Source organism: Falco peregrinus, chromosome Z, assembly GCF_023634155.1.
Source record: "Falco peregrinus isolate bFalPer1 chromosome Z, bFalPer1.pri, whole genome shotgun sequence".
Classification (NCBI taxonomy): Eukaryota; Metazoa; Chordata; class Aves; order Falconiformes; family Falconidae; genus Falco; species Falco peregrinus.
Window position 1 is genome coordinate 41,753,436 of NC_073739.1, and position 288,358 is coordinate 42,041,793.

General features: G+C 40.4%; 1 protein-coding gene across 2 annotated transcripts; it reads right to left on the reverse strand.

Moving 5' to 3' along the window:
* Positions 1 to 17,846: 17,846 nt before the first annotated feature.
* On the reverse strand, positions 17,847 to 228,828 carry NTRK2 (neurotrophic receptor tyrosine kinase 2). 2 transcript variants are annotated; one of them, XM_055791269.1, is made up of 17 exons: positions 228,052 to 228,828; positions 210,389 to 210,463; positions 210,081 to 210,152; positions 203,083 to 203,151; positions 199,223 to 199,377; positions 184,962 to 185,098; positions 181,830 to 181,962; positions 179,975 to 180,274; positions 174,928 to 174,960; positions 169,779 to 169,879; positions 168,466 to 168,565; positions 109,357 to 109,545; positions 76,203 to 76,333; positions 69,819 to 69,991; positions 65,990 to 66,224; positions 22,047 to 22,205; positions 17,847 to 21,180 (listed from the first exon to the last, which is right to left on the reverse strand). In XM_055791269.1, the coding sequence occupies exons 1-17, from the start codon at positions 228,258 to 228,260 to the stop codon at positions 20,995 to 20,997; spliced, it is 2,457 nt and encodes an 818-aa protein (XP_055647244.1). In that variant the 5' UTR covers positions 228,261 to 228,828; the 3' UTR covers positions 17,847 to 20,994. The 2 variants fall into 2 exon arrangements, with proteins under 2 accessions (XP_055647244.1, XP_055647245.1); XM_055791270.1 differs by lacking the exon at positions 174,928 to 174,960.
* Positions 228,829 to 288,358: the final 59,530 nt, after the last annotated feature.

Below are 288,358 nucleotides of genomic sequence, written 5' to 3' on the forward strand. Positions count from 1 at the left end.
TGATAAATTATCTTTCACTTTAAAAAAAAAAAAATAACTGGGTACTTTACCCTTCACATGCCATTACGTTAAATACATGCTGAATGCAAAAAGGAGCAGAGAAATTTAAATAGCATTTATGGATTTAATAAGTGTATATGTTTGTGTGTGTGTGTGCACGCGCTTCTGTGTGGGTATAAAAAGCACTTTTTTTTCCCAATTGCCAAAATTTACTGCAATTAAAAATTTAAAGTACTAAAATGAAACAAAAGTAAAATAATAGTTATTTTCTTTCAGAAATAACTGGGGGGAAATTACTTCTAAATTTATGTGAGATACCATAAACTCTCCAAAATACTTACATGTATAAAATGTAACCACAAAACCATCCTTAAATAGCTTTTTGATTCCTAATGCCTCATATGATTTGAGGCCTGGCTTCAGGCCAGTCATCTAATTGCAAATACTCCTAGGGACTTCCCTGGGTTTTGGACAAATTAACACACTTCAATACAAGAAAGAAAGGTCTTGGGCTTTGGCACTCACTCTGCACCATACCAGTGTGAGACAACAGACCTAAGACTAGTATTGGTCTGCTTTCTTCTGCCTACAGTATGAAAGCTGGTATGAAGGAAAGTAAGACCATGTTAGCTGTCTCCAAGTTTTTTGGGGCACTTTGAATCGTGTGCAGTAGCAACTGAATAGCACCCTAAAATGTCAATAAGCTTTTCACTAGAAGAAACTGAATCTTCTTTAAACATATTCTTTGCCATCAACAAAGTAAAATTTTTCAAAATCTAGTTAGGGAAATGCAGCACATTTCAGAAACTGTGGATGATTCGAACAAATGTTCAAAGCCTTTTGAAAATCATAGTCCTGCACTTGGATCCAGATGTATGGAATCTTGCTCTTTCACAAAAGGGAGTGAAATTAATCAAGCTGAGATATTTTGGGAAAACTTAAGCAAGGAAGAAATTTGTTTAGTTGTGAATTATGCTTCTGAAAAAAATCATACATCTCTGCGAAAATTACTAGGCCATTTTTAAGTGAATGGTACAAAAGCAACTAGAAATTCAGTCTGGTCTGTTTTATGGATTTAATTACTCTTTTAAATAGTTTCTTTTTAGTGGTTTTAATAATTTCCAAATTTTGAAAAGGAATTACTATATGCTTAGAATATTTTTTCTTCTTTTCTTAAATCAGTATTTTCCATTAGCAGTGTTCCTTTCTCTCTGCTGTGTACAGAGACATTTCTGAATGACATAAAGCAGATGAACTCAGCAGGCTGTTCCTATGTCTCTAGAAAAAAACAAAAACAAAAGGCCAAAATAGAGAAAAAAAATTATTTCAAACTGTTTTTAAAGGAAACAAAGCTCTTGGCAAGAATTTATGTAATGTGTCTAGGGAAGGCCTCTCAAGATTACCAAGCAACCCTTGCTGCTTCTGCTAATCTAGTATTAACCTCTGCCTTTTTGGTGAGATTTTTTCTGATTCTGTGAACAAAGCACTGAGATTTTAATGAAGGCCACTGCCCTCTTGAAGGTGATTTCACAGACTATAACAGCCTTGGTGTTTATAAAATTGGAGGGAGCTAACAGATAAAGATTAAAACACAGTTACTGCTTTGGAAAATGTACTCTTTACTCAGCGTACCAAATTTTTCAGTAGGAAATTTTTACTTGCTACAGCTACCACTAATATTTTCTCTTCAGCTCAGTTTTTGTTTCATTTTTTTCCATAGTGTTTCCAGCGATGTTCTAAACTATTATTTTTATGACAGCTGAATGACATCTAAGAAAAATTAGTTAGCACTACAACCTTTGAAAATACACTGATTTTTTTCAATGCATCTTTCACCTCCATTCTCCCCAAAGCAGTGTTTGGAACTCTAGGCCACTTCTGAGCTGGGCAAAAGATAAAATTGGCAGGAAATGTTGTAGACAGCTTTGTGATCACTTTGACAAAAGACGGAGTATGATTTGGGAGTCAGTGTGCTAACTGGTTCCAGATGTTTGCATTGTATTGTTTTCTAAGAACCGGTGTGCAGCTGTGCATGACATCCCTGTTTCCCTGCTCCTACTGTTGTCATTCTGTCTCTACATCAATCTGTCCTTATTTTCTGGTGATAGTTAGGAGAGACAAATTGATAGATACAGCAAAACAAAAGATAGCATACAAAACACAGGAATAACTATATAAGGGTTTAAGAGAAGTATTGGTTTAAATTACTGTGTCAAATGTGAAGGTAATGATAAGCTGTCCTGCTCATAGCTTCAGATGCATGTCACTGTTTTTCTGGTTTAGGTGCTGTGGATACAGGCATTAGAAAAGCCGTTAATTCAGGTTATTAAGTAATTTTGCTCTAGAACCTTTGCCATCCAGTATACAGGGCTTAGTATGAACGACAAAGAAATCTTTGGATATGCTTCAACTTGTACTGGCAGCGCCATCCTGAACTGTAGTACCATTTCACTGTACTAAAAAAGCACAGTGCCTGTATCAAAGTTTCTAGGGATGCTCTCTGAAGATTATGAGCTGTTTGTTTGTTAGTGGTTGTTACAGCCAATACCCCATCCTGCAGCATTTCTACATGGAGCTCTGCTTATGGGAAGAGGAGTCAATGCTCATGTGCTTGGAATGAATTATAGCTTCCCAAGCTCAAATGGGAATGAATTAGTTGTCTGCTACATGTGACGTAGGTGGCATGTAATGTATATGTAGTGCACAGCATAAGGAAACTTAGCACAATTATCTCCCTATTCAGAGTATTGTCATTGTATAAATAGCTTAAGAGGGTGAATGGTAGCTTTTTTAAAATAGGGAACATATAAGCTGGTTGTCTTATGCCTGTGTCAGATTGCCTGTCAGTGCTAGCTACAAATGCTCTTGATCCCTTGCTGCCCTGAACACAAATGACCTGCACAGTGTGAAACATCCTGCAGCTTCCCAGTCACTTAAGACAATCAAGTTCCTCTTCACAGAAACCTAATTTCTGACATGACTGGTAGGTTTTTTCCAGGCTGCTAAGTTTTCTCACCCTTTCTGCCCGACTCACCCAGCACATCCTGTTACAGTGGACTATCCCATCTGCAATCCTCTGCACCCACATCCTCCGGTTCTTCTAAACCTTCATGCACTCTTGCACGTGTTTTTCTGTTTATTTACCTTCCCAAACTCAGAACTCAACACAAGTGAACAGAGAAGCAAAAGGGTGGTTTAGAAGAACAGAAGACCACAAAAGCATCAAGAATAAGCCGTGCTCTTGCTCAACACTGTTTCTGAAGAGAAACAAACATTGGGCTGCATGAACACCAGACTCCACCTTCCTTAGAAAGAAGCTACATGTTTTGCAGACAGAACCAGTGGAATTTACCATTCATCTGTGTCAACTCAATCCTTTAAATGATTTCTTGTAAATAGATGATTTTAAAATGTTCTCTGCCGGCATAAGGCTCACTTGCCCTCACTCGCTTCTGTTATTTATTAATTACATTATCCGCAATAAGAAATCTAGGATCCACTACAGACTAAAATATCTGGAGCTTGTTTATAAATTGTGTTTGTTTCTGTCTGATGCACTGAGATAAACATCATCACCACCAGAGGAGGAGCCATCCTCAATGTAAACCTCAGCTCGAAGCTCTCAACCAAAGAACATCTTCAGAAATACCAGTGAAGTGGCTGCTATTTATTACTTGGATTTTTTTAAATTTATTTTCATTTTTAAAGGTAATTATGAGTATTCTCTTTACTCACTGTTGTTTGTACTGTATGGCAGAAACACCCAGCCAAGAAATGGCAGCAGGTTTTGTGTCTGGGTTTTTTTGGTTTGGTTTTTTTTTCAGATTTTGCTCTTTTCCTTTCATATTTCTGTAAGTCATTATCTTTTAAATCATTTGGAGGATAATCTTACTTTGGAATTAATGTCTTAAATATTTCTTTCTATGCCAGATTCATCAACTTTCAGGAAAAGCCAGTGCTTTGTTTATTTTGGTTTAAAGATGAACATTCAGTGGCATACAAAATACATGAATAAACACGCAAGAGTTTAAAAGAAGCCTTAGTTTTAGTTAAAATGTCAAAAGTGAAGATAATGGTGAGCTGTCCTCGTCATTGCTTCCAAGAAGTGTCACCACTTTCCCATCTTACACACTATGGAGACAGGTATTTATAAAGGCATATATGGTATGTTAGCAAGCAGTTCCCCACACATAATCTGCAGTTTTGAAAGCTTTGGGATGTGATTAGTTCACTGTATAAGAAGCCTGTGATGGTACTGACAGTACCACCTGGAGCAGAGACCATTTTCTGCTCCCTGCAGCCTGAGGGGTTTGGGGGACCCTAACGAAGCAGCACCGGGATCTGAACAGAGATCATGCAATGTGCAGCTTTTTTTTCGCCTGACTGTTAATAGGGGAACTATTCACTTAATGTCGCTTCCATCTGAGGACTTTAACCTGTCATTGGTACAACGAACACCTGGCTGAGATATTTTTTTAAGTCGCTTAGGGGATAAGAGTTGAATATCTGGGTAATTCAGAGAAAATGACTAGATGATGATTGAAAAGTCTCTGAGCACAGACTTTTCCATCACTTTGTTTTTGTGTACACTTTTTGGTAATTTGCATACTGCTACAGTCACTTTAATTACGGATTCCAGTTACTTCTAAGCACCTTTCACATCAGAAAAACAAGTAGAAAATAGGAAAACAGTTATACAAATATAATTAAAATGTAAAGAATGCTTATGAGCGAGAGAAAGAAATAAAAACATGGACTCCATTTTAATTAGGTTGTGTACTTACTGTATCTGAGGACATTTCATTTGAGATTGAGTTGGCATGATTACAGAAGCATTGTATTCTAATTATTCAACCTGAAATGTCATTGTTGGTTCTTTTTGGTTCATCACTAAAAATACACATTTAAAGGAAAAAATAATCTAATTCCACTTCAGAAACGATATCGTCAGATACCAATGATATTGAAGAATACTGTTAGTATTGCAAATAATACTTCATAATTAATGTGGTACTCTTATTGCCTGAAATTGTACTGATGAAAGCCATGGCTGCAGTCATCCCAACCCCTCCTTCCTAGAAATAATCAGGTAAGAGCTGTTGTACCCTGACAGATCTCCCCAACACAGGAGCTGCTTGTGGTATGTGCCTGGAGAAGGATGCAAGGGCAGGAGGAACACACCGTAACAGCCAGAATCTTTTCCCAGCCTCATGTGGGCTATAAAGAAATTGCTGTGGCTACCTTCCTAGCCAGAGATGATGTCTTAGTTTTTAAAGTTTTCTTGGTAGATTTTTCTTATAACAAATATGTCCAGCAACCTTTGAACCCACTTTCATTCCTGGTGCCCACAAGAAACTCTGGCCACGTTGCACAACTAAGTTGCAGATGTGGAGAGGTGTCTTCTTTTGTTGCCACCAGAAAACGTTCCTATTTCTTTTTGATGACTCTCTGCATTTGTATCTGAAAAAAGGATGAATAATCATGCTGTACTCACTTTCACCATGCCACTCGGGATTTATCAATTCTTCACTGTAACCTCCTCAAGTCTGAAGACTTAGGGCTGTATTTAGAATGCTACTGAGGCATATCTTGCACGATAGCTGCTGTCATAACCTGGATTTTCTTTGTGGCCCTTTTAATTGGCTCCAGTTATGCAGTACTCTTTGAGATGCATGCAGCATTCAAGAAGTAAAGATTTACTCAGGGACACAGTAATATTTTCTGTTCCTTCTCTATTCTTTTTGTATTAATTCCTACTTACAGTGGTGTTCACATGGTGGTTGAACTGAGCAATAGAATGGTCATTATCTCAGATTTAGAGAGAGAGAGAGATACTTTTATGTCCAAAGCGTCTCAGTATTTCTCTTTGGCAGAAGCCTTATAACTATTGGGAGCTTGTTGCAGACATAGGGTGTGTGAAAGCATATTCACAGTAATCAGATTAAAAGCCCTCTGAAATCAACAGGAAGGTTTCCACTGACTTAAATAAAAACTCTGGCAGGACTTAAGGTGCTGCCTGACCACCACTTAACCACAAGAAAACACCAGTGGATGGTTCACTTTTCCTGAAGACTAAGCACACAAAATAAAATTTCACTGTTAGAATAAAAACAGCTATTTCACAACTAAACAGCAATGCAGGCAGTTTTTCGTCTTAATACCAAATTCTTTCTCATCCTGTACTGTATTACTTATGTCCATGGCCCAAGTAGTGCAGAAAAGCCAATCATGTTCATGTTGTTTTTCTTTTTTCATGACCAAGATACCTCCAATCAATTTTGTGCTTTATTTTTATTTTTTAAATTATGAAAGTGTAAAGATTTCATGCAGTTACACTTTTCTGTGTATTCAATCTTTCTACCTCTCTTCTTCTCTCTCCCATACTTCCCTGGCCTTGCTTGTTTCTCTTTTCTATAGAACTACTGAATGGCACCCATTGCAGATCTAACTGTATGCCTCACAGTGCTCACTCATCCAAAGTCCCCAGAAGTGTCCACTACATGGAGCTTTCTCCCATGCCCTTCCTAATTCCACTATCAGAGCTTTTCCAGAAGTCAGGGAGGTCTGAAAAAGTACAGAACAGAAGCTAAAACCAGAGGTAATTAAAAAAGAAAAGTATTTATACATGTATATGTAACCACATATCCAGAAAGAGAAAGAAATTAAAGTAACAATTACACTTTTAAAAGAGAATTCTTGTTGATATGTACATATGTTTCTAGGAATATCAGTTCTGAAGAAAGTCTGTATCTCAACAGAGAATTGTTAAGGAACAGCAAGCCAGCTTTGCTTCTGAACTATGACTGGTTTCTTGTAATAAGACTTTTACCAGAAATACATTTTAGTTGTTAAAAAAAAAAATACATTGCCCTTAAGAGCTGGACAGTCTGTAATACAGAACAAGAGTCTGTAACCAGTAAGTTCAAATCATGTTATGAAATATTGTAAAGGCAACATGGATTCTTCTATCTCCATTTTTTTGTGCATACAGTTGAAATGATTCACCTGTGTTTTGTTGAACCTTGTTTTGGTTGTTCCTAGGGCATGTATGTGTTTTGCTGTATTTCAGATAGCTGCTGTTTTTTTGCTATGTTATACAACTGCATAAGTGACTAAAAGTTTCTCTGAAATAATGCATTTTTTTAACACTAGCAAGTAAAAGATAGTATTGTCTTGATGTTGAGAAACAATTTAAGAGCATCACTGATACTGCTTTCACATATTGATTTATTTAAAATCCTTTCTATAAATCAGGGGTGTTTTTATTGAATATCATGACTATGTTGCAGCAGTTCAAAAATGTCTACCAAACTGCACTACTAACTGCATGAACTGTTGTAACAATGGAAGGAAGCACATGACAACACAATCTTTCCTCAAGCATACTGCTGTGGCAGGTATTGGTGAAGATGCCAGAGGCAGAGGCCCTTGCAACACTGGCATGCAGATCTCATTCAGTGGTACCATATGCAACAGTAAATGTTATTCACTGTGAATACAAGAGAACTAATTGGGTTCAAAAGTACTGCTGGGAAAATTGCCCTGTCTTCAGGATGACAAGATTATGCAGGTTTGTTAACATCAGCACAACTGTTGCTTAAATGAGGAATGAAGAAATAACTAGAAAATTTGTTGAACAACATCCCCATGCTTGTTCAGTCGAATAATTTAGACTGGCGTTGGAGCATCTGCACATAAATTCACCTGTTGCAAGTCTTCCCCATTGCATCACAGGAAGTTTTAAGATTTATTTCTGGGGGGAGGGAAAAGGTTTCCTCATTGATACTCATTACAGACTTTCTACTGCTCAGTGTCAAGTAAAACAGCAAACCACTGGACCAGAAAATCTGGTTATCTGGATTTCTAAAAGTGCCAAAGCATAATACAAAAAGTCTTCTTTAAAAAATAAAATAAAATAAAATAAAATAAAATAAAATAAAATAAAATAAAATAAAATAAAATAAAATAAAATTTATAATGCTCAACTAAGCGTAGCAAAATAACAGCTTGGTCTGGACTGGCTTGCAAAGAACATTTCTAACATGAAAGCCTTGGGTTGTCAGAGGCAATCAAGTGGGAGGCAAAGACTTCCCAGCACAGAGTAACAAGGCTGGAAGACCCTGTACTGGGTCATATACTCCAGTCTGAGGCACCTGTGCAGACCAGTTATCCTATTGCTTGAGGAGATATCCAAAGATGGGCATTTTCTGTGAGCTTTTCCTGGTGTCCTGACACAACTGTGATGTGCAACCCAGACCAGGAAGACCCATGCCTTGGTGGGAAACACATCATGTCATAGCATTGGTCTCACACTCGTGTAAATATAGCTGGTTTTCTAGTGGTCTTTGAATACCTTCCATTTCGAGGAAGGGAACCTGGCTGAGCTCCCTCCGCCTGGCTTACAGCCACGTGTCCTGACCTGCCGAGATGCTTGCCCCTGCCTGCAGCAAACAGGAATACCAACCATCATCTCCAGCAAAATAAAACACAGACTTGTTAAAACCCCTTAGAAGCCTGCACTTCTCTGAAAGTGTGGACCTGATCCAGTGCTCAGTACAGTCAGGGGGAGATAGATCAGCCTCTCCATGAAGAACAATCTCGTTAGCAGCTCTAATTTAGCAACCGGAGCTCTGTCTTTTTAATCACTTGGGGGTTCTGCTCTGTTCCTTCCCAAGCACAGAGCATTTCCGATTTGAAGAATTGCTTTCCCATAATTAAATGAAAAGGAGTTAGTTGCAGCCCTCTGCACAAATTACTACCCAGTGAATGCAGAATAATGCATTATAAGTAGTACTCTATTGTATTTATTGTACAGGTATTGATGTATGTTGGATTTGTTCTATTTTAGAGGCACTGCCATGGTAACTTGTCTTTCTTGACAAAGGCTTTATGTCAGAGCAGAAATGGAAGATGCAGAAACTGAACTTCGGTAGCCAGTGAGATGAAGGCTGCCAGCATTACCTTTACCAAAGCATCACTAGGAAACAAACTGGCATGTCCGTCTCTTGTCAAGTGTCCTGTTCACTGGGGAATCACTGACTGTGGGGCAAGAAAGGAGGCAAGGTGGCAGCTGGCACTGACTTTAATGTAAAACACAACACATCTGTGCTGGATTAGTTTCCAAGATGGCAGCTGCCCATAGATTTAATCACTGGCATGTTTTAAAGATAAAATAACATCACGGAAGGGTTACCTTGATCAGACAACCTTATTCAGTGCCATTGGTGGTACGGCTGGAAAGATGAATGTAACACCAGGTGCACTTTGCTGCATTTCACTACTACTGTTGTTCTCACTTTACTTTTTGGTTTTGGTTTTGTTTGCTACCATTTCAAGTTACTGCTACAGACTATTGATTTTAGGGTTTTGGGGCTGGCCCTGGTTCGGTGTCTTAGTCTGGCATGAGACTATCTAATCCCTTCCCAAGTCTTTTCTCAACGCAACTGCTTCCCTGAGCCCTACAGGTTTTGACCTCTGAAAAGCAAAACAACAGCAGAGTTTGATCCCTGGGCAGGGTCCCAGGAGACATCCTCATTGCTCATGACACAGCCCTTCCTCTCTGCTGGTCTGGGGTTTATGTCCTTGCCACCACCAGCTCTGCAGTTGTATACTGCTAATTGTGGTGAGACCCACATTAGGTGTGTTGGTGCCACAGACTTGAAATTAAAATTTTTCATGTCCATTGGCTGCATTTTGGATTTTCTTAAAGCTGACTTGGTCCAAAAAGAGCTGGCAGCTGAATTTGCCTTATGTACCATTCTGGATTGGGAAAGCCATCTTTGAACCCTGCCCTGAGTCACGTTCAGAAGTAGGTGTTTAGCAGCAAATCTAGCCTGAAAATAATCGCTAAGCAGCATGTATGATGGCGCAATAGGATTTTGCACGCCCTGGGAAAACAGCGTGACTTGCGGTATCAGTTTGACATTGCAGACTTCACTGATCCCTACCTGGTTGTTTAGTATGGAATTCAGTGAGTTTGGTTGTACAACACAAGGCGAGCCTAAAGAGTGCTGGAACAGCTTGCAAAGCACCTAGCTCTTGCCAGAGTGATTAGTCCCCCACTGGTGAAAAAAACCCAACACCACTTACTGCCAATAACCGTTATTTTAACCAAGCAAATTGCATATTTATTCAGTGGCCTCTGTGGTATTGGAGGCACTGTGTTTATTCTCCATCTGCTTTCCCTTATCCAACCCTCTTTAGATCCTGAGTTGCTATAAATGACTCGTGCTAATGACATTTGTCAACATAATTCCACAAATCATAAAGCAGTGCAAGAAAACCCCTTAAGCAGAAAGAGATACCCAGAGTTTGCAATGGGTTGTTTACAGGTACCTTCTTGTGTAACAGCTTGGAGGAACTTGAAGACAGACTGTGCCAAAACCCCCATGTTTGGGAATGAGGTAGGAGAGGGGAGCAGGGGATATGAGATCCATGTGTTTGCCTAATTTTGTATCCTAAAGACTTGCCGTTCCCGTCCGTGATTTTTCTTGAAATGTTAATTATAGATGGGGATGTCAGCAGTGCTGTTAATAGACTAACTTAGGTGCTGTAAAAAAATCACCTGATGAACAAAAAGCAGGTTTTATAACTAGTGATCATCTGCAGCAAAAGCAAAATGCACCAGTGGCTTGTGTGAAGAGCACAGGACTGCCTCTTTGTGCGCCCTGCCCTGTGCTGCAGTGGGTTTGTCCATGCACCTGTGTGCTGGCTCACAAAATCGACTTCAGCAAGAGCAGTGGTGGGAATACGTGGGGCCAAGGAGGGTGCACCCAGAGCTGGCAAGGGCAAGGCACACAGGTGCAAATACTGCTGGTGCCATCCAGGGGGTCACCTGGATGAGGCGTGTGAGTGAAAGGTGATGTGACTGCGTGTGCCTCCAAGGACAAGTTTCTCCCCTTGTGAGCAGATTTAATTGATGCAATAAAACCAGGACAGGTACCTTGGTGTTTCAATCTCAATATCACTAAAGTTACTCCACTGGGTAATTGATCAGCTGCTGTGCCAGGGAGACATTAGACAGTGCCTCTCACAGAGAAAGTGAGTGGCTGGGGCCCGGGAGCTCATCCCCTGCTGGCACAGGACTGGGATCCAGCTGATTCTCTGCTACCAGATGCATGCTGGGGGCCAGGCAAGCAGCTGTGCAAGGCACCCAAAAAATAGCTCAAGATACAGGTCAAGACACAAGAGCAAGCCCAGTCGCCAGGCCTCTGCATGGCAGACAACATGGGGCCACCTAAGTGGCAATGAATGGCACCCCTCAGCCAGCAGGTCCACCCAAAATGGAGAGTGTACTCCTGAGGATATGTGCCATGGTCACGAGCACCAGCCTGTGCCAAGATGGGCAGCTCTGCAGCACTTGCAGCCATGCCACTTGCTGGCTGTGTGCTCTAATGCCAAGGTAATGCATGGAGATGGGAGTGTGGGCAGCTGTGTGGGGGGTATTGGTGATGAACAGGATGACAAGTGATTCCTGTCACGATGATTAATGCCTGTTCCCACTTGTCTAAGTCCAAGCCCATGCTCAGCCCTTTGCCTGCCTCGGTGAAGTGTGCTTTCTCCTTCTTGCTCTCCAGCGTCAGTCCCGGGATGCTCCAGAGGCTGCAGGAAAGAGCTGAGGAGGATTACAGGCTGCAGGCTGTCCACAGCCACAAGCACCCTGCTCACACTGGAGACAGGTCACGCCACCCCCACAAGCATCCCATAGGACTGCACCAACCCATTGCAGATGGACGATATGCTTATTGTCAGATTGGACACAGCATCTTTTAGCAAAGGGGAATCATGCCCATCACCTCCATCAGGAGTGGACATACAGAAAACCAGTCAATGCAGGCACTCAGGGACAAGAAACTTGCTGTTTGCCAGGACTCTCCCCAAAAGCCTCAGCCTGAGGGTCAAGGCTGAGCTCTCCCCTGTGGGGACACCCATTTTGCAGCTGGTCTGTCCCTCACATACTGTGGGCTATGAGATGAGAGGGGAAACATTTGTTTCTGGGGGGGGTGAGACATGAGCATGCTGAGAAGACTTTCCCGCGTTGCTCCTCATTAGATACCATGGGCCTCTCGGCACTGCTTAGGGCAGGGGTCCTCAAACTGTTTAACCAGGGGGCCGGCAGGCAGCCATCTGCGGCTGCTTGGTTGCCCCCCCAACCCCCGGCAGGAGGGGGCGGGGGGGTCTGTAAATACCGGGGGCTGGATTGAGGACCCTGGGGGGCTGTACTCAGCCCGCGGGCTGTAGTTTGAAGACCCCTGGCTTAGGGGCTGGAGACCACAAGTTCAGCTCTTGTCAGCTTTGCAGGCTGGGCTGGCTCCCTACCCACTTACAGGTTTTCTCTCCTCTCTATTGCATGGACGATAAATACTGCTCATCTACCCTCCCACATATTCATGGTATCTGCTGTCTCTGTAGTATCAGGGCACCAGATATTAAAGTACACTTACAGGTGTGAAAACCAACCAGCAAGAAACTGCTCTGAGGGTGAAGTTGATCACCTCTGCCAAATCAAAAATCCCTGCCCTCATAATGCCTGCTGGGGAAGAAAAAAGTTTCAATTTAAATGTTACCCAAGATCAGGGCTGGTAGCACTGGCTAGAAGGGCATACAAAAAGATGCCCTAGAGAGGAGATTTTTTACCCTTTGGCCAGCTATCACAAACCAGTTGTAAATTGGTTTCAGACTGTGAACAAGAAGGTGCTAAATGCCTTGCCATTCCTGTTGCAGCCCCAACTTTACAGAGAAGGACTTGGCTTACCCTGGGCAGGAGCCTGCCCTGGGACTTACCTATGTTAATATTCCCACTCTCCACTAATCGATAAATTACTTTTTCATTCCAAACAATTTCTAACTGAGCTAGCTGACAAAAAGAGATTAATTAAACCTGGAGCTGGCTCTGCCCCGTGCTGTGACACAGTGAACAGCACTATCAGTTTTTATAGTTTTTATGTATTCAAATGAACTGTTTAAAAAAAAAAAAGAAAAAGAAAAAGAAAAAAAATGAAGATAATAGAGTGCAGATCTGGACCTTCCATAAGACTAGCACTCATTGTATCATAACAGAGCACTACTAGGCCTAGAAACTTCTCTATCAGAAGTGCTCAAAATATGTGTAAATAATTTAACAAGTGTCTGTTTTATTTGTCTTCAAGGTCAGACACTACACATCTAATATTTACATCCCATTTTAAACAAGGGTTTTCTCACTTACTCTGTGATCTTCTCCTGTCCATCTCGTCTTTCCTTGCAAAACATTTAATACAGACCGCCACCAGAAAAAGCAAAAGCTTTTTTGAGTGTCATTAATCCCTGATCTAGGTTGAGTTTTAGCTCAAATCATTTGTGATGATTGTGAAAATTTGTGATGGTACATATTTTTGCATGATGTGACTATCAGCTCAAGAAGGTAAAGCAACTGTTTTTCCCACACCTCTCTTGTTCTGCTTATGGTCTTTTTTGTTAGTATTCTTCATTGTATCACTGATAAAAATAGACCCAAGCCCTAAAATCTTCAACTCTCAAAAGGCAGGAGTTGCTGAAGGAACTCCATGCTTGTTGTGCAGATAAAACTATCCTCAAGCATTCAAAGCACAGGGCCCTTAGCATAGAAATGAGTTGGGTGATTCTTCAGGTGATTACTTCAAATATTTTTCTTTCTTGCATGAAGTCTTGCCTGTCAGAACCTATGGTTTATGAAAAGTGTTAATAAGCTGCTTTGGTAAGATAACCTGTGAGCTGCTTTAGTAGAGTCAAGCCTGACCTTGTCCTAATGACTTCCAATTTTTTTTTCATCCTTTCTAGGGCCATCATTCTTCTTTGTAACATAAATTTTCTCACTGATTTAAAAATAAATTATTATGGCTATTAAAAACACTAACGGGAGTAATCAATGAGCACTGTGAATCACTTTTAAAATAATACAGTGATCAAGATGATTGATACTCCAGTTATATGAAGCATTTAGTGCAAAGACTTCTTCATCATTAAATCAATTGAGTAAGTTTGTTGAGCCTCACCAGAAGCAGGCACAGGACTTGTGTTGCGTATCCCTTCCTGGCCTGTTAGGTATTTCACAGCTCTCTGTGGGTTTTATGCAGAAAGAACATGCAGGATGTGCCGACAGGTCTTTGGCTGCTGCAAGGCTGTCACTGAGCAGCAAATAGGAGTGTGCTTGGCTGGTTGTGCACCTTGTGGCAGAAACCAGTGACCTTAAACAAGCTACCAAGTCTGACACATTTTGGAGCATCAGGAAGCTCATCAGCCTCATTAACAGGTCTTCTGAAAGCCCCCTGCACAGCCTTTACCCTGAAAGTTGCAGTGAACAGAAGGCAATAAAAATGGCACCAGTCATTACTTTTTAAGTTGGGCCTCTGCTCTGTGACATGGTGCACGCTGCTGGGTTGCATGCACCCAGGTGGGCAAGGCAGGGAAATACACAAAAACTCTTGCTCCCTCCACCACAGATGAGCAAGGGTATCAACGTATCAACACCTCCTGCCTGCCCAAGGGCACAGGGAAGTTTGGGATGAGCTGGGAAGAAGCTATGGGAGGTGGGAGGGATGCTGGGGAGAGGAAGCTCAAGCTGTACTCTTAGGGTGGGGGGGGAGTGTTGCACTGCACAGGAGAGGAACAACCAACATGCCCTGTTGCAATGCTGCAAAAATGCAGAGTGTGCAAGGGCCCTGCTAGCTCATCTGGCTTCATATCTCATGACACAAAGCAGCCATGACAAATGGCAATGTCCAGTCCCTGCTGCTGCTATGTGCTCCTGGCTTTAAAAATCCCTGGGGAAAAGGATGGTAGGGACGGCGTGCAGGCTGTTACGCCCCTGCTGCTGGGACCACAGGGCAGTGGGTACAGGAGCTTGGCGCTCGGAGTTTCTGCAGGTCTCACTGCTGCCAGACTGTATTGCAATCAGTTGTCTGCAGTGAGGTGTTTCATTTCAGGATGGCAATGCAACCCACCGGTCTGGAAGGCATACAGATTCATGAAAGCAGGTAAGGCAGTTTTCAGTCACTGGATGAACAGGAACTGCTGACAAACCTTTTCATTGTGGTTCCAGGATTTTCATAGCTTTGGACAAACTTCATCCTGAGGCTTCTTCTCGGTGGATTGTTTTCCTTTGACCTTTTGAATGCTTGTAGCCAGCTTGTCTAATCTCAGAGAAGTCTCTTGGCAGAAGGAAGCAGACACAGTCATAAAGTGGCTCCCATATTGTTTTACTCAAACCTTGAACAGCTTGGTTTAGATCAATAGCTTGTGGAGGGATCTTTAATCAAGTTGCTGAACCTTCCTTTGGATGCCTAAGTACTCTGCATTCTGAATCTTAATTATGTTCTTCAAGGACTTGGATTTAATGGTATATTTGTTCACAATATATTCATTCTAGTTATTCATGAGTTAAAAAGAACAAACTACATTTTTAATGGGGCTGTGATTTGAGGAACACTTAGCAAAAGCCAGAAAATATCTGAAGGTCTGTTTCTGCTAGAAGATAAACAGGTATTTGCTAAGATAGCTTCCCAAATGAACAAGCATTCAAATAGGATCTTCATTTGGAAAACAAAGAATAAAAAAAGACTGTCATCACATTCAGATTGGAAAACCCTCTGCCCTTTTACTACGGGTCTTCTCTTTCATCAACTATGAGCTCAGTGACCTGCTTTTTATTCAGAGTTTTAGAGTACAAATATGTCATGTTTGTAAGCATACTGAACTGTTCCTTAAGTTCATCCTTTTCAAAAAGAAAGGAGTTTAAAAAGGCATACAAACAAAAGAAATTAGCACACAATACTTCATGAAATTTTTATGTTTTTTAAAGCAATAATTTTACCTTTCTTTTGGATGACATTGTTTATTGTAAGACATCATTTTTATTAAATACACTGCAATACAAGAGACTTTCCATGTCATGTTGAGAGAAGCTGGTCACATGATTCACAAACAAAACTTTTAACACTGATACCTAGGCATCACTTTGAAATCAGCCAAGATGCAATGAAAGTTCTAAAGCAATGACTTGTTATAACAAACTGCAAAACAAGAACCACTAAATATTTCCACAGAGACATCACATTAGAAAAAAAAAGAAAAACAAAAAAGAAAGGAGAAAGATAGTTCTACACACCAGGTCACATTTTGGTGACAATATAAAGATTTATATTTATATGTAGATATCTTCCTCTTTACCTTAAGTGACAAAGAGAGCGATATCTAGAAATATATATATACGTAAAATATAGGTGGAAAGCAGGGCTGGGACAAATATTTAATTAATTTATTCTCTCTCTATTAGTGATTCAATTAAACATCAATGTTGAATTAAATTACTTCTATATAAAACATTCTTAGCTGCTTTTCTTTAAGTTACAGAAAGGTACATAGAAGCTGTGAGATACAGGCCTCCGAAAAGATTCGATTTCATCTCTGTTTTTGCACATATTCCAATCAAATGGCCTCACTACTAGCAGCTTCTATTGTCCTTGCCCAAAGGAGTCAGTTTTTATAAAATACCAGCCAGTCATCACCCAAAACCTTCTACAAGCAAACAAAAACCCCCCACAGACCTGGTCTAGAATGCATAGACGGAAAAATAACACACCCATCATTTCCCACTTCTTCTCCTGAGATGTATGTTTAAAAGATGGCAAAATAGTCACTTGGTTGTTATTGTGAAATTCACAGTGTTTTCCCTGCAACATGTAGATATTTTTTTTCTTCATACTTGTGATTAATGTAGCACACCCCCCACCCCACCCAAATAAAGGTGTTTTAACTAAGGCTCTAAAGGACCTTTTGATTCAAAGCAGCAGTGGTTCATCCCAGCCCTCACAACAAGAAAATACAACTTCCTGTGCTATCAAAACCTCCATCTCTGATTAGAAGCCCCAGCCTATTCCCCAGCCCCTCCCTACTCCCTTCCCTCACATTTTATAGCAGTATTTGAAATCCAGTTACAGGCTGCAACAACTCAGACACAGACTTGTTCTAACACATATGCATTATACCTTAGTCATCCAGTGACCTAACAATTCTATTGGGTTATTCAATTCATTTTTAAAGTGTTTTGTAAAAGTCTACATCAACCACAACAACAACAAAAAAAATCTCTCAGAAAGGTGGGGAAGAGTACAGAGAGGGAAAGGGAGGAAAGAAAAAAGAAAAGAAGGAAAGAAGGAGAAAAGTAAAGAACAGAAAAGGGAAAGAAGGAAATTGTTACAGAAATAGCATGAAAAAAACAAACAAAAAAAGGCAGTTACTTATTTAACTGTAGACAATATATAGAGATACTGGTTTACAAATCAAAATGTATGAAGTCCTTTTAGAAGGGTACACTCCATCATGCATCATGGGTTGCTGCTGCTTTGTAAGTGTCTGTTCTCCATGGCCAGTTCTGGGTTCTGCAGCTCTATTGAGAGTGAAGGACAAAGCGTGGCGAATGCTGCTATTATTACTGCTGAATTTTGGCATTCTCGTTGTCCTACAAGTCGTGTTGCAGTCTGAATAGTCCAGCACATTCTTGGAATTATTTTGTTACTGCAGACGAGTATAAAATGCTAATGGAGTTGCACTGTTATTCTAGGACAATAAAACAACAATAGCACAAACCCAGGAATGACAGTAAACCAAACCCTTTTCCAAGCTTGGAACCCTGTCTGTTCATTTCATTGTAAGAAATCAACAAGTGAGATGGGAACGGAAGAAATGTTTTTATGCAATCATTGGGGCAAGAAAAGTGCTTGTTGTTGTATCTCTGGCATTCTAGCACTGCCTCTGCTGCACACCAGTTAAAAAGTTGAATCTTACAAACATAGAAAAAGAAATATCAAAAGAAAAAAATATTTTGGTTACTCAGCAGACTTTATCAATTTATTAGTAGCACTCTAATCATAATTTGTAATAATGTAGGTGTATGTAAATTTATACATATACACACAGCCCATACATAATGTGCATGCATGTCTGCACATATATAAATAAAATACAACATAGGCATACATGTATATGCTCTGTGTGTGTATATATGCCATATGCAAACACACATATATAATATATATTATATATCTGATCAGTTCATAGCTTCACAGTCCATAAACTTTTTAAATGAGCCTGATTGTCATATTTACTCAGTGTACACGACCTAGCTGACAGTGCAAGCATGATGAATATGCACATATACTCACCCTTCACTGTGATTTGAACATATTTCTTCCTCTTCTCTGATCATTCTGCTACACTTAGCCGCCTTTTAATAAACAAACACAAACTATGTATAGTTACAGTTTATAGCTTGTCTACTGTGATTACACATTTTATGCACTATCAAGAACATTAATGATATAGGTCAAGGTTATCCATACCGGTGGCTCTGTAGAACATTTGGTCCTTTAGAAGTTTAACATACTGCTATGTTATTGCACAATGCATTGTAACACTATTTATTCTCTGAAATGACTCTAATAGTCTCACTAGTAAATCAAAAAGAAGATGCCACTAAGCGCATTTTCAGGGTTTTGTGGTTTTTTTTTTGGTATACATTCTTTCAGTGCTTACAAAACCCACCTGTTTGCTTTCAGGCTGGAGCCTGCTTTCCAGTAGAAGAAGCATCTCAGATGCCTTTTTCTTCAGCTCATAAGAAACTACAACAGAATACAGCAGGCAGAAACTCAGCACCCCCCTCCATCACCTGCAGCCTCCTCCCATTGCACAGTAAGAGCGGACTCTGACACCTTTCTTTTCCACCACTGTTGTTTCAAAAATCAATTTCAAATTCCTTTAAAACACAACATTCAGGTTCTCAAGAGAATGGGTTTCACTGGATGCTCAGTCTTTATCTAGCTTTCTGTGTGAACTTCCAAGACAGTCTAGATAAAATCTTAAGGCCTATTTTGTAGGAATCTTCCTCTGGCTTTTTGTGTGTTCCCAGTTCAGTAGCGGTTAAGAAATAACATCTAGTTTATTAAAGAAATACTGAGTATGGCTTTATAGTTACACTGTCATGTTTATTTGTAATGCTGCCTTTTCAATGACATTGAGAAGGGTAAAACTTCATCAGTGTCCAGTGAACTGTTTTCTTTTGAAAATATTCAGAATCTTTATAAGCTAGCTCTAAAAGCTTCTGAAGGAAAAACTTAAAGTGCCTCAATAAATAATATATGCCAGCAAATTATATGTTAAATGTGCTATGGGAACACTTACAAAAATAAAACGCTTAATTTATTAAATAAAATATCCCCAACACAAAGATGAAGGATTATTTTGATCTGGCTCATATCAATAAGAAATAACAAAAAGAGAAAACAGAAAGAAAGATCACTTTTTTGCAGTAACGCCCCCTCACAGAGGGAGGCAAAAGTCTTGAGGAATAGAATAGGTAAGGTAGGTTTTCATTGTAAGAATTCATATTAAAAATAATCCTAACTCTAAATTTGAAATCATCAACTTCCAGTTCGAAAAATAACAGGTATGCCCATGCAACTGTCATCAACACAGTGGCCATGCAAATGTTGTACACATACAATGCCAATCAAACCAAAAATGAGTCATTTAAGAAAGAGTGGATGGTGGTAATGACAGCACTAGTACCAATACAAACATGGTGCTGAGCTCAGGGTCTTTGCACTCTGAATAGTAAGCCATAACCTCAGAGTAATTTGTTTTCTCTAGAGATCTCTATCCCCTGCCATGGCTCAAACATAACTAGTGATCTCCGTGCTTTAGATTATTGATGTTATATCAGCCTATTGTATCTGTAACATTGTAAAGGCATTTTAACATGGCTAATGTCCTCCATTAGCCCCTTCTAATGAAATAAAAGTTACATTGTTATGAGTTCGCTATGCCTACCAGGGTGTACTACAAGATGAGTGATAGTTTCTGCACAAAGGGCATTAATCGACTATGCACAGTTTTGCTTGCATGGTTCAGGAAAAAAAAAAAAGGATTGAGGAAGGAAGGAATATACTGCTGGACAAGCACAGTATATGATACACCTGTCTCAGCACCTATAGCTTGCCCTATCTTATCAAAATCCTTAATTTCAACATGTGAACCTGAAATTAATACCGTACATTAGTAAGCCTAGCTTCAGCCTTTATTAAAAAGACTAGCTGGAGAACATTTTTATACCAGTGGCATGACAGTATCCTACCAGAAGACAAAATCAGGGCATGTGTTTAGTTTATCATGTTGTAAAGTAATTGTGTGCAGTAAAAGCAGCATCTTTTCCCCTTTCACTTGTGTCTGGCAATAAAAAGTGCTGGCAAAGCACCTCCTTGAACAATCCCTTTAGTCCTCAGAAAGACTCTTCAGGGAAAGTGCTAAATCCCCTCTTGCCTTCGATCAAATCGTTTCAGTGTTTTTTTGTGGGGTTGGATGCCATCTGATCCCCTAGTTCCTCCAGATAGTGTATCACACAACACTGTCTTCTTTCCATCTGGCTTTATCTCCGCAAGGAACATGCTTCATGTAGAGAACACCAGTCTTCTTTTTCCACCCACATGCTGAAGCAAAAAATATTGAGGTGAATCCATAGAAACTCCCAGTAGCTGTACAGCAGAAATCACAAAGTTCGAGTCAAATATATTTTTTCCCTTTTTTTCATCCACATCAAAGGCATGAATACAACAAGGCATTGTTAGTTGTGGTGGGCAAACTGAAGAGTCTGCTGATATAACAGATCGGGTATTTAAGGCCTTTGTCTATGCAGAGTTACAATAATGCAGAAGCCAAATTGATAAGAAAGACAGGAGAAAAGAAAAAAAAAAATAGAAACAGAAAGAGAGATAGAGTGAGAGAGAGAAAGCAGATACATCTCAGTAATGTCTAAAAAGTCAATACTGTGTCTACAGATGGAGAAGTGCACATTGCTTGCCCTTTGAAAGCTTCTCCGCAACTTTGTCATTAATACTGTCAAAGTTAAGAACACATTTTAATGGAGTTCAGCGGCCGTTGAACACATTCATCCCCACAGCCCACAAGAAGAAATGCTAGGAGACTTTAGCCTAAAATATCCAAGTAGACTGGAGATGCCTTGGCCAAGTTCTGGAGAAGGGAATGGATTTCTTTGATGTTGAGCCTCATGTGAGGTTCCCGTTGCCAACAGCCCAGCATCAAGTCATACACTTCCTTCGGGCATGTGCGAGGTCGCTGCAGGACTCGGCCCTGAGTGATGCACTCAATCACCTAGGAGAAATCACAAGGAAAGGATCAGCACAGCTGTATCAATGACGTGGGGGTCATCTATGGAAGGGTTAACTGCTAATTGCCACTGCAGCCTCACTGGTGGCAGTCACCCAGCCAGCTCTGCCAAGGGCTGCATTTCTAGGCAGACACACGAGCAGCCAAATGCGATCTGGAAAAATCACTGTAATGTAAGTTGTCAAGGAGCAAGAGGTTTACTGATGTTATGTTCACACATGCTGCCCCTTCCACTCATGAGAGAATGGTAGCCAGGAAGTAATCCTAAACCTCCTCCTTCTAACCACCTATCAATCTCACCTCACCTCGGAGGCAGGCCAAGTTTTCACCCTGCTCACACAGACTGTCAGTGCCTCTCCCTCCTTCCCTCCTTAAACTTATGAGTATCACTGTGGCTAGTCTCTGGAAAGGGTTACTTGTGACTGCCTGGAAATCAAGACATCTCCAGATTACTTCAATCTGCTCAATAATGGTTTTGGACAACCACTTTGCAACAATGACATGTATGATATGGAAATGAAATCGCCTGTTCAGGAGACAGCTAGGCTCCTCTCATTGCCCCATGGTCTTTCCCAATACCCAGAGCAGACTATCCTATACAAAGCAAAAAGCTAAATACCAACTGGTATAGTTCTGCTTGGACAACTCCATCCACACTGCGGAGAAAATGGTGAAAAGGAAGAAATTCAACCACAAAGTTCATGACAATACCATGAATACCTGCTATCGGGGGTGGGTTGGGGGTGGGTGGGGTTGCCTTTACTAAATAAATTTGTGGCTGTCCAGAGAAGATACACCAAGAGTTAATGTGCCAGCCTTCCCAAAGCAGTTTGAGAATGTATTACACACACCTCATTGTTTGAGAGCTGATACCATGGCTGTTTGCCGTAGGTAAAGATTTCCCATAACACAACCCCCAGGCTCCAGACATCGCTTTCTGTGGTGAACTTCCTGTACATGATACTCTCTGGAGGCATCCAACGAATGGGCAGCATGGTGTGACCCCCAACCTGAAAAAAAACAAATGAGTCAGAAATAATTTGTCCAGACCCTCACAAGGAAGAGTATCAAGGCATTAAACAAGGAGAATCCATAGCTCCTTTTTTTCCCACCTGATACCATTGACCCTGAGGAGCTCTTAAGAACTAGGGATCCATGGTCCAAACTTCTCTCCCTGCAACAACAGTCACTAACATGATAGGTTTCTCAAAAGAATCTCTAAATACATTATTTCTGAAGTGCAAACTCATCTTTAACATTTACTTGGCACACCCATGGAATAGAAAGGTCTATAAAATTATTAATTAATTTAGCCTACCAACCCACTTTAAATTAGCCCAGTTTTACTCTTCATTTTAACACTCAGTAAACTAAAAAAGATTCATTAAATGAAATCTGCATTGATGACTCTCCTAGAAATTCAGCGACATCAACTGAAATCCAAGAAGACACAGTGGTCTGGCTGCATGACACAGTATGACCAGGATCTGTATGCTAATTTTGAGTGAATTAAAGCAATGGCCTTTTCTGCTGATAATTTCCAAAGTTAATGCATCAAATTATTTTGTTCCACATTAACCACCCAGTCCTACACAGCTTTAAAAAATAATTCAGCCTTTTCATAATATTCTTTTGATAATAAAGAACTTGTAAGATATGGACCCCTATCCCAAATCAACTTACGTTGAATGGGGTCTTTCACTAAAGGAATGCCTTTCTGAAAGTCCCTTGGAACATTTTTTGTTTTCCCCAAAATGCTATACTTCCTCAAAAATAGGTTTCCTAGCATTACTTTAAATTAAAAAAATATATCTCTTATTTCCAGTTTCTAAACAATTTTTTGTTCCTGATACATCCCCTTCTGACTGGATAACATCAATAAAGAAATACTCTCAAGTACTTTTAAAATAGCGTAACTGCTGAGATACTGTGATATAGCTATACCCCCCAGCCACAAAGGGCAGCCCGAGGGAGCGCCCTCGAGCTGGAGTGCTGTGACCAGAGCCGACAAACAGGGCATGGTGTGGCAGCAGCACGGGGGGCACTGCTGCCAAGGAGGGGCATTCCACTGGCCGAGTGAGAGACCTGATGTACATATAACGCAGCAGCGGGCACTGCTCTGTGTCTACTGCACAGATCAGGGGCACTCATCCTACCCGACTCTCACAGCAGAATGGTGGGCGCTCGTCTCAGACCCAAGGCTGCAGCTCTGGCTGCAGGGTCTGCACCATCTACCCCAGTGGTGGCTGATGCCTCCACCCAGACAGAGCTGCTGAAGGCAGAGGCTCCAGTGCAGGCCTCGGGCTGCAGGACGTGCCCACACCTTTCTCCTGGGGCAGGGACAGGCAGCAGACCTGCCTGCAAAACCGTGCCCAGATGGAGGACCTCCTGCAGCAGGTGGCTGAGCTGCAGGAGGTGGCAAGAAGGCTGCGTAACATCAGGGAGGCTGAGAAGGAGTTGACAGCTGGTCCCAAGTGCAGTCTGCAGCGGACTCACAGCCCACAGCCAGGCAGTGAAAAACTCCCCCATGGCCACACACAGAAGGGACGGGGCCGATAATGCAGAAGAATGGAAGACTGTAACATCAAGGACCTACAGGAGGAAGAGACTTCCCCCAGAGCCTGAGGTGCCCTTGCAGAAGTACTTTGCTGCTCGGCCAACTGAAAACAAGAGACCTGTCACATAGGAAGGGTGCTGAAGCTGAGCAAGGCAGCCTGACCTGCCTGTTGTGTAACAACCAGCACAACTAAGAAAAAGCAAGGGCTGATAGTAGTAGGCAACTCTCTTCTCAGCGGTATGGAGGCTTCCACCTGCTGACCTGATGCACTGTGTAGTTTGACCTTGGCTGGATGCCAGCTGCCCACCAAAGCCACTCTGTAACTTCCCTCCTCAAGTGGTCAGGGGAGAGAAAATATAATTAAAAGCTCATGGGCTGAGATAAGGCCAGGGAGACATAACTCACCAATTACTGTCATGGGCAAAACAGACTTGACTTGGGGGAATTAGTTTAATTTATTACCATTCAGATCAGAGCAGGATAATGAGAAATAAACCCAAATCTTTTAACAACTTCCCGCTACCACTCCCTTCTTCCCAGGCTCATCATCACTCTCAAATTCTTTACCTCCTCCCCCTGAGCCACGCAGGGGGATGGGGAATGGGGGTTATGGTCAGTTCATCACATTCTGTCTCTGCAACTCCTTCCTCCTCACATGCTTCTGCTGCTCCAGCATGGGGTCCCCAGGAGACAGCTCTCCATTAACTAACTTCTCCAACATGAGTCCTTCCCACAGGCTGCAGTCCTTCACAGACTGCTCCCGCATGTGTGCCTTCCACGGGGTGCAGCCCTTCAGGCACAGGCTGCTCAAGTCTGGGTCCCCTGTGGGGTCACAAGTTCTGCCAGCAATCCTGCTTCAATGTGAGCTCTTCTCTCTGTGGGTTTGTAAGTCCCGCCAGCAAACCTGCATCAGCACAAGCTTCCCATGGGTCACAACCTCCTTTGGGCATCCACTTGCACCAGCATGGGGCCCTCCATGGGCTGCAGGTGGGTATCTGCTCCACCATTAACCTCCATGGGCTGCAGGAGCACAGCCTGCCTCACCGTGGGCTTCACCACTGGCTGCTGGGGAAACTCTGCTCTGGTGCCTGGAGCACCTCCTGCCCCTTCTTCAATGACATTGGTGTCTGCACAGTTGTTGCTGTCACACAGTCTCACTCTCTTCTGCTGCAATTGGTTTCACAGGTGCTCCTCCTACCCTCTGCCCCCCTTCTTAAATACATTATTCCAGAGGTGCTACCACCATCACTGATGGACTTGGCCTTGGCCAAGTGGCAGGTCCCTCTTGGAGCTGGCTGGCACTGGCTCTATTGAACATAGGAGAAGCTTCTAGCAGGTTCTCACAGAAGCCACTCTAGCTACCAAAACCTTGCCATGCAAACCAACTACATGCACTCTCTAGAGAGGTGTACTGCTTACCAGGGGCTTGTATCAGGGATCTCACCAAGAGACCACCAAGCCTCATACAGCTCACTGACTATTATCCACTGTTGTTGTTTCGTGTGGGCACCAATGATACAGCCAGGAGCAGTCTAAGGCGCACCAAAAATGATTACAGAGCTCTGGGAGTGGGAGTAAGAGACTCCGGAGCACAGGTTGTTTTTCCTCAGTGCTCCCAGTCAAATGGAAGGTGCTTGAAAGGAGCAGCCAAACCTGGCAAATCAACAGCTGATTGCGGGACTGGTGCCACAGCCAGGGGTTTGGCTACTTACACCATGGGACTCTCTCTGAGAACCCTGGTCTGCTGGGGGTGATGGGGTCCACCTGACAGAGAAGGGGAAAAGCACCTTTGGTCACTTGCCAAGCTGGTGAAGAGGGCTTTAAACTAGAGGTGCTGTGGGAGGGAAACCTCAGTCCATCCCACTCCAGCCAGTTTGGTACCAGTGCCAGCATCAGATGCCCAGAGCCCGGAGAGGGATCACAGGGCAGCAGCAGAGCACCTGAAGAGCAGCACAAGGGGATTCCAGGCACTCCAGGCAGTTGAGACAGGTTCATTGGGGGCCCAACTTAAATGCCTCTGTGCAAACACATGTAGCTTGGGGAATAACCAGGAGTTAGAGATGTGCACACACCTGCAGGGGAATGGTCTTACTGGCATCACAGAGACATGGTGGGATGACTCTTATCACTGGAGTCTTGGGATGGAAGGACACAAGCTCTTTGGGAAGGACAGGCAGGGGAAAAGAGGAGGGGGTATCACTCTCTATGTCAGCAACCAGCTGGAGTGCATGGAGCTCCATCTGGGGATGATGAGGAGCTGACCAAGAATTTATGGGTGGATTAAAGGGAGGGCAGGGACATGTGACATTATAGTGAGGGTCTGCTACAGGCCACCTAACCAGAAAGAGTGAGTGGATGAAGCCCTCTATAGACACATAGGACCCTCCTCAACTTCACAAGCCCTGGTCCTCATGGGGGACTTCAACCAACCTGACATCTATTGGAGGGACAACACACCAGGGCCTAGGCAATCCAGAAGGTTCTTGGAATGTGTTGATGGTAACTTACTTCTCCAACTTCTAGAGGAGCCAACAAGGAGAATTGTCGTGCTGGACCTTGTTGTCACCAACAAAGAGAGGCTGGTGTGGAAAGTGAAGCCTAAGGGCAGCCTTGGCTGGACTGACCATGAAATGGTGGCATTCAGATCCTTAGGGCAGCAAGGAGGGCATGCAGCAAGATCACTAACCTGAACTTCAGGAGTTTGGCCTCTTCAGGGATCTGTTTGGTAGAGTACCATGGGATAGAGCCTGGGAGGGAAGAGGCATGCAAGAAAGCTGGTTGATATTCAAGGATCACCTCTTCCAAGCACAACAGCGATGCACCTCAGCAAAGATGAAGGTGGTCACAAACACCAGGAGGCCTGCATGGATAAACAAGGAGCTCCTGGACAAAATAAAACACAAGAAGGAAGCCTTACATGAGGTGGAAGTAAGGACAGGTAGCCTGGGAGGAATATAGAGAAACTGTCCAAGCAGACAGGATCAGGTTAGGAAAGCTAAAGCCTTGACAGAATTAAATCTGGCCAGGGACATCAAGGAGAATGAAAAAAGCTTTTATAGGTATGCCAGTGCTACAAGGAAGACTAGGGAAAATGTTGGCCCTCTCCAGAAGGAAACAGCAGACCTGGTTACCAGGGACAAGGAGAAGGCTGAGGTACTCAATGACTTTTTCACCTCTGTCTTCACCAGCAGGTGCTCCAGCCACACCATCCAAGTCACAGAAAGAAAAGGCAGGGACTGGGAAAAGGAAGGACTGCCTGCTGTAGGAGAAGATCAGGTTTGAGACTAAGGAACCTGAAGGTGCACTAGTCCATGGGACCTGAGGAGATGCGGGTCCTGAGGGAACTGGTGGATGAAGTGGCTAAGCCACTGTCCATCATGTTTGAGAAGTCATGGCAGTCCAGTGAAGTTCCCACAGACTAGAAAAGAGGAAATGTAACCCCCTTTTTTAAAAAGGGAAATAAGGAAGGCCCAGGGAACTACAGACTGGTCAGTCTCATCTCGGTGCCTGGCAAGATCATGGAGCAGATCATCCTGGGAACTATGCAAAGGCACATGGAAAATAAAGACATGATTGGTGACAGCCAATGGGACTTCACTAAGGGCAAGTCATGCCTGACAAATTTGGTGGCCTTCTCTGATGGGGTTACAGCATTGACAGATCAGGGAAGAGCGACCGATGTCATCTACCTGGAATTCTGCAAAGCTTTTGACATTGTCCTGCACAACATCCTTGTCTTTAAACTGGAGGAGAGACATGGATTTGATGGGTGGACCAGTTGGTGGATAAGGAATTAGCTGGATGGTTGCACTCAAAGAGTTGTGGTCAACACCTCAATGTCTTAGAGGAGACTGGTGAAGAGTGGTGTTCCACAGGGATCTCTACTGGGACCAATGCTGTTTAACATCTTTGTCAGTGACATGGGGAGTGGGATCGGGTGCACCCTCAGCAAATTTGCCCATGACACCAAGCTGTATGGTGTGGTTGACACACTGGAGGGAAGGGATGCCATGCAGAGGGACCTTGAGAAGCTTGAGAGGTGAGCCTGAGCTAACGTCATGAAGTTCAACAAAGCCAAGTGCAAGGTCCTGCACCTTGGTCAGGGCAATCCGCAGTACCAATACAGGCTGGGTAGAGAATGGATTGGGAGCAGCCCTGAGGAGAAGGACCTGGGGGTGCTGGTGGGTGAAAAGCTCAACATGGCCCAACAATGTGCACTTGCAGCCCAGAAAGCCAACTGTATCCTGGGCTGCTTCAAAAGAAGCGTGGCCAGCAGGTCGAGGGAGGTGATTCTCCCCCTCTGCTCTGCTCTGGTGAGACTCCACCTGGAGTGCTGTGTTCAGCTCTGGGGCCCCCAACATATGAAGGACATGGGCCTCTTGGAGTGAGTCCAGAGAAGGGCCACAAAGATGATCAGAGGGCTGGAGCAACCCTCAAACAAAGACAGCCTGAGACAGCTGGGTTTGTTCAGCCTAGAGAAAAGAAAACTCAGTGGAGACCTTATTGGAGCCCGCCAGTACCTAAAGGGAGGCTGCAAGAAAGCTGGAGCGGGACTTTTTACAAGGGTATGCAGTGATAGGACAAAGGGTAATAGTTTTAAACTGAAAGGGGGTAGATTTAGATCAGATATCAGGAAGAAATTCCTTACTGTGAGGGTGGTGAGACACAGGAAGAGGTTGTCTGGAGAAGCTGTGGATGCCCTATCCCTGGAAGCATTCAAGGCCAGGCTGGATGGGGCTTTGAGCAACCTGGGCTAGTGGAAGGTGTCCCTGCCCATGGCAGGGGGGTTGGAACTAAATGATCTTTAAGGTCCCTTCCAACCCAAACTATTCTGTGATTCTATGATATTCTGATTACTTTTACATTAAGACAGCTTTGAATATTTCCAAGGAAGTTAAAAAAAAAAAAAAAAAAAAGAAAGCTTTTTTAAGGATATCTAACTTTTTATTAACTCTCATTTTCCTGTCTGAAAGTGTATTTAGTTATGAAACCACATTTGCACTGTCAATTCAAAATATCATTTCTCCTTGTGGGACTTTACATTCAAATAACACTGCCCTTGTTCTCTTGCTGAAACAGCAAATGGAAGGAAAATCCAACAGAAGCTCAGTCACGGTTCAAATTATTTCTGAATCGTGCAGAATATCAATTTCCAGCTATTTATCAGTAATTCAGCATTAGCGCAGCATATCAAAAACACAGCTACATCTGTGAGAGGTCAGCCGTGTTCCATGCATCACCACAAGTCAATGCTTGCTACTGGCTCCATCAAAACGGTGTCATGCTAAAACTTTCATAGACTTGGTCTATTACTAGGCTTTTCTTCTTCTCCCCTTACATGAAATGTCATGCAAGTAATGGAGGAGTATTTTTTGTCAGGATGCCAAATGAAAGGCAGGGCTCCCAGCTTCAGTCCCTGGCTACACTGTGGGTTTGCTTCTGACTCAATGCAGGTTTCTGTGCACAGGTTTCAGAGACATTGAAAACGGGACCCAGTTCCTGTGGCTTTCCAGCCAACTTAAAAACATACATGAGAGCACTCCATTGACAAAGAATGGATACACATTTTTAAGTGCTTTGATCAATTTGTCCCACTCATCTCTGTGTTGCAGTTTACTCTTCTGGCAGGCAGACTGGCTGTAAGTCTCTGTGCATCAGTATTTTCAGTCATCTTTGACCGAGAAGTCACTCAATGATGTGGGGAGTTTGAAGTAACACATGAACATGCTGCGATGCAGCCAGAGCTTCCATTTTGCAACTTATCATAACCTAAACTGACATGGCAACCAAACAGCTCCAAACCATGACTTTTACCCCCATCTTGAGAGGTATTTCATTAGAAAGTCAGAAATGTTAGTCCTTTAGAAACATGCAGTAACATACAGCCAGACAAAGGGCAAGTGCCATTAAAAGATTGTTAGTGATGAGAAGCTTTTGGTCTCATCAAATATTAAAATGGCTCTTAGATCTGCTCATCATATAGCCTCTGCTACTGGTTCTTTTCAGCAATTTCTTTGACTCATTCCTTAAAAATTTATGAAAGCTATAAACAATAAAATATGTGTCTTTTTTTTCTTGTTGTTATTTGTCACATCTTACACCAAGATATTTTGAAAAAGCAATTAAAATACCCCACCACACGCACTCCAAATCATCTTTTCTTATGGTTCCTTGCTGCAGAACTGCACTGGTTTTGTTGCAGGAATGAGTTTCCAATGTCATTCAGTAAAATGAATGACACACGTCTAGAGTGATGATGAGAAATTGCCACCAAATGATGGCTCTGTGACGAACTGATCTGTAACATCACAAATGTAGCTGCCTCTCTTTGCAGCAAATAGCATGACTGACTCATCAGTATTGACACCAAGAGTTCGATTTACAGATAAGCACTAGCCACAGGGGTCTTTGTTGTTCTTCCCACATCATCTTGCCTGAAGCTGTGTCCATTTCTGTCCCTGAAGGCAGAAGATTTTACTGGGTAGAGTACTTGCCCAGGACTGAGAAGTCCTGAGATCTCACTATTTCTATCATTGCCAATATCAATCATATTAGGCAAAGTTACTTCCAACACCCCATCACCTTTTTGACGGTAATATGTAATGCCTTAAAAAGTATCAATAAAAGCATTATAAGGGCTGCTTTTCTTGCCAGACAGCATTGCAATGAAGACAGAATACCTATGCAACACTGAGCGTCACCTGTGCCAGGCTGAGCATCTACTCATGGTCGAAAAGCACCTTCAGTTTCAACTCAGATTTCAGTTCAGCCACATCACACGCACAGGTCAGGGCCTGGCCAAAGGCACTTTTTCTAAATGCACATTTCCTTCTCTGTTAATGATCAGTGGCTACAGTGCTCAGAAAAGCATTAAGGGCTGTGTTTGGTTTATGCTTAAAATGAAGCATATTTCAGAGCTTTCTCGAACTGAAGCCTATGGCTTGACACCACTGTTTGCAGGATGCCTGAAACAGATTGCCAGTCAGTTGTGAGCTTTATTTTCATTCTTTATTGGAGGAGTGTGGAGTCCAAGCACCCACAGTTATGCCATAATAGCAGTGAAGAGAGGTGGAGTGCTTTTTCCTGTTGTTGACAAACCCCCAGCAAGGCTATGGGGCATTTTCCAAGAAGGAACAATGAAAGAAAACATGACTACACTGATCAAACTTTAAAGGTATTCAGTGATTCAAAGGGATGCCCTCTGCATATGCTTTAATAAGAAACACAAGCATTACACAGCTTTCAGATATCATCAACATTCTGCAGCATAAAGTCCCTGCCATGCGTGCTGTGACTGCCGTGCTGCTTTCTACACATCATTTTAAAACGGTTGTGTGTTAAGCAGACTACAGTTTGCAGGTAAATAACACATTTATATTTTAGTCTAGTTAAGGTTATGACAGGTCTAAAAGCAATAGTTTTAATATAATATGCTATCACTTTAAAATCCATACTGCAGCAAAATTGCTGCAAAAATGACCATTTAATGGATACAAATTAGCGTCTATTTTCTTGACACTTACCTGAAAGCAGCTGCATTTTTATTTAGAACTGCACTTCTACAGATCCTTTCTGCAACTTAAGTACACGCTTCGAAATGTCAGTTTACGAAAGCAAGCACTCCCTAACCCAGCTGTTGCCTTGTATTACATTCACTAGTTGCTTTTACTAGCAATATTGGGCTAGAACCTAAACCAGAAAGCCTGGTGAAAGTTTCTGCAATGCGAAAACTGTCCACCGGGTGGAGACTTCTACGCCAGAGCAGTGAACCAAGTTCTCCAAAGCAGCACTTCCAACAGGAAACCGCAATTTTTTCCAGGTATGAAATGTTGCACTTTCGATAATCGAATGTTATTCCACTTGTCACCACTTCCAGCTCTCATCTAAATTAATTTAGCACTTTGAAAGGTGCCAGGCAATGCAAGCTGGAACATTGTTCTCATCTATTTGCAAATGTCAAGCTTCAATGATTGCTGTAGAAGCACCATGTCTTAGCCCTGAAGCAGGGCATCCAATTCTAGAGCTTGCTGAAGTTTGTACACTTTCTGGCTTCCTATGTTCTGTATCCTGCTTCACAGGCACTAGGAGATGGTGAGGCTTGTCTAATGCAGAAACTTTGTTTTTTAAGAAGGAAACCAGGCCTGTAGTGTGCAGTTCTGTGGAAGTAGATTTCTGTTGTCTGAGGGTCTGTAAACCCAGTTTTCCTGCACATTAATATTACTGCTATATAAAAGAGCCCTCAAATGCCTGTCATCAAGCTAAAGGCAGGGAATCACTACAGTTTGCCTATGCCAATTTAAAAAGCATCTGTTGATACCCTGCCCTGGACACTATTTTAACTTCTATTGCCCAGCTGCCATGGGAAGCTCTTTTCAAGAAAGCCTTGTCACCCAATCTTCATGGGCAAATGGGTATGCTCTCTTACAAAGAACAAGCAAATGAAGCCTTGTGCTCCAGCTCGGAACAGGAGGCTGTGGGTGGAGCCAGAGGAAGCCAACCTACAGAGATATGTAAAGAAACAGGCTATATGTGGGGCTGCACAGATAAGATGCAAGCCTCAGGCTGGGAAAAGCACAAGAAATGATGTTGCTAAGATGACCATTCAACCAATTCACACCAGGCTTATACTTTACTCATTTGTACCATGAAGAGGGAGGGCTGAATAGATTGGCCGTACTTTTGCAATGCATGCCAGCTGCAACCCGGTCTTACCACAGCAGCACTGGGGGCTGTGGTGCTGAGGATATGATGGATGGCTCAGGGCTCCAGAGCCACACTGTATGGTGCTGTGGGGGCTGACCGAAGGGCAGGACAGGGACAGTCTTAACAAGACGCAATCTCTCCTCCTGCTAAATGCTGGTGGCCATATTTGGAGAGGCTCCAGCACTCCTGGAGAGGACTTCAAATCCAACCCCCAGCTTTTGCAGGCTTTGTATTACATAAGCCTTTTTTCATTTTTTTTAATTTTTATTTTTTAAATTTTTGGCTTTAAATAGTCAATTACTCTGAAGTAAAAAGCTTCACGAAGTAAAAAGCACAGCAACCAATTGCATAGCCTTGGAAAACACACTTCCTCATTTTTGTTCAGCGTTCCCAGGTTCCCACGATTCTCACTGAGTGACATTGCAAAATTTGTATATTCACTAGAGACTAGCGATGCTTTTTCTGCCAACAGGATAAAAGTAATCTTTTACTTGCGAGCCCAATAAACCTGAATGACTAATGCACGGATTTCAGCCCTGATCCTGCCCAATGCCCTGTCTGGCTTGACTGTTGCATCTCTCCAGAGCCCTGCTGATCTCAGACCATTTGCAGTTCAGGGTGGTATTCTTTGAAAGAAGTAACACAGTTCAGCATATGCTTCAATTAACTGTCACATGACAAATATATACTCAGTCTCTTTAACGCAAGTGGATCTTAGTTTGCCAAACTGGAACCAAGCTGTACCTTTTGATTCATTCGTTCACTCCCTTCTAAGAAAGCATCCCATGTACTTGTGGGATTAAAGCGTGTCAGGGTAGTTTTCATTATTTATGTTTTGGTTTTCTGACTTGTTTCCCCACCTCAGGATGATATAACTGCAAAGAAATGTTCTCCACAAAAATTTTCATGTCTTATTGCTAAAATTGAAAACCTCTCCCCTCTTGGTAAACATCTGCTCTTTTCCCCTCATAAAACATTGGAAAATGTTTCTCCCAATGCAAGAAAAAAATCAGTAATTGTTATTTGCATTTCTTTAATGCCCTGGCCTTGCACATGAAGTCAATGTCTCCTCTTAAAGTATCATCAGCCCTGCCATGTCCACTTGCAGAAAAGCAATATATTATTTGCACAGTCATAACAAGCCATACCACTCCAGCATGAGGTTAGCGAATTATGAAATAAAGTAGGTTATTAGCCAATAGCTAAAGATGTGTCCTTTCATTTTCAGTTTTAACCCTGCTTTACTTCATTTGTATTCAAAAAGAGCTTATATCTAAAGTTCTTAATTAATTCTATCAGTGGTCTTGTCAGAAAACTGAAACAATGTCTAGAACAACATTTATTACACTGTAAATTATCTCTTCAGTGGTGCAACACCAGTTCAATATTGTGTGTCAACTTTGCGTCACTGGAGATACAATTCTTCTCATGAGTCTCCATGAAACCATGAACGGTATGAAAAGATTAAGACCGACCAATTACTCAGAGTTTCACATAACAAAAGAACCACATGACAACAGATGAAATTTCTAAATGGCAGATTCACAACAAACAAAAAGAGGCACCCCATCACACAATGTACAGTTGCTTGTGGAACTCACTGCCACAAGATGCTGCCAACCCCCAAGGCTTACTTGGGAACAAAAAGTGATTAAACACACTCATGGAGGATAAAATCTGACAAGGGTTATCAAGCACAGAGATGCCATTTTTGGCCCAGGAAGCGCCTGAGCTGAACAGAGCTGGAGGCTGTGAGTACTTGAGGGAAATATTAATATATGCTCAATCTGTTTTCTTAGTGTTCCACAGGCAGTGGTTACTTGCAGTACTTGCAGTGACAGGATTCTGTAGTAGAGGGGCCTTTGGAGAAGCTATTCCTATGTTCCTATGAAGATGGGCCACACATTGCAATACACAGTCCCTACCAAACTTCTCAGTAATGCTTATGGAGGGCTAGAAACAATCCTGCCAAAAGGGTGGAATGAAGAGGAGATTCCACGTGGAAGAATTAGAATAGGTGAATGACCTAATGTATCTTACAATTTGGCATCTCCCAAAGACCTTTTCAAATGCTAAGTTGAAAGGATGTAGAAACCATATCTATTGTTGTGTTTTACACAACACAATATCATATTGGGTCAGCCAAATATAGAGGATAATTAATAAACTGTAGTAGTTACTGCATTACAGAGCACTTACTCTTCCAATAAAGGAAGATGAAGTGCCCTGGAGGTAAGACCAGATGAGTGCTATGAAGAAGGTCACATGATTCACATCACTGATTAAAAGAAATGTCCCCTATCAGAGGGACAGAAGGGAAGTTAACTGAGTAGAAATCTGCAGCACTGAAAAGTATATGGATTACAGCTCTTCAGTGCCCCAGGATGAAGTATGTATGAATAAGAAAAAGAAGCCTATTCCTTTTAGATATAATTTAATTTACTTTACAATGAGAAAAAACCCTGGTGTTAAACAATAAATGATAATTTAAGTCCAAAGAACGGGGGTTATACTGTGGTAAATTGAAAGGAAAACCAGCTTGAACAGTGCATCTCAATGAATTCAGTAGACATCTAGATTTGTTCCTGAAGATGGGAATTCAGGACCTTGGTGAAGAAGCAGGGAGATGGGATTGCTATAAATCAGAGAAGACTTGGCACATTGAACCAGATGTCCTCTCCTTTCTAAAACAACTTGTATTCTTCTAATGTGCTATATCAAGTTATGCCATAGCATACAGTTACTGATAATCCAGCAGCACAACTTGCAATTTAGAATATTGAGCTCATGAGAAGTCCTGTGTTTTGCTTTGCAAAAAGTCATCACTATATCACTTGTACTCTACCACTGTTTCCACACCTGACTGTCTGCCGGATGTACCAGTGGATGAAGAGAGGCATCAGGTACTAGCAGACAAGCAGCTGGTCCAACTTAAGTTAAAAACCTCACAGGTTCTGGGGTGATCATCTAATGTGTTGCCAAGTCAACAGCAAAACAATGTTGCAATGAAAAATTAATGAACTACAGCTACTACATTTCTGATTTTCAAAGTAAACAGGTTACAAAATGTCAAGTTCCACTTTTATATTAATCTCAAGTAATCTGGGTTACCAAGGCCAAGGTTTTAAAAATAACTTTCAACATGCATTGGAAAACTGGCCTCTACAGGTCTGTACCATAGTTGAAACCCTAACTTCTGTTTCCTTTTTTAAATAGGAGGTTTGAGGGGTAATGTGATGAAATGCTTAGCTGAACTGCAGGTGGTAGTTACTCGAGGGCAGACTCTGAAAGCCAAGCATCATACTGCCTAAGCCAGTTTGTGTTCACTAGAAAATCTTTACTCCTGATGTCAAGTCTGAAAGCTATTTCTCAACCACTAGAGATCACAACCTTTTCCCATATTTATTTTACTGAAAACCACATTTTTTTTCAAATTTACTGTAGGTTAACATAGCATGTCTGGCTCTATCGGTCACGTCAAATTACATCACAGGAGAAGAGGGGAGCAACAGAGCTTGGTTTGTAGCTTTACTTCTCCCTTGTGAGTCACAAAAGTGTTTCTATAATGTACACCGCATGGAAGCACGGTGTACAATTTTCAGTTGAAATGTCTCAGATGTTCCCGATCTTTGAATTCTGTTAGATAGCCTCTCCCCAATTTCCCTGGGTGGTTAATTTATCACATGGCTTACAAATACGAAGATTAACAAACTGCTACACATATGTGAGGCAACAAAATAAGTAGTTTTTAGTTTCACGAATCCTAAGAGTATGGGCAAATCTACTGAGTTCCCACATCTTTCCCACGAGTGAAAGAGGGTGTTTTGAACCACCAGTCCAAAAGGGAAATAGGTAAATCAACCATTTTACATCAGCTATTTTGGCTTGTTCACAGACTATCTGTATGATGCTGGCCAAGTCATGCCACATCAAATCTGTCAACTATTGACTGCCTGAAAAGAGTTCAGAGATGTACTCTCTCCAGACAGAAGCATCAAGAAGGCAGAACAAGGTTTCATTAATTCAAAGCAAGACCAGTAATCTTGCTGTTTCAGAGCATTAGCAATTGCTCTTTACTGTAAAGACTTACCTCTACTTGCCTAAAGAGCAAGGGAGATGCATGATCACAACCACAACCCTGATCTGTCTTCAGTGCCCACAGTGGGAATGTTCTACACTAACAGTGTCAACAGGCTAATCTGAATCTATGCAGATCAACAGCCATGTTGGCAGGGACCTGAAAGAGGCTAAATTATACTGGTCCTCAGCCAGATGCTAATAAACAGGCAATGGCAAACTGCTTGCACTCGTTTTACTTCTCTTCTGTGGTCTTGATGTGTCTCAGTTTCTCCGGGCCATAATTTGTTTACATAAACTGGAAAACACAAGAGAAAAGTTTCACTAAATAGAACAGAAAAAAATTCTTTGTTATTTTCTTTCCATTAATTCTAGTTTTTGTCTCCTCACTCTTACCATGACATCTTTCTACGAGTTGAAACAGGCATTTGCTCTGAAATGAGGCATCTGTCAAACAACACGCAATATGATCATTAAAAATACCAGTAACTGCTATTACCAAAGAAAAAGGGGAAAAAAATTACTCATTCCTATGGACTTTGCAAAATTCTAAATTGTTCTTATCAAATTCATATGTTGAATTATTCCAAGAGCAATGCTTAAACTATTGTTCTTGGACGCAAAAGCCAGAGTGTAGCCCAAGCAGTGATGAAATAATTTTATAGCTCTTGGCTGAATTTTTAGGCTGGAAGAATTTACACCAGCAGAGGGCTTGGAGGCACAAATTTGGGTTTTAGTTTTGCATTTGGTTTTGGGTTTTTTCCTTAGTTCTTTTCAGCCTGTCTCTATCCTTAGCGCTGTCATTTTCCATTTCGGAAACATTATATTGCATTGCGCATACAATGGCTCTTGGAATTCACATGACTGCATTTGTTTAACATGAACACTGAACTGTAAATTCCACCTGTGATGCTTAGGCATCTTTCTGCCTGCCTGTAAAATGAGGCAGCAAATCTCCTGACATGGAAGCATTTGCAGAGGGTTCCCATCTAGTGTGAAATGTCCCCTAAAATTTCCCTGGGTGGGTCCCTTCCCTGATGGCAGGTCATCAGAGTGGAGGTCTGGCTTTCTGACATAAAGCCTGTTGAACCTGCTTGTTACTAGCTGATCCTGGGGAACAGAGGAAGATCACAGAGATCTTTGAAAGGATTGAGGACTCTGCACCAGCATTGCTGCATTTCAGTTAAGGGCTCTCTGAAGTTTTAGCACATATGGATCTCCACACGACAGCACGGATTGTGCAATGTACTCCTCACATCCTTCACCAAATACTAGTGGTGTGTGGACAAAGAACAGGTGGGTGGGAAAGAAACTCACTACACCTGCTCTCCCTGCTTCTCCCTCACACCCTCTGCAGTGCCCCAAGGGTGCATTCTGGAAAATCTTCTACCTACTCCCAGGATGAAGCTACTCTGTACTGTAACCATGAGGCACGGAGGTGGTTCCTCCCTCATACATGCTCACCTTCCTCTCTGGATGAATAAGCAGCCTGTTAAGTACTGAGTCCTCTACTTGCTGCACTGTTGTAATACTACAGTTAATTCAAATTCAACACATAGACATAATTTTAGTTTCACTGCTCAAATATAAGTAGGATCTGCAGTAAAAATGAGAGCTCAAAGGTTAGACACCCTATTTTCTCAAAAACAGGCTGCAATTTTACACCCAAGTAGTTAGGACAGTAATTTCAGTTTTTGAGATCTCTATTGTTAAAAGTGCAGGTCAGCTGTACAATTGTCAATATAAATGCAGCATTCCCAGACTCCAGAGTTCTAGGAGATTCAAGGAGGTCCTGGAGACATTCAAAATAAGCCAAGCAGGAAATGAATGTCTCATATTTTTAAGACAACAGATTTCAATTTGTTTGGTGTTTTCCGAGATTGTCTACAGCTCCAGTGTTTAGAACAGTACAGGAATACTTTGGGCTAGGACTTCCAGATCAGTCTCTGAAAATATGGTACTAAAGCAAGTCATATTTCAACTAGGCTGGCACTGTTTTCTTGACCTATGCTTGTATAATGCCTAGGTCAATTAATTCCTGATCTGCATGAGGCTCCTACACAACCTTGCAATATATGTCATACATAATAACACTTTTTCTAGCCACTTGTAAAAACTTGCAAGTATGCTTGCCATAGCAGCTGCACTTTAACTTGAGGGTTAATGGGTTACGATACCCCTAATCTTGTTTGTGAGCCTTTCTACTTCAGAATATTTTTCATCTGCTTCAGATGAAAACTTCTGAAATATTGTTCCATAAAGGCTGCATTTCCTTTTAAAGTCATGCTTCTTTATAATACTCTTTGGACATGCTTAGGATGATCCACACAGACTATTATCAAATGCACTCAATGATGTTCTTATTAAAATGTTATGTGCTTCAGGCCTTAGTATATAGCTTTCTTTGTTTTCTTGCCAGGCAAATCTATTATTCTTTCTATGTATTAGGCTGTCACCTTCACCTAACCCTGCATCCTGGCCTCTGTGGTTATTTCCGTTGAAAACATCCCTGGATCTTGTACCCATCAGAATAGTTTCATTTTATGGTTCACTGTGGCCGACAGGAAGGGGCTGGTTCTGAGGTTCCCATTAGCCTTGACCCTATACTTAGGCTGCAGCCCCATTTTATTTTCCTTTCCTCTCTGCCAGATAGGAATTCCCCTTCAAGACACTTCAGTCTTGCTAATAGGCTTCTGTTAACAAAAAGCAGATGCACCACCAAGTTCCCTCCTGAAAGGATCCTTCTCCTACCATAATAATTTTGAGTTTAGAAGCCCATGTATTGTGCAAGACCCATTCTGTATGAATGCTCCAGCCTCCCAGGATATCTGAAATAAGTGTTATACAAGTCTCCTGTTCATTTTATCAGTTGGCTTATTCCTAGTTAACACTGGCAAAGGAGTGTGCCTTGCTAGCATGGCAATTCCACGTGAATACTAATGTTTTAAATTAATGTCTTCCAAGTTGCTGAACTTTGTATTTGTTCGAGTTTATTTTGCTTTTCAATTCTTTTCAACAGTTTACATAGTTAACCCTGTATGAGTGATTGGGTGTTCTGATGCTGAGAACCACAAACTAGGTCGTGAAGGAACAGGATTAATGCAAGATCATGAAGACTCCACCACAAAAGGTTTCCCACTTAATTTTGACACATTACTTACATCTAGTTAAATAGGATAATGTTTCTAGCATGACAGTAAATGTGCTGCAGTCAATTTGGTAAGGCTATTTAAGTCTTACTGAGATCTCACTGTTATGGTCAGTATGACACCTTTGCTGGAAAGCAATAGCTGGCTCTAGTTTTCTGTGAGAATTGTTGACCTAGAGAAATAGTCAAGTGGGAAGCAGCCATTTGAAACCCAAAATTAATGCTACATGTGATTTCTTTGCCTATGACTATGAAGTCATAATGAGTATCAGAGTGATCCAATACAGACTGTGCTTCTATCAGACAGGAATTAAGTCTAACAATTCCTGAGCAAAATCCAACCTGACTTCTTACTCTTTAAGGTCAGACATGACCATTCATGTCCTCCTGTGACCGGCCTGACACTATAGGCAGAAGGACGTTAACTGCCTCCAAGACCGTCTTGGCTCTAGAGAAAGCAGGGGAGGACTTTCTGTTAAATGAACCTAATATGGGTTACTGTCCCTGGTGGGCCCTTACTCAAATAAGGGCCTCTTTATGCTCAGCGGGAGCACATTAATGGATAAGTATCTACTAAACAAAGCAACAACTCAACAGCCTAGCTCTGGGGAATGAGGAAAGGAATCAACATGAATAACAACAGAAAAGAGGGTGTTGGGATGGTAGGAGCACAGAGGGTGAACAAGAGCTGGGAAAAAAGCAAAATGGTCACAACCATAGACCAGGGCATGCAGGAATGGATGACCAGTCAGCCTTCCATCTATTGCAAAACGTCTCCAACAAGCAAGCACGCAAGCAGTCATCAGTGAGCACTATGTCCAACATAACTGTCTTTCTTACTGCACAGTCCCCTTATGGATAGGCTGAAGTCTGGAAAGACTCTTTCAGCCTCAATCTTGCATGCGCCTTTCAGTTATTTCAGTAAATACTCAGTAACATTAACAGCCTCCTGCATAATATGACCTGTGGTCAAAACACTGCCAAGTTACAAGAAGCCTCAACCCTTTTCTGCTTCAGCGAAAGGAATGCAATATTCAGAATGAACACTGTTGAAAAGACCACTATATAAGAATAATAAATACCATTTCACCTCTCTAGCACATAGGGCACAGAAACTGCAGTGTCCTTGTTCATTTGGTTTTCCTCCATGACAGAGGGGTAGGGAATATAAGACAGTAAGGCAGAATGGGTATGTTCTCTAAGAGAACACAGAGACAGCTTTCCACTGCCCTGCAGGACCCCATGGGCCTTTACTGGCAGGAGACAAGGCAACTTCCACTGGCTCCTGGGGGATTTCACAGGCTGTGAGCAGCTGTCAGAAAGCCCTGATGAAATTGTGCTTTTCAGCTGTCACCACCAGAAATAGGGCTTTCCTCTGAGTCAGGAAGCACAGCCTCTTGGGGCAAGCCTCCGGGCTTTCCCTAGGTGAAACTCAGGCAGATGTTTGGGGAAAGCACCACCATGCAGACTGACCCCAAAGTTCTAGGGGTCTTGGAACTATGTCTGCCACCACAGGGATTTGTTCCCTCCCAAACGGTTAATGCATTTGCATTCTGTCTTACAGAAGTACAGCTTTTGGTTATTCTGCATTTGCACCAGGAATTTCTTCTGCAATGTCTAACACTGGGCCAATGGTCCTTTATCATTACTATCTATGACCATGTTGTCTGAGAAGCCTAAGTTGAAATACACTACTGGCAATTTTGGCACCAGTAAATATCTTTATTATTTCTGTCCAAGGCTTAGATTCTGTGATCATGCTTTAGCACTAAGGGTGAAATTAACCTCTGTGGGGCCATTCCAAGGCCACGCTGTGCAAGTCACTCATGATGCTTTCAGCTGGAGGGCAAGGGAAGAACTATTATACACTTTCTGCTGATTATTAGCACTGGGATTGATGCCAATTGCTACAATGTATCTGCCACAAATTAATCTCCAGAATAATTAATTTTAATATGACATAATCATGGAAAAATCTTCTTGTTATTATTATTGTCGAGTTTGTTAATATTTAAATATATGAAAAATTAATACTTGATGTTAATACTATCACTGTTAATTATGAGAATAGTAGGTATTATGTATGCAAAGACACAGAAAAATGCACTAACTTAATGAAAGATAGAGTTGCATCTGTAAACATGAGCTGTGATGCAGGTTCTAGGATCCAACCTTTTCCTACTTTTCCAAAGAAATTGATAATATTTTTATATTGTGCAATGGTATCCAGAAGCAGTCCATGTGGAATGAAGCCCTTTTTGTTCTGTATGGCCAATACAAAGAAGAAGAGAGAAGAATTATCTCTGTAAAGGAAGAGATGCCTGTATTTAGTCTAAGGACTGATGGCTAGAGGAATCCCTCTGACTTTTGACTGTCACGTTAATAGGTTGTGATTCAGAAGTATCAGCAGCAGGGGAGTGTGAGGATGGGATAAACAGACTAAGACTCAACAAGGCAGCATAAAAGTTCACTGTTTACTCCTTCTGGACTGAAAATGTCTCCCCTTAAACTTCTCCTTCTGAAGAAATCCAAACTGATTTATATGAACACCTCCCTCAGCTACTTACAGTAGCCTTATTAGCCTATTCAACAAAATCATAGTGGTCAAAAAAAGAAGTTCTGCTCTTTTTAAGAATTATTGATGTTTTGAAATGCCTTTGATTCTATATCAGGCAAAAGTACTGAACATTTTCATAAAATACTTGGAACAGTTTTGAGCAAGAAACTTTGAAAAGAAAAAAAATGGTGTTTTCCAGCAAAACAAAACAGCCAGATGTTCCAAAAAGATTCCAGTTTGAATGGAAACTTAAAAAAAAATGTACTCAGATAATTAAAATGTGACTGACACTCAACCTAGGTCATACATTCTACAGCATGCTTGTTGATATTATGCATCCTTTAAATTGGTTCTGAAGTGAAACAAAGACCTACCAATGTCTGTTAAAAAAATTTTTGAGAGGTGTCTGCGGCTGGAGGGCTGGGAGGTATAAGGAAACATCATGCTTTTGGAGGGTAGCTTCCTGCAGACAGCGGCACCCCCCTGCGTATCCAGGGGATTCCCAGTATCAGGCCCTGCATATTTTTGGCACAGTGAGAGCTTGGCAGGGGCATGAGGAGCAGCTCAATACAATACCATCAGTCTATAAATTATTTCCTTTATCAGTTCCAAGAGGAATTTCTAGAGGAATTCTTCCCCTGCTCAAAACTGATCCATACAGAACTCAGATACTCAACATCTGCTCTGAGGGAAGGCATGTTTTACACAGATTAATATGAAAAAAAACCACTGAACAAACAAACAAACAAAGAAAGCTTCACACAATATCAAGAAAACATGTTCTAAAACAACTGGATCCCAGATAAAGCACTAAAACATACTATAGGGTACAAACATACATTGGGAAAGGAATGGATTATCTTACAGCCTAAACAAAAACAAGCAACAACAAAATGACTAATTAATAGGCAAATCCTGAAATTTCTCTAGGCAGATTCTTTCTATGGAAAATGAAATGATGGGATAAAGTGATCAGCAGTTGTTAAAAAGAACACCAGAATCTGAAATAGCACCAGTCAGTGTTCTATTAAGATACTCAGAATTTTTTGTTTTAGAGATTAAATATTTTAGCACATCTATATCATAACAGAATTAATCTCTTTAACAATCTGAGTGACACATTGCATTGTTTACTCAGAAATGCTGCAAAACATTTATAGCTCCTGTACAACTGCACAAAAACATGCACCTCTTGCTGAAATAGTGTTAACCCTGGACAAAACATTGCAACCCTTTAACAGAACAGAGAAATCTAAAAAAAGGCCAAGAAATGAAGAAAAAGATTATGTCCAACAGAAACTGGATGCTCTACAGGAGGGAGCAGCATGTCACTCAGCATCACAACCAGAATCTAGCAGAGCCCTTTTGCCTGTTCCTATGAAAATGCACCCTGGTTTTCAAGTTGCATCTTTTCTAAAAGTCACGTCCTGCCATATGCTACAAGCTAAGTGGCAGCAGAGAAAATACTGTATCTTCATCCGAGTTAAGTTCTCCTTCTCCTTCCCCTCTCTGCAGTTCTCCAGCTGAATGTCACCGTCACATCTGACTGGCTATCAAATGCACAAATTTCAGAATGCGTACTTTTTGTCCCTGTTCCTGCACAACAGGAAATTAGGGACTTCCCTGTTTCTGGGACATTTAGCTTCAGGGTGTGAATGATGCCGGAGAGCTCATCTGTAAGAGAGCAGGTATGTGCCTGGTGTGGTACCCTCCTTGCTGCCCCAGCCAGAGGCAGCTGCCCTTCATCTCCTGCCTGTGACTCCATCTTCCCCTAGTCTGCTGTGCAGCCAGGGCACCCCTACTGCTGCCTGCCTTTGCAAGCACTGCCTGCAATGGCAGCCTTGGCTCTGCATACTAATTGGCACATTTAATGACTTTCTCTTGCTCTCCCTCCTGTCTCCTCCAGAGCTGCTGTCTGGGAGCAGAGAAGCCCGGCTGCCATGGAAACCAAGCCTCCAAATGCCTTGAACCTGCTGTACCAACCTTTGGAGAAGATTCCGGTGGTGAAACTCAAAAAACGGGGATGCTTGAGGGGGTGTAAAGGCAGAGTGGGAAGGGATTATATTGACTGTGGCAGAAGCGGGTCTGGGCTGTTCTGCCAAGGCACTGCACAGGCTGAGCATACGCTGGCCATAAGAAACCAGGCACTCAGGGGAAAAACAGATTAACCCTCTATTACCTACATATTTCTTCAAAATGTTTCTAATGCCTCTCAGCTCCCCCCCTCCTGTCCACTTACTGTCTGGATCAAATACCCCCAATGCACGCACAGGCTGTGTCATCAAAGGGGTTTTGACAATCCCAAATATGACCTACAAATCTGAAGGACAGTTTGTAGCCAGAAAAAATGCTGATTAAGGTGAGCAAAAGGTTCAGCAGGGCCTCAGGCCCTCCACAGCACAAGCTGGCAGAGGACAAACCCCTGCCTAGGCAATAAGACTGTGATCCTGTGCCCAGCCTTTCAGTCGTGCCTCCCTTTCCCAGGCTAGCCGTGGGACTGCAGTTGCATGGAAATGCAGCCTTTGTGGCACTGTTTGTGTGTGCTGATGCCTTTTCTGGGCAGGCAGCTAATTCAACTCCAGCTCTGTGTCCAAAAACATTCTGGACCTTGATTCAGGCCATGTGGCAATGGGAACTGCTGTTTTGTTCTCAGTTCTGCCTCCTGAGGATTTCTGGGCATATAATGTGGGTAAGATGAGTGTACACTTAAATGTGAGTTAGCACCCAAATTTCAGCCTTTGAAGGACACTGTCACTTGCACCCAGCCTCCTCGTAAGTTTTCAGGCCAGCAATGGAGAATGTCCTTGGGTGTCTTTTTTTCTACACAAAGTTCCCCATGATATGGTTTATTCATGCAGGGACCCCTCAGAAGGTCAACAAATTGGGCATGCTCCCAAAAGTACAGAAACAAAACAAGGAAGGAAAAAACTCCACTGGGTCAGCACTTTTCTGAAGACGAGATGGAGCTGATTATGTCCCAGGCAGATTCTCTCATGCAAAGGACTTAACAAATGTTAAGTCTCATTCTCTGTTCCAGCTACTTGAACAACCAGCTTAATGCTGGGAATTTACTTCAGATCCAAGTCAGAATGTGCCGTGCCATGAAGTTGTGCAGGGTTTTGGAGCTGAAGTACCCAAGACACCCAACAAAGGCCCTGTTTGGTATTCCTGTGAGGCAGGGGGATCTACGGCAGTGCAGCCTGGGGAGCACTGTGGGGCAAGTCTCAGGCATGACAGCTAAGCACAGCCCAACCTGCTTCCCACAGAGATACTTTCTCTTCAGCTAAGACCGGCAAAAGCAGACTTCTATTCTGTTAGGGACTTTATGTTGTCTTGCACCTGATCTTGCCATTAAGGAGACAGAATTCCCACCAACTTGAAGAGGACTGTCCCATTATACATTTCAATACACTAGGTCTGTCACACATGATTTTCTACCACAGCACAAATTGGTGCATGAAAGATGAAGTGCAGAAGGAGTGTTTTGAAAATCACTTAAAAGAATGCCCAACCTGAGAGTGAAAACTATTTTACAGGGTTTGCAACATTTGCGTAAGCCTCCCCTCCCACAGAACTGGGAGTGATTTCCTTAAATAAGAAATAATGTTTGAAACAGAAAATGTTAAGAGGATTACAGGAAGGGAAAAAGATTTATTTTCAAGCAAACAGAGAAGTTGGTTGTTAGAGTTACCAGGACCAAATGGCATTCACCTGAGTCTGAAGGTATGCAGGTGGGAAACTGCAGGTGTGTGAGTATCATTACAAAGAACAACTATAGCAGAGAGCTGATGCACGGACAAAACCAGTCTCTCTGTATCTTTCTGAGCAGAATGGGAAACAAAAGCTTCTGCAAAAAGGGATTCCCATCTACCAGCCCCGTGGTGGCCCACAGGGGAGTCACAATGAATGTGAACAAAGTGATCCAGCACACAAAGCATATCTGGATTTTCAAAACCTTTTGATAAGGTTATTAAAAGGTTATTTAAAATATATATCAAAGGCTATTAAAAAACTAAGCTGCTGCAAGGTTTAGGAAAGGCCTTTTTTGGACTGAAAGCTGGTTAAATCTCAAGAAGTAGCAAGTAGGACTCAAAGGTCACTTCTCAGGGTAAGGAGGCGGCAGTAGTGGGGTGTCCAGAGGTCAGTTTCAGGACCAGCTACATTCAACATCTCCATCAATGGCCTGAAGATGGGAGGGTATTGTCAATTAGTCCAAGTGGGAGGTGATACTAAATTCTTGGAGAGGCTTTCGTGAGAAGGATCTCACAAAACAGAGAGCTGGCGGCAGAGGAGCCTCAATGCAGTTAACTACATGCATAATAAATAGGCGTGATAACCTAGTAACCTATGGTTACACCCAGCACTGGCAACCACAACTCAGGAAGGAGATTTTGGAGTCATCTATGACACCAACAGCTGCCAGAAAATCTCAAGACACTGAGCATCACCAGCACAGGTACTAATACCACAGCACAGGGCATAAGCCTTCTGCCACTTTACACAGCTATGGGCCCCCCACATGCCTAGAGTGCTGTGTTCAGTGCTGATCTCCATGGCTCAAGACGTATATAATGTAATTGGAGAGGAGAACTAAAATGCTTAAATTGAGGTTTACAAAATCATTAAAGTGATGGATAAAGTGTGGTCAATCAGCAACAACTGCAGAACTGTTACTAACAAAGACTGAAATACTAATAACAAGATAACACTCAAATTAGTAGGAGTTAAATTCAGAACAAATAAAAATAAGTATTTTTTTACATGGTGGTATTAAGCTTCTGGAACTTGCTGCCACACTTACAAAGGCAGACAGTATCAGTAGGTGCAAACAAGGATTAGACAAATCCATGAACCAGTTCGTAAACAGATAGTAATAGGAACTGGTAGGAATGCACCCTAACATCCCTCATCCACAGATTATACACTCTGGAACAGCGTAAGAAAACACCTACAAAAAATGGCCAGAGGTAGGGCGGATAGCTTACAAACAAATGTGATTGCACTTAAGAACAGGCTCAGCTGAAGAGTCACCTGCATATTGAGTTTGCTTGGACAGGCCAAGACAGTCAGAGCCTTGTTAGAGAGAATCAGGCCAGAACTGAGAGCCCCATGTACCTATGAAATGTCTAATTTTGAAGATGGGCTCAGTTTGCGCCTCATTTTATTGCTTACTGTCACGTAATGTGCATTTCACATCTGGAGGACTGGGTTAAACCTTCCATTTGGTAGGGAAATTAAAAATCTCCCTAGCACGTTGAATTAAAATATAAATAAATGTTGGAAGATTTCTGGCATTTTACAAGTCCTGGAGAGTTGGGTTTGTGAGAAGGCAACTGTGCTTGTGGGTAGTAGATAAAGGCAGAAGAATTTGTCAATATACTTCATCAGTGCAGCTGGTCATGTGTTTACTTTCTGTATAAATATTTTTTATATCACATACATGGCATATAAGAGATTTTTTTGTTCTGGACTGAAAGATTCCAGCGCCACTAGCAATCTAAATATACATTATGGATAACATCTTAAATTACAGGATCTAATAATGTTTTTCCACAGAACCTCTGTTTAATTTTGTACGTTTGCTAGAGTGTGCTCAGCAAAGGAGGGAAATGTTAAATATGTCTTCTTAATCTCACCAGTGTGTGGCCACCTGCCTAACTCCTTCGACATTTAACTTTATGCAAAAATAGGAGTTTCCTACAACATGTCAACAAGGGGATTTGACCATGGAAGGTTCAAATTGCAGCAGAGACACCTGATTCCTAATCTACCAGACTAACTACACTGTCTCTTAACTGCTATACTAAAAGTATGTAGAATGGGTCAGCACTGGGACCAAACGTCAGCATATTGGTTACAGCAAACCTGTTGCCTGACTTTCTGAAGAACAGATGCTCACCCCACTTGTGGGATGCCCAAGGGGAGGATACACTGCCTTGGTAGGAATACAATGGGAAAGCTGAGGCAGGAGGGAACAGAGCCCAATGTAGGAGACAAGTCCTTCTCAGCAGTGTGCTGGCATGGCTTGGGCAGTCATGCAAGCCCAATCTTAGGCAATGTAGTGGAGATGGCTTGAGAACCTTTTATGCTGGGAAGTGTTTAGCAACCCACCCCCATGAAAACACCACCAATGAACAGCTTTGGGTATGCATACCCCTCTGCTCTTTCATGCACATGAAAGAACCAATTTTAGCATTTACACATCAAAACCTATTGAAACCAAATGAGTATCTGTGTCTTTTAACTTCAGGACCTTAGTCTGACATACTGGAAACTGTAATGATCAGGTTTCTTCTACAAAGCAGAAGACAGTGTTGAGGTGAAGGGCTGGAAATTGCAAGTTACAAGTTGAACGCCAGAAGACTTCTGGAAGGGCAAGTAAATTTTTGGGGGTTTTTAGTGTTCCAGGGGGGTAAGGGGATTTGCTATTCAGAGGGTAGTAATCCTGAAATAGCTGCCTGGTAATAACTGTAATTTAATCTGCCTGTCCCCAGAAGTCTCCAGACTTCTCTTCAATTTCATAAAAGGCAGAGGACCTTCCTATATAATTAAAAGTACAGCTGCAGAGGGATACTCTCTGGTATTTCAATGTGGAGCAAAAGCTCCACTCTGGGTCTTGTTTCCTGCTACTCAAGGCTCCCAATGCTTGTAATGAAGAGCAAGACCAAAACAATGCACCCAGATACCTGCTGGAAAGCAAGCAACTGATCTTGATGCTATTTAACCTGATCCCAGCCTCAGCAACAGAAGAAAGGATGAACCACTAAGTGAATTTTAAGGCAACTTCCATTGGTCCCTTTCTAATAGAATATTTCTTTTTTCTAGCTGTTGTACAGAAAGGTGGAGTGAGACAAAAATACTATTTACTTTTGAGAACAGCAGGTATAGATTTGCTTTATTACATCTTCTGCTATTAAACCCAACATGAAAATTAGCCTTCCTCCATCTCTACCATGCAAGACTCAGGGAAAGCCATATGGGTGTCCTGTCTGTCATACCAGTGTTGGACTGCTGCTCCCTTCATCATCATATTGGGGATCTTCAGCACTTGAACAGACCTCCAGAACTTGAAATCTCTAGACACTGGCTAAGGTTGTAAAGACTTCATGTCCTCTGTGAAAGTTTAGAGCAGGACATATAATACGCAATAATGAGTGTGATGAATCTCTCTACATTAAGACTCCAGTGAGAACTTGGCATAATGCAGCATGGAAGCCCCTATGCTCTTACTACTTTGCATGTGAAGCTGTAGCTTTTTGACCTAAGGGGTAACTTCCACCTTACTGGAACAGCAAGGGCTGTAATAAACCTTGTCACAAATAGAAGCTACTCATGTTTTTGAGATGGGCATAGGCAAAAAAAGTATGTTCAAACTGTAACCCTGCTTGAAAAAACTGTAAATATGAAGAAAATAGAAAGGAGATACAGATGGAGCAGAAGAACTGTTCACATATTTTCATCCTGTAAAATCTTCTAACTTTACCTAATAATAATCAAGGACACTAGGAAATAACAAGGTCAAAGCAGTATTTGCTCTGCCTACAGTCAAACAGAAGCATTTGTAAAACTAGAACCCAACCTGCCTGGAACGTGGAGGATTAAAGTCTAATTAAACCTAATCAAAGTCAAGGGAAACTGCATGCAGAATTAAAGAACAAATTTTCCCAAAGTCATAGAGAGGATACAATGCCAGGCCTGATTGTCTGTTGTGTGTGTAGTTTCATAAGCAGTGAGAGAAGCAAAGAAGTTACAAGTAAGAGTTGCAGAGCTACTGGCAAGTATTTTCATAAATAAGAAATATTTTACCTTCAAAACATTTTCCTTACTAGGAAAAATCAGCTACTTTAAGCCGTCTTTCACAAATACTAGTAACTCTACCTTGAATGTTCTGTGCAAACTAAACATAGGGTGAACTGATCCAGACAAAATGAAGCATCTGTGCTTCAAAATGCTACCCATGTTGATACTCTGCTGAACCAAATACATCTGACACAATCAGTAGTTTTGGTGCTTTATGTGCTTCAAGGTACCAGCCAAGAATTTTGAGGTGCATGCTGCGTCCTGTGGTCCTCTTGCACCCTATCACATAGTTCACCTACACTATATCTTTCCCTTCATAAATTGCACAGTACCACCTTAAAATGAGATAATTTTCTTTCCAGTTCACCGGCTGTTCAAGAACCTCATTCCTCTGATGGTTAGAAAACGTTCAAAGTCTCTTGCTTAAATTCTTTCATGGCCAGGTTGTAGCCATTTTCTCTTAGACAAACATCATTCTTTAGTTTAAATAGGACTTTCCCTTCCCTGATGTTTATTTATTCTTCTGATATAATCATAGAGCACAGTTCTTTTAGACTCCTTCAACCAAGATTTTAAGCAGGAATGTTTTGGTACTGTACTTTGGTTTGGAGAAGTATTCTGTCCTCCCCACAACCAGGAAAAATAATGGTTGTTTTTCAGCTGGATTGTTCCATCACTACAGTTTGTTCAGTGGCCACAGAAACACCTGTGCAGGTACAGGAAAGCAGACAATGCAGGAATTAGCTGTTGAGACTCGCAGGAAAGCAGGACCTTCTCTTTGGGCAGCAGGCCTGGCTTAAGCTGCTCATAGTGTTCACTGAACTCCTCATCTCCCGTCATAAAACAGGGTGTCCATGTCCCACATTGAGAATGTTTTCACTATACCTGTTCCAGGTTTTGCTTTTCTCAGTCCCAGTAGCCAGTTTGCCTATATCTTCACATTCATCACTGTCTTTTCAAGACCTGATTTTAAAAATTAATTTTGCTTCCAGGCCAAACTAACTCTTCTTGCCACATCATCATGTCTGTAGTGGCGACACTACAGTGTCCTCCTCATTCTCTTTAAGTTTAAACAGTCAATGGACCTTCTCTTGTTCATTTTAATATTCTTCTCAAGGTCAATCTCAAATTCTTTTTGGCACTTTTCACTGTACCCCACTTCGTCCATTAGTCTTTCTCTTTTCTGTGTTTTTGCTTACTCCCAGTATCCTTTATGAGGTGAAATCACAGGCAGTTCTGCAACCTATTGCTCCCCATCCTCTCCTGTGATATAGGGACATAATTTCCAACTACTTTCTTCACCTTTATTTAAAGAAAATTCACATTTCCCCAATAATGAAACTGATCCTAAGAACGAGTTCACTTCTCAGAGCTGGCCCTCTGAATCAGCAGTAGAAGGACAGTGAAAAACCAGGTACTCCCAAAATTTTGAGGTCACAATTATTCTAAAGCTAGGAGTTTTGAGAATCCCAGGTGGTTTATAAATCCATCGCTACCCCTCTGAGTTTCACTTACAATAGGAAATTGTTAACAACTACAAGTGCAGAGAACTGCCTACTTCGTGTAATCTGAAGGCTGAACAGATCCAGATGCAATAGTTTTTTGATTTCTATTTTTGCTGCCTTTTATCTTAAGGAAATGTATTAAGATGTTGTAAAATACTGCCAGATTAAAAGGAATAACTAGGAAAGAAGCATTATTTACCTATTTTCTTCCTGATTAATTGTGTTAAATTACACAATGGCATGTTGGACTAGATGATCTTTAAATGTCCCTTCCAACCCAAACTATGATTCTGTGATAATGCTGCTTCCCATATCCTTAATGACATGACTGAGAACATATAAACACAAGGCACCTGTAAAGTAGGTGGCTTGGAATCCGTGAGCAGCACAGGCAAAGAAGTCTACACTCCAGAAAAGGAGCATTCACCCTGCTTCTGAACAGCTTTGCAGTCTGCACTAAGCTCATGTCTCAGTTTTAGAGCAAGTAATGCCTGCAACCAGACATACCTTCAGTCTCACGTTGTACAGTGGAGCTGCACAAAACTCTCTGTGAAACTCCTTTGTATTTACTAGTTTATGCTATTTTAAAGGCTGTGTTTGAAAGGCTTCTGACTGCATGTAGTACAGCATGGCCTTCAGTTTCCTCCTCCTCTATTTAGTGTTTTATCTACTAACTAAAGCTGATTGGGACAGAAAACAAAAAAGTTAATATTGCATAATATGTAGACATATACAAGCTGGCTCAGGTCCAGGCCCACCATATAGTCCCTCTCCAAACTGCTGTGGAAATATTTGTTGGTCAAAACTATGTTTCTCCAAGGTTGACTGATGTAAAAAAATCACAGTTGTGTGTGTGTCTGTGCAAACAGGGAGTTGTGTAAGATGGATCTTTCAATTACTTTCAACAGAATTCCCCTCTGCAGAAAATGGCAATGCTGGGCCTGTATATCTTAAACAATACATAAACTTTATTTTGCAGATTCAAGTAATATCTACTGGCTTTCTGATGAGGGTCACATTCCACTCACTGTATATTGGTATTCAGCTCTATTTTAGTGTGGTTTTGCTCTTCCCACACAAATACTCAACACTAGATTGTTTTCTCTAAACAATTGTTGATAAGAGATCTGTCCTGGAATATGTGAGGATACTCGAGGAGCTTCAGTCACATGACTGAAAACCACAAAATTCCCTTTTTCATTGGTGTTTTCAATGTAGAAGACTAGACATGCTGCCAAAATTATGACATGAAATATTCAGCTCTATTTTGATCTTTCTTTTTTCTGTGTCTTGTTTTGCTAAAGATGATTTAAAACTCTGCTTGTTGAATCCAAAAACCAAACAGCTCATGCATTTGACAAGCTGCCAAGAATGCAGGACCCTGCCCTTCGCTTAGCCCACAAGCAAGAAAAATCTCCTACAAGATACTGCCAGCCAGCTATGCTGCACTAAATCTCACCGTCAGAAAATAACATTGGCAGCAAAATCAGCTGCAAAAGGACTGCATGCAGAGCAGTAACTTGCATACAGCCCAACCTATCAGTTAGACTTTCAAAGTGACTTGGTGGTGACAGGCATCTGGTAAATCAATCTGGAAAGAATCTATTTCAGATAACATCACATTTTTATTTTGTGGGATTGGGCTGAAGCACTATAGGAAAGGTAGATGACAAAAACATTAGGACAAACCATTTGTAATCATCATGTCTGTTGTGCATGGTGCCTCTTTCCCCCCTTCCCCTTTATATGTATACTGGCAGTGAAACAGTTGCAATACTTACGTGTTATCAAAGATTATCTGGCAATATATTTAATGATCAGTTCTTTATCTTCCTAAAATTCTCTCCAAAAAAAAAGAAAAAGAAAAAAAATGAAAAAGAGGAAAAAAAAATGAGAGTGATTTCTTTGCCCTGGCGAAATTTGTTCCTGTCTGTGTACACTATTAAATCCAGATTTATATTATCTATTAAATATAATATATAAAAAATACATAATGTATACTCTACTGCCCTTTGAAGGCTTGCCTACACACACACACCTTGGAATGGACTAAATGACATTATAAAATAGTCTCGTAAGGGAGGCTCAGGCTGCACCATATTTTATATATCAGTTAGAAAAAACCTCTAACATAAATTTCCAGCAAATCATTTGTTTGCTTCATATTGTGGCATGCAAAGATTAGATCACAGGCTGATGTGGGCTTTTTCAGCCTTTAGATACAGCAGTGAGCACAGAAGTGAAAACAGACGTAAAGCCATTAAAAATTTGCAATTAATAAGGATAAAGCTAAAAATCCTGTCCCCAGTGATGTCAATGCAAGTTTGCTCATTGGTCTGGAAGCTAGACAAGTTTTTATTCTTTGAATACACACCAGTGTCTTTCTGTCTTCTATAAAAATTATATAGGCTACAAAACTAACTGCTAGATCATACTCATTTTCAATAGCAACACAAAACCAAGTATTTTGCACTTTAAAGTACTGCAGTCTCAAGGTTCTTTTATCTCTAAATGGCTTTTAATCTGTTTTATTTTCACTGTGTACTCCTTAATTACAAAGGTTCATTATTTTTTGTAGATCTAGATTTGCAGCCTTTTGTGCTACTATCAGAAGTCTTGCACTATAACTCTCCTTAAAGGCCTGGCTTCTAAGCATGTGATTATGTGAATAATTGAAGGGACATTCATTTTAAAATGTTCATTTCCAGGACTCTCAGCTGTGGAGAAAAGCTTGAACACAGCTATGTGGAACAGAGGGCTGAAGTAGGGTTTGATAAGCCCCAAGTAACACGGGTGACTATCATTTAAGCTTCTTCCCAAGTGTATCCATCTCTACCTTGAAAGTAGTTGGGCTGTTTTGTGCTCTGTGTTGCACCCACTGAAAGGGTTTTTCGAGACTTCTTACAGTTAGAAAATTCTCACTTACATTCTCAAACATGCCAGTGCACACACATTTGTTTCTGAGACAGTAATGAACTTCTGCTTGAATAGCTCTTTAGCCTCCTGATTATACACATCTTGCCCCATTACATTTCTTGTTCACAATTCTTGCCCTTAGTAAAAGGGCCCAGGAAGGAAAACACACTGTACAGAATCCAGCATTTGATTGCTTGTTTCAGTGTAAGAATTTAAGCTGTTCTGAGTTGTTTGGTAGGGAAGCGATTAAGCTAATTGTTTCTTTTAATAATTAGAGCTAGCAATGATGTAGCATTCCTGGTGTGGAAAAAAATGGCAGCACATGTATTTTCTGTAATGTTGCTGAAAATCGTTTGGTCTCATCTACATCAGCAAGGATACAGATTCTTGAAAATTCTTGCTGACCGTTCATTAGTTGCCTCTCTAACCTGGGGCCTATTATATCACTATTCTTCGTGACTCAAGTCTGAATAAGCTGGTTTAGGCAAACTCCCCAGAAGTAAAAATAATGTCAAAAAACATTCTGATTTCATATGTTTGGTTACCCATTTGGATCAGTTTCAACCAATTTTGCAGAGTTCCTGGCCACATAATGTGTACTATGGAATGCAGCTCTGTGAACAAAACCAAAGTCAAACAGTCCTTCTTCATAACTGCCACAAAGGAAAAAAATGCCACAGTAAATTAAAAGCATGATTATTCCAGGTCAAATCAAGAGTTAAAATACAACTTAAAAGCTAACTACATTGATCAGCAAAGAGAGAAGATGTAACTTGAGCAAAGTTATGCTTCCATAGGCTTTAATTTAAGGTTTATCTACTCAGCATGTTGAACTTTTGGCCAACATAAATATGCGTTGGGGAATAGCTTGAAAACAGACCAGGTAACTTGTATGTCTCACCAGAGAACAACTTAAAGATGTAAGACTAAATAAGGGAATAGTTTTGAAACTTCATTTGCTTCACCTCTTTGTTGGTACCTCTATGTGAGCATTTCAGTGGGGCTGACTCTGCTCCCAGACCAAAGACATGAGACATCACCATGGCAATATCAAGCCCTGGATCTGATGAACTGGAGAAGAGAGGTAGGAACTGATTGTATATCGTATTGAATGCAAGCTCTTCAAATCCTCAAGGGCTGGACAGCAATTTTGCAGGGATACTGTTAAGGAACAAATAAAATAGTAATTTCTGAAAGTAAATTTAAGAGTATTAAGCAAGGTATGTTTATTGAAAGCATTCCAGTACACTGGGAAAAATGAAGTTACTTCCCACTGATGTGGCTTTTTTCTCTACAGATTTGTTTACATACCTGATAGGAGACAGAAGCATTTGAGTCACCATGCTATTTTTTTATTTTTTTTAACTGTCCTTGATATCAGTTACATGTTCCCTCACTCACCTTAAATCAGGCCTTCATCTCTTCCTAAAACTAGGCCACAGCTAGAAGCTTGACAGCATTTTGTAAGTATTTTGGCTCCATTTTATGTAAGACTAGATTAATGCAAAGCCAAGTTATCTCTACAGTCTGATTACAAAGTTCCTGAGTCTGCAAGATGCAAAATGGCCTCAGTTCTGGAGTCATCACCATTTTGGAAGCTTGGAGATCTGTTACTGATGACTTGTCAAAAACTTCAGTACTATTCATGATGACTGGTATTGAAAAGGCTTCACAAAGTCATGTGAGTTGCACCTACACAGGTAACCTACAGCATGTCCATGTTCTCTGTCACCGTGCCAACAGGTCTTTGCTAATGACTTCCCTTCCCCTCTGTATTTCAGTGGACACATGCAAGCTGCCTGGCTGGCCAGGTGCTCCATCAGACAGCTGAAGGACCCAGAAAGCAGTGAAGATCTCACATGCTGCTTTCCTTGTCCCCCATTTTCACTCACCATCAGAAGCTCTTTGCTATGCATGCACCAATCTACACTGCCAGATTTGTAGGCTCTGTTACTAGCTGATGCTGCTTCTTATCCTCTTGATCCATCCTGTCACACATACCACTTCATAGTCTACTTGTCTAGTTCTTCCTTTCTGTGCTTCCTGAGTTCTTTAAGCCAAAAGAGTGCCCATTGTTCTTTGGGCCCGGGGAAAAAATATGCATATTTAGGAAAACTGCCTAGCAACTGCTTTCCTTATTGCAAGGCGAGAGGCTATTTGCATAAGAAAACCTTCCAGCTGGAAGCCTTCGAAGACTCTGCTGGGAGCCAGTGCTGTGACCAGTCCTCAAAGGAGAACTCCCATACAGTCCTGCTCCCTCTGGGTGGTCTTTCTGTGCTGTCCCCACCATCAGTGGGGGCAGTGGAACAAGGTGCATGAGTGCACTGCAGCAGTCAGGAGCTGCTGCTCCACTTTCTGGCTGTGCTCACTGTGCTCACAGAGAGCTTTTTCTCGTTTTATTCCTGCATCATCTTTTCCTCACACTGTGTGCATCACACATCTCAAAGTCAACAGCTTCAGCTGCTAACCTTTGGAGTTCTGACATTTGCTTTGCAGATTTCCTGCCCAAAGTGACAATCTGTAGCGCTACAGTACAGTATCTCCCTCTCCAGATATTTACATGTGGTTCCCCCACAACAATTACTGAACAGCATTAATGGTCTGCAGAAAGACCTGGTCCAAGAAGAAAAACTGAAGAAATCACTTCACCATTTCTCTTGCTGTTCTGTGTCTGGTCTCTAGAAAATGTTGCCTGTAAACTTTAGTTTCTAAAGCCCCAGACAAAACATTAGCTTTTGATAAATAAAATAAAATAATAAATAAATAAAAAGCCCCACCAATATTCCAACTACAATCCAGCAAACTGTGAAAAGGGTTGGAATTGAGGACATGGCCCTCTTATATGCTAAACAGTGGTGAAATCACTTCAGCACCTGCAAAAATGGCTTTGTAGGGCTGTGCTGCTACTTAATGGAATGAGACGATTTTGATCAGTCCTGCAAAGCTTTCCAAACTGCTGTTCATAAAACTAGTTTCAATGTGTGAATCATTGCTTTCCTGCAATTTATATCCATATGTGTAGTTATTTTTGAGAATGATTCAGTTTTGTATATATAATTTTAAAAGTACTTTTTAAGTTAATGAACATCTGTGATAAGAGCCCCTCAACAGAAAAGCTTGTGTCAGCCACCACTGATGCTGACTGTAAATTTTCTGCTTTTCTATAGCATGCATATGAATCCTAAGGCCCTTTACCGACAGCATACAGCAGGAGTAACCCCGCTGGACACCACACCATTAAAATGCTTTAAAAATGGGGTGGGAAACCCAAAATTTCTATCCATTTGAAAACTGTAATATCTCTTTTATAACCAAAATGGAACCAAACAGTAAATTCTTAAAACTCTTTTTAACAGAAACAAATAGAGGGAAAATTTCCATTTGAAAATTTCCAAACACTTTGAATTAATTTTTTGATTGACATATATTCAAAGCTTTCAGCTATAGTTCAACAGGATTTCTGTATTTCATGGCATATGTTTCTAGGTGCTGCTTCCTGGCTAAGCTTATTTTCTCAAGATGAACCTATTTCTTGACACCCTGCATGAGGACCATGTTGTGAATATAATGAGGGTGGATTTACAAAGGAATAATTAGACACCCAAACACAGTAAGTTGTCAAGTAACTGGTCACAGAAGCAAGGTCACTCTGCTCTAGTTTGTCTTTTAATCAGCTCCACTTTTCAACCTAGTTATTATGTTTTTCTGTTTCTGCCCTCTCTACACATTTTGATCTCACAGTCTGAAGGAGAATGTGCTCCAGGACCCATGGAGCTCACATTTCATGTGAGAAGGGGCTTAATTCTGGCAAAACAAAGTATGTCACAGCCTCCCAGTTGAAAATCTCATTTTCTGTATTACCGTCTTGTCATTAATTCTGCAAGATGTAGTTTATTAAGAACTCACTCTTAAATGCAGCATACTACACACATGAGACATCTAATGTTCCTTCTCCTAGATATGCAAAACTTTCTTGGACTCCCCTTTTAGGATCTGTGACAGTGAAAACAGATAGAACAGAATTGTAAGTAAGACCGATGACCCTGGTGTGAAGATGATGAGAAAACTTCACTGGAGAAGTGACTACATCTATAGCCATGCTAAAAAAGACAGAACTGTACTTGCTTGAGACACAGCTGAATTTGGCCTCTCTGTGTAGAGCTGAGCAGGTTAGAAAACTGCAAGTCCAGACAAAACACCAGCGGTCAGGGATGGGTAGGTAAGAGCTGGGGAAAAAGCATGCTTCCTGCACACAACAGAATGTACTCTGGCACGGACAAGTAGTAACAGGCATCAAGCCATGCTGCTAATCCTTTAGCATCAGGATAATGCCATGTCCTGGTGCATACAAGTTTCTAAATGCTGACATTGTGGTGACCTTTAGGAAGCCTAAAAGCCCTCTAAAATCATTAGGTCTAGTTCTGCTTGTGATTATGTTACTTTAAATTCAGAGTTAGTGCACTGACTTCAAGGCAGCTAGCTCAAATTTACATCTCTCTAGCTGGCTGATTATTTCCTATATTGTTTCCAGTTGCATGAAATCATTTGTGCATGTCCTCTAGGACTGCTGGAACCCTCTGTCCTCCCCAGCTACACATGATGCAATGAGCCTCTGACGGAGGAGGAGAGCCGAGAAGTCCATGTAGGGAAGCAGATAATTTCCTTTTGAGCAATGGATGCAAAAATAGCAGCTAATAAAAAGCCTTCAAACTGTGCCTTCAAACTGTGACAATTCAATACACACACCTACGAGGATGCCTTGACAAGCTGCTTGACTTCTCAGTAACTCTTTCTTGTTTTCTTTAGTGCAGCATCCTTCAAACTCCCACACACAGGTATTCATTTCTATAGTGACAGCTGAGACCTACAGGTGTTTGCTGCTGTTGCCCTTTCAGAGTAGACAGACACTTGTTCCTCACTGTAAACATTTGTATTGTGGTGCTTGCCTGGCTAGTTACAGCCCAAATAATGATAAACCAGCCTTTTCTTTTTTTAGCCCCTTGCTGTCATGCGTTAATTCTCTTTGGATACAGGCATTTGGTACTGGAAATAGCTTAAGTGAGACCACTTTCTGGTGATTATTTTACTAGCACTATCTTTTAGCAAATGTTTCAGAGATTCACCAGAAAATTGTATTATGCAGTTGCCAGAAATACAGCACCCTACAATATTAGACTCACACATGAAGGAAGGACTATGCCTAGTGGCAAGATGTTCTTTGCCATTGACTAATGTTATTTCACTTTCTTCAAACTGCTACTCTGGCTTTGCTAAGCAACAATGGAGATCAGAATCAGGACTGTATGCTGAGGACTATAATACTCCCAAGTGTCAAAATGGTTTCTCAAAAGGGTTTTTGACCTTTTTATGCAGAGAGAAGGTCTGAAAGCTGGGTGTTCTTATAATTTGCCCAGAACAGCAAATTGTGTAATCCTTTTTCTGGAAGTCTTCCTGGTAGGCTAAGAAGTAATATTAAGCCTTAGTAAAACTAAGAATTAAGAACTTCTCATGTCTTAACTGAAAGTGTACAGGAACTTTAAAAAGATACCCTTTCCCAAAATGCTTACTTAATGTTAACATTAAATAGAAGTAATAAAGAAGTAAAACATTAAGAAACAAAGCCACAAAAATCCAGGAATCTTCCTTACAACTCTTTCTCACTGCCTCAGCTGTTTATTTTTTGGTACCATGATTCTGTTTCTTTAGTTATTTACTCACCACCAAATCAGACAAGACCTGAATTTTATTTTTTTTTAAAAAAAGCAACCTCCAAAGACACTAAAACTAAGAGAGATACAACAGCCACGTACTGTGGCAGTACGTACTATAAAATCATTAAGTGAGGGATTGAAACCAAAAACTTAAGGGATGTTCTTCATTTGGAAGGAATGGAAGATGAGAATGGCCCAGGGAACTGTTTGACAATACAGTGACTGTGTGCCAAAGACACAAGGCTATGCAAGTCTAGGATGTACCATGCAGCACGTTTTCATGAGAGCCTGGGAAGCGCCTCTGATTCAAGAATGGGCAAAATCTCATTTGGAAAATACTGCTCATAGTTCTAGTGATGTCTGTAGCAGAAAGAGACACAGAAACTACTGTTTCATACACTGAAAGTCATGGGAGAAGGCTACTATGAGAAGAAAAATTAAGAACCATTTCTCCTGACAGTGTGCTTTTTTTAACCCTCCAAAACAGTTTGGGAGAGGAAAGGAGCACTTCTTCTAAATGCACTTGAAATGTAAAAGCTAAGAAGGGAGGAGTATAATGTGATCAAGGAGGTGTACTTTGGTCATGAGTTAATCCAGGCTGCTGATAAAAAACCAAAATTTGCAGCCATTAGGACAGTGAGGTTGTGGAACAGCCTTCCAGGGAAAGCTCTGGCAGCATGATCCTACTTATTTGCAACATACACTTTGATGGAGGGGGCTGTGTGACAGGACAGGAGTAATCCAGGAGTTAGAAGTTCAAGCTTCAGTGACACAAGACTGCTGATATCCAATTTGGTGGTATACCTGGGAGATACTTGAGAAGAAGCCTGTCAGCATTTTGCACACTGCTCTGTATTGACTTATTAACTAATGTCTTTCTTCAGGACTTGTGTTGGCCACCTGCATTTTTGTTTTCCCTCTTCCTGTATGATCTGCCTCTGGGTCAACTTCAGTTCCCACACTGCTCTGAGGCACTGAGGACAGGCAACAGGGCCAGATGTGCTCTGACGGTTGTCACCAAACCCCAGTAATGCCACAGGCTGCTGCATCTGCCTCATGCACTCATCACATTACAATTTGCCAGCTTAGAAGGTAGTTCTCCCTGAGACAGACTGATGGGGATTGCTGTCACCTCCTGTTATGTGTCATGTGTGGCTGATTTTCTAAGATCAAGGAATCATAGAATCAGAATGGTTTGGGTTGGAAGGGACCTTAAAGATCACCTAGCTCCAACCCCCCTGTCACAGGTATGGACACCTTCCACTAGACCAGGCTGCTGAAACACCATCCAACCTGGCCTTGAGCACTTCCAGGGAGGGGACATCCACGGCTTCTCTGGGTAACTCAGGAATTGTTGCCAAACATAATTTCTCTTTAGGTGCTTAGGACACTGTTGATACCCTTGACACCTCCTCTTTTCCCTGGCAGACTGGGATATTTATGGGGTTTGGTGCCTCATTTAGAAGGGGCTGAAGTGTTAATGAGTGTTAGGCTTTTCCATGTGGCTTGAGGAGGTCTGAGACATGTACCTCCTCCTACCCTACTGCTTGGCTTCCTGCAAGACTAGAAAGGTTCCTGCGAGACTCAGTTACCTATGTTGCTTCTTCCAATCCTACATGCTATGCTCTCTTTAACTAGCAAAACATGGTACAAAATCTTAAAGAGAAACTGAGTCAGTGGACTTTCCACTTTAAATACATCCTCTTGGTCTTCTGCCCCACCTGTGCCAGAAGTGGAGGAAGCTAATTTGTGACTTAGGAACCTCTCTCTCCCTTTGGGGCCTAAAGAAAGATGGAAACCTCACTAATAGCCCCAGCCTTTTGACAGATCCTTGCGCGATTTGTACAAGCAGGGGAAAGGTTGTTTTCTCCACTGTTCCTTGTGCTGTCCATAAAGGCAAGTAAGCTATACAATAGCTAAATAGGGATTACACAACTGAGCTCCATAAATCTAAATCAGAAACAGAGTCTCTATCCTTCACTGGACAAACATAAAAATGTGGAAGGGTGAAATTCTGGTCCTAATGAAGTTAATGGCAATGTTCTTGCTCACTCTGGTGAGATCACAGTTTCATCCAAAATATTGGCTCAAGCCTGTAGTTGGCTGACCAGGCTGGATATTTAAAGCATATCCATATCCCTGTTAAGTTTTTCCAAGTACTGGAATAAGACAACTTTTTTTTTTTTTTTTTTTTTTTTACTTCTCTTTTTAAAGCTTTTTTCTTATGATAAAGAAATGCAGAGAAGTATTTTAAGACCAAGTACTGATCAACCACATGCAGACCTGAACTGGAAGCCTAAAAAGGGCCTGATATACTATCTCTGAGTGCAAGAACAAATATTAGCAAAGTAGTTGTTCCCATGATTGAATGTCAATACTTTAAGCCACTGAAAGCTGCTGCTGAGTCATAGTACCTGGGTATCAGAGGGAAAGAAGGGAAACCTTGACCTGTGGGGGCTGGGATTCCAAACAACAAAAACCAGGCATCAACAAAACACACAAAAGCCCCTAAGGAACCCGAGACCTAAGCTCTGCAAGTAAATAACTTTGTGAAATAATCCACTGTACTACAAGGACTACAGTGCAGCTGAGTGTTGCTGGAGCTGTTTGGCACATAGACCAAATTAATTGCTTGACAGTCGTGTTAGTTTGGCCTGGGGTGGATAGCAGTGCTGGGTAAGAAAAGCCACTGCAGTTTTTCTGCATCCCCAGGCTCTGGTCTGACTCCCAAAACTATTGCTGCTACACTGAATGCTAGCATGTACTCCAGGGGTACCCCCACCCACAAGATTCCTGCCTGATGAAAAAGAAAGGAAGAAAGAATGGAGGAGAAAAAGGAAAGTTTGTCCAATTAGGGCCATGCATCACATGTATTTCCAGCTCAAGGGTTATTTCTCTCCCCCTCTTCCCAGAAGCATCTCTTAACAACTGAGCTGATTCAATGCAAAATGTCATTAACAACCTTAACAGTGAACAAGGACTGAGGATCATCCTTATTTTAGAGAAAGAAGCTATAAATAATCATTCCAGGCAAATCTAACATCCTGTAGTAGGATCCCCCAAAAAACCTGAATCCAGTGTATTAAAAACCACAAATGCTGAACCATTTCTCGCAGAGCTTTTTGGAGCTGTGTAAATACTTCCAACATGCATCAGCTAAAGCTGTCAAGGTTGGGGAAGAATTGCTTCTATGTATGTGATTAAGACTGAGCAGTTAAAAAGACTTAGCCTGCTATAAACAATTAGGTATGGGAGGTCAGTGCCATCCCAGTGTCATTGCTGACAGTTTCATTACTTAGGCTTGCCATGGATATAATTCTCCAGGCAACTGTATGGGAAATCATTATAGCCTTGACTGTTTCATGACCAGCTTCTCACCAGCCTGCATAGGGCCCAAGCAGGGCAGGCCAAACCCTCACAGGCTCAACTGTTAACTTCCAATTTTTACCGCTGTGAAATATGGTGGCATGGCAGGCTGTGGCTCTGACCCTCCTTTACCCCAGCTAGAAGCCAGTTGGAACACAAGGAGCCAGAGAAATAGCCTTTCTTGTTTTTTTCACTGTGCAGAACAAGCAACTACCCAACTTTTAAGTTTCATACCCATCCATCATACTACAAGCTTACACCATCAATTTGGATGGATGCATGCTACTTTACATCTTCATTCATCCCCTCTGACACCTGTCTACCTTCTCCTTTCATTCACACTTGTGTCTTTTACTAACACCTCTCTGCACTTAACTTTCCTGCCTTATTCATTCCCTCTCTCACATCCATGACTGCACCCTCTACACACTACTCCCTCTTTCTTCTTCTTTCTGCTCCACCCTGGACCCCACAGATCCCCTCCTGGCCTCAAAAAAAAAAAAAGTGAGGAAGAAGGAAAGAACAGGGTGATTCTGTATAAGAAGCAATGAGGAATGCAGTGTACCCCTTGAATGAGGTCCTTTGGGAGATACCCAAGGACTCTTCAGGTCACACAGAATTTCCTTTGGTGAACCCCTGATTCCTCCAGGTCATGGGTCTTGTTCTAAATTCATGCTTTGTTGGGTAGAAGCATTCCTTGAGTGTTCATGCGTAAGACTCAAAGATTAAACCCAGAGGTACACCAGCAGGTAAGATGACACCATGTCAGTACACTATTACATACCTGTGCCAGGTCTCAGTCGTTCCCAGGAAGCCCATATGATTACTTAGCTTCCATCCCTTTTTGCAGGTAGTTTTTCTGTTGCTTATTTTCCAAAAATAAGCAGAGCATTTATTGTTCAAAAATGCTGCTCGTCAAGGCCTTTGCGAACACTTACTGTACAGCACGGACATTCATTCTTACATGTAATGAAGAACGTGGTAAACAAATCTAGTCTCACTGAAGTACAGAACAGACACACGCCTCCAGTCCCAAAAAGTATTGCTCATATTTTAGATGCAAAACCAAGAAACCCTGGCCTTTGATGCTCACTGGTGTCCTTGCAAACACAGAGTCAGTCATTACCATTCTGTATATTCTTCCAAGTTCTGAAGTGCAGTCATGCTTGTTTTACATTGACCAAATAGCTTGAAGTGCCAAGTTTCCAAAACAACAAAATATAAGAGGAATCTGGCTCTTATATTTACTAAATACTAGGTTTGCCTCTTGAAAGGAAAGACAAAGAATAGAAGAGACCGTTATTTCTCAGCTGTTAAGTGAAACAACACTCAACAATAATTCTTGTGTGGACCTTCTCCTGCCCTGCCCAGCCCCAGCCAGATGTAGACAATCTTTTTCTGGGCATCCCAAACACTGATGCTGAGGTGATACTCACCTTTATGGACACAGCAGCCCAAATTCGGTGGCTAAAGAAGAGGTATTCATTTTATTTATAAAGAATTCACTGGCAACAAGTCATGTGAGAGGCAGATACATAAAATGTGCTCAAAGATGCTGAGGTGCTTATCTTATAGGTTAAACTCTAGGGTTTATAACTAACTGCTGGCCAGAGGTTTCCCTCCCCAAACCACGAACGCCCAATAGCTTCAGTTCCAATCATGAAATTACAAACTTGGTAGCAAACAGCAAATGCTGTCAATTACATGATTTGCCATATAGTACAAAGACATCAACAACAGTCATTAATCTACACAGTCCTGTTTATCTTGGCAATTGCAGAGGCCTTTTGCAAACTTCAGAGATCATTTTATGGCAATGAAGCTTAGGGAAAATGGCCCGGGCCAGAATGAACAAGCGTGACAGGCTACTCTTACCCACCACAAAACTCTTCAACCATAAGCAGTAGGACTAAAGATGTGGCTTAAGGCAGGAAAAACTTACTGACAGCCTTCCAGGTGCTAAGTATATAAAAGTTTCTCACCTAGTGTCTTCCTGAGTAAAATAACTGGTTCAGTGCTCCTGTCCAGTACTTACAACTCCTCTAGTAAACAAACATGATACAATACCTCCATTTTTTTAGCAATATATAAGAACATATTTTAATAAATTCAAAGTATTGGACCAAATTTGATTACCCATTCTTCCTTTTCATCTGCTGCTGCTTCTCCTTCACTAAAGCCAAGCAAACATGCCCAGAGAAAAAGACCTTTCTGTGATTTATTATTATAAAGCCAACATAAGAACAAGACATAACAACATAAGACATGCCAATCTTAATCTGATTAACTCTTTCCAAATTTACCAAAAATTCGTAACTCAAAACTACGTTCTCCATATGCCGACTTCTAAATTACCTGACAGATGGTAAAGTGTAAAAACAGAATCGGTCACATCAATAGGGTAAGATGACTGAAAGAGACCTAGGATATTACCAATTACAGCAGTTCACTTACCCTATAGTAGTCTGTGCTGTACACATCTCTAGACATCCCAAAATCCCCAATCTTCACCAGCAGGTTCTCACCAACCAGACAATTCCGGGTAGCAAGATCCCGATGCACGAAGTGCTGTGATGCCAGGTAAACCATACCAGCTGCAATCTGCTGGGCAATGTGAAGCATCTGGGATTGGGTCAGCTCAGCAGGACGGTTGCCTTCTGCCATCAGTACTGCATCTGGTCCATGTGCCCTGCAAAAAGCAGAAGCTGATTAAGTGACAGGCCATTTGCTAAGCTGGAGAGGTGAAGGGCATTAGTGAGCAGAAAACCACACAATTAACTTGCTCAAATATAATAACTAAAAGGGTTACACATTGGTGAAATAGCAGAAAATTTCTATCTTGGCTTCTTTCATTTACTGTTTTCCTTCATTGTGTGAAAGACAGGTGGTGTGAAGAGCATTACACAATGGGATGTTGGAATAAGGCATATGCATTCATAATAATACCCTTCTGTCCAATACTACTACCACCTTTCTTTGTATTCTGTTCTAGCAATGTTTTCTGGAGAAAGGCTGGCAAATGTAGGTGTTCAGTAACTGAGGAAAGAAAACCTTATCACTCTGTAAGAGCGAAAGGCAATAGAGTGAAAGGCAATGAAGCGGCATGCATAGCATCATTTTTCCTATGACCAGCATTTGTTGATTTCTACAGGGAGACAGGACATTGACTCTCCCATCTTTTCTTACAGAAGAAACAGTTAACTTCCTCCTGAGATGCCATCTGAGAAACAAGGCAGCAATTTTAGATTTACACTTCCAATTTCTTATTCAAATGCACAGCAGGAAACCTTTTTTCCTCATTTCATCATGAAGGGTGAATCCTGCCTGATCCAGGAATTCTTGACAACAGAAAGAGGACACAAAGCACACACCATTTGGAACAACTAAACAGCTTCAGAAATACAAGATTTTCAAGACCTAGCTTGGCCCTAAGATGTAATAATCAACTGATTAATGAGAAACTTGCATATACTCCAGCAGAGGGAGAGCCATTTTGCATTTGGAAAGCCAGCACTGGAACATGTCTTAACTATGTTATCTCTGATATACAAGTGTAACAACCTAGTATCCTGAACATACAGCTATAAACGTTTGTATACACAACATTTTTAATGAGTATTACGTGCTAATCCTTATCCAACTCATGAGGTCATCTGGCAAGCATTACTCATTTGATACACCTTTTAATATTCTGAATATCCCTTTCCATCCATTCCATTGTTCTGTGTTTTCAAAAGCTTTTTTAATTCCATTCCTGAAGACTATTGCTTCTAAGAGACCACCTCTCCTCTTCCCTTTCTCTACTTGTTTGTCTGACAAATACTCTAGAACTGTTTTTTATTTTCTCTCAAAAGTCCTTCCTTCCTACAAAGAGGAGTTTCAAAGGATCACCTTTCTAATCAATAGAGCTAAGGCCTTAATTCATCCCTAGAGGAAGGGCACAGGAGTTTGGAAAAGAGTTGCAAATTAATCAAAATTTGTGAGATCGAATCTGACACTACCTATTAGAAATATGATATTAAAATTGCCCCAGGGGAAGAATTTCATGTGCAAAGTGACAGATATGAGAAAGAAACGAAGAAGGGTATATAGTATTGCTGGGACTGAATCTGGCACCAGGCAAAGAAGCGCTCTGCCACAGGTTACATACAGGCAGCCATTCAGCTGGTCTGGGTTGGGGCCAAATAAACATGAGGATACGAAATCTCCAACCAAGACTCACAGGCAAATACCTATTGAAACACACTGTACCTTTTCATTGCATGGATTTTTTTTTAATGACTGCTCTCAGACAAGGAGCTCTGAGTCACTGAATTAGAGAACTCTTCATCTTTTACTAGCTTCCTTGAGAACATGGTCTGTATCTAATTAAACTTTCGGATTATTCTTAACACTCCATCCACCTTGCTTGTCCTCGTAGCGGTGGCTGCAAATGAGGTGCTCCTCAGTCTCTGCAACAGCCAGGAACATAGACAGAGATTTCTTTGGATCCACATCATCCTCCACTACTTAGAACAAGCACAGGGCAGGCATGACTTCGAGGCTTTAGTCCTAGATCTGAACAGGCTTTGGCTGCAGGCAGACGGTAGGGCTCGTTTGAGTTACATTTCGATTCATTTTCCCCTGACAGCCTTTGGTGGCGCTGCAGGGTAAGAAATACGGGCTGTGACCGCCGGCTTGCACCACCTCTATCTGCAGCACTAGCTGCAGCAAATGTGAGAGGAATGACAAATTGGGGCTTAGGTTTAACAGCTTATCCCAGCACCATCTTTTTATGCTGATCGATAATGATTTATAATTCTTAACCAAGACCTGAAGTAAGAAATATACTGTCTGCTAAACAACCTTTCTGTCCAGTAATTCAGAATCTGAGTTACAAGGTAAGAAAAGGACAAACAAAAAGAATGAAAGAGTAAGTATTTCTTGTGAAGTAAGAAATTACTTCTTTCCAGCTACGAATCTGGCTTCTTCTAATGGAAATTCAATGTTCTGAAAAGTACTGGGATGGCATCTTAGGAAACTGCAGTTCTCTCGTGATCCATAGCAGAGGTCCAAGCAGGCAAATGGAAATGCCCTGACATGGCTCTGACAATATACTTAAATCCTCTGCCAGAGAGATAATCAGTCTGGAAAAAGCTGTAGTGTTTGCTCTGCATTCCAGTTCAAGCCCTAGCCTCCCTGCCAAAGCTGGCAGCCTTGCTAATAAGGGAGGATGCTAGTTGATGTAATTTGCTTTTACAGTGTGGCTACTGGTTCAGCAGAGATTAGAAAGACCACAAACTCATTTCACACAGGCTATCAGAAATGCACAAATGGTGACACTAGCAATCACTAGCCATTTCAGTCAGATAGAAAACCTGAACCCATTTAAAGGGACAGTAGTTTTGATTGGTTTACAGCTTTGTCATAGATAACTTTCAAAAATAGTGGTAACCCTAGTTATCTTCAGCAGGAGAGATCTCAGTACATTGAAATGCCTTTGTAATATCCTTTGATGAAGATGACGTAGAAGACCTTGAAAGAACAGTCCCTTATGCAATTTTTTTTTCTTTACATAGGAGCAAAGGCTGTCTCTCAACTGTTTGTTTTTATGCCAACAAGTGCAGGCTTGTGGAAATGGCACAAACACAAGACTAGTGTTCATAACTTCCTGGTTCATGTGTTACCTATTATTGTGAACCTTAGATATCATCTATTTATTTATGACTGGTTTACTGCCAGATTTCAATTCCTGATGCACACTCCTGAACAGCTTTTTGAAATAAAGCCCTAATCTGGGTAATAATAATAAAGATGTAGCATTTTCTACTGCACTGGTTTCCATGGCGCACAGTTTTCTTGCTTCAGGTTAATGGCAGTCTTTCCAAAACACAGAGGAGGGAAGAGAAAAGGGTTAGATTTCAAAAGCTCTTAGACGCCTACAGATAGGGATAGGTGTTGAGTGGGATATTCCCAAGTGCTACCAGAAAGCCTGCAAGAAAATTATTCCCACTGTAAGATTTATAACCAAACATTTCAGAATATGCTGAAATATATTGGAAACAATATTTCTTTTGTTCCTATTTGTTTGGTGCAAAGCATAAGACTTGACTTAATAGTAATTCCAAACAAGCAAAGAAACAGGCCCCACATCCCAGTACAGAAGACGAGAGCTGCACAAATTTGTACTCCTAGACATCATCATTTTCCAGTGGTAGTAGTAAATTTAACATTAAGTACCACGAACACCTATCTTCTCTGCCCACTTCTGGCTCAGCAGCACAACATATGTTCATGGATCTACCTGAGGAATTTGTTAAGATCTCCATGCTTCATATATTCAAAGACCATGATGAGTGGATCACCCTCAACACAGACGCCGTAGAACTTGACGATGTGCTCATGTTGTAGGTTAGTTAGCAGCTCTGCCTCGCGGTGGAAATCCTTGCGGGCATTGTCACTGGCATCCTTCAGTGTCTGGCAAAGAAAACAAAAATTTAAGGAAGGGGAGATATTCACTGAAGGTGGCAAATGTAGGATGGCACTGTAAGGGTAACGTAAGGACAGCCTACTGCATAAAGCATGGAGGAAGTACTTTTTTAGTAACTCTTTTAGAAATGCAGATGTAATGTTTAAATGCAATTAAATATTGTCAGTACAATTTTCATTCTCCTGCCACACATCACCTCAAACAATTTTTGTTGTAAGAGGAAGCAGGAATACTCATGATCCAAGTGTTTTCCAAACACAGAACAAATAAACTGGTCTTATCCACAAAATATACTAGTACACAGCTGGTTCACACCCTTTAGCATTTAACTTAGGTAAACCCTAGTATCCTGTTGGTATTTACCTTCCTTGTAAGTTCTTTAAAATAAAAAATCTGCTTGCTTAAAATACTTAGTGGGAAAGTGGATGCATTCTTCATGTATTACTAATGTCACTGTTGCTGATGTTGGCCCCTATGGTGTACTGTATGTACATTAGGTAGATTTACACAAGGGTATGTCCCTGGAAGCAGAACTTAAAACCTCAAGACACCAGCCAGAAACTCATTTGAAATTCTGTAAATCTACTCAGATACCTAAGATTAAGCATATGTGTTAGTAACTGGAGGACCAATCCTAAATTGATAGAGAGGAAGTAGATGCAGATCAGAATTCTGGAGTGTTGATTTTTTTCACCCACTTTTATTTATACAGCTCTAAATTCTTGCATATTTTCATTCTGAAGGAAATATATCAACACTGGACCAAATAGAAGACTTAAATGTCATATAATGAAATAATGCTAATTTAACTGCCACACATACACAGTTTCAGATCTCTTCTTAAGAACTAAACATTCTTAGCAAGGAAACACTTTCATGCACCAAAAAAAGCAAATTCTGACAGGAATTGAAGGAGGAATAATTGTAATTGACAATCAACCACTCTTAGACTCTACCTTCAAAAGGTACAGTTGTTGCACTAAACTAATTCAAACAATATTTTTAAAACAGTAAGAGAAAGATAGCAGGTTACGAATGTTCACTAATTATTATTCACAGAAACTGATGTCTGGGCTCTGGACATCTGGATTTTAATTATACCTAGTCTTAATACAAAGAAAGATAAGACATGAAAGTAGTGGCACTATTGTAACTAATGATGTTTTTTTCCTGGCCATCTAGTAATTTTATTTTCTACCCTGAATTTATATACAGAGCATAAGACCAACCCCACTCATCAGAACAAATACAGAACAAGTTGATACTGTGCAATCACCCTGCCAACAAACCCAGGTTTTAGGTGCAATAGTCATGGTTTGTTCAAGCTTTTTCTTTAACAGAGACAATTCTATCCACTTTTCTGTATTATACTTATGCAAGCGTGAGAAGGAACAAAAAGATGACTGTCAGAGGAAATACTTGCTTTACTCGTGAAGCTGTAACCACAGGTCTTGAAAAATGAACAGCTACTATAATAAGGTTCAGATGGGAGGACAAGGAGCAGAGCAGACTGGATAGCCATCTGCCAAGTTCAGGGGCTTTTCCCTGTGGATTTCAGGCTCTATGGATCCTAGAGGCAATAGAAATCACTCATGCTACAGATGCACCTTCCCTGAGAGTCCCACTTAAAAACCTCATGGGTCTTCAGGCCCAGTATCCTTCCTCCACAAGTTTTACCAGTAACAATGCAACAAGGATGTTGCATCATCAAAGCTTCACAAGCTATGATATATTAATATACACAGCTATATCACTCAAGGTGGGTATCAAATTGGCTCCCCACTATGGTCCCCACACAATTACATCTGAACCAAGCAAGGACTGGAACTGAAATGTCTTCCAATGCTTCCAAGCTCTGGGGTGATGCTTTAACACGATACAGGCACCAATCCACAGTCCAATCTACACTACATAATGAAATCACTGGGAACAATTCTGTTGCCTCTTGAGTCTCTTCGGTGGTTTCATGTATAAAGCAATTGGACTGTAATTATTCTCAACAACAGAATTAGAAAAAACAATTCATACAAACCCCATTTTTAAATAATAGCAACCCAGAAAAAAAATTGACATGGAGAAGCATAGACTGATCCTCTTTCCACCGGGCTCTTTCCCTGGAAAGACTGTAAAAACCTGACAGCTCTGCCCTGTGAGGATGTAATACTGCACATTTCAGAAGACACTTTTTATCTCACAGAAACAGCAAAATTATCATATGACAGAGCAGTTGCCACAGCAATTATGCATTTTCTGTCAAACAGCAAAATGCACGAAGGTCTAAAACTCAGGTAAAACTTAGGCAGGGTTTCTACTACTGAGGGACAACTTGAATTTCTGTCACCCACCACTACAATACCTCCTTCTCATTATTTCATGTATCACACAGAATAGACACAATGCATGAAAGACAGCTGACACAGTCAGGCAAGGAGGCGGGAAAGTGAAAAAATAAGTATGTAGAATTTACATAGAAATGACAGACTAATGCATTTAGCTTGTTCTCAGTGCAAGAGAAAAACCAAAACCAATATAAAACCGTAACAGCACAAAGCCAGAAAAAAGACATAGCATTTTTATTGTTGTTACTGACAAGTATACCAAAGCTCTGCATGCAAAGCACTCTCACCAGCTTATAGTTTTTCCTGAGTAGGAACTGAGGTAAAACGACACGTACTTATCAACCATTCAGTCCAGTGACTAAGAAGGGACATGCTCCCTTGGGCAACAGAGGAACCCACTGGCTATTACAGGAGCTCCACATCGGCTGAGTTCATCCTTGTGCCAGTTGGACCGCCACCCCATGCTTATTCTTCTCCACAGAGTCCCTGCCCCGGTACCAACGTAGCATATGGTCTCTGCAGACCTGTGCTCTGCAGTGAGTGCAAACAGCCAGTCCATCCTGACACCCCAGAGCTGCATTCATGGGCGAGTCAGTGCAAGAGCAGGGGAATGTGGCTCTCACCAACATCACCATTTGGCTTGGTAATGGAACTCTCACAACAGCTGTCCTTCATACTGTTATCAGCCTTCCCCTATGAAATTGTTACTACTACTTCCCACCACCATACAAGTGCTGAGTAGTGTATTTCCTCAAGAAATGAAGGGGTGATTTTGATCCTCCTCTGAACTGAACACCCTAAAAGTTGGAAATATTTGGCTTTCCTCTGATGGTGCCATGGAAATGTTCTTCACCACATGTACATAGCAGTCTGCTAGCTGAGCACAACCCTGCAGCAGCACAAGGTGAATCCCCCTCCAACCTCCCAGGGAAGCCAGAGGCAGCTGCTACCCTGTGCCCTGACAGTCATCCTCACCTCCAGCTCTGGACAGGTCAAACTAGTGCAAGACTATGCCTGGGGATCCAACTCTACTAGGATACAGTACCGATCCAGGCCTGAACAACCACTGTGGCATGGCAAAATGGCCCACAAGGAAATGGTAACTTTTTCACCTTCTACTCTCTGTTCTCTGAAAGTGTCCACAGCAAATGTTGTACTGATGTGATGTGCAAACTCACCTGGCGGGAAGGCTAGTACAACGCCCTTGCAATCTGCTTAACCTGTGCTTAAGCCTGTGCTCAAATGGTTTGACCCACAGAAAGCATTTCCAAACGCTCAGTGCTTCCCCCAAAAAGTCAAAACAGATTTTCTCCTCTTCCAAGGAGCAAAATTTTGCTCAGGCATACTGAGTTGTTTATGCTAAGCCTGATTTTCTATCCTCCCAGATTTTTCTGGGCTTCTTAGCTCCTAAATAATTTGCTGCAGCAATGTATCAGCATTTTGGATACCGGCTGGCCAAAAAGGAGATGGGTGCAGGTTGAGTCAGACTGAGTGATACTCAGGGCCAGGTGGGTACAGCACACTTAGCCAGCAACCAGCAGGCACAGGCAGCTGGCAGGGACAGCCAGCCATCCTGATTCACCCCATGCAGGTGAGACCATGCCTCCTCACTGCCAAAATCCTCCTGGCACCTCCTTATTCCTCACCAAGTACTATTCCTACTGGGCTCACCAAATCTATTTCGCAGAGAGACAGGTGGGTTGCGGTTTTGCCATTTTGCCAGCAGGGATGAAGCTCTTTTAAAGCCCTTGCTGTGTGCTGGGAGGAGCTGCTCTCCACTGCTGGCATCTGCTGTCTGCTCCTCTTAGAATTAAAAAAAACAATAATCACATATATTCATTGCTAAAGCCTGCACCCAGTGGTGGGCTCCAGACACAGTCCTCTGGCTAGCTCTCTGCACACCACTGAGATCCCATCCCTTGACCTCCACTATGACTGGAGAATACCTGTGAGCTATGGTGGGTACCACAGTGAAAGAGAGAAGCACCTGGCAATTAACCTCTCAGTTATATGGGGATCAATCCAATGGCACAGATCAGCAAAAAAATCATTCTTTGATGGCAGCCAGAGTCACATCTTCAGGACCCAATGTGAGAAACTAAAAATGGGCATAACCTGTCTGCAAAGGTAATTCTTCCCATAGCTTCCTGCAAGATCCTTATTAAGGACCATACAAAGAGTGGATCTGGTAAAAAAGAAGTATGACAGCTGTGCCAGAAAACAGATAGAATTGTCATCTAAATCCATGGAGACATCTCTCCCTTGAAAGGCTGAATGCTACTCCTTGTGAATCATACTGAGGAAGAGCAGCAGAGAGCAAGTGTGGCACAGCATTTAACAGCAGCAGTGCTAGGCTCCATTTTGTCAGGACTTTCAAAGGGAGCAAGTGAATGGAAAGACTTCTATCTTGCTATCAAGCAGTTCCCTGAAGTGACAGAAGAAAGGCAACTTCCACTCTAGCTTCACCAAAATACAACAGAAAATTCATTCAGATCTAGTTTTGCCACTTCCTCTCTCTTGCTTTCTCCTATCTATGATCTATCCCTTCAGGGCTTAATTTTTTCTCACCAGTCAACATGACTGAACATCTCCCAAGTATCAAAAAGCTAGTACTCCTGGCAAACCCCCAAAACCTGTTATTTTTGATGAAGCAAGAAAGTACTCCACAAATCCATCCTCTTTTCATGTTCTCTCACTGACAGATCCAAAATTCTATTCTTGTTTCCAAATCCAGAAAGATAATTACTCAATTTCTTTTACTGTATGGTTTGATCCAAATTGTACACATGGTTGCTTAATTGTGACTAGTCAGATAAAGTTATTTTCTGATGCCCAGGCACACCACAAATTCTAAATGTGTATTCCCCTCCATTTAATGAGATACTTCAAATGCTAGGCACCTTGTTCAGCTTCTGACAGAACACTATAGATGGAGATAAGAGATTGTCTCCAGGGAGACTTTGTAAACTCTTAAGAGAGTAGTTTCACCGATACTGTTTCTAGCATACATTCATAGCTGAGGTCAACAACCAGCCGCAGCCCTTCCATTTTGGTGGATGAAAAAGCTTGGTATGGTGAAGGAAGTTTGGTGTCTGAGCCTGAGACCAAGCTGGAAATCTTACTCCTTAGTAGATTCCCAACATACCATGTAGCCTGTGCCCTATAGAAGAACCAAATAAATCCCTTGGGTTTTTTCCCCAGAAATGTGAGAACTGTTCTGTATACTTGAAACTTCGAGGTTATGGCTGTTTTCTTATAGCTTCCTCCTCCCCTGGACTGCATTTTGGGAGAGCCGACTGGAGCTGTATAACCAAGAATCACTCCTCCATGTCATATCATGGCTTTTGGATTTCCATATAGCCAGTGTTTTACAGGACATGACAATATTATCTGCAAGTTTGTTATAAAATTCCTGGCAGTTATAGTAATGACAATTACGCACAGATAATGTCAGTGGCTGACCAAAACAATGGCACAATCCTGAAAAAGAAAGGCCGCCTTTGACTGGCAATTACACATGTAACTTAGCTTAGCAAGTAACAGATTATATTTTTTTAGACACACATATATGTCACATGTATTTTTAATAACCCAGACATTATTTTTCACTAATTAAAAAGATTTTGCCCCTTTGTAACACAGTCTGTTTCCCCCCTTTTCCTTGTGAAATTCAGCTCTCATTTTATAATTCTCAGCAAGATCAAATATCACATTCTCTTAACACTCCATTAGCCTTGTTAACCCTTCCACATATATCAGAGCAGTTACACTGGGCTATGGAATAGGCAAACAATCATTTACAAATAAAATAGCATTAGCTACAACCATGAATTAATAATGAAACCTTAGATTCTTTTACCTTCACTGCCACCAAGATCTTGTCCTGCTCGGGACAGAGGTTATAGCATTCCGCCAGAAAGACTTTCCCAAAGGCACCTTCTCCCAATTCTCTCTTGAGAACAATATTGTGGCGCTTGATGTGCTGCACAACTGTGAAGAGAAGACAAAACGGAGGTCAGAAGTAAGCTGCAAGGTCAGGATGGGACATGGTCCATGCTTACAGCCACATGGAAACAGGGTTGCCTGTAAAGTGGGGTGCATGTTGTGGAAGAAATCAAAGTGCTTGTCTGTGTCATTCATTAGTGCTTTGTCAAAAAAGACTGAGTTAATATATTTATATCTGGAGAGTAGCGCATTTGCTGGCTAAGAAGACATGGAACTAAGAGTCACCTGGGAAAAGGCCATTTATCACCGTGTTAGGATAACTGCTACAGAGCATACATAACAGCCAATGCTGCTTTTTTAAAAAACTTGAAGGCCAAGAATCAGGAAACAAACCAAACCCTTCTCATATCACTTCTATTTTTGTACCTCTAGCAATATCCGAACTTTCTCATACAAAACCAAAAAGTTTTTAAAATAACCTAATCCAAGAAAACAAAATGTGCCCTCTTTCAAGTCAGTCCAACTTACTCTCTGGTTCTCTTACTACTTGTTCAACTGCTTTCCCTCTCTGTGCTATACTACGGTTACAATAAGATAGAAACTTCATTCTCGCAAATGTGATTTACAGTATTGCTCTGAAGTAAAAGAAATAAAAGATGGACAAAGGTTTTAGTCAGCATAGTGGACAGAGCCTTAACTGAATTGCTGCTCAGAATCAATTGATTCAGACATCAAAGTCCTTGAGCATTTTTGTTCAACACATATTTTCCTTTCAGGACAAGCTTCCATAAAAAAAAATAACATTTAGAAGAAAATTTTGTAGAATACATTATCAATTTGCAATGTTCAAGCTAAGTAAAGCAGCTGCAAGGGCGGTTTAACTGGCCAACTCAACAGGGTTGATAGCTTGTATTTCCGAAATTGTACAAAACAGTCAGCATCTACTGATGAATCTAACCTCAGTGCATTTAGCTGCTTTTGCAAATACTGAAATGTTTGTACAAAGCCTACTTGCAACTTAAATCCTAAACAGAATGAAGTAAATAGCTGTGTATAAGCAACAGGCTGGCTTCTGCAAAGGCATGAATCTCACATTGGCTGCTTAATTGCAGGGACCAGGACCGAACCCTGCCAATAATTTAAGATACATTCAGATGCAGACCAACCCCTGACTCCATGCTTGGCCTCACACCTGTTCCAAACTGGATGACCACTTACGCAGAAACCACCTTGCCTCTATTACTAAAAGATGGAAAATGGAGTGCTGCTGGTAACAGCAGTGGGAAGTGGCACAGCCTGTACCCACGGCTGTCACCAGAATTTGGAGAAAGGGCCCATGGTTTACAAGAGAAAAGTATGTGGGTCCCACACCCTGAGCCTATGGCGACAGAACACAAGTGCACTGCATGTAAATGCACTTCATATCCATGTGCATGAACGCAAGGGGAGTACGGTGCTGGAACAAGCCAGGAGAGTGAGAGATGTCGCCAGGCACCTCCATCATGAGTCTTGGCAGGTGGGCAGTGCACCCAAGGAGTGGACCTCCGCCAGACGCAGCTGCAACCTGTTAGAAACCCCCAGGCCAGCACACAAGCAGGCCCACCATGCCCTGGGAGAGGAGCGAGGAAAGCCAGCTTCTCCCCATGCCACACCAGACTTACCAGGGCTTCTTTGTGTCTCTGCAGCCGGTGGCTGCAAGGGGGGGCATTGCCTGTCCCCCTCTCTGATGCCAGGTCTCTTAGCAGAGGCCACACGTTTAATTAATACCTGAGTACACGTGAAATGAGATTTGAAGGTACCAATGTTTTTCACTCTTGTCAAACTCTGGTCTAGCGTTAAGACTTTTTATTGTGATGATGCATTTATATTGGGTACACTTTGTTTGGCCAGCTACCCAAGCAACTCCCCTGCAGTCAGTAGGAATTCGCTTTTTATTTTATTTTACTCCTCAGCAGTGACTTTTCAAGTAAAGCACAGAATGCAGTCAGCACAAGACAGGTCTGAACCAAAATACACCTTTTCCCCATGGACACAAGTTAACCAGCATCCCTTGCCTCTGCTGATACTGGTCACAAGGTAGATGGTTGGGGAGCACAGCTGCCCCAGCACACCAGCTGAGCACAGTAGTGTGGCACACCTCATCACCTGTGCTTTAAAAAATGCTTACTAATAAATGAGTACTCCCCCCTACCCCCTGCCAAACCTGCCATTCAACCCTGCCTCCTGGGGAATTCTTCTCTTTCCCTCTGCTTGATCAGTATCACCAGGAGAATCTCTCTCTTCCTTCCCAAGAGAGAAGTTCAGCTCCATGTTGCCAGTGTCACCATCTTAAAGTGTCCACAAAGCCGATCGACAAGGAGTAGGACTGAGATCCTGTCCTACTGGTGTCAGCAGCAAAACTCCAGCAGAGGCAGATTTTCACTTGGTTCTCTCCACAGCTGCCAAAGACCTGGTGATGAACACAGTTGACTTTCTGAATTTTGTGTGGGTCCTCTCCATTTTGAACCTAGCCTATCCCTAATGTTGGCACCAGCAGAAGGAAGTTTTTTTGTGAAGTTCCTGAAGGACTTCACAAACAATAGAGTAAAAATAAACAAGAAACTTATCAAATACTTCTCTGTAGTACACTTACAGCTGCTGCTAAATGCTCTTATATAAACTAAGCATTTGAATAAACAACCCATCCCATAAACCGAACTGTCAAAACTGAAACACAGCAAGCTGCAGAAGAGATCTGTACAGAATATATTTGCAACTTGTCATGCTCTATCTATCCCTGCTACCTTTCTGAGCTGCATGGAGTTACTAAACAAATAAAAAATGACAGTAAATGTGACTAAATGGGCAGAGATTAAATATAAAACCAATGTAAGTAAATCAAACACATATGATGTGATGGAAATAGGAACTAAGGAAAAAATCCGTTTAGCACACTCAGGGCCCCAGGCATAACGACACCATCTTCAGTGGGAGGAGATTTCAGCAGGAGATACACTGTAAAATTCAGGTCAAAATCTGCTTTCATTTAATATCGTGATAAAGCAAATTAACTCTGTTGAAACCCAAGAGATTATCCTGGATTTACACTGAAGAAATGAAGCCGAAATTGGCCAAAGAGGTGGCATAACTGAATTACCAAAGAAGTGGTCTTAAAACACCATCTCACAGGCAGATACAGTCACAGAGCAGCTAGGTTCCTTTTGACTCTAAGTGCTGATTGCCTTTGAGCTGCCATTTGGGCTTTTAAGAGCACAGCATCCATGGTTTAAAAGATCTTGACTGATTACTGTGAAAAATATGTTACATTAAGCTAAAAGCTAAGTTAAGTTGAACTGAAGAGAAAAATGAAACATAAAATATGAAGTGAATTTGAGCAAATTAAGCAAGGGTAGGTGCTGAACAGGGGCTGTGGTGTTAACCACAGAGCTGTGTCCACAGAAGCAGGGGGCTCCCACAGATGACTGCAGGGCATCAGCTGGCAATAAGGAGCAGAACTGCAGAAAAGGAGTTTCTTATCTTGAGGTCTCAGAGACATCACACCAACAAAGCTGGACTTCTAGGTATTTCACTCACTAACAAAGAGCATGCCACACTGGAAATAACAGATCAAAGCTTTATCCTGCAAACACTATATGCAGGCATGGGAATGCACTCCCTGGGTAACCTACCTTTCACTGAGAAGCTGAACAGAGAGGGTCACACCAGTTCTGGAATAGATCCAAGAAAGACAGGCAACTTGGGATCACCTCACCACACTGCATTCACCAAGCTGGACATGACTGATTCCAGCCACAGACTCAGCAGTATAAATTATTAAAATGTTTCTGCAAGTAATTAAAAAGTGAAATGCTGTGACAGAGTCAAAGTGTTTTCTCCTTGGTCACAAACAGTAGGTCTGAACATTTTACCACCACAATGACCACTAGACCACCTAAGCTGATCTTCTACACAGCACGGAACATAGTATTGACTTAAATGATGTGCTTGGCAGTAGACTGCCTCCAGAAAATGTTTATGCTAGTCTTAATTTGAAAGTCTGAACATTAACTCTTTTGCCTTCTAATTTTTACCTTGTCTGGCCTGTTATCTCCCTCCCTTGGGTTTTAGGAGACTTTCTCTGCTAGCTCGAGCAGCCTTTTAAGGTCTGGTATTAAATACATATAATCAACATTCTTCTTGCTCTTCTTGGTAAGGCAAAGAGACAGAAGCCCCTCCCAGGAAAACATTTTCTCCAGTATGCCAGTCATTTTCATGGTTCTTCTCTGGAAAAATTTTCAACAACCTTTTAAAAGAAGTTGTTTCCAGTTGTTTTTCCCAACTGGAATCCACAATCTTGTATTATGCTCCACAAAGTTGTGATAAAAACATAAAATAAGCTCCCTATATCTCTGCATGTCCAAAGATCACACTAGTCCTTTTTAAGGCCAGGTTTTCTAAAAAGCATAAAAATGACATATACAGTATGCATGAGTATGTCTCATCTTGAACACCTAAATTACAAAAACTCACCAATTACAATACCACAAGTACTGTAAGTTTCAGACATGTTTCCATATGCCCCACGAGAACAGCACAGCCAGAAGAGATCTGTCCTTATGGAGAGGCTGCAACACGAACTCACTGCTTGATGGAGAGAAAGAGCCATAGCAGAAAGGCTCCATCACCACTGCTCACTGAACTACCAGCACTTGGAGATCTTGCTGTGTCGCATGCGTACTTAAATCATCTGCTGAGTCTGTTTTCTAGGATGCTGTTCAAAATTTTGCTGGTGGTACACATGGGGAACAGTCCTAATGAATGAGTTGTGCCAGGAGTCTGAGGAGAGAATGAGTATCTTCAAGATGCCAAGTAACCAGGCAAGGTAATATTATAACCATATTTACAGCTGCATAAGGAAAAAGCAGCCGCAGAAAAGACTTGGCTTGTGATGTGGCATGAGGTGCTACAGAAAGACATTTTGCAAGTTTCTTCATTTCTTCTCCCATCATTTCTCTTTCAGCTGTGAAGACCCAACTTTTTCTAAGATCCTGCTAGAAAAAAACGGGTGTAAATGGTTGAGTAATTGTTCAGATAGTATACCACATTTGTACAGCATCTGTCATTCACACAAAAGGAGAGGTGGAATTTCAGACAGAATCCCATAGGAGGAGGATACAAAATTACTATGAACAGCAGCCAGCAAGTCTAGCCTCATGGCCACTGGATTCTGCAGTGGCAGCATCTCTATAGTTCTGCATACCATTGCCAATATAGAAATTTTGGCACGTTGAGATATCTACTCTCTAAAATTGCAATAAAAGCCGACAACAACCACTTTCTCTTTTTTTCCTTTTTCTTTTTTCTTTTTTCTTCTCTCTTTTCTTTTTTCTCTTTTTTCTTTTTCTTTCCTTCTTCTCTCTTTTCTTTTTTCTCTTTTTTCTTTTTCTTTTCTTTTTTCTTTTCTTTTTTCTTTTTTCTTTCTTCTCTCTTTTCTTTTTTCTCTTTCTTTTTCTTTTCTTTTTTCTTTTCTTTTTTCTTTTTTCTTTTTTCTTCTCTTTTCTTTTTTCTCTTTTTTCTTTTTCTTTTCTTTTTTCTTTTCTTTTTTCTTTTTTCTTCTCTTCTTTTTTCTCTTTTTTCTTTTTCTTTTCTTTTTTCTTTTCTTTTTTCTTTTTTCTTCTCTTTTCTTTTTTCTCTTTTTTCTTTTTCTTTTCTTTTTTCTTTTCTTTTTTCTTTTTTCTTCTCTTTTTTTTTCTTTTCTTCTTTTTTCTTCTTTTTTCTTTTTTCTCTTTTTTCTTTTTATTTTCTTTTTTCTTTTTCTTGTTTCTTTTCTTTTTTCTTTTCTTTTCTTTTATTTTTTCTTTTCTATTTTTTTTAACCTTTTAACCTGTCAGCCTTGCCTGAATGCAGAAATAGGCCAGCAGTTCTGAGAATATATTTCTGATTATTTGATGCATTCAGCCTATACAATGTTTATTACTTATTATATTCTATAGAGATTTTTACAGTGCTATTGTTTAAGTTTTACTTTACAGCAGCAACAAATTCTCATGCCAGACTGGTGCCCAGCTGTTGTAGGCACAAACAAACAAGCAGCATGCTTTCATATATACAGTCCACAGGTGAAATTCAATTCATACCTGTTTAACAGAAACAAAATAATCTGACAGAAAACCCACTCCTCAGCTACTTTAATTTAAAGGCACTGGTACAGGCTATAGAAAACTGAGTATGGAGGATCCACAGAAGAACTAGGTCAGAAAGACACTTGGGCCTTGTCACATCACCTGTACAAGTATAGCTTCTGAATCACTTTGAATTTTGTTTCGTTTCTTTGAAAAAGAACGATTTAATTCAACAGTTCTAAAACAGTTATCCCTGAGGGGCCATCAGCGATCTACCAGATTTTTCACAGGTATTGGACCGCAAGTGGGCCTTATGGAGATATTTAATGGGCAAGCTGACTAGGCAGTGGTCTTCCTAGAACTGGAGACATTCATGAAAAGCAAACCTGTGAGCAGTCACAGGCATGGCATAATTCCCAGGGATTTCCTAGTGTCAAGAGCTACATCTGCTGATAACTCAAACAGATCTGTGATTGCTGCAGCTTAACCTTTCAGTTGCTTCATTTACAACTTAAATCCTCACAGGATCTATACTTTAAACCTCAGAAATTCTATTGTCTTGGATGAGAACTAGGCTTCTCTTTGTGACTTAGCTGCAGCTCCTGGGAGAGGGTGCCCAGTCTTTCCCCACCTGCCTGCAGCAACAGGGGCATCACAGCTTTTGCCCACTATAAACTCATTTTGCTGTAGCAAGTGTGGTTCTTTGGTTCAAACTCAAGTTTTTGCTGTATTTGGGGGTTAATATTTCATTTCTGGTGAGGTGTTTTATCTTCCTCTTTTGTTACAGTAATTGATTTGTTTTAGTTGGCCAAGATCCTCTCAGTCTGGCTACAGATAAGCATACTGCCGTACTTGATTAGCTCCTTAAAATCAAATAAGAACTACTTAATAATAAACACTAATAACAACACTATCATTGTTTTAAATGCATGAGCCTTATGAGCTAAACCCACTCTTCAGGAAAATAATGAAAAATAAGGAATAATGAAATTGACAGTTTTTCCAGGCATGAATTTGCCCCTGCATACAAAAACTAAGAGATACAAGGCTCCCAAGCCTTAGCAACCTGAAACTGGTTTTATTTCAATTATAAGTATGTGTTAAATACGGATTTGATCTGTTATGTGCTAAAACAATGGGGATATATCAGAATAACTGAAAGCTAGATTTGGAAGTCTATGTTCAGAATAAATAGCAGATATTAATTGCTCTGCATTTTTTTTTTCTATGATGCTTCCAGACTACTAACAGCTTTTCAGCACAGTATGGTAAATCAGCTTTAAGCAGAAAACAGTGCTGGAATTTTGAACAAACATTGCCTTTGCAGATGTGTGCACTTAATTTGCAAATGCCAATTTCCATGCACTTCTTCCAAAAGATTAATGATGGTAAAACTGAAAGCCTAGTGTGCATGAGTTGCTGTATAAAACCTCTGCTAGTATTACTTTACTCTGGCAAATCTGGTCCATCTTCCATGTTTACGTTAACTAGTGACAATGATCTCACTACCACCACTCTTCTCTTAGCTCAGACCAGCAAATCCTTTCCCTCAGCAAGATACTAATCTTTAAGGATCTTCCCTGCTGTAGAAAGAGAAGCACTCAGTAAGGGACGGGGAAGTGCCATGTAGCGTATCTCATAACAGATGCTTGTAGGGAAGAAGGGCTAATAAACATAGTGTCTTCAAAGTATTAATTCATTTCTATCTCTGTTTTCAGAAACAGGCATAGTCTGAAAAGCATCCCAGGATGCCACTCTGAGAAGCAGGACCTGAAAGAAACATCATACATTCAGGGACTGAGCCATATTCAAGCTTGGCCTAAGTGAGTATAAAGGTGAAAGTCAAAGGAGATTGCCCTGTTTTTGATGTGGGTTTCTCTACTTTGTTTTTTCTCTTCTCATTTTGAAAGGAAAAGAAAATAATTTTGTATCTTGATATAAGGATTTTACTGGTTGCCTTTCAAAAGAAAACATGACAAGTAAATGAAGCTTTCAAGCCTGTAAAAGAATAAACCATGTGTTTAGCTCACAGTCCCAAATTCTATCCCCTTATGTAAAAGTTAAGACATACTTAATCTTTACCTTTTCCTGATCTATTTTACTAAAATAGCATAGCATCTGATCTGTCATGTTAGACAGGTAGGTCTGCCCTGTTGCAGCCAGCTGTGCATGGAAAGGGAATACAGAAAACACTGTAGGACCATGGCAGGACCCAGCCTCTTCCCTATTACTTTGAAGTATATTATTTACCCTTTTCCTAATGATTTTTTTCCTGCTTCAGAGCACCTTTTACAATTTTTTCAGGGTGCAGCACACTGTGTGGCTTTCCATGAGGAAAGCCGAGTTTTATGCATGCCCATGCTTTGCTCTCTTTGGTCCAGCTGAGGTAAACCCCTCCCTTAGAGGGAGGATCAGTCTCTGCCTGCTACAAGGTTACTTGCTCTTATGATCTTGTGAACACTGCCCCTTTCCTGGGTTTTGCCATTAAGTGGCCTTTAAACACAGAGGGAAGTTACAGGTTTGGTTATCTCCAAGGAGGACCCAGAAAAGACACATAAAGACATTAGGCATTGCAAACAAACAAAAGCAGAAATCTTCCTCACTCTTTGATCAGGTCCCTGCATTATCTACTGAGAAACAAAGTCAGCAGGAAGGAGACAAGTCTTGAGTCTTCCTATAGACTGAAAAGGAAAGAAACTCAGTTTGCCCTCTGTCCTCTGGGGATACAGAAGGGGTTAGCACTAAACATCATACTGCCCCAAAGCTGCACGCAACGGGACAGATGAGCAAAACCATCATAAAGGGTGAACGCACCTGGAAAAAAGGCTGTTCCCTTTTACAGATATGCTGTCCTTCAGAGTTTCTGCATCCTTCCATGGCGAGGCATTTGTTGCTCTGCTTTTGTTTCACTGACAGGCTGGCACACCTTTTTGCTATGGCATGCCATACAACAGAGGCTTATGTCCCTGTAGGGCATTTCCCCCTTGGCCCCTGTTACAGTTTCAGAATCCCAGTGCTTATGGGAAACAAAGGCAGTTGTAACTGGCAGTGTTATGTGTACAAGGTACACCCAGAAAATGTGTCTCTACGCTGGGCTGTGCCAGATACCTCTACTGCAGACACAAAGCAATCAGAAGATTATTACATTGTACCAGCTTCCAACAAAAGCCTGGTAAGTTCTCACTTATAGGCCATCCAAATGAATTCACAAAGGGTTTGCAAGACTGAACATACTGAGGGTTTTTCAGGATCAACTGCTGCACAGTAAGATTACTTTTGTCTTGTTGCACATGCACCAGAAAAAATTCTTCCTCTGTTTCCATATGAATGTAGCAAATTCTTCATTTTTCAAGCTTAAAAAGATCTGCCTGTCATAGACCACACATCACCTCCTCTGCTGACCTGCTTCTTCCATCCTGCATCCTCTGAAGGACTAAGACTGTAAAGTGTAAGTTTACACAACACAAATTATTCCACATGTAAAGATCATGAGGTTCCTACAGCCTGGATGGCTTCTCATCATCTTCCAGGGTCTGACAACCTCCCCAAATCCTAGGGAAGGATGCACATGAGACAGTGTCACGCCCTTTATATTAGGCTTTGCTTAAGCAAACGAGGGTGCTCCTACTTGGAACTGCTTTCTGAATTACACTAAACTGTAGCCCAGCAGGATTTGAGAACTCTTCAAAGCCCTTCTTTAATAGCAGCAGGATAGGTGCCTGTTCTAATGGCCCTGATAGAAAACCCAGCCTGTACCATGGGTACAGTGAGAAAGAAAAGCTGTGGTTTGACAATGGGAATAGTAGGACTTTCCCAGATCATTTCTCTTGCAAAAAATTTATGTATTTCCTCTTCTCCCCACTTAGATCTGCATGTTATTTTCATGTAACATGAAAACAAACACACCTACCTAACAGATCTAGCAGAGAATATGAGAAATCTCCTTTCACTCACTTGACCTCTGGACTGTGTTATCTGTCAGTTGAAATTATGTTTCTCTATAATTCAGACAAATAAGAAGGAGTCCTTCTTTGCTAAAACAAGCTTGGTGAGGGAGCAAAAGTCTCAACTATGTACAGTCCCTTGTAACCGGTCAGCACAACTTACAGCCTGGGGCCACTTGCCCTTCAGCGGATCGGAGGCAATGCCATACTCTACATGCCCCCGTGGCTGCAGACAGCTGCGCACCAGTTGCTCAGTCAGCACGTAGCCCATCTGTCCAGCCAGCAAGCCAGAGACAAGCTTAAAGTAGGAGCAGAGAGTGCCTTGGTTCCACTATGGACAAAAAACCCACAGGTCTGTTTCTCAGCACAATTCCCTTCAGACATCTGTTTAAATAAGGGCTTCATAAATTTTCATTAACATGTATAAATCCCCTCCCACATATCAATAAAACTTTATTTTAAAGAAAGAGAATGAACACAGATAAATTCTCTAAAGTTAACTATGCGGTATGTCAGCAGCCAATGAAAAACAAAGACCTGCACTCCTTTAGGATAACAACAGCTTCCCACAGGGTCCACTGTGATAATGAACTGTCAGAGTCCCAGTACCACCAGTGACAACACAACCAAACCACCACTAAATAGGATCTTTTAAAGCTGTGGCCCATGACGAGGTTGAGGACAAGTTCAGTCTCTGCCAATATGCTTTCAGCACCTAAAAGCATCTTGGGTTTGAGTTGATAATTACAGTGTGCTGAGCCAAGCAGCTGTCACTAAGGAACAGGAGCTGCCCAAACAAAGCAAAATGCATAGAAGTTTACTGCTGATTTATCACACAATAATGAAGCCAGTTACAGCCTTTTGAGGCGTGGAAGTGAAAGACAGAAGGGGGAGGGGGGGGAGGGGGGAGAGGGAAGACGAAAGGGAGGAAGAAAGAGCTTTGAACATTTTGTTCCAGACAGTTTCCAAGAAAGAGGAAAACACCAGGCATGATTCAATCAAAGGATGCCCCCCCACAGCCCCGCTGTTGCTGGAGAAGTGGCCACTGGGAAGATACCCACAACACATTATTTCCCAAACACACAGATCCACTCTTTGCCGAGACATGAACTCTTGCTGATGGCAGCACACACACATAGCAGGGCAAACAAGAAGAAGAACAGCAGAAATGGCTGAATGAACTTTATTTGGGATCTGACATACAATGTCAGTATAATGAACATGACCTAAAGGAGAGTGTTACACTCATAAGCAGACTAAGTTGGCAGCTCTGACCAATTAATACCAGTTAATTTTATGGTGATAGCTAGTACACATGTATGATATTCTGTGAAAGCTTAACAGATGTCACCATAAATGATTGCTTTCTCCCCAGTGCTCTTTATATTGGGAAAGTACTTACAGTCGAATCTTCTGTAACACTTGTAGACTGAAATGAATGCAAATGTAATTCTGCCAGTCTCTGCAAGAAACCAAAAATGCATGGACCAAAAAACTTCTCACCTAGTGTCTACATGACTGTTGCTTTTAAAAAACACAACTGTTTTGTTCCAACTACTGTACACAATGATATTTACAGCAACTGTAGTCTGCACAGAACACAGATAGGCAAAATGTAGGGTTTTTTCTCCCCTTCCTTCTGAAGTTCAAGTTCTCTCCCAGAGCAATAAATACCAGCTGCCTACATACTCATGTACTTGGAAAACATTCTGGGCAGCAGTAACCAACACAAATGGCTGCTACATTTGTTGAACTGTAATGGCAGAATACCCCACACCCTTATCAGTAAAGCAAATATTAAAAATTACCAACATTTTTATTGTTACCAGTGAAACAGCTGAATTTTTGTCTCAAGTTGCTCAGAACTGGCACTTGCAGCTAAGGAAACAGGTGTTGTCTATTGATATGCACGCCACTGAGGTACACGAAGCATTATTGTCAGCCCTACAGACAAAATGTCACTAGGGTACGTTAGCTGACCACTTTACAAGCAGTGTTGATTAACTGCTGCCTCCTGCAAGACCACCATGGGCAGGAGGGCAAGTACAGACCAGCTTTTAGGAGGGACTAGTATGAAACGAGCTGGAGGGCTGCTCTGCCTTTTGGTAGTCCCAACAACCACAGAATGGTCCTCAAGCAGTTTCCAGGACTCTGTTTCCAGCCTGAACTTCTGGTCAGAAGCTAACATAATTGTTTATAAACCATTTTCAAGATTTATTAGGTAGTTTTGCCAATGTTTTCCCATGTACAACTCTCAACTAAGTGTGTTGCTTTCACCATTGCTTCTGTCACATTTATTTTTCCCTTGTTGTAACATTCTCTTTGATAGGAGAACGGTAATTCAGGCACATGTTCCAAGAATATAACAGGCTCTAACTGCAAAATAACCATTCCTCATTTCCATTTTTCCTTACAGAGAAACTACAGAGAGGCAACATCATTTGCTTCTGAAACCTAGACACACACATGCATAGAGGTGAAAAAGTATTTGTCATCAGCACTTTGGCAAACAACTCTTATAAGGCGTCTGCTGAGTGAATTCCTTTATCATTATAACACCCACCTAGAAAATAAGGCCAGAAATGCTTACCTAGCTGTTTCACAACAGTGGGATTTTTTTAAATCTTAATTACTTTTTATTTGGACAGTGTCACAAAGTTATAAAGTGTAAGTTTTGTATTCATAGAAGTTCATATCTGGTATATTTTTAAAACAATGGCCAAACTCCTCACTGCCATTACCTTCTTAGTTTCAAAATCCCAAGTGGAAACTCTTCAGATATGGATTTGGTGGCAATGAATACTGCCTTTTACTATTTACAGATTCGAGCCTCCTTAAAGTTTAAGTGCATTATAACACAGGCAAAAATAAAAGCAACTGGAAAGAAAAAAATGCATTCAGAAAAAAGATTTTGCAACAACACTGTTTCTCTTGCATTGCCTTCAGTGTTATCCTGTATGCCATGAAACCAATCCTGCTCTCACTCACAAAATGTAAACTGGGAAACCATTGCGTCCTTCTAGATTAACAGTCACAAAGAGACGCTGCTGAAGAGAGCAATTAAGAAACCCACAGCATCCCTTGATTTAAGACACAAAAAAATGACTTGCCATGAACAAAAGAAAATGTGAGGTCTGCTGCTTAGCTAAGTGCCCTAATTCTTTGCTTATTCCAGTCTGTATGTAGTTTACAGTCTTTTATGTACCATCCTGCATAAAAATAAACAGGCCCTCAGGGATTAACATACCACAACCAGCACTTCAAAACTACTTGCTTTTTTGCTCCCTTTCCACACCTCCATAAATGTAAACAAACGAAGATTTCTGAACAGGAGCTACTGCAATAATTTTCCTTCATATTGAGCCAAACAGGCATCATAAATTGCAGTTGTTGCGGAAATCAGGAACAATGATAAATTGCATCCTAATGAGGGCTATTCTAACTAAGGATCATTGGGAAAAATCTCTTCTCAAGACTATTTTAAAAGGTACTTTTCCCCATAATTAACCAAGTTTAAAGCTAGCTACAGCAGCCAGGAACAAGTGGCTTAATAACCTGCATATTGCTGCTAATGCACAAAAAGCACTGTGCTTTCACACACAGACCCTGCTGAAAGCCTAGTTATGGGCAGCCACGACAACTGCTGCTGCAGGACTGTGTTTTCAGTTCGAGCCCAGCTCTGCAGGAGTCTGATACAACTTTCCCAAATCAGTGACAGGCTTGTCGCTGACATCAAGGGGAGCCTGAAAGAAGCAGTCTTCTTCACAAAAGAAGAGGTACATCTTGCTTCAGAAATACCTCAGAAATTGGACAGGTTGTGAGTTTGAATGAAAAGACAGCACACACATAGTAAACATGTTCTAGGCTGCAGCTTTCCACCCTGTAATTCTTATCTGCAGATATTTAGGAGAGGACCATCCACACCATAGAATTTATTGTCTCTAGTGAGAAGCATAAGACTGAACTGCTGATGGGCTTGAGAAGAGACACCAGCAAACAATTAAATATGGGCAGGGTGCAGCATGAACTCTGAAAAAAAGAAAAGGAAGACAACTAAACTGCTCCAGTTCAAAAGAAAGGGAATCTCCAGACCTCAGCTGATTAGTAGTGCTAATCAGATTTTCTCCTGTATTCTCGCTTAAGCATTTTAGGTCCTGTTAATTTAGATACCTTCATCCTGAACAGCCTTTTACAGCTGCTCAAGAACAAGCCTAACATCTGCCCTGCAAAGACTCCCCTTAAAGATTTTATACAACATTTTAATTAAATTCTATTCCTAATTCAGCAAGAATTTGCCCATATCCAAACCAACATCACAGCCACTTGTTTCTGCACAGTGAAGATTTTTTTTCTGTTACACTAGACAATCGTATTTGGGGTATGCTTAGAAAAAGACAAAAAGTTTTGCTAGCTTATTTATCACTACCTCTTAGTAACTCAACTTTATTTCAATGCCACATATTGCACAGCTGCCAGGCTGTTGGAAATATGTCTGCATCCCATTTGGTTAGTTATCCTACAATTTCAAAAGCTCCTGATGTCCTATGGAAGTTTGCAGATGTAGTTCCCTCACCCTCCCCAGCCACAGCATGACAATGCATGCCAGAATACACGCTCTGACACAGACTTTGGAGATGGCTGTGGAAAGATAACACAATTTTGTGATAAATTCATTATGATCAAGCAGCACCAGTTAAAGCAATCACTCTCCTGACCAAAGAAATAAGGGAGGAAAAGAAAAACAAAAACCCCCAAGTCTTCACTTTTCTGATGTCCTGTTGCATCAAAGCACAGGCTGCAACAAGCTGAGAAAGTGTAATGTGCTTCAACGTCTTTTTCAGTTGCTATGGTACAGTTTCTTATGGAAAATTCCTTGTTCTGCGTGATGTTTTTCCTGCCTCATTTGGGATGGCAGAACCGTTCCTTGTGTCACCTGAGAAACCGGGCTGTCAGTTTCCACCTATTGGTGAGAAAGAAACTCATCAGCAGCAGAACTCAATGGAAAATTCCTCGGGTAGAAGTTTCTGCGCTGGAGGCCAACATGACCAGGGAAGAAGGACGGATGGGTCAGAGGCCACGAAGGAGATCTGGCTGCCTCCTCAGGGTCAGCCACAGATTTCCTGCGTGAGCTGGGGCAAGGGATTTAATTCCTGGGACTCCCTGCTCATGCAAGCAGGACAACAAAGCATCCTTCCCCCATTCCTCACCCTGTGCATGAAGCCCCAGGTCTGTAACCTGCCCAAAGGGCAATCAACTAGTTCCAGGTTACAGGAGCGGGGCCATAGCCCAAAAGCTCTTCAGGCAGGGGTTATTTGCAGGTGCAGAGTCCCACAATGCTTCGCACACTGAGGTCTTGTTTGGAACTTGAGGCTCTAAAGAAACACGCACAAAGAATAATAAATAATCGCCTTGGTCTCTGCTCTTAAGGAAAAATATCAACATAGGCAAGGAGGAGAAACTCCACCTTCACCATACGGCCAAGCAGGAAAAAAAAATTTGGCTTTTAGAGGAGATCTGCACTCTATTTTCTGCATAGAAAAAAAAAAATGGTATTGCAGCATCACACTAGTGATAAAAAACAATCAGGGATAGTGCCTTTTCACTAGGGGAATTTCTTTTATGGATTAGTTGGAAGTAATCTGATTTTAATGCAACATTTTTCCTATGGGAATGTTTTTCTTAGAATCAAAAAATAATTAGATTCCACCACTTTTGATTCTTGACGAAACCAAAGCATGGTTAAAAAAAAAAAAGAAGAGGCGTTAACATTTTAATGCAGTTGGATACCTGCCGTATTTCAGAATGCCAAAATTCCCAATTCCCATGGGCTCCCTATGGTGATGAGAAGAGCTTTTGACCTCTCTGAGGAAATGGGTTTAGAAAATAATAAATGCATAAGGACTTGAAAAGAGACTCTTTTAGTAATGTCTATCATGAGAATGAAGAGCATTCAAGATGTGACAATGCAATTGCACTCCATGGGAAAGATTTTCTGTTGGTGCCAATATTTAAAGCTCCATTGACTTCAGTGGAGTTTCACCCCTTAATCCAAGAAGGTTTGAACTTGTCGGATATCTCTTGCAGTTATATACAACCACTTTGGTCTTTTAGAGTTCTTCCCCTTTCCAGATAAGTTCAACAAGAAACTTAATGGAAACAGGTGTAGGAATGAAAGAAAATATGCCAAATATTAATTGAACACAAGTCAGGACATTCAAAATTTCGATTCCCACAGCACTGATTTCAGCATAAAGACAGTCAAAAATTTGACTGAAAAATATTAATGGTGTAAAATAGTTTCAAATATTTAGCAGAAGGAAAATGCTGATTTTCAGTCATCTTTGTGGGTTTCTAAAACAAAGAATCAATGTCAACATTCTAAAGTGAAACAAGCTTTCTCCCACCACCACCCGAATCACCAAAAAAAAAAATAATCTTACCCATACTTTTGAAATATTTTCCCAAATACGCTTTTCATTTTAAAATACCAAATTATTTATAATTTATTGAAGATGCACATTTTTTCATTTCAACATTTCAGTTTGAAACTTGAGACAACATTGAATCAAGTGCCCTCTGCTTTAACTTACATGCTGATTTTAAAGCAGAAAGTAATTTTGAAATGCTGAAATCTCTCACAGGAGGAAAATTCTATTTTTGAACAGCTTTACTTCTGTGCATTTAAAATCTCAGCTATTACTGTGGAACTTTGGAGGGGGAGGACTTGTACTGAAGATGGAATAATTCAGTAAAGGCTGCATTATTCTGGTAGGACCTTCAGCTCTCACTTTGCATTATGGTGGAGGAATCACTCTTTCAAGGCTTTCATCAGGTGAAGAACTAGATACCAGTCTCATTCAGAAGCCCATGCAAGATGCCTGCACATCAGCATATTGCTCCACTAATAATTTTCCTCTTTCTTATCCATGTTACCAAATTTGACTGCCAAGAAACTTATCGGGTAAAAATCACGTGCAAGACCTAATGAAGTTATAGAAGTTTGAACCAAAACCCAAGATTTGCATACAACTGACTTTTGACAAACTTTACATCCTGATCTGAATGCTGAGTTAAAAGTAATTGCTCAGAAAATCTCTCCCAGACTGAACAAAAATTACAGTCGTCAAAGGAGGATTCTGCAATTTAATTCCTATACTACCTCAAAATGCTAATCAACATACAAAACCTTTGGAAGAGCTAAAATTTCACATATAACAGTATCTTTCTCCTAGAACCCACCATTAGCGACGTGGCTCATTGGTGAACTTGGCAGTCCTGGGTTAACAGTTAGACTCGATGACCTTAAGGTCTTTTCCAACCTAAACGATTCTATGATTCGATGATTTGGATTATGATGGGCCACCTCATCTTCAGTAAGGTTGGTGCTATTGCATTAATATTCATAATACAAAGCCAATGCAAATCATGATACCTGTTAAATATCCAGTCCCTTTGATAATCACAAGAACTGCTGTTATATTTCCCTTGTCCCAGCATCCTAATAATCTTTCTCTTCATATCTCCAGCAGCACAAGTAGCAGCTGGGGTCTGGAGGTACAGGGCATGGGCAGAACAGAAATAAACGGTGACCCAGAAAAGCTTTTTGCTCTTCAGCTGTCTTGTACTCTGTTGATCCTTTCACACTCCCCAAAGATCTGAGACATTTTATAATTATGACCATCATGGAATGTCATCAGGGATTCAAGAGGACTTCCCTCCCGAACATCCAGAGAAGCAATAAACCTCAGTTTAAAAGCTATAAAACAAAATCAACAAATGGTTAAAGCTGCAGATATAAGGCCCTGTCATGCCAATCTCCAGTTCTCTTCTGTGCTCCAGAGAAGTGTGGATAAAATTCCCTTCACAACCCAAGCCAGATACTCAAGTAGTTGGCTGTCAGGATGAAATGCAGGAACCAGGGAAAGCTCAAGGAACACACTGGCCTAGTGAAAGGCAATTAAAAAGATCCTTAATCAAACACTGCTGCTTTTAACAAGTCAGATAATGCATTGAAAGCAAAGCCTACTTGCCCAAACCCTTTTGCTTCCTGAATCCAAATCCTGAAGTTGGGGAGGGCAAAAACTAGGTAGTGACTTTAATTGCTTGAACTTTAGAGCAGTACAGCTGCAAAATATTGGCTTAATTGGAGTAAATGACCAACAGGCCATTTTTGTCTGTCTTATCTTTTGTTTTTTCCTTTTTCCTCCTGCACCCTCTCCTTTTTCTTTGTCTGGGAGAGGGAGATTTTTACACATCAGTGTCCCACCTGGTGCCACTTCTTACTGGAGCCCTCTCTTGTTATTGCTTGTATACATGCAAGTTCCAAACTTTTGTGTTTTCCCTGCAGTTTTCCTATTGTCTGAGCATGATTCATCTGCTTCATCTTTGAGATGTTGGTTCAGTTTCATCCCATCTAACAAGTTTTATTAGTAATTGTGTCTCTGAGTCTGTATTTATGATGCTATGTGTAGAACAGTGTCACCTTTAACAACATGCCTGCTGGCTTAAACAACAGAGATTAAGAATATTTTCTCCATGTTTACAACTCAAGATATTCCCTGTAGTAAAGCCTGAGGACATACACTGAATTCCGTTCATATAGAGCAGCTGCCTGTTAAAGGTACCAAGTACTGTCTTTCCTTTGTTCCATAGTCTTGCTATAAAAGTACCTATTATTAAAAGACTGAATATATTCATACACAAGCATTCATGGCTGTGCGTTTCATAAATCTTTTAATTGGGTTGATGATGAAGGGAGAAGAAACTTTTGTCTCCTGTGAATCAAACCATCACCTTTTGTGGATCAGACTGCGTAGTAGCTGCTCAAAAGTGCAGTTTTGTTTACAGTCATCCTACAGCTTGCACAACTTAATACTGCATGCCAAGAACCTCAGTAAGTCAAGCGTATCAGGATGCAGAAATCTTTAGCTTGCACAGTATTAAATAGCTCATGAGTTTACTTAAAAGCAACAACCCAAAATCTTATTCCAAATACACTCTTTGTCAAAGACAATGAGGTTTGTCACAGATAAGGCTAGATAAAGCTTGTTCCTTCACAGAATGTGAGATACAAAAAAAACAGTGCTCACTGGTTTTGGCTCCAATGTGTTCAAATCGGCTTTGATCTATAGCTACCTTAGCCTGGTTATCCAGGGAGCTAACATGCCGTGCAAAACTCCAGCTCAGCACTGACATGGCTTCTCAGGATCTGCCAGCAGAAATAAGCTTGTGACCACAGAGAGTTTATACCCAAGCATGTAAACTAGTATTTCCTTCTCTTATTATAAAGAGCATGGAGACCTAGGAAAGATATAAACCCAGGATTGCTTATTATTCCTGAGACTGCATTTCCATTAAAATAATTACCCTTCTTTTTTAAAAATGAAAATTCCAGCAACGAGATATGTTTCTGCAGCAACTTTGTTCTTAGCACTTCTTTGAATTTGCCTGTCTTTCTGAGGGGGATACCTAAAAAAGCCCTCTATAAGAGGAGAGAAATTCAGTGAACTATTCTGACACCACTTTTCTGCAGCCTGCTGCCATATTTCTTTATCACGGGGCAGAGACTGCTATCTCAGACATTCAAATGTCTCCAGCACAGCCTTCGGCTGCAGTCATGGAAGAATCAAAGTTTCAGGAAGACAGCTCTTGAGACAGTTCAGCTAACGAATAGCGTGGATTTTAACACGTATTTTTTGTGTTTGTATACAGTATGCTCATAGAGAAAGTTCATAGAAAGCATAACAAAATGTTTCTTAAAAGATTTTATGAACATTTGGATGGGATGAGTGGTCCGATGAGGTCAAGAAATCACTATGGGTGGGCTCAGCCTTTTACATATGATGAAAAATAAATACTGCATGCTCAGGCAGAGAGTCTCAAATCTAGACAAAACCAAATAAAATTCAAAGACTTCTTTGTACATTTTCTCTCCATTACTAAGAAAAACACCCAATGTTTTTCTGTGCTTTAACCATAGAAAGTGCTCTACATGCCTCTGTGTGCATATTCTGTCAATAAGCACAACGTTGAGATGACTAAGCTGTCTTCTGTGGGAGCACTGAACACCTGTGTGTTGTGCTATCTTGAAACCACCCTACCTTGCAGAAAATTTACCAGTCCAAGAAAAATGTCTTACCAGTTTGTTTAACGTTGCCATCTACCACAGTCCTGTTTCAGATGTTGAGGCTAAACTCAAAACACAGAGATCAATAAGCTCGAAAGTCTTATGTTGATTAAAATGGGAAATCAATTCTGAATTGGGTCTCTAGAGAAAAGCTATCACTGCCCCCCAAAAATTGAAACTTCTTTTTTCTTCCTCATTTCTGAAAGGTAACACTTTACTTTGCACTGTGTTTATTCCTCAATATGGTACAACTTCAGGGTTCTCTGAAACACTGCCATTAAAAGAAGAAAAAAAATGTAACCTTAAAGTGTCATACATGGTGTAAAACCAATTCCAGCAAGGAAACATGCTGTATCAGAATGCATAATGCAGAAGTCTTCAATGAGAGTTGGGAAAAAGTCACCTTCTAACAAAATAAGAATCGTTGCAAACAGCTGGATTCAGATTAACTTTCAGAAGGATTCACTGCATCTGCAAGGAAAGCAAAAGGCTTCTGCCTTCCTCTCCAGAAGCAAAAGCTAAGACAAAAGGGGAATATGTTCTGCAAGAAGGACTGTGTGAATTTGAGGCTTGAGTCTGTGCTCCTATACCACGTCTTCAGGTTGGGAACTGTAATTTACTGTGCCTGAAACCACACATCACTGAAAACAGGTACCTGATGTCTCCTCTCAAGGTTAGGCACAAGGCTGAAAGGACCCTTCGTGCAAGGTTGAGTTGAGCACAGGGCTTTTGGGCTTCATGTCTGATGCCTGCTGGGGCTGGCGGTGGCAGCTGAAAGGGGTCCAGCCTGCAAATCCAAACTCCCCAGTAATGGCCAGAAATTGAGGCAACTTCAGGTCAAAGCCAGTTTACACCTGTAGGCAGCCATGGGCTGAAGGACAGCAAACTTGCCTCTGCCCTTTCCCTGCTGCAGAGGGGTGGGCAGTATTCCCTTCTCCAGGCACGCTGTGATTTTAGTAGGGGTTCAAAGCCCTCAGGGCAGTACCAAAGGCTCACCCTGGTCACTACATTGGGAGCAAGACATTAATGCACCTCTAATGATGCTACACTGCTTCATGTCATTGCCTGCCAGGACAGATGAGGGTCAGCTCTCTACTGCAATGACTGGGGATGCCAGCAAGCTGGCCTTTTAGCTGCTTCTGATCCCTTTTCTCCTCTGCTCTCCTGGTCCTGAGGGTTTTGGCCACAGGAGGATAAAAATACATTTCTGTTAATGTCAGGGAAGCTGCTACATACTATGCAGGGAATATTAGCCAGTCTATTAGACAGGGCTAAATAGCTAAAAAGTTTTTTAGTTAAAAAAGGACATAAATTTTTATGTCACAGAGCATAAGCTAATCTCGGTGTGATGGAAGAGCTGGAAGAAACGTACTCCTTAAGGTTTATTAGATATTTACTTGATGAAGGGTTTCTAATAGGTACAGTACCAGCCATATTTAGGTACCAGAAAAGTTACTACTGAGATCCACCGTAGCAATTTGTCCGTTACTGAACTTAGCAGATAAAGTATGCAAAATGAGGTGAGAATTTAGCATCAACATAGACAGGAACAGCATTGCTGGTCAATGATAACACAAATGATTTTATTCTCACCCGATGATACAGCACCTTTGTGCACGTCCCGTTGCACAAGTGGACTTCACAGACTGAAGCATAACAAGCACATAAGAACATGGACAGTCCTGGAAAGAGCAACCCTGTGTAACAGGATGCTTCCACTTCTAAATCAGAGGATGAAGAATAAGCCCATAAGCTTTTGCCTTACACTTTACCACCCAAAAAGGAGCTTTTTAAGCTTTCCCACACAGTGCTGGTCAGTGCTTTTCCATCTGGAGACAATCACATTGCTATTCCAGCCTCAAGAGCCTCCGGAGAGGAGACTGCAAATACTGCAAAACAGTTGCTTTTCTTCTGATGAGAATAAAACAGGGACAAGACAAATCATGTCCTCCTGCAAATCATGTCCTCCTGCACAAGCAGTTGGAGCAAATCAGTTGTGCATTGTTCTTTCTTTGCCAAAGGCTGACACTGAGGTTCTTTTGTTTCTTTTCCATTTGTTTCTCCATTTTTCTGTTCCTCCCTACTTTGTGTGGGACATGTTCCCCTTGATGGTATTGTTTTCAGCCTTTTTTTTTTGTTGTTGTTAAGGCAGACACAGGCCTTCCAAGTTGTGGGCACCAAAAAGAGAGCACATCCTTGAAAGACAGCCTAAGAAACCAAATCTAAACAAATTCTAAGCAACACTCAGAAACAGACAAGAGTTGTGTGGGAATGGCTTCACTTCAGCAGTTTCTAACTGAAAATGTAGCTCAAAGAAATATTCATAAAGGCAGCTGAAAATTCTGTCAAACCTGTATTTCCCTCAAAATGATATAAACTAGAGTTTGTCTGAAGTTAGATTTGGCTTCTCACTATCAAATCTTGTGAATAAATAACCACATGACAGAGATAGCCACTCCATTTTCCAGCCTTTCTTTCCACTGCTGTGGGAAACAAACCAAGGTGGGAGGTGGGAAGAGGGGAAGGAAGAAGCTGTGTAGACAGCTTCACTTCCCACCTCCTTAACTCCGACTCCAACCCTCCAGTACATCTTGGTGTGCTCAAGGGATCCTTTTGGAGACTGAAAGCATTTTCCTGCAACCTGTGACCTGTACAACGACTGACTTTCAACCACTTTTCAAAGGCATTTAGGTAGCTAAAGGCAAAGCAATCATTTACTGGAATTGTCCAGAGTACTAAGCTGACTAACACTCTGATTTCTATTGATCAGGCTTTACACTTCCAACCTGTCCAGGGGCTTTTTAGAAAACCAGTTAGCTGTTGATTTAGAACCTGAATGCCTTTGAGATGCTCCTTTCTTGTGTCTAGCTGACATATGAGAATGGAATTTAGATTCCCAAATGAAGAAATTAAAAAAAAATAATCCCTAGACAGATTATTAGTTATACAGAGATAGGCTGCAGTTCAGGTGATAATTGGTATGCACACATCACATACTATTTCTAAATGCAAACAATACCCCCATGCAATATGTTTGGCATTTAAACATTTAACTGCTTCCAAAAGCTAACGAGCCAGTTGCTAGCCAGAGGTACGGCACAACTTTTCATCAACATAACTTAACGATTTCAGACCTCACTGCAGGGTTCTGCCCTGGGTAATTTGACACTTTTTTCCCCCTGAAGGGTTTTGTACTGCAATCACAGTGATTCTCCTGCAATCTGCTAATAATAGTCTTCAATTATCATGGGCATCGATGGGCTAGAGATAACACTGACTAAGTATTCACCTCACACCAGACCTGTATGCCTTTTGACTTAATCCACATAGCAGCCTTTGAAGAGCATAACCCATCCTCTGTGGAATGCCCTGCCCAACCATAGGCTGCGAAATTCATACGAACCCTCCTGGCCTGGGAACTGCTGAGTTCAAGGGCTGCCCATCTGTCCTTGTGCCAGTCCTAGTCCCGCTAAGCAGGGCCCCTTCCGCATCCTCAGCTGAGAAAGCAGCTGGTACTGAAAGGTGCTCCTGCTTCTGTTCCACAAACCAAAAGAAAACTAGCTTAAGAGAAAGTGGGGAAGGGAGGGGTCTAACAGATGACCATAAAGATAAGTTTCAGCAGTTGGGGTTTTGTTTCTGGTAATTAATGACAAAATTTTAAATCAGTCAAAAATGCTGAGCTCAGGTATTTTTATTATACAGAATATATGTCTAAGTTAAATGGGTATATTAATTAAACACCTTCCAGTGAGAAAAAAACAGCCTTATTATTTTTCCCCAACTGCTGTTGTGGATAATGAGAAGCCTGTTGAGTGGTTTATTTAACAAGTTAATGCTGGAAAAAAAAAATATATTTGAAGAGTATTACAGAATATTTCAGAATATTACCAACTGTGTAACTTTTATGATTGACAACATTTTAAATGGCTGTTTATTAGGTTCCACGTGCTGCTGGCCTACCCTATGTCCACAACACATGCAGTTAAGCCTGAGACAATGCAGAGCTCCCCAGCAAAACCCTGTCAAAATCAAACCAAAACACACTCACACCTTATGATCCTTGGTGGCATTTCTGCTGGGAAAGGTTTTCCTAGACAGAATGATAATCAGGATGCATAGACACAGGATAAAAAAGGTTTGGGTGTTTAGCCACCCCAAAGCAGGTGATAAGCACTCCTGCTTGCAGCAGAAGATGGGGCTGGAGCGGGAGCTTTCCACATCCCAGCTGCATGTACCTACCACCAGTGGGATGCAGTGGGGAAAGTACTTCTCTCACAGTATATGATAGCCAATGATGTAGGACAGGGAAGGACAGCTCAGATGAACTCCTGCTGGGCACATGGGCTGCCATACAAGCCAACAGGCGCCTGTTCATACACAGAAACACATAAATAGGAGGGGCATGCATATATTCAGAGTGGGCCATGGACTATTCTGCAGTTCTGATGGCTCCAGGTATAACGTAACCCATTGCTATCCAGAGCCTCCCTGCAGATCTGCAAGCTTGCAAAGCCAACTGCGTGGTGTCCCCCAGCATACAAACTCTAAACTGCTCTCCAAAGTCACAGTCTCAAGGCACTGACAGCCTTAATTCCTCAAAGAGCAAGAGGTGTGAAGATGTTATACACAGCTGAAAAACAACACGGCTCACACTGCAACTGTGAAAAATACTACCCTGTCTTGACCAATGCTTATTGTGGACAACTGTACTCCTGATCCTTTTCTCCCCAAATTAATCTTTGGGTGAGTTTGTGCTCAGGGCGAGCTGCATTTTACATGCTCATGTTTCTCAGTAATGATGCACTTGCTTGGAGCTCAACTCAAGAAAGTTAGAAGTAGGGTTTACAAAAAAATTTTGGCTACAAAGTTATTTGATTGATTTCTGATTTTCATGTACTTTCATATTTATTTTTCCCCCATTTAGCTTAAATGTAAGTACTATCCATTTAACCACTGTCACATTATTTTCCCATTACGCTTCTACCACATATAGAGGTTTCTGTAGATAAAATCAACATCCATAGAACTTAGCATGCAGCAGAGTCTGAAAGGCATAATTAATCATTACAATACAAATGTAGTTATTTGTCATTTATGTATTACTGATTTAGCTGCATATTTTGGTGCCAAAATAGTGTATGTGCTTCTGATATAGATGTATTGTCAAATGACAAACTCAATGTGGCGACGCCACTGCGAATACATCTACTAAAGAAGCATCATGTTGTTTTTTTTATTTTGACTAATACCCTAATTGCAGAGAATGCTTTTGCATGTGTTTAATTTCATTTCATCTTTCATAAAGTTCTTAAGTGTGCTCTTCACATGAAGCCCACAGCTGAACTTGATATTGACAGTGCATTTCAGTACTCTTGCTGAAGAAGAATAGTGTACTTATTTGAAGTTTACCTGACAAATTTGCACAAGACGGTGCACGCTCTACCTGAATGTTGACAGTGGACACTTCCTGAGAGTGCATGTTTCATGCTGTCTTGCTTCATGCTCTGTCTCTGCAGTTGAAATGCATGTCTCCTTATAACATCCACTATTTAGCCGGAAGTATGTTTCATGTGCTGTACTTCCAGGTGATAAAATACACACGCTATTCATAAATTAAAGGTGAGAGTCCAAGCTGTTCTTTCTTGTAGTTGCATTTCCAGCATTTAGACTCTCAGAGCAAGTAGTTTACTGAACAATTCACATCACAGAACAACATTCTGTGTGATGAAATGCAAATATTTTGCTGAAAGCATGATTCCTTGCTTTTTTTATTAGATGTAAATGGACTTCACAAACATATCAAGACTGCAACACGAGTCACTTCTGGGGGAAAAAGTGACTCTATAGATTCACCTTTACACTAAATGTGGAAATACTCCTTTTTATCCAATTTGGAATTTTTAAGGAGGTAGAAACCCAAGCTTTTCAAGTTGAAGGCTTCTGCCTTTGGGAGAATTTCTTCCATCTGGTTGGAAAACAAAAAAATGCAGGTCTCAGAATGAGCAGCAGGAGTTAAAAAAATCTAATTTATCATGAACTTATTTATTCCGTGTCATGTTTTATTTGTTGGGCAAAGGAAATATGTGACCATATTATTGGGAAAAGTCTCTGAGACTCGGTATGCTATGGCCTCTGGGAGCGAAATCTCTCACCCAGTTAACAAAAGTCAAATGCAACTAATGAAATATACCACCGATGTATATGGCTGACATTTCTGACATATGTAGGATGATGAACAAGTGCAAAGACACACATTTTAAATCATGATTGCAATCAGGGATTAAAACATTAAATCAAACATACCTACATACAACTTTTTTCAGCCAATATCATTCATATATTTACTTAGCCGATAAAATATCTCCAGAGTAAAGCACACAATGGGATCAGGACAATTAGCAAATACAATATCTATATCCCTCCTTGTAATCTCAACCTCATTCATATTTGGCTTTCAGCATCTAAAGGTTTTTTGTTTTCAGCATCTGAAGATCCTGAAGTGAGTGCTCTGTTAAGCCTTCCAACCTCTGAATCCTGACAACAAATGTCAAGACTGGCAAGCTGAGCAAGGTTTTTCCTCCCGGTCTGGATTTTACTAAGATTGATCAGTTTTGCTCCTCTGCATTCTGGCTGTTGAGGTCATGGTGTCTTCTGTAGGGAAATGAGCTGCTTATAAATTTTCAGCTCTGCAGACTTTGGGAGCTGACGGAAAATCCCCAAGCTTAAGGTTTAGCTGGCTAAGAAACCACTACAGCAGCCTTTCTGTTGTGGTCACTCAGATATAAAAGACTTTCAAAAGACATGGAAATGCTAACAGACTGTTTATTTTAAGAGACCTTTCTTCTATGCACAGGGACCAACTCAGTCTATTTTTTACCATGTAATGTGTGTCAAGAATTACCCCTGTTCCTCAAAACTGTAGGAAAGTGTAGGATGACAGATACAACCTGGAACATGCCATAACTTGTTACATGTGAAATAAAACCAAATGGAGATTGTGTGCTGCAGGCGGCCTGTGCATTGCTATTTTCTTCAGGACACAGTGTGTGCAGAATAAGCAGCACACAGAAGTGAACAAATCTGCTGCTCTGGGTCAGAGGCCTGTCAGATCCCTGCAGTGCAGAGGCTCTCTTGGTGAATCTTCCTTTGTGTCTGCAGCTTTCATATCACCAGACTCTAATGTCCCAGCTTTGCAATGAGAACACACGTACCCAGCAAGGAAATACATGCTGGGGCCAGGCTCTGCTGTGAGACTCTTGGGGAAAGGATGCCTGAGAAATACAAACTGGGTGACCACAACCCCTCCTTCTCTTGAACCTACTTTCAAAATATGGACAACTACTTTTTTCACACCAAATGACCTGTTGTTAGTGATACAAGGTCTGGGGAGAAGGCTGTCAGCCTACTCCAAAACAAAGACAAACCAGTCCACCTTGCGAAGTGTGAGGGGTCGGTCAGGGTAGTGGTCAGGGCCATGGAAACAACTGGGTACTGAACTACAAGTAGCTGTACCCTTCCACAAATGGTCTGGGAGAGGAAATGCAACTCAACGGGTCCTGGCATCTGGCTGTCCCCCTCTGCTCCCTGTGGCAGCCGTGCCAGGGCCATCACCCCAGGCTGGTAGAGCGGGGTCAGCTCTGTGCCTTCTATGCTCAAATGCTCCTAAATAATGAAACTGAGTTTAAAAAGAATCACAATCTAATGAACAGAATAGAACTAAATCCAGTCCTGCGGTTTTTTCCGTTTCCTCAGCCTTCTGGGGTCTGGCTCACATTGACAAGACTTTCTTCACATTTTTTTTCATTCTATCTAAAATGAAATCTGACATGATCACCAGACTCCAAGACCTATGACTTTAAAGAGAAAAGTCCAGTACTGTGGGAGTCATAATAAAATGGTAAGAATAACACCCTTACAAAAGCAGAGTATTTCTACAACTTTCCTGCCTAATGGGCACAAAGTCTGGCTACGTATATGTTAAAAAGAAATCTATCGTTAAAGGACAAGGAAGGTCAGGAGAAGACTGCTATTGCATTTAACGAAATGGTGTAACAATCTGTAACATGTAAATGAATATCTCTAAGCATAACTTGAAAAGTTCAGTGTTCAAAATAAAAGAGGAATGTTCTCAAAACTTATGCCTTTAAAATTAGCATCACCCATGCAATTAGCAATTTCACCGTGGAACTGGAGCTATAGACTGTAAATTCATATTTTCAAATGAGCAAAATAAATCAAAATTAATTTATAAAAATTAATTCTACCAACTTGTAATCAACTGCAGACTTTCCCTAGGAGAGGCCAACTGGAAGTACCATAATTATTATCTAAACTGTACATTCACACTCCTTTACTTCAGGGAACACAATCCCAAACTGCAGAAATGTATATGAAATATTAGGACTATCTCATGAATATACCCAACTTTCTCATATGAAAGCCACAATCCACACCACATCGTCTGAAAGACAATGGCTATGTATCTGGCCAACCAATGAAAATATCTTGCCATTAAACCACCCACTAACTAATCAACAAGCCTATCCAGTATGCTATTTTCCATCATTGATAATATCTTTAGGAATCAAACTGAGTGAGTTCCAAGTATGGATTAGCTGAACAGTGCAAACTGATGTCAGTGCAGCTACTATTTATCCACCCTGAGGGATGTGAAACCTGGAGCTTACAAACAGCCCCATGAAAAGGCAAAGCTCCAGCCTTCCTTTCAGTTGCACCCAAAAAACCAGCGACTTCGTCAGGGGGAGTAGGGGTTACTGGAGTGATGTTCAGAGAAAAATTTGATTCTCAAAATCCCAAAACCACCTGCAAGCAGTTTCTTACCAAAGTTCTCCCCTAAGAGTCTCACCCTGGGCACTTCCACTGACATTTCAGACACACTCTTTCCTCAGGTTTTGCTTTTCACATTACTACCAATGCAGCAATGTTATTTACTGACTGCATTTCCATCATTTATCATGGAAATGTAATAGTAATGGCCTGATATATTCCAAGCACTGGGCTGTAAGCTAAGTGATGAATGAAGAAAGTCCATAGCTGTTCATAGGGAGCCTGGCCTTGTTTCTTCTGTCCTGTTTCAATAGGTCTGGTAGGTTGGGTTGACAACTTCAGAAACTACAATTTCTGTGTGGAGATGTAGAAGACTAATTTGAAGAAACCAAATAGCTTAAGGGCTGTGCCATCTTGTAAGATTAGTGAAGCTGACCATGTAGCAATGGTTAGCATCTACGTCCAAAGATATTACATCGTCCACTTGATTTCAGGGGACAAAAATCTTTGCAAGGGGTGGCATCCAAGCAAGGTTTCTGCACCTGGTGAGGTTACTTCACTACAAAGTTATGGCCTGATTTTCAACAACAGCTGAACACTGTTGGTAATTCCCAGGAAAGAGTTCTACAGGCTGATGCTAATACAGCACAACCTGATTTATAATGACTTAAGTGCAAACAGCATTTCACCATGTCCAGGCTGTGGACTCTCTCTCACACATCTGAAATCAGAATTGTCACTGTTAGCCAAATACTGCCAAAAAGGAAATACCTTTTGATTTCACACAAAAAGGAACGAAGAAGTCTGGTATATGTCTGAAACATGTCTGTGCAACACAGACTGTAAACTTTCAAGGTGGAAATATTCAAGATACTGGAGTGGCATATGAGCCCATCAGCCAGGAGAAACCAAGGAAAGGAAAGTAAAAGCCAGGAGTGCTGGGACAGGGTGTCAGACAGACAAGTGCTGAAGAAGCATCTGTGGGTTTGCTGGCAAGGAAAATGGGTAGTTACAACGATGAGCAGCTGGAGTGGGAAATCCCCATTGGAAGATGAAGAGTAATTTTCTACCATTATGTTAATTAAAGGTACAGATGAGCATTTGTGCTGAAACTTGGGACAGAAATTCAGTTGTTCTGAGTGATGACTGGAACCTAACCCCTCAAGCTGATGGGTCTTTGGTCTTCACCAGTTTGCTTTTCCCACCTTGAAAGCTGTCTCTCAAGGGAGGAAAGTGATTTAACTTTTAGCCTGAGACTGACTCTTCAGAAGCCATCACTTTTCAGGATTTAGTTATTCAGTAGTGAAAGTACCGATTCACTGATACAGTGATGGAATTTCAGACTAAAGTGATCGCAGACAACACTAGATTTATTTTTTTAAAACAGATACTTCTAATGCTTTGCAATGGAGCTTGATATACTGTATTCAGAAATGGTTATCTGTAGATAAGTCAAAATATGGCTTAAGTAGATAACAAGAAACTCCACTTGTTAGTCACAGCAGACTTACTCCTTCAACTTCTGTGAAAACTGCAATACAATCTGTGTAGTTTCACCTAGCTCAAAGTCTCACCTCCTTCCACATACCAACATACACTAAATACATAAGAATCTTTTCCAGCATGACGGTCAGTGTTGCTGTGTTTAATCCTATCAGACAATGGAATTCAGACCAGATAGGAAATAAACATAAATGCTAATTATTTTGCTGGACATGAGAAATCCAATGACATCTGGAGCTGGCATTATTGTAAACAGGAAAAAAGTTCGAGAGCTACTTAGCTTAGAGGTTTATAAATACCAGATATACACATCAGGAGGAAGTTGGCAGGTTAAGAAAGGACAAGTGCAGCTCTGTAACAATAAGTGAGTGAGAGAGATGGAAAAAGAGTGTATGTGAAATTATTTCTGGGAAGATCATTTTTGTCTGAGATAATTTTAATTGCACTCTTTACTGGACAGATGGTTAGTGTGGTAGGAGCAATCTGCCTTGGTTTATACACTGACACAGTTTACCTGATTATCTTTGCTGAACTAATAAAACCACAAAGACTGGGACCACCATGGCAATGTGGCAGAATGCAGAGCATCAGCCCCACAAACCTCCCCAGAGCACCACAGTAAAGTCTTGAGCTGCACCCTGCAAGCATTTATACACAAACTGAACCTCATGTATTGTGATTAATTTCCCTGACACCATGTGGGTTTCATTGCAGCACAGAAAACCAAACACAGACTTACGTATTTTTAGGATCAGGACCTACTTAGCACTAGTCAGCCATGATTTAATGCATCTGTACTTAATGTGCAGCTCACTAAATGTGAGGGAATTCTGCGTTTTGGTACAGTTTGGTTTTTTCCCCTGAACAGCATGTATGTTGTTTCGACATTAATGCTAAAAGTTAAATACTCTGTAGTCACTGATGTTTACTTAAACAATTATAATGTTGTCTAATGCAGCTGAGAATGAAGGTACAGTAGCCTTGTATTTAAAAGCACGGTCTTTTATTTAACATTAGAGAGCTCTAGTGGGCAAGCTGCCCATTTCTGATTCCCTAGCAGCCTCTATTATTCACAGGAATAAATGTTTGGATCAGAATGCATCTGTAGAACATTTTCCTTGTGCTGATCAAGTATCAGCAATTCAGTGACTACCTTATGCATCCCACTGCATATGCTAGGCCAGATTATTTACATATCCTTCAGCAGAAGAGACAACAGGGCATTTCTAATCACAAAATAATGCCACACAAAAAAGCTATGGTAAGAGCAAACATCAGGGATGTACAATAAAAAGGCAGAAAAAGATCTTCTGTGGCACTGCAGGAACATCCTTCAGTGGACTGTGCTTAGCACAACAATGTAGATGTAGATAAGCATTAATATTCACAAGGTACATAGGCAGTCCTGCATCAGTCTTTGCAAACTTGGAAGTCATGCATACACATATGCATGCATGCCCTCATGCACAGGTCAAGAAAAATTCCTATTATGGCATTTAAGCTTTGCGAAGTTGGAGGCAAAGGTTTCTGACATTGGCAGTAAGCCCCTAGACTACAGTTTGTGATATGAAGTGATATTCAGGATAGGACACAGATAGGATGTAATCTCCCTTAGCTGCAAGCCCAACGCTCAGCAGCTGCACTGGGAATCTCTGGAGTGACTTCCCAGATAAACAGTTCAGACTTCCAATGACACTTCAGAAATGTATGTACATTCACACAGTAATAAAAAGAGAAAAAAAGAGGCAGGAACAACCTTCTTTGCAACACTTAAAGACCTTAATGTACTGATGAAAAATAGTAAGCAGTGCAGTTACTATTAATCACAATATCCTTTAGGTATTTTTTAATTTATCTGCTGCAGTGCTGTCACTGGCTCAAAACTCAGCATGTCATATGTCCAGTTCTAAAACTGTTCCTAGGTTTAAAGAGGAGTACCTGAAGTTACAGATACTCCTTTTTAACTGTTTATAGTTAATCATGTTTAACTGTTCACATTTTTTTCATATTTCACCTGCTTTAACTGAACACGAAAAAATTTGTATGCAACACTGATTGTTCATCATGTAACCTTTTGCTCTGCTTTTAAATATTCAACATCTTTTCCACTGTACAAGTTGAGTTATACAATGAAATTAAAAACCTGAAGTTTTAACTTTTATGATTCTTAAAACTTTACAAATACTCAAATTTCAAAGTTAGGTTATGTTCACTGCCAAAACAACCAATTTAAAAGCAGTGCCTATGTAACGATACTGACTTCTGCTTCTGACCCAGGATTTGTTTTCTCTCAAGGATATATTCAGTGCACAGGACTGGCCAAAGACCACTGAAATCAATGGAAAGGCTACTGGTGACTTTGATGGAATATGGATCGGGCTTTGAGCGTAACACTGCTGACTTCACTGACTCATCACAAGGGCTGAATTTGGCTTTGACAGATGTAAAGCGGTTCATCCCACATACCTTCAACAAATTGTATACGTTTTAACCCCACCCTTCCATGCCCAGGAATTTAGAGCATTTTGTTGTGCTAGGTCTGTTAAGGAGCCCCAGCACTTGCACAGATAAAAAGAATGACTGAAACACAGAGTTATTTGTACTTACAGGTGTCCGGCTTGAGCTGACTGTTGGTAATTCCAAAATACTGGGGATTTTCGATGACGGGAATCTTTGTCATCCCAATGATAACTGCGTCAGGACCGCCCTCAGAAGAAGATGGAGTATTACTGCCATTTGAGATGTGGTGGAGCGGACTGGCTGAATCATCATCATTGCTGATAACTGAAGAAGGACCTAGAGTTAGGAACAAAGATTTTCCTGTAATTCAGCACATGTGTCTCTTCCCTCAGACAATTCTTTTGTTTGTTTTGGACCAGTTTGTCCTCCATCCCCATAGTCAACAGCTCTCCTGATATACCTTGTTGACCTTACCTCAGGAATTTTATATGTCTGAAAGCAGATGGAGAACAGTGGTTTTTTTTCCATTAGGAGCCAGAATGTGAAGCAAATTTTTGTACTGGTAGGTCATCTATACTAAATGGATCAGGGCCCAGCATAGTCTGTCACCAGGAAAAATCTCCAAATTTGTTGAACCACTTCTGTCATTCTCAGAAATAAGCCATGAAACACACGCATTAACTTTTTTACCTTATGCCCCACTTGGATCACACAGCAATAATTGCCACAAATCCAGGGAATGCCCGCCCTCCCTTTGAGGTGGCATTATAGCAAGACAAAAGACACAGAGGAGATGGGCTCATCCTGATGTGGGAAGCTGGTAATTTCTGAAAGACAACATGGTTGAGAACCAAAATCCAGAGGACAAACTGAACAGCCACAAAAATTATGGATCAGATGCTGAGCAGAGTAGTGGAGAAGACACATCCCACCCAATGCAAAGTCTGGGGTCACTGCAGAGGGGCTCGTGCAGCCCAGGGGAACATCCCACTGGCTCCTGCATCCATACCCGAGTCTAGTCTCCTTCCAAGAAAGAGGTTTATTTTGATCAGTAATTCAGTGAAGTTTAGTTTTGTTTTCACTCTGTGTTTTACATTTTTAATGAAAGTGCCATGGAGATAGAACCTTGTAAATGGGTAAAAAAAAATCTGATTAGTACAGTGTCTCACTTCTGTGACCTGCAGGGGCCTTTGATCTAACAGCAAGACCAGTACAGGTGACATCTGAACTCTTGCCATTTAACCCTGCCATTTAAATTCTACATTACATCTTCCAGTTTACATCCATCCAGTATTCAACAAAAACCAGAATCAAAATTCAGCGACAATAACATTTTGCCTAATCTCCCCACCGAAAAGCCAGCAGAGATCACACGTTACATTTCACTTCATTCTCCCAGTTAAGCAGGGGGTTGGGGGCAATATTCACATCTTCTAACTGCAACAATCAAAAGACAATGCTAGAAACAGATGACAAAATTCAACCTCTGTAAGTACCTATCCTGGAACAGCATCCTCAGATGACACCTGCATTTAGCCCACAGGCAGCAGCAACAGGTGGGGCGACTGTCCACCCCACCCCCCCCCCGAAGAAGGGGGTGGCAGAGAGGGCCTTGAAGATGACAAAAAGCTGTGTTTACTCCAAGTTACCAATCATCCCACTGCAAAATGTTGGAGCACCAGACTGAGTTATAGGTTGGACAGAAGGAACGGTGCAGAGGCAAGACAGAGCTGAGTAACTCAACACACAGGTGACATCTGTGTCTGCTGGGAAGATGGGGGATGGAGAGAGAGAGAGAGAGAGAGAGAGAGAGAGAGAGAGAGAGAGAGAGAGAGAGAATGGGGACCAGCAGCAGGTCCTGTAGACTCATCATTGAGGATGTGAGAGAAAATGGGCAGGATCCACCACAGCATGCACACAATTAAGGAACAAGATGAGAACTAGAACAGTCCCAGACACAGCAGCCAACAAAAGGCAGCATTAAAGAATGGAAACTCTTATTCTGTTGTGGCTCACTGTGTCATTAACAAAAACACTCTATCGTTGCATGGCATGGATCACAGGAATAAAAAAATAATCTGGCATGTGGCTATTCAACCATACCTTTAGAGCCTCAGGTATACTCCTACCCCTGTTCTGCTTTCCTTTCTCCCCAGTTGGTTTAATGGTGCTTAGGGAAATGTTTTCATAGTTTGAAAAAGTACTTCCCCGCCTAGCCTGAAACCTTAGAGGTAATTTTTCAAATACCTTGCACTTCACTGGAAAGTCACCATTCACAAATGTAAGTGAAGCCTAGATCTCTGCAATTTATCAAGTGAAATACTAGTACCAAGGCTGCTTTTGTCATTACTGGTCACCCAGATCCTCAGAAGATTGATTCTACTAGGAAACCTGCCAGCATTAAGAGTTTTTGGAGATTTCTCTAATGAAGTGCAGAGCCTAAAAAACTGTAGGAAAGGGTCCCTCAGATGGCACAGAAGATACTTATGTGAAGTCACAACACATTTTTCAGGTGCATGAGAGTTGTGTGCAGAGGCACTGGAGTGCAAATCCATTTAAAACCACATTCAATTTTTTCTAGACATTACCTTTATGTCTATACTTTCTGAATGCCAAACTAATGGCTCCAAAAAGCAGGCCAACAAATATGCATTTTCTTGAGAAAATAAAGTCCTTTTATACTAATATAGCTTTAGCACAAGGGTCAAATCCCTTCTCTTACAGCAACTGGGCAAATTCTCTTGGCTCTGTAATTTAATAGAAGCATGTCTCTAAGTCCTTTTCAGCCCTGCTGTTCTCTGCTGCGCAGGAGGAGGCTCTTTTGTCACTGTTTGCTTCCACCACACATGCAGTGATGGCAAGAAAAAATGACCATTACAGATTCTAGATGTTAAAGTGGGATAATGAATAGAAACTCATTCTGTTCATCAAATCATTTCTGTACTACTCCAAGACCCAATTTCATACAGTGAACTATTTTTTCAATCAGTATAAACTGCAAAGTGCTGCAGGTGAAAAGTAGACAATTGTTCTGTAAATGTATTTAGTCAGTTAGGCTAACTGGTAAAAACTACTCTTCCATGTGGTGTGAAGCAGGCTCCAGTTATGTTCAGCTCTCTCATGTAGGTGAGGAAAACCTGGAAAAATGAGGTGATTTCCAAAGCAATTCCTGGCAATATGAAACAATGTAAGAAAAATACAACCCTGGAAACTGTGAGATGTGTCACTTAGTGATCCCTCTCACTTATTAGCAAGTAATCACTTCAGGCAATGGTTTTGGAAGTAGTTGTTTGGGTTCAAAAATCCTAATTCCTGTATGTTTCTTCTCTAATTAAGACAATGAGAACTCACCAGGTAGAATTTTTTGTGTATCACAGGCAGTTGAGCTCACATCCTTTCAAACTTTCCCTTTGCTGGGACCTTTTCAACAACATGAGCAAACTGGTGCATAAACTGTCTCCACACTTGCTTATTTGCCAGGCTAGCCACTTACCATAACGTTACACTTTCATTTTTGAATGCACTAAGCCACATTACAATCACAGACCAGCACTGCCACTGGCTATCACTGATACTCTAGTAATGCACAACCATTTCCAGGATACAAGACGAGGCCATCACCTGGGCTGACAAGAAGCTAGAACCGTCCTTTTATGAATATGCACTGAGCTTAAATTGCAGGGTAATTTCTTACAGTGCCTTAAAGTGTAGTTTCATCCAGATGAAAGAGTGAGTATGATAATTACCCTCAGTCACCTATTACCAATTCTAGTTTTTATAAAATCTGCTGCTGGTTTCACATCTGAAATCTGAAAATTCTAGACAAAACATCATTGGTGGGACTGTAAATCATGGGTTGTCAATAGCTATTAGCTATTGCTAATAGCTGACTCACAGTCAGGATGAGCTTTTAAGAAAACTCCAGAGGCCTTCTCCACCTTCAAATGTGCTGCCTAGCATCTCCACCCGATTTCATTTTTAGACCACATTTCTTATCTTAAGAAGACAGCATCCAGGGCCAGATGAGAAATGGCCTTGGAGAAGAAACATGAGAGCTATGCACTGCAGGGATTGATTTCTCCTCTGTTTGATGCTGAGCTAAAAACTTGTCCATTCTGCATCACCTAAGCCCGAGAAAAATTGCTTCTGTGTACAAAAAAACAACAGCTCTCTGAAAAAGTGGTGACATGTAAAAAAACCAATTATATTTGAAACTGACAAGCTATAATAAAGTAAAAAATACCTCCCACACCTAGGCTGTGAATTATCTTCAGCACACGGTATGGGGACAGGCAGCAACAGCAAACTTCCCTCACTGCACATCCCACAGAAATCTGGAGACAGTCAGACACTGCTGGATGGGGTCATGGTTTACCTTAACTAGTGCCAGCATCCCTCCCTGCAATACAACCCACTCCAGTGCCACCACTTGAACAGTGCATGTCTGCACTGTCCTTGACCTTGGTGGTGCCAACAAATGTGAATTTCCTTAAGTTTAAAAATAAAATTTAATACAACTCTTTTGAAGGTATGCTGCTATTTCTGGCCAGGAGAAGGAGTTTAATGGTTGTAAGATACAGGCTTTGCCGGTGCTTTTATCACCATCGGAGTTAATGCAGTTTCAATACGCATGCTACCAAGACCTATCTGCACTACTATTTGTTGGTGCTACATTTTGCTTTGCATAATTTCAGGCTTCTGCTAATACTCAGGTAGTTGGCTGCAGCTACACATCTTGACTACTGGCTGCCACTGGAATAATCCACATAATGACTTTTCTGTGTATCAAAGTACAGGAGTCCCAAAGTGAGTAACAGCATGACTCAGCTAAGCAAGCTCAGGCAAAAAATAAAAAGAACAGGCTCTCAAATGCAGAATCAGAAAGATCATACGGATTTTGCTTGCACCTGGCATGGCTTTGCAAGCACATATACTCAGACTTTAGTTTAGATGGTCACAAACAAGCACTATGTCCATCTACTTCTCCCTCCACATGCTGTGTCAAAGATATAAGTAATCTACTACGTATGTTTGCTCTCCAAGCTCTAACAAGATCTCCTGGAGGCTACAATATCCTGCATCCTTCTTGCAACACACTTCTGTGCGTCACACACCACTCCAGTATCCCTAAAGGCACTACTAATGGCTCAGGCACACTGGGAAACAATAGGAGTAATAATTGCCAAAAAAACAGCCGAATTTAGCTTTGTGGTTGAAGCTGTGAAGTTACAAGGATGCATCTGCTTAGTCAAGTGTAACAAGGCAGCTCAGGTAAACATGATTGTTTATAGAGATTTTGTGCTGTGATGCCTTAATAATCATGCCTCCTTCCACAAAAAATTATGCTGGCTGCTAGGAAGATTTCTCAACTGACCATGCACTAGCATTGGCTCTTCTTACTTCCTCTGGGAACGGGGACCAGTCTGTGCTGGGACATGGTAATAGCACACCACCAACTCAAAAGAAGGATAGTGAGTGCATGTCACATGAGCCAGCATCACCTCTGCTTAATTTCAAGGCCACACTGAATCTTCTCTCTTTTTCCTTTTGGGAGGGGTGTATTTTTCCCTAGTTAAATACCTTGTTCTGAAAAAGCAATTACACAAGATTTCTTTTCCCATGAGACTCCCATATTTGCTGTGGATCCTAAGTTCTTTTCTGCATGATTAAAAGGTAAGTTTTATGCTTCAGCAAGAGAAGATATTAAATTTTTCCTGTTATCAAGCTAGGATCCAACTTTCTTACCACAGCAGATATCTTTTTAGCTTAACTTTTGAACTGCTGTCTTACCTTTCACTCCTTCTGGAAGACAACTAATCAATCACAGCTTGCCACACTTTTTTTCTGATTAAGGTGCTCTAAGCTTTGCTTTGAATACTCCTTTGCATTCCTAAGATAAACAACTGTATGCAAATGTGATACCAAATCACGTTTACGCAATTCTATTAGACTGGATAAGAGACCCCAACATAATAGAAAGTAATGCAATTAGAGAAACATTATTTTATATTATTGATCTCTTAAAATGCTGTATGCTGCATACACGGAATTGACTTAAAAGGCATAAATAGAACACAAGGAAAATAATTCAAAACCAGCTGAAACTTCCCAGTGAGAAACCAGTGGAGTCTCACTTTGCTTGGTGGAGCAGTTCAAAGTCAGATTCTTCTGCAAATCTACAGCAGGCTTATTAAAATGACAGCCTTTGCTTTGCAGCTGCTGCTTCTTTTAACACGGGAAGCTCAAGACAGAGTGCTTCAGTGCTTTCTTAGCAGTTCAGCTGTGCAGAGCCATAGCATTTCTTGCCTTTTCCCACCTTCCAACAAACCCTTCTTATCTCATATACCCATCCCTTCCAGCTCCCCAGAAAACTGTCATTAGTCTTAGCTTCAGTGAAATCACCTCAAAAGTCATTGTCACTCAGTTGCAAAACTAGTATTATGGGGTTAATCCTCCTTTGTTTATGGTGGAGAAAACACAAGAATAAGATCACCCTAAGCAACATTATACCCAAGTCCATCCTTCTGAAGCACACTGCTCTTCACAGCTCAAACAGTGCATGTCCTATCCCAATGCAGCACACTGAGCCAAAAAACACACTGTAGACATTAAGCCTGTGACTCAGAAAACTGAGACTTGCCAGGCTTCGGTGTTAGAGGATAAATAATTTCACATCTTCTGACAGGTATCATTAATCTGTTTAACTGATGTGCAACCACTGGTGCTTGTTTAAGCTTGTACTCTGTTGCTTCTTGATATATGAGACAAGAAAAACTTTTTGACACTGCCCAAGAAGTTCTGTTCCTATCCAAGAGCACGCTCCCAGGAAGTCAGGGGAACCAGAATGCAGAGCTGGAGAACTTCCCCACACCCAGCAGACAAATGACTCTGTTCCCTGGCAGCAAGAATTCCCTGAAACACTGAAGAAAGGGGGCTTCTTGGACGTCCCTTGCAGGATTAAGTGGCTGAAAAGAAAGACTTAAACTCAAGAAGCAGACCTTAGGAGTTTGTTCACTTACAGCTATTGCAAAATGAAATGGAAACATTTGTTTGAAAACCATGACAAAAACAACACTACTTTGACATAATGTTTCATCTGGGTGATGAAGAATCCAAGGTGGTTTGCTTCTGATTTCATGCAAAAAAACAATGTTTTGTCTTCCCTCATTTGTTGCAGCTTCACAAGAAGACTAAATTGCATGGTTATTACTGTATCACTTTCATACAGAGCAAACAGGTTACAGTGCCAGATTATTTTACTTTCTATATAGGATAATTTAAGTAATGCTTACCTTTGAGTCTAATGATATAGTAGGAATGTTATTCAGTTTTACAGTACCAAATTTTCAGTGTTGCTAGGTGTCAAAATGCCTGTCCCGTAAAATGCATGATCTTTTTGCTGGAAAACTTATTTCAAATGCCTAACTGCTCTAGAGAGCAACAAACATGCAATCTGGGTAATTTGCACTGAAATAACTGTGCACAGATTTCAGCCACTTAAGTGTTTCATCAGGCCTTTTTTGTGTGTCTTTGAATCTAAGAGCCCCAGCTGCATGTTTCTTTGCTTTGGTTTTATTCTGGAGCATGATTGTGAAAGAATCCCAGTCAGTTCCTTTCAGCTGCCTTTCTTCTCACAACCTCGCCTATACTCCCTTGTATGCATGCATTCACACATCCCTTTCCACACAAGCCTAGAGCACTCCAGAAGTCATAGTTTCAGCAAGGGAGGTTTCCAAATAGGGAGGACCCCCTAGGATAACCTAGGGGTCCCTTCATAATGTAAGTCACTCCCTGAAATCCATGCAACCTACAGGACCCAGGGACAAAGACACAGGTGTCTGGGGGGGGGGGGGGGGCAGACCGGCAAGGCAGTTCACCCAAGAAACCTTCTTTGCAGCAGTACAAAACTCGGTAGGAAAAAGGATGAGTTCTCTAATATATTTGCTAGTACTGTCTGTGCAGGATGAAAGATGCATGACCCCCCTCTGCCCTGGCCTCACTTTAGGGCCAGCTCTCGCCAGGGATGCCATCAGTGAAGCCTCAGCCTGCAGCACAAAGGCTGCCAATTTCTTTTTCCTTTCAGCCAGAATGGGAAGTATTTGTGTAACAGATCTCACAACCGCAATCTGGTAAACATCTTCGAACTCTTAGCACCATAACCAATAAATCCTCACAGCTTGTCCTTGGTGAGGTACATGCTACTATTATTCCCAATCTGGAGGCAACGGGAAGAGCTCTGCATGGCTCAGTGATCTGCCCAGCACTGCAGGTGGGATCTTTGTCAAAGTCATGAACAAGACTCTGGAGGGACTGCCAGCCCTGGCTGTTGAACCACAGAGCCCTTTGGGACTGACAGCCTTCCCTCAGCTGCAGCATAAAAGGTGGCTATACAGCTGCCCATTGCTTCATGGGCACATTTGCAGTATCTGCAGCTCAGATGATGTGCCATATCATAAAGAATGAGGAATTTATGGCTGCTCATTATTGGTAGTCAAATGAAACACAGACCTGAGTCAAAATCTAGCAGGGATGTAGTGTATTAATCAATAAGAATATGTGAGCCAGAGAAGTAAGGATACAAGGCAGCAGAAAATGTGAAAGAAGGAAAGAAAAAATGATTTATCTTTTTTAATATAGATCACCAAGACCATTCATTATAGCCACCTGCAGGTTTGGATGTCTCAGAAACATGGGTAAAATTGCAATCCTTCAAAAATACTACGGTGAAAAATCACCACAATAAGAAAAAAGATCTGCTGGAATGTACATTTTGGCATCAAGCAAAAAAGAGTAATTCACCCAAAATTAAATCCTTGTTGCCTTACATTTAATTTAAAAAACTATTTAATTAACAATCACTTCCCCTTAACAGTTTTCATAAATAATCTAAGTGTTAGCATTCTCATTCCTAGGGCTGGAAATGAGGTCCTCTGGAAGACAAATAAAATGTGTACAGAAGCAATACAAGTTTCCCTGTGCTGCTTTGGCAGTCAGTCTTTATTTGAAAGAACAGCAAAGCTACTTGGAGTAGTCAACTTGAACAGTTTCCCAGATTCTCTTTAGTTAGACATGGTTAGGTAATATGGCAGACACACTAGATTGTGGAGAAATGCTCCCTGATAGTAAACTTGTATTTGCTGCTTGTGTACTTTTTCCCTCAAAATAGACTGTTACTAATGAAACTATTCCCGTTCTTCAAACCTTCCCTCATTATCTCTTGGGAGTACAGAGATACTATCGACAGGGCTCTTCCATCCAAGCAAATCAGCTGAAAACTCGATATGGAAAAGCTAGAAATACTCAGAGACCCGAGGAAAAACTGAAGAACTGGGACTGCTTTCATCCTCAACAGAGATCTGAGGAGGTACACGACAGCCTTCCAATGGAAGGGGGAAAATCTTTATTTCATGACTATGCTGGATAGGAATAAAAAGTTGCATGATAAAAGTGCATCAGGAAAGGCTGAGGTAAAATGTTAGGAAAACATCCTCAGACAATGGAATTACTCATACAAGACTCAGAAATCTCCACTCTGGAGATCTTGAAGCTACATCAGGAAAATACCTGTCACAAAAGACAGGTATAGGTAATACAGGCTTAGGACAGGGAAGAATCTCCAAGATCCCATTTTGGCCCTAATTTCCATAGTAATAAGTACATAGCTTTCAATGCATTAGCAGGTTACTTTTCCAGGCTGCAGAATCAAGATAGGTTTAGTCAGCTGAGAAGCATACCAGTGCTGTACAAATGCACACTCTACATGGGTTATTATAATAGGACACACATTCTTTAGATACAATTTATTTTAGTCGGTGTTTCCCCCCTTAATTGTTTCTGAACAGTTTTTATTAGTGGAAGTGTTAACTACATGATACTGTAACACCAAGTCTTGTACCATAGGCCTCCAAAATTGCATGAATTATGAAGTTTTAACACTGTCCTACATTGAAATATACCTCCCAAATTATTCTTAAAAAGCATTCCAGCATAATAGCTTCCAATTCATTTTTCATTTACAGCCACACTAGCTAATCTCAAATACGACAATCTGCAAGGAAACAAAACTAAATGATTACATACAATCAACCCAAACATCATGCTCAAATTGTAAACAACATCTGCAGAAATCTGGTTTTGCAGTTTACTCAGCTTTCCCTGAGATGGTCTTGCAGTCCAGCTACAGCTTTCTTAGACTTGCACTGATCTGGACTGGCCTCTCTTCATCTCCAAACATTCTCCATCCTTGAAAACATGTTTTAAGAACAAAAATAAAAATTCAAAACCTGCACCTGGAGAGGAGGGCATAGGAAGATTGTGACCTAACACTCCATCATCTATTTCTTGTCAAGTGTTTCACCCTCTCCTTAGGTGAGCAGGCTTTGGGCCCCCATGGCCCAAGCCTTGCATGTGCTCGGGAGACAGTACCTGGCCTCTGGAAGAAGGCTGCTGGAAGGGCAGGAGGCTTCAGCACCGAAGACAAGCTGCCCAAAACTGGCACTCAGTGAGCACAAAGCAAAAGAGCTTATTTTCCTTCCTGAACATCAGTGCCTGACATTTTATTCCAATTTATATTGGATTACTTAGCATCAGTGAAACTGATTACTTTTGTGCCTCTGCCACAGTAGCCATTTCAGCAGCTTTCTTTACAGCCTCTGTCCCTGAGCACTCAGCAACTACACACATCCCTGGCCTCCAGAGATCACAGGCCCTGCTCAGAAAATCTTGTTGGCTGGCATGAGACTGGCCAGAACCTTTTCCTGGGAAGCTACTGGGCACTCAGCAACCACGTGTCATCAGAAATTCTTGTGATAGCCAGGTGAATAAGCGCACTTTTTTTCTCCAGTGTGGAATGGCCTTAGCAACAGACTCACTCTAGCACCTGGTGGTTTTGTGCACCTCTAAGAAATCATAAAGGAAAGAAAATTGCTTCCATTAATCACTTTCAATTTCCACAGTTATAGACTTCTGAATTATGCTCAATTAGATCTTTTGGGACATTGTTTAAGAAGTAATTCACCTTTGGAGACAGGAGGGAGCTGAACAGACTGGAGGAATATCCCTGCCAACACAGCTTCAGATCAAAGACGCAGAATTGACTCTGAACAATACCTTTCTTTCCCCAAGCATGATTCCTAAGGCAGTGAAGCCTTACATACTCAAATAGTCTTCAAATGCAGATCTAAAAATGACTGCAGTGGAGCAAACGATGCTCACAGATAGAAAGGCAACATGTCAAATTTCTGACCCAGCAGCATTATTCACAAGCTATGAGATTAGCTACACAAACTGACTTGCTTCACCTCTAGATGTTGATCCTCTACAGCCATTTGCAGACACCTCTTCCTCCCTGCCATGATGTCCCATCTGCTGGAGATTCCTACTGTCACTTTCTCCTGTCAGCTTTCCTTGAAACTGCCTCTATGGCAAGCAGGAAGATGTCCCACACTTAATGCTATTTGCACCATACCAGCTAGTTCAGCCATCCCAGAGGCGGCCACACTAGAAACCAAGCTCTGGCAGTTTTTCTACAGCAGATTTGAAAATGGATGCATTAATTGTGAAACTGTTCATGAAACTGCAAGGAGGTTTTGCTAAAATATTGGAAGCATCACTGTTCCTATTCTGCAGCGCTTTAAAATAAAGCAGTGTTTCTCTTTTTTTCAGGATGCTGCACATAATATTTTCATAAATTACTTCTGCTTCTTCTACTGCTTCTGAATACTTTATCAAGTACTCTAGCTTTTCACTGACATGCATCCTCTGCTTATTTACTTACTTTCCTCCTTTATGAAGAGTTTTGCCTCTGTCGTCTTAACCGATTCTCTCTTGACCACCTGGCTGAACTATCCTCCCTTTTTCTAACATCTCTCTGTATTTCTTAACTCTGCAGCTTCCTTATCACCTTATACTATTCAGTTCCTAGTTGTCCACATTGTCTCCTGTGATGTTCTAATTTATATGTTAGCATTAAATAGCATTAGTACTTGTTAAACTCAAGTACTTTAGGGTGACGTTCATTTATTCTCAGTGTAACTTTCTCTTTTACCAAAAATTCAGTCATGGCTGTTCCTTAGCAACAGATTTATCAGAACAGATTTGCATGGAAATCAAATGCTCTCAGAAAGGGACTGCTAAAGGAAGCTGATAGCATAGCCTTATTCCTAACCACCATAAGAAGCAAATACTACAAAGCAGAATAAAATGGTTTTGTAAATCTGTATGAATCTAAGGAACACGTTTAGAACATAAGCACCAGCTGAAGTAGACCATATAAACTTCCCTAATTAGCGTATCCCTGAGTTGATCTGCAAAAAAGGTCTTGCCTTCAGAGACTGCAAACCAAACCAAACCACGCATAGCCACAATCCTCTCTTGCACTGCACTAGATTCAAAGTTGGAGTCTGCAATGATCACAAACAGGTCTCAAAAGGACCAGACTGCAAAAGACAGACATGTGCACCTCCCATGTGCACAAAAAATGCACACCCTCACTTCAAGCACAATACTAACTAACTAAGAACTGAACTTCAGTGGAGGGAGGAACATAATCACTTAATGTTTCATTCTCTGGAGTCTGCACATTTACACCATAATTTCAGTAACAGAAAGTTTTTCATTTGCACAGTCTTTAGAAAGAATCCATTTCCATCTAAGAGGTTTTCACACTTTTTTTTTTTTTCCAAACCCAAAATAATGTGCAAAGTTCCAACCAGCTAGCTCATGAAAAATTTAAAGAAAACCAAATTTGGGGATAGGGTGAAAGAGCGAAACCAAACATGAAGCATGAAATCCTAATAGTGAAATAACAACACTGTGAGTCTAATTCCCTTCATCTTAGTATCAGCCAAGAACAATTTATTAAATTGACAATGGTGCAAAATCCCTAAGAATTACAGTAGAGTTGGGACTGCTGTCTTTTTATTAAGAATGATGAGAACCTTTCTGGCAAATGAAGTCTTCTGCTGCTGTGGCACTTAGCTGTGTCACTGAAAGGCACCATCTATAATATATAGCCGTGCATGAATTATGTTAAGAATGGATTAAAGTAATAGACCTGTATCATTCCCAAGAGGCAATGCCTAAAAGGTAATTGTGCCACTACATTCTAGAGAATGCCAGTTTCATGTCTTCCTAATGTTTCACTGAAAATCTGCAAAATCCATTTCTCTTTTTGCTGAGAAATTAATACAGGACCAAAACATGAAATCCCAACTCTGGTCATGCTCAGCCAAAACTCCCACTGAAGCCAGTAGGAGTTTTGCCAGGGAGAGGATTAAAGACAGTAAAATTTGCTGCATGCTACCAGAAATGTAAAAGCTACAGAGCTAGGTTTTATTACAGTGCTGCTGTGATTATTAAAATTAGCATAATTTTGGTCTTTCACCTTTCAGTCACACAGTCACGTGGACTTGCAGAGGAGGGATGGATGCGAGGCGGACAAGACAACTTGCTGGAGAGCGCTTAATGCTGGGCTAGGAGCCAGCAGAAGTGAATCCCTCCTACAGTATCTCCCTCCTCTTTAAGGCCCAACAAGAAGAGAAAACGGGCAAAGAAGCAAGCCTGGATCCTTAGCAAACAGCACTAGTTGGAGGCAATGCAAAATGCTCATCGTCACAAAAACCTACTGAAAGCCACAGTGTCTATGCCATTCCAGCACTGGCAGCACGCCTGGGCATGCTCCCCTTTGGGAGGCTTTAAGCTGGGCTCTGTGCCACAGAGGTAAGAAACCTCAGATGGCAAGAAGCAGCCAACATGTTAACAGCTTCACTGGGCTTCTGCCGGGGGCAGCTTTACTGCACCAGTAATCAGAGGAGCCCATTATCACTAGGGGGGTACCTGGCTGTGCAGGGAGGGGATGCTGCACTGCCTCAGGGTCCTCAGGTTTTGCTGGCTGCTCCCTCCACTTGGTCACGTTATCTTAGATGGATTCAAAAACTCATTTACAAAAAGTACACAGTTCATTGACTGAGTGGTTGGGATGGTTTTGTTCTCCAATACAGCTTCCAGAGGCATTAGAATTTGTTTTATTAAGACAGTAACAACTTTCCTTACTTTACCAGTCAATTTCTCCGTGTTTTCATGATGTCGTAGCAAAACCCAAGGAACAAAGATGAAAACTTGGAACACCTAAGTTATCTAACCAGCCTGTAAAATAAGCAAAAATTAAGCCCTGAGCTATGCACCTATATAATTTTTTATGAGAAAGCAAGAATAATACAGTATTTCATTACAGATGTAATTTTTTTAATGAAACTTCATTTTCAAGAGTATGATTACAACAGATTTCTAACACTTTGTTCACTAGCAATGATTTTATTTCAAATTGCCAAGTAGTTATTGCTAAAAAACTTGCTAGATTCACACCCAGGGATATTTCCTATATAACGCTTAATGAAAAAATATATGTTTAGAGACCACCATCAATTACAAAATACAGATGTATACAGGACAAATGATTCAAACAACAGCATAAAGACACTCGGGTCCTGAATTTCACATAAGCTGGCCCTGTTGAATTAAACTCACTGATCTGGGTTCTAAAGCAAGTTTCAAAGTATATATCATACATAAACTCATGCAATACTACTACTAAAGAATAAGATAACTTTATTCACTCTGTTAGTAGCACATGACTAAAGCTGTAATGTACTGAACTATTTTACACCTACATAATCTCCTAAAAGAACATTTTGTAGAAAAAGCCCACTACAGATAAATACAGGTCTCATACGGAATCTGGCTATTATGGACTAAACCCCACAAAACCCGTACAGTTTTGGAATTAAAATTGCATTGCTTCACTTTGCTGGCATTTCCTTTTCATGTTAAACGTCTGGCAAGACCTAAGATGTTTACTCCTACAAATGTTCACATACAGTGAATTTCAAGCTTTAAAATGTACCATTCCCAAATAGTAGGGAGTAGTAGTACTTACAAATGGCAAATATTTAAGTTGGTCTCAGCTGATGTGAATTGGTTAAAGGATCTGACTCATACCTTTCTCAGCCTCTACTGATTTTCAGTTCCTCATGGTTTTGCATTCCATGCAGATATATTCACTGCTGGACAGATTGATCTGTTAGCACTTTACAGTCACATGGCATAAACATAAACGCAATGCAAGGAAACACATGGGAGAATCAGGCTGCACAAGCTGTGCACTTGCAATTGCAATGTGTAGGTAGCAATGACAAAAAGTTTCAGAATGCTAAAGAAAGCAGTTAACATTACTCGGGGACAATTTAATGTGGTACACTAACAGCCCTCCCTAGAATCCTGAAGCAGATAAAATTTTTTGACGAAGAGAAGGATGTGACTCCAGGCAGGACCACACACATAAATGATTTCTCCTGTCCGTAACAGCAGTGATGTCAAAAATCTCAGACGAATAAATGCCCCTAATTTATTTTATAGGGAAATACAGTGTGTTCTATCTAGGGTCAGAGCCAGGGCTCTGGTGTAACCAGGCAAGTATCTGCACAGACTCTGCATCCTGCAACATGCAGATGGAATTCCTTATTAATGCAGCAAGTTAAATTACATTTATATTCTGTATTAAACAAATAAATCTCACAGTAGCCTGATTTATGGCACCCGAAGCAAGACCTGCATGTCTCCAAGTGAGGAAAAAAAAATCAGGATTTTTTTTTTTAATTTCTACTCCCCTCCTAAAGATGACCAAACCCTTTGTAATTAGACTGATGACAGGGTAACTCAGTCTCTGCCATCAATCCTCAGCCTTCTGCTTTGCCCACCAAAGGTTACTCTTTCCTGGCATAAGCATCTGTCCTCTGGCAATCACTGATCAAACTGCTATCATGAGGGCTATCGATATACAAATCACCAGTGGTTACAGCTTCTCTCACCATGGGAAGGGGAAAAAAATGTAAGAGCCCCACAGTTAGGAACAACTGCCCCCAGAGGCAATACCATCATCTCCCACTGACAGGTAACAGCTTCACCTGTGTCCCAGGGGCAGTCAAGTTCAACATCAGCAGGGTTATATATACATTTGGACTCCAACAAAGTGGGAAGTAGTGGCAGGGAATGGAAACTTGGCATCTTCTTCAGAAAGGAAAAGTAGTTATGATAAATCTTTGCCTTCCTCTTCAAGAGGCACGTGGCCCTTCACACTCTTTTTAACACAACAGTGAAAAGTGATAAAATATAACTCTTTACCTGGAAAGAGATTATGCCAGCTCCCAAGGGAAAACCAATGCTGACATATGGAAAAGGTAACCTGTTATACCACACAGCAAATAGAAAGTTGATCTCTGCATGTTCTGCTTCAAAAACCATACCTCAAATGCCTGGTGGTTACTGGAGAAAGGAAATACTCAGGCAATTCAACTTACCTGATTTTTATTCTTACTTTCATAAGCAAACAAATGCAGAGTGGATTATTTGGGTTGTGTTTTAAAACATTACATGTATTGAGAAATGAGACAGCTGAGCAATTAGTAATAACACAGAGTTACTGCTTGTGTGGCAGAAGCCTTCACAAGACTCATCAGGGACTGAGATACACATCACTCAGCTACTTGGTACCCAGAAGACAGACTTCACTGAGACAGGCAGACAACTATATTACAACACAGAGGTAGTACCTCAGACTGCCAAATAGCTACTTTGGCTTATAAAAGACAAAACTAAGAGAGAAAATAACTTCCTAGGTCTTTCATCTAATTACCCGACATTAATAGAAAAATCAATGAGTGGGGCTCACGATGAGGAAGCAGACATTGATATTCTTTCATACTTTTAACTTTTGTCTTTCATATTTAAGGCAACATACACTGTTTTGAATCTGAATGAAAATCTGAGTCTTATGTAAATGTCTTCTTCTACAAAGCACAGACTTACTGAGACTTCACATTTTGTTCTAATTCTAATAGTTTATCTGTACAGGTAAATACAGCCCTTGGATTTTTCCTAGGAGTCTTAAAAGATATTTGACAGAAGTGAAATAACTTCACATAACTATGCATTTATTAGGTACAAGTGCACCAGGAATGACATGGCTAACCCTACTGACCTTCACTCTGAGACCATCTGGGGCAGAAAAGTGCAAGCTAACTTATAATTTAAACTGCATAGTCAGCATCATGCCAGGTCTCATGAGGAAGGATTAAAACTGGTTACATGTCATGCACCTTTAGAAAAAAGAAAGGGGAATTCTGGTTTAGGTAGCAAGGTCTATACTGGGGTGTCTGCTGTAGTAAAGACATTACTAAAACTCAGCACGGACTGACAACAAACTGAAAGAAGTGTTACCCAGCCTTTGGACAAAAGGTTTATATAGAACTTGCTTTCTTGGATCATGTTCCCTGAGGAAGGGATGATGCATCCATTCCTGAGGCATCCTTGACTTCAGTGCTGTAGACACCAAAATTGTGCTAAAATCCTTCCAGAGGAAAACTTAGTGACACTTCAGTGGGATCACACTAGTCATCAAGAAACTGCATAACCAATCGCCCAGCTAGCTGCAAAAAAACTGAGTTTCACTACTTTCTGTTCTCTAACTTCTGATATCTAATAATAGCCATTAGGAATTATTGAGGAAATATGATCTCTGGTGTCATCGATGTGTGGTTCCCAACACACACTTGCACATTTTCCTTTTGCGTATCAGATCTCAAGGGAAGGTATCGGCTTGAACAGCCAGTTCAATGCTCTGCCTCTTCTGGATGTGTAAACAGCACAGCACTCCTACGTAGCAATAGTAAACGCAGGTATGAAGACATTGCCACATTCATATTCTAAGTTATACGGAGACACTTGGTATTTTACTGATTACAGCTGCAACACATTAGGGAACTATATCTGAAGATTGCTACAGTGAAAAATGTAGACAAAGTAATGGCATCATAAGGATGGCATAATGGCAATAAACTATCAATTTAGATGCTACAGTAGAAAAGCAAATTGCATAAATAAATAACTGGGTTTAACGTTACTGTTGTTTCAACTACCAGAACAAGGTGCTCATGTTAAATGCAGTATCAACTTTGTGCACCAAACAAGAACTTTAATCCAAATTAATTTTCAGCTCTCTTTCAAATGCACTTTTCTATTCCCTTTACCCACTTTTGTCTTTTGTCACACACTATGACCTGCAGTTCTGTTTTTGGGGAACTATTTTAGTTGAAACTCCATTCCCTGTTTATAGACCTTCATGACATCCAGCCCCTTTATTGTTAAGTCTGCTCTGATGATGAAAGTCGTATAGCTCTGAAGAGTAACTCAGGAGCCAAAAAACCCATTATAATTTAAATCTAAAGTATCTGTCATGTTCAACAAGCTAGCTAGAGAATGCTTATTTTAGAAATCTGCACACTATATTTGCTTTTATAGGTAAAATACATTGCCAAAAAGGTCTTTCAATAGAATTACCCAAATATCAGAAACCAGAATTCTGTGACTTTTTGCAACCATTCTCATGAAACTGCCATGTACAAAACCCTGCCTATTATACGGTCTGTATTTTTGCTTTAGAGCCTGATTACTAGCATAATACAGAAAGAAACATCAATTAATCAACTTGAAAGGTGATCTTTAAGTTAATTTTACTTTTAAAATAGTAACATAATTATAAACTAATCTATGAAATTAGCTTTTTATTCTTGCAGTACATTAATGGAGAAATTAGGCAGAAATAACAATTTCTCAAGATACCAATATCCAATACATGCTGTTTGTATTTTTTCTCATTTAAAAGAACAAAACAAAAACTTCCACAAGAATACTGTGTTAATTTAAAAAATGAACATTTTTTTGCATTTTTTCACCGATCTGGATTATCAAGTACATTAAGAATTTTTGTTAGTACTTATCCTGTTGAGTTCCTAATTTCCTGGGCAGTGTAAATGGCTATTTTCACTTTTGTCTTTACTCAGCCTCATTTTTTGATTGTTCTCCCCAGATAGTAACTTTTTGCTCTGCTGAGGCTGCAAACTCTAAATTAGAGTACTTCAATGGGAAGCTTGCTACCACTGCTACCACTCAAAAAAGTTCCCAATACCTCACAATTTCAATATGCTCTTCTACTTGGTACAGCATATTCATGAATCCAATATTTTACATTGTTTGAATACTTTCTTTAAAATAATTGTATCAACCAGCTTAGACAATATCATGATTTACCTGTAATAGCAAGTCTTATTGAAAGCTTCTCTTAGAAAAAGAATGGACCTTTACAGAGAGTCTATTGCTTTTACATAGTGAGGACACATCAAATTAGCTCCAAAACCATATTCCACAAGTATGATGATAAAAAAGCTTAAGTGTAAAATGCACTACGTGACATCACAATTCTGCCAATAGGTGAAAAATGCACGATTTGCTGTGGACATACAAAATAGATTTGGTACAATGCTCAGAGATGTGCTGAGCTCCCAGAAGAGAAAAATGTGACCAAACATTTCAGAAGCAAGAAAATGAACATGTAATGCAATAACCACAGCTGCTATAGTCCAAATACAGCAATCCAATTCATCGGAAAGTATGACATGCACTAGTAAAAAGCAAAAAATGGAAAAATTTGGGCTTAAAATGTGACATAACCATTTCAACATTCTTGTGGACTGTTTCATTAGGTCTGTTAAGAAATCCAGATGGTCAAGGCCAACAAACAGAAGTTCCGAAGCAAAACACACCCTTTGAATCACAGCACTGATGTTTCCTCAAAATAGTTTGGAAAATCAGCACAACTTATGTGAGTATTCAACCAACTAACTTTTTCTGCTTTAAGTTCTGACCAGATGAAGCATGGCCTGACATGTAAAACCTACTGTCTTATGGCCAACAGCCAAATATGTAGTCATTTGACATGAATACACACACACCTGATTAAATGTACATGTTAAACACACATGCATGCAAATTTGCATGTAAATTAAACTGAAATAAAACTATTTAAAACAGGTTGGGTTTGGTGCTTGGTTGGGTTTTTGGGGTTTTTTTTGGGGGGGTGAGGGGCAGAGGGTCTTTTTGAAACAGGGTAACCAATCAGGATGCTATAAAAATATAATTAAGGAGTTCAATCTCACTGTGTATCAGAAAACAAAAGCAACAATAAGCATGTTTATAACAACAGATAACAGGTGAGGAAGATTCAAGATTCACATATTTTCCAATACACTGCACAATTACTAATGAAATATTAGATACTATCAATCTACAGAGAGTGAAAGACACAATGATAATGAATTATAAAACTTTATTGGCCTGCTAGAAGTAAGTTCATCAAGTACATTTTCTGTAAGCGTAGATTATCCAAGCTCTTATGGTAGTACTTGGGAATAAAAACAATGATTATCTATTATTTACAAAAAACATAAAACAGTTTCAACATCAAGAATTAGAGGGGACAGAGAGAAAAAAGACAGTTTGCTGATGGATTACAACAAACTGTTCTTTTATGATGTGATGTTATATTATGGTAGAAGGCATTTTTGTGCTATCATTTAAAACATCACTTTTTTCAACATGAGAAAAATAGGTTTTAGTAAAGAATTCTGAAGTTCTAACGTTGATACCAACAGAATGACTCCTCCTATTTTTAAGTTGAACCTGAAATCTAAGAGGCCAAGGAGCACAGGGCTCTTGAATGGAAGTGGAATACATATCAAATGTATTTGTTGAAGACTGGCCTTGTGTTTCTGCAGTGGTACAGCAGCCCAATTCTGCTTTTACACTAACAAAGCCAGTAATATCAATGGAATAGCCATGTAAAAAAACCCTAAAAAACCCCCAAAACCAAAAACCAAAAAAACCCCAAACCAAACCAAAAAAAAAAACCCCCACAAAAAACACCTCAGGAAAAAGTCAGGATTTCTTTTCCCGTTTTGTGGACATGCCTGAGGATTGAGACCTGCACTGCTTACATCAAGGAAAAATCAAAGCCATCACAAGAAAACTATGATTTCACCCTCTCCTTGCTTGAATATCAGATAGCTCCCTGAAATCTTACATGTTCTTGTCACTACAGCTGAGGAACAAAGTTACAGTGAAAACATGTATGCAATGAGAGGAGTTTCCTCCTGTAAGATATAATCTGCTTAGTAATACTTCCGTGATTTACTGCCTCTAGAGACTATGGGGGAACTGCCCTCTTCAAAATGAAAGCAGTTTGGACCTACACTGCCTGCAACTCTGCTCCAGGCCAGGACACGTGCTTATCCACCACACTCCTTGCAGCTGCAAAAATAAACCTCATCATGGAAGGATCCTATTAAAATTAGAAGGATATGGCAAGTCCATGTCAAAACAAAGCACACTCTATCGTGGGCTATTTCAGTTTATCTCTTTGTGATGAAAATAAGTTAACCAGTTAATCTTGAGGTTTCATTAAAAGACAGTAATATCTTCTACAAGCTTTATCATACAGTCTACATGTTTGTGGAACTAAACAGCTATATTTACTTCAAATTAATGCATCATTTTCTATTTTCACAGCAGATTTAATTTGTATGTACAAAAGATAAACAGAACAAACAATAGCCAGCTTCAAAATTTTAGGGACACACATTGCCATGGAAATGGGACAATGAAATGGGCTGTGAAATATGCAGCACCAATGTTCTCTGTGCTCCCTATAATGCTGTATTTATTGTTTTCAATACTTCCAACCATCCACAAACACTTGTTATGGAGATGAGATGACAAAACCTAGCACGTCTGCCTACAATATAATCTGGAATATTTTACACCATCATGTAATGATAGCAAAGCCCTTAAAAAAGATATTGAAAGACCTTGCATATTTGTAATGTATGGAAAGCTTACCACAGCTCACAAAAGAGCATGTTGGGCTCTCTTAAGAACAGAAGACAGAACCACTGAAAACTGGAAGGAAAAGAAGAAGTCACAAAACATGATGATGTGAAAGAAGGCGGAGAAGGAGGAAGAAGAAGAGGAGGAAAAAGAAGAGGAGGAAAAAGAGGAGGAGGAAAAAGAGGAGGAGGAAAAAGAGGAGGAGGAAAAAGAGGAGGAGGAAAAAGAGGAGGAGGAAAAAGAGGAGGAGGAAAAAGAGGAGGAGGAAAAAGAGGAGGAGGAAAAAGAGGAGGAGGAAAAAGAGGAGGAGGAAAAAGAGGAGGAGGAAAAAGAGGAGGAGGAAAAAGAGGAGGAGGAAAAAGAGGAGGAGGAAAAAGAGGAGGAGGAAAAAGAGGAGGAGGAAAAAGAGGAGGAGGAAAAAGAGGAGGAGGAAAAAGAGGAGGAGGAAAAAGAGGAGGAGGAAAAAGAGGAGGAGGAAGAGGAAGAAGAAGAGAAGAAGAGGAAAAGGAGGAAGAAGAGGAAGAGGCAGAAGTAGTAGCAAATACCAAAAACCTTCAGGTAAACTTCTGGGGTTTTCTTCTGAAATTAACATGAATGAAATCCTTAGCTGCCCAATCCATTACTAGCTTTCAAATTTTTTGAAATGTCAAATATGCAACTGGAAAAGGAGGACTGAATCAAAAAGATGTGAGAAAGATGCTTTTTTTTATTTGTCTGATAATGGCTTCCAACTTTACAAACATTTGCAAGTTTTTACGCATTCAAACAGCTGCAAACAAAGTGCTGGTCTTCAAACTGATAATTTTCAACTTGTCGGGGATGGCCAGGTGAAGGGACTAAGAAACTGGACCTTGGTATGAATGCTGTTGCATAAAGAGCCAGTAGGGAGTGTACCAATCATTTCTACATGGCAAACTGCTGTAAGATTTCTAATCTTTGAAAAACTGTGCTTAGGGATTGGCTGCACCCTAGGAAAGAAACAGATTTCTCATCCTTCTGCTGGCAGTCAAAGAAGAAAGAGCAATTCATGTGAGAACTATTTGAAGTAGAATTGTTTCCAACTAGTTGTCCAAAGGTTTTCTTAGTACTGTCTGTTGCCCCCAAGGATCTTTCTCCTACTGAAATGAACAGTTTTCTTCACTGCTGCATAGGAGAGATCTAGCTGGTAGTCAAAGGCAGTGGAAAGGTGGCTGCCTTACACAGGTTAGGGTACTTAGACATACACATATTGCCATGCAAATGTGTCACAGCAGCCTCCACCTGCCCTGGTGCTGAGCTCCCATGACTCCCACCAGAAAAAAGGCATGGTCCCCAAACATCCTTCTGCAGGCACAGCCTTCACAAGGCCCCCCACCTCGTGTGGCATTGCAGGCAGCTGCAGCAAGCACAACACAGACCCCAGGCTCTGCCTGGGAACAATGCACTCGTTTGCAACGTAGACCAAGACACTGGTCAAACCTCCACCAAATTCAACACGAACAGGTTTATTTAACAGACCTGATGATATGCCTTGCCTCATACCAAAACAACCCCAGCAGTGCTTCCTCTCCAGTCCCACAACTAATCTGCCCATCAAACTGCTCAACAGCTTATCTCAGTAGTTCTCTGAGTATACTAAATGTCAATTTAAAGTAAAATCTAGTATAAATAAACCCCTTCTAGCAGAACATTAGAAATATGCTTTTATTTTAGTTTCATGTCTGGCACAGTGAAAAAAATAGCAACTCTGCCTTTATATATTTCATAGCCTTTTTTACTGCTCAGTGAAACAATATAAAAGCTTTTTAATGCCAAATCCTGGACGTTCAGGAACTTTGACCATGTTAATGGTTCCTGCATGATTCTTAGTTTCAGTCTCATTTTGAGGAGGTCAAGAATTTGTAATCAACTGAGCCCTCTGTAAACCAACACCATTTGGGTTGGATCAGAATCTCTAGTTACAAGCAATGTCACTTACAATCAAGCTGAAAGACAGGAGCTAGTAGACACTGTAATTTCCACATTGAAAGTTTAGCTCTCTTAGCTTTAAGAGGCTCTGTCCACATACTGAAATAAAACGATTTTAGGAACACTTAGTCTTTTTCCATCAAGCATTAAACATCAGTGTTAAGACACTATTAGTAACAAATCACGTGCTGTAATCCATAAGGTTCTGTGAATATCTGCATCAAGTAATAGTGCACTGAGTGGATACTATAAAAGATATAGTACAAAATATGTAAGAAGGATATTCTAATATATATAGAAATATATATATTTCACTGGTGCATAAATCAGTTGTGGTTTATTACAGTTACCTCCATGATTACATAAAATCCAAAATACTGTGTCAGTACATGCTGAAATATTTGAAGGTCAAACCTACTCCTGTACCATGAAGATGAACTGCAAAGTGCTATAAAATAAACTACAAAAAAATCATGTAAAATCCCCAATCAATAACTGTGCATTTTTATGCATATAAATATTATGAATCAGAAAAAACTACCTTTTAAAATTAAATATTTCAAAAATCAACTGCCATATTCCAGCTCTGCAAGTTTGCCTTTTCCCTGCCAAAAGAAAAGGGTTCTGATTCTCACTTCATTTATTTGGCAATAAATTGTGAATACATAACTGAAATACACTGACTTTGTCCCAGCAAAACTTAAGACTGGAATGTGGGCTACTAGGTCAAGCTCTGCTCACGATCCAACTTAGATTAGATGTGACTCCACTGACTTTAGTTCAAATATTGCTGACCTAAATGGTTCTCCATTGATTTAGAATCAGCTCAATGGCATCAGATACTATTTCAATAGGAGAAGACACGCATGGCTAAGCGAGAAGTCTTGCTTAGATGAAAATAATTTAAAAGAAGTTAAGAGAGAATTGGGAAGCAGAAGAGAAAGTTAGCATCTCTGTAAAATAAGACTGTGTCCACATAGACTTAGGGAAGAAAAAAGGCAGACATTCCTAATATTGTTTCTAAGGAACAGCAGAGCACTTGCTGACATCTAACTTCAAACAGAAACCATGATGGATATCCTTAATTGCTGCCATTCCTCTGCAAATCACCACAGTATGTGCAGGGTGACAAAGACACCACGATTCCTAGGTCATCAGTAGACTTACAGCTTGTCCCCTTTAATGTGGGGAGAAGAACACATCTTTGGGACAGATTTTAGAGAAGGGGAAAAAAGCACTTCAGCAACTGCAACTCCCCTTCCCTAGCCAGTGGCAAGAGAAAGGAAATACCTCACTACATAGACCTAGAAGAATGTAAATGTGGACATATTTCTTGACTAATAAGGATATTTCCAAAACTTGAGCACAGCAGAAATAAAGAACTCGTATGTAAGAGACTGAAGAGAACACAAGAAAAAAGTCAAAGAACTAAGAGTCTTAAAAGGCAAAAAGCCGGTAAGTATATAGAGGTAAAACAAAAGTCAAGACAGTATTGTAGAATGAGATGGATGGTGTACACTGTAAAAGACTGCAGCAAAAGAAAAGCGTTTCAATGGTAGAGTGAAAATGGCTGCAATTAAAAAGCAAAAACAATGAAAAGCAAATACAGGGGAGACAACACAATACCATGTCTTCTTTTTCACTACATGTAATTGTAAGGAATTAAAATGAAACCATTGCTCAGAAATGTAATCAAAATGCATAGAAATGTAAGCTTCTATCTCAGTCTTTAGCTGCTAGTCTTCGTAGCTTAGTCTCGGTTAAAAAAACAGAAACTTCACCTTTCTTACAATGATTCCTTTAACTGAAAAGACTGAAGTATAAACTCAGGATTTTATAGGTAAATAGCATGAAGATTGTCTAGCACTATATCTAAATGCAGTCCCTGCTCTTGCAAAATGCTTGTGCCTTTACTTAGTTTTACTCGTTATAGTAAACTCTTCTCAGAAGAGAGTAGGCTCTCCTCTGAAACACACTGAAGCATACTCTGAAGTATACTTCCCAGTAAAATATGAACAGTTAAATAGGCCTCTAAGTCTAGTCTGAAGACCAATCGTACAGTGTTGTTATTGTTGCTCTTGGCTCAGAATCAGCATTCCAGCCTACTAAAGATGTGCACACTTATCCAAACTTATAGACTATATTGAATAAGCATGACCTAACTGAAATGTGTAAGCAATGGCACTGGTTCAATACCCATATGCACTAACAAACAGTATTGCCACCTTTCTGCACACAGCTCATGTTCTCCATATTCCTGGTAAAGTCAGTGGAACCACATACATAAGATTTGCAGGGCCAGCTCTGCAATTTACTGCTTTAGGATTTAAGGCCATATCCTGAAAATACACAAAACCTTAACTTTAAGGATGTGAGCATTCCCACTGAAATCAATGAGTTTACACACACACTTAAATTAAGCATTTGCAAATGTTTTGCAGAGCCACTAATACAATAAAATAAAAGCAACTTTGCAGTTCACCTTTGATAAATATTATTTATAAAAACAACATCTTTCCAGTTAAGTTCAAACAGGGGAAAACTGACAGAGAAACAATACATCATCATTTCATCTCAATGTCATTTTGGAAGACACAGTGAGGACAAGGCAATAGGAAGGAGTGTGATAGCTTATTCTTGAGTTTTATAGCTGCCTCAGGGCTTGGCTTCACTCTGCTCTTGCAAAAACAGCTACTGATTTGAATGTACTTCTACAGTTCTCCAAACACAACCAATGTCTAAAAGAGAAGTCCAAGGTAGGTGGCACTTCACTGGGCAAGAACACTGTCCACTCCCTAGTGTGCAGCATACAGCTTCCACAAGCTCAACAGCCCCTCTCTCATCTTTTCCTTATTTCATTTACCCATCCAGTGGGATCTTATGAAATAAAACAAAACCTAAAAGAAACAAAATAAAATGTGAGAAATCATGTTTAAAAAAAAAAAAGTCAAAGAAAAATTAATACAAAAATCCAAACACAAATGAATTTTGACATTCAAACACATAAAGATAAAATGAATTTAAAACATACATAAAATGTTAAATAAAAACTGTACATGAATTTATGACAATGGCAACATTAGCTCTATCTTGTGGCCAACAATTTTATTTGTTAACTAAAAATGTGTAAGGCATGTTACTCATTTGACTTTAAAAAATCAAAATATTCCTATTGAGCCATAATGCAATAAATCTAGGACTCTCCAACCAAGGACTGTACTATGCATGGGCAGAAAAATCCTCAGTCAGGTGTCCAGCCTTGCGCAAAGGCCTATGGTGAACAAACCTGGGTGCAGAATCAAGTTATCTGTCTTTGGTCTGGTCCACCAGCTAAGTGAAGGGAACCCCATTGTACCACAAAGTTACTGTTAAGTACAACAGCAGGTTCCTTAGTAACCTTTGTTTCATGCCTCAGCTGTGTGCACATCATCCTTTCTGCCTGCTCCAAACAGGCTCCTGCCCTTAATGTCATTAAATGACTGTAATGGCAGAACGGAGTGGTGCTGGGAGAAGTGTTAGTTAACTGTCTTAAAATTTCTTGTTTCTAAGTATCATCAGGAACTTAAAAAATCAACAACTAAATATGATGGCACATTGAAACACAAGTAAAAATCCCTGGGTCATGGTCTGTCCTGACATGAAGGAGAAACCAATCCCCTAAACACCACTTGACCGTCTAGGGCTATGAACTTTAAAGAAGGCGATGTTTGGCCCTGTGTGAAATCCAACTGTGACTCTACAGCATAAATACTTCCTAAAACAGCATTGTCTTACCCAGTCTGTTGTTATCTGATGCAGTTGAGTTACTATGTACATCACTGTTGACAGTCACCATTACTTGTTCTAATGACATTTGGAAAAAAAACGTGAGTTGTACTATTATCCGGCAAATGTAACTTCATCAGTAGCTTTTGTTTCTTTGTGTAGTTTGTTTGGTTTTTTTTAACCTTGCTTTAGTAAGTTCTCAATGTTTATAAAGAGTGAAAGCTTATCCATGTTCCGTAACACTTAAATGAATTCAGAGCCAAATCCTGATTTGCCTTAAATGAATGAGACTTACACTATCAGTTTCAAGAGAAGCTGAATTTGAGTAATTAAGTAACAATGACTAATTCATTTACATTGCATTTTCTTGCTTGTTCTAACCTTGAGGCACTCTTAGTACTTCTACCCTGAAAGTAGGTAATGGCACATTTAGAAGCTGAACATGCTAGCTTGGAGCCACTGCACTTTTCCAAAAGGGTGTGGCAAAATTCCTTTTCCCTGAAACAATTGACAAGGTTTAGTGTAAGGCATCAAGAAAAAACAAAGGGACCTGGCTAATTCACAGACAAAAATACAGTATCAGTTGAAGTAAGAGTCATTCCAGAACAGCTAGGTTTCTGCACAGGGACTGTTTTACCTTGAGAGGAAGGCTCTAGGATAGACTGACATTAAGATGAGTTTCTTACAGCCATATCCACATGTAGTGATGAGTATCTTAAGAACTTGTAAGGAACATTAGTGTTGGAATCTGTGCTGAATCTTGTTGAAACTTACATCATTCGGGTCCTTGCTACTTCTACTGCCTCCTCTCACATACATAAAATATCTTAAAGTGAATGAATATACTTTTACCACGCCATGAAATTCACAATTAGAATCCCAAAACTGTATCATTGCAAATCCAGTTCATCATGCAGTATATTAACACCACAGCCCTAAAAGCCTACTGTAATGTCAAGAAAAATGCTCAGCTGTAAAATACGTTGACCTGCACAACTGTGTGCGCATGTTACAAAAACTCCATGTAACAGAGTTTAAGGAAGACTGAGGTTCTGTTCTGCGCGTGGTAGAAAGGGGGCAGGCTTTTCCAGGCCTTTCTGCAGTATTTTTACTGAGTCACTGTAGTTAGTCATTACCTCCCAAGTAATTTTCTAAAGGATTTAGACAGAAAAACGTAAGTATCATCAGGGTTTCAATAGTCTAGAATTGAAAGCTACTGCATAGTTGCTACCCTCCCTTCAAATTTCCCAGGCCATTCAGACCTCCTCTGTGGAATTTTGTTTTCTTAATTCTGTGAAATTGTGTACATTCCTGGAGACAAGTCAAAGGACACATATATGTATTTACATAAAAACACCACACTTTTAACACCAAAGTAAATCACTGCAAGTGAAAGATTTCTGGCCTTTTAGTTTTTTCCTTACCTGGTCTGCTGCAATGAAGTGAAATCACATTGATGTGTTTAAAGTCACCTCTGAACTTTCATTTGAGAAGTTGTTTATTGATGAACTACTATATAGTATACAGCACTATGCAAAGAACAGGTAGGCAACAGATTTGCTTATATTCTTAGTTGCATCTGCATGCATATTAGTGACTGTAGAAGTCAACAGTGATGGCTAAAACACCGAGTAGGGAAGAAGCCTCAGATCTAGGACCTAAGCAGTCTACAGGAGTCAAGAAGTCCACAAGGTAGTCCTGAAAGTCCTACTGAAGGTACAAGAATTAATTTTTAAAAATGGTTACTAGAAGGGATTAAAAAAAAAAAAAGGCTATTGACTTTATTCACTGAAACATGAAAAGCAATGAGGTAAAGTATGTAAAAAGGAAAGGATACAGAAATACAGTATAACTGCAAGGGGTGGGGGGAAAGGTTGGGAATAGAAAGGCTCTGACAGGACACAGGTGAAACGGAGCAAGGAAAAAGGACTGAAAGAGGCAGAAACTGAACAGGAGTGCTTTAAAAATGGTTCCAGGGAAAGTAGAAAAACTGCAAACCCATGAAGCAGCAGGCAATCTGGATTTAATTTGTATACTAGATCTCTGACTATTTGGAGTCATTGAGATAAGAGGTAAAATATTATAGGCAGTGGGTATTTAGAAGACGATTTCTCATACCCTAACTGCCAACCTCTCATCTGGCTTCTCAGAGTTCAACAGGAGTGAATTAGGCAGGTTGAAGCAAAGCCCAGTTTTGCCCTGAGTTGTTGCTAGAGCACTGGATTCTGAGTTTTAAAAGAACCACTACTCTTATGTAAGCTGCCACTCAGACTTGCAGAGGAAAATACACTAAAGAATAAAACTAAAAACTCAAAGCAAAAAGCTATCTATCTTCCCTGTACAAGGAACGACAGAACTTCATTCATCCTCTAAAGGAACATTATGTATCTGTCTCTCTCAGATTTAAGTGTGTCCAACACAATAAAAAAAAATAATACACAGTCTAACTTGCTGATACTTTAGTTCCAATATCAGCTCTTCATTCAGAGAGTTTTGAAGGGAGCACTGTATTCATTATTAGTCTTAAACCAAACATTATAATGATTTTGCAATACACTATTTTGACACATCAAATTTAAGTACAACTGCTCTCCCCAAAACGAATGTGCTACAGAAAGTATAATTTGAATTATGTTATTAATATGTATCCAGCTGAGCCAACAGTGACGATTTTTTTAAACCCTACAATTGGCTTTCTGGAAGTACCACAGGCGATTATCTCATGAGTGTACAGATCTGTATCTCAGATACTGGATGATCTGTAGCTTTCTGAGAGTTTACTCTCATTGGGAGTTGGACAAAATGCCTTTATGACCAATTGTTTTTAGCTTTTCTATTTATTAGAGAAGAAAGCATAAAAATAAAAGTATAATAGCAAACCCCCATATATTTATACACACTGAACTAATTCTGGAAGAAGAGCCTTTCATGATCATTTTTATAAATGAAGAAGCTAATTTTTTTCCTCCTTTAACTAATGCAGAGCTGAGCAATTAAAGGCATCGTTAACATGTAGTGCATTGCCATATTTGGGAATATTGCTTTCCCAAAGTCACACATCCATGGGCTCAATAATGACCTCGACCATGCCCTTTCTTACTGTCTATGTTACACAAGCATAGAATTGTTTAGGCTGGAAAAGACCTTTAAGATCATCAAGTCCAACTCTTAGCCAAAGACTGCCAGGTCCACCACTAAACCACGTCGCTAAGCACCATATCTACATGTTTTTGAACACCCTCATGGATGGTGATTCCACCACCCCCTGGGCAGCCTGTTCCAATGGTTGACATCCCTTTCTGTGAAGAATTTTTTCCTAATAACCTATCTAAACTTCCCCTGGCGTAACTTAAGGCTGTTTCCTCTTGTCATGTTGCTTGTTATCTGGGACTTCCACCTGCCTACAGCCTCCTTTCAGGTAGTTGCAGAAAGCAATAAGGTTCCCCCGCTGAGCCTCCTCCTCTCCAGGCTAAACCACCCCAGTTCCCTCAGCTGCTCTTCACAGGACTCATCATCTAGACCCTTCACCAGCTTTGTTGTCCTTCTTTGGATATGGTCCAGCTCTTCAATGCCCCCCTTGCAGTGAGGGGCCCAAAACTGGATACAGTATTCAAGGCACAGCCTAACCAGTGTGGAGTACAGAGGGAAAAGGCTTGTCCCCTACAAGCCTTCTTAACTACACACATTGTTCCCTATAAGCCTTCACCTAAGTTATTCATGAAGGAAAATGTTATGACATGGTTGTCTTCTGCACTTTTTTCACAAAGCAAGATGATAAATTCTAGTTGTTTGAAATCCTTTTTACTGCAACGGGATTTGAAACAATATATTCCCATGAGCTGTACATAAATGTCAGCAACCAAACTTTCTTCATCATTACAAACCTGACCTAAACTCTGCCAGAGTAAACACAAATTTCCTGTAAACACTAATTTAACTGAATTCAAAACTAAATTTCATATACTCACATCCCATTCTTCAAATATGTCTCTACATGTAAGTTGCATAAATTTGGAGATCATGTATGTAAACTCAAGCATACAAGGAAAGCCCAAGCAAAACAGTGCTGAGCAACTAAAAGTTTCTAAGATCTTAAGTCTCGTTACATTTTCTTTCTTCACCAAGTACATATGGTTTATCCTAAGCAGACTGTTACCTGGGCCCTTGACCCAAACAGAGTATTCTGAAACAAAAATCAGTTTACATTTTCACTTTTTTCCAGCTTGGAGGAAATTCAGCATAACACAAAACATATCACTAGTCTTTTTAAATGAACCATGATTTGCACAGAGAAAGCTCAAACTGAGCTGAATGGAAGGCAGGATAGCAAAGAGAAGTTGTAGTTGCATTACCTAAAAAGGTATTCTTATCAAATTTGTCAGTTTCCGGTTTCAAGTAGAAAATTAAATGACAATTCATTCTTAGTTTTATTTGCTTCTTGGATCTGAGCCACTGCTTGAAAGAGCAATGCTGGCTAATGCTGTGGCAAAACAAGGACAAAATGTCATCTCATTTTTATTGGAAAACAAGGACAGGCTCCTGGATAGGTTTCTGGAGAATGTTTATCACACAAAGAAGAATAATGTCTTGACTCATTAAAGCAGTGCCTACACAGCAGCAGAAGATAAAGTTGTCTGAAGAAACCTGTACTTTTCCTTAAGATTTTGCAGTTTGCATGCACCAGGCTCAATAGTGCCGTGTTTCAGAGCACAATAACATAAACATTTGACACAAACTTTTATTTCTAAACATCACCGTTATCCCATGAGGTACTAAGATAGTATTTTTCATTCATGTAATTAAGAGCTCTACTGAAATACGTAAATACTACTTTTTTTTTTTTTTTTTTTTTTTTTCCCTAGAGATAAAAGCATGGATAGAAGACAAACAAATGAAAATCAAAGACCTAAAACCACACAGACTTGGACACACTCTAAACTTGTTAGAGGCCAGGGATTCCCAGAAAATTCTGGATCTGAATTTCACATTAGTCTCTCTTACTAGATCAGATTTTCCAATAACTGAATTTACTTAATAATCGGAAAAACTAGGATCAAAAGAGATTAAACAGTCTATCCCATGAAGTTATACACCAAGATAATGAGCCTTGACCCTCTTACATGCTCTGGTTTTTTACAACAGGAAAGCAGCACATCATGCAGTATCATATTAACCCCAGGACTACTTACAGTAACCCAAACTTTAAACCTTTTGCTCCTCTTCACAGTTCTTCAAAATACTGCAATATCTTAGCAAGATTTCTTTTCCATTATCACTAGCTTTTCCTCTAATGTTTTTAAATTTATGCTCCACAAATGAGGGTACATAGTTTGTCATTTTATGGATGCTGCCACCTGCATGAGATTTCCAAATGGGCTTAATAAAATTGGAGGCATTAATATTAGTGTTGCAGGCAGCACTCAATATATTTAATGGTTTGTTTCACTGATCTGCAAGTTCATAAAATGAGAAAGGAGGTCAAACAGAATTGTATGTACTTTAGTATAGAACACTATAAAGCTGTTCTCAGTGTGTGGTGCGTTAGAACCAAGAGAGAGTAAAACCTGACCTGTCTACTCAAGCATTTTAGAGGCCAAAAATACATTGCTAACAAGGATCATTTAGTATCTTAATCTGCTTTTCCTTAGTTTGATTTGGATTTTTTATTTTATTTCCCAGTATGATACATTGGAAGATGCATTCATTTTCCAAGCACGCAGCAGAAAATGAAACACTTGCGCTCAGTGCTCTTATGGAGAAAATATTGCGTCTTTGTCAAGGAAAGGCATTACCCTTACATCTTTCAGCACAATATCCAACAGGCATTTCCTTTTAGAGTACTGTTGTTGATGCTGCAGTTGTTTTGCTTGCTATTGATTAGTGAGAGTCAAGGACATTAAAAGCTGAAGCTCAAATCACCAGCGCTCAGAGCAGGTCAGTGCATATATTTTGCACAGCTTCTAATTCAGGGACAGGTTAAAGTGAAAAAGAGTGTGAATAGGCAACTATTCAGACTGTGAAACAGAACTCTGCAGTAACAGCAGCTCCCCACAGAACCACAGAAAACACACATTAATAGAAACTTAGTTCATATGAAAGGGCGTAGCAATTACTATCTGCATAGACATTTTAAAACATGGACATCTGCAGGTTATTTTACACGTCATTTGCATTAAACACTATGCCTGAGAGATCAATCAATATATCAATGAATGCTTTGTCAAAGCTTTCTGCAAGTACTTGAAAAGTCAAAGTTGTTAAGAAAAAATGCTGTTTGCCTTATGACTTCCTCTAGCATTTGTTTAATACACTTATTGGTATGCATGTAAAATAGAGAAATGCTACTACACAGATACTTTTGACAAGTGTCAGTTTAGAGCCACAAGAAAGAAGATTTGAGCACATGAAGGACACAGCATAATTATGACTTCCCCTTTGAAAAAGAAAATCACTGTCAACTTTGCAACCATTCTGTCTCTACCTGAATATTGAAGCCAACTCTATCATGTTAGCTTGGTTAATTCCAAGGACCAGTACATATTCTGCATTTTCAATATATGGCCTTTTGACAGGAATTGGAAAGCCAGTTTTTATATACATATTACAGAAATAATGTTGCCCATTCCAGTACAATAAGAGCTATGGAAGTTCATCATATGTAACTATTTATAATGGAATTGTTTTGCTTACTGTTACCTTAAACAATATTAAATCCTTTGATCATTACATGCCTCATAGTTATTATTGAGCAGCTCTCCAGCTTCCTTTCTACGGCATTTTACCCTGAGTCTGTGAAGTCTGAATATTTCTCATAAAATGTGTATCCTAATCACTGAATGGCTCTAGTAAAACAATTTTATTATTGTTTTTAACTTCATTAATCTCAACTGCCTGCCTTTACAGTCATTACTATTCAAGCACTTCCATGTGGCAGTTAATGATCTTCCCTAAAAAAACTGATCTGTGCATGGTCAATGATCAGGGTAACAGACTGGCACCAAGCAACCAACAGGCAAATTCCAGTAGCCCAGTTACTGTTTTGCTCCATGATCAATACTACATAATTTCCAGGCATATTTTCTTCCTCCACCCTGCTCAGACTTTAAGGTCTCAGGGCCAGAGATCACCACCCCATTTTGATACAATCTTAGCCCAAGTATTTAGCCCCACAAATTCTCTCTTGATAGAAAACTTAAGACCCATAATAAAAAAATATAATAATGGAATAAAAATAATAATTAAAAAATAAAAAGGAAAAAAATAATAATAAAAAAGAAGAAAAATACGTCCCATATGGAAAAACCTGAAATACTCCAAAGCTAATTATCTCTTGCCACAAATCCTAGTGTCACAGCACAGGGAAGAGACAACCTTACAGTTGCCTTCCACTGAACCTTATCTACATCAGTCCTCCTCCACAGCAACACATGGGCTTTGAGGGAAAAGAAGGATGATGCACGGAATGTTTCCTCAGGAGCCTCATGGTCTGGATTTATACTCCTGAAAAGCCATCTCAAAGTCTGGCATACAATTTGTAGGCAGCTTGAGTATATATATTCGGGTCCTGCACCTCTTCCAAGGCTCCAGGGACTTTTCTTTCTCCCCAGATACTGCAATAAGTGGGAATCACACCAAAGATACTGCTTGGCTGTGACTGTCCCTGTGATTACTCCCAAGCACAGAAGATGGAGATATTTTTAAAGAAAAATACTGCACAACACAGTACTAAATGAAGCGGTTTGAGTCTCCTGAATCACAGCTGCTTGGAGCCAAAGTGAAAACAATGTGCCCTCCCTCCAGTCTGGCCTTGGTTTGCTTCACTCTGTTCTCAGTTTTACACGGGCACAAAATGGATCTCCATTCAAAGAAGCACTCTTCACAGCACACACCAAGAAAGGGAGAGGAAAACGGTCTGGAGAATAAGGGAAGTGGCCACTCTGTATTTATGAATGCTACCTCTTACAGCACTTTTTTGACAGAAAAAATCATATACTATATTTGAAAGTCTAATTGTACCTAAATTACAGCCAAAGAGCCCTATCTGAAGACTCAGCAACTTTACAGAGAAAGTAAAGAATTTTACTAAATGACACCATGTAATTATAAACTTAATTAACATGAAATTAATTAGACATCAGTCTATAATGGATACCATGTTTCGTTGCTCATTGCCATAACTGCCAGGGGAGGCTATTAGCAAGTAAATGAATAAGTCTGTTCTCTTATTTGAAACTGTGTTCCTGCAACTGGAGCTGCTGGGATTCTCATCCACGTCTGGCACACAGTATACTGAATCCTATCTGTTTGCTGCCACTGACGCCCTAGGAACAGAACCTTCTAAGCTGTGTGAACAGCAATAGAAATGTCTTTTATCTCTCTGTGTCTGTGGAACAAACTCCTGTCCTGTTATCCAACCAAAGAAAACCACTCCCAAGCATATTACTATCATATAACTTTGTAGGGACAGAAGTAAGAAAGGAATGATGTTTGCTCAGTTATTTCTGTAACACTGCCAAGATCTGCCTTCTGAATTTCTCTTCTTCTACAGAGAAAATGGTCTTGTAGCCATATCAAGGTTAACAAAATGCTTGAAATGCATTTGAAAGAGATTTTCCTTCTGAAAGAAAAAAGATTGATGTTTTACTTTGAGACAACCCCCCCTAAAGGCACTGTTTAAGAAACCCAGAGTCCTCAGTCCTCATAGGTAAATCCCCTTGCCTTTTCAATTAATAAATAGCCAAACCAATATGCCTGGCTCTTCTTTGGTGAGGCAAACAGAATGACTGCCTACCTTCAGGCTCCAGAAACCAAAGAGGTCCCAGCCTCCAACAATGGCAGGTCAGGAGTCCATGGAACCCAGCAATGCTTTGACCACGATGCTGTCAGCACCGACCAAAGTGGTGGTCTCCACTCGTGGTACTGCCACCACAGAAAGAATCAGCATCGGGGCTTACACTAGCCTTCCTTTCATGAGATGAGGTTCCCATCTCACACCCACCTCCCCAACTTCCTCCCAGAAAATAAACTCAGAGTTACCTGGAGCACGTGTACTGCAAACCAGAGCTTGAATGACTCCACCCTAGTAGAGTAATTGTGTGAATTCAGAAATGGAAAAGACACACAACAAGATCCAAACAGTAGTTTACAAGCTGAAAACACTTTAGTGTAAATGGGATGTGCAAGACTAGTTGCTTCCAGGCCCATCTACTAAGCTAAAGGCTTCAAAGACAAAGAAGCTCAGGGCACACTTGTGCCAGTAAATAAAAAAAGGCCAAAGCCCAGTCTTGAGGGTATGTATTCTTTTTGATCTACAACTATTTAATCTAGATTAAATTAAGGTACCCTTTTGGCCTAAGATAGATAGCATTCTCCCAGACAACGTCCCAGTATGGTTCAAAGGAGAGCATAAGACAGGAATTGTTTACAATACATGGTATGTATGAGGCCATCTTATCTGAGATATGAGGAGAAGAGAGTTTTAAACATATGGAAATGATCTATGCCTTTCCTTAAGGGCCAGAGAATGTACTCTAGCCCTATTTACTTTGATAGCATAATGGTAGCCTCAAACAGGGCTGTACTTTGCCCCAGACCTGAGTGAAAATACACAGTACATGCAAACCACATACTGTGCCTACTCTCCAGGGAGACCACTTAACAGGTAATATAGAATTGAGTTATTTCTCATTACCTGAAGTACAATGGAAAAGGTGAGTCAGTTATGTGAAATGCATGCCACTATTGCAACTTGAATACTTTTCAAAGTAATTGTACAAATTTTCTTAACGTAGGACACAAAAGCCTAGTATTTGGCCAGTGCTAATTACTTAGGCTTGGTGCCATGAATCAATATTGATGGAACAGAAACCAATTTTTCACATTCTGTCTGAAAAATATTATAACGGGTACTTGAGAGCTCCTGTGTTTTTTGTCTTGTCTGGACTGGAAAATAAGATGATGATTGAAAACACGTTAGCAAACTTAAAAACCAAAACCAAAACCCATTTATCTAAAGACACTTCTCTAAACATGATATTTGTGACTTCTCCCTAGATATACAGCTGGGTTTGCTTACACCAAATAGATTCTTACCATTTGCTTCACAATGTATTTGTATTGAGCAAAACAAGACAGCAAATCACATTTTCACACTGTTATTTAGTCCATTCCAATTTACCAAATATTTCAACAGCATAAAATCCCTTTCACGCCCTGTTCAAAGCCCTGACATTTACACAAAAAGGGACTTCCCACATTCATAAGGGAAACTAACATGCATCATTAATTATTCACAATTTTGATTGCATATATATTTTTTTGACCAAAAATGTACCAGGATAGATACATCCCAGAAATATAACTGAAAAAAAATGTAGTATTTTATAATGGCATCTGTTCTAAGAATAAATAATTCTGCAAATTCACCAGGTATATTTAAAAACAATACCGTCTTTGCTTTTAATAGGTGAGGAGTCTGAATAGCTTTATCTCACCTTCATTACAGTCTTGTAATGAAAGCCATATTTGATCTACCAGGCCAACTCCTTTTATTTCACCATGAACTGGAATGGAAAGCATCACCATTGAAGCAATTGTCAAGGGTTTGGTTTGCAATTGCCAATTCTACTCTTGCTTTTATATTTATTTCTTCACCAATAGCTTCATTTTCCATCCTACTCTGCAGGAGACAAAACATCCATTGTGATACTTCTAGATTGTTCCCAGTTCACATTTTTCACAGTTAACAATATATACCATGAGGAGGGCTGTCACTATTAACTGATATTTTTTGGACTGGACAGTACCAGATATAGCTTGTACATGTGTTTTAGAGCTATATATATATGCATAGCTTAAAAACACTTATGAAAAAAATGTAGTGTCATGCTTTATGATAAGCAGTGAGGAGATATTCTTCAGTCACTGGCCAAGTTCTTGCTGTATATCCTTGGCCTGCAAACACAAACTTAATGTACAGATAGCATCCACTGAAGTCGAGGGTCAATACTTAGTTATACTGCATGGAGTATTCTTTTGCCTCAAGGTTTACGATTTTTGTCTGGGGCTTTTGCTTTTGCTGGGGATCACACACAGACAAAAACGTGTCTCACTAACAGCCAAGTCAGTAATTCACTGCATTAAAGAATCCTCAGAAGACCTAACATCAAAACAGCTTGTTCAGCACCTGGCCCTACTCCTTACTCCCACTACCAAAATTAACCTCTAACCAGCTTGCACTGCCTAAAGCTTCTGCAAGTTGCCATCTGTTGTGCCCAAGACCCTGGTGTTCCCTTGCTGCTTCCCATAAGACAGGAGGTACCAATGTAGTAAAGCAACAGGTTTCCGTGTTTCCTCCTGTTCTAGTCCAAGATAGTTCAGTATAAGGCATCACAATGAACACAAACAAAACAGTTGCAACATTTGCAAATTAAGCCTCTCTGACCTGAGTTTTCAGATATCAGTGTTAAGTACTCTTTGCAACATGAAAAATGAACTTTTACATGCAAAGGCAACAGATCTGTGGCCAGCAGACTTGGACATACACTATGAATTCATATGTATGTAGGAACAAATGTCTAAAAATAAAAAACCTGTAAAAGCAAACCCCAGCCAAATAGCAGGGGTCAACTTAAATAATCTACTTAAATCATACTTGAAAATCTGTGTAGCTGCACATTTATACGTATGTATATACAAATTCCCTCCAACATATTTCACATGAGTCACTGAACAGCTTTTTCCTTGGAAATTATATTAACATAAAGGTACTAGTCCCACATAAAAAAGCAATAGAAATAGATTTTCTATTACTCTTAATAGAATATACATAAAACTGATTTAAGCCATATTAAATATGATGTCAGTAGAATGAGCAAAGTGAACTGTGTACATTCTTTGACTGATAAGGGATTACAACCTACAGCAAATTTGGATCCACTGTGTTCAAAAAGCATGATTAACTGTGTTCATAATAAGCTGACCTCTAGGAACTTGCTCCTGAAATTACTATGATAACTCTGAATTCTGTCATGACTTCAGACCTTTACCCTGTCCAGATTTTCCTAAAAAGCAGGAGGAGGAAAAGACAATGCCCTAAATTTTATTCAGTGTATTTCAGCCAACATAAAAATCATACTGGACTAACATTTTTAGCTTCTGCAAATAGATCCAGCTCATCCTACTCAAGTTAAGAGATCTTAAATATCACTTCTAAACTACAGAAGACCCTATTCAGCAATACAACATCTACGTGAAAACTGAAGCATGTAAGAATAAGCAGCCTTTCTTGCCTTTTGACAAAGCATTAAACCTGTATTTCAACAGCCTATTCAGAAAGAAAATGCTTGGCTGAGAGAACACTCTTAGAGAATTCCAAATAAAAGATATTAAGATATTCTTCTATGTTTTTGAGTGACTACTTATGATACTTCTTAGAACAGGTAAGCTATTTACAGGGACAAAGGAAACAAACACATTTTTTCCTTTCCTTCAATTAAAGTATTTAATGTGGTACTCCCCTTAGGATTTACAATATAACTTCAGGAAGTGAAATTAGTTGTTGAGTATGTAGCAAGTTTACTTAGTCTACATTGAACTGATTTCTAAATAAAGGAAAAAAATCTACCAAAAAATGTACCAAAAAAAACCGTCACAAAAGCTCTATTAGTATTTTTTTAAATATAACTTTCACTTGCAGTTCTGGAAACAAATTGCCAACACACATTAAGAAGCACCATCACCCATGCAGTAGAAACATCCTTTCCCTCACAAAGACAGAAAATTAATTTTGTCAAACTCAACACTTATTTTACAAATCTTGCAAAATCAAGTTATCTGTGATATGCAATACCACTGTTTCACAGCTTTCCTGTCCATAAGGCACAGGATTACAGGGCATAGGAAGGGAGGGGGAAAGTCCCTTTCACAACACAAAGCCATTCACGAGCACAGCACCCCTGTACTTGGATCAGGGAAGAGCCCTCTCCTGCGATAATAATGGCTTTCTGTCCAAGCCTGACTACGCTAAGAGTTATTGATGACAACCTCGATTAAACTAGTAACTAAATCCTCCGAAACACTACTATGGTTGGGCAGGGGTTGTGAGAAGGACAGAGACCAAGCAGTAGTTGTGACCTTGAAATAAAAGTATTGATCAGATTTTGCCCTGTGAAAGGAAGGAAGGGAAACTGAAACCAACCATCCTGAATCATTAATGAGCTCCCACAGCATGCTCCTAACTCCAGTTTTTTACATATCCAAGTGGATCTTTCTTCAGGCTTCCTCAAAAACAGCACATTTACAAACCATTCATGAACACAAACTGCAAATTCATTCAAGACAACATGAAATAGCTCTAAGCAACAACTCAAAGTTGTCACTTTTTGTGTACTTCAGACTATGTAATACATAACAACAAATACATTACATATATTTTAAAATATATATATGTGTGTGTTTATACATATTACGTTCATTACTGTGAGCAACTGAAAAATCCTGTTGACTGCCTGTGCTACTACCTAGGTTTTCAATAGTACCCACTGATTCAGAACATGATTTTCCAGTATTTGGATCTTTCCTAGGATTGAAAGGCCGCTGAGCATACCTTCTAACAGGAATATCCATCTGGCCCTAAAAAAGGAGAAAATTTTGCTAAAAAAACCCCAAACTCCTCATAGAATAGAATTAAATAAAATTAATAAAATTATATGAAAAGTTGTAATTTGTGTGGCAGGACAAAATCCAAATAAGTGCTGTTTTGTATTAATTAGCACTAAACCAATATAGAAGCGTGAACGGGGAGCAGAAAGCCAACCACTAGAGGAGACACAGGAAGATGTATAATTTTCTCCTTATTTATCTTACATTTCACTACATCCTCCTTCTTAGTGAATTCTCCTTCCACCATACACTCTTCAGTTCTTCTTCTAAAGTCTCCTTTCCTACGAAGTGTCTTCAATAACTTTTTTGGGGGTAAGTCCAGCTACTGTGCTACTTGCTGCAACACAAAGAAAGCCTCGTCTTTCAGTCTTGGCTCATCTAGCTGTCCTACTGCAAATCATTCTCTAACTATTAAAGTATTTCTACAGAGAAGTCATAATTTAGTTTACAGAACTGCTTTTCTGATTTCAAAATGCCTTTATAAAACAAACCAATCATGTTAAAAGATTGGAAAATTATTAGGCTGAGATGTTTTTTTAGAATGTGATCAAACCAAGAGAACTTGTAGAAAACCATCCAACATCCAAATGATCATTGATTGTAGACATTTTCTTTCCAGGTGATGCTGCTCAACAAAGAAAGCTTTGCCAACAAGGTGCAAATATGAAAAGATTTTTCTGTTTACCGTCCACTACAGGAAAGAATAAAGCAACAATTTCTGTCCCCACAATGCACCAGTGCATTGGCAGAAGTCTACAGGCTGTATCTGCACAAAGGAACACTCTGTGCTGTCAAAGACAGTGACTTCACTTGGGCTGGCAGTTGGCTATTTTCAAAATATCCATGTGATTATATTCCCTTTAATTGCCTATTTAATTACCAATACTTCCACTGTCTAGATATTAGAAATCTTCCTTAGAAATATCTTCTTTTTCAAGGACAATACAGTAACATTGACAAAAGGCAAGAATTACTACTACTGGAATTAAATTCAGGTACCTTCTATAGTAATAGGATATAAAAAACCACTACAGTAACAGTGCTGCTTCTATACTTAATGTTTACTTAATTAATGTCATAAAACAAAATGCTAACCATTACCTTAGACAAAGTGAATAGATGATTAAAAATCCTATACTGCAAAATCACACTCAAAAGATTACCCCTTTTGTCCTCCACTCTGAAATATAACAGTTCTGCTCACTGTGAAAATTTACATTTTTGTATGCTAGTGAAAAAACAGCCAAAAATGATTAAAAGATCATAGGTAAGGAACAAGAGTGCTAGGCAATGATAGGGACACTCATTTAATTACGAGAGAAAGAGATGAGCTGTGGATTACAGTGACAGACTACACATGAAGGACAACATGCAAACCTACACTATAACAAAGCCAGAAACCAATGCGTCTTTCACTTAGTCCAAAACTGCAGTATGAGCACACAGCAAGCTTAGCAAGAATTTGGTGATGGACAGCTTTATGTCAGGAAGGACATGGTACTATACAGGAAGAGAAGAATAATTCATAATGTTATTATTCAGTTTACAGTTTCACTCCACTGCTGTCTGTTCCATAAGATGCAGGTAATAAACAATGAGGTGTTTCAGTGCCATGAACTGAACAATATCTAAATGACATATCCAGGGGTCTATAAGGCCTATGAACTAATTCTTTCTGATAAAACCAGAAAAAGAATATTCCAAATCAAAGGACCATTATTAAATATTTTGTTGCCTTTACGTTTCAAAGAACTACAAACCTTCCCACTTTTGGTTATGAAATCCTGTTCAGTCCCATAGCTCTTCCTTAGACTTTATAGAAAATCAAGGAGAAATAAAATGCAGTGGAAAATTCCTCTGTAAAAAAAGTTTACAATCTTGGCTATAACTACTACAGCCACTTCACATCAGAGAGGACCTGGAATGATTTTTAACAAATGAGCTGCATACAATCCGATGCACAAGTCTGTAATTTACAGGCCAATGGCAAAATTCTCCTCTTCCATGCACACTACAAATGCAATGTCTGTGGAGTCTATCAAAGTGCTTATTCTGCGCCAGCGGGTAGCTCCTATATCCATCAATGGTATTTCTGGTGCTGAAAAAGCAACAGGAAGCAGCAACAAGGCTAGGGCAACAAGGTTTGCTCTCACAGCTGGCTGAACCCTGCAGCACCCATCACGATGACACAACCAGCCATTGATTTGACAGAGCTGATCCATCATTCTAGTCAGCTGCTTCTGTGTACACAATTATTTGCACATGGTGGGTGGGAAAGGCTCATTTTTTTTTTTGCATCCCTGATTTTAATTGTACATATTGCACATAATCAAATTCACTGTATTCCTTGAAATACCCAGAGAAAGTCTTTTGTCCAGTCTTGTGACCACATGCAAATAGCACAGGTCCAGTTAATTAAACCTTTGCCAATACAGGCTGGTGGCTAGAAGCCAGGCTCAGTGCCACTACACAGAGATTTGCAAAGCAAGCTTTGTCACCTTCCTACCTCTTTGATCCTGTAGTGGCTGTGGCACGTGAAGCACATTTCCTGGCCCTGGCTGTCTGATTTTCAGTGTCACTTATCTGGCCTTCGTTCATCCCAAGTTGAGGTTTAAATATTTTTTGATTTTCATTTTATTTGCTTTAAAAGGTGCACTGGAATTCATGACTATGCAGACTCAGTGAGGGGACCAGAACACCTTTCATAACAGAAGCAGATTTCTTCCTCTGGTTCCATATTATTTTGAAACATACATACCTTCTGGTGTCAAATCCTACACTAACAAACCACCCTTGTGACCATACAGTTCACTGAATGCAAGAGCTTGATTTCAGGTTGGCAGCAGTTAAGAGAGGGGAAAAAACCAGCTTCCCAAGCTTTCACACTACAGAGCTCAGAGCAGCTCCTGGACCCTGTTATGGTGACTAACTAGGCCTGGCAAACTTTGCGAGATACCTGTAAAGGATGCATTCCCAATACTGGCTGGATTTAGAACAAACTCTTACACTGTTGTTCTGGGACACATCATCTGGCCTTTCTCTCACTTCATCAGTTTGTCAGAGCTGATACTCTCTGCAGCTCTCAATCATGCCCCCTTCACTGCCTTCTCTCTTGCTTTCATCAGATAGGGTTACCAATTCATTCCTTTCTTCACTTTCCCACTGATTTTTTTGCTCCTTTCCAGACATCAGGGACCACCCTTTTGAAGCCAGATTGGGACCTCCTCCAGGTGGACAAGAAATCACATCATCCCTGTTTCTGTCATCCTTCCAACTGACAGAACCCACCTTCCTCATCATAATTAACTATTGTATCTTTAATCCCAGCAACCTCTTCAGAACTTCGGGCTCCTGTATTATCCCTCCTTACTCTTCTCTTTCCACTCAGAATACAATCAATCCTTTCAGCACAAAACAGGAAAAGGGTGTGATTTTTGCCTTCTTTGGTTTGCTTTCCCTTAGATATAGGACTGTTTTCCTTAACTATATTACAACCTTCTCCTTTTTCCCCATCACAGTTTAAGGAATTCCCTACCTGTTTATCTCCTCTAGTCTTCTCTACTTGGACCTGAAGATTTCCCCTCCTGGTTTCTCTCATGTCTTTTTTTCACCACTCTCCTCTTTTCTCTACAATTTCTCACTTATCCCAGCTTCTCCCATAATGAAGGCAGGCTTTGAACTTGCCTTTTTTTTAAAAAAAAAACCCAACAACATAATCCCATCTGTCTCTCAAACTATTACATGTATTTCTCACAGAGCTCACTGAATGAATTGCAAGTGGTTTACCTGATCGGGCCATCAGCTCTCTGGCTACAATATTGCTGATCTGCATATCCAAGATCTTACTCAGTGTAGTCCTGAGCCATGACTGTATTTCCTACTACCCTTACACAACATATCATTCACCTTCTGTGATTATAATTTTGCACCACTCGTGGCTGACACTACTTGGTCAATTCAAGCTGCCACATACTACACTTCTTTACAAAGTGATCCTTGAATTCCTTACAGCGAGTCTCAGAAACAAGAAAAGAAAACAATTTTCTTCACAAAGTAGTAGTCAAGGTGACACTAGTACAAGGAATCTTCAACCACCTGTATGGCTGCTGAAGACAGACAAAAATCTACACAAAGAACTACAAAACATGACTTTGCAGAAAAGGAACACCGGATCTGTTCAGTCTGGCTGCAGGAATCATGCAAAATCATGCAAAATTCAGTTTTCTTATTTTTACATCTTTAAAATTTTAGACTATTTTGCATGATTAGCGATGCTTTTTAGTGAAATTACACAACAAAAAAGTGTCAGAGCTAGAATCAAATTTCAAAACATGAATCATAAGAAGTGAAGCTATGAAGTATTTCAAAAATTTGTTTTTTAAGTGACTAAACTATGACTATACTGGACAAATAAAAATATATAAACACCATCAAGTTCTGTTAAACAAAGCAGAAAACTATTTTGAGTCACATGTAGAAAGATATTTATCTGTCTACAGCTGATGGGCTATACACCAAACCAGGAATGTGTAAGCATACAGGAACACAAACATGAATGTATGTGAACCCCTCAGTCTGTGTAAAAATGATTCATCAGTTCAGGCTACAACCTGAGTTCACACCTACCACTAGACACATGCAGTTTTCTTACTGACATCAGCAAAATACTTTTTGCTGTACCTTTTGTGCTTTCTGCACACAGTATCCAATGCAGTCAGTTACATCTTAAGTGTAGCTAAGGGCACCCTCTGACATTTCAGTTCCCTAAACTCCCTCTTCCATAACCTTTTTGTAGATAAGACTCACCCAGGAGAACTGGTCTTGGTCCATATCTTGTCCAGAGCAGCTTCAGGAGAGACCTTATTAGCTGGGGGTCTTTGTTACCTTTTTTTTAAGTCCTGCCATGTTGGCTGGAAGCAGTATTCCAGCAAAATACTGATATTTCATCCCCTATTTAAAACCACTCTAAGATGTCTTCCTCATCCAGAGCCCAGTGTGTTACAGTGCCAAGGTTAACTGAGGAGCTAAAGGCCAAGATTAAGTTCCACTTATTCTCTGGGAGGATTTAGTTTCCCATGTTAATATACTTTCCTAGATGCACATGGAAGCTGACACAGCCAACCACAGGAACTCTGCCTGCTGCACTTCGCTCCCCAAAAAAATGCTAATGCCATCAATCTAAATGAGTCCAGTTCTCATCTACACTCATTTACTGGTAGAGTAGTATAAAGTGGCCATTGTGTAAGAAAGCATAAGGCTCACTGACATTTGTTAGTTTGTTGTTTTGTTTTTTTTTTTTAATGAAGAATGCCACCAGCACACCAACATTTTTAGATACCAATGATCCATTCTATGCAGCTCACTTCCTCCTCCCCTTTCCAAAATCCCCCCACTTAGCAAGGATACTATTTCAGTTTTAAACATTAAGACAGCTCTCTGACTACGTAACTAACAAATACTGAATTCTGAAGTCACCACTGTAACTGAGGTAGTTTTGTTTTTTTCTTCCACTCGCACTGCAGTAGAACAAATTGGTGTCCAAGGTGTTGAACTGAAAGAAAACATTTCTGTTAAAGCATTTCCATAATATTGCTCACTGTCCTGAATGCATTTTCATGACTGTAACAGAGGAGGAAGGTTATCAGTAGTTAGCTGCAATGAAATGAGTTGGAAAAAGACAGGGTATCTAACTAGCTAACTATGTAGTATCTAATTAAAATTTAAGTAAACTTGGAGTTAGGACAGCTGGAAGAGGCACTGGGAAACAGTCAGAAGCTCTAAGCCTTCTACTTAAAAGGCAAGTAATAAAAGACAGCAACAAATTTAGTGTGCACAGAATATGGGAGCTCAGTGGCAAGGACATGACAGTTCCAAAGCCAGCTGGTATATGCAACAGTCCACATGAACAACCTTTTTCTACAGGTAGTCGTGAGTGAGAACAGTGCTCAGCTTTATACTTTATGCAATCAAAGAACCTGTTCGTAGAAGCACAGCTTGTACTTAGCAAAAATGTTGTCCTGGCTGCTGGGAGCCAAGTCAAAGTTTGCAAAGTTACCATCACTGCATTACCTAAGCACTTAAATACCAGGTAATATCATTGTGATTAACAGTGAATGTCTATTATAGTACAAACATTTTTAAAAGCACACGGGTCACAGCCAACTGCATAAAGACTGCAAACACACAGTAGGAATTCCTCTCCCTTTGGCACGACAAGGATATGACTGTCAGCCCAGAGCTGCCACAGCCAACACCAGCACCCTACTGGATTGCTGCCGTAGGAAAAAGGTATAGGAAGGCAGAATAAGACAGACCCATTCTTCTCCCAGGAATATCAGCTCCTCAGAATCCAATTTTGGCACATTTGGGCCCGAATGATGCAACTAGACAGATGCTTCCAGTTCCTGCAGGAATCCACAGACTCTGAGCTGAGCTTAGGAACCGTCCAAATGCACCAAAGGGAAAACCAGGGGTTCAAACTATCCAGGCTTCTCCATGGCCTCAGGACACTATGGTCCAACAGCCTGAAAGTATAAATGCTCCTCAGTTTCTCTGTTGGTTTGCTATCATGCTCCTCCTGTGCATGCCACATGGTCTGTAGCATACACCATGTGCAAGGCTCAGGTATAGGCTGCTTTGCCAAGGAGCTAAAGGAATAACGTTTCCTCTGGTTCTTCTGCACTCATTCTATATCACCTGGTGAAACTGGTGAATTGCAATGTAAATCAACTATAAGACATTCCACACTATTACTTTGCTAAAATAAAGCCATGTATACTTACTTTATATTCTTCCCACAGCAACAGAGTGCTTAAGAGACAGACAGAAGGAAACTTTCTCTCCCTTGCCAGCCTTCTTGTGTGCACCAGGCACAAAATGCAAGAACAGCCACGTTGGTCCAACCAAATGAACATCTCTTGCACATCTGTTGTCCTGCCTCTGTTGCCTCTGACAGCGGCCAAAAGCACAAAGCAATCACATAGTCAGACTTATCCAGAATACCTTTGCAGCTCAAAGATTTCATGTGCCAAAAGGGAAGCCTTCATGCTTAATAGCTGTATCATTCAAACTCACAGCTTCTGGGCAGGGAACACGACCTGCGCCATTCAGCTGTCTCACAACCTGCACTCACAGGGCACCTGGGGTTTACTGTGCCATGGCAGGTTGCATGACTTCTGATGGGAACAGAATAGCCTGCATCAATGTTTGCCTGGAGCATGCAGGGAGAGGCTGTTGCAAGAGCAGCTGCAATGCACAAGCTTCAGGCACCATCAGAAGCAGTTACAATACCCGCCTACCTGGCAGGCTGGCACTTAGGAGCACAGAAAGAGAAATTCAGCAGGAGAGGCTATCTACTGCTCTCCAAAGTGACTGAGGGCTGAGAGCTCATGGGAAACCTCCAAGAGGATAGTAGTGGGCAGAAGCATTTAGCTGGTGGTAGTCACAAACACAGAATTTGACTGCCAGTTTTAATCTGCCTCTGGAGCAGCTAGAGTGTGAGAGACATTCGACAAATGAGCAACTACATCAGAGCCAGGTGAAGGCCTAAAACATGGGCTGCTCTTAGTACATATCCCCACACGCCATAGGAAAGGAACAGATAACAGTGCAGCTCCAGAGGTTGCGGGAGGGAACACTACAATGGCTCTCTCTAAAAAATTCAAGGATGTCAAGAAATTCTGGTTCAGAGACTATTGTGGAAAAAGAAATACATCTGTGAGGTACATTGATGCTGCTGCTGCTGTCTATTCATACAAAATGAAAGAATGAGTGACTCTTGTTTAACAAGGCAGTTCTGGGTTTTTTATGTAGGATACAGAATAGGTATTAGGAGAAAATGGGCTTTGAGGGCAGCACAAAAAGCTATTTCAAAACAGAGACCATTCCCATTTCACCTTGTCACTCATTTATGGGGAAAAAAGGCATTATTTGTAATATATTATTTTGATTCTTAAACTGGATTATCATCCAGGCTGAGGACTGAATATAGCCCTGATGGTTTAAGTAAATAAATGTGAAAGGCTAAAATAGTGGCCAGTATGAGGCAGAGAGGCACACTTACATCATACCAGTGAGGAAGCACTGGGGAGGTACAGTATCTCCAGGAAGAGAACAACTGAACAGCTATGAGTTGCTTGGAAAAGGTGTGTTCAGTTACCCACAAAGAAAACACCTTGGAGAATTCACAGGCTGCAGTGATGGGGCTGTGTCAACAGCTAATATACAAAGCAGCTCCTAGGTTATAGATATCCTGGGCGATGATAAACATGCATCGATGGGTCTGTGTGAAAAAGAGATATAAAAAGGGTCCATTGATTCAAATATAACAATCTTATTTGCACTTTTGCCCAGAATTGAAATAAAACCTGAAGTACTCCCTTTAGTAGATATTCAAACAGCTTGGCTACCTTTCGTATTAATTTTTCTAAATTCCTGTGAATTTTTGTACTTCCCCATTTCTTCCTAAGCAGCAACAACATTGCTGCAACAATGGCTTTAGAGCACTTCCTGTTCGTTTTGAAAGAAGAAACGTCATGAACCTGGCAAAAAAAGTCTATTCCTGATGCTTCTTCCAAATACTCAGATCCAGAGAGTGCAATGCCCTGAGACTGTACAAACAAAACAGGCATTTTCAGAGGCACTGAAGGAAGCTGTTGACAAAAGGCTACTCCTGTGTGTTTTTGCAAAATCAAGTAACAAAGAAGGAGTTTGCCTGATATGGGGAAAGTTCAAATAAGCATCAGAAACTGTAAAAGTCATGCTTAATCCCCAAGCAGTTTTTGTCTGTGGGACTTTCTTAGACACACACATTTGCCTGGAACATACTTAAACAAGTCTTCATTTTTGTAATTCTGTCTATACTACTTTAAAGGGCACAGGCTCCACTGCAGTAAGTAGAAACGACAACAGTTGCAAGGAGAATTACAGCATAGTGCTCTGTGCCAGTCAGGCTCTGAGTCAATGGTGAATCTTCCCCTGTTGTGTAAAATTCAATACTGAATTCTTTTACAGGAATGAAACAAAAAGGGCACTACAGCTATACTGAGATCTCAGCTTCTGCTAACAGAATTGATAAGCAGCTAACATGGATAGCTATTTAAAAACAGAACCTTATGAAGCAGAGTCATTTTATTATCTACTATTCAGGAAAAGTACAGGGTTTGTCCCAAGCTCAGGAAAAAAGAAAGAAAAAAGTTCACACTTCAGAGCTGGTAACAGAAATCAATGCAACTTGGTCACAGGAGGAATCCTACAACAGTCTTTGAAAGCTGCGGAATACAAATGGAAGGAAACACATAAAATCTGAAAAGTATTATAAAAGGCATGAGGCAAAGATCTAAGCAACAAATACTTGCAAACTCCAGTAGTGTTATTCAATTGAGACTCACATACCTGAGCCAAATAATCTTCCTTAAAAAGATGCTGCAGTACTGTAAATAGCATGTGGTCTGCTATAACCTTTCAGCATTTCCCTGTCTTCTTAATTAAGCCAGTATTCAAAGGCAACACAGAACAGCTCAGAAAGCGTCTGTCCACATGCCACCTTTACCCTTTTCTTGTTTCTCTGCAGTAAAAGTCTACATGTCCAGTGACAGGACAAGCAGCAGTGAGCACAAACTGAAATAAAGGACATTTAATTTAAACATAAGTTAAAAAAAAATAAATATGTAACGGTAATTGTGAACACACAATTGACATACATAGCCCATAGAGGCTGCAGAATCTCCATCCCTGGAGATACTCAATCCTAGCTGTCCACTGCCTTGAGCAACCTGCAGGTGGCCGGGCTGGACACTCTAGGAGTGCCTGCCAGCCTCAGCTGTTCTGTGGCAAGTCAGTACAAACTGGCCAGCCTCCAGGAGCAGCCTTTCACAGCTCCCCTGCTATAACCCACTTCCATATCAGCCTTTTTCCTCACTGAAGATCATACAGCCGACCTCATCTCTACCAGGAATACCTCCTATTTATCCATTATTCATGTTCCCACCTATGTTGTTCAAGAACTGCTTAGGTCTTAGCATCTAGTTGTCTAGCATCATCTAGCCTCTACATTTCCTCAAATAGTGAACACAACCAATCACATACGTACTTTGTAGTAAATGGTGCTTAAAATACTGGAGAACTGGGGCCACTCAAAAATAAATAAATAAATAACATAAGCTGGCTCTGCCATTCCTTGATCCTTTTCTTTCTTCCCATTCACTCCCCACATTTGAATACTTCTTCCAACCTATCTTTGGGCCTGCTCTCACTCTGCTAACAGGCAAACATTTAATTATTATGACCCACCTTCTCTCCCACCTCTTATTCCTCTTGTCCTTGTATTTCCTCCTACATTCAGTCTCATTTATCTCTAAAATTTTCCAAGGGCTAAACCACAATTTGCCCTCACAAACTAATGCATTCCTAAAACATTATGATCTGCATATGGGCAAAAGTTCATACAAAAGCAGGTAAATGTTCAACCTTTGCACACAGGAAACTAAAAGAGAAGCTCTCGGCTCTGTGAAATAAAGACCTGTGAAGCAAATGTGGATGTAGGCTGAACACAGGGTTGGGTCTCTGCAGGTTATACCTTTAAGACTGATTTTTCTGCCATTACCTTCATCTAGGAGCTGTGCTCCTGTGAGCATTGGTCCACATCAATGTACAGCCCTGGCAACTGTGATTTTCATCTCTCCTCATTTCCACTGCATCCATTATTAGTTTCATTTCTCTTCAGTCTCTTTTCATTTCATCTTAAGCTGTCCTCTACGCAGCATCTCCCTTGTTCTTTGGTTCATCTCACTTCACACACATCACATACTTGTGTATTCCCTCATTCCACCATGTGCTTGTATACTTCTTTTGAGGGGAGGTGGAGTGGAATACAACACATACTTGTTTACACTTGCTTTCCATATGTTATTGCGAGTAACAGACACAAGGCCTCAGATAATTTTCCTATGTTAACAATATCCATCAGTATAGTAGTCTGAATCATAAAAGCTCTCAACAAGTTAATAACTCTTTTTGTGTCTCAGTCATTACAACTGAACTTGAATTTTGCAGCCAAAGGAGATCATGGTCAAACACATGACCTCATCATTAAAAACTTCCCAGCTTTTTTTTCTCAAATTTTTCTCAAATCCCAGATTTGAGATGTCTCCCTAAATCCTTTGTTATATATGGGCTATGTCATCCACTGTCTTATTCTTACTACAGAACCAGAGTTACATTCCTCTCTTGTATCTTGCACTTTAGGATTAGACTCAGGAAAAGTAGCAGTTAGAAATAGAAAGCTGAGACCTAGAGACCAAACTTTATATAAATAGTAACAATGGAAAAATAGAAATGCCTAACAGTATGTTCTAATAGGGTCATCAAAGCCCCAAAACAATGCTTTAAGTGACACCTCTTTATTGGAACTCAAGAGAATGGTGGCTCAAACATTTAAAAGTCTTTATAAAATCCTTTACATAAAATGACTTTCACAGATAGTTCATAAAAACTCTCATTCTTTGAAGTAGTTATAGCAAATGGCTTCTTCAGAGTAAGGTACTTAGAAGCATTAACAACTCTGCCTTCCAAATGTTCATGTGGTAAGTAAATATTATTACAGGCCCCATTATACAAATGATGCACCTGAGACAGACAAGTTGTATGATCTGCCCATGACTGCAAGGACTGGAATACCAATGTCAAACAATAAAAATAGCTTCTTGTGTATGGTTCAGATGAGCAATATCATCTTTGCCTTCACATGTCTACTCACTAAAAATACTGTGGATTTGCGCACATTTGTTTTTTTCTACATCTTACCTTACGACACTGACTCACATGAATTAATCTCTCTTTTATACTCTGCTCATTGACTAAATAATGAAATGTCTAAAAGTATAAAGACATTCAAGGATCAACGTCCACAGAATTGGCATTCGGGTAGGTACAACACAGCACAAAATCGTACAAATAGAAACTCAAAAAGTTCAGGATTTCAGTGACTTGAGCAAGATCAAGCAATAAGCACGTTCCCAAGCTACAAACTGATCTTCTTAATTAACTGGCAAATAAGGCAAAATTGTCCAGGAAGCCCTAACTGCAAGTTTACAGCAGATCAATTGGAACACTTGATCCTATTTGTCAAACTGCAGTCCTTTGGTAAAGCTTTTATTTTGTGCTTGGTTTAGAATCAAAAGGAGTAAAAGCTCCACTATTCTACTGCAGTTCATTCTTCTCCTAGTATATAAGCAACCCAATTGCTTAAGCAAGACATGATAATGCATGAACTAATAATGAACACATCTCCCTTTCCCCATATCAGTACTTCAGACTACTCATAGTCATCTAAACTCTCCAAAATCTGACCTTTTCAATCACCAATGTGAATGAAGCAGGGCTTGTTTTGAAGTCCCTTGCAATCACCCCCTCTCCCACAACAACATCAAGTCAAGTAAAATGTATTAAAGCACAGAATACAATGACCATTTGCTATATGCTTACAGATAAATAAGACAGAAAAGATTTTTCCTACTGGTCCTGAAGTTACATCCAAAAGGATATGCAAAAGCCTCAATAAACTGCCACATTCAGACAGAACAGTAAAGCACTCCACTCTTACCTGGACAGCACTCTATTTAAAGTCATGCAAATACATTTACCTGGGTAAATGAAGGTTAAAGATTTTAAGTCATCAAGGATGCATTGTGTCAGAATGACAAGACTGCTTTGTAAGAAGGCTTTTATCATGAAGTTGCGCAGTGTTTCTTACCTAAACTAAAATACGGTTAGACAACTGAGAAATATGCTGCAACTGAAGACAAGTTCCAAGCTGCCCTCTCCTGCACTGTCTTTTGGACCAACGCTCAAAACGTTACAGAGGCTTACGAACAGAAACAAAATAGTAAATGACGCACTGGGAAGGAAAATTATTCCTCAACTATCCATGTCCTCCTGTTGGAATAACCAATGCTTTTAATTAAAAAGTTTTCAAGAAATTTCACAGCCCAGCACAAAAGTTACAGAAATCACTTGAGAGAAAAAGCTATTAAGAAGTAGGAGAAAATACCGTGTTTTGACTTTGGCAGGCAACATCCATGGGTGTGTTCATAAATTCTAATCAGCTTGGTGAAAAAGCACAGCATCCTGACTGATAATCCGAATTTTAAACTTACACTCAAAATACTAACAGCCAGCTAGCAAGGGCTTGAAGGAAATGTAGTATTTTAGGGTATTTGTCCCCAAAGGATCTTTTGTTAATCCACATGATCTCATTAACTGGTCAAAAAAAGACAAATTTCTGCTCCCTGAATTGCACAGACCTCAGAGACCGCGAAAGGGTCAAAGCATTCACAGACAGGACTTATGTTTAGGCATGGTAGGTAGCTCAGGGAGCACTCAAGGAAAGCAAAGCACCTTTCAAAGCATGACACTCAAGCCCACAGACATGAGGATAGCTGGCACTGCTTAAGTGCAATAGGAATTTCAGACTGTTTGTTCCCTTACCTTCACACTACTGCACATAGCTCAAAGCAGTGACAGAAACTTCATAAAAACATTTAAAAAAAACCCCTCTCACCCCACAGGCATTAAGTACACGTATGTTTCCTTCTACTTCTGTCAGACTCTATTTGTTAACTTCTTCAAAGACAGAAGGGGCTGCTTTGGGGAGGAGTGGGTTCTCACTCCTTTCAGGCTTTGGTAAAACCTTCAGAAACTCCATTTATCTCTACAGCAGAGCAGCTGTGGTAATACTCTTGCTCAGCTTTCCTAGCAAGCAAGGAGTACTAAGGATACTGATTTGTTGCTGGAATATGGACACCTTGTGCTAAAATGTACTACAGTTCAAATCAGCAAAAACCTCTTCATCCTTTTAACTGAATTATGCTATTTCAAACTTCAGCCACTGATTTGTCTTCCATCAGTTTCCTCCAGATTTCCATTCATGCTTAGTGGCACGCTTCTATACTAATGTTCACAAACAATGTATTGGGATGGTTATGCTAAATTAGTTGCTTAAATTTATTTTTCAATATGGTAGGTAGAATAAAACAGGACTAGAATTATTCTTCCACAAATCCTCTCAGGGAGTTAACAAACCTTCCCTTGCCCTCTCTGCTCTTACGAAGCTTAAGAGTTTCATAAGCTGGTTAGATGGAGTCAGATGTACACACAAAATGGTAAGAGCTGTCTTGGCAGTCTTCAATGAATTCCCACCATCAGCACTTTCACATCCTCCAGCAAGCAAGCAAGCAAGCCAAGGAGTTTCATAAGAGCAACTCACAAAAGTTAATTAATACATTTAAGAAATTAACTGAAGCTTTCACCATTCATGTTGCAGCATCTTCCAAGAGTCTAAACCCCTCACCTCCAGATTCAAGCAACAAAAAGCAGCTTTTCACACAAAGCTGTTATCAACAGACAACTGTATAAAAAGGCGTTTAAAATGTACACAAGCAGAGAAATAGAATTATATTTCACCACTCACTATGATGAATTTTGCTATAAAGTCTGGAAGTCTAGCACAACAGGAGAGTTAATCCACAAAGTTGAAAGAACAGTACTGGTTTTTTGTACTAACCCTATTTAAAAATCTCTTCTAGCACAGGTCACAGATGAGTTCTGTACTAACAGTCTCCCTGAAGTTAATAATCAGAACGTGCTACTTCCCCTAGCTGTAAAAGACAGAGTGAAAAGAAGCAAGGCAAGAACTGAAACTTCAGCCAAAATCCAGAACATCACAAACATGTTTTCCTTTTGTTACTGGTGGTGAAAGAGTACTTTCCTTGTCCTCCTTACCTGCAAAAACACTCTATTACTACAATTTGGACAGGTAACTGAGTGAAATTAACATATCCCAAGTTGTCTCCTCACCTTAGATATACAAACTGAAGTCAGAAACCAAAAGACAGGGTAAGTTATTTTTATACAGCTCTTCAACAGATTTTGATAAGAGATTGATCAGTACTGCCAAAGTAGTAGAAGCTCGCAGAGGACCTGGTCTCCCTGTCATGTAAACTGGAGTCTTCTGCTCAATACAGTAATGGAAAGAAGATAATGGGGCATGGGAGCTCTGTGGCAATGTCTGCAGCCTTCCGCCTGTGCAGTGCTTCCAGGTAGGGGCAGTTCTGGTGGCAGCATAGCTCAGACACAAAACACCTGCTCCACATCTCTTTCTGGAGATGCTATCTGTCAGTCCCACAATCCAACCTTACTCTAGCTCTTTAAGCACAGAAGTACTCAGTCTAGGAAGTGAGCAGGTGATGCCTGTGCAAAAGATGGGATTAAAATAGCATTTAAAATATGAGGTGTAAAACAATGCCTTCAGGAAGCTGCAGATGCCTGCTGTGAACCCATATGGGGTGAAATTTCATCCCTTAAATAAAGACATCTCCCATGGGGGACACAGTATGGACTGCCCATTTACACATTTCTTTTTTTGACTTTCATTGGAATATTTTTTCCATGTACATGGTTATATGAAAAATACCATTGAGTGCCAGTGTGACTGCTCCAGTTACTGAATGACTACTTTGTTTTCGGTGGGGAGACATTTAATGACAGGGTGTTTAAGGTGACTGTGTTGTGTTCTCACAAGGTAACAGAAAAATGAAGCACAGTCTTTTGTGTATTTCTGCCTGATGTAACTCAGGAAGTTCCTTCTTATGAACACAAAATATTCAGTAATATTTTGGTAAATATTTTAAATGAAAATTTCTTTATCTTGCTTTATAAATATTTTCAATGGCAATCTGGATATTTTACTGCTTCCCACTTCCCTTTTAAGAGTGTTTATTAAACCACAAACTGTAACACGATGCCACTGAATTCAATGGCAAATGACTCAAGGAGTTCACACATAGCTGGCTTGATCCTTTTATTTAGAATTTCAATGATACACATTTTAAATGTATATTAACCAAAGTACACTGATCAAAGACTACTGGCAAAGAATTTCTCTTCACCTTTTCCTTATTTTCCTCATGCTCAAACACCCCAGGTTGTTTATCTTCATTTATGAATTCTTAATAAATACTTATGCTGCAGGCTTTTCAGAGCAGGCAATATTTTATTATTAGTCTGAGTGTTACATATCGATTTGGTGTTCTAATCTCAGGTCTTTAAATATTGCTTTAATATAAATTCAATAACAATGATGACAATGGAGAGAACGTTTCTGGGACTTTGGGCTATGGACTGATCCAGACTGAAGCTCAGGTGTGAATGCAAACTTTGGAGAAGTCTGAGGTTCACTTCAGGGACAACTGAAGGACACTCCTTTCTAATGAAACACTCAAGGGTTGTTTGTAGCTCACAGTGACATTTCACCATTACCACACACAGCATGCCTGTCATTAATTTTTGAAGGAGTGTAACTGAACTATGAACTCATTTTACTGATCTTCCAAACTATCACTGGTCAAATTTAAAGAACAAAATAAACACAATCTGTGAGGTTGCTGCCTTTTCATAATTTCATACAGTCATTTCCCCAAAAGTGTATCCTTAGTAAAATATGATCTACATGATCAATTCTGCAACAAAAAACTACTGAGGTCAAACTTACTAATCAGGCAAGAGCTTTATTTTTGTGACAAAAATTGTACCTGAAGATAGTAAAAACCAATCACCATGTAAGGAGGTTCCTGTAAGGTAACTTCCTAAGTTACCACACCAAATGCAACTCTGTGCATTCTCCCTCAGTGTAGAGTTTACTTCCTAGTTCCTCCAATAATGTTGTGTTTAAATATTTAATGCAAATTTTGAAAAACCTAACAGGCATTCAGCTTTAAAGAGCTAATGTAAGACATTTCTCACGTAGCTTCCACCCCCTTCAGCTCTCTAAATGCAATTCAGAAAGCTTCAGACACAAAATTTCGTTCAGACATGCTGAATTGTTGTTTTCAGTCGCTGAAAGTTTTTTCTAGACTTTGGCCAAAACTCTGCAGCTTTATTCTGCTGGCTCCATGGTGCTATTAAGTATATTTCACAATGACTATCATCTTAATGATACCCCAAAGAGCAGAGACTATGACATATCAGAAGGAGGTGAGAGAAAAGGTGACCATCCCAGTTAGCTAATATGTACCAACTAGGTTTCTGGTCGGCTCAAATGTCACTTATTCCAGGAACTCTCCTCTAAACAGAATATGGAAATGCAAAGTACACAGTAAATATCTCTGATCTCTGAAAAGAGCACTTGTCAAGAGCAAGTAAGGGTTACCAAATACACATCCACGTGGTACTATGTTATAAGCACAGCTGAGAGGAAGGACGTGGTTAACAGGACCCTACCAAAAGATTAGTTATCACTCTCTCCACAGACCCTCACCTACACATCTTAAGAGCAAAAGTTCATCTCCTCTAGCACACAGCAAAGCACTTAGTCCTCCCAATCAGACAGCAAGTGGGTTTTTTTCGGGTTTTTTTTATTTTATATATAATTTCACCCACACCTCCATACACAGACTGATGGTACCAGTAAAATACTACAGTAACAGAGTTGTTGCAGGTACCTCCATGTTACACATACCTCCATCTGGCTGCAAAATAAACAAATTAATAAACAGAAGGGCTGAGATTTCCCCTTTCTACAGGGACATGGGCACTGGCCACTCTCTCCAGCCCAAGAGACAAAAAGAAGCTCAAGAAAATGCACCTTCAAGAAGACAACAGTATGACAGGATTGACTGCAAACACACCTTCTGCACTTGTCATTGATTCTTTTTGCATCTATCACAACGTAATGTTGCAGTATGGTCTGAAGTACCTCTTACATTGGTTCCCATCAAATTGTTGTAATCAAACTCAGAGCAGAATACATCTCAGTATCTATCCTCTTCCTACCTACTCAAGTGATATTTTACTCCAGGAGGTGTCCCAGGGGGCTTTGCAGCAGAAGGGATAGAAATGGGATTTGTCATAAGAAAAAAAGAGAAGTTGAAGAGTTTTATCCAAAATTCTACACTCTCTCTACATCTGCCACTGCCCTTACTTACCTGAAGAATAAATGAAATAGTAAATTTGATGGCACTTAGTCTAGTTATTTTGACTGCTCTTACTGCAGAAGCCTACAGTATCAGTTCATACAACCCACAACAACTCTGGAAAAAAGACAACCCTGCTTACCTTTCATCCCAAACTTAGAGTGCCTTCCAAACTTCAGGATAATGAGCATTATTACTAAGCCAGTGCACACCAGTGCTGCAATTCCCACCACAACATACACCTAAAAAAAGAGGACACAAACAGATCTGCTCATTTTGTTCTCGTGAGCTACTTTCTAAGACGTTCAGCACACATTCACATTAATGCACTTCAGTAAAGAAATTAATTTCAACATTTACACTTAGGTTAAAGAGTACAGAAAAGAGCCACTTGTTGAGGTTTCTTCTATCCTGAAGAGAACAGAGATTCAGACACCTCTGAGAACAATTTTTCAACACTCAACACATTCAAGTCAGGTCAGAGGGAATGCACATCACCCCTTTCCCTTAGAGCAGAGCAGCATGTCATAAAAAAATGCATAAGAAAACCACATAGTAAAAAATTTTTTACTGTGAGGGTGGCTGAACACTGGTACAGATTGTCCGGAGTGGCTGTGGAGTCTCCATCCCTGGTGATATCAAAAACAGAAGTGGATGCAACCCTGAGCAACCATGCTGGCCCTGTTTTAAGCAGGATGGATTGGACCAGAGGGTTTCCAGAGGTCCCTTCCAACATCAGACATTCATTGATTCTGTTATCAGGCAAGACTAGGATCCCTCCCAGCTTTTTAGCACAGTGTCCCAATTCATAATCTGCTCTCTGGTTCACTAACACACATGCTCTCCATTGCCTACTGTTTTACGGAGTCAATGATGCAGGAATGTGCAATATCAAACAGAGTAGCCAACTGTTTCAAAAAGTTCAGCTCACGAGAGCATGAGAGGCAAGGCAGCAAAGAAGGAGACCCACCAATTCAGCTACTTACACTAATCTACTGCAAATTATTTGATCAAAAACCTACAGGAAATTATGTTTTAAAAACATACAATTAGAAACTGAAAGTTCATTGCAGCACATCCTCACTGTAAGGAGGAGCTGACTTCAGGACTGGAATTCAACAATCTTCAGATTACCTTGGATGTCTGTTTCGTAAATAGTTGCTCTCCTCGGCTAAAAACAGAAGCAAAGTCTTAGGCTTAAAAATTAGTTGTTTGGAAAAGCATGAAACTAGTAATTTTACTTGGACTGAAGTGTGATTCACTCTTTCAAAAAATGGGGGGAGGACAGGAGTGGGTACCAAAGATTTTCTTGTTTTTCCGAGTGTTGATCACAACGCAGTAATGTCTCCAGTGTTCTGGTAGCTCAGAGTCCTATTACAATCTCCACAGTTTTGGAAGCCCTATAGCCGGAAAGTCCATGGAGATTACAGATCAGGAAACAATGTATATACTTACAGTGATGCTATCTTCATTCTCTTTGTTGGAAACATCTGTAGAAGTGATTTGATTACTGTTATTTGTGGTGTCTCCAAGATCATTAGGCGTGGTTTCATACTCTTAGGAAAGGAAAAAAAGGTTGCTTTTACGATTTCATAACCTTAAGAGGGGAAAGGATTGTCTTTATTATTCCTGCTCTGTGAGATGGTAAGGCCGCTAATAACTCTCAGGATTCTGAGCTCTTTGGAAACAACATGTAATTACTAATGTAGCTGGAACATTTTGGGGGTGGATCCCTGTGGCAGATAATTGAACAAATGTGTTGTGATTGACAAACTTGAAAGGAGAAGTGATCTACACCATAATGTGTATCTCTACTGGAAAAAGTAGAGATAAATAAAAACTCCATCCATAAAGTTATTTTTATGCAGTTCTTACTTCCTATGAAAAACGAAAGACTGCCCTCTACACTGAACTCTTCCAGCCTTGTATTCAGCCTCAGCCTCAGAAATTAGCTTGGGGACTTTTGTTTAGCTGAGAAGAACTTGGCAGATGAGGTCTGAGCTGGTTTTATTACTATCAAATGTGAAATAGCTTTTTTACCTCATTTAAAAAAAATACTGTTGTGTGCACAAAGGTTACAGTTTAGCATCATAAAGTGTTATACAAGTAAACCTTTAAAATATTATGCGTCTGAGATGTTATGAAGATATTTTATTAATTTGGTTTATCAAAATAATTCCACTGACAGGTCTGCAAGAAAGCTATTCCATAAAAAATGAACCTGGCTTAATTATATATATATTTTTTAAAAATTGAACATATATTTACAGTTCATGATTTCTTGTACAAACTATTCAAATTAGATAAAAAGAATTAAATAGTATACACATGAACTTAAGAGAAATGTGTATCAAAATAAAATTTTAAAATGCATATATTTGATGGTTACATCTGGGAATACACATAACATTTCGCTTTTACAACTGTAATGTGTGCAAAGAAAGAAACAAACAAGGGCAATAACTATATCTATTACAAAATGCACCCCAGCATTGTAATTTAAATTTGCAATTAATTGCACATTTCTTTACATGTTTCTTTCAAAATCAGTGCCATAAGCCTACAGGTGAAATTTTAACTGCAAAAGAAGAGCACAGAGGCATAGCTTTCACCAACTACAGAGGCAGGAACTCCTCTGACCACAGAGCTCCTGCTCAGCAAGGGGAAGGAGGGCCTGCACCTCAGTAGAGTTTGTCTCCTCTAGCTCCCAAGGCCAGTTTGGAGAGCTCAGCTGGCAATAGTAGTAACAAGTTGCACTGGGCTTTTGATCTTCATGCATGCACAAGCACATCTGCTTTCTGCAAAGCACTCAGCAAGCTGCAGATTTTTTGTTATATGAAGTTATGCAGCTACTTCTGGCTACAGTCAGTACAGTCAGGTTGTCTTATCAGCTCATGTCTATTTTGGCTCTGCACCATGCATGCCAAAGGACAGGGCTCTTTCAAGCCAAAATAAGTATTAAGTATACAGAGTTTTTTTGAGAAACAAAATTTAATTTCCTGGTCTTTTTACCATTTGAATTCTTTGACTCAGCACTGCATCTCTACGTGTACAGCTTCCAATGCAGCAAGGTTTGAACAGTAGCAAGAGGCAAATGAACAGCACTCCTTACCCCACGCAGCACAAACTCTGCCTGAATGGCTCACCTGCACAAGCAGCCTGGACACTTGACAAGGTGCTGCGCAGACCATCTGCCACCATGACTACATGCTTTGCCACAGCAATGGAGGAGACTTCTGCTTCATTCATTTGCAGGCAGAGCCCACTTTATAACAAGTATCTCAGCCCACAAGACTGGGCTTCTTTTACAATTAGCTGGGAGTATCTTCACAGAGATACTTTGATCAACTCTATATTTATTGTAGCTTTGTAAGACTAATATATAAAACAAATATTTTAGAGCTTTCACTGCTCTGGCTCTGTAATATAAACTTTGAAGAGGGAAACTTTTTTCTCTTAATTTTACCCATAAACAGTGATGGGCAAAAGCCGATGCTATTTGCAGTTCTGTTTATGCTCATGTATGTACTAAGCTACTGGAAATCACACCCTCAAGAACTCACGAGAACTATGCAGTGTTTCAGGTCTGGTCTGTGAATCCTCTGAATGCACTTTTATATTAAAATGGGCAAGAGCTAAAGTAGGCCATGTCGGTACGCTGGTATTGCATTGCAATTCGCCACTGCGTAACCATGAAGCGCTTGCATTTGAACTAGTGCCAGATCATCAAAGCCTCTTGACATGGGTGAGCCAGGCAAGGAAAACACACGCAATAGCTCTCCAGCCAAAACTGGGTGATTCTGACTTAAACAGATTCTTGTTCATTTCACTATGAAATCCGACATAGACACCGAGCCCTCTGATACAGACAGGGTCATGCCTCTTGACTCAGGCAACGTGGGATTTGTATCGCTTCAGGGCCAGGTTCTCTGCTGCCACGCACAGGCTCTCGCGCAGCCACTGGTGACTAGACCATCTCAGCTGAGGCTGGGCAGTATTTTGAAGCCATTTCACAAACAAGGTGCGTGGCAGCTGGGATAGAGATGACAGCACAGTCACACCAGCACCTGGGGATGACTGCACAGTCCTCTGAGCAGCTGGCTGATGTGGGGCATGCTGTCTCTCTTGTGTTCACAACCACATCAGAAGAAGCAGCATGGCACAAAGACATTAACTCAGAGCTGAAGAAGCTGGCTTTGCATTTGATTTCCTGCTCAGCCCTGGGTGAGTCGCTTTATTTCTCTCAGTTACTTCCCAGATGGGGCCAGGACAGTGTCCCCTCTGTGCCTTTTCCAAGAGATGCTTCAGAGGTGAGCTGGAGGCACCAGCAACTGCTCCGCACTCACAGCAGGCAGTGCCCCGTGCAGCCAGGACTCCCCACAGCAAACACAGCACCACACAGCCTGCTGCAACCTCACCCATTCTTCTGTTTCCCACTGTACGCTCAACACAATGGAAAAACACTTGGAAATCAGCTCACACGGAGCACCAGACAGAAGGTCAGCAAACCCAGCTATGAAGGGCTTTGCTCTGCACAGAGGGGTACTTGAGGTCAGGGTCCCCTGCCCTCCATCACCTCCGCCTCAGTCTCCTCACAGCCTGGCCCTGCCCGGCTATGGCCCCTGCTGAGCCAGGCCCACCCGCGGGCTTGTGGCCTGGCCTTGGCCCCAGGGCAGCTCAGTGCCTGGGGCTGTGTCTGTCCATGGGCCCCCCAGCTGCCCCGCACCTGGCTGGGCGGTGGGAGAGGCCTGGCTGCCAGGCCCTGCCCTGATGGGCCCCCATGGGGACCCCCAGCCCTGCAGCACCCTGACACTTGCAGGGAAGCACCTTACAGCTCCCACTGACTTCACCCATAGTCAACAGACCGACACAGCAAGTCCCACTGCCCTGCAGGATCAAATCCTCTGCTGCTCCCTCGACCCTTTACATGAGGCACACTTGCTACACGATCAGCACAGGTCTCTGAAAAAAGCATTTTAAAGGTAAGACTCTGGGAGGGGTGGTGCTCTAAATCCTCCTTCCAACATAACCTAAGTTGTGGGTAAAGAGGTTAGCATAGAGATAGAGCAGTCTGAGAAAAAGTCAGGGAAACTGCTCAGTCTCTGGGGGGAGCTCATCTCAGGGCCCCGCTGTCGGCCATGCAGGCAGGGGCTCTCTAAAGCAGTGTAGCAGTTCCTAGACTCTCCAGCTGGCCTCATTTATTCACCTTACTAGCTGGACTCGTGAATTTGGAATAATTAGGGAAACACTCTGGACTATGAAGTGTTTCTCAAAGCAAGCACTGAATCACTGAAGCAAAGATCAAAGACAGCAGTTTCAAACAGCAGAAAGAAAAAGCAGGAATAAAAAGGAAGGCTCCTTTCATCAGGACTAGGTCTTGCCGGCTGGGATCGTCTAGCACAGCTCAAAGCGAACGTCAGCAGAAAGCTACCCCAGTCAATTGAAGCGCAGCACTCACATCGTTAAAGCCATAAACAGGCATCAGGACCTTGATAAACAGCTCAGAATAAAACACTTCATGCATACAGCTTATATAACACATGTAAGAAATTGTGCAAACCATCCCCACCTTTCAGGCCCTCAAACCCCACCACCACCCCGCCACCAAAAACCGGCAAGAAAAGGGACAAGAAGCTACCCTTCAGTATTTCTAAGCACTTAAAGCCAAATTGATGCTTAAATTGCACATTTGCTGAAGTTTAATGGCATAGAATGGAATCAAAGCAATAACATCTAAATTAGCTAAAGAAAACTTGAGTCATGGGCCATTTCATAAGAATAAAAAGTACTCCAAGCCAGATCCAGTTTATTCTGGAAGCTAAAGGGTGTTTAGGTGTGTTGGTTAGGATGGACTTTCCTATTGACCAGAAGTATTGTGTAAAACTAGCCAGCTGCTTTTCATTGTACAGCTACCATTCTAGTGCATGCTGGTTTTCACTAGGTACAGACCAAGATGTTTTGTCTAACTAAAAAACTAGTGTCATCTAAAACTAAAAATTAAAAAAGATTTGTGTCATCAAATCTTCCGGCACACACTCAGATATAACTGAGTTAATGGTCTGCCTGTGCAAGGGAGATTAAGGGAAGGTACAAACGCATGGACAGAGCAAAACAAATTGCCTACAGGAAAACTTACTTGTGGCAACCTCATTTTTAAGTGGGATTAGGGGTACCTTTTTGGAGGTAAAAGAAGTATGGAATCAGCCCGGGAAAAAAAAAAAAAAAAGAAGTTGTTATATAAGCAGAAATAATGAACTCTTTTTTTCTCCAAGAAATGCCTCCGAAAGAGTCACAAAATCTCATGCCTGTAAGCTACATCAGACAGCTGTCATCCTACAGGATCAACTGCAACCATTCGCAGCAGTGGATTTATGCTTCACCTAATGTGAATCAAAAGCAGCAGAATAAGTAAAACATCATATTGCCCTCATGTATCTTAAATAACATAAGGCAGGAAAAGAATCAAAAATACAAAGTACCTTTTTGAACTGTGTTATAATATGTGCCATTTCAATTTAACTGAGCCTGACATTCAACCTTTTAATGGTTTCTTTTCCTTCATTTCTATCATTAAATGAAAAGAAAAAGGAAATCAAATATATACCATAAACATCTGGATCCACAATTGGGCCACTACCTGTACATGGAGAAAAGAGAAAGAAAAAAAAAAAAGAAAAAAAAAAAAAAAAAGAAAAAGCTTTGTAAATAGATTGCAAATGTTGAAAGAATAAGAGTTTCTTTAGGAATTGTTCTAAGAGTTGACATGTTATTTGCAATAGTAATGATTACTACCTAAAGAAATGCAAAGCAACTTCAATATATAGCAGTACCTGTTTACCAGATTACATTTACAACCATTTTAGAGCTATACCAAAAGTTAATATTTTGTTTCACGTGAAACAGCAACTGCACAGGGCAGTTTCACGTGAAACAGCAACTGCAAAGGCAGGCATATTTCCCAACTGGGCAAAATTCTACTTTCCATTGTCAATGCGTATCTGGAATAAGTACAATAACTATTCCTGTTGAAAAATCAAGGGCAAAATTCTCCCTGTGTAGAATGCAAGCAGAAGCAGACTTCAGTACGCATTAACAACCACTGACTTTTACCTGGTCAAAAATTTTGCTATTAAATCACTGTAAGAGCAAAACAGTTTAGCTGTGAGCTGGCAAGTTAAGGGCTAGAGCTAGTGATGACCTAAGCAGCAGCATTTCATTTGCTTTGTGAAAGGATTCTTCCAAGAAGCCAGCTGCACAGCTGATACAGACAGAACTCTTACCAAAAGTCAGATGTTTTGAAAGGCAGCTTTTACACAAGCAAATGGATACCTGTCTAGTCTACATTTTTTTTATATTTTACTAGTTCCAATTTGCAGCTTTTTCTAATTATTGCACATATGTAAGGCTGAACACATATGTGAGTATAATGCACACAACGCCCACTGAAATTAGCGTACTATTAGACTATTCACACTTTGACAGATACCTGTGTTTTATTTGAAGATAACTGTTCATTTTGGTCTATAAAGTATTTATAGCATAGCCTATGTAGTAGGCTCCTAATCATCTCTTCCATATTTTCACTCTTTCTATTTGTTAGTTTGGAAATAAGAGATAATTAAAATCACTAAAGATTAATCAAACTTGAAAAAGCATAATTCTGTTTATAGTACTTCACAGTAAATCCACAGCAGTGGCATTACACTGATTGGTATAAAGCCACTGTGAAGTATGACCAGAACACCATTGTTTGTGTTTATGTCAACAGTGTGAGAATCTGTGCTGAAAATACTAAACAGAGTTGCAACCTATTTGCAGAATGGCAGCAGATAACTTGGTTTATTTTAAATTGCATTTAAATATATTCTAATATCCAGAGATATAGGTTAATGGATCCCATGAGAACTGTATGTCAATCTGCAGAAATAAATAACAAGTGAAGAAAGCTTGTACTATCTGTCCTTAAGTAACTTCTGATAAGGGTTTTCTGTCCATGAAAGTTCAGATTCAGTTTTTCCAGCATAAAACATCCATCTGCTGAAAGACAGTATTTCTAATTTACCCTCTGTAATCTGAAGGGGGGTGGGGGGGTAACCACAACAAAAAGATTCCCAGGCCTTTATTCCTGAGTTCAATGGCAATATTTTCATTACTATTTACTGGAATTGGGACAGTAATCAGATTAGTTTAAACCCTAACTCCTGCCAGGGATATAAACTAGGAAGTCATCCACTTCATTTAAATACCTTTTATATAATTAAATACTTCACTTCAAATAAAGTTGTGAAAATCAAGATGCTGGACAAAACCCAAATTTCTGTTTAAGTATTCCCTACATGAAAGCATATCTACGTGATCATCAAAGCATCAGTTGAAGCTATTTTAACATTAAACTTCATAGTCATTTTGCACATTTACACACAATTGGTTTTAGGGCAAACACAGAACAGCACTGTTGTTTTGGTCCCTGTTAGAACAGGTTGTTGCATAAATAAACTAGTAAGAGACTTATCCTATTCAATCATCTTTATAAACTATATCAACTACACTTGGTTTGCTTGCTTCTTTCTTTATAAAGTTGACATTTTCAAAATAAAGCAGCAGCAAAAGACTCAGTCCAAAACCATACCTCTGCAAAACAGCCCCATGTTGTTATGCCACACAAGCAAGACGCTATTTCTAAGGCATATTTAATATATTCTTTTACTTTGACTAGGTACTTTTTGACTTGGATTCCTTCAGCTCAATTTTAGAGTAGAGAGCTGGTAGATGAATAAACTTAATTAAAAATACTCATTATTGGTAAAAATCTCTCCTATGTTCATTAGCTGTTTTGGATCAACTATGAGAACAGCCTCCAGAATTAAACACGAACATTTCTTGCTTACTGTTTGCTGCAGTGTAGTCTTAAATGATGAAGTCAGCCTCAGCAAGAAGAGGTTCACAGGAATCCAAGAATTTTAGCAAATTAAAGCTAGTTTAAAATCTAGCTAATAGAACATGAAATCTATTCTTCCAGGCCCTCCCATTTAAAACAAAGTCTTAATTTACAACATTGACTTTGTTATCATTAACTCAATCCAAATCACATTGTGGTACATGTTTTCCTCTCCTTTACGCCCACATCCTCGGACCAGTGAAATATGTTCTGCAAGTAGCATGCTCGAAGTTGAGAGCATCTTAGCACAAATCATGTCTTCATCATATTTGATGAAACTTTGAAATTGAAGTATAACACTGTTGATGACAGAACATGCTTCAGACTTAGTTGTATTTAATTTAGATAGACATATGAATTATAGGTGAGGTGTTCCTTTTTTAATTTTCTTTTGTTTTTACCCTCAGAGCATTTGCCCGTAAGTGATCCAATAACGAGAGAATCAGTTTAAAGCTCAGTGAGTATACCCCACCCCAGAAAACATCAGGGCTGGTATTTAATTCAGTCATGAAGGCATGGAAATTAATATAATACCAGGGCGTGGGCCTTAATCTTTATGCTTCATTGTACAATATGTGGGCCAAAAGAAGAAACTACACAGTAACGACAGCACTGAAAAAGCCTTTTAAGGGTTTGAAAAAGCCTGACAGTGCTTTAAATAGTAATAATTTAAAACAAAAATCGTAATACAATGCACACAGGATTCTAGTTAACATTTGCTTTTATGACAGCTTCAGTGGAGGAGACAACGTCGTCATGTAAAGCTCAGTGTCATGATTCTTATAGGAAAAAATTAAAACAATATTGAGAAGGCTAAGTAGATAAGCAATTTTCCCTGTTGTTAATTTTTAAGACTGGTTTGGTGCTACCACTAAGCATGCACTGTTTTCTAATGCACTTACATCCTGCCTATACATAGTCCAATTTCCTCTATACTCTTTTTGTGACGCTTAATCTATCACAGAGCTTGGGAAAAGCTTAAAGAACATAGCACAGATTATCTTGGGAGACTTACATTCCTTGTGTGTATAAAGAGGATGGAACAAATAAGTAATGCCGTCTTTCTCATCTGGAGAATACCTACAGTTCTATTTACTGATTTAGAAGGCCACAATTGGGAAATTTTCAGTGTACAGGGAGAAGCACAAAGGTAAAACAGAATAGTAAAAGGGATTTGGATCAAAGACAAAAGATGATAAATGTGTTAGAGGAACTGTTACTCTGTTAAAAAAAAGAAGCCAGGTTCATATTAAATAATCAGGGCGTAAAAGAACCTCCATTGTACACAGAACATCTATAAGGTGAACTGTTTTACTGAACCGTTATAATGCAGTATTAGAGGATACCAGTAGCTGAAACCATGGTGTGCTTCTGTAATGAGTCTATTTAAGGAAGAACTTCAGAGAAAAAATAGGAGAGGACCACTAAGGACAGCAGGAGTAAATAAAGCCTGGCTGTATCAGCATTGCACCTTCTCCTTCTAAGGGTGGGAAAGCAAAAGGCTTGCCATCTCTCTCCCTACTGCAAACTGAGCTGATAGGGAAAAACATTAAATACAGACCATATTCTTTACTGTCTGTAGCCTTCAATGTAGGAGAGAGAATTTAAATATTCACTTTTTTTTTTTCTGCCCGAAAAGTGTTTGCTGCAGTGTAGCCTCAAATAATCAAGTCATCCTCGGCAAAAAGAGCTTCACAGGAATCCAAGAACTTTAGCAGATTACAGCTAGCACTGCACATTGTTGTTTAAAGAAAGAAGGTGGCTATTTATATCCTATGGCTAAAAAGCCAAAGGTACACATACGCTCATTTTTTTCAGATATGACTATGTAGTTATTTATGCACGACCATGCCTTTATTTCCACTCCAGCTTGCAAGGTCCACTCAGAGTTTATTCCATGTGCAGCAATATGCTTACATGTATGCCTTCTTACTCTGCAGTCACTTCACATACGGTTTTGTAGATGTGGGAAAAGATCAAACCACAGTGAACATCAATCACAGTGATCCCTGCAGTTAAATGAGTTAGTCTATGTCCACCTTTAGCCTGCTCACACAGCATTTAGGAGGGCTGAGGTGGAGCCTTTAGAGCAACTGAAGATGCATATATTTAACAGCAACCATCTTGAGCACGGATATTCCTAGACATGTAGGTGCCCAACCTCCACCAAAACGGGAGAATTGGACTTCGGAATTCCTGTGAGGACCTGAGACAGTGTCCGTCCATCCTGCCTCCGGATGACTTGCTTTCTCTCCAGCTCCCTCTGGTGTCCTAAACAGCATATTATCGTCAACTCACTGGACCGCACTATCGGTTTTGCAGTAAGGCACTAAATGCTACACAGGCATCCGCTGTGACCTTGGATACGTCACCTAGTTGCATTCATATACATGCAGAAGACCTATAGAGTGGCTAAATTGGCACTCAGTGCTTTCCATGATCAGAACTGAGGCTTGAGAAAACACTTCAGAAAGAGCAACCTTTTACTAGCCTTAGCTGGCACTGAGGATGGTTAATCAAAGGGAGGATTTAGAGAGAAGAAAATGCTCAACAAAAATATTTTACAACTAATCCTGAAGACATTCATTCAGAGAGAAAAAAAGGGCGTATAAAAAGCTTCCTCCAAAATACTTAAACTGGCCAGGCACTTTCTCCACAGTCTCATCAATTTGCAATTGCTAACATAAAAAGAAAAATAAAAAATTATACTCACCATCTCCAGGCACTGACATGAAATGAGCATCAACCCGTTTTTCATCCTCTCCATACTCATTCTTAGCCAGTAAGGTATAAGCACCATTATTCAGGTGGGTAGGATTGTCCAGCTGAAGGCAGCCGTGGTATTCACTTTGATTGATAACATGTATTTTAGTACAGATGTATTCAGACTCATTCAGTATAGCCCCTTCATAGAACCACTGCAATGTGGGCTTAGGGTTCCCTTTCACAGTGAATGGAATACACCAGTGGTGGTCCGGGGTTGGAGATTCAATAAAAGTGATATTTGGTGCAACTATATTGGAAAAAAGAGTGAAGAACATCAGAATATTCTGAGCATGTCTTTCCTCCCTTCCCTACCTCAGCCCAAAGTTATCAGGGAAGTATTTTTCATTCATCAGTACAAAAGTATGTTATTTGTAGGAATTATACCTATTAGGAGGACACTCACACAGGAACCCACCTGTTCTGCTTAAGGTACTACACTCACAACTAAAATGAAGAGGTTCTTTAGAAAGAAACAAAACAAACTAGTTCCAAAGACTGAACACCTGTTAGATCACTTAAACTCTGTAAGGTGTGGGAAATTCAGTTACTGGATCACTGAGAAGGAAGAGAGAGAATTTTAGCTTTCATCTGCTGAAAAAATGGTGCAGAGGAGTGCTGAGGGATCAAGACAGTATTGAAAATATTTAAAACTTGGCCAAAAGTAAGTAGTACTGGAAATATATTCAGCTAGGAATCCAAACTTGCAGATTATTTTCTTTACCGAATCAAAGCCAGAACAGATGACTTAATTCCCTGGATTCTTCTGTAAGGGAAAGATGATTTTCTGCTATACATTTTCTCATTCTTTTTTCAAACCTGCTAAATGCCTCAAGTTTACAGACTTGTTCTGTTTCCCTCAGGAGATTACTCCAGCACCTTGCCCATTATTTCACTATTGGGAAATTTTCCTTGATATTTATTCCTAACTACATCCAATTTCATCTAGTTATACTCCCTTTTATCACTCATAACAGTGCCAAGCTCAGAATCTCATTTAGACTGTTCAAACATTTCTAGTTTATGTTCCTTCCCATAGCTATTACACAACCAATTTCAACCTACAATCCTGCATCTACAGTGATTCTTCCAGTTTACTCTGTCATGAGCACATGCTGAACAAAGTTTGCCATCTACAAAGCGTTCCATTCCCATCTTCAATTAAACCGAGGATTGCAACTTGTGAAAACATGCTGTCTAGTTCACATAAAATGAATTCAGGCTGGAGCTCAGATCTAAGAAGCCAGTGCTTCTACACTTATATGTCCCTTCCCCCTTCCTTGGCCCTAACAAATATGTATATTATTCAAAGCTATGACAAATAAATTTACATCTGGCAGTATGAATGTTGCAAGTGTGTTATTTTTATTTTTTGAAGAAAGCAGTTGCTGCTTCAGATAATAAAATCTTAAACATTTGCAGTCTCTTACAATTCATTCTATGAGCTTTTTGATGCGTTCACACTTTTCAATTCCTAAGAGAGTATGTAGGTACACGCACACCATTACAAACCTTCCCACGCTGACAGTGCCATTGAGTATTTTGGGTTTCAAACCTTTACTAACAGATTTTTCTAACAGGAAGATAAAGCATTTAGAAATACATTTTTTTTGCGGAACACAGGGCTGAGAAAGATAAATACAACTGCTGGTTGGGCTACTCCCAGCATTAACTGCAGCAGATAGTTCACATGCCTTGATGGGGTTTGTTTCAACAGCCTGCATGCCCCAAAAATATTTATACCCAAAACAGTCGCTGCCAATGCAGTTTGGCCTCGGGAACTGTATGGAAGCCTGCGTACGTACAGAATACCGTGAGCTCAGCAGAGGCTTGGTCCTCTCCCACAATGTTCTCTGCTACACAGGAAATCCACAGTCCACTGTCCATGGACGAAACGTTCTTTATGGTTAGTGAAGCTGGGTTCTTACTTGTGTCACTCTACAAGCAATCAGAAAAACATATATGTGTCAACGACATCATTAAAAACCAGGGAGAGGGAGGAAATCATTGTCCGCAGCTAAATGGCATTTTTCTTTTTCTCTTCCTTCTAGCTGTATCAGTCCATGATTAATCAAAGACCTAAGTGTTTTATCCAAACAGACACAAAACACCTACACAACCACAGTGGCAGTGGATTCAAAGCTCCAAAAGTCCTGCTACAAACACTACACTCAACCATTTTTCTGTCCTTTCTCCTTCAGTTTCTACCTTTTTTTAAACACTTCTTCCCCTCTACACAAATGTCCTTCTCTCTGCCCATACCCTTGCTCATCTCTCTCTTCAACTTCATAGTTGATTTCTGTGGTCTGTCTCTGCTTCCCTTGAACTTTCTCTTCACTCCTATATTCTGTTCAAACCTTGCTTTACTCCTCCTTTTGCCTCTTTCCTTTAAACTTACCCTTGACATCACTTCCACTGCTGCTTTCTGAGCTCTACTCTACCTTGACAACATGCCTTCTCCTTCCTTCTTGGCTAAACTCCTTTTGAAAACTTCTTCTCATGAAACTTTCCACAAGAAATTACGTACCTTGCGCTACCTAAACTACTGCCCAAGTACTATTTTACGTGTTTAAGCACCGTCTAATTAAGGTTAGAATTAGAATTCTTTAAAATCTTGATTCTTATGACCCTTAGAAAGATCAGTGCCTATTTACAGCCTTAAATACCGTATTGAATATGCAGCTATGAAACACTGAATAAAGCAAATAAAGCTAGTTGTTAAAGACTATGGTTTTCTTAAATCAGGCCCTTCATATGATCTCCAGATAATTACTATTTCCATACTTGAATTTTTCATAAAATGTAAGACTTTTATTAAATAGGAAAGGAACCAAAACACATTCAGAAAATAGACAATAATTGGGATCATTTTTAAAAACTACTTTTGAGGTACTTTTCTTAGTGTACACATACACTTCAGTGCTTCACAGAACACAAACAACACACTGCAACTGTAAAACCACAGTGGCTTTCTATGGCAGTCAACAGGGACACATGGGAACACTCCTGCATACAGTCATGAGCTACTAGAATTTTGAACTTCAAGATGACACCTTAACTCCACTTAAGTTAAATGCCACTGATTTCAGTGTGACACTAGGGAAGATGAGTGGAGAAGCAAAAACCCATTACACATTTCTCTATGTGCAACTCAGAGGTGAGCGGTGCTCAAAGCTGGACTGAAACCAGTGGGTCTCAGTCACGAGGTCAGGGCTGAAATCTAGAGCCAGAAAAATCTAACCAACATCAATCAGATTCTACAGCAGCATAAAAAATGGGAACATACAGTTAGTTTTGCAGGACTAGAATTTAGTTTTAACTTTTGTCAACATCTCTCTTTGTAAAACAGGAAAGAGAGAAAACAGGCAAAAGCAGCATAAGAGGTGAAGAAAAGGGAGGCAGAAACTGAGATATGGAAATGAAAGAAAGGAAACCAAAAACAACACTTACAGAAAAAGGAAGGATAGTTGTGAATGGCAAATTAGGTTTAAAAGGCACTCATTCTTCTGCTACTGAAAAGACTGCTGTGCTCCATGGCTACGGTTGCAGCTAGCCTGTATGATGATACCCTATGCAATCTCATGATGAAGTTATGCCAGGACAGAACACTTCTGGAAAACTTGAAGCAAACTGACCATGGCATTTCAAAGATAGGAGGGTAAAAAAAATGATGTGATCTCACTTTTTGAACAGCATCCCACATTTATTTTGGCTTATAACTTGGGGGGGGGGGGGGGGGGGGACGGACAGGGACGACACCACGACGACGGACGACAGGAGGTGGAAAAGGAAAAAGAAAGACCACAACTTGGCATATGTTCCCCAAACTTTTAATTTCTTGTTCTTAATGACAACTGATGCCTTTGGGTAGATTAGAGAAAATTTTAAAAATAAAACTATAGTTCTGCAAAGCTCTTATTTATGAGAGCTGAAAGACAGGCTAGTTGAGTTCTATACAGATCCACTATAATGATCTCAAGGAAGAAAGTAAAAAGATTATGAAACCCCAGATGTCCTGTCTCTTCCACACTGCAGGAACAGTTTTGGAAGTACACATCCTGCACTTTGTATAGACCAGGAAGCTTTAGGCAGTCTGCACCATCATAAATGTAGGAAAGCAAGCAAATGCCATCAAATTGTAAATAACAGAGGGTCTTGTCCACTTGAATGGCAATTCAAGAGGTCAGCAGCTGCATGTTGAAGATATGCTTATATGCCTCTCCTCAACAACACTTCCATCAGAAAGAATCATTCTATCTCCAGTGTGCACAGTCTAAAGTAAGGACATCAAATATAAAGATCTCAGAGAACAAAATTCTCCCTGCCTAGATGATTTTATGGAGAAGCATCTTCATATTTCATTAAAAATACTGCCATTCTTTTTTAGTAAAACCTTCACTTCAATTTCCCAGGCTTCCTGTTGTTGCCTTGTTTGTTGAAGGAAATTTCAACAAGCCACAGAATATTTACAACTAAATTCCAACACACCAAGCTTTTGGCTTAAAAATATAGTAAAATTAGAGACACATAACAAAAATTAAGAGTCATATAATAAAATTACCTTTTTTCATAATTATGGCAAATTAGATTTATTCTCTGTATGCAAATATCAGTGATAATAAAAAGACACTTGTGTTTCTGTATCCTAATTCACCACATTACTTCCAAAAATTTACAGCACTCTCATTTACAAGTGAGACAACCAAAAACCAGAATGCAAATCAGGGTCTGAGAAGTGAATTTCTGCCACTCTCCAAAAGCACTGCAGCAGTCACCCTGGACTGAAAGTAACAGGAAATCAAATGTAATTCCAACATTAACTTTCTATTTTATCTTTTTAATAAAAAGTTAACTAAAGCTGGACATGAACCTTTATTCCATACTTCAGCAGGCTTTTCATGTCTCTGAATTGTCACATACTTGAATATGAAACTTACCTCATGGTTTGAAACAAGATTAGTGAGCACCCAGGACACATTAGGGGGAGGCCTTCCAGTAGTATCGCAGTACAATGTGATGCTCTTTCCTTCCACCACGGTGATGTTGTAATTGCTTAAGTTTGCTGAGGGCAAATCTACAACAGAAACAACAACAACAACAAAAGAACGCATGCATTTGTATTTGACAGAAATAGACACCACTCAATTCTAAACAAGCTGTATAAATGCAAGCAAAACCACCACTAAATCAGGTATTCACTGTGATCAGTTGCTATTCAGTCAGGGAGTACAAACAGCATCTTTGGAAACATGTAACTACAATCTTTAAGCTACTATGTAACTGTATTTTCCTGCGCCTCCTCCACTTCACATCCTAAGCACACATTACTGCACGTGGAAATACATTAATTATATACGGAAATGTTTCAGGTGGGCAAACAGAATTTAGGGCAACTTCAGTTTATAATTTCAAAATAAATAAAAAAACACCTTCCCTTATTCTTTACAATAGGAAATTTAATCTGCCTGTCTGTAACAGCTGCAAAGCAACCTCTATTTTCCATGCATTGACACTGCAGCATCCCCACTGCTCTCCACAATGCTAACAGGAAAATCCCATCAGCTCCCAGTATCATGCAAAAGCCTGCAGCCTTGCCTCTCATACAGAGACACACCTCAGAGACAGCAGATCTCAAGTACTAAGTGAGGGAAACAGAGCACTGACCAGACCAAACCAGAGGAAAGGGCAGAAGAGAGAGTCAGCAACTGCACAGAGCCGCTATCCAAGGCACCTCAGCAGACTTTATTGCCCTCAGGAAAGCAGAAAAGCAGTGAGATGGTATCATTCACCAGGAAAAAAGCCCAGATTTTGCAAGAATCGGGACTCCCCCTCCATCTCACAGAGCTATAAATCACTGTATCTCGTTTTTCAGTACCCAAAGCAATGGGAACTTTTGGAAGAGTAAATATATGCAGAATGCTTACAAAAACACAAGGAATTATAAACTGATCCTCTTCAAAAATACTGCCAGCAATATCAATAGATTTCAGGCACAGTGGACCTCACATTTCATATTTATTTACATAGCAAATAATTGCGCAACATGCTAGAAATATCCTTCTTAAAAGATACTGTGCCACCTTTTGGCGCTCTGTAAAAAGCCTTGGCCTCCCTTACGATGTATTTCTCATTAACTGTTCCAGGCAAGTTTTACTTATAATTTATCATCTCAAATAAAGAAGCTTATCTGCTGTGCTGGATACGTATGCGCGACCTTGCAATGACTTTTATTTTCCTGAAACAAGTGTTCTCTTTTTCGCTTTAGTTTGCTTTGTTCTGTTTTTTAGTTAAGAGTACAGTAGTTTCATCATCAATTTGCAGGTGTAGAAGTTTAGCAGAGACTTTTTGCTTACGTAAAAAGTTCCATACAAACAATTAATCATCAAATCAGTGCGAACACATTAGTATGTCTGCTAGAACTTCAGTAAAAGCTATATGTATTGGAAATGTCCTTTTCAGTTTGATTAGTTTAATAAAAAAAATAAATGAAAGGAAGTAATATGGAAGAGAAGACAAATAATTTTCTAGGCAATGCTTTCTTACCTAATAAGCTAAGAAGATCAGCACAAGTATACAATAACTGCTTAGGCAATTCTCCCAGTGCTTTAAGTAGTGCTGTAATATGATTCCCATTATAGGCATCATGGATTTCTTCTATTATGTTCACTTTATAAATCATATGTTGAAGTTTATTGAGACAGAGCTGGACAGTTTGTACGCTTTAATGCAGTAATCTGTTAGCAAAGGTAGCCATCTGCTCTTGCCTGCTGTGAATTCAAATCTCAGCAGTGTCTGTCAACTAGCTGAGCAGGAAATAAAACTAATCTTAGGGAACATTTGGATATTAATTATACTGGTTAGGGAACAAGGAGAGAAGTAATGAGATCATTTGCTTTATAAAGTTACATTTCCGCGCCACCTCTCAAAACTATTCCAACTAGTTTTGCCAGACCTGAACATGTAAAGAGATTAAAGCTCCCCACTTCCTCCTGGCCCTAGTTTGGGACAATGTCTACATGACTCTACATGACAGATTAGTGTTTCGCTGTGCAAGCCTGCACTGTTCCTACTAAAACATCATTTCAAATGAAACCTCTTATACAAGCAAAAATAGACAATGTTGGTCCCTTAAAGCCCTCCTTTTATAGCTGTTAAGTTCTGAGACAACTTCTTCTGCAGTGTGTTTTTTTACAGGATAGGCAACTGAAATTTAAGTCCTCCAATATTGGTTCTGGTTCTCATCCAGAATTACATCTAGTTCTGTTTATTTGCAAAAGTCTGCACATGTCACGTTTATGTCTGAGGGAAACAGCTACAACATGCTTGTATCCTGCCAGAAGGTTACAAAATAATCGTGCTTATTACTCCATAGATTCCTGGTTATACTAAAATCCAGTTGCAAGACACAGTAGAAAATACTGCTGCAAAAAAGTGTGAGTAGAATAGAACAGAACCAGAAACGAACAGAACAGAATAGAACCAGAAACAGAATCAGAATAGAAGAGAACAGAGTAGAATAGGAGTAATCACATTATTGTGTGTGTTTTCTTTCACTCCAGTCATAAGAAGTGGGTGGCCTTTGGGTTAATTTTTTCTGGTTGGATATCTTGAGTTAGTGAACATCAACTGCAAAGTCATTTTGGCTTTTATTTTCAGTGGCACCCAGACTGCTCCACACAGAATACTCAGTACCTGAAAGATAGCTCTGCTTGGGAAAAGCAGATAGTAGCATAAGAGCTCATATCTAGGAAATGTGATACACTGAGCTTACAAATAAAGCAATGAGACTAAGCGGCAAAACTTGTGTGCTGAAAAATAACTGTTTAAAAAAACACAATGCACCCTAATGGACACATATGCTCAGTATGTATGCTCAATGTAGTGTGAGACCATTTATACAAGTCAGTAGCATTTTGACACCTACACAACTACAAAGATATCCAACCATGCTGTATTTACTTCTGACTTAATTTGGATAAATACAGTGTCTTAGATGACTATCACTTCTGTTGATATGGATGTACATTTTAAAGGACTTTGTATACAGTCATTGATACAAGCAATCAGACACAGCTTCAAACACTTTTGTAAACTGCCAGCATAGTAAATTTAGGTTGTAGTATAAGAGCCCATACAAGGTAGACATGACATCATCTTTCCACAAGTCTCATCTTGATATGTCAGATAGAGATTACCCTGTGCCCCAAAGCTCAAAACACAGTATCTCATTCAAAATTTGACAGCATTAATAATTGTAATTCTAGATACCAGTAATAACCCTGCTAGTATCAGATTTCCTTAAGCTTGCTGTATTCTTGTCCTTAATAGCCTTCTGCAGCAATGAGTTTCACAGGCGTGCTGTCCAGGCCATACACAAGAACGACTCCCTTTTACAAGTTCTGAAATTTCCCTGTAACACTCAAATTCATTGAGTGTTCTCCTGTTCTGACGGGACAGAGAAAATAGAGTTTCTGAATTATCTCCTTAAGACCACTGTTTTTTGTTTTCACAAGTCCCCGTTCTTCTCAATAATCTATCCAAAGCTTTTCAATCTCTACAAAAATGGGAGGATGGAACTTGCTACTGAAAAATTTGAACTGTAATGTAGAGAGTTACGCAGTTCCATAGATGAAAAGCACACCCTAGAATCCATGTGTTTCATTATGTATGGGTATATAACAGCTATGTTATTTCACCACATACATATTATCTGTTCTCGTATTCAAACTGATAACACTGTTCCTAGAAACAGGCAATTCTTGGATCAGAGTAAGCAGTCACTTCCCTCACTTCAGCACAGCTGGACAGAACCGAGACAAGCAGGAGGAACTCATTTATGTCATTGAGTCTCTCCAAATATCATCTCATGCTTCCGAAGGAACAAACCCTCCCTTAAGTAGGGGGGTTGCTATTTACCTTCACAGACCACCATTAGTGTAAACCAATGGCCTGAGGCCATCAGACAGTGAAACTGTCAAGCACCTCTATGGAATGACTCATAATCTGCACTGTGCACAGCTGGGACTTCAGCAATCACAAAACCAAATACTTTGGATGAAATTTTCAAAGGTTATTACAGCATTTGGCTACATAACTGTCAATGGAAATTAATAAAAAGAATGTGTCTAAATTCCTAGAGGGCTTTTTTTGAAGTTTTCATGCTGCTACTTACTGCTTTGTACAGAAAACTTACACTGGGCTTGATAGAGCCAGACTGTCACTGTAAATCAAAGAAAGGATATGACCAAATTAAGAAATAACTGGGTATTAATACAAACTCTGTAGTCTGTAACTCAACCTTCAGCACCAAGCTAAAGCTCTAGCCAGTATACTGTAGCAACTTTTAGAAGAAGGTCTTAAGCTAGGACAAACAAATCCAACGTTACACCCAAGATGTTGTTTCACTGGTTAACTATCTTCACAGTCATAAAAATTTTTACAAAATTATTTCCAGATTGACTTTTTCAGCTTCAGCTTTCATCTGTTCAGTTCTGGGATTTGTTCAGTTGCTCAAAAACCTTCACCAAAAATTTCTCTCAGTATGGTCAATTAGCCTCACTAATACCTAAGAAATGACATGATGAAGAAATGAGCACCTGAAAGAATACCATAAACCAAATATTGCATTAATTTGTACCACCCTTTGCATGCTAAGCCCCTGATTTTCATCAGCCTGTTGACTAATTCCCAGGCATGATGCAGTGTCACTAAACGGTTTTCAATGTGGCCCATGATATCCCTTTTTTGCCTGCCATACTTTTGCAGATCAATCCATTCTGTAATAAGAACAAACAGTTACCAAAAAAAATCATCATCTTTTTTTCTCAAAACTGCATCTGAATTTTCATAAGGTCATTCTAATCCTTATCTGAAATCCTTAATCATATTTTTAATAAAAGTATCAGACCCAGAATGATTAAATTAATAATGAGCCAGGAACCATCTATCAAACTGAACCATGTTTGGTTTGTCTGCATGAAATGCAGACTACCAGAACTGCTAATTTATAAAATATCTCCTGTAATTCATAAGATCAGGGGCTCAAATCCAGTCTGCTTTCCTCACATAAGGTTTTGATGCAGCCCCAGGTTCTTGGCTCCCTTGGTTTTGCTTTTTCTCTCTAGAGAGAAAACATACAACTAATTACAGCGCTACAGTACAGCCTGGTAACACCCACTACTTGTACTGTCTGGAGCCTGAAAACAGGATGGTTGACAATGCAATTTGCTAAGAACTGTGCATATGGATCTGCAAATTTCAGAGGTCTTACTGGCTTTGAACAGGTTGTATCAATGTAAAAAAAACCCCACAGTTTTCTTACATCATTCTATTAAAATTCTGCGTTGTTTGAAAATACAGAAATGTTTACAAATTCCAAAGGTCTTTTCCTGTGGGCTTTTATGGCTTTAAAAAAATAAAGCCAAAAACTTTCCAGTAATTCTAGCTATAAAGCTAGCTGTTGGATATGTGCTGCACCTCCCGTGTTCCACTTAGCAACTGTCTGCAGCCAACAAGCTCTGAGCCAGATTTCAGCCATGGAGTAAGCGGGCATGTTTCCACCAAGGTCTACAGAATGACAGGGCCAAAAATCAGCCTGGCTGCATCTTTAGAGCACTGCAAAGAGGATACCCCAAAAGTTCACATGCAAAACATGAATTCAATAAACATAAATAATTGTTTCCATTTTCTGTTGTATCACAACTACATAATCAAAATGCTTAGTACATAGAGATAATCAGAGAAAACTCAGAAGTTATTAGAAGATGACAACCACAGCCATACCAATGAAAATAAAAAAATGTTAGGCAAATAAAATACAGGAGTAGCAGAAATTAAGAACATTTTAAAAATTATCATTTGTCATGTCTTTTTTTTTTCTAGAGCCCAAAGATCACTTTTATCTTCAGCTACACAGAAGAGAGGCCCACAGCTTCTCATTTCTCTGCTCTAATCACCAGTCAGTACTATCCACTGAATAGAGATACGCTCGCCATGTGGCACAGCAAAACTTGATGGGTGTTTTCCACAGTGACCATGGTATTTTGCACAGGTCTGACAGGGTTAAGCTCAAATAGTGTCAAACACTCTACAAGTTGGTGGTGAGGATGCTGTCCCCAAAGGTGTAGGTTATATTCCTGAGCTGAACTTGAATCCACGGAAGGACAACAAAATCTCCTCCTGTAGCCTCTGTTTTTTTAATATAACAACAACAAACAAACAAACAAACAAACAAACAAAAAAGAAGAGCAGCTCTTGTTAAGCCACCTTGAAAGGAAAGCCCTGAATTCCTACCGTTGGGAGAGACTGAGTCCAAATGTAGATGTTCCTTGCCAAAGCCCTGAGAAGAGTCATTCAGACCAGAGTTTAGGACTTTCCCATGCCTTCAGCATTTCCTAATGAGCAGTTGGAAGGCATACACAGACTGAACAAGCTCATTTCAGAACCTCTTCTTGCTAGATGTGCTTGTCGCTTCAGCATACCTTCTTAGGAGTCCAACTCTCATTTTCTTACTGTGCCAGATCTGATACTCACAACACCCACCTCATTAAGTCTATGGAGAAACGTCTTTCTGTTGGAAAACACAATGAGTGATGTGGCAGCTCCCCGAACCACCCAAATATTTTAAATACTAAAAGAAATCTGCCTCCAATCATGACACGCCTGATTGTCATATTCATCTGGGAAACTTTACAGAAAATAATTAACCAAGTACAGCCCCTCCTGGAAGATGATGAGTCTTCAAAGTACACTTTCCCAGAGCCAATACACCCTTATTTTGCCTTTAAACACTCCATCACTCCCTGCTTGACTGAAATTATCACTAGAAGCAAAGTTCTGTAAGTAGAGCTAGTGTTGCTGCAGCAAAGACCACATAAGTTGCTAAGTCATCTTCATGATTACAGCAACAAACACAGCCTCCACAGACCTGTCATCCCATCCAGGGCTTCAAATGCCGTCATGAATGCCGTGCAGGCAAAAACTATGAACAGCAGTGCACCAGAACAAATTACTTGGACAGCGAGCTGTCTTCTGCAGTCAACCTGTACAGAAGCTTTGAAGGTTGCTGCTGACATTTCAAACCAGATGAAGGACTTACGTTTCCAAGGTTTACACCAGGTCCCTACCTTCTGCCCAGGACCTTTCTTGAAAGGCTAGACCTGGGTTCTAGTAGGAAGGTGCTGAATAAGAAAGTATCTTGCAGTACTTGAACTGTATAATTGACCTTGTCCCTGGTATTAGTATCAAAAGTTTGTCTGCAAAAATTTGCAGATTATGTGACTTCCCTTGCTAGCAGTCTCCTGAAGGTACCCAGTCCTGTTTTCTTTCAAATTCCCCGAAGGTTTAAGGAAATTAAATTACATCTAGAGAAACTGTTCTTAACTGGTATTTAAGCTTCAGTTTATCCACAACTTTCAAGACAAAACCAAATACATTGAGTGCAGTTGGGCTGAATACAGTAGCCACAAACTTAACAGATGAACCAAAAGCTAAACTGCCTTTAAAATGTAAGTTAATGAGGCCTAAACTAGCTTATGCAAACCTCTAACAAATGGTTTCTTATTCACCCACTGCATGTAATGCAGTTGCAGTTCCTGTATCTTTATCTGGGAAATTTAATGCGTGCCCAGGAAATACTGAAAATAACACTGACCTATCAAAAATTGCAATGTGGTAAACATGTAATCCTGAAACAGACAAACTCGATGGGTTTCACTCTTGATACCAAGTATACCCTATACCACCTATATGGCTGAAAGGATGCCTTCATGAAATGTCCTCACTTTGAAAGTTAAAAAAATAATTTATTTAGACTTCAGGATACAGTTACCTAGTCATCAGTCTTCACCTACTTACATCATAAGAGCAAAGTAAGAATATCACCAGCCAAGTCACATAGTTGTTCTCCCTCAGTATATCAGTACTCACACTTAAGCAGATGTGTCAAGTCAGGCACAGAGAGCGCCTCTGCAAACCTGTGCAACACACAGTGTTCAGGAACAATACTTGAGTGATCAAGATGCATTTCTTTCCCTTAGATAGTGCCTTACTTCTTTCTATTTCTAACCTGCTTTTTAATAAAAACCTGCTTCATTCAAACCAAAGCAATTTTAAATTTAAGCAAACATAAAATTTAAAATAACCAAATTAAAGAAACTCAATCAGAATTATAAAAGAATTCTGTTTTTTAAAAATATGAGACATTCGCATACATCACATACACTCAACTGTCATTCACAAGCCCTGATTTATTTATCATATGTATAGACATCTGTATGAAAGTTGCTGTTTCCATGCTCACAAGGAAGTTATATACATGTCTTTGAAAATGAGATCGTTGCCTTTTCAAATACCCATAAATGATTGGTTATTTTCACTTAGAAGCTGGAATAATGAAAATTGTTTTAATTAAGTTTGGAAAATTCTAACAACTTTGGAGCAGCAATGAAACCCCATTACTGTCAAAACTCTCATAAAGAAACATTTTTCATGAAACCTATGATCACAGATAAGAATTAAAACTCTTACAGAGAAAATAAGAACAGTTTGCCACCATACATCATGCATAACATCTAGTTCTTGAGCCAAAATAAACAACGCAGGCTAGAAAGCCCATGAATATTCTCAAAGGTAAACACGGAGAATGTTTAATGCTTTTTTTAAACTCACTTCATTCTGCCTGTAATGTTCTCCTTCTGATAGTCTTATCTGTGAAGTCTGGCTGATAATGGAAAAAAATGTCAACACCCACTAGATTATGCCTTTGCTTGTGGTTTTACACTGCATTACACTGTGATTGTATAAGATCTAATGCTTATTTTATTGACTCACTAATACTACAAATGTTTTCTGCAAATTCAAAAAAATAAACATATCAATCCTTCAGTTTGCCTTTCCCCCTTAGAATTTACAACCACCTGCCTCCAGTTTGGTATTAGCATTTACTTATTTACCTCTAAGACAAAAATCAATCACCAGAAAGAGTGAGAAAGAGCCTCAGAAAGAGGCTGAAATGCAGCCAGATCCAGTCCAGTCCATTTGTAGTCATCTGAACAACTGCCTGTAAAAATTCATGTCTTTCCCAACTGAGCAAGAAATGGGCAACCCATCTTTCCAGATGGTAACTCTACATTACAACAACTTCCAAAATTTTGTCAGTCACACACAAAAAGCAATACTAAAAGCAACACGACAGTATTTCACGCACAAGGCAAAAGACAGACAGATGTCAGCATTCATGAAGTCCCATAGCTCTCAGATCAGACAACACTTCTGCTGACTAGCTGCATGTGTAAACAGACAGCCAGTCTGAACATACTTTTGCTGTATGTACAAAAAATTCATACATGGAACTAATTTGCCACTTTATTCAGTAGATTTTACCTAGCATGCATGACCAATGACAAGAACGAAGACATCTGCTGAAATGGTATGTGATAAATAAGCACACAAAACTAGGGCAGTAAGCAAAACAAAGCCAGATCAAGCACCACAACAGCATATATAAAACAATCTGGATAACTAAATTGGCCAGATATGGTCAGATTGAGACCCTGAGCAACAAAAAATCCATACAGGACTGCAGAGACAGCTGTAGAAGCCAGGCCTCTCCCAAAGACACCACAAGTAAAAAGACTTGGAGTATCAGTAAGTTCAACAATAGCAGCTGAGTAACTGAATGCCTACCAGAAGGAGCAACCAATACCTTAATAACCTGTCCCAAAGACATGGTCTTGCCTCCTTGGCATTCACTGAGCTCCAGGTGATCTGCAAGCTGATGGACTTTGGAGTGACCTTACCCCAGGCATAGGACATGCCTTGCTTCCAAGGGCTTAATACACTGCTGGCAATTGCCACCAGAGCTCACAGAAGCAGCAATAAGAACAAAGTGCTTACTTATTTAGCTCTCCTTGGTTTTCTAATGCTATTTATCAGACAGAAACAACGAAAAATAAAGACGATGGCTTAAGTGGTGATGCTGTCCACATTGTATAAACAGCCAGCAAATGCCGTAAAGATGGCAAAACTCAACACCACCATTCCCCTCCACAGAATGCTCCACTACTACTACTGCGGTAGATGCAACTTAAAAACCTTTGACATAGTAATTAAGCATGAATTTAAAAGTTAAAAGAACCTGAAAATTTTCATCATACATAAATACATTTCAAATGCAGTTGAAAAAATAATTCTGCAAACAACATAACTGATTGACACTTCTGATATTGCAGCTGGAAAGGATCTAGATAGTAAGCACGCCTGACTTTAAACCTCAAGAAAAGAAATCACAGAGTTGATGGCATCTAAATTTCAACCAACCTTTAATCAGCACATTAATAAACACTTCCACCATATAAACATTAAGTACCGCAGAACTTTGCTAATTTTCACATCAATTATCTACGAACCAAAGTCTTATGATCAAGAAACCACAGCGTTCTCTTCCCAGTAAGACGTTTATTAACAGCACACAGTAGCAAAATGCCCTGCTACCAAGAGATTAACCACATACTGTACAGGCCACTTCTTATAATATTATGAAGAAATTAATAACACCTACACACAAAGGAGAGAGCGTGTTTGCTTAGTTCCTAGACTGAAAAAAATTAACAAACCAGAGAGATGGGATGAAACCATTTCATTAGCAGAGAAAATTACAAAATGTTTTATTAACAAAATGCAAAGGCCTGCATGCCCCAAAATTTCTCCTGACATCAAAAGGAGCTTAAAAGGTCATGTAGTTCACAGGAAACAAAGTTCACATATGTAAAAAGCTGAATTATTCTTCTACTTCAGTTCTACTAATTAGCCTCTCAGAAAGTTCTGGAAATGAAATAAACCAGCTTCATCAGTGGACGGTTTTTTTAATTGCCTTGTCTTTTAAACACAGAAAAAGATCTGCAGAGCTACCGAAAGCAAGAGACACACATTAGATCTTTCAGGTGTCTTCTAGAACACAGCCCATCATGGTGGTGCAGTTCTCCCCCTTCTCTAGGCTGCTCTACAACCCTGGGAGCTGCTGACCAGGCCTCGTTGCGCCTTAAGTGATGGGTTGGCACTTTGTCACCCCTTGACCGTACCGATCACTCTCACTCAGCAAAGGCAGAGAATGGCAGAATGGCACTGTCTGTACCGGAGCAGGGAATGAGAATGCAGACAATCAGTTATCCCCTGACAACCCCAGAATGCTCCTGCCCAGACTGTAGCCTGAGTGATAACCCCAGTGGAACAACATTGTTCTTGGAATTTTTGAAAAGTTACCCACTCAGTTTGCGGCCGAGATGGAAATTTACTGATGACTAAAGCCAATCAATTCACAGCCTTATAAACAGGGGTCCTAAAGTGAGACCCTTCTGAGCTCTCCTAGACCACAGCTGCAACCAGCATCTTCCTCTGAGCGGGACACCGCTCAGAGCTCGCAAACCCCTATGTCTGTGATGCTCAGAGGACCACTGCAGAAAGCCAGTGACGGGGCCTGGGCTGATAACCTCAAGGCTCAACCTTTTGACCACTGAGGAATGCAAAAGGCATTAGGTATGAATTTTAACTTGTATACCTTTGCCATAATATGCATTGCAAGCTTGAAGTAGGTAGGTTATTTTTGTGATTTAAAACAAATCTTATTGATTTGCTTTGCTCCTAAAATCCTATGGATAATCTTCAATTGTGAAAAAATTCTCTCTCTCCTCCTCCATCCCCTCCATCCCCCCCCCCGCCCACCCCCTCTACCCCCCCCCCCTTAGATACAAATCATTGTCCAATTCTGAGACTCGGACTGAACTTAGCCGCGCCTAAACTCTGTAAGAGTTTAAAAAGCAAAGAGGTCCACTCTAAAACTTGTGACTCAATGGAAGGATCTCCTTTACCCTTCTATGCCTTTGATCTTTAAAAACTATTTCCAGCTCTATTCTGACATGATTTCAATTCAATTTATATCTATGCATTTACTTCATATATAATAAGTAACAGAGTGAACACTGCCATCAAATCTTGTGCAATCACATTTCCACAAATTCATGCTAAACCTATTTCACTCATGCTCTTTGATGGTAATTCTTTAAGCGACCTGACCTAAACCACTCCTTTTGCAACACCCATGCTCACCAAGACAGTCATTCCCCTTCACCTGGGATTCTCTGTTCTGTGCCTAAGATAAGGCTGTGTTGTCATCTTTTTTAAAAACCTATGCCCTGCATTGGTTCTTTTGGAAAAAGGTACATCAAGGGGAAAGACTCACTAAAAGAAAAGAAAAAAAAAAAAACCTAACCCAATTATGTAAAGTTTTGTGATATTTGGACCCTGTAAAATAACATAAACTAACAAAGTTTCGTGATACTTGGATCCTATAAACTCACATAAACTAACACAGATCAAGTTTTGTGATATTTGGACCCTCTAAACTAACATAAATAATGTGCAGGCATGTGCGGACATCCACACAGATCTTCAGCAAAATGCACGTTTCCCATATGCAAATTCCACATACTGCAAATTCCAATCTGAATGCTGCACATATTCACCTTTTCTCCTCCTCTTCCTCCTCTAGTTGGAAGTACCACCTTCCCTTGTTACGGCAAGCATTTTAGTCCAGATATGCCCACAGGATGTGTGGATGTATGCCCACAGGATGTACACACATGCACGTACACAGCATCAAGAGTCAGAGACAAGTCTGTTGTGACTACAGATAGTCAAGAACTCAGAAGAATGAAATAATGTCTCATTAGTTTAATTCTAGGTATTTAACATCACAAGTTTTCAAAGGAAAATCCCAGTTACCTAGTACCTTCTCAATGTGCCAGCCAAGAATGGTACAAAAGGCTATGCTGGAGTTCCTGGTTTGTACTTACTGATCTCAGTGCATCAGGTGACCCTTCCACACCCAGCAAAATAATCTTCCATCCAGCTGGAGCAGACAGCTGGGGCCATTTAGCTCAGTCTGGTATCATCCCCCACTTCAGGTTAATCAGATCCTGCAGCTCACACAGGTTGGGGTTTTATTTGGTCACACCAGACACCAGCATCATTTTTATTATGAATACACCACGATCCCTAGCTCCAGCAGGAAGCTGGACACAAGACCAACAGCATGATACATGGCCATAAAACATTACTGCCATTAAACACCACACATGTTGGGTCTGCAGCAGGTCTCCTCCATGGCTGCTCCTTGCTGGCAGCTGCTATCAGAGTGTTTCGCAGCCTCCGTATAGACAGTGGAGAAAAGGACACTCAACAAGCAAAGGTGGAAGGAGAAAATGTATCGGTTTGTGTTCCTCCTGCTATCCACCTTCAGTTATAGCTTTCCCAGTCCAAATCAGCCCTCCATGAGGATACCCTTGCTCCCTTTCCTTTTTGCCTGCCTGCTGCTGGGCACCTCAGCTCCCCACTCTGCAAAGGAAACTCCAGACTCCAGCAGGTCTCACGTCATGTCAGAAACAGCCAGCTTCTGTCACTCGTACACAGAGGATGAAAAATCTCTTCAACTGGCAGGTGAAACCTTTCACCAGCTGTCCCAGGACCATATACAGGCATCAAACATATATACAAAAAAATTAGGGAGATGGCCTTATTGTTACATCATTTTCCCACTGTCTCCAGATCCATAAAAAACTAAAGCAATATGCTGCAAAATGATACAAAAATAAGGTTGTTATGACTCTTTTGCATAGCCTTTAAAAATCAAGTCAGATGAGTTTTACCTATGTGAAGAACAGAGCTACTGCTAATTTGTCTCTGTTAGCAGGAAGTTCTGAATTTTCTTCCTATGGTCCTACCACTAGGGTTAGTATTTTTTAAATAAAAGAAAGATTTCATTAACAATAAACACCTGGGAAAAAAAATTCAAGGGAGTAAAATTTTGTGTCTATTGAGCTTCAAATCACAACTGTTTCATTTTACAAAGGAACATGCATTTTATATAATTCTTGTGAGTTTTCTAGAATGTGTCTTGTTTTCCTGCACTTGAATAATGGTACATTCTTAAAGAATCAAGGAAAACAAAAAAAACCCAAAACGTCATGTGAGGCTCCCAGAATTATTCCATGTGTGGTGAAAGACCACTGAGTGGTTAATATCTCCACTGAAACATTTTCCTTTAGCAGTACTGTTGTCATCCTGAAAGGTATCTTGTAAAAAAACACGTTTGTTTTTCCTGCTTCACAATAATTTAGCAGCAAGTTTATGTTAAGGGTATTACCGCAGTTTGGGACCTTCATATCCAGCAAGGTTGTCCTCTTGTTGTTGTCATCTGTGCAATATAAATCCTGAGTTTCTGTGTAAAACTTGGTCTCTTGGAATTTCTTGATCCACATAATTTCACAGGAACACTTAAACGGATTGTCCACCAGTATCCTATAGCAAAAAAACCCAATTTATTTAGAATGCAGAATGTATCATGCATATAGAAAAACATGGTGGCAGGGGGACTCCAAACACTCAGCTGCATACAAGTAGAAGTTGAACCCTTTAGTTAAGAAGAAGGAATGCAACTTTAGTAACCTCAATACAACGCAAGCTGCAAGCAGATAACCATTCCCATGTAGAGAGTGAAGCTCTCCTTGCACCAGGAATCCAGACTGTCATAGATTGGAGACACTAAAACAGCAGGCTCAACTACTATATCCAATTCACCAGCGTAAATCAGGAGCACGTGGACAACTGGGCTTTCCATCAAGTTCCATCTTATTTCATAAGAGTCAAGCAGAGATAGTAATTCCTCCCTTCTACACTTGACTCTGTTCAGCTACCTCAGAGAGATCATACTAGAAATGGTTTACTGCTGTGAGGTAGTAAATTCTTCATAGAATCAAACAGTCACGGATTATAAGCACACTATAACAAACTCCAATCATAAAAAAACCCTTCAAAATTCATCCACGACAGCACTCTAGAAAATCGCATAGTAAAACCTTAGGTAACGTCATTAAAAAAAAATAAAGAAAATGGAAAAAACGGCCCTGAAACAGAACTACACCACCTAGCTATACAGTATGCTGCATGGATTTTAAACCACAGGTTAACAAACTTACCAAATTCTAGTTTTAAAATTCAACGAAACTACACAACAACGTAATGCAATAATACCCAAGTAAAATATGAACAGAAACATGCCAATGTCTAAGTAAGAAGTGACCCAGCATTACTTTTTTCTCTTACAGGCATAAATGAGATCCAATAAAGCATGTGCAAGTGACTGTTCAAGGCATCTCATTACAAGAACAATTGTTCTTAACAAAATTTCATGGGTATTTTTGATGTACAGAATTCAGGTTGCTCACAGAATCTATGTTCATAAATGCCTCCTGAGGATATGAAGTGTGCAAATCAGGAAAAACTCAGCTTATGAAAGCTGTAACCTGTTCCCCCAAAAGCCATCCGTAGCTCTTTGAGGATTAACAGCTGTAGGGATCATTCTTGCAACTCTCTGAAGGAGCAATCTGTATTCACAGAAGTAATCTGTTGGACTTTTAACACCACCACAGAATTGCTTGTGCAAGACACAGAATATGAACATTAGGATCCCTTGGGTCAAAACCTACAGCATTCATTTCCAAAACCAGCAGGATTTAGTTCCCATCTCCTGTTTCATCATATAAGCTCCCTGTAACAGAGAAATTTGCCTTGATCAGTGGCTGAGCAGTCCTTTTCTTCCACTGTTTTATTTTGTGTCACACACACCAAGGGAGTTAGGCACATCACAGGCAGGATGCTGGATTGAGTCATGATGGCCCTCCACATACACTTGTGTGAAAGAAAGAATTATGACCTAGTAAGAGCAAATTACAAGTCTTTATCTTGTTCACTGTAACTTTACAGCTGCAGCTACAATTTGTTCTAAAAGAAGCAGCCTTTCAAAGTGGCATCTCCTTCTCTACATGCCTGGTGAATATCTCCTACTTCACCCTATCCTGAACTTTTCATCCCTTTATGTTTTAATTTACAAGAGTGCTAACAACAGGACACTTGTTCGTCAGATTTAGAGGAAGTTCCTCAGAAGCCTTTTATGGCACCAGTCTCCTCTCTGATTCCCCTTCCAAGACCCGTCTTTCTGATACTCCACCTATGTATTCTAGCCACTTACCAACAGAATTATTCCATTTTATCACTGTTTTTTCTCTCTTCAAGCTCTGATTTTTCCCCTCTGGTTTCTTTCCCTCACTTCCCCCACGTCTGTTTACCTCACTTCATTGCAGTCTCTACTCGCATAACTTTAGTTCTTCTATCCCTACACTCCAACTGTTTCCCAAGCCCACGACACTCCACCTCAATTTTGTATCCACCCCTCCCTCCCTCCCTCTCTCTCAACCTGTCCCTCATCACACATTGCCTCCATACCTCAAATACCACTCAGTGTAACCTTCACACCATCCATTTTTCCCATGTCTGCCTCACTCCCAGTATCCTTCCCCTGCTTTTACTACCAGAACACTGTACGGGCACTGTTTAACTTGTATTAAAAACATGAATATATTCACTCCTGATTCACATCAGCCAGTTGTTTTGCCTCTAAGTGCTATTTCTTTGCTTCATTAAACTTCATTTCCATAATTCTTGTCACGTATTTGTAACATTTGATTCTCTCTGTCCCAAATCCTTTTGTATTTATGTTTCTGCCCAGGAGCAAACCAATTTCTTGAGAAACATTAGCAACACACACTGTTCTCCTTCAAAATGTTTGTAAGCACTCACTCTATCCATGGCCAAAAAGCTGTTCACCTGAGATGGACAGATTCAAGACTGACTTGATTTCTCCTTCCAAATAAGCATGTTACTGGCAGCAGACAAACTCCAAGAAACTGGGAGCAGAGTATGCCTTCAAAACTGCAGTTATTTCCTTTTTTGCATGCTTCCTGAAGCATGCTCACACTTAAATTTGCAGCCTGGGGACAGGGGCAAAAATTAGTCCATTTCTCCAGTAACAGCTCAGAAAAAAATTGGAGAACCTCAAGCTTAACACTGTGCACCAGTCTGAGTCCTGTACCTATTTTTTTGAGGTCACAACTACAAAATATAGAACCTACAGCCAAGTACACACTAACAATGGCTTTTTCACAGGGACCAGATACAGCCAATGAAGAAACAGGGACTTCAGAACCAACACATCTATGCAGGGCATACAGCAGCTAGCCAGTCTCTCCATCGGAGTGCTCAGCAACCGCCAAGTTATGAAAGAAAATTCCAGTGAGCAATGTTCCCTGGGCTGTAAAGAAAATGATTATACCAACTTAATCATCAACAAAACATACCTAAGGGGCATAACCTCTTTCTGTGGCACTGGGATTTTCTTTTCTCATTTCTCACATATCAAAGTTTACCCGAAAAGGTTGGAGATTGGAAGGCTGGTGTTGCAATACTGGGATCAGCATTTTGGACAACTTCTGACTGTGCTATGAGGTCCTGGAGAGCAATCTCCCCCTCCTCCGCAGCCCCTGCCCTCCCAAAGCTCCTGCAGGCCTTCTGTAGTCCCACATATTAGCAAAGAATGCACAAGATGACCAAAATTTTGCAATGTATACTAATACAGAAATTTTGCTTGATGGAACAGATGATAAAATGCAGTATTGAAACAATCAGCAAATACATGTTTAACAATGCTTCATTACCAAATGACTATATAAAGCACAATGTAACTCAAAGAATTTGAGAAAATAAAAATATTCTTCAATAGCCCACCATAAGCATAGCAGCTGCAGGGCCAATATAAGAATACGAGAGACAGGCTTCATTTGAAGATCTGTAGAAGGTTGTATTTTCACTAGATCACATACTTAATACAAACACCAGTTTTGTGTTAAGTCATCTCAGAATAAAATATTTTAAAGCTGAAGGGAAGAGGCTATTTTGACCTCTACATTGTTTTAAAAGATATACTTGACCTTCTTGAAGCCCTGGAATTAAAGTTTCTCTGCATTTAAGCATTTAGCATTGCTGCTTTCTTTGGATCAGAATTTCATTTCTAACCATCAGTGGACCTCTACCTTCAACAGAACAAACTTCAAAGTCTTGTTCTTCCATTCCAGCCAAAAATAAGCTTTATTTTAAGAAATGACAACTTACAGATCAGACAAACCCAGATGGCGAAAAGGCTTCTTGGACAAACTTGAGAGTTTGTTTCTGGATAAATTGCTGTGGAAAAAGAAAGATTGAACGAATTAGAATTGCTTCTTCTTGCACTGAAATAGTTTGCGTCTCTTAAAAAAACATTAAGAACTCAAACCAGCTCTAAAAAGCCCTTATTCTTTTGACTTCCATTGTAAAGAAATGGTGCTCAGCTTTGGTTTATGATTTGATGGGTTTCAAGGGTTTGAATCCAGTCTGCATATAAAGTCAAATACACTCAAAATCAAACTCAGCGAGGATCAGTATTTTCACTTTTAGCACTTCTGTTCATTGCAGAAAAGCAGCAGATTTAATTGTGTTTCAAAAGTATTTTGTAAAGTCCAGGTGTTAATTACATGCTCAATTTATTCATAAGTGAAATGGGTGGATCCCTTTCTTTGATGCTGCACCAAACTCTGTACTCACATAAGCCCTCTTTGCATGCTAGCACACATCCACATCAGAGCCTTTTAGTTATTCTTTTCAAATTGCATATACAATATGCACCCACGTGGAAGATCAAAAGGAAAACTGTAAAATGCCTATATTAGGCTTTTTTATGTCAATTAAGCATTTATGGTTTCCAGTGGTAATTAAGTGAAAGGTCCTCTCCCATTACGCGGAGCAAAGAAATGTTCACCTGCATCAGAAATACTCCTCCCCTCCCAGACTGACAAAATTGCCTTCTCCACCCCAAAGTGAAATAATGCTGCTTTTATACAGTCTTACCAGTCCACCAGTTAAAAAGATAGTGAGAGCAGTAAACTGTGTAACTGCCAGCATACAGTGCAAACCAATGTGATGAGCCAAAATACCACCAGTTTCATGCAGTATTATAGAGGTGCCACAGGGGCTCTACAGTTAAAGTTGGATTGCATTTAAAACCAGGGATTAAATATCTTTTTTTTTTTTTTCCCCACTCTGACTAAAGAACACAGTGTTTACTTCCCGAACTTTCAATCCTTGATCTCCAAGGACAAGATAATTTTCAGAGAAATTACAAGTTGGTTCTTCCACAAATGCTTAGAAGAGAATCTTTAAGAGATTTTATTTCCTGTACTTCCTTCTTGATGCCTTCTGGCAAACAACAGCCTGAAGTTTATAAATTGACTGGTCCTGATGTGTGAGAACAAAACAGATGAGCCACTGTTACATTAGTCAGGTGAACTGGACTTCCCTGTGGTAGGTGCTGGTGGAAACATCTCATGGACCCTGATCAGATATATCAAAATAAAAGTACAATTTGCACCCAGGACGGAAGTCATGTTTAAGTAAAAACTGACACTATGATTTTTTCCCTAATACATATAAGCCACACGTTGGGAGGTTGAAAGGAAGAAGTTGACTCCTCTTAAGGACCTGGGCTTCCGTCTCCAGCGCCAAGGCAATGTGAAGCACACCAAACTCCATCCCTTTTCACTTGCCATGTAGGAGGACCCCTCCAGTTCTGACATGGCCAAGCAACACATGAGCACATGCAGATGCCCCTGTGGTATTACAAAATGAGGCATGCACCTGCTTTTCTGACCTGTACATCAATTAAATCCCACCTTTCCCAAAAGACAACCAGATAAACAGCGGGCTTTACCTGCAGACAGGTGCCCATGCCACTCCCTACTCTACTGGGAAGCAACATATTCCAGGTCATGTGATGGCCAGGTTTGACTCATGGTTTCCAGACAGCATAGGACCCTGCTCCTCCATATCAGGAGAACTCCCTAACCATCAGACAGTGGGTTCCTCACGGAAATCTTTGTCCAGCTGAGGCCATTTGATTTTGTGTGATCTTCCCTGGAAGCCTAATAGGACAGCCAGACTCCAACTCTGATTCCAGACAAAGGCAAATCAAAGGGGATTTGAAACCCTCTACCACCAACAACTTCTTAACAGTATCACAGTACAAATCTGAAAACGGACCACAAACATCTCACGTAAGACCCCAGCCATCCTCTGAGATAGTACTTCTCTCTTTTTCGTTTTAAGAAAGTAACACCTTTAAATAAAATTTTCAAGCCTATATTAAAAACATAAAGACTGATTCTGGGAGACACTTGACTATTAGCAACTCAGAATGGATGTAACAGCCCACCTACTTCATGCGCAGGACTGAAGTTCCAGCTTTCCTAAGGGTTTCCTCCTGGCTGCTTACATGTTTCCTTCCTCAGCTTACTCATGGTCATCTAACTCACACCATCTCTTTGTGAGGTGCTGAACTGCCTGCCTCAGAGCTATGAGCTCGATCAGACAACAGACTGCAAGAAGCAGGTGCTGCCATAGCCGTATCTTCTTGTCATTTAGCTTCAGGCCAGTCATTGCTTTTGGAGGATTATTGCAAACTTTAGGCAGCAGAATAGCCAAATTTACTGCCCAAATTTCACCAGGTATGTTACTTTCTGAACACTTTGTGCAGGTGCAGGTAGCAATGACTCCACGTGAGCCAGTGAAAAAATGGGACTGATAATTTAAATAAAACTATCAAAAGAACAGAGAGTCATTATCTTGTTTTTAACAACTCAAATTTTCAAAAACCAAAAGCACCCTGATAGTATTAATTATCTCTTCACATTTTTACCCATTGTGCTTGATATGCACCAGGAAAAGGAAGTAAGAACAGTAAGAGGAGTAATTAAAAATTCCTGTGCCTCTATTCTTGATCATGGGTTGAAACCTTTCAGTGCTTCCAAGACTGTAGCCTTTTCTCTCATGTAGTTTAGTGCTTTAAGGTTTTTCCAAGTTGACAAGTAATTCAACAGAAATTTTTCAGATCACTGTTACAGATTTATCACCTTAAACAATACTGTGACAGCAAATGTAGTTCTCATAAACTAGAGCACTTTATATTGTTTATAGAGATGCCTGCTGCAGTCTCTTTAATTCCTGTTAAGTGAAAAAATCACTACCAGGCTTATTCCAGAGTAATTAAGGACCACACTTCCACTTCCATGGAAAGACATAACATAAATTAGTTGCCCAATTCAACGACACATAAAAAGATCATGGCGAGCAGCCCCAAGAAGATCCATATTTTGGATATTTTATTCAAAAAACCCAAAAGTCTGGAGTACAGAGCCTGACTCCAAAGCTATACCTAAGGAGAAGACCCAAATTCAGTCCAAAGCGAGCCCATGATTTACATGCAAGTATCAAGCTCACCTTAAACTTGCTAGCCCTAATTCAGCTAAACGCAACCTGTGGCTATGTGAGAAATGCAAAAGCAGCCTGAGAAACTGCGTAAATACTCACATAGCTAGCAATATGGGCACAGCTCTACCACATATAGCACTCCTGGCAAGAAGAGGGAAGAAGGAAGAGGAGAGAACAGATCTAAGGAGAACTAGGGGAAAAGGTCAAGAAATGGCCATTTTGCTATGCTCAGCCTCTCTCCACTGCCTGCTATACCTATGGCTGGAGCCAGGCCAATGTGCAAGCAAGGGAAAATCTGTAGCAAGGTCTCAAATGGTTTCATTTGTCTGCCTTATCCCAAACCTGAACAGTGCAGAGATACAAACACATCTTAATACCTAGAGCTGTACATATTCTACACTCACAAATCTGTGGTTTAGCGATGCAATTATACACAGCCTGGCATATAACAGTAGCTATTTTTTAACATTTTTGGAAATAGCCACTTGCTGTGTCATGTATTTTTTTTTTGTTTAAAGGTACTAATGCTATAGCATGCATGTGTATCACACAGGTCTATTAAAATTACCGTTAGCAGCAGATAATCTTAGAAATTACAGCACTACTAAACTAGGACTGTTTACTGGCTTGTTAAATACAACTGTTGACTAATTTGAGTCTAAGGTCAATAAGAATACCAGAGTTAGATGAGCAAGCCTATTAATTACATTTTAGTAATATCTATTAGAGCATTTATTTTCCTGGGGTTTATGTTATTATTCAAATCTTCTCATTATACATAACTCTGGAAAGATATCTGGGCTACAGAAGTTTGGCCAAGAAGATAAGGTAATGATAAAAAAATGCTTAAGGAAATTTGTGTTAATGAGTTTCTTAAAATCTGATATTCTTGTGTGATTCATAAAATACATATTATGTCTATATAGTAAAGCTCCTTAACTACATAAAAAAGATTTTTCATAGAAGATAAACTGTAATAATATCACTAGCAAAATTAAAACTTATACAGTAACATCAGTCTTCAGAAGTGTTTGGAGTTTCTGTTTTCTTTATGGGACAGTAACAAACTGTTGTTTCAAAGTAAAATGCAAGACTTCTAAAAGACCTGTACCCAGAGGTTACTCTTGCAAAGTGGAACTATTTCAGCTCTTAATACTTTTCACTGTCACAAGCACAACAGGAGCTGCACTTCATTCCCAGTGCAGTCAACAGTTTTATTGCTGATGACAACAAGCAGTGATTCACTAGGACTTTCAGAAATATTTCAGTGTGCATCAAGACCTGCCAGAGAAAATAAACATATGTTGTTGGGTTTTTTTTCAGGGATAATAGATCAGCCTCAGCAAAAAATGCCTGCATACTTAACTACTTTGTCATGTACATATAGAGGAGGTGGTGCCACTTAGTATCTTCCATCTTATCTGGGCTTATCCTTAATCCTGTGTCTGTTAACATTACTAAATCCCCACAAAAAGAAAAAACAATATGAAACTGGATAAGCTTTTGGTCCATAATGTAAGTATTGTGGATCAGGATTCCATGTACATCAAACAAACAGATGTCAGTCAGCCTAATTCAACAAGCAGCTTCATGAACTACAGATCTAGTAAAGCCTGCTTACCAACAGATCCATATTCCACGTTTGACTGTGTCTTCCTGCTGAAACTCTTCCCTTGGCTGAAGTATTTTAAGGACATCTTGTCCACATGGGTTCTGTAGTGCCTAGCAGGTCATACAGACACAGTGATACTTTTCCCCTTAAGTGGGTAATCTAGTAGGGTCTCCCTGTTCTGTCCAATGGTCAGTTTTCAGAAAACCTGTTTACCTGTATCAGTTTTGGTTAGAAGAATCACCTGGGACAGAGACACTTCATGACTGCATGAAACCCATTTCCCTAAGGAAACAGGAAAAAAAGCCTATCAAGAGGATCCCACCAATTGTCTCAGTTATCTTTTTCCATGTCTACTTGCCCATACAGCTAGGAAGATCTTCCAAACATCTATTTACCCTGCTTCAGTCAGCCTCTGAGCCTCCTTAAATTATTTGCTTTACAAGCTCCTTGTAGCTCTGTCGCTCTTCTCTGTAATAGCTTCCAAGATGGGTAGATTCAGTGTCCTAATCTATATATAGCATTCCGATAGATGCCTTCCCAGCAGCTCAAGTAACAGGGAAGCGGTATAAAAATCTAACACAAAATTCCTTTTGATCCCAGAATGAATTCGCTTTGCTCTGCTGCATTATATTGAGATTCTGCCCCAGCACAGCCACTAGATCTTTCTGTGCAAATGTGCCTCTCAGCCAGTAAGTTCTTATTGCACATTTCCACAGCCAGCACATATGCACTTGGCTTTATGGAGTTTCATCTTTTACAACCATAGTTCACTGAGAAATTGTTACACAAGTAAACACACAAATTCAGACTAGAAGACACCTCCCTTATATCACTACCTGATGATATTAAAAGCTCTTTACTTTTTTAATGACTATATGAAGTAATATGTAAGCCTAATAGGCTGACAAGGTCTTGTTCACACTCTGCCAGTGATTGTTCCACATCAAGGAGAGCAGTTACTGTTTAGGCAGATACAGACATTCATGTCCACTTCCTTACATGAATTAATTGCCATTCTTTGGAAAACACAGGTGCAGGAAATTATTAAATTTCATTAGCAAAGCAATCAGCCCTGCTCTCCGTTCAACTGTTCTTCCCTATTACAAGAAAGCATCTTCCAAGTCCAAGGCTTGGCCTTATGACTTCCCAGTCTCATTAGGACTTTAACAAAAGCAAGGAGTTAAGTGCTAAATATATCTAACAAGGATAGATGGGCTGAAACACACACCTGAATACTTGGCTAAACCAGGGCTCCTGTGAGGAACTGAGCCTCTCACATGATCTTAATGTTTTGTAGGGCTAGATCCATGGTTTTCCATGTAAGTAGCAAAGTGAGCTACTCCATTTCTGTCCCACCAAAAGACACTGCGGTCCTTCAGGGACGTGTACTTACGCTAAAAAGAAACAAAGCCTTTCATTTTAGCTGATTATTTTTCTTTCTACTTTTATAAATAACTTTGATCAGTTCAGCCTTTGCTAAATCTAAAATGTAAGTAATCTAGAAAAACACAGTCAAGAAGCTGCACAGACACAAACTCTGCCTCCTGAAGTTCATGAACCACAAATTGCATTTGGGTGTGAAAGTAACCTCATTCTTCTATTCTGCTTTGGGTGCATTAGTTCAAATCTTAAGTGACCTTCCAAAGTGTATCTTCTGATCATCCCCAGGACTTACGTGCATAGTCATGTCACAGTCTCTGGGCATATGCACTGGTGAAATTACATTAGATGCGCTCCATGCATGCACCTAACTGCACTGTAGCTGCTAAAACACATTCAGCCCATGGAATCAGATTAGAGCTACTCAAACCTGTCACTGAGTGTGGTGCATAATGTGGACATCACACCCTCGGCAACAGCTCACTCAGCTGACAGAGACACTCTGTGCCACTACTTACCACAGAAGACACAGCCAGAGTCCATTGTTAGGACCAGGACAATGAACCATGGTCTTTTTACCAACTCACATTATGTTCTTATGATCTGACAGTCCCCCACCATGCATGTCCTATGCTCTGCCAGTTCCTTACCATACATGTCTTATGTAGGGTCTATTAACAACAGAAGATCATTACAAATCTCTCTAGTTAAAACATTTTTAATGAAGTAAATGGTAGAAGAGAAAAATAAATTAACAATTACTTAAATTAATACAAATTGGGCCGTTTTGATTTAGAAGGCAGATGCTATTCTTACTCACATGTACTGTAGGTTGACGTTTTTCACAAATGCCTGACGGGACACAAATCTTAAGCCTGAATCCACCACGGTCCTGTGAAAATACATAAAAATCTTAGGATATTCGTTTAACTATAATGGAATTCTTAATTTATAATAATGGTTAAAGTAAGAGTGCAGATGAAATCTCAACAAGGCTGAACTGCAAGATTTACAACTATCCTCTGTAACACAAAAAGTCAGGCCTACACTCTGATGAGGCCTTTATATGCTTCTATAAAAGAAATGAAGAAAAAAAAGATTTATAAAATATACATCTCACATACTCACAGATTTTTAAGTCCAACATAAAATCCAACTTCATTGTCATTGATACTTTCTAAATTTCGCTGGTTTGCGATGTAACTGTTGAAAAAGCAAGACACAAAAAAGTATGAAAGTGGATCCTTCCATGGCTTTGACTGTTTAGAGTTGAAGCACTGATGTCAGAAAGACAGCAGTGATTGCTGACCTACTGCCATTAACACTAAGGTCTAGTTAGAGCATTTATAGAACAAAAGTGCTCCTTAAAATATTCCAAATCATTTAAATGGTACTTTGTGGGACAGGGCTGGAGGAGAAACAGTTGGGTTTTACACAGGGGAAATGAAGCCTTGTTCATCAAGGAAGCAAGTCACCCTGAAGGCACAGTACATAAAGCTGTATTACAGTGTCATCACTTTCCAGGACTCGCTTCCCTACCTCATGGATTTTCGCAATAGCAAAAGGGCCAACCTGAATGGTGGCAGTGGAGTTACCCCCATTTACAAGGAGGAGGGATCAGACTGCCCTAGCCTCTTCTCTCATGTTGATAACTTCATCACTTGTTAAACTGATTTTCTCCATGCCACAAAGTAGCTTCAGTTTTATCTGCAGCGTGTGGCAATGGGAAAACTGAGGAAATGGAGTCTGTACTTCATGATGTTACATACACAAGCAGAAATTAAGAGGAAATGTCACAGTAGACCAAAGCTGAGTCCACTCACATACCATGAATATCTGCCTGAATCCCAAAAGGATGTGGGCATGCAAGCCAGTCCTTTGTATTATGCCCATGTGAGAACTATGAATAACCAGTGACATCCCACAGACTTGAAATCAAAATGTGTTACAGGTAATGCATGGGATGATATATAATCTGTTACCTCTTCTGCAGCAAGAAGAAAAGTTTCACAATGCAAATCATGCATTCTTCTTCTAGGAAGAAGAAATCAGTAGAAACTGCAACTCAAGTAGTGTTATGAGCAGAAAAGTAAGCCTGATGTATGAGATGCCTTGCTAAAGAGTCCATGCACTTCAAAAGAGAACCCCAGTCCCAGAAAAACTTTAAAGAGATTGACCCATATTTTCATGAGAATCCAGAACTCCAGAACAAAGCTGCAAGTTTTCCTAAAAAGGAGTCTTTCTTTGCTAGAATAAAGTCTGTCTCCATTTTAAGCATTTTTATTATTAATATTATTTAAAGGGAAATCTGGTGAATTGGAAAGACAGTGTATTGAATTCCCAAAGGCAACCTATCTCAGCTGGTGTGTGGAAGAAATTCACTGTGTGCCCACATCCCAATAAAAGCTTGAGAATTGCATTTGGGCTCTCCTCCAAAGCTGCAAATCTGACTTGCACTATGCTCTTGCCAAGTACCAGGAAAAGTAAAGCTTCCCCTAATGGGATTCACTCTCTTGGGAAAAAGAAGGGCAGTAAAAAGACAATGTATGATGCTAGACAAAACACATTACTATAGCATCATATGACACCAACTGCTCTGTAGGACTTCTTAGGATAAGGTTAACACGGTGTACCCATTACAAGATAATAGTCCTTCATATTTTATGTTTCCTTCCTTGTTTTTTTAAGGCAATCTGATTTACCCTCTTGGGGTTTATTAATCTTGCGTTGTTGTTGTTGTGGTTGCTGTTTGGTAAATTTACATATTTTGCCAAGTAAAAGCAATGAAGTAGTTTACAAAAGACTGTCAATCCTTCCATTTGAGTGTCCTCCAAGTGAATGACCATACTTCCTCTGAACCTGCCCTGAAGAAGAACTCATGATTTAATTATCACCTTCTCTGTCACTTGGACCTATTAATACTAAAATAAAGTTATGCAAGACGTATGAAGATATGCAAGACGTATGAAGATACCTTCCTCATCCTGCCCTCAGTGTCCAACCAGACAGAGGTAGGGAAAACGTGGAAGAGCAGGAATTGAGGAAAATGGACAGAGAAAAACAGAGGAATAAGAGACTCAGAATAGTAAAAGAGAAGAAACTGAGCAATGACTTGTACTAGCTCAAGATTAAGCCATCAAAAAGCCTCTGACAAACACTGCCAGAATGCAGATCCATCACTTAAACACATTTATCACCCATCTAAATCTGACACTGCAATTTTAATCATAAAAACATTTAACCAGAACCTCCCACTAAAAGAAGTTCCATAACTTGACATAACTTATAGTGTTGCACAGAAATATATTGGTGTATTACATCCTGTGGTAAGCCTCAGCCACTGTAAAATAGCTTAGCTCTGCTGAAGTCAATGGAGCTACCACAGTTTATATCAGACGCAAATCTGAGTATGAGCACAAAATCTACATAAAAAAAAGATCAGTGTTGGCCCATTAGGGAACAAACCAAAAGGATGATATTTTGGAAGAAGTGACATGAATTTATGATCTTTTCTTTCCTTCTCTTACGGCATTCCTTAAAAGAAAAGTGAGGGGGGGCATACTTTACTCTTAGCTGCTGCTAGTTTCTTTATGGTGAATGATTTATGATTCCAGTTCCTAACAGAAAGACCCAAAAGAAACCACTGATTTTCCATAGCTATACCTTTGAGTAGGGACCTAGAAGAAATGGCTAAGTGCAACTAACTCAAAACAATAACTGCTCTGCAATGCATTTGTAAAAACACTCTCTGTACAAAACATGACAGTAAAGTGAATTTCATGCAGTTGGAAATCCTTGAAGAAATAGTGGACAGATGTAATTTACCATAAGCAGGTCATGTCCTCTTATGCTTAACAAGTCTGTTTTAAGTTAAGCCTCTGCAGCTATTTCATAGCAGTGAGAAAGAAAGGAGTGCAATGATGTAGCTATACACTGTAAGGGGACGTTGTTCTTTTTAATTTAGAGGGAGGTTTGCAATAAAACCTATCCCTAACTGAAGTCTATTTTTACCTTTTTCACAACTACTCTACCTTGATGTAACTTATCATCAAACATTAATACACTAAAAGCTCTGACTTGTGGTGGGAGACACTGAGAAATGTAATTTGCGTGCCTGGCCTTAAGAATATCCACCCTGTTCTTTAACTGAACATTTTTACTGTAGCACAGAAGAAAAACATCCTGACTCACGGCTGGCTGAAGTCACGTGAGGGGCTTGGAAGCTCCCGCTGCACACCACAGCAAAGTGTAGCAATGCCAAAACCTGGCTGGATAGCACCCAGTCACATCACACGTATCAGCTCACAAACACAGATTTCTGCCTACAATACTATTTGCTTGATTATACTATAGCATTCTGCCTCTCCTCCAGTGAGTCATCAGTAAACAATATTTGTTTTCAGATCTTTAATTTCATCTCCCCTTTGTAAACTACTGATTAATTCTGATAAAGGCATTCAAGAATCACACACCTACTGACTGCACATTGCAATCTACGATAACATGCTCATCTCAGCACACTTCAGCAGCTACTGAATGTCACACACTCATACTTCACCACTTCTGCAACATTCTGGAAAGGATATTTAAAGATCCTATTGTAAGAGAGTGAACTCCTCCAAATAAGCTCTCCTTCAAGAAGGAGGTCTTCACTTCTGCTTGTTACACATGAAGGACTACAGTCCGTATAAGGTCAGTGAAGCAACCCCTGAACTGCAGCAGCATGAAGAGAAAGCAGATTCTGCTCTTTAAAGCAGTCTAGATTAATTTGTGCCTCAGTAGCTCAAAAGAGGATTTCACTCTAACTTTCAAATATTTCCCTTAACCTGAAAAAAAAAAAAACTGGTCAGCAGAAGTACACCTTCCTAACTTACTTCATTTACTTTATTTCCTCTGTATTAATGTATGTTAAGGTATACCACTCCATCTGGAGCTATAAAGACATGCTGGAAAACTAGAGCACACTTGTCTTAACAACATAGATGCAAGCAAATAACACTGTAATTCAGCTCCAGAAGTCTTTCTGTTGCCAGAAAACTCCCTTTATGGGAAACATATTTTTTTAACACTCCAAAAAAATAAATCAATTATATGTCTAGCTCTGAATCATACAGCTGGGAAAAATTTTTTAAAATTAATGAACATTCCCTGGTGAAATATTTCTGAACTTTGGGAAAACTTTATACTCTGAGTTATTTTTCCACTAAATCTTTAGGGAATAAGGCAGCATACTTCAGACATTGAACTGTGAGTAGATGAATTACCATTTAATGACAGGTCACGTATGTCCCTGGTCTACACTACTGTGAGAGCTACACGGTAACACTGACAATTAAAACACTGCCAAGTTCTCTAGGGCTGTATGTTCTTACAAACTCGAACGTCAGATCAGGTTAATCAAAAGGTATGCTAAAACTTTCAACATTTTCAACACACCTGGGCTGATTCATGGTTATGCATCAAAATCAAGCAACATTTGTAAGCTTGACACAATACTCGATGAAATTGGGCAGATTCAAATGAGTTTCACTTGCAACCCCTCTGAAAACAAATTTTAAATAATGCTCGAGGGGTGTGAACTCACATAGTTTGAAAACGAAGCATGGAGATACATAATGTTGCGTATCAGGAATGCCAGGTTTCAGACAGATGTAGGGACCTCTGCTCAACCAGGAAATCTTTCTACGTAGGACCAAGCTTCCCCTAGGAAGGAAACTCTTTAACAGCAAGCAAAGAGCATGATCTACATACCTACAAGTGGCAAGTTCCCTAAAAGTATACAGGCTTGCTCCAATTATTTTATTCTATTTTGCTGTCTCCATCTGGTACCATCAGTGTCAGATTTCACGAGGCCAATCTCAAGAAGAACTGCTGCTGCTAGAAGCATGCCATAATTTAGGAAAGAGGCAGTGTGTTGAGTTACTCCATGGTGGACTTACCTAGCACTGAACAATTTTACAAGCAGGTGCTCAACTCCTTGGTTGTCTGGTGTCTCCTGACAAGTTCTGAGCAAGTGCTGTCGTGGTATTATTTTTTTTAAACTGTGAATCATTCTTTATTTCACAAAGAGTGAAAAACTGATTGCCACCACCATAGGCTCCTTAAGTCATACTTCAGTTTTTTGGTTTTTTTCCCTCCCATTTATTTAACCATGAGTCAGAGAAGACTACAGGAGGTAGCTCTCCACGTGCCAGTACAGCAGCCCTGGAGCTGATATAATTAACTCTGGGATCTTTCTTCACAGCCACAGGCACGCACATTTTTTAAGTAAACCCTTCACTACGCACATCCCAAATTCAGGTAATGTGCTGCTCAGGGCAATGTGGAATTCAGCATCTCACAGCCAAGGTCACAGATCACCGTTACCTTCAAGAATTCCCTATTCTTGATGTGTGGCTGCATCAACTGCCAGGAAACAGTGGGGCTCAGGCATTCTGCTCTGTGCCAATATACTATCATTATCCAATTAGTAGTATCCAATTAGTAGCACACAGGTGTCATTGCAAATTGCTTCTCCAAAGCCATTATCCTGAACACTTAGTGCCAACGCACCAGCTTAAAGCAGGAGAAAGCAGGAATTCAGTGGAGATCCCAATCTTGTTTTGGCACTGCAGGAGCAGATCCATACTCTTGCTTACGACTACAGCTCCCTGGGAAATGGAAAGCCCATGGTCTGCCAGACAACCTTAGCTCCCTGTTTACAGTATGCAATCATGAATGCAAAAGTAAAAATAAATGAACATGTCTGCAATGCAGAGTTTAAGGAAATGGTTACTATATTTAGAGGCAGGGAAAACGAAACATAATGCACCCTTGGGCTTACTTACGTTTCTAGTTTGGCTTTAAGGTGTTTGCACTAATATCTTCAAATAGCAGACTACCCAATCAAGCAAACTCTCAAGATGTTTCATGCAGCTTTCCAGATGTAAGAATCATGCCCTTGACGAGCTCCACCTTCAGCATTACTTTCCCCAAAATGCATGCAAAGCTTATTTAAGTATTTTCTCCGTTCAGAGACCTGTCCTCCCCCTTGAGCTCCTTGAAGTTTGTACATTTGATATTTCAACAAGACATCAATTTTTGACATTTCTCCAGAGGAGAACTGACAGCTACAGTCTAGCTTTTCCTTAGCAAAGATATTTTGGAAATATTTATTTTTTTTATATAGTCAGAAAGAAGTATCAGCTGGCCAGATAATAACCTATTTATTTTAAAAGGTATGTCTTAATCACTGACCTTATGCATATCTATAAAACACATTTAATCCACTGTGTATGAAATAATCTCTGCCAGCTGTTAGGAAGAAGTTTAAACTCCTGTACAGTCTCTTTATAGTATGTACACTAAAGACCGCACATTAAATTACACAAAAAAAGGAGAGTAGTGAATATGGCTTTTCATTAGCTCTCAGCAGAAAGCAGACAAAAGACTAATTAATTAATTATAATAATGATCCTAATAATTCTAATAATAATTATAATTATTATTTGGCTTGCAAGGACGAAAGAGCATCTCAAAGGAAAAAATAAATATAAATACATGTAACATTTCTTTCTCCTACAGAACCACCTAGTGCAGTTACTTTTCAAAGATTAGTAACACAACCACTCTTTTTCAGCATTTGCATACACCACCTCTGTAGCTGTCACTGTCCTTGACACAATTGGAAACAGCAGAACATCAGTTCCATAAGATTGCCTCTAACCATCCTTTATATGGATTTTTTTAGGTCCTTCAGTGAATCAAAACATTAAGGCATCTTGGTTAATGTCGAAACTAAATTCTCTTCTTACCAGGCACCCATGCTCATGCAGTGACTTTGTGGAAGGGATGTCTTAAAGTGAGTGTCCTGGTTTCAGCTGGGATAGGGTTAATTTTCTTCTCAGTAGCTGGTGCAACGCTGTGTTTTGGATTCAGTATGAGAATAATGTTGATAACACACAGATGGTTTTAGTTGCTGCTAAGTAGTGTTTATACTAAATCAAAGACTCTTCAGCTTCTCAGGCCCTGCCAGCGAGAGGGTGCAGAGGCACAAGAAACTGGGAAGGGACACAGCCAGGACAGCTGACCCAAATTGGCCAAAGGGATTTTCCATACCATACATCATACTGAGTATATATGCTGGGAGGAGTTGGCTGGGTAGGTGGATCGCTGCCTGGGGACTGGCTGGGCACTGGTCAGTGGGCGGTGAGAAACTGTACTGTGCATCACATGGGTTTTTTTCTTGAGTTTTATTTCCCTTTATCTTTTTGTTATCTCCCTTTCCAATAGTCATAGTTGTAGTAGTAGTAGTAGTAGTAGTCACTTTATTGCAATTGTTAAACTGTTCTTATCTCAACCCACTGGTTTTACCTTTTCCCAAATCTCTTCCTTCCCACTGAGGGGCGGAGCAAGCAAGCAGCAAAGTGGTACTTACTTGCCAGCAGGGGTTAAACCATGACAGTGAGTTCCGCATCCTTCAAAGCTGGGTAAGCACTTGTTGACACAAGCCAGCGCTTCACAATGTTTTAAGTCTTTTTCCTATCTCCAGGTTTTGACACGTTCAGTATTCCCTGACTCTTTGACTCAGTGTAAGAAATTCCCTCTGAGTTTCCCTCTCAGGTCAGACTTCCCCCTACATATATTATTTCCACTGTTTGACATTAATACCTGGCTTTATTCAGTTTAACATTACTTGCTTTTGGAACATCAAATATTCTGTTCAATTTGCTCTGATATTCACTGGATCGTTGAGACATATGTCCGTAAGTGATACACTGTCCACTGCATGCAGTACACCTCATGCCAAATACAGATCTAAAGGTAGTACTTCCAAATGATGGAGTGAAACTGCAAAACTTGAAGCCATCTATCCATGAAAATCCATCTACATCCTGTTAATGCATTAAATTTGCTGAATAATTTGACTCTTGACATCTTAAACAATATTGCCCTTTCCATAAGCCAGCAAAATTTTTCTTTCTTCTGTTTTTATTTAAGCCTTTAGAGTCTACATATGGTCATGATCTCTTCCCTTTTTCTCTGCAATTATTGCATAGAAAACTCAATTGTTAGATGCTTCTCCATTCCTCAAAAGATACCATCTCCTGCTGTGGTTTACACTTGATTTCCTAGCCTCTTTCCCAAGACCTGTGAAACATCTTGTGTATCCCTCACCACACATCTGTGTATTCTCCAAGACATATCTTGTCTTTTAATGGAAGACATACATAAATACAACTTCACAGGTTATCAAATCATTCCAAAAGGGTTATACATTGTCTTTTTGACTTTCCATGATGTTGGCTCTCTTGATGTTTACCTCAGTCTTCTAGGCCCTGAACAGGTTGCTGCCTTATGTATGTTTATTATTTATATTTAACCAATGCCCTTTTCAGAGAGCATTTCCAGACCAAAAAAATTGCTTTTTTCCTGAAGTCTTTCAGAGGCGCTCTTCACTCTTCCACATTTACGTGCTTTTCACAGTTCCTTCTTTCACTTTCGTTTATAACAGTTATTTCTATTCTGTTCTTCATTCTGTATAGTCCATTTCTCCTCATTTTAATTGGCCAATCTTTTGAATTTATAACTTCTTCCATTAGTATTCCTAAAAAAGCTCCTCTTCTTCACTTGAAGAATCCTGTTCTTAAGTAGTTTCTTACCTGCACTGCATATATTAGCATAATGATGTGTTTATTACACTTTCTGCACATTTGTCCATAACCAGAGTATTTCTAATACGCACGCCACTTGCTGCCACTGTTTCCATAACCTTCCATGTTCCTGTACCTGGCCAGTCTGACTTTGGGAAAATTCTCTCTTGCAACGGTACACACCGACAAGCATCCTGTGTCTGTCTTTAAGGTTTCTCTTTGTATTTCTGTTCATTCTGCTGCCTGACATATATGAATTGACTCTTCTAGAGTGAGCTGAGCTTTACTTAAAACCTCCCTCATAGAACCTCCCTCATAGACATCTTTACTGTTATACTTCAGGAAAAAATATGCTCTTTTATAAGCATTCACTTTCCATTTTACATAGTTTCAAGTCTTAGATCATCCTCTCTATCATTTTCCCTTCAAATTAAATTCTCACTCTGCAGGTACCTTTTTCATAAGGTGACATCTTTTGCTACAGTAGGCTTCAAACTTCTATACTATTTCTGCAAAGCTGCCTTCCCCTTTACCCACCACTATTTTCATAGCATTCTGCATTTACCTTTACAGCTATTGCCCCTGCCACTGCTTAGGAGTAGGGTAGTATTTTTCTCATCCATCAGCCTGCATATAGTTCCCTATAGTTTTCATGTCCACACCATACTGCTGCACACACCTTTCAGCACTCCTCCAAGCTACACAACCTGGCAGCATTCCCCCCACCCCAGGATGTGCGTGTTGAAGGTGTTCACCTGCAACTATACAAGATCAAGCAGACATCTTGATGATACTTCCAGATGTTAGGACTCTCACCTCCTAAACCTTTCACTTCAGATGATACCCAGTGTGACACGCAAAACTGCTTCAAGTTAAACTGTTTGTTAGAAGTTGTAAGAATATGCAGAAGTGCTCTACAGAGGCCAAAAACTATGCATACAACCAGGCCAAGCAAACAGAAGGAACAACTGCCCTGTCTCCATGCAGAGACCCATGGAGGGTTGGGAGAAGCGTTCAGGGCAGGGAAGATGGACAGAGTCTTTCTTCCACCCACACCCACCTCCAGGACAAGTGGTATCTATTTCTGCAGCTGTGCCACCTAGGTCCATGTCCCCCAAATGAAACAAGCTCCATGCAGAAAACATGGTCCAGGATCTGCAGTGCTGTCTGGCACAGAAGTAGTATACAGCACTAATATTTTTCTATTTAGGTGCCTTGATGTCACATGGATTTGTGCTAACTCAAAATGTTTGTAGATCTATTTGAATCTAACCTGAAAAGTTTAACATCTTGTGTATATGTATAAATAAAGAGTGCAATACAGTCTTCAAAAGATAATTACATTGCTGCCACTCTAAACTGTAAAATACTTCAGCATATGCCTAAGTATACTACATAGTTAGTCCCATGAAGACAACACAACTGCTCCCAGCAGAAAAGTACAGCATATGTGTTTACCAGGTGAGGATCACGGTATGCATATTGTGTTCCAAAGCCTGTTTCTAAAACTTACAAAGAGGCAAGACTGGAAGGGGGGAGTAGGAGATGACCGTGCAATAGACTATTCACATGCCTAATGGGAGGGGGGGGCGTGGGGAAGGAATTTCTCCTTCCTGAACTAGACCTACATTCAGCAAATAGATGCACCTGTTTAAAAATAAACAAAAAAAAAACCCCCACACACACAAACAACAAAAAAATGCAACCCATGTCTGTGTGAGGCAGATCTGGAAGATCTGGAAGGACCACAGATCTGGAAGAAATGCTGGAAATAATGCTCCAGTGGTGTCCAGCGGTACCAGGTTCAATTCCTTCTTCTCCTTAAGGGAATATTGTTGACCCCCAGTCTCTTGGAGGATACCATAAAGCAACCTGAGAGGGGGCAGTCTCAACCTTACCTGTTCATGCTGTTCTGATTTTTGCTGTAGTTGAGCATTCAGTGGAGGAGCAGGACCCAGCTGTCTCGCTAGACAAATAAGCATCACAGTTGCTTAGCTAAACAGACTGTCCTGCTCGCTGACCCAAAAGCACATTTAAATGTTCCATGCCAAGTAAGGCGACTCAGACAGGAAGAACCACAGCAAGCTCACATCTGTACACCATACAGGACAGTAGTTAAGATGCTGACATACAAGACCTTGGTTCATACCCATGCTCTGCTTCAGGCAGAGCAGCTCCCCACGTGCACCGCTGAAATGGTTCATCTGGGACCACACAAACATCTTAGTCCACAGTGTGACTCTGCTCACTAAAAGGAAGGTCTTGCTTTTTCCACTCACCCCAGTGAACTAAGTCCCCAGGGTCTTCTCATGCTCAGTGACAGGAGAAGGGTACGCCTCCATTAGATAATTTGCAGCAGAACCCTAATTTAGCCTCCTGAATCACTTCCTGGAAGAAGCCAGCACTCCATTGCTGGCAGGACAGCAGCCAGCTGAGTTCAGCGCCTTCGCTACACAGTTCATAGGGAGTTGCCAGATTTTAAACACTGAGGCCTGGGACAGTCCCAGCATGAGCAGCAAGTCCAGCACATGACACCCACTGCACATGCTGTGAAAAGTCCCCCAGTCCATACCCACTAAGTCTGACATGCCCAGTATGTGCACATGATTTATCCACATATGCCTGCTGTGCTGTCTGGCATTCAGAAAATCAGACAGTTGTTGCAAAAGAGAGGGAAAAGTCACGTCCTATACAATCGTCACATGGAATACAGCATCTGATTGTGCAATGTGGGACATCCACGCTTCACAAGGTATCTGCTGAATATGGCCTTAATTATTTTTACATGTATGGTTAGGAAATAAATAAGGTAAAAATACTTACAGCTAAATCTAAAACTGGAAGATTTCTTTTGGCTCAACTGTCAAACCAAAATGAAAAATAGGTAACTTGCCCAGCCCCAACTACAGCTCTATTGACAGACTCTTCCCTAAGGAGCTCAGAAGTGTTGCCATTTCACTGCTTTTCTGTTTCAGCAATGGACTAACCTTGATTAATGTATTGCCCTTCTTCTACATTAGACAACTGTATACAGTGAAATAGACACAAGCTCCTGTAGTGACGGCAGCTGCTACTGTTTTGCACATGGAAGTGCAGGTTCATTTCAATACAGAATTACCTGAAACTTTACAAAAGACCACTCTAAAATACTCAATCTCAACTTCCTCTTGTCCTCAACGTATTTAGTCTTCACACAGTAGGAAAACACTTGAGATCCAAGAAAAGCCACAACTCAAAAACATATCAAATGATGGAGCAACAGGCCCCTTCTCTTCTTAGGCAGGAAAATGCTTTGAATCAAAGTTCTTTTCATCCTTCCCATACTTCCTCTAAACTACTCTACCCTGGTGGAATGCTAATTGCATCCAGTTTTGTCACTGACTTTAACAAGGCCAGAAGCTCAGCCTCAGCTTCCCCGTGAAATAAAAGGCATCTAAGTACCTTGCTGGATCAGGACCAGGCTTAGCAAAAGGCTGGTTCAAGTCACACCATTCAGAGATTACAATCTCTGAAAATGCCTTGGGCCTTTGGCCTACCTTGTTCCACTTTCTCTCACTTCTGCAAAAAAATAGCACTTCTTCAGGCCTGGTCTAATAACAAAAGAATATTGATCTGAAATCTGATCTTCACAAATGTATCCTACCGATGACAACACAAGCCAGAAACAGGAATAGCTGAATCTGTATTAAATACATTTAACTTTCAGCTATAACTTCTGTTGATGAGCAACACTCAATGCAGGTCATTTTCTTCCAGAAAATAAAAAAGAATATTGCATATTCACTACAGAATTTCCATGGCATGTCTCCTTTCCCATTATGATTGTGCAACGTTATGGTTAATAGTAGATATGTGAGAAACAGGATCTCCGTATGCATATTTCAGGAGGGGGGTAGTTTAGTTTGCTTTTTGCAGTCTCTGAAAATACAGGCTCACAACTGAACAGGAATTAAGGTGCATCCCAATTCTATGTGGTTTTAATAGCAGCTGTGTGCCTACATACACCTGGATGGAGAGACCTTGGCAAACAGAAAGAGCAGCCAGTAACAGAGCATTCACATCCCAGGCAGTATAGGCTTTCAAACCACTGTGAATTTATTTCTCTGTTTGAAATGCATGTAAGTTAATGGATTTATACAATCAGTGATTCACTTTTTATAAGACAGTTTTCAAAAAGAGTTTTTTCAGATGTAACAAGATAAATTTACACCTAACATCAAGAAAGCATTAAGAAGATTTGAGTTCTCTGCTCTGCTTTTCATCTCTTGTTACTCTTCATTACTAGATACACTTATCCAGCCTGGGCAAAAAAATTTGGATGACCACCTTCATTGACATAGCGTTAAGACATTCATGCAGTGACGGATGACAAACACAGGAGAGAGAGAGCTGCAATAAAAAAAAAAAAAAAAACCAAAACAAACAGAAAAACAAAACAGGGTGGGGGGGATTGTGTCAAGGGTCCTTCTTACTTTAAAATTAAATCCAATATGGAGAAATAAGGCCCTTGTTTAGTTATGTCGAAGTTTCTGCTTTACAATTTGGGATCGAGAATCTTGCTAAGCTACTTACTCCCTTACACTGTTGGCATAAAAATAATAAAAGAAAAAATAGAACCTGAGAAATCTGGAAAATGCCATCCTAAAGATATCACAGGCTGTAGTGCTGGCCCTCTCTTTTCTCATCAGTATGGAAAAAACTGGAAGATTCTTGAAAACAACATATTCAAGACCAAAACCTTAAATTCATATAAATAACTTTCATTTTAGGATATAAATCCCAAACCACATTCAAAACTCTTGAGTGACCAAAGATGTAGAAGAAGAGGCAGTATTCTGCCAGCCCAATGCTGCCCAATGCTGAGTGCCTCCTGAAGGATGCTGCCCTCCTCCAGCATGAGCTTTTGGCATCAGCCTGGATAAGGCAGCCCCAGTGAAGACCCCAAGGAGACCCATCAGTCCTCATCAACAGGAAAGACAAGGACTAAAATAAGCCATACAAAAGGTTTCCTGGGAGCAAAAAAATAATCCCAGTATACACAAAAGCCAATGCTTTGGGATGTTTTGAGTATTTTTAGAACCTAGAAATTACAAAACTGGTTTTCACAATGCTTACTTTCAACTCACCTTAACCAATTACATGGATTTTGAAATAAAGATTAAAAAAAAAAAAAGACAAATTTCTAAAAGCAGCTTTTATATCACCACTGTCCAAAACCCCTTTAGTGATTTGTTGCCTGATGCCTCATGTTTTATTATAAAATTCCAAGTCACCAGAAATAACTTTCCAATCCAGTCAAGCCATGCAATGCTGCACAGCGAAGAGTTGCTTTGAAGAAGAAAGAGGTGGGGGTTGAAGAGCCTTGTAGAGCATTTTATACTATGTTAAATCTGCAGCAGCCTAGGAATCTAAAATGAAAGAGACCCAAAATACCAACAGCTCTGAGCTTTGCATGCATTTAAACATGCCTTTTTTTTTTAGCACAAGCTCACATGACTTGTTAAATAATTTACTCTATAAATTACTTACCCTGTCTTATTTATTAACAATTCTAGAGTGCTTTATATAACTGCATTAGACATCTATTTTGTGGTTTTGAAATGTTCGCAATACACAATCACCTCTCCTTTAATAGGCAAAAGCTTAGAAGTCACCTACTATATTTCAGACAAGCAGTTCTGCCTGAATTAGAGCAATTAATTTCAAACCCCATTCACCTGAATAATCGTAAGTAAACATATTAATGACTTGATATCAGAACTGTGAAACTAGGCCAGGAATATACTTGCATTGCAAGAAGACACGTCAAAATCAAAGTCTTTGAAGAGTCATATACACTAAGATATACTGACAATACATTTTACTTAACAAGGAAATATTAGACCAGTCCCTTTATAAGGAGCCCTGAACACTTTAAAAATTACTCATTTACTACCCTACCTATACTTTTGCTCAAGTGATTTCACCAAGGACTATTTATCTGCTATTTTGCCTACAATGCATGGATTGAATAACACTTACACAGTCGTTTTGCTCTCACCACTCTTGGTCCTTGGCTTTTAATGTGAGCTTTAATGACTCATACGATTTTAACGAAGGATCTCACTCTAGAGTCCAATTTATCTCTAATAATATCAAAACTACCAAGCAATTATTACAGTTAAGCTCTGTCAGGATAAGCAATTTTAGCACTGGCACACGCTTTCCACATAAAGACCAGCCCATGTCAGCACTCTAGCCAACTGGGACAAATCTAAAATCTTGTTAGAGGCAGAGCTGCTTTTTATTCACCTTCATAGAAAATGATGCAAAAACAACTAGGAAGGGAAAGAGTGAGGAAGGTGACTAAGAAGAACACAAGACACAAATACTCATATGCCCTGCCACACCAAGTTTCAGCAGCTGGCCCTCACAGGGCTGATACAAAGTGTTCTAGGTATCTTTCTACTGCTCTCAGTAGATTTGGATGGGGGATCCAACCAGCAATCAAGAAATAGCTGGACTGGGAGGAGAGTGCTTATTAAGCTCTAAACTGCGTTTTACCTATGGGCCAAAACAGAGCTGAAGCATCAGGTAGTGGAGGCTGCCCAGCATGTGGGACCGCAGGTCCATTATTTCTACCAGCACCACCCTGACTTTCTCTCCCACTTTTCAGAGCCAAGGGGAAACCCTTGCTGCCCACTCACATCCTGCCTGCCGGGTGCCATCTACCTGGCCTGCTGCCAGCCCCTGCATCACCACAGGTTTCACATGCCCACCCTAGCCATGCAGTTAATCTCAACAACCCCCAGTGCATGTGGCTCAGGTGAGGATCTTTACTCAGCCCACGTGCCCCAGGCACCTGTGGATGTTTTGCCCAGGACTGCGGGATCCACTCCTGTCAAGAAAAGGACATAAGCAACAACGAAGGTCTGGCTTCAACAGACACTCAGGAAATACATGGGAATAAATCACTAGAAATTAATCGTCTTGTGCTTTTCCCACTCTTATTTATACCAAGAGTAATTCTGCCAGAGACCAATAAAATTGTGCTCCTCTATCTGTAGAGCACATATAAGAAAAATCAGACCTGAAGCTTCCCAAGTAAAATGCAATGGCCCTTCCTTTTAAACCTGTTTCTTAGCTAGAATAAAGCAAGATGTGCAGCACTAGAAAGTGTTTCCACAATTTCTATCTACCATGTTAGAACACTTCCCTACATATTTTACTGTTTACCGAGCTCCCACAATAAATAACATGACAGCTACTGCAGTACAATTTTTAATTTGTGCCTATAAACTAATCAAAGGGCTTCTGTGTTTTTTGTTAAAAGTACACTTGAAAAGAACATCTTAAAAATGTGCAACAGCATCTCCTGAGAAATCCATGACTCAAAATTATTTTGAGATCACCGAACACAACAACATGCAATGTCACACAATGATACAGTAAAATCTGAAAAGAACTGTAAAGACAGTGATGCTCAAAAGACACAGGAAAATTAAAACCAAAAACATCAGCGAAAAATGACTAAACATGTTCTAAGTTGATCATGGCCGGAATACATATTTACATATCTATTTTCTCCCCTGGCCATTTAAACTGAGTTTTAATTCTAGGGGGAAATTGCTCTGTTACCTCCAAATTGAAAGCACCGGATAAGGCTAGCAAAGCCATGAAAGTAAGCAGAGATGCATAGATCAAAGCAGGTTGTTTTTTTTTAATGAAGCAATCCACAGAATACTAAACAAACATCTGAAACAATAACTGCTGTAACAACTCAAGAGACTGTTTCTTTACCATAGGTCCTAAAAATCTACCAAAGGTAGGCCATATATGAGCAGTAGAAATTAATATCTCCAGCTTTTTCCCCAAACACACGCACAGAAATGCAGCAAACTGACTTCAGCAAACTGCAGAAAGGTAGCCCAAAAGCTAGAATTCCATTTGAAATCACACAGTATTACACAGTATTTTTATATTGTTTCTAAAGGACACTGAAAAAGAGAAGAAGGATGGAAAATGCAAATAGTGAAAAATCTGTATAGATTTTGGAAAAAATACTCTGGTATCTTTTACATTAAATGCCATGGAAAACAATCCAGAAACAATGGAGACTGAGAAATATGGAATGGACAAAACAGCTTGAGAAGGTTTTTTTTTTCCCCAGATCTATCGTCAACATGTCCAGTATCCAAAATTTTTTGCTCAGCAAGAGCCTTTGCAGCTTTGCTCAGGCGGTGTAGGTAGACACCACCAAGCACAGAGCTGCGAAACAATGCAGGATTAAACACAAAAAGCTACAGAACTCCCTCACCAAGTGTCATCTGTAGGCAAGCAAGGATGGCAGCAACACATGAGTAAGAGAGAAAAAAACCCAACTTTTTGCACATTCCTCACTATTAATGAGGGTTTCCTAATCCTCTAGCACTTGCTCATTCCTCTACAGGCTTAGTATTTTCTCCTTCCAGCCACCTTACTGAAGAAGGGCAACGCAGGCTCGCACGCCTACCGCCAGGGCAGGGAAGATAGTTTGCTCTCCCTTTCACCAGAATCTGCCGCACCCCCTCCTTCCCCCTATCCCCCACTCCCCCACCCCCACCCCGCCCCTTCCTTCTTGTTTTTTTTTTAATAGGAAAAAAAGAGTACTGGAGAGATCGGGGGGAGGGGGAGAAGCCTCCCACCAAAACTCTCAGTTCACAGAAATAAACAGAGCGAAAGTAAAAAATTAAACAGAATAAAATCCCCCTACACCTTCCAAACCTGCCGCCGCCGCAGGGGTGAGGTGTGGGCGGTGGGCGCCCCGCGGCAGGGCCCGGGGCCGGGGCTGTAGGCGGCCCCCGCCCGCCGCCCCCGGTCCCTGTCCCAGTCCCGGTCCCGCTGCGGCCAGCGGTGGCCCCGGGCGCTCCTCCCGCCGCGCCGCCCGCCCCGCTCCCGGGAACCGCATCGCGGGCCATTAGGATTCATCATCCAAATGGGCTCGCAGCGGCACCTCTGGGAAGTCGCGTCCGAAGTAAATCACACCGGGCTTCTACGCGTCCGACCACCGCATCTGCCCGCGGAGCCGGTGCATTTCGGCGCGGGGGAGTTCCCCGCCGCCCGCCGCCCCCCTCCCGCCGCGTCCCCCTGCTGCTCCGTCCCGCCACCCCCGCGCCCGGGCTGGGCCCGGGCCGTACTCACATCTCGGTGACATTGTCGCCCTCGGCGCTCCGCTGCGGCACGGGGAAGGAGGAGATGTCCGACGCCGGGTCCGCGCACCAGATCCGCCAGGAGCTGCAGCGGCAGGACGCGGGGCAGCCCAGCGCGCCCCGCCAGCAGCCCAGCGCCAGGCAGCACAAGCCCCACAGCCGCGCCAGGCCGAGCCCCGGCCTCCGCCGCCCGGACACCATGCCGGCCCCGCTCACTCCAGCGCTGTCCCGACGGCCTCCGCCTGCTCCGGCCGCTGCCGGCGGGGCGCACGCCCGGAGGGTGCGCAGCCTTCCGCGCCGCGGGCGGGCACCCCGCAGTCGGGGCTCACATGGGCGCGCCGCAGCCGCAGCCACCGACGCCCCGCGGCGCTGCCCGCCACGGGTGCTCCGCGGCGCGGCGGGAGCCGGAGCCAGAGCCGGCGGGACCGGGGCGGAGAGGGGCGAGCGGGGCCCCGGCGCGGCGCGGCACCTGCCCCCGGCCCGGCGGGCGGGCGGGCAGCGGCGCCTCCTGCCCCCGCGGCGGCTCCCGATGATGCTGCAAAACGCGCGGAGCCGCGGGGGCAGGTGGCGGAGGCTGCGCTCCTACCTGCGGGGGCCCGAGCGGCCGCTGCCCGCCGGAGGGAGGGCGGGCGGCCGGGAAGGGAGGCGCAGCCCGCGGCAGCGGCAGCGGGGCTCGGAGCGCCGCGCTCGCTGCTTTACGCACCGTCTCCTCCTCCCTCCAGCTGATAATAAAGCAGCTCCGGCTCCTGCTCCAGCCCAAGCCGGGGAGCTGCCGGCAAAGTGACGTGAGGCTGACGCAGAGAGGGGCAGAAACTCTACAAAATGAGCCTGAAATCAAAAAAAAAAAAAAAAAGGCAAGCAGGGGAGGGAGGAGGGGGGGGAGGGGGAGGGAAGGGAGGATGCCGGAGAGGAGATACCAATAGGCGCCTGTGCCTGAGCCTTCAGAAGCGCGCACACACACGCGCGCGCCCCGCGGCACCGGGCCGTAAATGCGGGCTGCCACCCCCACCCCACCCCTCGGGCGGACGGGGACACTTCGCCGAGGGCCACTGGGCATTCCCGCCAGGGCGGGATCTCGCCCAGCGGGTGATAAACGGGGATGTTGTAAGAGCCCCGTCAGGCGACGGATGAGCGACCCTGCGAAGCCTCGTTCTTTACCCAAAACGCTTTGTCCTTCCCTTAACGGCTCCGCGGTCGGGGACGTTTTGCGTTTTCCTCCCCTACCCCCGGGTGCGGGTTTTCCGCAGCGGTGCCGCCGGTGCGCGGAGCCTGCCGCAGCGCTCAGCAGGCGCCACCGCGCGTCCCGCCGCCGCCATGCACCGCGCCCCGCGGCGAGGCCCGTGCAGCCGGTCCCGCTGGGGGTGGGGAGCGGCGGACAGCCGCGATTAGCAAGAGGGGTTAATTAACCCCTGACCGCCCTACGGACCGGTACAGTGCCCGCTTTGGGGCGGGGTGGGGCGACAAGGAGGTACCGTTCACCTGCATCGCGGCTGAGGCAAGTCTGACTTACATTCGTGTGTCACATATTCGCAGGTGCAAAGAGCAGCTGATGTGGGAAATTGGGCATAATAACGATGTTCTTCGCTTGCCATTTCTGAGACTGTGTTCCTTCAGTCCTGTCAAACGACAGGCCGCCTTTGCTTCAAGTTGACAGGCTGTTTACTTGTCTTGGTACCATTATATCCAAAGATGGTGACAGTCCTTTCTTGTCTAATTACCTGAGCTGAATATTTTGAAATGAGTAAATCAGGGTGAATTAAAGAAAGAAAGGTTACAGAATTTTGTAACAAAGGTACAGAACGAGCAGTCAAAATGCTGATAGAAAGTACTCGGGAATCAATTTGACATGGCACTTATTAATTGAAAACACACTCCTTTCTTTCCGCATTTGCTCAGGCTACAGAAAAATCCAGTTCTCACTGGGTACATTGGTAGGCCTGGCATAGTCACAGGCAGGGCTGGTTTTGCTTTCAAAGAACATCCTGCTACGAAAGTCATATCCATACCTAGTTGAAACACTGATTTATAAGGCCCTGTAAGGCAGAATGAAGACCAGATAGACGTGATGGAAAATATTGTCGATCATGCTATCATATTTAAACCAAATTTATTTGAAATTTAAGTAAAATTTTTGCATAGATACATTTTTTACTCAGCACATATCTCCTCCTTACCAGTTCAGCACTTTGTCCTTTCTGAATAAAACAAGGAAGTTCAGGAGAGTCCCACGGAATAACAAAACCATATGATGCAGCACAAAAACATGGAAGGACCATAAAAAATACCATTCAAGTACATGGCATTTTGTCTACAAGTATCACAAAATTGGGAAAAAAGGGCACTAATAACTTTAAAAAAAATTAATTCTCTAAATAGAAATATTTATAGAAGCATAGAAAGTAAGATAAAAATTTTATGCAACAATCTTCTAGTAGCGAAATAGTTCGGGATTTTTAAAGGATTTGGAGGAAAGTGTTTAAGAGGAGAGCCAGAAAAACTAATGGCATAAACTGCAATATGATTCCATTTTCAAAACACCTAGAGAAAGGTCCTTAATACCAGCCATTATGGAACCCTATAAGTTGTTGCAAAACCTGCATTACTGTTCTCCAGCCAAGTCTGCTTACAAATTTGGAAAATATGCATAATTCCCCCTCTCTCTCCTGGATGAACACAAAGATACCAGCTCTTTAAGGCAACAAATACTCATCATAATTCTCCCAGCGATTTTATGACAATAAGCTCACAGTTGTCTGATCACATATGGGGACCTACTGGACTTTATTACTTCATAGACATCTTATGTCTCTATTTTCTGGGATTTGGGGTTTCCCAATAAAACCATGCAGTTGGATCAAACTGGCTAATTAGATAATTCAATAGTGTTGGAAGAGTAAAGTTCTGTAAGTATGACCTTGAACTCGTAAGGTGGCTGATAAGTGTTAAATAATGCTAAAGTGCACGCACTTGGAAAGGGGGTACCATCACGTGTTGTGGTAAACATAGTTTGTATTTTCCGCAGCTCGAACATAGATCTCACAAGAGTGTTGCTGAGTTGTACAGTAATCATTTCTTAGAAGGGTTCGGACTTACCCATATGTACTTGTGCGTGACAATGCCAAAAATGACCAAGTGTGAAAACATGCTGGTAAAATACCAAATTATGTTAAAAATATATTCCCCCCCTGAAATCAGTATTTTATCAAAATAGATTGACAGAGAGAATGTGGGAGGATAATGAACTGAAAGTGTAGTATGCTAGGGCCACCAGAGTTGCTAAAATGAAAGCTAGGGAATGCTCCACCACCAAATACCATTGCTGGCGTACTGGGGGAAACAGCAGCTCTTTCAATAGGCACAGCTAGATGCTTCTTTTAGTTCTAGATTCACAAAAGGATCACTGTGCAAAGAATTGCTGTAATAAATTGCGACTTTTTTTTCTACATAGCTAAGTTTTGTTTATAAAGGTAACAGCATTCTTCTGTGGTTTTTCTCTCAGATTAAGGAATGTAGGAAAGAACTTCAAATACTCAAATACTTCCTATGAACCACTTCAAGGAGAAACACAACTGAACACTAGAGACAAGAAGCTTTCTGGTAATGCTGTGAGAGCAAACATCATCCTGAAGGTAGTAAAACGACAACAAAGACTTGAAAATATGACAAAGCTATAGACTCTGATCAGAGGCCTAGAAAATAATGAACTCTGAGTCAGGACTGAAAAAACTGGCTTTCTTCAGTGCATGAAAGATTGAAGGCAAGTGCGGTAACATTCCTGAAATATGTAAAAGGGTATGTAAAGGGACAGGTAATAATCTTTTTCTTTGTCTGTGGGACAGGACAAGAAGTAAGGCACTTTTTTTACAGCAAGGAAGATTCATGTTTGACATTACAAGAACTTTTGTATGGAAAGGATGGTTAAGCACAACAGATCACCTTGGAGAACACCGGAATCTTGCGCAATAGAACCTTTTCAGAGCAGGTGAAGTAAAGGCAGATTTGCCTTAGGTAGGTGAGAGCCAATTAACAACCTCCCAGGGATTCTCTTCCCTTGTAATACGCGTTTCTTTGCTCATGATTTTTTTACTGCCATAGATAAAGATAAAAGAGTGCACTCATCTGAATATATTAGAAGCAAAACCTGAAGATGCTGAAATACTCAATGTGTTTTCTTGAAATTACTGCCCTGAAATTGAGATTGATTGCTCTGAAACTTAAACTCATGCACTGTATGGAAAGTACCTTTGTACCATAGCAAAGAAGTCTTAGTAACTATTTGGATTTCTAGAAAGGAGGCAGGAGCTGAAAACTCAAAGAATCACTGTGAGAGTACTGCTGTTTATGTGGGGAAATAATAAATTATACCACAGAGTCTGGGAAAAAGTAAAGGCCACATAATTTGGGGATATAATAATGTATCCTATTCTGTCCAAAGGAGTGCATACAGAAAAATCAGTCTTACCAAAACTGTATAGAAATAAACTGGTTACATTTTGCATACAGTTTGGGGGATTTTTAGATGTTACAAGGGGGGGAGCTTGGACAGCTCATGGGAACTCTCGAATTTGTCAGAAACCTTTTGTTTCAAGAGAAATATCCTGATTCCTATGAAACCTTTCACATGAGGATTTTCTTACATTCAAGCTAGAACTGTGGTCAGAGACACACAGATGCACTGTGACCCAGAGCAAGCACATGAACTCAGATCTCCAGCAGCTGTTGGGCTGACATGTACTTGCCTTTCTTCCCTAACTTCCTACATCTTTTCCCTCAATTATAAAAATTGTCTTCTACACAGCCCTTTTCAGAACATCTTCCAAACACGAGGTAATCTGAGTGTCCTAGCCTGACTTCTATTGTTTCCAGTGTTCCGCCTATTTGCAGATCTATCTAGCTAACTTGATCATAGCTGATTTTTCACCCCTGGATAATAGATGCGGTTTTACCTTATCGATATTTTTCAAGCAGTGTTTAGCGCTTATTGGCTTTAAAGTGAAGCTGAATCCTGCCACCTTGTGGTCAAGAAGATTATCACACCTCTTGGGAAGAAGGGAAGGAGGAAAGAGGAAGGAAAAATTAACTGTAACTACCGTGATTCCAATAAACGAGGAATTAAAAGGGCCTGAGGGTAATGGTTGGGTCCAATCCGATGTTCACTGAGATGTCTACCTGGGACCTTTTCACAAGGGCAATCACTCTTCTAGGGGCACTGCTCACACCACAGAGTCACTTTTCATATCCCCACAGGGTTTCAAAGCTGTGGCCTCCCCTGTGACCTAATGACAGCAAGGCACTTAACGCAGCCTCTCAGTTTGTGTCTGTCTTATATTTGGGATATTTAGGATTCCTCTTGCTGATGGATATATTTCTATGGATAATATAAATGTGACCAAGGGTTACCAGGAACTGCGATCAATACCTCCAGCCATCAGGTAAATCAAATCTACTTCTATCTGAAAATCTTGTATATGGGAGCATTCTTAATTTTTTTTCTTTTGTTAAATTAAAAATATTGGTACTAGAGGTGTACTGTATAAATGTACTTGTTAGCAGTTTCTGTTTCCCTTTGGTCTGCTTGTTTACAGATGTTCAACAGGTGTTTGAGCAGCTTCTATACAACAGAAGACATCACATGATATTAACTATTTTTAAGACAGAGCAAGAGGAAAACAGGAAAATTTTTATAAAAGACCTACTAATTTCTGGACAGAACAATAAATTACTCTGCTCTCACAAAATGTCTGTCTTGTCCTCTGTTCATCTCTTGATGCTGACAAAATTCCTTACAACCCTCTAGCCTGAGCTGAGAAACCATATTGACCAATTTGCTGCTAAGCCATTCTGCTATCAACTGGAGGCCTTCCTGTCCAAGTTTATTTTCAGGATTTAGTCTAGAGCGGAAGCTATGCATATCCCTTTGATCAAAACTTTTTCCACACTGCTCGCTCTCTCTCCTCCTGACCTCAACTATGCATAAAACCACTCCCTTGCTGATTATTTCCTGTGGCTCCTGCAGCCTTTGCTGGCCACCAAGATGTTGTAATCTTTTCCCCATCTCCTCCAGAGTTTTTTCCTCCCCACAACACCCAGATCTGGTCACAGGGCACTAGGGGTTCTCTTACATAATGTTCTGCAGGTTACTATGGTACTTTCACTCAGTTTCCCACAGCAACCACATGGAGCGGGAGACATTTTAAGCTGTACCATCATCATCAGTTCTTAATTCTTTTCACAAGATTCAGATAACATTGGTCCTTCGTGCTGTCATGCCAGTTTTCTGAAGTTCAAGCAAGCAACATTGCCTTGTGGCTTGGCAACATCTGGATCAAAGAAAGAGCTGATAGTTTCCCATCAGTTCACAAAGAATGCCATAAAACTTCACAGGCTGAGAACATTTGGGTTTTGAAAGTGTTAGCATAAACTAAACGCACTATTTTGCATGCTTTCTCCAAATCTTTACCTAAGGCCATGGTACAGCTGCCTCCACCAGGCAGCTGGGTTTATTGCGTGAAGCACATTGCATACAATTCAGTGCAGAAAGCAGTGTCTGTTGATGGTTAACAGTATTTACATTTCTTTAAGGAGAGTTCACCTTACATCTTAGGATCTGAAGCTGAAGTCAGTGAAAGATTCCTATTGCCTTAGCTGAAGCTTATCTATCCTGCACAGCTTAGTCCTCAGCAGTTAAATGCTGGTTCAAGTTGTACTTTTTTGCCTTGGCCTTAGGTTCCTCTGTTAGACTGAAATAATGCAGCAGAAGTTTATACCTACTTCCAGAGGAATTTGCTTGAGGTTTTTGTAGGGAGTATTGGGTTTAGATGTCACAAAAATTCTTGTTAATATGCTCTATTAATGCCCAAAATACTTGATTATGTTCTCTTCCCGTGTTGTTTGGTTGTTTTTTTTTTACATTGCATGTTGATGCTTGAACTTTCACTAGTTATATTTTTCACTTGAACATTTCTTCCAAGAATTACAGAGCAAAAAAGGAGAGAGGCAAGGAAAGAGATGGCTCCTCCTTACTCACCTATGTCAATGCAAATTGGAGATGAAGGTTTGCTTTATTTTGAATTCGTTTATGCTAACACTTTCAAAACCTAAAACAAAAACCTGCCTTCCAGTTAACTGCATTCCTGTTTTTGAAGGACATAATCCAAATGTCCATTTGTCCATCATGAATGTCTCCCTGAGTTTATTGGTCTTTGGGTTAGACTGTAATTTCACATAAGCCAAGAGTGTTGTCTTTCTTTGCCCACTAGAAGATTCAACTCAGCAGATTTCTGAGAACCTGCTGCAAGCCAGCCCCAGTTACCCTTCCAAGCACTGCTTTTCACTTAGTGACTCAGCTGCTCCAGCTCTTTGGCTGAATCCCTGCATCTTAGGATATGTCACTCATTCCAGATGGAGTAGGCAGGTTTTAGTAACCTTTGTGATGGTGGCAAGTTGCACAGAAAATTCAAGACCCTCTATTGAAGGTGCCAGTATAAAGCATTTAAACTTCTTTTCCCTCCATCATAGATAGTTTCATACTCATTCTACCTGAAAAGCTCCTTCTCTCCTCAGACACTGGTGCTTGTCATTTATATAGGCAAAGCTCTCTGGGAGCTGTTCCTGTCAGAAGTACCTCTTAATGGCTTCATTTTTCTTCCTGGGCCTCTACTGCCAGGTAGAGGTATATCTCACTCATGTCATAGGCCTTCTCCTAAGCTTTTCAGGTAAATGTGAATATATGGGTGTAGTAACTGCCAGCACCAGTGGCACATCATCAGTGCCTCTCAGGTGTTTGCCAGATCTTTCAGCTCTCCAGTTTCTTCAGGGATTTCAGTCCATCCCACCTGAGGAAACAAGCAGATGAAAAACCAGGACATTAACTCACCCTGTGACAGGGAAAGGAGAATGCCTACTGTGGATGTATTGCTCCCCACACTTAAGAGATGAAGTCTGCATTACACAGTTTTAACTTATTTCTCACACGTACCTTCTTTGCCTCGCCTCTGCAGCAAGAATTCTCTGGTTTTGTTAGAAATTTGGTCCCACACCAATAAAAGAAGATGAAAGAAAGCCAGAAGTTTTAAACTTGTTGATATCAAACAAATACAGCCTTTCTTAACTGTGTCCATTTTAACCTGGTTTTGAAGACCTCTCCTGAAGAATGAGCATCATCTGCAGGAGGTATGAGATACATTTTCCTTGGCAAAAGAGGCAGGCTTTAGTGGCAGGATTCATATGATTACATGTCGACATTCACAGCATAACTCCATGTTCCTTTTACTTTTAATAGGGAGAAATGGACAATGCCTGACATATCTCATCCTACAGTAATGTCTGAATAGGTCAGATGGATCACGTCCTGAAAGCGCCTGTTAATCTACTGACTGTAAGATGACTATCTAGATGTGGAAGTTTTTATTCCAGATACATATATTAAGGAGATACTGATCCTGGAGGGATTTCTGCCTTTGAATGATGCAGTGGGTAAACCTATCAATGTTCCTGTAAATACTTGGAGAATACAAGCACTAAAGACAAAACTACCTTGACTCCTTGATCATACAGTCCTGCAAAAAGATATTTCTTGATTACAAGCCTTGGCCATCTTTTATTTCTGTCAATGAAGTATAAAGGCTTGGAAGAGCATTTTCCAGAAGAACAGTGAGCAAAATGCCCTGCAATTTCAAGTGTATCAGATTCTGATACAGTTTGTATATCTACAAGGTTAATTTAGTTGACTAATAGCCAGTACCACTTAGTTTTCATCTTGGTTCAAGCCAATGATTGTTTCTTCAGCTTGTCTACATATAGTGGAACTACTTCAACAGCAGTGAGTGTCTGTTTCTTAAGACAACACCCTGCCTTTATCAGCCCAGTTTTTCCCTTTGGTATCTGCCCTTGGGGGCTCTGGTGTGTTTGGAGTAATTGATTGGATTTTTTCTGCTGAATTGCAGCTACTCAAATCGTTCACCCTCTCCTGATCAATGGCTGAGGACATTATATACCCTCAGGAAGCAAAGCCAGTTCTGAAACTCATGTCCAGCATCTAGCCCTAAAGCTCATGTTCTTGTAGCCCACTCCTGTTTGATACATTCACCTGCCACAGTAATCCTTTCTTCCCCTCTACTGTCCTCACCAGTGTTAAAAATCCTACAGTTCTTGTGGTGCAGCATTTTCTCATAGCCCCTGAAGTATGGACAAGACACCTCCTGTGCAGCGTTCTTCTTCCTTACACAAGACTGCCTCGTCAGAGTTTTGTGCAGTCATGTCAGCCAGGGACTCCCCAGGTATTTTGTAGCTAAGAATAACTATCTATAGTTACGGTTCACACATGGCCAAACCCAGTTATGTCCTGGTTTTGTCCTTTAATGCAGATATGGGTTACTCCTGGTTGGACGGACTCTTTCTTTCACTTTTGGCATCCCCAGCTGCTGACCCAATCTAGATTCTGTTGCAGATACAGGGCTTCCACCAAGCCTGAGACAAGCTTCCTGGCTTTGCTGCTGCTGCTTATGTGACTAGGCTTGGAGGCTAAGGTGCTTATGCTCAAAAAGTTTTTTTTTTTCCCATTACTTCATTAAGGAAAAATGTCTCATGTCCTAGTTCATGTTGCATATATACCCACAGTAGCTCTACTGGGGAGGCTCAGGAGTCATCATTGAGACCCAGTTTAGTCTTCCTTCCCATCACTATTTATTGTGTCTTGACTGGATTTTTTTTCATGGAATGGTTCTTGCATAGTAGTCCCTACAATTATCTTTTTTACCTGAGAGAGGATGGGGAAGCTGAAAAGATTCCCAGGGCTTCACCCACCCACAGATTCCAGTCATAGAAACCTGTAGGATGAATACAATCCCTTGCTTTGCTGTTGAACCAAGAGCTATATTTCTATTGGTGGCAGATGGCCTGATGGTTAAAAGGTTAAAAGCTTTGTTAAACATGTGTGTGCATTGCCATTGATTGTGGATTTGATGGTATTTAAGTGTACGTTGAAAGGAAACCACTGATGTAGGGCCCTCTCCTTGTCATCCTTATTCAATCCCAGTGTGAAACAGCCTAACAGATTGTCAATTTATTAATTGACCACGGAATGTGGGTCAAAGGACTAAAGTGCATGGGCGGTAATTACTGTGGTTTGGTAAATCTGGGTACATGAAAGTTCACTGCACCTTCAGTGTAATTTTCTATACAGTGAGAGAACTAATAAAAATCAGGGGCTGAGTTTGCACAACACATTTGGTGTAGCTGAATGCCAAAAAATCTTTTCAGGTTATTAACATTAAAACCCTGATATTCAGCTATTGCTTCAGGAGCTTATTTGACTTTGCAGGCTAACATAGACTTAGCCATATGTGGAAAAATCTGTCACCATTCTGAAAAACAAGAAACTAAGACTATGATCAGTAAGATGATAGGCAAAGCTTATATCATCATTACGATGATATACAAATTGCATGCGTGTTTAAAATCTGGTAGGACTGCCCAATGTTTGCTGTTCTTTTTCTGATCTGATGTTAAAAGAAGTTGTTTGCCTTGCTTCCTTAGTTGTACCCGGAGTTCTAAATTTTTTATTTAAATTTAAAGATAAGATACATAAGAAGTAAATGTAAGTAGCAGTAACACTGATTATATGATATATAAACAATGGTATAACAAAATTAGTTTCTGGTTCAATTATTAATAGAGTATTGTTATGATAAATACGTAAACCACGTTTGTGTATGATAAGACATACCCACCTTTATAGTCTAAGAAGCTTAGGTAATATATTTATGACATTGAGAGAATTAGTGTGGCAGCACTATCCTAGAAGTCACTGGTCCAGCTAGTATTTTATAAAATTATCTAAGATCAAGTCACTACACTATGTTATTTCTGTTGACCTAGAAATGCAGACCATAAGCACAAGGATGCAAACACTTTAAAGCTGACAAAACAAAAATCACATGCTTCTGCAAGCAAAGCAGTATCCATGAAAATGTGTTTTGACTGCTCTTGCTTTTGCATTAAGTTCCTGCTCTTGAATATCCGGGATGATTCCTGAGAATTCACAGAGACATATGAAGACCAAGGTCTTGATTTAAAACTTGTACAACAGTGTAGAAAGCAGGCAGTCCCTTATTAAAAAGGATGGGATTTATTCCACTTCCTAAAATACAACGGTTTTATAGAGTCACCGTGTGCATTAACACAATTGTCTGCACATCCTGAGCATTATCTGTCCTGGTGACTCAGTTAAACTGAGCAGGCTGTTCAATAGTCACTCAAGAGGACTTGGAAAATGGTGAGTATATGCTGGGAATATAAAGATAAAAATAAAAATACTGGAAGTGCCTGCTACTTGAGCCAAAACACAAGGGGACTTCACAAAATCAACAGCGTCTTTGAGGACTTACTAAGAGACTTGAACACAGAACACAGAGCTGGCTCAAGTATTTTACTAGACAGCATTCAGTTGGCAAGGGCAGAGAAGAGCAAAGAAACCATTTGCCTTAGAGTGATAATTATTAGGCCATGGTATGGTCTCCCAAGAGAAAATTGCTGGAAGCACCAATACTTGGCACATCTGAAATCACATTAAATAAAGCACTAGAAACTCTACTGTAAGAAATCGGCTTTCACTGGCATGCTATTCTTCTACCATTCTGATGCCCAGAATCATAATATTTGATGTCCTAATTTCCAGACATATGACCTAACACTTCTTTTTCAAGTTATTTACATGCTTACATAAATATAGGGTTGGGTCCAGGGTTGTTTGCCATTTTGCTAAATAAGAATTTTTCTAGCATTTATCTTTCTAGAGTAGTGGGGGAAAAATGAAGGAGCAATTCACATCTCACTAAAGTCCACTCACTTTTCTGTGCCCTTTCTTGGGTGTCTTACCTTTATAGAAGACAAGTTCTTATCTCCCAGATCATCCCATAGCTTTTTACTTATATGGTATACATTTGCCCTGCTAGATTTCAGACACTGCGAAAATGGATGTAACTAACTTGAAAATTGCCCAATGATTTGTTGCAGGCATGTAACTGACTATTTGAACTTTTAGCTCAATCTCAGTCCAAGGAGGTGGAGTCTTTTGAAGTTTAGTGTGCTTTTTGACTGCAGAGTGTAACAACATTGAGAAATGCAAAGTAATAAGGAAATGCAACAGCATTTTGACCCCTGCTTAAAGGAAAACAAAGCAAATTGAGTAGTATACAAGCTGTAAACACAAGAGCAACACTGGAGTGTTCTTAATAGAGGCCTGAGGCACCAGAGTAAGTCAGGCTGTGCTGAGCCTGCAAAGCTATCTTTATCAACAGTGTCAGTATCTCTTTGTCTGGCAATAATGGTACTAAAACTGTGCTGTCACAAAAGATATAGTAAGACAAAATGCCTGACTCAACAACGAATTACTCTACTTTTGTGTCATGGTAACTCCTCTAAAAACAAGCAGAGGCAATAAGATGTAACAGGGGAAACAGACGTGCTAATCGAGCTCATGTCAAGGCAAAGATTTCTGCTTGCCAGTTTTGTTTAATGAAAACATCTCACTTTGCTGAAATAGAGCACTAGACAATATTCCATAGTATATTTTCTAAACTACACTATACCATAACTGCCATAGCAAACTACAAGAGTCATATCCTACCCATCTTAATTATGTTTTTATGGCAATTATTATCAGGCACTACCAATACAGAGTCTTTGAATTATTTTTCTTAACATACAAGCAAAAGAAGATATACTGTAACTTGAAGGAGATTCCATATGAAGGCAAGCGATCTTGGCAGAAGAGTTTTTACCCCTGTCTCAAAATGGAGGCAGTTTTTGAAGAAAATTTGTATCTGAAAATAGGAACAAATATTGTTGTTGGATTGCTGAAAGAGGTCTGCTACATGCCATTTAAAGACCTTTAGGCAAGGATGAGCATGAATACAAAATATATGCCTTGGAGTAATCCTAGACTTCGTAAATCATTAATTTCACCACCTGGAAGACCCTGAGTATGTATTACCTCATACCAGAGGGGAGTTCTGGGATCACAATGAGACACAGATATTGGAAAAAATAGGCAAAAGTGTTGGGCATTTAATTATATTTCTGTAAGGCTGAAGAAATACTGTAGGGATTATCTCCTGTAATAAAAGGCAATTTCTTAAGGCACTGAGTTCCAGGCACTCCTGAGGGTTCACCTGTGTAACCTTTAGTCATGGTGCTGAATGGTGGGTGACCAGGGCAAACTCAGTGGGGCCTATGGGATAGCTCCTTTCAGAAAGAGTTGCCAGGATAAGAAGTATTCCCTAGCTGAACCCAGAGGCTCAGACGTCCCAGTTCCCAAATGCAGGGTGGTTATCAAGGCAACCAAATGCAATGCCAAGTAACTTCCCAAGAAGTTATAGCTGAGTACAGAGTCAGGTAACAAACCCAAAACCAGCTGGGTCACTGTACTCAGATGCGTGAGCTGGTTTGTTGTTCATTTTGTTCGTTCATTTGTTTTTAATTTTTACTCCTTTTTATGAATAGACATATTTTCTAAAACCATGATTTTGTCCCATATCTCCAAAGAAAAACATTCTTACACCTCATCCCAGCAGACTAAAGAGAGGTGTGGTTTGTAGGTATGAAGCCACAGAATTAACATCCCTAATTATGCTTTATTGAGTAAAGTCTAACTGCTTTGAAACCAATAAGAAAATTTTCACCTGCTTTTGCAGAATCAGCATTGAACTTCAGTCACAGCACCAGTGTGAAGTCAATGAGATTCTCCTGCAAATTTCAGGGGGACTGATGGACTCTATTTCTAAATTTTTTTAGAGTCACTTTTATAGGATGCACCTTAACAATGAGAAATTAACATCATATACAAACGCTTTGTTAAAAATTTCTCCACCCTGTATCCCATTCACCTTCAATACTTACAAATCATTTGGGAAAATTTAAATCTCATTCAACAGAATGAGTTTTCTATGACACATTTCTGTGCTCTGTGTGCACAGCATTTCTATTATCCTGTGTAGGCCAGACCTTGTAACAGTAAGAAATAAAAGTTCCCATAAGTGTTGATCAGGTTTCTATCTTGAGAGAGCAAACTCATAGAAATTTTTATAACTATATCAAATACTGCTTGCCTGTGCATGGTGTGATTCTCTTTCTTGGATCAGAAACCCAGTGGTTTAGCTCACAGCCTGTGAGCTGGCCCTCCTACATGAAGCTGACATCATAATTAATTACAAAGAAGTCACTGTACTACTGGTATTCTTGAGATGAGGCATTAGCATAGTACTTTCTGGACAGCGTCCACTCCTAGAAATTATATCACAAATTGCTTGGCACAGACACAAGCTCTCGTCATTAAAGGAAAGATCAAGAATGCTATTGAGATTCCTGGCATAGTGTAAAACCAAACAAAAATAAACCCAGTTATTCAGTCTTCAAGGATGAAAAGCACAGAGGTTACATTAGTGGGTACCTGGTGGCAAGGTGTAAACTGCATCAGATTGCACCATAAGAGGCAGTAGCTGCCACTAATCCCTCAACAAAGGAGGCTTTCCATGTGTCCTCTAAAGTACTTGCACTCTTCTCATATCACTGCTTCTCTGTAATATGATACGTTCATTCATTTATTTTCCAGGATGAGGCTGAGCATAGCCGACAAATTCCTATTGATTCCTTTATTCTCTATTTCTAGGCATTTTGTTTAACAGTGAGAGCAAATGAGTGAATAGCACTTACTATCTCTTCTCAGCTAAGTATTCACAGCTGTAACTCAGTCACTTTTGCAGCTGTCTGTACTCCTGTTGTTCGATCCTTCCCTGATCTCTGTCATTTCTTGCTTTAGATCAGGGCTTCCAGGTAGGGCTGATGTCTGTGACAAGCTTTCTTGACTCTGTGATTCCCAGAAGATGCAGAGAACGGACACCCCAGTGACTATGACTCAAGCTTGTAAGCTGCTGCAGGTCCTGGCTCAGAAGCTCTCCTCCTGTTTTGGCCTGAGTCATCAGCAGTGTAAAACAATCCATGATCTCTGAACACTGCCCATTACAGTCAAACTGGGAAGAGGACAGAGGAGAAGGGAACAGGAAGGGGAAGAGAAAAAGAAAAAGAAAGCTTTCTTCTGTTAATAACTGTGTTTTCACTGCAAGAATCAGAAGTATTATTTCTCTGCCATTCTTTGCTTTTTTTCCCCAGAAGTCATCCTATGTTCTGAGCTGCGTAGAGATTCTAATTTCTGAAGGGAGTAAACCTATTTCCTTATTTGTTGTTAGGGGATAAATTTACAAAAGCAGCTCATTAAATGAGCTGGTTTAGTTTTCTGAATCTACCTTGTATTCTATCTAACCTGCAAAGAATAATTTGATTGCCAAAACATGTAATATTTAGGTTTTGCTCACTGTCTTTCGCTAGTCAAAAATTCTGCTAGCAAGTAAGATATGGCATAGCCTTGTATCTATAATCATAGGCACAGGTCTTAGGTGTATAGGAGCCAGTCATAAGTGCATAATTTTGCAGCTTTTTTTCAGTGGGGTAGTAAAGGTTAGATGGTATTTCTGCTTTGTAGATTGACTGATTAGGAACATCTGTGGCTCACATGGGTGCATTTTAGTGCATCCCTTTAGGGGAATACTAGACCCCTTGAGCCCTCTTTTGATCAGGAACTGCAGATAAACTCCCCATCTCTTCCATGGGCACACGCACTCCAGACACTGGAAAGTACCAGCCATGTCCTCCCCACCTTGCAGTTCTGATGCCTGCAAAGGAAACCTGAGGCACAGCTTGTTCCGGAAGGTCCCAAATCTGGGCAGCTGGGGTCCTCCAGATTCAGGTAGGAGATCTGGAGTGACAATCAACATTTTTCCTCAAGTCCTGATGGTAACTGGGAGGTGGTGCAGCCCCTCAAGCCTGTGACGTTAGAACTATTTCCTTAGGTCCCCTGTAATTGTGTGTAACAGTTCAGGATGAGAAGAATGAACTGAAAAGGAGGGAAAGACTAGAAATTACCAACATGATCTAATGTTTTTAAATCTCTAGATTTCTACAGCTGCTCAAAGAAGGAAAAGAGAATTTGCATAGCATTTTCTTAAAAGCACACAAAAAATTATATTAAGTCCTTACCACTATATTTGAAGGAAAATCAGCAAAAGGAGGTTTCATAAACTGTACTGTACATGTGGCACATACAATGTTTTAAGAGATTTACGTATTCAAAATAGGCTTTAACTCTGTGGTTCACTTAAGCGAGTCAGAGTTACTGTTCTGCTACACCAAATACCTTGCAGTTACAGGATTTAATAGATAAAATTGAAACAGGGGAAAAAAAGAAAACAAAGAATAGCAAGTTATGCTTTAAACAGAGGAGCATTTTTTTTTTCTTAAACTACACAACTGGAACACAATATAAAACAGCCAAATTCAAACTCACACTACCAGGTAACCTGCTTTCCCCTTCTACATTTAAGTCATAGTCAGGTGAAGAGTCCAGTCAAAAATGCCCAGAAATCTCAAACTGCTGGTAATTTAACCAGAATTTATTGAGTTTTTAGGCCACCAGTTTGTTACAGCTTTCTGCAAGGCACAAGGCAACAAAGGTGGTATTTCAAGCTATGAAGACAACTTTGCTTTTCTTTACTTTTCTGTCTTCAGCTTCCATTTCCCTCCAATGGTTTTTGTTTGGCTTGGGGGAGTGGGGAGAGGGGGAGATCAACTACAGTTTGAATGAATTAATTTCCACCTGTCATTTTCCCAATATCTTTCACCGAGGTGAAAAGTTGGTCTCATTTTTTTGGAAGCCTCTAAAAGGTCACTTAACTGCTGCATTTAGAGTACTTAGGAAATATTGGTCACAAAAATGCAAATCAGAAGCATCTGTGACTTCCAATAAAATATTTGAACCAAAGTGTGAAATGGTATTAGCTTGTTTTCACATCAAGTCTGGATATTTCAACAAAAGTCCATGCTCTGTGTACATTTTTATTCCTGTTAAAAATTTAAAAGGCAAGCTTTTAATGTCTCAGCATTAACATAAGTTGTAGTCAGTCTGTAAAACCATCGGAAAGATGCTATTAAAAGTATATTAATAATAAAACAGATGCTTTAAGGAAGCTTTGTATCACAGCAACCTCAGTTCACTTTGCTTTCCATATAGTGAGCTGGTTTTAGAATTACTGTCCTTCAGTCAAGTTTAAGAGTTTCCATATAGTGGGCTGGTTTTAGAATTACTGTCCTTCAGTCAAGTTTAAGGGTGAAAGTTTCTAACTTTTCCCTAAAAAATGAGGCCTGAATATTCTGTTTATGTGACCTTTTTTTTTAAAAGAAGCAGATGTCACTCTGGTCTTTGATTTAACTACTGAAATCAGTTATTGCAGTCATAATTTGCTCCTAAAGAACACTGAGACCCAAGTATGAAATAGCCACCTGTAGAGGATCAAACAATAGCATCAAAGCTGGACAGAGTTTTTTTGCTATTAGAGAGATATGGCAGAGGAAAGAGAAAAGATTGTTAATGCCTGGTAGCAAGTATGTTTCCAGAAGCGAGTCACGGCCCCAGATAGTCCAGGATCTGAATACCAAGGTGCAGCAAGGCCATCCTGCGGTAGTCCATCCTAAGTAGTAGCATCCTCAGGCGCAGCCACAGCTCTACATTTACTCCAGAGTCAGGACATAAGTGAAAATTTTTAAAGACTGCTTAAAAGCCAGTAGTATTACTTAGAAACACCTATCGTATGCCTTTTCTTACCAGCTTCCTTAGCTATAGTAAAGGTGCTCTATCATAAGTTGTTAAAACTTTACGGAAATCCTACACTAGATGTGACTAGAATACAGTGACTATTTCCATATTTCCAGTGCCTGTACTTACCCACTTTATGACAACCAACCTTGCAATACCACATATGCACGTGCTACTTCAGAAATACATATACAATTGTACAGCTGCACCGTTAGCAACTTCACATCCATTCTAAATAAAAATTCTGCATTATTGATAGCACTTCTCTTTGTATAGTGTAAGCTGACAGTTTTTGAAAACTACTAATTTAGAGCACATATAAGTCCATGATAGCTATTTTTAAATCTGCAGACGTCTCTGCTTTGTTCAGATTTTGAGAGACCTATTTGCTCTGTCTGCTGCTGCCAGTAATACAGGCTTATGAAGCACAAGCATGGGACAGTTGTGCTCAAATATTATAAAGCTTGTTCCAAACACTGAAGCAAAAATTTATGTTTGCCAATTACAGGAAATAAAGCCAAAATATCAATACTTGCCTGTCTAAAAGAGGCTGGATCCATCTCAGTCACAGAGATCTAAGTTACCTCTCAAGTTACAGAGATTCATACTTCTCAAATCATACATGCAAATATACATTAAATAAGTTTTGAGTCAAATGCTCTTCAGGCAATTCTTACATCCAGATTTTTTTTCAGGGATTCAGTGGAATTACATATCATTTTTGTAGTAATATGCTGCCTCAGGCCTATAGAAGTGTAATACACACAGATACTGCCTTAATAAACATAGATTTATATCCCGCCTCTCTTGTAATAGCTTTAAAGAGCAATAAGAACCAAGCACATAGTTCTAAAACTATTGGACGGTCTCCAACTGACCTAGGGCAGCTCATGTTTTACAGTAAAAATATTCTTCAGTACTCAGACTAGAAGCCAGCTGTAAATTGGTTCGTCCTCTTCCATGTCTGATAGAATGTTTACTACAAAGGCACAAGTTGAAGGAAGGTACAAAGCTCAGGCATGAGCCAAGCACCCTCCTTGACACACAGAAAAACATCTCTTCTCCCCCGAGTATGTTTAGGATCTCTTCATCCTTCCTAGATGGAGAGAGAGGCTTTTTATCTCCAGTGAACTTTCCACAGTAGCCATAATCTTTCACTCCAGAGCAATCTGTCTGATTTGCCCAGTCCACAGGTTAAACACCAGACAGGGCCAGCAGAATCGCAGATCGTTCTAAAAAACATCCCCCTTCACATTATTTCACATTGCCACAATGCCTTGCACTGGGCCTGGGGTTCAGTGGGCGCAGGAGATGTGACTGGGCCCTTACTGGCACATGCCACCACCCTGCCAGCAGTGCTGCCATGCCCCTGCAGCCCGTGCTCCATGAGGAGCAGCCAGCCCAGGGCTCTGGTGTCCACCACTATGAGGGGCCTTGCTACAGCAAGCCAGGTGAAAACACAGAGCTGGGAGGGAAAACCAGCTCCACGGTCCAGCCATATGGATAAAGCCAGAAAAAGGCTCCAGTGATACAGGTGGTCTTCAGAGACTTTCAATTCTTTACGCTGGCCACAAGGAATGATGCATAAGCTTTGGAGCGATCCTCGGGGCTGTGCAGCTGAAATACAGGAGCTGTGGGAAGTCCTGATGCTGACCAGCTGTATTAGCATCACAAGGACCCCAGTGCCTACCATACCAACATTTAATAGTAGTACTGCAGAAAATATTTTATCACATTTGTATGTTTTCAGAGAGCAACAAAGAAAGAGATCCCAGGATCTTTTCATATCAGCAGGTGAGAAGCTAGAAAGGAGAGGCAGGATCCTAGCAAAACCTGTCCATAAAAGTAAAATGCTGAACATCAGTATGTGGGGTTTGCAAATGGTGACAGATCAAATAACATACAGTAATCTCTGGTGATCTTTCTCCACATCTCCACTGACTGCTGTTAATTCCACAGCCAACAATCATGGGTGCCAAGGAACTGTTCCAAGCAAGTTTTGACAGACAAAGTGACAGATGCTTTGCAAAGTACCTGCTGTCTCGGGAATTTCTAAATACTTAACTGCACACCGCATCTTACCAGTCTAATTACATAAGCCATCTTAGCTTGAAAAAATAAAGAAAAAAAGAAAAAAACCTGCTGTGCCCTGAAATCCTTATGTTACTGGACTTTAATTAGAAACCAAGCCACACAAAAGCCCTGAAAGGGAATTTAAAACAATGAAGGGGTTACAGCAATGTATGCTGAATTTCCCGGAGAGTGAAGCTAAACTTTCTGTTGGTTTCAAATGCAGAGTTTGTCTCTGTCACATCTCTGTCCTCTGCTTCTCCTTGGCAATCATCTGACTTTCCACAGACTCCATGTGTTCCCACATCCCTCGCTTTCCCTCTCTCAGAAGGGAACAGCAGGGTCTGGCCAATATGCCATCCCTTCAGCATACTGTTTAGACCAGCTTGATTTGCGGGCTGATGTGGATAGGTAATGTTGGTACTGGGAGCCAGTTCATGGATCAGATGAAGGAACTCACACCATCTCTGGACCTGAGGTCAGAGAGAATTGCTGTTCATAGACACAGAAATATTTGGGAATTCAGACAGTTGTACAATCATATTTAGGAAAAACAAGTAAAGAGGGTGTCCTGGTTTCAACTGGGATAGAGTTTATTTTCTTCTCAGCAGCTGGTGCAGTGCTGTGGCTTGGATTTGGTGTGAGAACAATGTTGACAACACACTGATGTTTTTGGTTGTTGCTGGGTGACATTTATACTAAATCAAGGACTCTTGGTTTCTTGGGCCCCACCAGCAAGAGGGCTGGGGGGGCACGGGAAATTGGGATGAGACATAGCAAGGACAGCTGACCCCAACTGGCCAAAGGGATATTCTGTACCATATGAAGTCATGCTGAGTATATAAATTGAGGGAAGAAGAAGGAAGGGAGGGGCATTTGACATTATGGTGTTTTTCTTCCCAAGTAACCATTACAAGTGATGAAGCCTGGCTTTCCTGGGGATGGCCGAACACCTGCCTGCTGATGGGAAGTGGTGAATGAATTCCTTGCTTTGCTTTGCTTGTATGCATGGGTTTTGCTTTACCTATTAAATTGTTCTTATCTCAACCCTTGAGTTTTACATTCCTTTCCAATTCCCCTCCCCATCCTTCTGGGTGAGGGGGAGTGAGTGAGTGGCTGCGTGGGCCTTGGTTGCTGGCCAGGGTTCAACCACGACAGAGGGTTTTGAACAAAACAGAAACATGGTAGGATACACAAGTACAACATGATGGAACTAGAACTTCTTAGGTTAGATAAGGTTAAGCACAGTTTATGTTTGTATTTTTAAATCCCTATTTTTACTGTTCCTGATAGCCAAGAAAATTTGAAAAGTATAAGCTGATGCTGAAGGACCTTCTTCCTCTGGATGGTCCTTTTTTTCCTGCTTTGAATGTGAAACACTTATGGGCTGTGATGGGATAGGCACAGACTTTGTTAGTGGGATACCTAAACAAAGACACTCCCCTTGCTCCTAGTCTCTCTGATGTCACTTCTTTCATCCCTTTGACAAGACACCGAGACACTTTACATCAGCTGCCGTTTGTAGCTGAGGTGAGGTTTGTTAGACATAAAGAGGGGAGGTCACAATCCATAGGGGATTAACCCAGCACTGTTGCCATTTAAATGTGAGAACTTCAGGACACAGTGCTGTCTTAAGTCACTTCTCAGGAGTCAGGTTCTACATTTATGGAGGGAAAAAAGAAATGAGGCATTCATACAGAAATAAATTCTGGTGAAATGCAAAACAAAAATAAGAGGCTAATCTTTTCCTGGACTGCATTACATGCTGCTATTTATATGAGGATTGGAGACTTTATCTGCAGCTTACATCTGTAAGAATTTCCGAGAGTTTTTAGAATGTAAGAATGCAATAGCAAAAAAAAAAAAAACCAAACAAACCAACCAAACAAAAAAAAAAAGTTATAATTAAAATAAGCTATATTTAAACTTAACTGCTAATATTGAAGGAGAGTACAGCTTTTGTCTTTGTCCATAAAAGATACTGAAAATGGCAGAGGAAAAGTATTTGTAGGCATGTGATAGCAATGCAATTACAGTTATATAACAAGCATGTAAACTCAAGAAAAAAAGTTTGAGTTTTCTTCAGCAGGGTAAATAAGTGTGTCTGAAGCAGTCTCTCTAAGCACAAGGGACACATATACAAGGTTTATAAAGCATGAATTGAATGAAAAAGACAACCTTTGACGTTTCTAGATAACAGCTTTCATTTAAAGTTATATAAAAAAATTCTAGTTTGATCTTTACTCAATATTTATCTACTAATTATTACTAATTATAACACATTCCAAGATTATTTTTATGGGAATATATTTAATAGGTATTTTGTGATTACACAAGTGTCCTTCAGAACTATTTTCTGATTTGCTCTATTCTTGATTTTGCTAGTAAATCCAAGACAAACTGTAGTATCTAAAAAACATAGGTAGAAATTTACAGCAGGAAACACTACCCCCCCTTATAGATTCTAGGTGCCTTTCTGTTATTGCAGTAAAAGACCAACCAAAAATCATTTGACTGAACCAAACGACAGAAGCCTGAAGACGTCCAAGACATTCCTGGAAGCCAATGAACTTGCCAGCTTCAGTTGCACAAATCTTTTCTGGAAGTCAATTAAATTTCCGTGTTCTAAACTAATGCAAAACTTCATCTTTCTAATAGATTGACCCTGTCCCTCTATGGTGCTTTGCTCTTCCCTCTCCATCCCCCATCTCAGTTATGCCTTCCTCATTTCCTTTGGTCTGCAGCTCTTCTGAGGTGGGACAATTTTATTGCTGCAGCTCCACAGCTCAACACAGCTGAGTCCTGGATTGGGCCCTTTAACTACCACAAGACAAGATCATGCTAGAAATATGGGGGTGGTGGTGGTGGTGTGGGTGTGGGCTGTGTCTCAACAATCTTTCCAAATGGGACTACCAAGTGGTATATAAAGAAGTGTAGGCCTATACATGCTAATACCCATTCTCTCCCATCCAAAACACATCAAAACTACAGTGCTAACATGCCAGTAACACTGATCCATACATCTGAATTCCCTTTCTCCCATTCCCCAAATATTTCTAATGCAATCCATCAGCTTTCAGGTTGAGAATCCTTCATATCTTGTTATGTTACATACCAATTAACTCAATATCTTGAGATTAAATCTGAGAAGATAGAATCTGTATACACAAGCAGGCATCGTTCTAATAAAGTACAATGCTTTCTGTAATGGAATCTTATTTTTAGAAAGTTAATAATAAGATTAATCTTCCAGACCAGAGGCATTGGTGAAATTAATAGTTGTTTAATCATGCAGAGCAGTAAGATTCTGTACAGTGTTAAGTGTAAGACTAGTCACTGAGACTTTCTGGTGAGTGAACAGATTATTATGTTCAACATTTCAATCTAGCCCAGTACCACAAGTACACAGTAATTGTGATTTTATTATACAGTCACATCAATAATGCAATATTTTTAATGATCCATCGTCTTTAGAACACCACACTGGAAGCTGTCTAGTAAAATAATAAGGTACTATGCACTGTCTAATTTCTACTGACATTAAATTAATAAGAAACATTAAGGAATTTCAACAGCTTTAAAGGAAAACAATCAACACTATAGCAATGAAGTTGTCTAGCTATAGCATAGCACATCAATACATACATGGATCATTGATTAGGAAAAGAATTTAGAATCGCAAAAAGAAAATAAGGGCAATGTAATAATAAAGTCTGACTTAACATAATCATTACTTTGCCATTAGACTAAAATAGCATCTAAAGCATGCATGATATTTTAAAATTTAACAATGCAAACACTAAACTGCAAATGAATCAGCCCCACGTATCTCATTACTTTCTTTAACTCTTCTTCCTCCCCAGAAAAAACAAGGATTTCAGTGAAAATATGACACCAAACAATTGCCTTTAATACAAGTATCTCTAGGGAGGGTCTGTTCCACTCTCTATGGGAATGGACCTTTGTGGTTATTTTGTTGCTAGAAAGCAGAAGTTTGAAAATCATGGGTGTGATGCAGTGAAGCGTTGCAAAGGGAGGGTTCCGATGTGAGTCGGTGTTACCTGGGCAACGAACACAATTAGCTCTGCTCTTGGGCTTTCTCTACAATTGCCTTTCTGACTGCTGTGGGCCAGTATGCATACTCTTGCTTCAACCATTTGCATCCATGCACAAAATTCTTACCATACGGTAATGTGCATATTGAGCCATTGTTGCCTGCTCAGCTATAGGTGCAAACAGAAGGGGATGCTTGTGCTGAAGCACAGCCCTAGCCCTTCATTTTGCAATTAACAGAAGCTAAAGCACATACATATACATACACTTCTAATACATTCACAGGGCACAAAGCCTGTCTCTTGCAGCTCTCTAACTATACTCTGCTCAGCCACCCTCTACGGGCAACTTGTTGATTTATTTAAATGACTGTGGTCATCTTCTTGACAGGTCAGCATCACCAAGTGCTTTTTAAGGCTTCTCCAAACATCTTCAACAATTCTTAAGAGCGTCAGTAGCTCTGTTTTCTCAGTGTATTTTCTTAGTTTGGTCTAGCCTTGTTAGACTGCTCTGTCATCACTCCATCAGTGACTCACTGAATCAATTCTCCTCATCAGGAATCCCGGAGAAGTGTGATTCCTATACCATTACCTGTACAGCATCTTATTTAAAAAATTAGCTAATTAGCTAATCAGTTAACTAGTTAAGAGTATATCGAAAGTATAGGATGATACTGCTTTTTGATGCTAATGAAAGACCTTGTTTGTGAGCCAACAAAACCAACCACAAATGCTCCTCAGCCTCAGTTCTTCTCCTCCTTATTCTGCACATCACAACTTACACCACAATTCTCTTTGACTTCACAGCAACAGATCTGATTTGACTTCTACCTACCAAAACACTCAGATATATTCAGTCTTATACATCACTGGGTGAGTTTCTCTCATTATAACTCTGCTTCACTTTCAGAATGGCTGCACTAAAATATAACCTAAGCAAGTGTCTGATCTTGAATTTCTCCATGGCTTGTTTTGGTTTTCATAAATGCTGTCAAAAATGATAAAATCTCAAATGAAAGGAAATCAGGAAATGTGACCACATGCTTATGCCTGAGCCACAAAGAATTCAAACTGCTGAATGATCTGTCAGTATAATACCAATGATCTGTGAATTGTGCTTTTCCACATCACCTTACTGATTGCTGTACAGCAAGTAGCTAACGCCAGGCCCGAGCTGCTGCCTGGGAATGCTTACATGCTACCAAACTAATGTCTACAGGCACTTCAAGATGTGCAGCTCCAGAACTGGAGAAGAATACCTGTATGGTGGTGAGCTATGGAGTGTGATGGCTGCCTGCCACTGCCATGTCAGTGTTGCTAATATGAAGCACAACTGATGGGTGAGTAAATCTAAAGAAAAGAAAAGGAACCAGCCTGGTTTTTTGAACTCTCAAGACTGGAGGGGGCAGGGGGAGGGGGAGATGGGGGGTGTGCTGAAGTAAGAGATCTTGATTCTCTCTAACCCAAGGACTTCTGTAGCTTCCTGTTAGTCTGACAAGGAGCACAATAGTGAAATGTAACTCCCTCATTTTTCACAATTATCCCCATAATTAATACTACTGTTTCAAAATAACATCATTTATCATTAAACATGAAAAAAACTGATTTTTAAAAACACATCCCTCACATGTCCTAATTTTCTATTTCCCCTTATGCTACATTATTTGATTTCTAAACCCCAAGTTAAATACATGCAAAAGCTACAGCCTACTATTTCTCATCCAAATATTGTGATACAGAGACACAGAGATTGTTTCTATAGGTTATGATATTAATCAGCTTAACCATATCACAATTTTGAACTCTTCACTTTCCTATCAGTCCTAAAGGAATGATAGCCATATATAGGCTGTTGCAGAATTTCTTTCAATGACCTTTATCTGTGCAAGCTTAAGGAATTTTGAGATATTCATACAAGTGTAATGAAACTTGCTTTAAACTGCTGAAGAATACAAAAGGGCTAATAGGCTCTCCTGGTGAGTCTGTCAGGCTAAATCAAGAAGTTTTGCCATGGATTTAGTAGGGCCAAGAGGTCATGAATTACTGGGAAAGCCATTCTGATCACTGTATAAATTAACAGTAGATTTAGAAAGTTTTTCTAACCTCTCTGATTCCTGCAAGCACAACTTAACTTCGGTTTTACTTCTTTATTGCTCCTGATGAACTTGGTCTTCCAAGATTTGAAAGAGGTGTTTCTCTGAAGTACAACTGGTGTTTTTCATTTGGAATTAAAAGACAAGGACTAAATACCACTATTTGCTCTATTCAAAAAGGCCAGAACATGGCAAAGTTTCAAATAATGTCCCCACTGTTAGACTAAAAGGATTGAACAGAGTAGAAAACCCAATGCCTACACAATCCTTCTTACTAAATCTGCTAAACCTGCCAGCAGCTGCACTGGTTTAATTAGATTTTTTTAGGGACACAGAGGAAACAGTCAAGATGATATGTCTTCCCATGAACACCTCAATTTGATAAAAAAATCTTGTTTGTAGCAACCCAACCGCATTCAAATCAAGAGAGGTCCTGTAGGGTGGTATAAATCTCCTAGTTAGCTATGGGTTTGGTTTTTTAGTTTTTGAGCTTGATACCTGTGTGAGATTTCCTTTAGTCCATTACAAACATCATAAAGTGCTTTATACAGTATATTAAAAAAGTCATAAAATTATTTACACAATGGAGAAATATAGCTCTAAAAATCAACCATGAGTTGGACACTTACGACAGCACAGGTAGTGAGTTACCTGTGTAGTTCTGCAAGTAGTTGTGGGCTGATAAATAATTTATTTCTTTAAACTTCAAATGAAAAAAAAGTCTCAGCTTGAACATGAATTTTCTGTAGCAAAGAATGCTTTGCAACTCCATAAATCACAGAGGTCTTTAGACAAAAGAAAGAATGAAAAAAACAAAGAAGTTAATTCAAAACTTGTTCTTCATCCTACTTATTGCTTGGTACTGTTTCCAATTTACTGTGCTTCTGCAACATATGGACAAAACTAATACTGGTTATACTACTGTATCCCAATTCTCCTCAAAAGTATTAATATAAATACTTGTTCACATACCACAGAGCTGATTTGCCTGCCAGGTAACAAAAATAGGGCAACTTCTGGATATTCTGTATTCTAAACAACCTCTTTGATGTGTATTATATTATCAGTATCTGACTTCACAACAAAAACACATTGCTTGTCTTTTAACTTAGAAAATACTGTTAAAATGTGGCTGCCAAATGAAGTATTTTTTGAAAAACAAAATCTGATTGGTATTTTTAACACTCAGATTCTGCTCAAACAGCCCCATGGTTTACAGTTAGGGGGAGTAAAAAATCATTAGTTGTTTAATGATGTTTCAATGAGCATTCCCTCATCTTGCACAAAGCAGGTGTTACCTTGATAATTCCTAGCCCTTTGAATGCAACAGTTACTACCTGCCAGAAATCTGAAAATATAATTTCATCCTTAAATGGATGTATTCATGCATGTATACACTTTCTTTGAACCTTATTTTTTCCTTCAGCTGTCACACCAACGAAGACTGACTGGTGAAACCAGATCAGCGCAGCTGTAATAGGATTAGAACTGGTTTCAACATAGAACAATTTAACACCTCATACCGTCCTCCTTGCCTGTATTCATGCAGAAAAATTAAGAAAAGGAGGTTTTTGCTCCTGATCTTTTAGTGAGTGGGCAGGAGAGAAAAGGCACATGTGTCACAGAAAGCAGTGTATAAAATAAGGAGGTTGACCCTTCAAGTCTCCCAAACCAATGATGCTAATGAGAACTTCTCTTGTATTTCAGTACAGGAATAGAACTCATGCTGCTGACTTGCACCTCCACTGAAACTTGTGATGTGTCCCCAAGCTCAGAGGAACCCATATTCCTGGGTCTTTCTTACCTAATCAGCAAGAAATCCAAGAAAACAGCATTAGGATAAACTCTTACAAACAGCTGAATATGTCTGGGAGAAGCCTCGCGTTCACAGGCCTTGGTTCTCATTGAGAATTTCCCAGCACCTGGTTGTGGTTGACCAGCTACCTCTATTGTCTGCTTAAGGGACAGTGCAGCAGGGCACAAACAGTGAGGAGGTTTCTGGACATCGCTGATGACAACTTTCTGGCAGGTAATCAAGAAGCCAGTGAGGGGAAATGATATGCTTACAAACATGGAGAACTGAGCAGGAATTTAAAGGCTGGGAGTATCCTTGGCTGCAGTGACCATGAGACAGGATTCAGGGTCCTGGGAGGAGAAGACAAGGTAAAAATCAGGATCACAACACTGGACTTCAGCAGAATAGACTTTGGCCTCTTCACAGACCTGCTTAGAAGATTTCCACGAGATACAGTCCTGCAGATAGAGTGGTCAAGGAGAGCTGTTTGATTTTCAAGGATCACATCTTCCAAGCTCGAGAACAGTCCATCCCAACACGAAGGAAATCAAGCAAAAGTAGCAGGATGCACCTGCCTAGGTGAAAAAGTAGCTCCTGGTAAAACTCAGCCATGAAAAGGAAACATTCAAGAGCTGGAGACAGGATCAGGTAACTCAGTAGGAATAGAGAGCATGCAGGAATAGGGTTAGGAAAGCCAAAGCCCTCCTGCAGTTGAATCTCGAAGGGGATGCCAAATGCACCAAGAAGCATTTCTACAGGTGTATCAGTGTAGAGGAATTATAGAGGAATGAAGGCAGGTTAATTAACATTGATAATATACAGCTGAGGGCTGGCTTCAGGGGTGGTGGGCTGCCTGATGTGGATAATGTGCAGCTGTGGCTGGTTCCTGCTAAATAGTCAAATAGCTCTAAGGGGTATGGAAGAGGAGCACTGGATAAAGAGACAACACTGGAGGAAGAGGAGCACCAGCTGACTAGAGACCCAGAAGAAGCAGAGGGAGGAGAGAGAGCACCCTGGATGTAGGAGAGACAAGGAGAGGCCCCAGCAGGAGAAGAAGGGGGCCTGGGTGAGGAGAGGCTGGCTGGAAGAGGAGCCAGGAGAAGGAAGACTCCAGACACAGCAGAGGCAAGAAGCAGGGTGGACTGGCCTGAAGGGGGGGAAGAAACAACATGGACAGTAGATGAACTTTTGAAACCTTGTGGGGGATTGGCTGCCATGCTGGGGCGTGCATAGGAGCTACTTGTTGAAGGTAACCTGGTATGGGATGGTAAAAGCCTTGTTGCAGCTGGCTAGTTTTGATAGTGCTGCAACATATCAGCAGCAAAAGGATGACTGGGGGGTATGTAGACCTTCTGGCAGATATGGGATCTAGTGACAAAGGACACACAAAAGGCCAGAGCACTCAGTGCTGCCTTCATCTCAGACTTTGTTGAGACTAGCCTTCATGAATTCCAGATGCCTGAGACCTCTGAGAAAGTCTTGAGCAAGGAAGACTTGCCCTCACTGAAGAGGGGTAGGGTTAAGGAACATGTAAATAGACTGGACATGGAGAAGTCCATGGGACCTCATGGGATGTACCCACAACTGCTGGCAGATCTGGCCTATGTCAGTGTGAGGCTGCTCTCAATTATCTTTGAACAGTCATGGCAAGTAGGGGAGGACTGGAAGAAATCATCTGTCAGTCTCACTTGATATCTGGGAAAGCAATGGAGCAAATCCTCCTAGACACCATTTCCAAACATAAGATGGATGAGAAGGTGATTGGGAATGGTCACTATGGATTTGTAAAGGAAAAACCATGCCTGACCAACTTGATAGCCTTCTACAATAAAATGATTGGCTTGATGAATGAGGGAAGAGCAGTGGATATTGTTTATCTTGATTTTAATCAATGACTGAGTTTTAGACATATCAGTTTTTTGACCCTGTCTTCTGGAACTTCCTCATTGGCAAACTAATGAAGTTACAGACTACATAAGTGGACAGTGGGGTGGGCTGAGTGAACTGCTGAGCTCAAAAGGTTATCAGCAGCGTAAAGTCCACTTGGAAGCCAGTCCCTGGTTGGGTACTCCTGTGGTCAGTACTGGTGCCAATACTGTTTAGCATCTTCATTAATGGCCTGGATGATAGGACAGTGTACCATCAACATGTTTGCAGACAGTAAAAAATTGGGAGGAATGGCTGATATGCCAGATGGCTATGTTGCCATTATGAGGATCATGGACAGTCAGGAGACATAGGCAAACAATAAATCTCATTAAGTTCAAAAAGAACTGGAAAGTTCTGACCCTGGAGAGGAATAATCCCACGTATTATGGGAGAACTATGTACCATACGCTGAAGGTTGACTGCCTGGGCAGTGGCAGAGAATGGCTTCTTTTCAGAGAAGGACCTGAGGGTCCACAAGGTGAACACAAGGCAGCAATGTGCCTTTGTGAAAAGAAAGCCAACAGGCCCTGCTTTAGATGGAGCATCGCCAGCAGGCTGAGGGGAGGTGATCCTTTCCTGTTACTCAGCACTGGTGAGGCACGTTTGGAGTAATGTGTCCAGTTCTGGGCTCCCTACAAAAGATGAACATACTGAGGCAAATCTACCAAAGAGTCATAAAGAGAAGTAAGAGATGCAGCATCTTTCACATGAGGAGTAGCTGAGAGCAGGGACTGTTTTTCCCGGAGATGTCTTCAGGAATCTTATCAATGTATGTAAATACCTTATAGGTGTGAGCAAAGAAGATGGATCCAGACTTTTCTCAGTGGTACTCAGTGAAACAAGAGGAATTTAAATAGAGGACATTCCATTTAAGCATAAAAAATGCCTTCTTTGCTGTGAAGGTGCTCTAACACTGGAACGTATTTCTCATGGAGGTTGTTGTATCTCCATCCTTAAAGGTCTTCAACATCAGACTAGACACAGCCCTGATCAATCTGCTCTTGCTGACTCTGTTTTGAGCAGAGGGCTCAGACTCAAAGGAATCCAGAGGTGCCTTCCAAACTCAGCTTTTCTGTGAATTGGCGTTTACTATCTGCAGTCAAGACTGATCAGTTATTCCCTCACAGCATATCTCTTGCCTTCTTTTTTTAGAATACTACTAGCCTTTACATAATAGCTGAGTAGAGATATACTACCCTGAATTTGAAAATCTGAAGACTCCAACACACATAGACTGTCCAATTTGCATTATGTATGACAGAAAAGTAGACAATTTGTGGCAATCTTCCAGAATATATGTGCTAGGCTTAACCTGAAATCCTCTATATTATTTCATCTATTTCCACGGTCTGTTCCCATCTGAACAGAAGTGACTTCTAATTAAAGCAAACTTCACTTTACAGTTCTGGAATGCTGTAATTTTGCCTCTTTTCTCTGGAAATGTTACAGTCCTGAAGCAACAACACACGTGATACAAAATAACACCAAATTAAAATATATATTTAAGATGATATCAAGTGGGATGAATGGGATACCTAAAAAACATCTGACAAAAAAACTAGGACTCTGAGAAGAAAGTTGTGAGGTTTGCTGTCAGACTGGCAGCTAGACTCGTGCTTGGCTGTTCCACCAATGAGCAGCCAGAAAGACAGCCCGATTAGAGAGGAAAATTACTGAACTTAATAAAATTTCTGCTGAAAAATACTGACAGTAAATGCCTGCCATCTTGGGATCTGTAAGCCTGAGAACTAGGTCTGTGAACCAGAAACATCCTTGAAAAAGACAGCTGACCTCTTGGAAGTACAGCTTGGGTACCTAGAAAGTGGAGACATTCTGAGATGCTATCAATAAGTGCAAGAACAAGGGACTGATATGGCACCTTACCATCTGAAAAGATGGAAAGCAGTCTGGTAACATAAAAATTGCTCTGGAAGAACAGAAAACTTCATCTATTGGCTGTTACAGGTGAAAAATTGAAATTAACAGCATCTATTGACTGCTCAAAGCAGTGATGTCCTATGCCCTCTTATGTCTCTACGATATGAAAGGAGCTTAATTTTTATCCAAAGCGGAGCCTTCCTCCCTGAGAACTTTCCTCACCACACATACTTTTTCTACTCTAAACATGTTGAATTCTCCACGCAAACTTTCTACAAGGTCTTGGGCTCTCACTGACAATGCCCAGCTGACTCCAGACTGTGGCAGGAATCACCTTTGAAGTGAGACTGTCCGTAATCTCACCGGTCCCCCTGTGTTGAGCCCTCTTCTGGGATCAGCTCAGTTTGTCCTCTCACTTCTGGAATTGGTTTGTCCCCCTCTTTGGGCTGGTCTGTCCCCTTCTGAAATCTGTCTAATTCACTTGATACCGATATTAAAAATCCATGTAAATAACCTATTATATCTGCCATTATATTGTTGATAAGTTTCTTTACTAATGAAAAGTTCATGGTAATGTAATAATATATACCTAATTGTTTGCTGCTGTTATTGAATGTTGCTGTATAATTGATTGCTGCTGTTATTGACTGCTGCCATACTATAGACTGATACTACATTATTGATTGCTGATAGTTATTTGTAATAGCTGGAGATATGTATATATATTCACTTTACTAATCATAAGTATACTTGCTAAAGGTAATTTTTTTATTACTTTTATTTTTGTGGTGGTTTACTTGCTGTGGTCACTTTTGTAGTATTTGTGGTTATCTACTAAAGCAGACAAATTTAGAGAATAAAGCTTCTGTGCCCTTGTGCATTACAGAATCCTACAAACCCATGGTCACAATCTGTATACGCCCACAGAGTGGATAAACCTTTAGGTCTTGACACCCACCCAATTTCATCTTCTTTCCATAAAAGCATTATCAACAAAGAGATACAAAGGCCATCTGGGGACATTGCACACAAGAATATTTAGGTAGCATATTAGTTGCCTGTTTATTGCCTCTGTTTCTGTTCCACAGCCTTATACAGGAATGTCTTTGGGTGTATCATCTGTTGGTTTCAGGTGTTCCCAGACATAACCAGGAGCTTCAACAAGGCAGTTACTTGTCCATGCAGTGTTGAAAGCAATGGTGAAGAGACAGCTGGAAAGGAGGATAGCCACTGAAAAGGATGGAAAGATGAGGACATAGAGCAAAGCTAGAAAGAAGCCTGAAAAGACTATTTATCTTTACCTTGTCTTTCCTGTCTACAAATGCAGCTAATGGTACTTTTCTCTTTTTCAAAGTACTCAGTTGTATTAGAGGCAGAATCTGAGTTGAGTGCACTTTGGCCAGTGCGAGATACCTCTCAGTCCCATCAGGATGTGAACCACTGATTGTAGGTGGTAATCCATGTGTAATCCTGATAATGTGGCTGACATTCTGATTTTATCTTTGCACACCTGAAGAAATTAAACAGTCATTGTGACTGTCAATAATACTGCAATCCACTTGTAACCTACTGTGTAAAAGAAAAAAAGGCAGAGCACGACAACTCTCCTTCACAAAGATTTGAGGGATTTTAAGGACCTTTTAAACATAAAAATTCTCCACATTAAGGAATTTATCTGTAAAATAAAGGCTTGCAGATCTTGAATTATTTCACTCTGTTAAAGACTAAACACACTAGGTAGGATTCATCTAGACACCTAAGTTTGGTATCAAATGCAACATTACCAGCAAGTTTCCCTTAACAGTCAACAACGGGAAACAGGTACTCCTGGGGGAAACTCATCTAATCCATCTCAAAAAGCAGCTGAAGAACTGGATTATTACATTCTGAAGATTAACATTGTTTGTAACTAGTTTCTATACACAGAGCTTGCTGTTACTAGCTCATGCCTCACCTTTTAGCTTTTGACGCCCATGTCAGAACGGATGAATAGTACTTTTAACAAAAATAATAATCTACTTATGTCAGTTTAGGAAATGATTGTACATATATATCACATGAATTCTGAGCAAAGTTAAAAACAATTCCACCGCTAAGTGTATCAGGGTATGAGGATTCAGGCTGTGCTGTATATCTGCCGGGAGAAAGAGAGGTGGCTGCCCTCAGATGCTGCAATTTGTACTGAAGTACTGAGGCATATCATAGGGGAAATCAGGTCTTTCCAGCTTCTCAAAAGTAGCACAAGTATACAGACTGGGGGGAAAGAAACATGGCAACTGAGATGACACATGCTTCTTTTAAAATGCATAAGGGATCATGCTGTTGCAATAAATTGGAAGAACACAATGTAGGCAGAGCCAAAAAAGGAGAAGGGTAGAAGGAAAGTAACTACAGGAAAAAAGACGTCATGATCTGCAGTAGAAATCATGTTCAAATGAGGGAAGTCTGGCTCTTACACAGGAGTTAAGAAGATAGTAGCAAGAATTACAGACTTTATTTTTTTTCTAAATTTTATTATTTCTTGAGTTACTGTAAAATGAGTAAACTTATGTGTTTCTTTGCCTTTGTCCTTATATCTCCCTGAAGAGCTGAACTGTTAATCAAGACTAGTCCCCACATGGGAGGTACAGCAAAGTTGTGTCTAGGGTGAGGATCAGTCAGACGTCATCTGCTCTGTTTCTGTCACTGAGCTATCTGAATGCCAGAACTGCTGCCTCTGGGATGTGAAAGAAGTAGACTAAATCATCCAGTTAGCATGATGGAAGATCTGAGACAAATATCTAGCACAGGGAGGTATGGAACCAACAGTCTCACAAGTGAGCAGCCAGGAAAACTCTTTCATGTGCATTGTAACATTGCTACATGAAAAGCAGTTTCAAAAAAACCCAACAAACCCAACCCAAAACCAAAACATTTTTCTCCACAAATGTCAAAGCACTTTGGACTGTTCCTCTAGAAGATATTCCCTGAAACTTTGGCCAAAGCAGCAAAAATATCATTTTTACAGATCATCTAGATTAATTGGTAAATGGTTCTGCTAGAACTTTCTTGTGCAGTCTAACTGCAAAATATTACTTTTGCAATACCTGTAAGCCAATTGTGCTGTAGGGCTAAAACCGAGAGCAGAATTTGATTTATTACTTTCAATGGTAATATTCCACTGACAGTCCCAATATTATAAGGTTGTTTTTTTCCCCTAAGGTATGATTAAAACATTTTGGCTGGTTTTGCATTCTAGTGTTTCACAGCAGTGCCGCAGTGTTCAAAAGATTGCATCTTTTTGTGTGGGTGCTTTCATCTTTACATGACTGAAACTCAATCAATATTCTCCTTCTGAATTTTCAGTAAGTTATCATGGACAACTTTGCTGAATTAGCAAACTTTGAATTGACATGGAATGAATAAAAATTCCCAAAGGATTCCTTTTCCACACTTACACTCAATGTATCCTTTTCCTATCAAGAACTGTGGTCTACCTTAAAGGTCTAGATTTAGCTCTCACTTACAACGGCATTAAAGACAGGTAATTTAATGAAGTTAATGGATCTGTTCCTCTTTTATACCCACTGTAAAAGGTGATGAGAATCTAGCCACCATAGAAGCAGTACCAGTCATCACATTTTATACTGCATACTGGCTTTCATTCTTGTTTTTCCCAGTTTCCTGTGAAGACAAGGGTTATACAGCCATGCCCTGCTAGTCTGACTGTCAATGTGATCAGCAATCCGTTAAGCTCTTTTCCATAAACCATCACTTTTGAACCTATGAGCTAGTTTCAGCCAAATGGATGGAGGGATCACTGCTCTTTTGAGTTCTGGGAAAACAAGTGACTTCATACTTAACTTAGTAAGTGACTTTTTGATACAGTTTGTAGAATTTGTTGTTAACCTAATTGAGGAAAAGAGAAAAACATAAGTGCAAATGTACTAGGTGCCCAAGAATCGACATTACACATTCCATACCTTCAGGAGAACAACAGCTATGGTCTTCATCTTCCTAGAAAATTAAAGTCAGTCAGGCCTAAGACAGAAACCCACGGGAATTCAGACTTACATGATGTTTTCTGTTAGTCATAAATATAGTTTTGAGGCTGAAATTTTCCAGGAACATATTTTTTTCTGTAGATGAATTTTGAATGGAAAAGTTTTAGTCCTTTGGAACACAAAGAAAGCTGGTGAAAAGCAAAACACATTCAATTTATTAAGATATGTATTTAATACACTAAAAAAAAAAAAAAAAAAACAAAAAACCAAAACCAAAAAAAGAAAGCTTTCCTAGCTGGGAACAGAAGGAAGGTAAAATATCAAAGTTCTTGTCCTGCCACTGTCTTGAGCAGCAGATAGCTGCTCTATGACTGTCATAGAATCCTTTGTCCATTGAAAATAATTTCTGCTTATAAAAATGCTACGTCTTTTCCAGCATAAAGCAACAATTTTAAATGCAACAAATAAGTGATGGCAAAAGTAGAAGAATAATAAAGCCAGTATTTAGACAAGAAAAATATACTATATTGTTTAATAGTGAACTGGTTAGCAGCAATTGAAAATATTTCTGGCATTACTAGCAGAGGTTGTGGGTTTGTTTGGGCACTAGATCCTAACTATATGTGCTTCATCATCTCATAAAATGAAGATGTGACCTGGTAGCACTCTTAGAATTGTTATGGCTGCTTTAATACTTTGCTGCTAGCCAATCAATCTTGTTGGCATTTGAGAAAAATGCTGCATTTTGAAAGTGAGCTCTTCACACAGTCAAGCCCTCTATTTATTGCACTGAGCAATTTTATAAATTGCAGCCTAGTGAAACTTAGTGAAGGAAAGGTATTCTACTTACCCTGAAAACAGAAAATTCAAGCACGTGCCATTTTCATTGTGACATAGACTTTTTGTGTTTGAATCACAAGTTTGCCTTATAAACACAGATTTTCATATTAGGTAGAAGGTGGTTTACATTTAATACGCAAGGCTTATGCTTCATTAGTGCTGACTTTGTAGATGAGTCTGAATAGCTCCTTAACAGTAAATTTTTTCATATTTTTATTTTTGTCACCTGAGAAAGTTTTATCCTTTCCTTCTTCAAGTGACATAAAGGCAAGTCATGACCCTGTCTTTATAAACTATGAATACACATCTGAGAAATACTTTTAAAGTAATATTTTGGGGTTTGGTCCCAAGTGATTCAATATCCCAAGTGATATTTTAGTCAACTCCATGATTCAGCAGCAATAAATTTATTAGTATAGGTTCATCAGATTGAAACTGCCTCCCTTTATAACCTGTTGCTGGAGTTAACATTTAGAGGTTCCTATAACCTGAAGAAATACAAATAATTTCCATCAGAAAACAGCTGTTATTTTATCTTGCTATCTTTTCTTTGAGATCTTTCAGTCTGTACATGTCTAAGTAAATGCACATTATTCATTACCATTTCCATTAGTCATGACACAGGTAGTCAATCATTTGCAAAAAACACCAAGAGACTGAGGAAACTACAACTGCATAAACACAGATTTTGTTCCTGTCACCTACCTGGTTCTCACAAAACCCATTCTCCTTCACATGAGTTATCTAACATAATTTGCAATTACTTGGCATAACTGTACATATTTTAAATCTCTATGTTGGAGATCCAGGAGAAAAAGCACTTTTTAGGCAAGTCATATATGTTGGTTTATACGGTTATGTTTAGAAGATAAAAATCCCACTCCAGCCTTTAAGAGGAAGATGGCTGAGATTTGAATAACATTGCCTTATCCATCCAAAGAAGATGGTATCCATTCATCAGCTTGATACATTTTCTTAAGACTGTCAGCAGTAGCAAAGTGATAAGATAATGGAACGCATTCATTTTAATTATCTGAAATATTTCCCCAGTGAAAGTTGAGAATAGTTCCAGTTCATTTAGTAATGAAGGGATAAAGAAACTAATCACTTTTTAGCTTGATATATTTGAATAAACAAATGCTGCATAGTTGTTCACCAAAAGATATATTTTTGCATAAATTCACTTCAGGTTTCATTGGTTGGTTGGTTGGTTGGTTTGGGGTTTTTTTGTTTTTAATATGCACACCCATCTTAGAAATAAGAGCTTTTCAGTAACCTTGTGACTGTTGCATTTTCTTTCCCTACAATTAACATTGCTACTTTTACATACATAGTATCAATGAATAACTTGATGTATTATTTGCTTTTTGTCCATTTAAATGTATTAATTTAACAAACTGTTCTGATTTTGAGTACAGATCATCTATAAGATCTATGGAGACTGTGGTATTCTGGCAACCACTACCTCAGCTTCACACACTGATGGGATCCTTTATATTACACTGCCCAATGAACAGTCATCTATAATTCACTACGCAGTTACCATAACCATAAAGATTTAACGTTTGTAGTTCCTCTGAGTAACTGAAAATACATATAGGCAGAAATAAGTCACAGTTGAGGAGACTTATTCTTACCCAATCACAGTGATCAATGTATCACTGCCTGTTGAAAAACGACAGAGACAGGAAATCTGGATATTTCTGTTGAAAGATTGATTTTGATAAAACAAAACTAAATAGAAAATACGGCTTTCGGTCATGGTACTTAAGATCATTGATGAAATGCATCACTAAAGAACATGGGATGTAACCCTGATATGTGTGGGCTTGGGCTTAGTAAAGGAGGCTTTTAATAGTATGTGATTTTTACTAAATGAATATACATACATTCCTGACACACATTCCCAGTTATGTTTCTAGCCCAATGTCATATCAGGAATAACTTGGTTAAACCACCATAATTATGTCATGACACATTTTATCAATTAGGTGAGGGATTCTGTTCAGTCCAAGGCTCTCAGTGAAGCTGAGCTCTCCAGCAACAGCAGATCTTTCCAAGGAGGGCTGCTGAAACACAGTGCATCCACTGCCTGCCAGCAGCTCCCACCTCCATCCAGATGAGCTCAAAGCTGGATGGAATGGGTGCAGTCATACACAGAAAAGCCAGAGACAACTTCTCACAGAGACCGTATCAAAACAGCTACAGTGAAGTCCTTTATAGCAAACACAATCTCCCCTCTCTGATAAAGCTGGCTTTGATCTTGTGTACTTCTGAAAACATCAGGGTAGGAATTACAGCTTAAAAGTGCAGAGAAGCATTTTCTCATACAGAGTGAAATATGATTATGCAAGTATTAGGATGATGCACCAGACATGGCAATTGGGAGTGAACACGTTTCATGCAACAGTAAGAAATTCCACTCTCCGCTCAATTGTTCTTACAGCTGGTAGAATAGAAACTGAGTCAACAACGGAAATTTTTCCCAGTCTTCTCCTAGACAAACTGTCAAGACACAGACTGACTGGGCGCTCTGTGAGATGTGTAGAAAATTGTCTAATAAGTCGCACTCTGAGGGTGGTGATCAATGGTTTTCATTCAGTCTGGCAGCCTGTCACAAGCAGGGTCCCCCAGGGACTGATGTGGAACCCCAGGCTGTTCAACATTTTCATCAATGTCCTGGATGACGGGATTGAAAGCACCCTCACCAGGTTGTTGATGACAGCAAACTGGGTGGTGAGGTGAACACAGCAGAAGGGAGAGTGTTCTTGCAGAGAGACGTGGACAATCTGGAAGAGTCAGCTGTCAAGAGCAGTGTGAAGTTCAACAAAACCAAGTGCAAAGTCCTCCACCAAGGATGACATAACCAAAGAGCCCAGCACATGCTAGGACCTGTGTGTCTGGGGAGCAGCCTTGCTGAAAGGGACCCAGGGCTCCTGGCTGTTAACTGAAGCTGAACACGAGTCATCAGTCCAGCACTGCTGCATCACTGCATCAATGAAGGCAGATCAGATCCTGGGCTGCATCCATCACAGCATTACTAGCAGAGATAAAGACATGACCATCCAACTCTGCTCAGTGCTTGTCAGACTGCACCTGGACTACTATGTCCAGTTCTGGTCCCCACAATTCAAGACAGACAGGCTGGAGACGGTCTGAAGGAGGACCTCAAAGATGATCAAAGGGCTGGAGAACCTGCCCTGTGAGCAAGACTGAAAGAGCTAGGTCTTTTCTCCCTGGAGAACAGAAGGCTCAGCAGGGACCTCATTACAGTGTTCCACTACTTAGAAGGTGCCTGCAAAGAGTACAGAGGCTCTCTCTTTACTGGGAGTCACATGGTGAAGCAAGGGGCAAAGGGTACAAGCTGCAGTGGGAGAGGTTTAGTCTGGACATAAGAAAAGAACAATCATTCCCTGGAACAACACCACCAGGGACCACTAGAGTCCTCATCACTGGAGGTTTTTGAGATGTGATGGGAGAGGATGCTAGATAATCTCTTCTGTGCTCCCTTTTCCAGGAAAATATGGACTAGATGATCTCCCAAGGTTCATTCCAACTGGGCTGCTCTATAATTCTATGATTTTATTTACTTATTTTTCACTAATGGCCACATAATTTACCTTTCTATCGAAGTGGAAGGATTGTCCTCAGAGCTTCTAAATATTGTTATTGATATCTACTCTAGCACTCTTTAGACATACGGAAACAGGAAGCATGAGGAATCCGAAATAAGAAAAAGAAGGAATTAAATATAAGTATGAGCTGGGAAGTCCTTCAAGCAATGATTATTCTTTCAACATTCAGCTAATTGCTCAAGATGACTGACTGTGACTAGAATATTAATGATCATATTTAAAAGCAAACACAAGTTTATCAGCTATTTTCCAGAGAAAGAACAAATAGCACAGACTTGATTCTGATCTCATTTAATCAGCTTTTCACATACACAAGCAGCTGGAGATGGGTCTGGTTACAGTTATCTTACAAAAATTCAAAGTACCTCTGTTGAACTGCAAAGACTTCCTTCAGATTACACACAACGAGATCAGGATCTAGATCCTCCATTTTAATGAGAAAACACCTAATTTAGAGCAGCATGATATTAGAATCAGGCCTTGAATGTGAAGAAATGGTAGAGTTACAGCTTTAACATATATGACTATAATACAAGAGTAGGGTGTCCAGTACACAGAGTGAAATATGGAAAATCAAGCTTTGTTTTCATGCTCACACCTGAAATGTGAATGTGTAACAGATGTTTAGCTATCTCCTTTTAGTCTACACACAGTACAAAAAAAATGTAACACATCATAATCAAACTGATGGGAAGCCTGTATCATACAAGTGACTGTAAGGAGTTCTCCGTTAGTATATCTAATTTAATTTGAAACTGTGATGCAGACCCAAAACACCTTTGTCTGAGAAATCAGTCACAGGGAAATACCCTAATAATGACCTGTAAATCCTCAAAGCTCTCAAATGTAAGGCTTCAGTGAATTGCAAACTTACTTATACAGGGTATGGGTTTACATTTACATATTCATATGTATCTAAAATTGCACAAATGTACATATTTAACTTCCACTTATTTATATTAAACCTAAGCTGTTATTCTTTCATTTTGCTTTGGCTGAATGTCCTGTTACTTCATTTGTTTGGTACAACATGGGTTTCTTACAGTAGGCCACACTAGATTAGGAACAGAAAGAAATGAACAGCGTTGCAATATATGAATTATTTATTATTTGGCTAGAATAAAGCAGCCAGGGCTTCACCCAAGTTTCTTTTCTCATTGTTCCACCCAAGAGAATCAGTAGTGCCTTTCTGTTTTGGAATACACACCTACATGGATCTTAGAAAATACCAGCACACTTCTTCTTCACAAGGGAGTAGCCCATGTATTAAATAAGGCATTTAAAAACTTCAGAAATGTACTTTTAGAGCCTTCAGGCTGCCTCAAGGTGTTCTTTTCATATTCTTTAGGGTTTTGCTATCCCTTCCCATCTTAGCCTCCCAGTAAAATGGAAGATTGATACTACTCTGTGAAGTTCAGATAATCTATTGGTTTGTGATTTGCTACAATGAGATCATGCAGGAGCCTTCACTGACCAGAAAGGCATGCATGTGATAAAGACGAGTGTAGAAGAGTAGAGGTCTCAACAGACAATTCTGTAGGCAGCACCTGGACAAAGCTACTTTTGGAACTTACTGAAACAACCAAAACTAAGGTCGCAAAAATCAGTTGCCACAGGGATGGACAATAAAAGAACATCACAAAGGAGAGAACTTGTGTTAAATAACCTAAAGGGGGAAAGACTTTATGTTAGCAAAGAGCATGGTGTGTCACCAGGATCCACCCAAAGCACCCTTTTCTGAGCACCTCTTTTTGACTTCAGCAGGTTTTGGATACATCATATTTTGAGCAGGGAGAAAATCCAGAGCAATTTCTTACTACACAGTTGTGCTCCCAGCGGTCCAAAAGGCCTAACCCCAGCATTAGATTACCAGATGCTCAGGGGTTCACTAATCCATTAGCTATTACTCTGCATTCCAGGTTTTTCATAAAAAATGCCACAGCTGTGAATCTCTGAAATGTCTCCTAAATCGATGACTGACTTCAGAGATTATCACTTCCTTTTTCCCTTAGAACAGGATGGAGCTTCCCCAGTGGCTTCATGCTGCTGGAAGAGATTCTGGATAACCTCTGGCTGTTTAATCCCCACAGACCCTGGAAGTAGTGCAAGTGTGGGTGGTGGATGGAGGCAAAAGTTTTCCTACTGAATTCTGAGAATTCTTACCCTTCAGGTGCTCCCTTTTTTCCAGGAGTGTCAGTGATCTGCTGTCAAAATTTTCAGGAGATGCTTGAAGGAAAATATTTTCCCTTTGGCTCAGATAAGCCCCATGTCTCAGAGGTGCATAAGCAAGCCCCCAAAAAGTTTGAGGGAGAGGGGAACCTGCAAATAGTTAGACCTTTTTAAAAAAAAATAAAATAATTTGTTAAATAAAGTTATTCTAAGGAGTTGCTTATAGTCCAAAAGCATGCTAAGTTCATGAATAGCAAGGAAGTGAGTTACAATTAAATTTGGAGTTAATAAATAACATTTATGCAATTTCTGTTACATATTTCAAGGCAATACATGCAAAAAATAATTAATTTGATTGCTTAAGGTATATATGTGAATCTCAGCAACGACAGACATTACTAGTGAAGAAAATTTACTGCAAGAGATACCTAAAACACAATCAGGACATGTAAATCAGTTTTCCCCTCTTTGTTCTTTATCTTTGCTTTTTCATCTTAAAAAAAGAGCTTATAGGTCTTCTTTCTTTTTCAGTTCTTAGTTTGAGATAATGAAGGCAAAGACAGTTTCTGACTCTTTCTGAAAATTATGATGTCTGCTCTCTCAGACACAAAGGAAAGGCAAAGATAGGCAACATGTCTCCAGTTGAACACTTTTTTCTGACAACACATAAAGCAGAAATTCATGTTGAGACTTTGGTCAACAGTCAAGTGAGTGGCATTCAAACCTGAAGATCCAGAACAGGTTTTATTTTGTCTGGGAGAGCACAGCAGGCCAGGTTACGTTTGGCCTTCAGAGGAAGGACCCAGGTTTTTTCTCTTCATCATATATCTGCACTGAATGAAGGCAGAAAGACAAGTGAAGGCTCCTGAGTCCAAAACTGCTCTGCATTACAGTCTAGGGTACAATCCAACTTGAAAATTAAATTGAGCAAATATGGTCAATGACTATAAAAACAATCACGTCTTCTCCTTGAACCTGTACCAGTGAATAACTTACCGTATAAAAATTTCTTTTAATCTGGGACCTTCTGGATCACTGGGAAACCATTAATTATTTAAGGTCCCCATTAAGATTGTCCCTTGACCTTGAGATCATAGCAAGTAATTGAGTGTTGAAACAGATACACTGAAAACAAGTACTAAGGTTGTTTAATGATCATGTAACAAGTATGAAAAGAAATAACCTTCCAAACCATCATCATTTATTTTAATATTGAGCTCAGTAATTCAACATTGTGTCTTATATGTCTAAATATTTTTGTTTGGATTGTATCACTCTTAATTATATTGAATAGAGATCCTTTTAACATGTATCATATCACTGAATTCAACAGGATGACAAATGAAAAGAGGTACCACTTCTGTGGTTCCCACCCATAACAAAATTTCCAAAGGAGAATATATCACTTCTTTGTTCAGACTCAACTGCCAAATATATTTATTCATGTTAACTTATGTTATTTCTTAAACATCTAAGACCTGTCTAGGAAGAACAAGAGATTCTATTTTTCCAAGAGCTGCTTCTCTGTTGGATTTAGAGGGATCTTGTGAAAACCTAATGTCAAGTGAAGCCACATACTTTTGGTGCTAAAGGATGAAGAAAAATAAATTAAAGCAACATGCATTAGAGTAATTTATGTCAGTTTATTACTATATAAAATATTCAAACTATTTCCTCTTGCTTAATTGACACAATAGATGAAAGAAGGACATGGGGAATAAAAATTGATATTGCAAAGTTAAAATATAAAATATCCAAGATTTTCAGGAACAAGTGTATGAGACATTTGTAACTCCATAGTTAGATATCCATCTACATAGCCCAATCTGCAAAGCTGTTGACTATCCAAATGCTCCAGTTGGTACAAGAGTTTATGTTTAGATACTCCAAACGTTTGCAGATTACGCTGGCTTCTAATATTTCTACCCATACTGCAGGAAGGCAGCCCAATTAGAAGCATTTCCAAAAGCCTTATTAGTACAGATGGGACAATCATGTAACCTACTTAGTAATATAAAACTGTATACATTGTTTGTACTGGTTTTGGCTGGGGCAGAGTTAATTTTCTTCTCAGTAGCTGGTGCAGTGCTGTGGTTTGGATTTGGTGTGAGAACAATGTTGATGGTACACTTAGTTGTTGCTGGTGATGTTTACGCTGAGTCAGGGACTTTTCAGTTTCTCAGGCCCTGCCAGTGAGAGGGCTGGAAGGACACGGGACATTGGGAGGGGACACAGCCAGGACAGCTGACCCCAACTGGCCGAAGGGATATCCCATACTATGGAATGTCATGCTGAGTATATAAACTGGAGGAAGAAGAAGGAAGGGGGGGACATCTGGCATTGTGGCATTTGTCTTCCCAAGTAATCTTTACACATGATGAAACCTGGCTTTCACAGGGATGGCCAAACACCTGCCTGCTAATGGGAAGTGGTGAATTAATTCCTTGTTTTGCTTGCATGTGTGGCTTTTGCTTTACCTATTAAATTGTTCTTATCTCAACCCTTGAGTTTTACATTCCTTTTCTACCCTACTCCCCATCCCTCTGGGTGAGACGGAGTGAGCGAGCAGCTGTGTGGGACCTGGTTGCTGGCTGGAGTTAAACCACAACAGATCTTTTTGTACCCACCTCTTATTCCATACCATTTATTCATGCCACATTTGCCAATACAACTTCATTAACTACCACCACCCTTTCCATCCTTTGATATAATACACAGATATCATTCCCCTAGTCCACACACCACCCCTGTAAAAATGTCTATAAAATGTCCACAAAACATCCATTGATTCATTTAGTCCATGAATACAATCTCTTATAGGGGTCATTCAGGAGAGGAGAGGTTGTATGTTATAAGGGGTTATGGGGCACCATCACCAGCTCAGGTCGGGTCACTGATGCACCTGCACTGCCTCTTGTAAGGCTTGACCTTCCATGGTCCAGGTGGTTCCTGCTGCAGTCATTCCTATAACATGTGACTCAAATCATGGGTTACAACAATGTAAAGGTATATCCATTGCAATCTCCACCCTTGGTCCCTTCAGACCAGCCCATAAAGTTTAACATTGTAATGAACTCCTCCCCTTGCCCCTGTTCTGGGTTAGGCTATTACAGAGACTGCAGGCCCTTCAGAAGTAAATCAGCTCCAGCATGTCCTTATCCCTGGCTGCCTCCAGGGCTGTACCTGCTCTGTTGTGGTCTTATCCATGGCCACACACTTTGAGTTACTCCAGCATGGCCTCATGCACAGCCACTGATACTTCAGGGTCTACCTGCTGCAGCATGGACTTGTCCACAGCCACAGATGCTTTGATGTGTGCCTTCTCCAGAGTGGACTTGTCCTTGGGCCACAGTTCCCTCAGAGGTATACTTGCTGTGGCACCAACATAGCCATGGTCACAGACACTGAGAAATACCTGCTCAGGCATGGACTTACCATGGCCACAGGGGCTTTGGGGTGTCCTGCTCCCATGTGGACTCATCCACAGGTCACAGTCCCTTTGACTCGAGCTCACACTGGAGTTCCAGCCTGTCCAGCAGAGCAGCACAGAAACAGCAGCCATGCCCTGGCCACCTGCCAGCCCCGGCGCATCGCCATGGCTGTTACCAGAATGTTCCCAGGCACAGCACAGTGAGTGACAAGCAGTGCAGCAGCACAGCAAGCAGTGAATGCAAGAAGCAGCCACTAACGAGCACCAGAGTCTAATATACAGTGATGCAAGCATGCCCCGTGGCAAGCACAGAAACCTGCCCCTTAACAGCTATTAATTTGATCTAGCACATCCCAGTTGAATCTGTTATCTCAAACCCTTTGAGCCCCACCTTGGGTGCCAAAAAGGACCATCATGGTTTAACCCCAGCCAGCAACCAAGCCCCACACAGCTGCTTACTCACTCCCCTTCACTCAGAGGGGTGGGAGGGAGAATCAGAAAGGAATGTAAAACTCGAGGGTTGAGATAAGAACAATTTAATAGTAAAGCAAAAGCCACACACACACGCGCAAAGCAGAACAAGGAATTCATTTACTACTTTCCATCAGCAGGCAGGTGCTCAGCCATCCTCAGGGAAGCAGGGTTCCATCATGCATAACAATTACTTGGGAAGACAAATGCCAGAAGGCCAGATGACCCCCCTTCCTTCTTCTTCCCCTGTCACAGCACTATCAAAACTAGCCAGCCACAACAAGGCTTTACCATCCCATACCAGGTTAATTTCAATAAGTAGTTCCCACACGTTGCCCCAGCACAGCCACCAATCCCCCACAAGATTTCAAAAGTTCATCTACTGTCCATGTTGTTTCTTCCCCCCCTTCAGGCCAGTCCACCCTGCTTCTTGCCTCTGCTGTGTCTGGAGTCTTCCTTCTCCTGGCTCCTCTTCCAGCCAGCCTCTCCTCACCCAGGCCCCCTTCTTCTCCTGCTGGGGCCTCTCCTTGTCTCTCCTACATCCAGGGTGCTCTCTCTCCTCCCTCTGCTTCTTCTGGGTCTCTAGTCAGCTGGCGCTCCTCTTCCTCCAGTGTTGTCTCTTTATCCAGTGCTCCTCTTCCATACCCCTTAGAGCTATTTGACTATTTAGCAGGAACCAGCCACAGCTGCACATTATCCACATCAGGCAACCCACCACCCCTGAAGCCAGCCCTCAGCTGTATATTATCAATGTTAATTAACCTGCCTTCATTCCTCTATAATTCTTCTACAATTCCTCTACATTCCCCCAGTTTATGTACCCAGCATGACGTCACATGGTACGGAATATCCCTTTGGCCAGCTGGGGTCAGCTGTCCTGGCTGTGTCCCCTCCCAGTTTCCCGTGTCCCTCCAGCCCTCTCACTGGCAGGGCCTGAGAAACTGAAAAGTCCTTGATTTAGTGTAAACATTATCCAGCAGCAACCAAAACCATCCATGTGCCATCAACATTGTTCTCACACCAAATCTCCACCCTCTACTGAGAAGAAAATTAACTCTTATCCCAGCTGAACAGAGGACATTATTCTCTCAGCACAGTTTGTTCATAGACTAATTAGTTACGCAGCTGACATGAGGTACCAGAAAGTGTGCAGTGGACAACAGTGTCCAAAGGATAAACACCAGAAGGCCATGTTTGTTGCTGTCATAGCCTTACATCAGTCTGTCCTGTCACTTCAGAGACTGTGGGATCAAGTGAGGTGAGGGCACAAGGGAAGCAGATGCTTTTCCTCAACCAAAACACCAGTATGGAACAGAAAAGGAAAGAGCAAAATACAGTTTAAGATCATATTGTGCAGAAAGGAGCAGGCATGGCTTTGGAGCATACACAGCTTTATATACTTCGCAGAAATAGAGCATTTGGACTATAGGTTCCCCCCATTAACAGCTATAGGAGGTTTTAAAATAAAGGGAGTGAACTTACAGCAGGAAGAAAAGTCATTCCAGAGAGCAGTTTTCATTGCTTTGTAGTTCCAGCAATGCTGCTGGCATCAGCACAGTGTTTATACTGTAAATCCCCACAGTCTACTTTTATTTTATGGTCTTTTTTAACTTTCCACTTTTGGATTGGTTTATTGCAGAGTGGATTATGTCATATTTTACCAACTGTGAAGGTATAAACTAATAGCTGGGAATGTGTTTGTTTTAAATGTTTCCATTTAATGCAAGGAAGCAGATATAATTTCAGGTTTCAATATGCTTTGCCTCGCAGATGCTTGGTTGCCTCAACTTTTAATGTTGAATGCCGTTTATTTTCTGAAACTTTAGGGTTTGTTCAGAAGAAAAGCACTTTTCTTTATAGAATTGAACTCTCTACTCTTGCTATAGACTGTTCTTTATGATGTCTGATCCAGTTCTCATTTACTTTACTTCTATAATGATTTCAGTCGCCTCAGTGTAGATGTTAATGAGATTAAGACCGGAAGGCTGTCAGTGCATTATCATTGCTCACATTGTCCACCCATGATTTTTTTCTGTTTCCATGCTCATATGCACACACGCACAGTATGGCACACCAAAAAATTACATTCACTAACCAGAAACAGTCTTTTGCACTTCCTGTCCTGCAACTCTATCTAATTCTTACTCTCACCTGACCTACTGACATCAAATAAACCAAAAAAGCATTAGTGAGTCTATTCTACCCACACCCAAGCTGCATCCATATACAAGGGCAGGAGGGAGAAGTGAAGATGGCCCTGTTCAAACGCCTTTCTTTGGGACCATGCCATCCCGTGCCAGATCTCTCCCAGCCTCCTGCTCTTACACTACCCCAGCCCCAGCAGTGGGATGGCCCTACATGAGACTGCTATGTTCCTCAGGTCATCCAGGTCACACTGGATTATCTGGCACTGGATTATGGCTGTCCTGGTGTCCTCATCCACCCACTGCCCTCATCCACTGTTCTTTACCTAAAACCTGTGCTAGAACAGAAGCAAGAGCAGCTTGTGAGTGGCCACACAAGGCAGATCAGTTGATGGCTAATAAAACAGATTGCTCTAACCAGGTTCAAAGCAATGCACAGTCATTTCAAAAGAAGTGGAAAAAGTGTATAGAATTGTTTGACAATTACTGATATGCTGAGTTAAGACATGTAATTATTATGCAGCATGAGGGGGTTCACTTTGAATAATAATTCCAAATTTCTTCAGGCAAAAAATCCATTAATTTTATTTGTTCAGTTTAACTTGTCAATTCAGGATAAACACATTCATTTACAGCAACAGCTAGCACCAGGAGGAATGCCTGGCATTATTTTTTCCACACCTGTCAAAATCCCACCCCACCCCCACCCTGCCTCTCCCCCTGCAAAATATGTATGTAGCTTTTCTGTAGCAACAAACAAAGTTACTGCTAATTAACCACATTTATATTCTGTAAAAGTAACTCCATATATGGAAAACCCACGTATTCAACAGGGTACATGGATGAAATTGTTTACCATTCTACCTAAACTTAAAGCACAAAGAGGCTAAGACAGAAAGGAAGACAGAGGAATTCTTAAGGCATTTACAAGCCCTTAGAATGACAGTTTAACTGCAGCTTAAAACTATTTGTGATGAGAAAAAGGCAGATAAGGGAAGTGTTCTGCCTTGTAGGAGCACTTCCTTTTTCATTTTGATAGTTATCCCAAAGACTAGGCCAGACCCCCACAGCAGTCTCTGAGATGGCTGTTGCTGAATATCCTTAACCCTGGTGGCTGTGATGGTGCCAGGATCTCTCATGGAAACATTCCTTCTGTGAGGAGCAGTTCAGGGACTTAAAGCAACATAATCCATTCCAAATTCCTTTGGGTTTTGAAGTATGTGATGACTTTGCAGTCACTAGACCTATGCTTTGGCTGGTATTTTTACAAGGACTCCTGTATCTTTGTGGTTCAAACTGAAACACGAACATTCTTACAGAGTCCAGGAAGTATTTGCTAAAAATTCTAATGGCAAGTGTTAAAACAGCTCCAAACAGATTAAACTCTCAGTGTCTTTACTGTCAGGCCACATAAATGACCACAGTGCTTGACTTTCATTTTTCAAATTACAAATTCAAAGGAGAAGGAAAAGCCAGATAAGATACAGGAACTGAAGGGATGATCTGGCATTTTCTGTACTGAAAGAAATCATGTTGGCTATCGCAACTGTTCAAATTTTACATCATTTCTGTAAGTAGGGCCTGAAGAATTTATCCATCTATAGCAAACTGTGCATGGTTCAGAAGATAAACAAAAGATCTATCTGTGCTTATCACAGCTTCATGAAAGATCATTAAAAAGGTTTCCGAAAGAGTCTCAGTTGTAAGCAAAAGTGAAAACATTGATTCATGAGAATTTAAATCAGTTGTTGCTGATATAAATTTTCCAGTTTCCTGGGCTTCTCCAGCTCTGTAGGGTACACCGATGCTATCTAAGAATACCATAGCTTTGTGAAAAAAGGAAATCTAACTTTCACTTAAATGTTAATGTCAAGTATTTTATTATAATCATATGAATACATCTGATCCTAAGCATCCAAATGGAAGAAATGTATTGCTTCACTATGCAGAAAGACAAAAGTTACCTGTCAGAAATCAGGAGGCTGATTGGGTAGCATCAGTAATCCTCCTCTTTCCGTATAGACTTAGGCATAGTCTTCTGGTCAACAGTGAGAACAACAGCCTCCTACAAAGGCCTCATACTGAGCTTTTATAATTGCTTTAGTAATTCCATTGATACCAAAAAAAATCACATCAGTAATGAACCCTCCCCAAATATAAGCTGTCAAAATTCCCCCACCTCCTGATTTAAGACTATTTTCAGAATTACACATGTTTTCCCAGAGATCTGCCCTCACTGCAGCCCTCCTTGGTTGGCAGTCAGAAGACTAACAAGGCACCTATGTGGTTGGTGTGGTGTGTCATAAACCAAGATACTAATTTATCTGATTGCCTTCCAAGGGTGATGTGGGAAAAAGCAGCTGACATTAACCCATTGTCTAACTGGGATGTAGAGAACTGGTCTGGCATGTGACTATTCATTTAGAAAAAAAATATTGGGATAGGAGAGACTCCTGTCTTCTGAATCCTCAGAAGGTTAAAAACATACTGAATAGATCCAACTTTGTACATAAAGGAGCATCACTGGTGTTGGTGGAGGCAGCACAGTGGGATGGGAATTAACTTATTGCCGTGAATGGTGACACACACCCTGAAGCCAAACAAGGACTGGAGCCACAGCCTGGGGGGAAGCTTAATAGGTAAAAAAATGTCTGAGTTTGTCCCTTATGTGACATGTAATGAAAGTGAGCTCTGCCTGTGCCAACTTGCACAGATGTCTCGATCCTGGCAAGCATTTGCCTTGGTCCTAGCCAGGCTGAGATGGAGGTGGTTTGAAAAAACTGGCTACTGAAACATAACTTGGAAACTGGATTCCTCCTGGGACTCAGAAGCCTCCTCCTGGCCTAGCCCTCACTGCTGGCTAATAGCAATTCAGTGGACACCCTGGTTTGAAATGGCTGTGAAAGTATTTTTCTAATTTGTTAGTAGCTACTGCTATGGGAGCAAGATCTGCAAGGCCATTTGATTATAGCAATGGTGCCAGGACAGTCAGCCTGATGCAGTTTAAGATTTATACTTGGCAGTTAATAAAAACAATTGACCATCTCTGACAGCAGATTTTTCATTAGGGGTATATGAACAACCTTTCAGCAGAGTCATCCAGTTTAGCCCTGATAGCTCTCCTGTATCTGACAAAACCAGATATGAAAATAATAACATAGCAAATTACTGACTCAGGATCCCATATTACAGAATTATGTAGAGCAGAGATGTGAATTCCTATACGTAAAGTTAGGAAAAGTCCAGTGTGTTCATCTCTTAAATGCACTTAAACATGAAATCAGGAGGGTCTAGTTTTTTATGCTTTGTGGGGTTTTGGTATTTCTTGGCATGGCTCCACTGTCAAAGGGCTTTTAGGTAGCTGTCATCCATTCATATGGATTTCCAGCTGAAGGAGATGACAACTATCTAGAAAATAGTTATCTCCACCTTTTCTATTAATGCCTCCACGAATTTTCACTGAAATAGTTATGTTTAATGGTGTTTCAAGAACAAACTGTTTCTTTACACATTGAATCTCATGCCAACACATTATGTTACAGAAATCATATCAATTAAAAATTCAACTAGCCTGAGGCTTTTGCTTTTAAAAATACCAACAAAAACTTACCAAACTTGTATGAGATCTTAATGCCTGTGATTTGAATAATGAGGCACTTACTGTGATCAGCTGAAAAAAACCCTTGCTTAATATTCCTGATAAGTGATTTTAATTTTAAAGCCAAAACTATCCTTCCATACTCAGTCTCCAAGAGTATTTGTTAGAGAAAGCTGGGTCTTTCGGTTTATGTTGTTATTCTTACAACAGACTGAAATATCTTATTCTGTACTCTGCAATTACAAATCAGGATCTTCTGTTTTATTTTTTGATACTTGAAGTGGAGTCTTTTGATTAATAGACCCTAGGAGCCCCATATGATCTCAGGATTATTTTTCAGGAAGACTTCAGTAAGGTCTTCCTAGCCTGTCACCCAAATATATCGTTGCTACTTCCTATCATTCATGTATGATTCTGCTAGTAGAACTTATTCATGAATGTGGTCACCTTCAAATAAAATGGAATTGAGATTTTAGCTCTCTCAAGGCCTATATCTGTATTGCCAATGGTCTTTCATTACAAAAAGCTTTCGACAAATCCGCCTTTTTAATGACTAGTGTAGGAAAATAGTTCAAAACCTTGAGAACTTAATGAATGTTTTTCTTTCTTTTTAAAAAAACCAGACCTGCGAGGAACATGTCTCATTTTATGCAGAAGTCTTTGACATCAGAACCATAAGCTCTTAAAAGAAAACCACCCGGTTGTTTGTTGATAACATCAGAAACGTTGCTAAAACACATTCCATTCATTTTCAGCATTTGTCAGTGGCATTTGAATTGCATGCATATAAGCTCTTCTAATCCATATGAAATTCTTTGGAATAGAAACTGTTTCACTGCTAACAGGAAGCTTGCAGAAATAAGGTCTTTGGTTCTGTCTTTCCTAAATTTGAAACTGCTTCTAGACATAAAAGCAAGGTATTCTAATGGAAAAAAAGATAATTTTTTTAATTGTTATTTTTTAATATGTACTGAAAACTTTCTGCACTCTAAGGGGAAAATAATTCAAAGGAAGGGAAAAAACACAAACATCAAAAAATTAGTATTATACAAACTATCCACTTACTTTATTGTAAGGCATATCAAGAGCCACAGATGCTTTAGGGTAATGAAAATGAGTGGAGTTATTAATGACTTTTTGTTATTTTTTATACACATAACCATGGTATTATCTATTACTTGCCTTAAAAATATGACTTTATTGTTGTTGAGAGAGATGGTATTCTATCAAACCTGATAACATCAATCTTTCATTTCCCCATTTACCTTGATTTTTTGCTACTGCCTTGCCCAAATGAAAAGTATCATGCTGAGTACATACTTGCTGAGTATGTTTGGGAATATGGTGTCCTCTGCTATGATCCAATGAACCCTGTTTTTGTCTTCTAGTGTAATTCCTATACATTACAATGCATATGTTCCGTGTGCTATTACGATATACAGTGATGATATGTGAATAAATCTTTGAGTTTAAATCCCTGGGGAAGGATATGGCTATCAAAACTATTGGATAAGTGAAAGGTTTATATTCAAGAATGCTAACTCATTTCTAAATAGGCACTGAGCTCCTTTGAACCCTTGCTAAAGGTTCTGTATTCAAGACTGAAGAAAAAACTAAACCATTTTGCCTGCTATTTTTAGCAACGCCAAAGGACAGCAGCTCTACAACAGAGGTAAGTAGAGGCAACCATACCTTTTGGTATCTTCTTCAACCACTCGTATGGGTGAGTTGCTAGATTGTATCAAGTAGCTCCAAACCTCTCAATGAAGTTAATGTTATCAACAGTTTGCTGTCTTATCTCCTTTATCCTCCACTCCTGTACAAAGACAGCCTGGGACTAGGTTTTCTATCACCAAGGGAAAATTTGGATGTTTCCCTGTTTACAAGAAGAGTGACCTGTGGGATGTTTAGGACAATACACAAATGCTGCTGCGGCAAGCTGCATGAAGACATCCTGAGACACACTGACTGGTTCTCCAAGTGTCATACACTGGCAGAGTCAACAAGAACCGGTGAGAAAACAGCTCCTATCCCTCCAGTGGTTCCTAAGTCTGCTAAAGGTTTAGGTGTTCCCCAAATGGAAAACATTTCTTTTTCAGTATAAAATTTATGGAAACATTTAGCTATGAAATCATACCCCTTGAAGAAGATGCATCATCTGCTCTAACTTTGAACAAGGATACAGCTGCTCTGTATCCCTGTAGTAGATCCAAAGGATTTACCTTTTGACTCTAGTGAGTTTTGCAGCACAGAGGGAGAAATATCTTTAACAGAGGATGTACTTTCCTTATAGTGTCTGGTATGTGATTGAATTCACAATCTCAAATAAGTTGTTTTTCCTAAAATTGCTTTTAAGTGTGGAGCTGTTGCCTATCAAATGTTCAACAGCAAGATTAAAGAGCAATTCTTCAACTGCACAAAAGCAGGAAAAGCAAAGAGTCATTGGGGTTTGGTTCAGCTTGGTGTGTTTCATGGATGAGGTTTGCAGATAAGTCACCATAGCACAGAGTGGGTGTGCTCAACTGTACTGGCTGCAGTGGTCTTCTGTGGTAGTATCCTGGAGACCCTCAAGTTCATGTGATTAATGAACTTTCATATCCTGCCCCTCAGAGCATAAAGTGGATTAAGCAGTCTTCTGGAAATGGCCCCATTTTCACCAAACTTTTATTTTATAAACCTAAAATCACCTCCTATATTTTAGTATGGCTTTAGATAGTACATTTTGAGTGTCTGTTTTACTTTCTGAGGTAAACTTAGGCTTTCATATGCCTCATCATGAAGATATAACACGTGGGTGTTTTTATCTGCTCTCATGGAAACTGATGGAATTGAGCACTGGCTCTTGCACTTAATTATGTACTGCATAATTACTGCAGTGAAGCTGTACAAAAACGGAGCAAAATTAGACATATCAATCATGTTTTGATAATATGCAGGAAAAGAAAAAAGTAACCAAAGCAGAAGATTTGGAAAAGTAAACACTATTTTAAGGTTTTCACAGTCATTTTCTCTACGGGACCATGTTCTTTTCAGTATAAATATATATATATATATACAGAGAGAGTTAGTTAGAATAAAGCTAATCCTAATGCAAATGCTGTTTGGAAAAGGAATAATGGTGTCCTGGTTAATTTTGGAGTAATTTGTAATGTGTAGTAAAATCACAGCTGTTGTTCAACAAATCAGACATTTTTCATTTCACTGGATAAGAGTTTAAGTCAAAAGTACCAAATTCAGAAGTGGTCTAAGTCACATTACTTAGGACATTGAACTTAAGTTCCTCACTAGTTCAAAATAAAGATGTGTAACTACAATTGCAGCAAAAGTAAAGTCTGAATTCAGTTTTAAAATGCAAAACGTCACTATTATTTCAGTGTTGCTTATTGAGATTTTAATGTATGAATAAATGCAATAATTGAAGTTACATCTACTTCCGTAGTGACCATGTTGCAACTTATTGGTGATTCCTGTGTCCGTTTTGTTTTTATTAAAATGTATCCCTGATAATTTCTTCATAAGTGTGTATGGAGACCTTTGGTTTGTCACGTTACCAGCTTGGAAGAATCCAGAGTCCTGTCACAGTGCTGTCACCTACTCCCTTTCCCACACTGCAAGCATCTGAGTACATTTACAAATCATGTGCTTCCTGACAGAAAAGAAAAACTGCAGTGGTTAATGCACATACATGGAACTTGGTCTGGTAAAATAGTGGCATCTTATCACTTTGTTTCGGTGTTATTTCTACTATAGTACTGGAGTACTTTCTAAATGAACCAATCCATGTCCTCCTGGAACTTGCAGTCAAAACTTGGGAATAAAGGACAAGAAACTTCCCTTAGTTCTTAGTTTAATTAATACAAATCAGTTAATTCCTTGTGAAGAAGGACAAGTATTTTATCCAAACCACAGCTCCCCTTGTCCCCCAGAAAGATAACTTGAGGTATCTTTAGATATAGAGCTGAAATGTGTCTTACAGAAACACATATGCTTCCCTCTGGAAAAAAGGGTGGGAACTACTGTAAAGGCTTCATATTTTCCTAAGCTTACTTATCAGCCATAATTACTCATTTCCTCTGTTGATGTTTTCAGAAAATGCCCTACAGCCATGCCGTGAGAGAATTAAGGTCTACTCAGTTGCCTCAGGACTTTTCCTAGTTACTCTCCATCCATCCAGAGAAAAGAAACAGTGTATTGCAATTCAGGCAATCAATCACAGCAATCATTTTCCAGGATGGGTTGTTTTATGCAGGGTAAAGTGCTTCTGATTATTAATGCCTTTGCCTTTCAACTACAAAAGTACATTTCAGGACAAGACGAAATTTTACTAATAAGGAATGAGTTATAGAAGACTTATAATGCAGATGATTATTCCAATTCAGACATCAAATGCATACTCTACAATGCATGAGAGAAAAGAATCATGACAGAATTTCTCAATTCAAAACAATACCACCTCTTACATACCCTAGAAGATCCAAAAGAAACTGCAGCTATGCCAATTACATGGAAAACATGGACAAACAGATGTTATCACCTAACTTACTCCTGAAATCTGAGGGGAAAAAAACTTGAGCACTACCCTTTTTTCCATTAGGTTAGCAAAAGGATTTATGGTTCCCTCACTACAGCAAGTTCATATCTGGGCCTAAGGCACAATAACGAGTTTTCCAGCTACCTGGGTGCATCTGAATAAATGTTTAGTGTACCAACCAACATACCTAAAAATACTTTACCTATGCCATTGTTCATAAAAATCTAAGCTAAAGATATGTTTGTGGAGGGCCTGAGAGCAAATAAAAAGAACCTATCTAACATTGCAACTTTCAGTAGAACAGCTTTCCTCTACCATGCACACTTGCACTACCCTCAAGAACTTCTAAGGATTTAAGCCTGAGGTTACCCACATCTGTTGTAGAACGGAGGTATCTCATGGGGGCAATTCACTCCTGGTCTGGAGGGAAAGGGGAAGAGAATCTCTAAAATAGGTCCTTGCTGCCAAAGGCATTTAAAGGGTTCAGCTGTAGCATTTCTTATGAAAACCCTGGAAAGCAGTTGTAATAACTAGTGGATTAGTGAACCCCTGAGCACTGGGTAATCTAGTGCTGGGGTTAGGCCTTTATGGATTGCTGGAAGCACAACTGGATCACGGAATTGCTCTGTATTTCCTCCCTCCTTATAAAGCCACAGAATTGGTCTAAACATTTGCAAGTTTACTCCCACTTAATCCTGTAAGGCCTTTTTCCTTGTCTGTTGAGACACTTTGCACTAGCTGTAACCTCCGTAGGATCTTCAAGGTTAACTCCATGTGGAGAATATTACAATAATCCCATTGGGAAGTAGGTGATCCAAGCCTGGAGCATCAGCCCAGAGTACTAATACTGTTTTCTAATTCCTGTAGAATTGCAGGTTGGAATCTTTGTCCTCAGGAGCTGAACTCTTACTGTGGCTGGTCTGGAAGATGCCCTGCTTCCTGCATGCAAAGATGAAAGTTGCTGAAATTCATTGGTCTTCAGGTCCATCCTGATCCATGCACTGTCACTGGCAGGGAAGCTCTTGCCCTCCAGCTGGCAGCATTAGGAGGTCTGGCAGGGAACAGTAAGTTAAGAGCACTGGAGTTTCAAGTGGTACTTGCTAGCTGCTTTCTGGCGACCAGGGGCTATGGGGGCTCCCTGGAGGGGCAGGGCTGTCCCACCACCCCAAACTGGGACCAGGGCAGCTGGGAAGCAGAAGTGCAACTCTAATGCTGGGCACCACCACCAGGGGTGGGCTTTGGGCTACCACCTTCCCACAGGGCATCTGGGAATCACTTCCCATAGCACTGGGCAGGCCAGGCTGCCCTCTGAACTGGTCCTGAGCCCCAGCAGCTGAAATTTCTATAGAGGGACATTGTCTCCAGTCCCTAATATTAAGTACAAGACGTATAAAGCCCATGCACCTAATCTTTGCACTGAACACCAAAACCAGTGACATACCAATCTTCAGTTCAGGTGTCCTTTAAAAACCCATTTCTCTTTCAAAAATTTTTCACTGTGTTTATGTGCATATTTTAAGTATCTTGACATTACAAATCAGACTAGACTTGGGAAGGCTTTGTGGGTTTAGATATTAATCAGAACTTGCTTTGTATTTGGCTAAGATAGAAAATCAATAACAAAGCCAATATTTTTTCTAAATTTTAAGAACCTTTGTAATTTTGAAAGTTCCAAGGCAAAATTACATGCTTTTGAATACCCAACCTCCTTTGCTTTCTTTTAATCTTGTCTCAGAAATGTAGTAAGCAGAAAAGGGAACAAAGGATACTCTCCTAAGGCTTTAAGCTCTCAGAAGCAAGACTTTCCTTACCATGTCCTGTCCATTGCAAAGAGGTTGAAAAAGAAATTCCTCCCTTTGGCTTCAGTGTAGTTAAACCAAGATTAAATCAATGAAGACATGAGAGAGTCAGACCCATGTTCTCACATGCAATCACACACAAAGCCTGATAGTAAGGAAGTACAAAAGATGGACTACTGCCTAAAGACCTTGAGTGCAGATCTTGATCTTGACTGTCCCAAATACAAACAAGGGTCTTAAATACTGTGGTGTATGTCAACATGACTCTATCATGAAACTTAAGCAGCTTGCAGTCCACAAGGGTCCATACTGACCCAAAATTCACAGGTTACTGTGAAACTTCTGGCACACAGGACATAGGCTCAGTCAGCTATGGGAAGATATACACAGCCTTTTAGACCCCTACTTAATACCTTCTCAATGAAGGTGAGACATCATATTAGAAGGAAAATTATGTCAGAGGCAAGATTCAGCAACTCTTCTTATATGTGATTCCTGACTACTTGTGTAAACATGGGCTTTCTGTGGATTGCACTGCAGAGCTTTAAACCTTATTGCACTGTGACCTGAAAATGGTGTTCAGGCACCTTGATACTTTGCATCTGTTATGCATTTACTTCTCAAAGATCCCCAGGAAAATAAAAATGTCACTTTTCATCTTGTGCACCATATGGTTCAGGCATTTTAGATCTGGCAGCTTAATCTCACAGATCTGGCATTTTAGTCTCACTGTGGTTTTTTTCACTTTTAAAACAAAACCCTCCCCTTTAAAACATAGCACAGTACTAAATGAAAACCTCCACATAGTATCTAGTATGGTCCTAATTATAAGTGTTGGTACAGGGTTGTGTGCTGAAGAAAAGGACTTCTGGGTTCTTAGACAGAAGATGACCGTAATTCATATGTGGAGATCATATTATAAAGGATGCATCTCAACACAGTGCTATATCATTCTCCTCAGTCAACAACATTCCCTTTTAGCATGTAAACTCCTAGGAGTTCAGATGCTTTTGTATTATGCATTCAGACACAGCTTTGCATAACAGGGCCCTAATCTACACTGGTCACCATGCAGGCAAAAATGACAACTATCTTAGATTTTCAGTTCTGATGGTTTGAACATCTTTCCCTTAGATGTTACACACTCTGCTAAGGGAAAACTTTGCCATTTTGGTTATTAACTAATGTATAGGGAACGCTGTGTATTCATCTGAGCCAGGTCCAGCTGGGAAGATGGTTAATGCTTTGTTGTGCCTGAAGCTGTAAGCTCCATAGACTAGGAAGGTGCAGGTGTATGCTTAGACACTTTCTTGTCTGTATGTTATTAGAAAGTTTTTCTCTGACTTGTAGCAAGAACAAAGGCCAAAGACACATATTCTATCTGTGTCTCTTCATTGCAAGGCTGCAAGTAAATGCAGATACAAAACTGTAGTCTTCATCTGCTGCTTGTTAGCTGATGTGGTAAACTTACTGCCTTTGTGGAATGGTAAATCTTCCGACTTGTTTATCATTGTTAGTGTCTGCTTTTTTATTACTATATAGACATCAGAAATACAAAATTCTTTTTATTGTAGCAGTATAACAAATTACAATCCACTATGTATTGAATGATATAATACAGAGTTTGTTTCCTGTGTATTAACCACCTTCACTCAGATTTAAATTATTTGTATTTTGCTAAGAATAAAATAATTCCAAATTGAAAAATATGGTAGGGAAACTGTGCGAAGGAGGTGATCTAAAGTACTGCTGTGGTATAATAGACCAGCATATTTACATGGGGGCAGACATCTGGATTATCATCTTCAAAAGTAAGAATTGTTTTACAATGAGATCTTAAATTCCCCTAATCCATCTTTCCATTTCTCAGTCTGACCAGCACCGACACTTCAGAGGAACACATAAGAGTGCTACAAGAGTGACAACAGAGTAGAAGTCCTTTACAGCTGTATTCACCTAAACTCTAATAGTTAAAATCCAGCTTAAATTCTAGAGTCTCTGTTTAAAAAACCTTTCCTTTTTAAGTACCTACAGTTGTGACAACTCTAAATTTTGAGATTGTAACCCTTTAAAATTAAACTATCATCCTTGATTACTTGCTGTAGCAATGAATTTGATGGGCTCAATATACAACACCTCTGGAAAAATACAGTGTTTATCAATTAGGAATTTTATGCT

Bases quoted from the DNA above. Each gene is read 5' to 3' on its own strand.
- NTRK2 (XM_055791269.1), bottom strand. From the start codon at position 228,260: ATGGTGTCCGGGCGGCGGAGGCCGGGGCTCGGCCTGGCGCGGCTGTGG. The intron at 174,961-179,974 runs GTGAGTATAATT...CTCCATGTACAG, and splicing joins CATGTCAGTGCCTGGAGATG to GTAGTGGCCCAATTGTGGAT. The intron at 76,334-109,356 runs GTAAGTACAAAT...TTCTCTTCACAG, and splicing joins TCAGCTCAAGCCGGACACCT to TTGTGCAGCACATCAAGCGC.